Genomic DNA, 237,009 nt, shown 5'->3' on the forward strand with positions numbered 1-237,009 from the left:
TATGTGTTCAACTTCCAAAACAATTGCTGATTATTTAAATCTTAGTCCTAATGATATTTTACTTCTCACTTGGAATACAGCAAGTTATTTTAATCACAATGGTACATATTCCAGTGACAGTATTTTGAAGTGGCTTAAGAGAGATTTCAATGGTACTATAAAATCATTTCAAAATGATTCTAGTGACAATGAATTTATTAGCCGAATTTTGAGTGGTTCTGTAGGAGTATTCATTATAGCACCTAAATCCCACTCCGAAGTAATATCAGTTGATAGGGTCAGTGACACGTTAAATGAGAGCTGTAATGTATATGAAAATGTGACTGGGACATGCCTGAAACATTTGTCTCTCAAAACATCGTTTGATATTATAAGTGAGGTACAGAGTCAAACGGATTCGGAAGTGGAGAAGATGATTAACCTGTACAGAAATAAATTTTTAAAGACAGAACCGTTCGAACTTTGGTATGGAATGAATGAGCTCTATTATAGCACAAATCTGTCAGAAATTCGAATAAACAACTCGTCTCTGTATTTCGTGTTGACTGATCCTGACTTTAGCTTACTTCAAAAATGTCAGTTCCATTTTAACACGGAAAATTTTCATATGCTTATTATTGACAAAAAGAATGAAGTTATGTTCCTAGAAAAGAATGTGAAGATTTATGACATTCCTATGTATTTGAGTGGTAATAGAAACTTATCAAAAGCATTATGTCAGACAAACAATTTTATTGAAACAGAAGACATGTCTGAGCCACCTACATTAAGTGTACAAGACATATCCTCTGCAGACTTTGAAGACCTTGTGGTGCAGAACAAAGAAGATGTTTTAGTATTCTACTATTCAGTTATGTGTGGTCTGTGTGTAGGGGTCTCTCATGTTATTCTGTCTGTAGCAAATATGATTGGTTTGGCTTCCAAAATCAAGATATATAGAATTGATACAAGTCTGAATACTTTACCTTGGCAATACACTGTTTACAGTTATCCAACACTTGTCCTCTTTCCTGGGTACAATAAAGCAGACAGTGTAGTGTTTCCATACGAGGAACCTATTACATTACCTAATGTTATAACATTCCTTGCTAACAATATAAGTCCTGAGAATAGACTTAAATTATTGTTAATGCAATGTAATAGTGCTTCTAGTCCTTGTTTAAAAGATGCTAAAGATAAAGTGAAACTGAAAATTAAACACCTAAAATCATTTCTTAAAGACAATGCCACAGGTGTAAATCCTCAGTTTCAAGATAAGAGTGTACTGGTCAGAGAATTGAGTTACCTCAATTTTATTAATTTTGGATTGTGGACGAAGTTAGGGTTGGATAGTTTCGCTTAGATTTGTTTATTCGGTTATTTTTTGAATAAATGCGGACTCGGTGTAATTTAGTTTTTTTTTTCTAGTGATAAGGCTCCTTTAATGATAACCTATAATCTACCTTTGCATCACTGCATGAGAATGGTAAGAGTAAATTTTCATAAACTGATATTGTCATATATTTTTTTTTTAGAACTCGCCAATGTGGTCCTTGCTTGATTTGAGAATGTTGTCGACAAAGAAAATGATCTTAGTACATATTTATCAACTGATTTTTGTTTTATTTGCACTGGTGGACATGTGACCGTCTTTCATTTACCAAGAGTTTTCTTTGTGGTCTACCAAGAAGGGGAAGAGCTATTAAAATGATAGCGTCTGATCGTGATGTATCAGAGGCAACACCGTAGCGTTGCCTATAGTAAAGGCCATAAAGCTTCAATGTTTGTTTTTTTTTCTCCAGATGCACTTCATATGGAAGGGATGGTCGTATAAACTTCGAAGGTGGTTCATTCGATTGGAAAGCGGAAGTTCTAGTACCCATTTAAGCGTCAAAAGTGGTCGGAGGGCAACTAGCTCCTCTCCCTACGCTTTCTTTTCCCCAGATACATCCGATTAAAATTTTGAGATAGACATTCTGTTCAAAATAGTTCAAAGATTAGATAACAAAATTTCTGGGTCGACGCAACCCCCCAGATCCTGGGGCGTTATACTTTCCTATTTAAGAATCAAAAGTGATCAGAGGGCAACTAGCTCGTCACCCACGCTCTCTTTTCCCTAAATGTATCAGATCAAAATTTTGAGATAACCATTTTATTCAAAATAGTCCGAAGATCGTATGAAAAGCCTCCCAGATTGAGACAACCCCCGAGCCCGGGGGTAAGGATTTTAAGTTATACCCCGGGGACATATAAGGCTTTTATGGAAGGGGTGGTCGCATAAACTTTGGAGGTGGGTCATTTGATTGGAAATTAAAAGTTCTGGTTCCCTTTTTAAGAGTCAAAAGTGACCGGGGGGCAACTAGACCAAAACCCCAACAAGCCTTCTTTTCTGTAAATGCATCTGATCGAAATTTTGAGATAGCCATTTTGTTCAAAATAGTCCAAAACTCATATAAAAATTCTTCTGGGGTTGACACAACCCCCCAGATCCCAGAGGCAAAGGCTGTAAGTTCTGCCCCGAGGGCATATAAGGTTTTCATGGAAGAAGTGGTCATATGAACTTTACAGGAGGCTCGTTTGATTGGAAATTTAAACTTCTAGTTCCTTTTTTAAGAGTAAAAAGTAATCGGATGGTAACCAGCCCCCCCCCCCCCATGCCCTCTTTTCGCCAAATGCTTCCGATCAAAGTTTTAAGATTGCCATTTTGATCAAAATAGTCCAAACATCATAACAATGCCTCCGGGATGGAAATAGTCCCCCAGAGCCCTGAGGTAAGGGTTTTAAGTTATGCCCGGGGGCATATAAGGTGTTTTTGGAAGAGATGGCTGCCTAAACTTAGGAGGAGTTTCATTTGATTGGAAATTGCATTTCTAGTTCCCATTAAGGGTCAAGAATGATCAGAGAGTAACTATCCCCCCCCCCACGAGTTTTTACCCCAAATGCAACCGATCGAAATTTTAAGATAATTGTTTTGTTCAAAATAGTCCAAGTATTGTATAAAAATGTCTCCGAGGTTAAGTTATGCCCGGGGGCATACAAGGTTTTTATGGAAGGCATGGTCGTAGCAATTTTGAAGGAAGCTCATATGATTGGATATTGAAAGTTCTAGTTCCCTTTTTAAGAGTCAAAAGAGATCGGAGGGTAACTCCCTCTCCGCCACGCCCTCTTTTCCCCAAATGCGTGCAATCGAAATTTTGGTAGTCATTTTGTTCAAAGAATCCAAAGATCATATAACATTGCCCCCGGGGCTGACACAGCCCCCAAAGCCCGGGGCAGGGGGTCGTAAATTATGCAGGCTATCCCTTGTCAACATATACGGTTTTTATGGATGGGGTGATCTTAAAGACTTCGGAGAAGAATCATCCGCTTTTAAGTCAAAAGTTCTAGTTTCTTTTTTAGAAGTCAAGATTGATCGAAGGGCAACCGGCCTCCCTGCGCCCTTTGTTCCCCAAATGCTTCCGATCAAAATCGAATTGTTGAGAGTAATTTTGTCCAAAATAGTTCAAATATCAAATAACTATGGTTTCAGGTTTACCCCCCCCCCCTCAGTCTTTGGGACAAGGGCTATAAGTTGTGCTAGTTTTCCATTGTAAACATAAGGTATTTACGAAAGGGATGGTCATAGAAACTTTGGAGGAGGCTAATTGATTATAAATAGAAAGTTCTAGCGCCCTTTTTAAGAGTCGAAAGTGACCAGAGGGTAACCAGCTCTACCGCTCACCCATTTTCTCCCTAAATGCATATGATAAAAATTTTCAAATAGCCACTTTATCCAGAATAGTCCAAAATCAAATAACTATAACTCAGGGGTTGACAAATCCCCCACAGCCCCCGGGGCAAGAGCTGTAACTTATGCCAGTTGCCCATTGTTAACATATATTGTTTATGTGGAAGGGGTCGTCGTATTAACTTTGGAGGGGGCTAATTCGATTGGAAATCGAAGGTTGTACCTTATATAAGATTCAAACGTGATCAAATGATAACCAGCCCCCCCCCCCCCTCCACCTTTTCCCCAAATGCATCCGGCCAAATTTTTGAGATGTAATTTTGTTCAAAATAGTCCAAAAGCCAAATAACTATGCTTCCGGGGCTGACCCCCCTCCCCTCAGCCCCTGGGACAAGGGCTCTAAGTTATGCAAGTTGCTTATTGTGACTTCGATTTACTGATTTGCAGTGCAATGGCTGTAAGTTGTGCACGTTGTTTATTGTTACTTTGATGCCTAGTTACTTTCTCACTTTGATATTGTTACTTTGGTACTAGTTTTAAAACTTTGACGTTGAAGGAAAACTTGATTTTGAAATAGGGAATGTTGAAAAACTTGAAACTGTGGCAATCATAAACGTCAGGTCCTCAGACCTTAGATCCTCCTGTGCCTCCGAAGGCACCATGGGCATAAACGAAAAGACGCAAGTCGTCCCTCAAATGGGCTGCTGCCATACCGCCTTCCCAATGGGGTTGTATCAACGTATTTGCGTTGAGAAGGACAGATGGACCCTGTTTAACAAAATTAATTAGAAAAAAACTTTTTGGAGTTTTTCAACGAAAAGTAAAAACAATATTAAACTTAAGATAAGCAGAAATATAAACCCATAATAATTCACACTCAAAACGACCAGAAATAACTATTAAAGAATAAAATGAAACCCAAAACAAACAGAAATTTACTTGGCTACTGCCCCCCGCTTCTCTAATTGTAAAAGTCTAAAGTCTACTATATCATTGCCGCTTTACCAATTATAGGTATTGTTATAGGTTTATTTTTTTTTCTGATCTGAAGTTTAATAGGGTATTTGCTTTTCTTTGAAAAACTGTTTCGGTAAGTTTTTTTTTCTAGTTAATTTTGTTGAGCAGGGTCTAGCTAACCAAACTCAAATCTAAGAGGCATTATTGCCAAGGAAAGTTAGACATGTATAATTTTTGAAATACCCTTTGAAAATTCCGTTTTTTTTTATGGGAGGGGGAGCCTTTTTCTTAATTTTTACGTTCTAACTAAAAAACTAAAAGGTACATTTGACCTCTGAACAAGCCTCCACCATATTGGCTTAACGGATTCCCTCCATCTCAGAAAAGTTGAAAAATATTGCCCTGCATTCACTTTCTCTATTTTTTTTTATTTTTTTTATTTTTTATATATATATATATATATATATATATATATATATATATATATACAAGCTATTTTCATTTGCTTGTTTATGGATTAACCTGGTTCGAAGAACCTGCATTCTCCTGGAAATGTAGATAAACACTGGCCTAAAAATTTCCTTTCCTGTATCCCCGCCCTTCTTAAGGGTTGGACCTGTGTGCACCTTTGAAAAAATAGGGTTTAACAATAATAATATTCTATTCCTCACTCAGTATGCAAGATAAAAAGTGGAGTATCAAATAAAAACTGAAATAAAATATTCTTTTGTCTCGAGGTTTTGTCTTGCAGGACAACATAAAATGTCAGGAGCTACAAAAATCGGCATGATCTCCCTTTTGCTGTATCTGCAGAGCAGGTACAACAGAAACTTGCAATATCTCAAATGCCTAATCTCAAGATCATTGATATCACTAGGACCAAATAAGTATAAATACTTGTCACAAGCAGAACTGAATTATTGCAAAAGTTGGAGATAATATAGCCACTACTCTTCTATTGCATAGAACAGCGCTGTAATCGAACCATCTGTTGGCCCAAGTCCCTTGCAACCTACCTAAAAGTCTTGTAGAAATCATCAAGCTTGTTTTATGCCAATTTTTCAGTGAAGATTAATAAAGAAAATCTGAGGATCAAACGGTTCGTGGTAACGAACTGTAAGTAAGGAGCGACCCGGCTCACTAGTAACCGAAACTCTAAAAAACGGAAGTGTGATACCAGTCGATACATCAAAAGAATCGGATTTGTATGCTAATTTCAAATATGTAAGTTTCATCTTACCCATCCAAAGTTTAGTCTTACCCATCAAAAGTTACGAGTATGAAAAAATTGCCTTATTTTCGAAAAAAGGGGAAACATCCCTTAAAAGTAGTAGGATTTTGATGAAAATCACGCCATCAGATTCAGCGTATCAGAAACCCTAATGTAGAGGTTTCAAGTTCCTTTCTAAGTGACCAAAAAATTAGAGGGCAACTAGGTGCCCTCCCACGCTCATTTTTTCCCCAAAGTCACACGATCAAAATTTTTAAATAGTCATTTTGTTCAGCATAGTCGAAAATCTAATAACTGTATCTTTGAGGATGACTTAATTCCCCACAGTCCCCAGGGGAAGGGCTGCAAGTTATGAACTTTGCCCATTGTTTACTTTGCCATATAGTATTGGTTATTGGGGAGTATACAGACTTTTCAGGAGGGATTTTTTCTGGTCGGGAGGAGGGTGTTACGTGGGAAGATCTTTCCACGGAGGATGTTTTCATGGGGGAAGGGACATTTTTAGTTAAGGGGGTGCCAGATTTCCCAGCATTATTTAAAAAACGATCAGAAATTAAAAAACAAGTTTTTTCAACTGAAAGTAAGGAGCAACATTAAAACTTGAAACGAACAGAAATTATTACGCATATGCGGGGGGTTCGCCCCCTAGTTAATACCTAGCTCTTTACGCTAAAGTTTTTTTTTTTATTACTTTCAAAATAGCTATCTATTCTAATTATACGGCCTTTGTGATTCAGAGGTCATTTCCTAAAGAATTGGAACAAAATTCGAACTTTAGTGTAAAGAGCGAGGTATTGACTATGGGGCGAACTCCCTCATATACGCAATAATTTCTTTTCGTTTTAAGTTTTAATGTTGCTCCTTACTCTCAGTTGAAAAAACTTGTTTTGTTATTTAACAGGGACCTGGAATGAACGTTCCGTGAAGTTAGAAGTAACATAGGCTCTCACCGCCGCGGATTTTCATCGTTATGATTTAAATATTTAAATTATAAAATACATTTCACTAATACCGAGATTCAGTTTGTGCTAATTTGGGCTAATCAGATTTTTTTTTTTTTTTTTCTTACATGATTTTTCAGCCAATTAGAAAATTCTGAGAAAAATTTGATTGGCTCAGATTAGTGCTAACAAAATCGTGGTATTTATAAAATCTCATTGTGAAGGGGCCTTAATGAAAACGGGAATAAATGACCAGTACAAAAAGTTCATTCACGACCCAGTATTTAGTAAGAAATGTCATTTTTACGATTCTGGATCCAGCGAAGGGTCCGGCCTACATAGGGTTGGATTCATCCTACAGGAACAGGCTGAGTTAGCTATGCCCGAATGCGAGCCATATAAAATCGCATTGAGCTGATCAGGAGGCTTGGGCATCCCTTCAATATAACAATGATAATTGCTTACCTACCTATCCATGACTCACCTGACATGCAGAAAGATATTTTTTTACTAACAGCTGCAGGATATAATTAATAAGTGCCCAAACCGGTATCAGTCACTGCTTGGAGGAGATTGTAATGCCAGGATTGTCACCCGACTGGACCCCTCCAAACATGCAACTACTGGGCCGTATGGTCATGGTGGTAGATGTTATAATGACATGCGGCTGCTCTTGCTCTCAATGCATAAACCTATCCAAAATCGGAAAGTTTTTACAGCCCAAAAATATCCTAACTTTTACATTGAAATCGGGACCAAAGGTCAAGGGAATTACACAAGATGTTAATGCTCAAGTTCTTGAATAGAGAATAAAAGATGCTAAAAAAAACAACGCAGCGCCGAAACACTCAACGCCCTGCATCAGAAGAGAAACGCATCAAACAAGATGATATTCAGAGAGCTACAAAAGATGGCTTATAAGATGCTTATAAGATGGCAAGGAGAGACGAAAATGCCTATCGATCAAAGCTGAGCATAGATTTAGAAGAGTCTACCGCTAAAACACGAAAATTTAGGAGAGGGGTAAACTGTACATATTTTACATACTTCAAGTTGCAGGGGGAAGGGCAATTTGTTTTTTTTTAACTTTTTCAATAAAAATAACGAAAACAGGAGGAATTTTTGATGTAAATTCAAAAAGATATTTTTGAAAATCTAGAGGCGCGCAAAAATCTAAACGGCTAAGGGTATCATGTGCTAAGTGGGTGTAAAACTAAATTAAAAGACTCGAGTGTATCCAGGTTGTCCAAAGGGTATATGTGCAATGTCTCAGGAATAGCTAAGGGTATTAATTTGAAAGTTTTAGGATATGCAGCTATCAAATCTTCAAACAGAATCAAGAGTTTGAGACTTGTGTGGATAGTAGTACACCTGGGTCTTATAGACTCTAGAGAATGAGCAAGCATATTATGTAGCCAAGTGAACAGTTAAATATGCATAATAAGCGCGATGTCATAGATTGTCATTTAGGAGGGAAAACGATTTCTTGTAGGGTTATTTAGCCAATAAGGTAAAATATCTTCCAAAACAGCAAAAGCTCAAAACAAAGAATTAAAAGCTTTTGGTATCTAAACAGAAAATGGCAAATACATTCTGCTAGGCTTCCAAAAATCTCTCAATTGGTCATACTGAGCAACATAACCAAGAAGGTCATGATTTGAAAAGTAAAAGAACATTTTGGTCTTAATATTGATTCACGAAGTACTTTAGTTTTATTTTCTTGCATTGACGAAAATTTGGTTTGAATCAACTAATTGAATGAGTGGAGTAAAAAAAGGATGTTTTATGGAATATTTACCAAAGAACAATCTTTGCTGTCATTCATCATTGTACTGCTAGTCTATTACTTTTACTTAGAGTTAGGGGATTAAGGCGAAATTTTAGGAATCTAAGTAAAGCGGTTAGGAATCCGGGTTCTATGCATTGATTTTTTTTCCCAGGGAGGATCATACAAAACCGATGATCGTAGAAACTTTGGAGGGGGCTCTTTCGATTGTAAATTGAAAGATCTAGTGCCCTTTCTACGAGTCAAAAGTGATTAGAGGTTAACAATTCCCCTCCCACGCCCCTTTTAGATATTCTTCACACAAAGAAATCCAATCATTTTTTTAGATAGGCACTTTATTCGGTACTAGTCAAAAATCCAGTAGTTACGCGAGAAGTGTGTTGCGAAAATCAGATAGCCATTACTCGGTACTTATATGAGACGCTGTATAAACAAAGGGTTTCTCGCTCCGGGTACTATATTTAAACTTTAGGTTTTTGGGGTTTAGGGGGAATAAAAGGTACCTAGGTTTGGTTAAGTTACGTATTTTATATATACTATGCTTTACCCCCCCCCCTAATGTGCAAATATATAGCCCAAATTTGTTTCTGGATTCTAGACAAGTAAACTTTATTTTAATGATTGGAAGCCCAATAATAGTTACTCCAGGGATGTAATGCCCTCACAGCTCAAGGGGGAAGGGCTGTAAGTTGCCCATTTATATATACCAGTTTCATTATGTAGAGAGGGGGTTATGTTTGATCCTCGGTCTCAAAAAAGGCTAAGTGCATTAAGGTGAAACTTATAGGGCATATTGAAGGGGATGTCAAACTGAACTAAAACATACTATGTACATGCAGGTTGTTAAAACAGGGTATCGACAATATATCTTTAACGGCTTAGTGTGTAAAGCTGAAAATTTCAGGGCTACTACTACTACTTGTACTTTTGCTACTACTACTACCACTATTGGACTAAATGAAAAGAGTTTAAGTGCACATGTACGGAATAGAATAGGATATTAATCTGAAACTTTCAGGGAAATTTGAGGGAGACGGAAAAGTAAATCAAAAGGCACTATATGCACACAGATTGATAAAAGGGCGTATCAGCAATATCCCAGTAACGGCAGAGGGTATTCAGTTGAAATTCTAATGACACTGCTACTACTACTATTGAGATAAATCAAAGAGGTTAAGTACATCTAGGTGATCAAAACGGCATAAATGTAATGTCTCAAGAACATAGAACGATAGGGTACTAAGTTGAAACTTACAGGGAAAGTCAAGGGCGATTTAAATTGAATCAATAGACACTACGTGGACGCAAGTTGTCAAAAGGGTGCATCACCAATATCTGAGGAGTGGCTGAGGTTATTAAGTTGGAACTTGGTGCTACAGCTACTATTATTTTTACTGCTACAAAATACTACCGCTATGGAACTAAATTACAAGAGTTCAAGTTTATCCAGTTTGTCAAATAGAATAGATGCAATATCTCAGGAACACAATATAGAATTAAATTGAACCTTTCAGAGGAAGCCGATGGGATGTAAAACTAAATCAAAAGGCACTATGTGCATTCAGGTCATGAAAAGGGCGTATCTGCGGTATCTCATGACCGGCTAAGCGTATTAAATTGAAACTTTCAGGGCATTTTGAAAGGGAAGTTGAACTAAATTAAAAGAAACTATGTGAATTCATATTGTCAAAAAGGCTTATCTGCAATATCTCCGGGATGGCTAAGAACATTGGGGTGAAATTTTCAGGTAATGTTGAGATAGATGTTGAACTAACTTCAAACACTAAGTGCACCCAAGTTTTCGAAAAGGCGTATCTGCAATTTCTCAGGGACGGCTGAAGGGTATTAAGTTGGAATTTTCAGGATTACTACTACTACTACTACTTACGCTACTATTACTACTACTGCGACAACTTATGACTTCTAATGTCGCTATTAGCGACTGTGACTGCTCTACTTTCAACTACGACTGTGACTACTCGCGACTACAACTGCGTCTGTGTCTACCTACGACTGCAACTGCTTATCTCAGCAACGAGTTATAATATTAGGCTGATATTTCCAGGACTATTACTTATACCTTTGCTGCTAAACTAAATCAAAAGAGTTTAAGTACATCCTGGCTACCAAAACGGAATAGACGCAATATCTAAGGAATGAAAAACGGGATTAATTAAAACTTTCAGAGAAAGTTTATGGAGATGTCTTGTCAGCGAAATCCCAGAAATATTTGAGGGCATTGAGCAGAAGCTCTCAGAGCTGATACTATCACTACTGCTAATGAACTAAATCAAAAGAGTGTAAGTACATCCAGGTTGACAAAGTGGCATAAATGCAATATCTCGGAAACAGAATGGTTATTAAGTTGAAAATTTCAGGGAAAGTTAAAGTCAACAGTTCAGGGAAGTAAAATCGGTTAGGGCGTTTAATTGAGGTTCGCCATTCCACCACTTTTGTGGTGATGCTTTCTAAATCATTCAATTTAAAAATGAATCAAGTATTAAGAGACAAATGCATATCCTTAGAAATACTACTTTTTATTAAGATAGCGAATGCATCTTGGTAATCTTAGGCTTAACAGGAAATTGAGAAATTACCACTCCATAGTTAAATATGTCATTGGATTCTAATAAGGTTTGGACTAAGACGTATACGAATGATGCATTTTATTTGATCGTATGGCCAAATACTAACATTTTCCTGAACTGTCCTCTTGTCCGTCGATTTAGGAGTACCTTGGAATATTGTCGGATTATTGTAAGTGTCTAAGTATTTTATTGTATTATGTCTTATTGTAAATTTCTGATACTTGTGGTCTCTCTGGGACAACCAGTCCCAGCAGAATATATATCTATTATCAATACCTGTACTAGTGGATCTTAACTGAATAAAAGTATTGTATTATAGCCAACCTCTCTACAATGTACATTTAGTCCCTCGAATATACCCAGCTGGTACGCCTCATTAGTCAGGTCGCGACCTAAGTCACGTTATCGAAGTTAAATTACTTAAGAGTCAGAGTTTAGGTCCCCTATAATGTGAGAAAGAAAGAAAACAACCACAACTTCACCTTAATACCATAAAAACCACTTTACCACACTTTGAGGTGCACCTAGGATTTCCCAAACGGATATTAGGGACGGAGGCAAAAATGTTTGAGCCCGCTCACACATTCCAAAACTACCGCTACACGTGATAATGCACCTTGCCATGAACCCACCTAATTTGGAAGGGTCAAGAAACAGTAGGCATGGCAAGAGCACAAAATGTCATTGAGTAGGATACAAAAACTCATGGCCAAGAAATAGAAGTAGCTAAGTGATTGCCTGATAACCGCCTCGCGAATGCGGCTTAAACTGAGATTTTGAATTCTTCTAAAAAGGCAGTATGGCCGCTACAGGTTAAAGCCCCTCTGGAGAATGCTGGCCTCTCGTGGATATGAAAAAATTTTCTCTACTTTTAAAAAACTAAAATAGATTCTTCACTTTTTTTTATTATGCTTATACTTCAATAAAAGTTTCGATGACTAACGCAAAAGAATAAATTCTTATTTATCCAAGACTTTCTAGGAGCATCTTTACGACTCATTGACGTCAACTTACCAGTATAACACTCAGTGAAACATTGAGCATTAGTTCAGACATAAATCGCTAGATTATTGAAGGAAATCACTAAAATCCAGTGATTCTTTTTCACCGGGCGACAACCCTGGGTAGAGCGCTTGCATAGCATTCGAGTGGTAAGGGAATCGGCTATCTTTTGCCAAAGAGAAGAATGTGAATTCGAAATGAATATTGGTGTGTATCAGCAACACACAAAGTAAGATAAGATAAATTTCTGAAAGTACCTATGACAAGCCCAGATGGGCCGTGCTTGAGTAAATCAAAAAAGGAAAAAAAAAACAAATATGATAGGGCTAGTCGCAAAAAAAAAAATATCAAAAAGATCTTAAAAAATGTAAAAAAAACAATTAGAAGTCTTGTTTTAATCATTCGAATTAAGCTATAATATAGTTTTTTTCCCTAATCAAAGGAACTTTAACAATCATTCGAAACGACTTAACTTTAAACATAAGCTGCAGCGTAAATACAGAAGCACAGAATTTGTTTTTAGGCTAATCACCATAACTTGTATCCAATACTATTCCTCCTATGCCATTATTGGCTGGATTTTGAGCTGGATTTTTTTTTCTGAGTATTCACGATAAAAAAAAGAGGAAAATACTGGTTTTAATTTTTCATATTTTGAAAAAAAAAACAAATCAAGTTATTTGAGTTTATTGATAAAACGTAATAGGTAGGAGATGAGAGTGATTTTTTTGTTTGTCGATGACCATTACTTTGGAAAAATATATTGTTATTATAGCTCTTATAGTTTTGATCTTAAAAATTCGCTTTTAATTTAAACATTTTCTTGCTATAGGTCGTAAACTTTGCTGTGCGTAGATATCTGAATTTCAAATGAGTTTAGCTTCTGTAATCTACCAATATTATAGTTAGACTTATTCGTCCAATATAAACCGATTGAAAATAGAAGAAAAACATCACTTAAGCGTTATTTCGCTGGCCAATTGGGAGCAAGTAATCATTGCAAACTCGCTAATGAACCAAGCATATTATAGAACCTTACAAATATTGTAGGCGAACTAGCCCCCCCCCCCCACCCACACCCCCTTTTTTCCAAAGAAAATTCTAATCGAGTAAAGCCAGTTAGAAGCACTTCAAAACTGAGAAAACTGCCCCCCCCCCCCAATCTGTAATTGCAGATTGCGAAGCAGTAGCGACATTCGGATTCGTCAGATCTCGTATGAAAAACTGGGCCGGACTAAAATCTTGGATTCATCTCAAAATTTATTTAAAAATAATAGCTGATAAATTAAATCAGCCGAATACATAATGAACAAAAAAGAAACGTTTCCTTTAACATGTCCTTGCGAACAAGCACATTGTTGTCTAATTATTAGTATTTGCAGATTCTCAGTAATATAATACAAACGGTATACTGTTAATCCCATGGGCACCACTACTACTACTAACCACTACTTGTATTAAAATCAAGTTGCCATCAATCCATGCCTAGTTGGAGAAAAAAAGCCAAGACAGATAGTCTGAATGAGAGGCACAGCTGGAATAAGCATCAGTCTTCTAACGATCCCAGCAAAGCTCTTCCCTATAATAATACTACTACTATTAACAACTCGCCGCAGCACCAAGCCGCCTGAGGCCAACACAGCTATGAACACCTCCTCCATTCCAGTCTTTTCAAAGCCTCCCTCTTTACACCCCCCCCAGGAATTTTCAACGTCCCTTAAATTTTTCTTTGTGACTTCCTCCCACCACCCCAACCGTGGATGACCTCCTTTCCGTTTAGTCCTTGACGGTTGGCCGAAAAAGACAATCTTTGGCAATCTATCATCGTTCATCCGCAGAACGTGCCCTAACCATCTCGACGTTTCCTTCATTATAGCCCTAGAAAGCGGAAAACATCTAGCAAATATTCAACTTATGCAAAAACCCAACTGACTTGTTATCTATAATAGTCAACCGGTGTATGTTTTATATTTTCTCGTTTTTATCGTTTCAGAGGCCTGCAGCGAAAAAAGACAAAACGATCGCTTTTCAAAGTCTGATAAAATTCTATTAATCAATATCAATACTAGGTACCATTACCAAAAAGTTCTCAAACTTTCGACTTATCGCTTTTCGGGCTGGTACCGTAATTGGGGTTAAATAAATCCACCTTGCATCAAGTGAAAAAAGACCTGCATTAAGTACTGACGCCCGATGAGATCAGCGTCACTGGCAGATTAGTTCCCCCCCCCCCCTGTTTCCTCATCATCGTTGCCATTACAAACTCAAACACAAGCTCCGAGTCAAAACACTTTAGCAACATACTTCACAAATGGTGGACATCTTCACCTAATTAAAATAAGGGTCATGCAGGGACTTTCAAACTGTGTGATCGAAGGGCTGGAATTTAAGCCCTTGTCCCCTCCAAAACTCCACCCAACCCAACTTCTTACAGATATACGTGATGCAAATTTTTCGACTTAGGGTTATTCAAGGGTTATGTCCCAAATGATTACTAGATATATGCTTAAACATTATATAGATATTTCACACATGGTTTCTATCGAAATTGGCATTTAAAGTTTTCTAAGCTAATTGATCACGAACCTGAGGCTAAAATCACAATATAGATGTCCAAAAAAATCAAGAGAATATGTCATAAGTGGTGAGAGTTCTTGCACTTTATTGAAATCAGGCCCTGGAAAGACTTCAGTTTTTATGATGGAAGGGCATAAAATGGGGCTCTCAAATCCAAAGTAATAGTATCGCAAATTCTCATTAAGGTCAGCAGCTGAAGATTTTTCAAACAGAAATTTATATTTTGAAGCAAATAATGACAAGAGAGTTCGCTTTCTTGAAAATATAAAACAAACAAACGGGGATTAACATGATGTCATTGCCTTATCTCGTTTTGATTGGGTGATTTGACGGTGATTGGGGACTGACAAACACTATTACTCTGAAGATAAGGCTGAGTCCCTAACGAACAGTACAAAGTTTCAATAGTAACCGAATTTATGCGATCCAAATATATAAAACATTGTTAAATTAAAAAAATTAAAAAATAAATTTACAAAATAAAAAACGACAAAAGCGACGAGACTTATTACTACCTATATATATATATATATATATATATATATATATATATATATATATATATATATATATATATATATATATATATATATATAAATATATATATATATATATATATATATATATATATATATATATATATATATATATATATATATATATATATATATATATATATATATATATATATATATATATATATCGTTAAAGCTGCCTGACAAAACGTATAACAAAATTAAAGTCAACAGCAGTAAAATTAATACTAGAAAAAACAAAAGCTTGCTCAGCAAGAATACAAAGTTAGACAGAAAGTGGCACAAGTAAAAGTACAATTTAATCGTCTATTTATAAAGCTAAAAATTATACAAAAATCAACTTACGCAAATATACGGAAATCCGAATTACTCAACACCAGGCAAACACTAATTTTTTCTTGCTCTTTGATATCATTTGGAGGCAGTATATACAATATACAGAGAGGCCCAAACGCGGCAATACCCAAATTAATCGAAACAAAATGCTATACTGAGCGGTCACGTGAGCAGTACTGTTTGGATTACAACAAATAAACTCTAGATGGTGCAAAAACCGGATGTCAGGTATACTTAATCTCATTTCCATGGCACAAATTGGCTCTTCTCTGCAATCCGGCCTAAGGATACAGCTTTATTGAGGCCCCCCTTAACAATTAAATTAAAGCTATTTATTCAGACAGCTTGTATAATTTACAATTTGTTAAAAACTACTACCAAAAAATAATTCAGAGGGGGAGCGGGCAGTTGGATCTATTAAATTTTGCATTTTGACTTCAAACTCATTGAAACGTTCGAAGCCGTTTCTTTTAATTATCAATCAGAAGACCAAACACAAAATGTCCAAACGACAATGGTATGTCAAAAACGAGAATATTGTATGAACTTGAACGGTTGTTCCGAATTTATTTCTTCTTAATTTGTTTCTTAAACAATGTTACACTCGTTTTTACAATACAAATGAAAAATCAGATTTACAGTCCATTTTAAAATTTTTTCACCATCTTCTTTATCTTCGCAAAGCAAACTTTAATAGGCTTTCAATCGGTCGTTATACACAACAAGAAATTATTTAAGATGGTAAGTAACAGTCAGTCAGCAAAAAGCATTTGCTAAAAGTAGCAAATTTTTGGACAAAATTTTGCTTATTTCTGGAAAAGTAACTTCGAGTGGTATGAATTCTAGCCTTCTTATTCTAATGATATTGATCAGAAAACCTCTTACTATTTTTCACCAACAATACAATGTTCGAGTTTAGTCAAGAGAATAAGTCAATACTGGTTATGTAGAATTAATTTGCATGTTGAGCTAATTTGTACAAGAATTAGAACTCAGAGCATTAAGAGAAAACTCTGGAAACAACCATAATTTCTTGTACGTTTATAAATCTCTGTCCATACAATCTATTCACCGTCCATTACACTTGTTATCAGCACCCTACCCGACCTGTCTAACGATTTTACCGGTAGAAAATATCTCACCGATATTTTCTGTACAATTTTTCCATATACTTTTCTACGGGCAAATTTTTCCTTTTTTTCAAATCTCTACCACTTATGTTTTTAGATTCTTATTACTCAATTGCCAAATGATAAAAAAAGAAAAGTAACTGCAGTTTGGAATTAAGAGTGTCACATAAAGGGATATAATTTAAATCTCAGCGAAACGTTTAACACAATAAACATACTGTAAAAAAAAAAAAAAAAAAATACTGGAGGAAGAATTCAAGAAATACAAAGTACTGTAGTAAATTAACATATTAAATTTTTTTTCAAAACAAGTTTATTAGAATTCTTTCTTTTACAGTTTGTAACAAGTTTATTACTCTATTCTTATTACTTAGTAGAAAAATTCAATCATCACCTTTAAAAGTCATATTTTCTTCGAATTCAGAGAAAAAAAATTTCCAACAATAGTCTTTTGAAATTAGAATTAGGTCGTTTATCCCTCAAATGACAACAGAACTGTGACTTCATCAAACATTGCTCAAAGTTACTTTTATTTTCCACTAGAACATTTAATTCTGGTTTCACTTTACCCTTAGATTTTACATCGCACAATGAAAAATATCTTCATAAAGACACATAAAAGCTTCCTGTTTATGCACTAGTAAAACTGGGGTGCTTTGACATTTCTTAAAAAAAAAAAAAAAAAGAACTAAGATTTTCTAAGGAATTTCATTTCGATAAATTTTCTAGAAACCTTTCAAAAATCCACTTTCAATCAGATATACCAGCTGGTATACATGTGGCAACGGTGCTCAAAGCAACAGAATACGCATGGCAACGGCACCTTATTTTAAGAGAGTTTGGGGTCTTCTGTCAGAACTTAGCTTTAGGCTAACATTGACAAAGCAAAAACACATTTAAAAAACAAGTTAGCACAGAACTAACCAATTAAGAGTGTAACTACCAAAAAACGTAATTTAAGCAACATTCTCAACAGGAATTCGTGTAACAGCTTTATATATCCATTATATTGTTTTATAAATTAGGAAAATCTAATTTTTGTACAGTCAGTAAAGCAACTTTTTTTAAATCTTAAATTTTTTCCCCCTAGTGAATGACTAAAAAAACGAAAAAAAAACAACAAAAACAAAAAAGCAAACGATACTGTTGCTATGACTAAAAATGTGAAACTGAATAGAATGAAATCTATGGACTTCTCTTATGCGGCGTAATCATTGCTGCAGCATTTGCGGCAACACTAACTGACACTAACAATTATCACAATTATCACAATTAGCACAACTAGAAAAAGTGAAAAGGAGTTTATATTGAAATGTCAACTGATTCAACCTCGGATTTTATTTGTCGTTTAGCTCTTTCGGATCCGACCTGAAATTAGGAAGCAAACTATTTTTTTTTAATTCTTGTTTTGAATGTAATTTAATAATGACCAAATATGTCTTCAAAAAATGCGCTAATAGAAAAAACAGTATGAATAGGTCTATAGGCTCTCCTGATCAAGTGAGTATTTTATTTTAGTGTAATAAAAACTAAATCCAAATAGAAAAATAAAGTAAAACGCATACAAAGAATATTTTAACTCAAATTTTGACTATAAGCCTTTGATTTACGGAATAGAACTGGATTTTAACGAACCTAAATCCCCTCTTAGTGATTTCCCATACATCTCGGTTGTCTAATGCATTTTTAGATCCAAAAATAAAAATGTAATAAAAATTTAGAAATAATTTATTTTTGGCTTGATGAAGACAAGAGGACGAAGGATTTGCTTTTGCATCAAATTTAAGATTCTGGACATAGCAAAAACAAGAATAAAAACGTTTGTCAAAGAACTGTTACTAATATTGTTTAACGCCGTATAGTGTCTTCGCATAAGAGCAAACAACAATAAATTAGTCATTTCTGTTCACATAAAGCAAACAAAATACCCCAATTTTTGTTTACTTTAATAATATCGAGTAATTACGTGTTAATAAGTTATGCTAGCGAAGCCATCTAGTCTACTACTTGCCTTTTTATTAATAAGGGAAAGCATTACCAAGATAGAAAAAATTTGCTCTAGCTAGTCAAGCAGCCTTTAGTCAAACAATTTTTCCTTTAGTCAAATAATTGTTTGGTTAACACATGGCAATGGTTTATGTTACATGTGGTTTGGTTAACATAAAATATATGGTTATTATTGTTTGGTTATCAATTGTTAATCATAAATGCTTCTTTTTTTTTCATTCAACTATCTATAGATGAAAAAAAGATAAATTCTTGCAATGAGATATCAATGAGTATTATCTGTCACTGAAATCGCTTAAGTCATAGTAGCCACCGAAAGGATACATGTTCAAAAACAAATGGAGCAACATGTAAGTATTAGTAGCCATTGTCATTTTCACCTCATTAACATTAAGTTTTTGTTCAGCTAATTACCAAATTTACAAATTTTTTTGCTACTTGCTGTGAACTTAAGGTGGACCACTCCCACACCTCTATTAGAAGAGGTGTGGAAAAATCGCCATTTGAAGCTAATCCAGGAATGGTAACTGTGGTTTCAATTAACCTAATGGTAAAATGTTAGCGCCAAAACAAAGTTGGGGGAATTTCAAAAGAAATGGTACCCAATCAAAATGAAAACTGCATCATTAGAATTGCCATTGTCGAAAACCTCTCCTCTAGGTGTTACAGCCCCCATCTTGAAACCACAAGAAAATCACTTTTTTGCTTGAGTATCACTTATTTGTTCTCTTTTTCTCGTTTTTATTATTATTATTATTCTTGGCTTTCTTTTCTCTTCATCGCTATCGGGGCCCTGGAACAACATATAGAGCTGTTTAAAGACTCATTTAAAATGAAGTTGTAATATGTACCACGCCGATGAGAAGAAAAAGTGCATATAAATAATTGAGTTTTAAAAAAAGATTGAAAACATAACTAAACTGTTTGATGCCACCGCCGGTTTTTTCAATAAACAAAAATATAAAATGCCGTCCAAATAATGTTTCTGGTTTTTACGAGACTGGGAAAAAAATTCACCCACACGAAAATTCCGGATTCATGCATTCCAGAGTAGATACATAAACAATTTTAAGAGGGGGATTTTTTTGCAACAAAATCCCTCATTGGTATTTTCGGCCCTTCATTCATATAATTATTGCAACTTTTTACTTTCTGGGAGAGTGGAACAGATGCCTCCAAAACCGCCCCCGCAAATGCTTACATTAACATAGACAATGTTGTACTATTTTGTGATGCTTTATAATATTGTATTGCGTCCAACTTAATTTATTCTAATACTTTAATATTTTTGTCAGAGTTACAGGTTTAACTAAAGTTTTCTTTCCTTTTTAGCATAATTTAGTCTGCTTGCTTGATTGTAAAAGCGGTTAAAAGACTAATTACAATAACAGGCTTAATAAAAAAAGAATATAAGATATAATTCTCTTTGTTTCCTATTCTGTTTGATATGAATGAGCGGTACTGATGTAAAACAAAAGAAGACGAAGAAATTTCTCTAACAGAGATCATTTCACATTTACTTCGTCATTTACATCAATTTATGTTTTTGTATTTCAAGAACAAAATCATATTTGCGTTAATACTAGCTTGGGCATTTTATATATTAATTAGAAAAGATCTGTGTTCAAATAACATTTTCAACTCAATTCCTTTTTTTCTCTCTAAGAATATTAGAAAATATTAATGTTAAGCTCTGTATTCTACATCAAACCAAAACGCCGGATTCCTGTTGTAAAAGCCGTAATAACTGTTAAAAGGCAAATTTACACTTCATTCAAAAAAAAGAATACAGCATTGCAACACATGAAATTGAGCTACAAAATAAAATGGAATGTGACTCTGAAATGAAACCAATAAGGAGGAATTCAAACGCTTAAGCAACTAAACCCAAAGAATACAGACCAAAAAAGAAAACCCAGTCAGAAGTTTTCAGGACATTATAATAAAGTAGCTAATAGTGAGGGGTGCGATATTTTCCAAAAGACAAAATTTTCCAGCAAATTTGAAACTGCCAAGTACCATTTCTACTTAGCTACCCCACTTTTTGCACGGCGGGTGGTAACGATTTCTTCCTTGATTTCCTACAGTTTTCACGTTTTTTCTTTCTATTTTTCATAATATAATTGGATCTGCATTACAACGAAGTTTTCGTCCCTTACGAGAGGAAGCGACTGACAATTCTTTGTTGTTTGTATTCTTTGGCTAAACATACTTTAACTTAGCATCCGACAAGGGGTAACTTAAAATATACCGATACTAATTAAACTATAACATAAAGTATTTTGTCAATTCACCAGATTTTTAATTTTAATTAAGGGTATACGCTGATCACCGTGATTATTTAAAAATACGAGTTTTGTAAGCAAAATGGTGCAATATGGGTCATTAATAAGGCTCTTCTTTCAATCTAGAAACTGCAACACTTCGTAAATAGGATATAGACATACAATATTAATTAGGTATGTAATAATCTCTAAATCAATTACAGGGAAGTATTTTTGTGATATTAGAACTAAAATTGAGCACTGGTAGCAATGCATAAAGGGCAGTAGAAACTATTTCGGCTATTATGCTTAATAGACAATTCAAAAGGCTTTGTCAAGAAGGTTTCTCGCGACTTCAAAATTGCGACTGTTGGTAGTTGCTTGAAGACGATAAAGGATTGATCTACAGTTTGTAGATGAACATTTCCGCAAGAACGAGATTTATGTGAAACTGTTGGAAGGAACAGGCTACATTTTCAAGATCAATTTTTACATTCCACATTTTGTTTTGAGCTATTGATAAATTTGACAGCTTCAAAGCAAAGTAATTAACTTTTGTCTTCAAAAATTATCGTAAAGCATCATCTTCCTCCCTATGTTTCTTTAATTAAAAAATTTCCTACTTTATTTGACAAGTAAATTTGACGAACAATGTTTTTAATTATGGCTAATCTTCACCCACAATTGCTAACCATATTGTTGGTTCTTATCACAGAGTCCCGAATATAACTGAAGCATCTCTGTTCATATTCGGCACGTATAAAGCCAGATGTAGAAACTTCAAATTAACTCTTCAACCTCGAACCATCAACCCCGGACAACTCAAGACACAACCACTCATTGATAATGATTTCACAAGGCATGAACTCAGCACTGGGGTCCTTTGAGCCCAATTCTCCTCCCAAAATGTTAGGATTTTGACAAATTCCCCAGTATTTTTCATGCAGTTTACTTGGACAAACAAACATCAATCTTAATAACTGGTTAAAAATTACCTTTCCTAAAGCATTGGATACAACAAGTCTTTAGTCCCATCCCCCCCTCCTCTCTCGCCAGTGAAGCTCCGAACTACGATGATGTAAGATGTAAGCAGATGTTACGATAATGTAAGCAGATGTTGCAAAAAGCTAGAAGTGTGCCATCTGACGCCGTGGCTGACTTACATAATTAATTAAGCATATCGAGGGGAGTCCAAAAATGATAGGGACGAAAAATAATCAATGCCATTAGCTCAAAGACTACATGATTTCATGTTCTTCATACTAAAACAAATGTAAATGCTGTTATTTTTGGACATTATTTTCTTATTCACACCCTCGGAAATAAATTCTTCAAAACTATATTTTCGTTTTTCTGGAAATATATGAGGTTTGAAATACATCTTCAATTTTGGGCATAAGCATAGAAGAAAAAAAACAAACAAAAAAACGGAAGCAAGTGTTTTCCCGCGAGTCGGATGCTAAAACTAGCTGCAACAATCTTGTCTTACAAAAGAGAAGAGTATAAGTATTTAGAAACAATTTCCAATCACTCACAAATAGCTTTTATCGGAATCATTATAGCTTTTGAGCTTAAAATCACCTTGCCATAACCGATGGTTCACTGATGATGAAGACACATCACCACCAGAGGGCAAAGGAGAGAACCGTACCCGCGACTGGCTAAGATCTTTTGAAGAAACATAACTAGAGTCATCACTGTTCAAACTTTCAGGAGGTGTTGCGCTTGTGCTAACACCTCCGTCAATTATCCACTGCTTCCCCCAATTCTGTGTTCCATAGGATGGTTTTCTCAAGCTGGAGCGTAAGCGAACTGGTTCCGCCAACGGAATGTCAGGGTCAAGTCCTCGTGATGCTGATGGCTGTCTGTAATTAAATGATATTTTTATTCTTTTACGGTTATTACTGTATACGTATATTACGTATACAACCTCAAATATATTGATATTGATTTGCATATATTGATTTTGCTGAAGCAAGTCATTTTCTGTTGCAGGTTTTCAGTGAGATAAATACGAAAATAAATGAAATTAAACCGCTATAATTCATAAACCAAACATAATGTCAATGTGTTGAATATTATAGTTCTAGGACACAGCCTTAGGACGTAGCCAGAGAAAGCTAAGGACGTAGCCTTAGGACGTACATGGGTTCATACCCTCTTCCTGCTGATATGCGAAAAAATTATACGAAGAAAATGTGAACTTATGATGGAACAATCATAATAAAATTAGTCCTCGTGATGCAGATGGCTGTCTGTAATTAAATGATATTTTTATTCTTTTGTAAGGATGTTACCCTAGGGTCACGGATTTTATTCCATGCTATGACGTTGGGTCGGGCTAACACACGAGAGTCCACAACACGCTATGAACCCCAAATGAAAAAAATGAAATGAAATATGAAAAACTGAAACATAGGACTAAATAGAAGGAAGAATTATCAGAATTTTGTCTCGACATTGATTGTATTGTAAAATCATAATTATATACTAAAAAGAATTATGCACAATTGTTTAATTGCGTTAATTATGCACAAACGACGGCTAATATTAGTCCGTCAACTTATTCTATAGATGGTTGGTTTCCTCTGTTGGTTATATAGAATTATTTTTATATATGTGACTTATATAGTTGAGGTAGAAAAGGGTGTTAATAGTTGCAAAAATTTAGTTCCATTTAACATAAAAATAAACAGAAATACAAAATAAAAAATCACATCAAGCATAAAAATAACAGATACTGTTATAGATGAACCAATGAACAATTAAATGAACAGACGTTAAAACGAATAAGGCAGTTTAAAATAGCTTAAAAAAATTCCGGTTAGGAAGAAGTGCGATTTGAAGCTGATTCAAGAATGGTAACTGGTATTTCAGTTAGTCTTAATTTTAGAAAGTTTATTGCGAAAACAAATCTATGGGAATTTCGAAAAATAACATGAAACCCCTCAATAATGGTGTCAGATCGAAATGAAAACGGGACCATTAGAATCACCGTAGAGACCATTAGAATCACCGTGGTAAAAAACGATATGTAGAGACATTCAGTTTTTCTGCAGGGGTGATTGTACCGGCCCAGTGGTTGTAGAATAAAGGGAGAGGACTCATTTGAAAGGAAATCGCTACATCTAGTGCCCTTTTTAAGCAACAAACAGTGGGGCAATTTTTTTTTTAGATTTCTCAATGAAAATAGCAAAAAAGCGCAATTTTTCGATGCAACTACCGAAAAATTATGTTTTTCAAAATCTGAGGGGGAGGAGAGCGAAATCTTTGGCGGAGTTAATGCACGCCCTGCCAATTGACTCCACTGGTAACTATAGAGATCATGCCACAGCAAAGTGGATTTTTTGTCATTTCGTACCACCAAACGTCAAATTTTGTCCAAAGAGGCTCAAAATGACAGAGAATAGAATTTCTATGACAGTTAATCAATTTCTCGTGGGGTAAAACCATAAACAGGAGGTTTTGAGCCTTCTTGAAGACTTTGACGAACCGCAACTAAGAGGTGTTTTCTCCCATATTGTGCTACAGATCTCTAATTTTTATCCAAAGAAGGTCAAGACGCCGGGGAATGCAAATTGCAATAGAACCATTTCATTCTTCATGATCTAAACCCTAATCAGGTGGTTTTGAGCCCCGATCTTGAAAACAGCTCTAATATCTTGAGCTGCTGGTAGACTAGATTATCAGATAACCACAGATCATGATATCGAAGGAATGTACTAACAACAATAAAGAGAGAAAAAGGCATCAAAGCAGAACAACTGAAATATCTTCTGAAAAAAAAAAAAAAAAAAAAAAAAAAAAAAAAAAAAAAAAAAAAAAACATCTTCATATGCAAAATTATACACACGTGTCTTTTGAACAATTGATTCTTTTAGATATGAGGTTATATTTGGTTTACTTCCATTAACTCATTCCCTGAAATGTCGTCATGAACTATATATTACTTGAAATGTTATATGAACTGGGTTTCAGAATATTCCTTGTATTATTTTCAGTTACAAAAGTCCAGTCGTCCCAAAATGTTGAACTCCACGTAGCAATAATAACAAAAACATACTTGCTTATGAGAAGTCCGAAATTCTTCGCAGCACTGCGACAGAATCAAGCACACTTCTTCAATTCTTTAAACATATCTTGGTTTTATAAAATCTGTATACATTTCAAATAGGACAATATTTCATAAATAATTAAATTTTTATCTACATCTTCTCAAAGATGCCAAGGATAATATACCCAAGACAATATACTTGGATCCTTTATGCGATTTGTTGGGACTGATATTCTCCTAAAAGTGGTTTCCATCTATGGTTTTGTGGGATTTCAGGTTTTCGAAATTCCAACAAATTTATTTTCACAACGAAATTTTTATCATCAAGATTAATGAAGATAATAGTCACCACTCATGATCAACTTCAAATGGCGATTCTTCCTTACTTTTTGTTTATTTTTGTAAACACGTTTCTAAACTTTCGGTTACTATGGGCCAAATTTTATTTCGGTGTTCCTAAATGGGGAAACCATGACCATAAAAAATCGCAGGCTTTTTTTAAGGGAAGGTTTAAGAGAGGTATGGAGCAGACATATATTTAAAGCTCTCTTTTAATAAAACTCATGTTGACTTCTTTAGTTTCTTTGCCTAAGTTGGACAATGACCTTTTTGTAAGGTTTATAATGTATATTTTTAGAAACTAAAAATAAACAAAAATTAATATTAAAAATGAAGTTTTTCTGATGAAAGTAAAGAGCGAAGTTGATACTTCAAAGGAACTGAATTATTACTTTGCAGCCCATATACATATATGCAAAACTGGTTAAAAAGCACTGTGATATTTCCCTTCATTTGAAGAACTCTGAAACACAGGCGCTTTACTAAAAACTGAGCTTACTTGAATATTTCTAGATCTGCAGGCTATTAAAGGGCTTTTCTGCTCCTAATTCTGTTTTGTTGCGTCGGTTTTGTTTTCAGGCATAAATAGTGAAGTGATGCCAATTTGAAAATACAGATACGACTTAGTTGAATACATTGTTAACTTGATATATGGATTGTGCCAAGAGTTTAGTCCACGTAGGTACTGGACCCAACTCAGGATCATGGCAACAGAGTTCCCTTCCCTTCTCAACTTCATAAATAAATACGTGTTACGCCTCTTCCGATTCGTGATAGCTCGTAAATCATATTTTGGACGGTCTTAGATGAAAAGATTGCTATATTATACCAAAACACGAGCGAGTTCATATTTTGCACATGATGTTTAATCATGCGTCTGAAGTGGGGGAACCCAAGGATTTGTGGGTCTGTAGAAGACCCAAGCTTCAAAAGGACAACCATGTTGCATCTCTCTTGATTCGTGATCGTTCAGGACTCACAAATGGAGTGGTTGTAAATGATCAGATGACTGTTTTAAAGCAAAGGAGAAAATACTTAGTTTGGGCACGGTGTGACTTCAACCAAAGCTGGCATTTAAGTGTTTATAATATCGTTAATTAGATTATGATGGCAATATTGCATTATGTGCGTCTGAAAATAACAAGTACAGCATATCTCAAGGGTTCTTTCGTGTGGAGGATGTAGAAGCAGACCCCCAAAGCGTAAGCACCCTTCCTCTCCCTCTACCTCCAACTTCATAAATTACCAGTTCCTTACCATAACTTATTCATAAATAAAAGACTCGGTAAGAAGAGGTTTAATGCATGGTGTTGCATTCTATTCAGAGTTAGCATTTAAGGGTTATTGACGTTACTAATTAAAAACAAATGGCTAGAATTGCAATACGAGCAATATAAAACAGAGAACATCATGTATCCTACATGTTTCATATTTTCCATTGCAGTTTCTATTGAAACATAGCTTGGTATGAATAATTATTATTTTTATTAAAATAGGACGCACATCACGGTTCTGGGGCAAAGTTTGCTGGTTACAAAACTGAGGTAAAACGCAGTAAGTACATAGTAAATGAATCTCAAGTTTCTTGTTTTGTGTTTGTTTCTATTTACCTACTTGTCAGATATTGATTTGCAGTAAATATTTGTTCATTAAAAATCAAGGATCTCTTTCTTGAAAATTTCTAGAACTTACTATATCAAGAGTCCATCCTAATTGCTAAAAACAGTCAGCTCATGTAATATTTCAACGGTTAGCATCTACAAGTTTTGTTGGGAAAACTAATGACACTAACGGATTGAAACTTTTGTTTGAATTACCGTCTATAATCCGACTACCCTAAGATTATGAGCAATTGATTTTTCGGTCTTTAAATGTATAAAAGAAAACCAACAGCATCATTTTTACGGCAGCGTCTGGCAACTTCATTAAAAAGGAAAATTTTCTAATATTTCTAATATTTATCTAATACTTGAGATTATCAATCTGCATTCTAGCAAGGTTAAAGTCAAAGCTTAAGCCGTTTTTTTTTTCTTCTTCTTCTTTTTTTGTTGTTTGAGGTGTGTGAAGGAGTATAGTGGATTATTTGGACAATTTTTCCTTTTTTTTGTTGTCGTTACGGTGATTCCAGTAGTAACTCAGCAAGGAATTATGTATTTTATTTATACACATATACATATTTTTTTTTATATTAAATCAGTATTTCTGGTATACTTAATTTGTGCTATAAATTAGTACTAAAATTGTTTGTTTTTTTCTATTCCTGGCACGCCCCTAGGACAACTTGCCTTAGCAAGTTCATGGGCAGGCTAGAAGATTTAGTTGAAAGACTTGTTTTTTTTTCATGTATTATATATATATATATATATATATATATATATATATATATATATATATATATATATATATATATATATATATATATATATATATATATATATATATATATATATATGTGTGTGTATGAATGCATTTTGCCAAGTTCTATTTTTTATTAATAAAACTAAACTAAAAAGACTCTTCATTAAAAACAATCAGTATATACAGTAAATAAAGAATTATTCATATTTTGTTAGTTTCAACAGCAGTTTTTACTAAAAATCAAGCAAAGTAGATACAGGCTAGCTTGGGAAACTTGGTCAGCAGACTAGCTGCTATAGGCTGGTACTGGTGACAAAGTTCCTCTACATTTTAAAGCGCAGGAAAACCTACAGGTCTTTAGCAGTTAATAGTAGACTGGCTAATTATTTAGAATACCCAATATGTCTAGAACCCTTGATTAAATGTATACTCCAGAACCCTTTTAGGACAACATTACAGATCAGGGACTTTTCACCATTTTGGGAAGAATCTACTGGGAAGGTGTTTTTAAGCTGAAACCTTCACAAAACACCAAATGTTAGATGGCGCTGATGTTTTTCGACCAAAACCCCTGTTTCTATGGTTACCGATTTCCCAAACTTTTAGGATTTTATATGAGCCTACTCAAGGGCAAGGGCTGGAATTTTCAAAATCTACGACTGAAAAAGATTCTTTGCTGTGCTATTCATACAAAATATATTCTAAAATAGGATTAAAAAATATTAAGCAAACAAATTACCCTAATCGCAAATCTCCGTCAGTGACTCTGGGCAAATACACTTTGACGGCCAATTCTTCATCTTCTAGCGTAAAACCTGGATTGACGCCTGCAGCTGAAGTTCCCGACCGAGTTCTTCTGTGTAGAGGAGTCCCAGGAGTCCGATGAATAGTGGCAAGATTGTCATAAAGACGATTATCTATCTCTTGAGCTATATTTACATAAGGAGAGGTAGGCTTTGGGGGTGGGGCAGGCCCTTCGTAAGGCGCAGAACCGCTGTAATCCAAAGCAAGATTTGAATACTCAGCGTGACCCGTTACAACCTATAGACATAGAAATACAGAATAATGATTTGCATAATAAAATACGATTTTACTCACAATTAATCATTAAAAGAACTAAGACCAATGGTGAACACAATAAAATAAAACTAGTTTTATGATCCCCTAAAAATAGCGATATTTTTCTGACAGATCTTTTAAAAAGGTCAATAATGATAAATAGAGTGATGAATCTAGAAAAATATTCAGTCGTACCACTTCTGTAATGAACTGTCTTCAATAATCATAGGGATAGCACCAATAAAGGAAAGTGAGAGAGAGTGATAGCGATAGAGGAGGGGGGGGGGAGAGAGAGAGAGAGGAAAGTGAGAAAGGCAGGAAGAAAAAAAAACCTCAGATAAAACTATTAAGAAATATTTTCTCCTTTATGATAGAAAAAAAAATAAACCCATCCAAATAAATGTAGACTAGCATTGCTAGAAGGGTAACGGCAATATACCATTGATTCGGTATGTTATCATGTTATGAATACAACACTGATTTAATTGTCAATGCAAATGCTTTACTTTTATTGATTTTAATATAGACCTATTCTTTATTGCAATCTAAAATCTCACAGACACAAAAAAAAACTTTTTAAAATAGCCAATTATGAAAAGGGTCTTTTTACAATTGCTCAGTAACTTATCCGTTCTGCTTGCTATTTCAACACCAACTGCAAGCTAGTTAGTTTATTTCTATTCCAAGATTTACGACAACGTCAACTATTTTACAAAATACTAATACCTTAGTCCATTAAATAATTATAATTGATATTTAATGGTTGGCTCATACAAGACAAGAATTCACTAGAAAGGACGCTGCTTACTGAAGGTCGAGGGGACAAGTCTTCTGAAAGGAGCCAAGCTTCGCTTCGGTACCCATATTTTTTTTCCATTGCCGTAAATATATTCATGTTGGTGAATACTCGAGAAGTATTAGTCATATTTTAGGAGGTTTAACAAATATAAATCTAGAAAAAAAAACTAGCTGAACAGCTAACCGGTATTTCAGGCTTTAAGTTCAATTGCCCTGAGAATGAACGGTGGCCTCCCCAATTTGTAGATACGGGGGGAGTCACCTCTTTACATCAGTCAGGAAATGCAGCTCATGTGCCAAATCTGGGACCTAATTCCCACTCTTGTATACGCCTGGGTAGTTGAAACAGTGTCATTCACAAATAATAGGGCTTAAACCATTTGTCGAAAGAAAACTTTAAAAAACAAAATTTTCAGGTCATATTCACTTGTCGTTTCAAAATCCATGAAAGATCTGGTGCCCAAAAATAATGGTTCCGATGAGAATAGAATAAGCAATTGAAGGATACCAGACCAACTTTACTTATATCTCAGAACTTTGCAGAAAGTTAAAGAGTGTCTAACTTTGAAAAAGCCGTTTCAATGCTCCGATATTGTTAGGATGCTCTATTAGCAGACAATTTGAGATTCGAAGTAAATTTACATCAACTAGTTACTTTTACAATCATTTAGCACCTCATGGATGTAAATGAAAAATAGTATTTATTTATTTTAAAATAAATAGAGAATTATATGGGGGTAGTGGTGACAACCTTCTGGGATTACTTCTTAAAGTAGTAGCCACAAATAGATGCCTACTACTGCTAATTTCAATCATCCAGCCACTGGTCACCCGACCCAATGTCTGACCATGAAGCAGGGTATTTTGTGCAATAAGCTGTCGAGACTGGATCGATTAAAGACTTTAATGGGTGCCAAAAACTTTCTCAAATCTACTCGGACATGTGAAGCGCCGACCGTGTTCCAAAACAGGATCTCTTGATGACAATACGATGCGGAAGAAAGAATTTTTCTTGCTAGTACTGGTTCTGAGGATAAAGGGCAACTGATGGCTGATGAGTTATGGGTGACTCTACCTTCTCTTTTAAAGAACGAGTGTTACCTGCTCAAGCTGGTCTCAAGCTAACAGGTGGTTCACAGGTTGGTGAAAAGCAAAAGTTAATACCTTGAAACTGCCAAGGAAGGCTCTCCTAAAAAGAGGAAAAAAAGAGATAGGCAAGTCCTATCTCAAAATACCACACTTGAGGGAACGCAAATAGAATAGTGGCTACTGGCGCCATATTATTAGTACTCTATCGTTTTTTGGAAAAGGGTTGGGACACAATGGGCCTTTGTAGTCTGAGCATTTGTGTAGTTTTGAGAGCCCACCCATGGTAATAATAATAATAGCGGGAGATATGAATGACAAAACACTGATCCAGAAAAAGGAAAAATCAAATTTAAGAAGAAGAAGAAAAAAAATGTACACATATGCCAATTATGCCCTTTGGCAAAAGTATTTTTCATCTACAGCACAAAGTAGAACACGAGTAAAAAAAAACACGGACAAAAAAAATAAAGGAGAGAAATAATGCGGCGAATAATATTTTTATTTCATTCTTTGTAAGTAGTTTCATGATTTTTCTGGGTAAGGGTAGAAGGGTGTTCTTCTTCTCATAGTCAAAGCGGAGTTTCCTCTATTACCAGTTGATAATATGATTCCTTTCCTTCTAATAATTACATAATAGTTATCGATTCTGATTCACCGTCCCGTCACTAAAAACAAGCCACAATACAGGTAGACAGGTAGGGCACGATACAGGTAGAGCCGTATCCAGGATTTTTTTTTGATCGGAGGGGTATTTCATTTTAAACATATTTTTCCCATCTTCTAGAATAAAAACTTTCAAAACTCAAAGTCATATTTTTTAAGTTGATGACAATTACAAATCAGGTTTTTCAATGTGTTATGTAATCAAGAAATTCACTCAAAGACCTAGCTGAATATGTTCTGAATATGTTAAAAGCGCCCCAAATTTTGCAACTTACCTCTGTATCACTACGCCCAGAAACACGCCTCCTTCTGCTATTAGGAGTCGAGCATGCCTCAGCAAACCTAAGGGGTCTTGCATCTGTTCCTAAAGGCGGTCGTGTCTTCTGCCCAAGGCCGTGGTAAGTATGATGCAAATACATTTGACTAGATTGAGAACTAACTTGGGAATGTTCACTGGGAAGAGGAGGAGGAGGTGCTTGCCTCCGAGGATTTTCCTCAGGCCAACTTCTGGGGGAACCGTCAATAGATGGCCTACATAGATATCTGTGATTATTTACATGTTATGCAACGCCTTGTACAGCTTAATAAGACAAGCATAATAAGGAAATCTAAAAAGATAATTAATAGAGAAATTAGAAGTTCCGGCAGTAATAGAAAACCAGCCCATTTCCCCCATTTTTAGAGTTCAAATATCCTAATAAAACTGAAACCCAATAATTTTCAGTATGTTCATAAACTGCACCCTGGCTGACGCACAAGCAGGTACTTTCTAGCACTTGTTGCAACAGCCTGGAATACTCTTTATTAGCTAAATAAATTTCAAAACTGGTTGAGTCCTATTTGCTAAATTAATTTTTTTTTAGGCGAGGTTAAATTCAAAAAGTAAATACAGTAGTAATAAATAAAGTCATTACTTAAGATAAGAAGAAAAGAAGTTAAAACGTGTGCTAACCAGTGGAAGGATCTTATGCAAGCGGGACTGCTTCTTGTAGATAAGTACCGATCATTAAGAGGAACTAGGTAAGGCTGTCCCTCCATCTGAAACGGGGCCTTCGGCAGGGGCGCTTCCAGTCATGCCGAGAGGGATCAAAACTGAATTGTTTGCTGGCATGCGGACCAAATGACGAAACCACCGTAGGGTTCGTGCAAGGGCCCGACCCATATAGAATTTGAGGTCCGATACCGATACACTTGGCCGATAAATTCCCCTTCGGAAAAAAACTTAAAGTATAAGCCCCCCATTCTCTGCCCATATTCATAATCACATGTTTGTCCTTGGTCTATTACACACCAAAGAACAGCCTCAATATTCACAGTGGATTCCAAAAATTAGGCCATTTACAAGAATTGTTTGGTTTTTGTCACTTTTTCTAATCAGTAGCTTCTGAGCACAAAAACAAAATGGCGGGTATTTTACAGAAGTGACAGATAAGAAGAAAAATTAATCAAAGAAGCAGATTTAGTTACATAAACACAAATACGTGAAAATCTGATAGAGAGAAGCGTAAGATATTACGAAATGTTTTTTACGAAAATTAATTGAAATTGATTATTCAAAACCCAAGTTTCAATAGCGGGACTTTTAATTTTAATCATTCATATATAAATGTGAAAACTTTACATTCATATGATATGGTCTCTTGCTAACGAGTTCATGCTAGGCACACTTGACACATGGATGCAGCTATTGTTTTAATTTTGGAGGAGGGTTTTAAAGAATGTATCGACAAAATCACCCAGTATGCCAACAAATGCGGACACATAAGCTAAATTTTCAAGGTAAATAGGTGGATTTTCCAAGGTGTTGACACGCGGCGGTATCTTGGATCTGTCGCTCACGTAAGTTAACATTCCTTCAACAGAAATGCATGGTTTATTGTATTCTTTTTAGTTGTTTTGGTAGAAGATGTACGTTCCCGAAGTCACCATATATTTCGAACATTGCTGCGCCCGGTGTGTATTGACAACAAATAGACTTTGACTTCATTTGACTCACCTCTGCTACTCTCTTCACCATGGTCAGACTTAGGTGGTTGCTCAGCCCCCAAAGACTTGTCAAGCAAAACTTCCCTCAGGAAATCTGGTGCCCTCTTCTGGACAAGTTGCGCATAAATATATATATATATATATATATATATATATATATATATATATATATATATATATATATATATATATATATATATATATATATATATATATATATATATATATATATATTGGTCGATAACCGATATTTTTTTTCCCGATATACAATATTGATACTGACCCTCATATCGGCCCGATAATGTCAGTCGGGCCCCTAGTTCGTGCAGCAAGCTGACGAGAATTGGGTGTCTGATCTGTTAGTGCCAGTAGTCGGATATTCGAGACGAAGTCGCACCACCTGATCCCTTCAATACGTCTCAGGAACTTTGATTGGGCAACGTCTATGGCATCACGAACAGAAGCAGCAGCCGTCCAGGTCACAGCACCGTAGAAGAGGACTTGGATTACAGTGGTGTTACAGATCCACATTTGTGCTTCGGCTGATATTCGGCTTTGACCATATTGAACAGCTAAGTCATGCCATAACTAATGGGGCTTTACCGATGTGCGACTGAACTTCAGATTCGACTGAGTCGTTAGCCGTAATGACAGATCCAAGGTAGGTAAATGACTTGACGATTTTCGACAGTGTGCCCTGATATGTTGAAAGCTGGTGAATTGGTCGTGTTATCTGTCGGGTTAACGATCATAATTTTGTCCTGTCAGCTAAATTGTAGTCCCACTTTCAGGACTTCATCCAACAGCGTGTTGAGGGCCTTTTCAAGTTCAGCTGCAGAAGTGCATATCAGGGCAATATTACCAGCGAAATCGCAATCGGCTAAAACTCTGTCGCCATATTTCAGTGCGAAGGAGAGCCTACTCGAGGCTCAATCCATGACATAATCAATCACCGCGCTGAACAGTTTAGGAGCAGCAGCAGAGCCTTGCCGTACATCGATAGTTATTTTTAACAGAGAGCTTCGACGACCATTAACTTGAACGGAGCTTTACATAGCAGTATAAAGCGCCTTGAACAGGCGACAGTATTTGTCCAGGAGACCTGTTTGTCCAAGTATCAGCCAGAGAGACTCATGTTCGACCGAGTCAAAGGCTGCTTTAAGTAAAAAAAAGTGATGAATACTGTACGCTGGAACTCACGACCTTTCTCAATGACCTGGCATACAGTGAGGATCTGCTCGGTAGTAGATCTCTTGGGCATGAAACCTGCCTGCTGAACGGCGCTTACGGATGAACTAGGTCCTTCTATCGGTCAACGTCATGACAAATAATTTGCCGGGAACCAGCAGGAGGGTGATCTCTCTATAGTTGGAGTTATCACTTCGGCTACCTTTGCGCTTTCATAGAGGGAATGTCATCCCTTCCTTCCATTCTTGTGGCATCAGTTCAATTGTCAAAACGACGGAGAAGAGCATACTGAGCCATAATTGCATCGTTGGTCCTGCTAATTTTAGCATCTCCCCGGTGATCCCGCAGGTTTCTGGTGCCTTGAGATTTTTCATCCTCCTCGGAGCATTCTGTATCGCTTTTACAGAAGGAGGATCAGGCTCTGGGAAATTTCGCATGTAACAACAACCAATTATTGCTTGTCTCGGCAAATAAGTTCGTTTCTTCGAAAACATTTCCTTGGAAAATTCTAATTTTCAAACTGCGATTTTAGACACGTCGTTCGAACGTTCGAAAGTTAATTCAAAATATGACAAAATAAAAATTGCGAGGTAAAAATTACAGATTTTTCTCCTAAAATGTTGGTCCTTGTCCTAGAAGCTTGGTATTTGACTAAAAGGCGAAATAAAATGCCTAGATAAGTTCCAATAAATAGACTGTTCGGTGGTCACAGAGACTGGACTACTGAAGTTAGGCTAAAATGGCAAAACCTTTGAACATAGCGAGATGAAGGGGTGTCTGCAAGCTTGTTAGTCTCAGAGGCAGGTCAACGCTGAAATGAGCTTGTAGTAATCGTAGAAGGGATTTCCAAGGGAAATAAACCAAACACATTATTTTAAGATTAGCATTGCATGATTTTTTTTAGATCGATGAGAAATTTTTGTTTTGGACTTAAGGACACCCTAGACGGTCATTCGTTTAGATCAACAGGTTCCACCAAACAATTGATTAAAGCATGATTGACCATCTAGGAACCTGTTTGACGCTTGAGTCAAGCGTTGATGGTGATTGAGAGAAAGTTTGAATGACTCAATCGGTTCCTAGACGGTCAATCATGCTTTAATCAATTGATTGACGGAAGCTTTTGATCAAAACGATTGACCGTCTAGGGTGTCCTTTACACTCATTTCATAGAAAAACTTCAGTATCAGGACAACGATATATTGGTACCACTAAATATTTCAGGATCGACACCTCCCAAAAACTCTTCATGCAGAAATCTAGCTCAGAACACTGTCTATACAAAAACCATGCGCAAATCTAATTCAAAACATTCCCGTAGTTTATTGTAAAACTAAAATATAGGATCTATCAACAGATGGTGAAAAATAAATTATTTCCTTTTTGTTGACGTTTCATATAAAACATCTATTTTGCAAAATCTAGGAGTTGAGGCTAAATAGTTATATATAATAAAATAATATACATATTAAAATAATATACTTATTCAATATTGTACCAACTAAATAAGTATAAAAAGTCGTTTTGGAATGATCAACCAATTCAAACACCCCCAAAAAACTGGTGTATAAGTATAACAAAGCAGCTTTGGGACTTTGAGGATATGATTATTCAAATGTAGAAAGCTAATTTATATAAAACTATGTTGAGTTCACCTGTCCCTCGAGATAACTTTTCCTGTTTTTTTTTGTTTTGTTTTTTTTATCTTAAAACCAGTTTGCACGTTTGTTCAACTAGAGAACAATTTCTAACTATCATCCCTTCGGACTAATCAGAAATGCTTATAAAGCTACAAGCTACAAACGATTGGTCGATTATGATTATGTCTATACATTAATGCATAGCTAAGTTTGCATCAAATTGGCATTAAAAATTATACTTAAGTGGATTGTGGCAACAGAGAAATAAATTGAATAGAGATAACTGAGTAAGACAGTACCATCCAGTCCATATATAAAGAATGGTGTGTTTTAACTTAGTAAACAATTGTTGTTGTTTTGACTCTTGTCTCATCGAGGGCTTTAATGTTTACCATTTTGTATTTATGAAGGACTGGATTAAATGAGATTATCATTTAATCCATTTAATTTAATGAGATCATTTTATCTCATTATCATTTATCATTTTATCATTTAATTTAATGAGATTATCAGCCTCCAAAGATGAACTACCGGATATTTATGAAAGGTTGACTTTCAATGAGACAAGAATTATTTTGGACAGTAAATGCATTGCTTTAACGAGATTACCTTCGTTGACTATGTACAGGTTTAGGACTAAGCATGGCAGCTCTTGCTAATCTCACATCAAAACCAGTGGCAACACTACTTAGCGTAGCAGCGGCGTGTGCCAAGACAAGTTCAACTATACCATATTTGTATCGTTTTCTTTCACCACTGGCAATCGTCGTTCGTTCAGATTTTTGGCGACCATCCTCGTAGAAACCTTAAAAAAAAGATCAAGATTTTAGAGTCTAGAACAAAAGATAAATTACAAGAGTGGCTTGTGTTTGTAGTGTTAACCAGTTGAATTAAGAAGCCTATACATTAAAACACAGTTGCATTAAAGTTTGTAGTACTACCATCACAAGCAGTAGCAGCACAGAGTAACATAAAGAAAGCTCACACTTTTAAAGATTTGACTAGAAAAACGGTATATAGCTTTTTTGGCAAAGCTTGAAGCTCCAACCCTAACAATAAAGCATAAGAAGGAAAAAGATAACAGTTAAAAAAGCTTTTAATGTAAAATCATGTAAGTTACCCTGAATATGACCCCCCCCCCCATCAGTAAAAATTAAAGTCGTTAAATGTTTAGTATTTTCTCTGAAAACATGAACACGTCTATTTTTCGAAAATAGATAAAACAGCTGTAACTACCCATCGGGCATTTATTATATTGTAGTAAGTTTCCAGTAAAGAGCAAATGGCAAATTGGAAGAGTAAGAATTTAAGGAGGGTAATAGTTCCTCTGGTTGAGGGTAATTTTGGCTTGTTCAAGTTTTAACGTCAATCTTTATTTGTGTCTGAATTTCTTTTTATCCCGTTCGGTTATACATTATTTTTTTTTTTTTTGGTTCGTCCATAAATGAGAGGGGGTAACTTTGTTTTGAGGTCTTCAAGAATAGTTTCTAATTTTTCATTTTGCTTCGCTGGAACCCAGATATAAATCTCAATAATTTTTTTTAATTATAAAATACATATAAAATTAATTTCCCATCTTAAACTAAAAAGCTTGAGATGAAGACATGGTGTACTTAGTCAAGATATGGTATTCTTAAATGTTGATAATAACAGTGCTCTACATATGGTTCAGTTGTCGTCCCAAGGGAGAAAGACCAACAGGTCTCTATAATCCCTCCAATTTACTATAAAATAGAGGGGTATATGAAGAACTTTATTGGCAGGATTAATGCTTAATTTCAGTCTTTTTAATCCCTTTTGAGTCCGCGTTTTCTCTTATTTTCAGTTGATTTTTATTTTTGACAGTTGTTTTTATTCGACAGACTTTTAAAGTGTTTTGTATTTTTTTTTTCTGGTTAATTTTATTCGACTGATCTTTTTTATTCTGTGTATATTTTTTACCATTTGCTCAAATTACATTGTTTGTATGTGAATTTATGGTGATTCATAACTATAAAAATTAATTTCTGTCATTTCTAACCGACGAAAGAAATTCGGCATCCTTTGCTTGTGACTGTGGTTTTGAAAAAAAATATTTTATTAAAAAAAAAATATATAAAAGGCTGTGTAAGCCTAAATCAAGGAAGAGGCTATGTCTATATCAAGCGGCAAAGGAGCAGACTTCTTCTCCTACTTCCCCCGGACTATTTTCACCTCAAACTGTTTTCTTAACATCAACCAACCAAATTTAACCATCCTTTTAACGTTACTCGTACCGAAGATGACACCTCAAAGAGACCTACAGCCGTTCTGGCAATAAGATGGGTAAGCAGATTAGAACATTATGGGTAAATCCAAACTAAGCACCTTTGCATGACAGTAATAATAATTATTTTTTGTCATACAAAAAAAATGTATACATCACAACAATGCCTAGAGGTTACAGCCTCTAAGGGATTAAACAATATGCAACATTAACACAAACAATTCACGCGACATAAGCAGAGAGGATGGAGACAAAAAAAAGTAAAAGAAGCTTGACTGACTTGGTCTCAGACCCCCAAACTACATAATAATGATAAAAAAAAAAAAAAAAAAAAAAAAAAAAAAAATCGAAATCCCCACACAAACACACTGCCAGATCCCCCCCCCCCGAAAAAAACCTTAGACAGTCCAAAAAACAGCATCAAATTCAACATCAAACAATGTAATTTCAGCTATTTCCAGAGTTCTGGAAAAAACAACACGATTTTAACTCATTCAGCATATCTTCACAAGTTAGAGGTCCAGCATATCTTATACTAAATTTTGATCTGGTAATACTGAAGCTATTGTAACGGAAAATATGAAACCGGTCGATTGCATATTCTTATTAAAGCATTCCCTTGAGAAAGGTGCTCCAGGTGTTGTAACTGGCTTCCAAGTTCAAGAAGGCCCCATTAATTATGAAAATGGTCACAAAAATTGCCATTCTTCACACCAACATGGTGCAAACAATGGCCGGGCACTCTCATAATGGGATTAAAAAAGCAAATAGGCAACAGACAAAAATGACATTAATCACTACCCAACAACCAGGCCCGTGCTTTCCTTTTGGGGGGGGGGGATAAAGAAATACATTTTATTTGATAACGTGAATAAAAAGTTGCAGAAATTTGGCAAAATTATAGCATTTCTAAGGTAGAGGGGATCCGAGAATTTTTCTTTCTAAATATAAAATACCTTGAAATTAAGATTTGGTAATAAATAATTATTTCTGAACAGTGGCAGCGTGGCGTCTGGCATGACAACTATGAGACCATTGGTTTTACCATATCAAAGAACCTCATAAATCTGTTAATACAGTTGCGACAATGAAGCTCAAAAGTAAAATATGAATAAAAAGACATACTACCTGACTCATTAGAGCTTCCTTCCTTGGGTAAACCAGCTTTTAGAGGTTTTTCCAAACTAGGAACACTCTTGCTCCATTGATCCACTATTGGCGGCCGAACAAAATAGCTTCGGTCTTTTTGATGTACAGAAGAAGGGCCCCAGGTTTTACCTTTCACACCATCAACAGGAACTACAAACAAAGCCAAATCAATTAGACAACTTCAAGATTAAATAAAAGGAGAAGGGATTCGATTAAAGGAATAAATAGAAATTCGATAAATAGAAATAAAAACAACTGAATTTAATAGACTCACTGAATTGAATAAACTGAATAAAAGGATTTGAAAGATAAATAAAGAAAGGGTCAAATATATAAGAAGATTGGTTTAAAACTTGTTTACACCTTCGTTTTAGGTGGCTATTTGGTAATGCAACTTAGCCTCGGCGTGTAGTTTTAACTCAAATGGCTAAAAATTCAATCTTCAATTTCACTGATATTCTCAAGACTTATATACTTCATTACAGTATTTGAAAGCTCAAACTGTTTGCTACTGAGCCCTAGGTTACACTTGTCGGAATAATTCACTTTTAGGCTATAAATCATTGACGAAAGAGTGCAAAATATAAATTTAAAAATTGTTCCCAACTTTCTAAATATATGAAGCGTAATGAAGTATCTTGAACTTCTTGTTTTACATTAACAGGGATTTGACTCCTATGGGGAAGACTTTTGTCAAATAAACGTTTGGCATTCTGGAATCACAAGCCTGCTTTCACAGCAGATCTTAACTTACATAATGAAAGAACTCCCGTAAGCAAAAAAGCATATCTCGAGAAACCAAATCTTTAGAAGCAATATATGAAGAAACTTTATTGAAGACACCTTTTTAGACCATTTCGGGCCTATGTTTCCTGTGCGAGTTCTTGGTATGCTCCTTTTCTGCGGTCCCACCACTTTAATGTGTGGACGTAAGAGGACAGTTTTACGATTACTCGATAGCTGAGACTTAATTTTATCCATTTATTCTCCTACATTTTTGAAATTTATTTTTATTTAGGTCGAAAAACGCGTTCAAAATCATTGAGAAAAGGAAAATTTCATTTCTTAGAGCAAGCTTAGATTTTCAAAAAGAGAGGTCTAGATAATTTTACAATTCAGATGAGGTGAATGGATGGATGGATCTAACCAAATAAATCCAAAACTGCAAGTATCTTGCCATTTCGGTGCAAGTTATACCAATAGGCTTGTCGCAAAAAGGCATGTTTTACAGGGAGCATACATTTTAAAGTTCATTTCACTTTTTTTAGTCATTTTCGGTCATTCCCAAATAAAACATAGTTTTCAATTAGAGAGTAAGGTAGACTGGATCCATTATGTTTGAAAAAATGAAATACAAATTGAGATACGCCTTTTAAGCTTCGAAAGGGTGTTATTGTTCTAAGAATTTCTTATTCTTAGCAAAATTGTTCAAAGAATTCTCTTTCATAGTTTAATTCGGTCCTATGTTTCTTATTATCCAGTCACACGGATATATCCATTTCTTTTTTTTCTTCAACGGCTTTCAAACACACAAAATAAGGCAATAAATCTAATCCAGAAAACAGATCGTTTAGCAGCTAAATCGTTACTCGATGTTGGAAAACTTTTATTACTGGATGTTTCCTGTACGTCCTTCTATTTTCTTCAGCTCCACCGAGATCTTCCCATATCCCTTAAAATTACTTCATTCTTTGTATTTGCTCGGTCGAATTATAAGCTCTGTAGCTCTCAGAATATTCAAATTCTGCATACTCCAAGAGTGAGATCTGATTACAAACCCTTATTTGCGTGTTATATTTTATGAAACACGATTCTTGATCCTTGAGAATGCCACTCGTGTGGCACCTTCAAAGGAACTGTCCATTCAACTGTCCAAACTGTCCAACTGTCCAAACTTGAAAGCCGACTTAAAATATGATTCACAGGCCTGAATATAGTTGCTTATAAAACTGAGACATTCCAAATTCGAAGGCAGAACTCAACTCCCTACCAAATTGTGTTTGTCTTTCACATTTTGCAATTTATTGTATCCACCTCTTAAAATAGTTGACATACACACAATTTACAGGAATCCAGCAGGAAAATAACAATGTAATTGCATCTTCGCTTCGGTCAGGCAGATTGAATTCGTTTTCCTAGCCCATCTTTGGAACTAAATCAAGCATCTTGTACGAGAATAGAGGTAGCATATAAGAAGCATCCACATATTGGTGTAAATAGGTATCCGTTAGTAGTGCATTCAGATTTTAAGAAGCAATTGCAAGTTAAGAACCTGAGGAGGGTTAATTTCCTTCTTCAATAATCGTTTTCATTCCTTTTAAAGTGGTAGTTTGGAATTTAATCACATGGATATTATTAACCCCTCTTCAGAGAAACCTTAAAAGAGCACACACCTGCCAAGTTTAACTCCAAAATTCGAGTCTTCACTACGCAGTGATTATGACAGACAAAGGTATATTTTACTTATAGTGGGGTTTGATTAAAAACCAATAGGCTTAGAATTAATGCTTTTAAGATGTGAATGACAAGGTTAAATGAAATAAAGTGAGTTTACTGTAGATATGTACAACAATTACGTGTTCCAACACTGATATCAAATAATTGTACCGTACAAGCAAAGCAAGGTGAAGCAACTACTTACATGCAAAAGCTCTTAGTCGTGGGTGTGGTGAAGATGTTACAAGCTCATCGTAGCTACTTTCCAAACTTTCTGACTGTACAGAAATATTGTGTCTAAAATCTAAGAAAAGAAGAAAGCCATCACCATGGAAAATACCAAAGATATAAAATATTTTTACATTTATTTGCAAGGTTATATACGAAGTATTTTGAAGCTATAATTATACCCTTCTGTGGTTGACTGCAAGGTAGAAAAAAACAGAAATGATCCCATAATTAAGCACCACTTGTGGATCAGACTCCCATCTTGTTCGACTCAGATTCACAGTAATTCAGACTCCCATTAACTCAGGCTGGGGTAATTGCAAGTTTTTTTTTATGAAGTTTCATACCTTATGGAAACTTATGAGTTTTTGTTTGTTTAGTTTTTCATTAAAAAAAAAGCTATATCATAAATTTTAGGAAAAGATGGAACACAATTAGATAGAGATTTAGGGGATAGGATTTCGTCTTTTGTGGAGGTAAATGATTTTGGCAATGGATATTGATCAGACTCATGATCACTCAATCGATCACAAAAATCTTCCAGTGTCAGAAAAGATGATATCAAGCTCTCCAGAGCCCAACAATTAGAAAAAAAAAACGAAGCGTTTATTATCTCTATAAATTTACTAGATTTGCTAAGTTTTACATCTGAATTTATATTTTGTCACCTGAATTAGCTACAAGAGATATATAACTAGTGATGAAGATGATGAAAAGGGGACTTGTTTGAATCAGCATGGCCGTGCTGAACTCAAGTAATGACTTTCCGAAAAAAAAAGACAACTTCACACGCAAGAATAAAAAGAAGTAACCGTTAGTATCTGACTTTTTCTTTTATCAATTCGTGGCAAAGACTTAATCAAAGGCTTTGAAACAAGCTAGAATTCAGCAGGTTATAAAGGACTTATTCGAATACACGGAAGGTGTTGAACCAAGGAAGTATAGATTAAGAATGGAAAAAATAGGGAGGAATTAGAATAGGGAGGACAAAATCCATGGTGCATATCGATGGCACCGGGAACACAGCTGTGTTTTCACCTTCGAGTTTGGTTTTTGTTAATCCCAGTGACGAAGAAAAAACCCTTTCCTTTTTCCATATTATTGGTTTCATGCAACAGCAAACACAATCCAAATTATGTGATTTTATGGAAAATAAAAAGATTGATACTCTACGAATCAGTTTCTAGGAAGTTTTAACAAGTTTGATGATAAATTCTTGGGTAAGTTTCTACTTGGGTAAGTATATATATATATATATATATATATATATATATATATATATATATATATATATATATATATATATATATATATATATATATATATATATATATATATATATATATATATATATATATATATATATATATATATATATATATATATATATAATTATATATAATTATATATAATTATATATATATATATATATATATATATATATATATATATATATATATATATATATATATATATAATTATATATAATTATATATAATTATATATAATTATATATATAATTATATATATATCAAATCACAGGTTATTCCCACAAAATAAAGCAAAGAATCGAAATAGAATTGTAGATTAAAGCAGAGAGCATGCAATTAATTAAGAGTGCATGTCACGCCACCATATGGACAAATATAAACTAACCGTTCTGCAACTGATGTTGAATTCGATTCATCTCCAATCTAGATGGCGTCAATTGAACTGCGATTTTGTGTCTGAAATCTATTCATATAAATTTATGATAAGAAGCAATTTATGGTTTACCAACATAAAACAAATTTTCTCTGAAATGTTTCTAAATTGTTTTATTGCAATAAAAGGGAAATATTTAGATATATAATCAACATTTATCAGGTGTACTTGTTAGTGCAAATGTACCTGTCTAATCATTTTAAGCTTTGGCTCAGCAGGAAGACAAACAGGAGAAATAGATAGGATCGAGAAATACAAGAATAGAGAACTAAGTGATAACAAGATGTAATGATTTTCTCAACTGTTAGAATAGATCCAACAGTTTAGTAACTTGATTTAGTTATACAGTGGATATTCAAATTTACTTGAAAAAAGAAGAAAAACTGAAAAGAGTGAAGCCGAAAAAAAAAATTACAGCACAAAAATGAAACGAAACGAAACGTCACAAGGATATATATACATATATATATATATATATATATATATATATATATATATATATATATATATATATATATATATATATATAATTATGTAATATACATAATAGTAAAATATTGTACTGGCACGTTAATAAATTGAGAGGGAGTAGTCAATCTGGACTTGTTCCAGTTAAAGATAGGAACGGTGCCACAATTAGTGATAAGAAAAGAGGTAAATAGAGATGGGCAGAACATTTTGAGAATTTGCTATACTGAGATAGAGTTGCAGGAGAAGATATAGAGGAAAATGAAAAAGTTTGTGATACCTTGGACGTGAAGAAAGATTTGTTTTGTGAGGAAGAATTAGCGACAATACTAAAAGGATTAAAAAATAATAAGGCTCCAGGTGCTGATAGTGAGGTAATTTATTTTCTTAGATATTGTGGTTATGAGGTTAGAAATAAGTTACTGAAGGTTATGAATATGATTTTTGAAAAAGGGGAGGTACCTAACGATTTTCGGAAAACCTTAATTAAGCCATTTTATAAAAAAGGTGATAAGAGTGAGTGTGGTAATTACCGAGGCATTAGTCTGGTCTCTTTAGGTAGCAAATTATTTAGTAATATAGTATTTTTAGACTGAAAGATGTTGTACACAAAGTTATAAGAGAAGAACAGCGCAGTTTTAGAAAAGGTAGAGGATGTGTCGACCAAATTTTCACTCTTAGGTTAATAATTGAGAAGTGTCTGGTCAAACACTTGTGGTCCTCAATTTTGTAGACTATAGAAAATCGTTAGAACTAATTGGCTCAAGAGCTCTAGCGAAGGTATTTTCCTTATATGGTACACAAGGCAAATACCTTAAAGTAGTTAGGGGTCTATACAGACATATGCCTGTCGTGGTTAAGGTAAGAAAGAAGGGTAATAGCCTGTTTCGTGTTAAATCAGGCGTTAAGCAGGGTTGTGTTCTATTCCCCTTCATATGGATTATTTTGGTGAACTTTGTCTTAAGGAGTACAGGAAAGGCAATGGGAGACCACGGAGTCAAAGGAGGACGAAAAATTCTCCTGGACTTAGACTATGCTGATGATTTAAGCATCCTAGATGAAAGTGTAAGCAAAATGAATGAAATTATAGAGGTATTGCAAGTTCAGGGTGCTAGAATAGGTTTGAAAATTAATGTTAAGAAGACTAAGTCGTTGAGACTAGGAATAAGTGAAGGTCAAAAGGTGACGTTGGGTAACGAAAAGATCGATCACGTGGACAGCTTCACTTCCTTCAGTAGTATTGTTAGTAGAGAAGGTGGGAGCAGTGAAGATGACAGTGAAATAGTGAAGTAGAATAGCCAAGGCTCAGGGTGTTTTTTTCACAGTTAAAAAAAGTTTTGAAAAATAGGAAGATAAGTCTACAAACCAAGATTAGAATAATAGTTAAGTTTTGACCACTGATGACAGTGGTCAAATATGGCTCTGAAGCATGGGTACTCCGAAAAGTGGATGAAAATTTGCTAGATGTTCTCCAGAGAAATTGCCTACGGACTGTTCTCGACACCCGGTTGACTGACCGTATTTCAAACAGTAGGCTGCACGAAAAACGTGGTTCAATCCCGCTTTCTAGGGCTATAATGAAAGAAAGGTTGAGATGGCTAGGGCACATTGGGCGGATGAAGGATGACAGATTGTCGAAGATTGTCCTTTTTGGCCAGCCGTCTAGGGCTAAACGGAAAGCAGGTTCTCCTCGTCTGGGGCGGGAGGACGTCATAAAATCAAAGAAAGATTTAAAGGAAATGGGAACTTCCTGGGAGGGTGTAAAAAGAGAGGCTTTGAATAGATTGGGATGGAGGAGCGTGCGTAGCTGTGTTGGCCTCAGTCAGCTTGGTGCTACGGTGAGTTTTTAGTAGTAGTAGTACAAGGAGCTAAACAGTTTTCAGTTAAATGAGAGGTTCGATGTTTTAAAAAACAACCTGGAAAAAACTTGTAGAAGCGCCTGAACTGCCCTTTATCCTACCAATTGGAACAGAATGACATATTACAAGACTGCCATATTTTCCTATAATATTAGTTAGTTATGGAAATGATTTCAATATATTAGTGATGGAGACAGGTCAGCATCTTAAAATTCTAAGTAGAGCACACAAACAAAAGGTATATAATACAGTTGTCCGTCTTGTATATCATGCAATGTTAAAAAAAAGGGGCCAGGCATTAGGCGTGCCTTGAAGTTATCTGTAATGATGGTACTGTGCCTTGGAAGACAGTGTTGCAATGCTTATTTAACGTTCAGTTTATTCAAATGATCAATACATGGCTCATAAACAATATCTACTTGAGGATCAACTGGTAAATAATCAAAAGAAAATTCAAACTTATTCCACATGTTCTTTTTAATTCGCTTGAATATCGTTCGAAAAGATTAATTGTTCAGATTAAGCAAGCAATATTTATGAAAACATTTTTGGAAGAAAAAGAAGACAGACGAGCACAAGCACCAAATTTATCGGTTACCAAAAGATTGCTCAGTTGAATACCTGTATCGCAAACTTTTGTTGAACTTCAAAAATAAGCTTATCTTGTTTGATAGTGCTTGATAGAAGCTTCTCATATCATTCAAATGCGCTCAAAGTAGACTAGTAGCGTAATCGACTTTTAAAAGAAAGAAAGACTAGCATAAAATTTCCTCTTGGAGCTTAAGATTTTTAGATATGAGAACTTCGATTTAAGAGCAACAGAAGTAAAAAAAAAAGAAGAAAACTCACCAGTAGGACAGGATATTTGTGGAGGGCTCTCCTTGCGAAGCAAGCGCAATCGGCTCTTTTTAAATTTCCCCTTTCGTTTGTTCGGTTCAGGTACATCAGGTGATGAGATTTTGGCTTGTTGATTGATCATAACTCGCAACTCCCTCTCAAGCAAGTTGATTTCTCTTTCGGCTAATTCTTTTTCTGAGAAAAAAAAACAACAAAATGTTTATAAATTCTGTGAAATTAATGCAAGAGATAATTTAAACGGAGGGTGAGGGTGAGAAGACCTAAAAAGTGCATTTTAGGTCACTATTTTTTCAATCGTTCTGATTCAGGAACTTTCTAATCAATATTAAACTGACTTTCCAGTTTGCAGGTATAGGATACTGTGGAAACAGAGCCTTAGATGATCTACTAATTCATTTATTAGTCAAGTCGTTGGAGTCTACTTGGCATTGAGTTGACATGCTGAAAGACATTTAAAGCAACCCATCGATTTCAAAGAAAGGAAAACATTTGTGGATCAATTCATCAATATAAACATTTAACTCAGATTTATGCCTTAAAAAAATATAAATAATTGGGTATAGCCCAAGAAATTTTAAAATAACAGTAAGTGGTTGAAACAATTTGCACCGTTTGCATAAAGAGTCTGCCAACATACATGTAACACTGCTGCGGTTAAGGTAGGAAATGAGGTTAGCAGCTGGTTTTGTGTTAAATCAGGAGTTAAGCAGGGCTGTGTTCTATCCTCATTTATATGGATTATTCTGATGGACTTTGTTTTAAGGAGCACAGGAAAGGAAAAGGAAGACCACGGAATCAAATGGGGAGGAAAAAGTCTCCTGGACTTAGATTATGCTGATGATTTAAGCATCCTAGATGAAAGTGTGATCAAAATGAATGAACCTTTAAAGCTATTGCGAGTTCAGGGTGCTAGAATAGGTTCAAAAATTAATGTTAAAGACTAAGTCACTAAGGCTAGGAATAAGTGAAGATGAAAAGGTGACGTTGGGTAACAACAAGATTGATCAGGTGGGCAGCTTTACTTACCTTGGTAGTATTTCTAGTAAAGATGGAGGGAGCAATGAAGATGTTAAAAGTAGAATAGCCAAGGCTCAGAGTCTTTTTTTACAGTTAAAGAAAAGTTTGGAAGAATACAAAGATAAGTCTGCAAACCAAGATTAGAATATTAGAAGCTACAGTGATGAGAGTGGTCAAATATGGCTCTGAAACATGGGCGCTCCGAAAAGCGGATAAAGATTAGCTAGGTGTTTTCCAGAGAAATTGATTACAGATTGTTCTGGGTACCCGGCTGACTGACCGTATTTCGAACAATAGGCTGTGTGACAAATGTGGTTCAATACCGCTCTCTAGAGCTATAATGAAAGAAAGGTTGAGGTGGCTAGAGCACGTTGTGCGGAGGAAGACTGACAAATTGACGAAGACTGTCCTTTCGGCCAGCCGTCTAGGGCTAAGAGGAAAGCAGGTCGTCCTCGTCTGGGGTGGGAGGACGTCATAAAGAAAGATTTAAAGGAAATGAGAATTTCCTGGGAGGGTGTAAAGAGGAAGGCTTTGAATAGATTGGGATGGATGAGGAGGGTGCGAAGCTGTGCTGGTTTCAGGCGGCTTGGTGCTGCGGTGAGTTGTTAGTAGTTAGTAGTAGTAGTAATTTGGAAGTAATTAATCCTGTATATTTTAATCCGGCATTTACATAGCATCATTACAATAAGGATGATGAAAAAATTCGCCAACCAGTCCCTGTTCTTCCTGATACTTATAAAAAAGGAATTTCGAAATTGAAAAACATATGTTTATCTTCTTTTCAGTTTTGGCATATTCCAAACATATGAATTTTATAAGGATGCTAGCTACCAATAGGAAGATAACCTAAAGGAAAGCTTACTTAAAAGGGGAATTCTCCCTCCTTAAGAGTGCAAGTTTCTTAACAAGATACGCATTCGTAAAATGCATTTCAAAAAGCAAAGTTTGTCTCGTCTGCGCATTTCACATTTCTGATTTTATGGATCCAGAGTTAACCCACACATACGTGTAACCATGGTTCAATCAGAAAATTACAAAAGGCAATAGTTGTTAATTAGATATAAATAATCAATTGGCTGTCAATGTTTCCTTCGTCTAGATTCCTTAGTCGCCCAATGATATCTGAGTTATTCAACTCAACAAATTGCTCTACAGTATAACAAAGTAAACGTCATGAAAAATCGGATCGTGAATAAGCCTAGTTTATACGGGAGAGCCTTTTAACTGTTTGTAACGTTTGATGGGATCATTTTTCGTACAAAACACGAAATATTTTCCAGAGAAAATTCAGACATGCCATAATTTACAGGAGTTGCCATTTGAAACTTTAGAGCTGCCAAAGTACGGTCATCAAGGTAGTGCTATGGTGCCTTCTAGATTGCTTTTTTTACTGTTCCCTAGAGCCCAATGACTGATTACTAAAAACGAAGACACCACCTAAAACGCACGTTTTTAAGTACTTTACAATCTCAAGATAGCTGCTATGGTTTAAGAATTCAGGAACATTCTGCAGGCTTCAACATATGCATAAACAATGAAGAAAAAATGAAACATGAAAGAATCAGAGTATTCACTACCAGTGCCATTATAGGAGCCTGCAGACCCCAGAACAGAACCATGGTGATGAAGAGATCCCTATACTGGTGTCTTGGGGGCTCAGGACGGTGATCCGTATACTTACACGACTCTTGTGTAGCTATGACTGATATTTATGTAAGTGCCTCACCCGCATGCAAATTGTTTGTTTACATGGTCTAATTGTATTTTAAAAAGCTCTTAGATCGAAATCCGAAAAGTACTTGAATACCAGTAGTTACCATACAAATTATAAGGTTATATCATATTGTATAAAGAGTAATCATATCATACAAAATAACACCATATTTTTTTTTCTTTAATTGTTGACAAGAAACAGTTTTTTGTTCCTCTTCCATATATGGAATCAAGGACAGATTTCATTTCAGTAGCTCATAATTCACATTTGGAAAGTCATGTCACAACCTGCATCATCAAGTTGTTAGGTAAATGAATAGGAATGTTCAGTGGAATTAGAAAATTTTTACCTCGTTTTCGAAGGTTTTCCTCAAATATTTTCTGTTGAAGTTGAGCTTTTCGCAGCTCTTCCTCTCTGCATCTCAGATCTTTTTCTTTATGGCGAATATCCGAGAACTGGGCTTCGATTTCTTGTTTCCAATTATCTTGAAGCATATGAAAAGATTCCTTTGGGGTCTGAGCAAAGGAATGAACTATGTCATCGAGATACTTCAAAATGCTCTCAAAAGTTGGTCGATCGTGAGGGTCAGAATCCCAACAGGCTGAAATAATTTTAACAAATTAAAAATCAACTACAGAACAATAATCAAGACAGAGTTTTGGAGAAAGGAAGTGTAAATTTTCCGAATTTAAATCCTATGCAAACTGTTAATAACCATATTTAAAGGGATAGGAAACGACATCATGATACTTACGAAAATAGCTGAAGTTTGATCTGCAAAAGTGAATTTGGTTTAACTTACTTTATAATTCAACCTATATATTAAGACAATAAGATGAGTTAAACTCATTTTGCAAGCACTGGTACTCATTTCTCGTCGACTGGAGATTACAAAGACCAAGGGTATATTTCTGATATCTTCCAGAGGATAAGAAAAGTAGTCGAAGAGAATACGAGAAGTGTACTTTTTTATGATAAATAGGACATGGGGTAGAGAGTTTGTTTACCTTCTGTCTTAACATGAACTATGGCAAACTAAATACAAAAAAAGCGGTTTCAAAAGGAAGTAGATGTAACTTTTCCCATCTATAATGATTCCAGGGAACTCTCATGGAAACTTGAAGTCTGAGCTAAAAACTTACCACTTGAGGATAGGCTATAGACCCCTCCGCCACCTTAAACAAAGACATCAACATGCCCTACTTCTTTATTATTAAGTGTGGGACTATGTCACACTGTGAATAGATTTACAAAGTTTCAAGTGAAATCTATTTGCTGAAATAAACATTACAAGAGAGAAACTGTTGATTTTGCATGGACCCGGTACTGTATATGTTACAGAGTGACTTTTGGCAGTGTGCCCACTGAGACTGAGAGATTCCATGCACAGCTTTTTCATAGTTTTACACAAATGTAAACGTGCTCTTTGAATAGCTACTAAAGCTGCTTGTACTGTATCTTCAAGCTTCATTAAGGTCATATCAGGCTTAATTCCAAGTAGATTTTGAAAAATACCTTAGTTGTATTCTCATAAAAATCTCTTTTTTTGGTATTTTCCTTTAAAAAATTGAGAAAACAAGAAAATCCCCACCCTACATTTTCGCGAAGCGGTGCCACAGTTTCTTTATATAAACATTCATATTCATTTTAGGAACTTCCTTCAACAAGACCTCTCTAAAGATGGCCTAATCAGTTTCCTAGTCCTCTCCATTTTGAAAATGGCACCCAAAAGCAGCTTTTTGGGATTCATGTGACACTTTGATCTGGCACGATCAGTACCAATTAAAAAGAAGCACATAGATGTAAACCGTAGGTTTTGAGCGAGTCTTCAACCATCTCTTAACACCCGCCCAGTAATCCACTAGCGGAGAAAAGACATATCTACTACTTATGCTAGAATACAGTTTAATCATAAATTCGTTCGTTTGTGCATAAACAATACTAATTTAAAAATTTAACCATAGGCCTACCGTGAAAAAAATGGGGTAGAATAGTAACAATGCTAGTTGGCAGTTTTCATGGCCAAGTAAAATTTGTCGGCAGATTTTGAAAGTTGTTGACAAACTTGGCCGCTTTTGGAATTCTCTTTAATTCTACTACTGGCAGCTTTGGAACTTATTCAATAGCCGCCACAGGCATTTACAAGTGGCAATAGAAACAATTGTAAAATGAATGAATATACACTTAACATGCAGTTTAAGCTTATAATATACAAAAATGAAACTCCATATTTTTGGAAGTCAATTTGCTATCCTGAAATAGGTTTTTGTTGGATCACCGAATGCAGTTTTACTTATCTACTGATTTTTAGAAATGACTCAAGTATTGCCATGTTGCGTAGTACTCTTCTATCCACAATTTCGGGCGATGCAGCTTCCATACAAACATGCGCAGTCCCAAATACTATTTCAGTTCACATAAATTTTATTTTGCGATTGATCTCCTCAAAATGGATTTTTCCTCTGCTGAACAAATAGTACAACTTCACTGAAAAAAACTTGAATTTGTAGTTTGTGCTAGTCAGTGAACTAATCGACCAAAACAGGTGACACCATGGGAGTTCCCAAAAAGGCCAAATCCCTCAATTGATTATTCAATTGATCTCCATTTCTGCGTTTTCCTAGCAGGTATACTGAAATATTTCGAGGAACTGCCCATTCCTACTTGTGAAACAGGATAACATTCTTCCATTTAATCTAAAGAACAACATCCTTGCTTAATTATAGTGCATGTTTCAATTAGATTAAAAACCTTAATATTCGAGGCAAGAATTGAACAGCTATTTTTTCTTCTGCTTTTTCTTAGATTGCTGGAAAAGTAGTTGTCCGCTTTTAGTCTTCATTCGTTTATACATATCTCTAGTTGAAGCTCTATAAAATCACTTGACCAATCATGATCAATTTGGCTGTGATAATTTGTAGAGTTTATAACAGGCAATACTTGATTATCTTTTAGTGTGTTGTTACCTTTTTAGGTAAAAAGGTGAATGCAGAATTAGATCTTCTAGGATGTTTTGTGACCTATCAAATTGAACAGACTAACTAATTTTTATATCAAGGAAATCTGTTCAAAGAAGCAGAAGATATCCCTCTAAAGATTTGATCTGTTTTGACAGTGGCATTTCTATTAGGGTGTTGCATGAACTATTCGATATGTAGTATTTGAGGTTTCTTTGGAAAATTATCTGCTTTGGTATTTTCATTAAACTTTTCACTTATCTTAGCTTTTGATCTTACGAACAGGCAAACCTAAGAATTTTCATACCTTTTTTTAAAGACTTCAACGTTCAAATATTTTGTAAATATATGGAATGGTAAAGTCTACAATAAAAAGATACGAAATAATCGCTAGGTGTGTCCATTGGTCTTTAATTGCTTTTTATATCTTTAATATATCTTTAATTGCTATCTTAGATGAGTGATAACTAGTACAATCCATCAATGGCTCTGATGAACTAGCTTCCTCATAAAAGTTCCGATATACAACCCCAAGCAAAGCTGCTTTAACTACTCCATTTCAGGCATTTCCTCGTTCAAGTTATCAGAACAAGCTTGGGCACATACATTTGTTTTGTCTCCTTGACAAACAGTGGCCCAAGAAAAGAAACCTTCTCAGAAAGGGATTAGTGATGAAGCTGGAGAAGACAGTCATTGGTGTCAAATCAAAACCAGCCTTTAAATGAAGCACTTGGTTTTTGGTGGTTCTATAGCACGTCAAATTAGCGCAATTCCGAATCCTCTGACAATCTGCTACGTGAGTTTCTGAAGTCTCAAGATTAAGCCATACATGAAAGCCCTCCAACTTTAGATCAGAAGATCTAAAGTCAAAACAAATTTGTCCTATTCTCGGGGATGGTCAGCAAATATATGGTCAAGATTAAAAAGTTCCGTCATATTTTACCCATGCCCTGATAAAAACTATATTTGTGCTTCCAATTATGTGTTCAATTAGCAGGCCTACATCAGAATCAGCACAATAAAAAAAAAACACACAAAAAAAAAACTGGGCCTAAACTCCACTTGAAAAGAAACTTGATACCCATACATCTTCATTTATGAAAAAAAAATATTCCTTTTTAGGCGACATAAAACTCCAATAAACATACTATACATCAGCCATACATGAAGCAGAGCTTGGAGGAAAGAACATAAACATCTTACCTGACATAATTTTTTTCCAGGATAGAGGTGAAGTTGTTGGTATTGGCAGCATTAGTTTATTGACAGCCACTCCATAAGCAATGGCTAAGGCATCAATTCCTTTATAAGGTACTTCTCCAGTCAAGAGTTCCCATAAGACAACCCCAAAGCTAAAAAGTGAAAATAAAAATGTGTTTGTGCAGTCAAAGGAATAAAACTCCATGATTAAATAGAAGAAGAGCAGAGCAAGTGACTATTTATAAATGTCAGATATTATCTTAGTTCAAAAGCAAATAAAGAGGTGCATAAACAGATGTTTCTATGGTCTGTTGACACAACTATCTTGGGAATCAGCTTCTTTGTTGTCAGGCCTTAATGAAAGGAGAAACAGTGGCTCCTATGGGGGAGGGGAGGAGAAAGAGGGAAAAGCCTCTCCCCTAGACTTTAAAAGTAACTTATGTTGTAGCCTATCTTAATTTTTTTAAGTAAGAAACATCATTACCCCTTCCCAAAATTTCGTTAATTGACTTTCCTAAGAAGAGAGGGAGGCCCCCTTCATATTGTTAAAAGAGCTCCTCTTTCTCTCCCAGGACCTCCTGGGAGATTTGAAACCTCCTTTCTGTGGTTTAATATTAAAGTCGACCAAACCTTCTTTTGCTCATTTTCAAGTAGCTAACAAACTGAATTCAAGCTTTTTTTATTATGCTCATTAGCTGAACAATTTTGAAATGACCAAATGCTAGAGGAAGTTGCAAAAGTGCTAACAAAATTCGATTTTGTGTCAGAGGGAAAGTAAATCAATTCCATTAGTCTTTGATTTGTTATTCTCAGGTTTTAGCAAAGAAGTTAATCACATTTTTAATTGAAAATTACTCTATTTTATGAGAGACCAGTTACAACCCTAGATCATATAGACTTTTAGTACTATTTATTTTGTATCATGAATATTTGACTTCAAGTACTGCAGATGAATGGAAGCAAGATTGGTTTGTTTATTGCAGATTAAGACAAAAAAAACCATTCATGTACCAAAATTTCCATCTTTTTAGAAAGGAGATACCCCCTTCTTCTTTGTGAATATATTTATATCTAAATACTTTGTTTCAGAGTAAATTATGATTGTATTAACCCTTAACAGCTTTTGTACTTTTAGTAGAAAAAAGTTGTTATTTATGTATTTAAGCTCCTCCAATTTTTCATGAAATTTCAATATTTATGTCTCCTTATTCTTCATTGTCTCATACCTGCAAATACTTTTTTGCCTATCCTGGCATCTCCATTGAATTGTCAGACAGAATAGAGGCAGTCCAAAAAAGGGGCCTAAGAATTATCTTCAATGAGGGTAAAGTGCCTTATATTTCCCTTCTTTGGAGAGTCAATCTAGTCACCCTTGAGGAAAGGGGAGCAAAAATGTACTTGCGTTTCGCTATCAATGCCCTTCATGACCCTCAGACAACAACCCTTTTCCCTAGTCAATATTCAACCCCTCGACCCAGCCTCTCGCATTCTGCTTCAACAAAAATCCCCCTTCTTGCCCCAATAAAATTTTCACTGAAAGAGATAGAAAACTTTCATCCCGTACATAGTTGACATATTCAATCAGCAAACCTTATCACCCCTCCCTTCTTACTCCCTTTTTACCTTATAATTTTAATGTTCACTTTGGAAATTTCAAGCTTTCTATTTTTTAGTTGCATAAATAAATTGCTTTTGTTTTAATTATTTTATTCCCTTATTAGTTTTACGAGTTTTCATTGTTTTGACATTTTGCTGATTTGGCATTGACTTTTTAATTTTTTATGAGTTTTAACCGGTTTTTACATTTTTACGAAATTAAAATTGATCCTTTTATAATTTTTTCATTGTTGTTTGTTTGTTTTTGGTTCTTTCTTGTTTATTGAGGCTAAAGTACGATTTCGGTCCATTTGGGCTTGTGATAGCTGTTTTTCAGTAATAAATTTTGTCTTATCTTATCTTAACTACAGAAGAGTTGAGGTCAGAATCCATTTCTCCTTTAGATAAACAAGATAAATTCTAAATATTTTCTTTCAGATAATCTCTGATCATTTATGTTGCAACATAAACATGTAATTCCATTAAATAAGAAAAAAGGTGCTCGAGAAAAAGAATAAACAAATACTAAAATCATAAATAAGCAGGAGCAATTCTAACTTTAACAAGCGAAAATTAATATGGATAATTAAATGAAACTTAAGAGAACCAAAAATGGAAAAGAGCTATGAAGTCAAACTTAAAATGGACAGAAATTGCCACAAATAGAAAATGGGGTAGTTGTTCCTTCTTAATCCCAATAACAGCTAGAGTGTCTTTGTACTTTATTCAAAAACAAAATGAAACTTTGGGTAACCAAAAATGGAAAAGAGCTATAAAGTCAAACTTAAAATGGACAGAAATTGTCACAAATAAAAATTGGGCAGCAAACAAGTTGCTTTGAAAATTGCCAAGTGGTTTTAAGCGTTAAACCTGAATAATTTTTTTATATTTCTGATTGAAATAAAAATTAGTGACGAAATTTGAAGTGTTAAAACAAGACTAATTTTCACAGATCCCTCCTTTCTAAGAATTTTTTTTTATGACACTTGATTACTATTTTGGAAATTTTGTAAAAAAAAAGAAGAAAAAAACGTAAGATAAGATAAGATTTATTGCTGAAAAATGGCTATCACAAGCCCAAAAGGGCCGAATTCGCACTTTAGCGTCAAATACAGCGAACAAACAATCAAACAACAACAGCAAATTATAAAAGGGTCAAGTTCAAATACTTAAAAACGTTAAAAACAAAAACAAAGTACAAAGTAAACTCATAAAATTAGAAGGTCAATGTCGTCAGCAAAACTATAACAACGTCAAACGTCAGCAAAAAAAAAAAAAAAAACATAAGTTAGTTGGTGACTAAAAAAAAAAAATATAAAACCCCCAAATTTTCAAAATGGGCATTAAATTAATAACTATGAGGTAAGGAGTGATTGAGGGGGGGGGGGGCAGCGGAGAGTCAGTGTTTGAAAATGTAAACTATTTAAGGGATAAAAGTTCTTCTAGATCTTTCCGTGCAAACTCTTATTGGGGCGAGAAGGGGGATTTTTGTTGACACCGACCGCGGGCGGCGGGGTCGAAGGGGTGAATATTGACCGGGGAAAAGGGGAGTTGTTCGAGGGTTATGAAGAGCATTGTTAGCAAAACGCAAGGTAATTTTTGCTCTCCTTTCCTTAAGGGTGACAAGGTTAGCTCTCCTAAGAAGGAAAATATAAGGTAATGTACCCTCATTGAAGATAATTCTTAGGCACCTTTTTTGTGCTGCCTCTATTCCGTCCGACATTTTAACGGAAATGCCAGGATGCCAAACAGGAAAGGCGCACTCAAGGGTTGGGCGTACAAATGACAAGAAAATCCTCAAACAGTGTGATTTATAATATTAAAATTTATAGAGGAGCTTAAAGAGGGAATATACAGCATGTGTATGTTTTAAGATTTCATTAATGTGGCAATCCCATTTTAAGTCGCTTGAGATGGTAACGCCCAGTAATTTCATAGCGGTAACGGCAATTTCAGAGGGGATGGGACAGGAGAAAGCAGGAGGAGTTTTAAGTAAATTAATAGTAAGAATAGTTGACTTTAAAGGGTTGACTTTCATATCATCAGTGAGAGGTTTGGCTGATATCGATTCCAACATGTATATTGGGTTGCTTTTGGAATTTTTGGAACATGTCGCGAAGACATTTAGATCATCAACGAATATCCATCTATCCGGGAAATAAACACCAAGGTTATTTATCATTGTAAGAAATAAAATTGGACCTAAGAGGGTTCCTTGGGGCACACCTTTATAAATTGGGAGGGGATTAGAATATACATTCAGGTATTTCACGACTTGCGTTCTGTTAGAGAGGAAAGACGCAATTATTCGAATTAAATTAAGGTCAACTTGAAAGTCATAAGATAGCTTTTCTAATAGTGTATTGTGGTGTATTAAATCAAAAGCTTTTTATAAGTCAACAGCGATAACATCGAGCCGGTTATTGGGATTTTCGAGTGTTTAACACATTGTGTCCATAAGGTGAACAAGATAGTGGGTAGTAGATGTAGAGCATAGGTTTCTGAATTGTCTTTGGTCAACATTTGGGATTATTTTTACTTTCAACCACTCAGCTAAAAAGCTTTCATATAACTTCGAAAAAACTGGAGTAAGAGTAATGGGACGGACACCATCAAAATCTTGATTTTTTAAAACGTGAAGAATATGTGCTGTTTTCAGTGAGGCACAAGCATAACTCTGACCTTTCGGGGAGTCTGAACAAGGTAGCAGCCTAGCCCTTATTTGGGGTAATTTCTGTTCATCTTAAGTTTGACTTTATTAGTTACTTCAGTTTTTGCTCATTCAGGGTTTGATTTACACATTCATAGTAATTTCAGTTTGTTTCAAGTTTGACTTAGGAACATTACTTAGGAGCGTGCTTTTTCTTTACTCTATGCTTCAATTTCATCTTATTTTTTAATTGACATGGATTAGTTTATGCTAACTGTTAAAATGTTTCTAATACTTTTTTTTTAACTGTTTTATTTTCAGAACTAAAATATTGGATTGCAACATAAATTTTATGCAAAATTTGAGAATACCATACAGTCAAATTTTCAATGAGATAAATTTCTCTCTACTATAAGTCAACAGAATTGTATTCGACTGTGATTAAACAAGAGTAAGTTGTTTATTCATTTAATTCCCCCAAAACTTCTCTGCTTTTTTCAGCTTACTTAAAATGATCGTATTATTTACACCATGCCCGCAAATATTCAGGGTTGGAGACAAATCCCCATGAAGATTGTTCCAAAAACCCCCCCCCCCTCTAGTAAAAAATATATTGCTAAAAAACACACTTATTTTATACTTTAAATACCTTCCATTCTTAAATTCAGATCCGTATCAATATATGCTTTGTCTACTTTTGTTGTTGAAATGTAACATGAATAATTCAGCAAAATGTGGCTAACTCGTAAAGTTAAAAGACCTTATTGACATGGAAAAAAATCTGGATATTTGGGCTTAAACAATTTCATCTTAAAAATTAAGGCAAGTAATACCAATCTTCAACCATTAAACAAAATGCTTTCCTGGGACTAGGAAATACAAAATTACATAACTAAAAGACAACCAGCACAATTTTAATACCCCCTTCTTGCTTGGCAGACCATACAAATATAAGCAAAACTGCACCCAACACAAAGAGTAGGGGGAAAGCTGCCCCCTATACTCCCTGGATCACTTATTAAACTGTAATAGAAGATAGAAGCACCAACAATTCAGGACATATTTTCGGCTAGACTGTTGATGCATTGATATCAAAACCAGCAGTCAATTATCATTGTGAATTTTCTCCACTTTTGTTTTATGGACTTATTGAAATGGACCCCTGAAAAGTTTAGGGGCCTTCATTGATAGCTGAAAATCAAGTTTCAGCACTTAGTATACATTTGTGGCATAACAAAGGACATGATGAACTTTAATAATAAAATCTATTCATCACTCATTTGCCGAAACAAGTTAGCTAGATTCGAAAGAATCAGAAAGGAAGTAAAATTAAGTGCTAAAAATAGTATGATTGACACTGAATGGCAATGATAGGTGACAGTTAAATGGAGAAACGGAAAGGGAAAGTACCTCCATACATCACTTGCTTTAGAAAAAGTAGAGGATTTAATAACTTCAGGAGCCATCCAAGCATATGTTCCAGCAGCTGACATTCTGGTAGTTTGGTTCATTTCTCGAGCCAGACCAAAATCCGTGATTTTCAAAGTTTTAAATTGCAAATCATCACCTTCAACTGGCTCTGCAATCAGCACTGAAAGATTTTTATATATTAATTTTATGCTCAAGAAAATAATGATAAGAAATGTGACTTTGCAAAAGCTATTCAACTATTAGTGATGGTAGGCTGGTAGTTTGGTAGGCCAAAATGATTAAGCATAAGAAGCCCTTAACAGTATCAGAAATTAAAAATAATACAAGACAAAGTGATTTTATGGTCAATGTGGGTATGTTCAGGCAGGGACTTCTTGAGAATTTCAAGAAAATTTGTATGAATTAGTTTCCCAAAAAACTTGTTCAGGAAATAATTGACTAAGGGAACTTGAGAAAACTTTAACAATTCTCAGTTTCTTACAAAATCCACACAGATTTTTCAAATATTTCTTTAGTAAATTCCATGCAAACTTAGCTGTTAAAAGAGGTTATATTAAGACCCGAGTTTATCCTTGGGGATTCCTTGAGGTATTTGTAAGTTTTAGTTGATTTTCTTCTCAAGAAGATTGCTAAGAGATCTCACGAGTTTTATCAAGAAACCTAAAAAAAGCCTCCTACTAAATTTTTGATTTCTCAAAAATTTACAAGCATTTCTAGATAAAAGAAATTTTAGTTTGCATTTTTTGTTTTCTTTCAATAGCTTAGTGGTAAAATAAAACGCTTACAAATATTTTATTTTTAGCACAAATTGTATCTGTAAGCTTGGATTAATCTTAGAAGACCCTACTGAGTACAGTTGTGAATACAATTTTTGAATTGTCAAGCTTGACCATGTCATATGGTTCCAAAGATCAATCCAAGTGGGAGGATTTTAGACCAATGCTGATTTATCCCAAAATAAGGTTTATATTATCCAAACATTTGTCCTTCAAAATCTATATTAAGAAAAATATATTGTCAGTTGTTTTTCCAAACTTCCTAGAAGGCAGGACTATACATATACACAATTAAAGTCATTTGAAGAGGCTTTTAAATCATTTATACTATATCAAATTGAAAAAAAACAAGACATTCAAAAAAAGATATAAAACTAACAACGATTAGAATTAATGCATGTAAAAAGTAAAACCGAAAAAAAGTACTACTTTGAATGAGGAAACAAAGCTAAAACAAGCAGAAATTATACCAAACAATGAAGTCAGACTTAACTAACTTTTCATAAATAAGTGTGATGTCCCTGTCCCTTCAAATCCTCTGAAAATAGGATAGTACTTCCCACACAAATAATAGCATCATCTTGCATAGGAAGACCAAAATAGTGTTTTGAACATTATGAAAAGCATGTAGATATAGGTATATAAAACTCAGTACTTCTTTTAGGATCTTAACAAAAAATTGATTTGTGAATTTAAACTATAGTAATTATTGAAAATTTTTGAAAAGCTAGTGTTGTTTCATCTCTCAGGTCAATGTTATAATTGTCTCCTGGAACTAAACATTATTTGGCTTATCTCACAAAGTGCACATCTCTATACCATTGTGCACTATTTCTTTAGAAAAAAAAAATCAGAATCAATTTTATTTCATTTTAGTTCTTAGTTCAGGATAACCAAAGTTATTATTTAAACCACAAACTATTTCTGGTGTTTGAGCAGTAACTTTAATTTTTTAATTCAAACTAGAAAAATACCTAAAAAATGTTATATTAGTTTTGTTTTTTGTTTCATTTCATTGACTTGGTATATCATTTTATCAGTAGGACTTCACACTGAAAAGATATGGTATCAAGGGAACAAAATAAGAGAAAAAAAGAGCAAGAAAATCTTGAGACAAAATCGTGAGTTCTATTCAATCTTGAAGAAAATCAGGTGATTGACAAGATAATAAAAAACATTGATTTATAGCTAGCTGAGATAGCTGCACTACATATCCTGACTTTACATCATGAGTAGTTAGATGATAAAGAGAAGTTGGGAGATTTAGGAAGGAAGCTGGATGAAACAAGATCAAAAGAAAAGGAAAATGAAATTGGTAAAAAAAAGATGGTCAGAGAAACGATGCATAAAACAACGGTTTATAAGTAGGCCTAAGCCTGCTCAGAAAGACAACATTGAGATCCTAAAACTACTGAGATATGGCAATGCTTTTGGCATGATGAGGAACCAAGAATTAATCCTGGGTTTATTAGCAATTCTTTCAAATATGATAGAAATGCTCAATAGTGAAGTTAATTCTGAAACTGAAAAATAGATAAAAGCAAACAGCATTCAGAGATTATGTTTGAATGATAAATACATCATGACACATAATCCAAATCACTTAGCCCGTCATAAACAATTACAAAGATTAAAATCTGTAGGCAGTGAAATATCCCAGCTGAAAACTATTTCCAAAAAAAATAAAAAAATGTAAAAACAGTGTTGATGAGACCTGGTAGAGTCAGCATAAAGAAAGGTAGTGAGGATACGTTTGATGATTATGAAAATAGACAATATTGGTTTATACGAAAATGGTTTACAAAATTGCAATTCCTTGGCTTCTTTGATCCATTATGAAGAACTATAGATGTTGCTTAGATGTGCCTGCATCTTAAATTAAAAACTCTAGCTAAATATCTGGAATTCATTTGAAACAAATTAATTAAAAAGGAGCAAAACATTAATAATATTTAGTGTCAGTTAGACTAACCTGACTGTCTCAAATGTACCAGCAGATAAGTTTTGCCCCTGGGAGTTTAAGCAGTGTTTTACCTTTTCTACATATAATTATATTAAAAAAAAGAAGAACGAAGACAAGATTTTCAAGCCAAATATCTCATACACCCTCCATCCCAACTTCACCTACATAAAATTTGCCTCTTTTGAGTCATGATTATTCAGGGTTTATTTTGAAAATGACTCTTTAATGATTAAATGACAATATTTAAAAGCACTAGATTGCACAACTGGTCTGATATTTTATTATCTCAGCAATTCTGAGCCTTCTAATTATAAATCTGAGCCTAATACTACAATACAAATATTTATTAAAATTTTTAAGTAAACATTTCACAAATAGTAGATAAAAAAGCTATTTTTTACACAAAAAACAAGTGGATCAGAGTTTCTTAAGAAAAAGAAATAAGTTTAATATATTTCTGGAGTCAGTAAAGTGCTCAAAGAATGGGTAAAATATAGGATATGCTTCAGTAAAAATTAACAAGACATTAAAAGAAACTCAGGAAAATTCACAACATGAGACAAATTTAAGAGAAGTACCACCATTTCAGCAGAAAACTGCAAAGCCATCTTTGGTACTAGACAAAATATTGACAAAAAGAAAAGTTGGATCTTAGTTTCAAGGTTCTTTTTTTTATCTCATTTTTTTAAAATATTTGTTTTGCCAAATTTTATTAACTGGGTTTGGTTTTTATACACCATCTTACACAGGTTTTTAGTATATTTTTTTTTTTGCTTCACAATTTTTGTCTGCCAAAATATCTGTACTTTTCTTGAATATTTTACAGACATTTCCAGCAACTGCAGTCTTAGAGCTTACCATTTGAAGATTTCAAATCCCTGTGGATAAGTGAAATTGGTGCACCATTGTGTAGATAATGCATCCCTCGAGCAATTTGAACAGCCCAGTCAACCAGCACACTTGGTTTAATCTTCCTTCCAACCAATATCTTATTCAGAGGACCACCATGAGCATAATCCATAACTAAACACAAATTAGGAATTTCAATACATACTCCTTTTAGAGCAACAATATTCTCATGGCTTAAAACCCAAAAAACTTTGGCTTCCTGTAAGACATTTTCAAGGGTCATATTTATATCTTCATCAGGATCTTGACGGGCTGCTTTTATTGCAACTACTTCATTGCGCCAGTAGCCACGATACACTTTACCAAAACCACCAACCCCAATAATATCTTCTAAAGCAAGCTCACTGAAATCAATCACATTTGGTTGGAGATCATCAACAACACGCTGAACAAGTGAACCAAGTTCAACAGTAGAAACAAAATTGGATGGAAATATCCCCACTTTGTCTCCCAGCTTTCCAGTCCACCATCCATCATCACCACTGATTTTTGCATCTTTTGAAAGCACTTCAATTACATCCCCACATTGAAGAGATAACTCATCATCACCTTGAGCTTCATAATCATATAAAACATTACATATACTATGTTTTCTTCTATGATTGTGGTCGCCTGATTCACTGGAATCAGTAAAACTATTCAAAGAAGGTGTTCCTGAAGCTGGGTAGCCAACAGAAGAGCTTCTTTGTCTTCCTGGAGATGGACTAGTAGTTCTATTTGAATAATAGAACTCTCTACTGGGTCGTCTTTCATTGTATTTATTTTTATCCATCTTAAAATCATTATTGTGCTCTTAGATGCTCATTATCTAAAAAGGAAAAAAAAGAACATGTATTGGGTAATGATACCTTAATGCAAGCAATATGAAAAGAAGGGGTTTGATTGCTACTAATAACTTTTACAATAAACAAAACAAAGTGACCCAGTCCCAATTCATATCAATAATAATAAAATAGAAGTGTCACTTCTTTTCTTTTTTACAAACCAGACCAAAATTGCATTAAGAAGATCAGAGTCCTATGCACTTTATACTCAATTATTACAATCATATAAAACCTCCTTATACTAGGATGCAAGCTAGTTAAAACTAGATCTTTGGTGCCAAGGCTTCATAAAGCGTTGCAGCAACTGTGATCCATGGATTATTTTAATCTTTTGTTGAATTGATGTCCTTGCAAAATAATTATTGGAATATAGGCATTTCCTCCTTTTAAATTCCCCAGCACACTCCCAGTCTTAAGAGGATTAAAGTCAAACAACTGCAGAACTTCTACACAATGATGACCTAACATTACCCTCCAGCAATCAGCCTTCCAGGATTGCAGGGAATAATATCTATATCTATAATTGTTGCTACTGTGACTGAGTGCCACAGAAGCTAAACAGAGTTACTTCAATGAGAACACTAGAACAACTGGATGACATAATAAAAAATATGAAATTAATTATTCTGTTGCAAAATAATCCTATTGCTTGCTACTACTGCTGCAATTCTCCTAAGTCTTGTATTTAATCTAGTCCCCTAGAGATTTTGTCAAAATTTATTACCCTCTTTAGTTATTGGTTCACTTTTAAGGATTAATATGTATATTTTTTTTATAAAAAAAAAAGTTAAGGGAAAGATGGGTAATGAGCTTGAATGGAGGGAAGGTTTAAGATTTGATAATGATAGTGAGGAGAAGTTGAAAAAGGTACTAGTTCAAGATATAGGGCTGGATTCATTTATTCAGAAGAGTGAAGATATGGCAAGGGAAGAAGGGATATAGCAGTTTCTGTTGATTTTTGTCGTGGGTTTTGTATACGATATGAACTAAGGTGGCACGTAGGAGAAAAAATGGTAGGAGTACTGGTTTGATGAGTTTTTTGGATAAGGAATGTGAGAAAAAGAAGGAGGTTTTAGAAGCTTTTAGGTTGCTTAAGGCTAGTAGTACAGTTGCAGCGGAAAAAAATTTTCAGGTTATAGGGACAAGCAAAGGGGATATAAAAGGCTACTTAAGTTGAAGAAGAGACGTTTTGAAGAGGAAGAGAGCCAGAAAATACGGGAGAAATTTACCGTGAATGATACAACGGAGTTCTGGAAGTTAATTAGGAAATCAACAGAAAATAGAAGGTTGACTGGTTCAGTCCCTCACACTGATACCTGGCCACAATAATTAGAACAAAAATACAAAGAGATATACACCAAAGAGGACAAAGAGAGATCTGATGAGGAGATGGATAGCTTAGAAGAGACAGCAGATATTGAGTTGGATTCAGAGGACGCTAAACTACTGGAGCCAAATGGACAGGAGGAAATATGGCACACCTTGAAAAGCATGAGAGGGAACTCAGCACTGGGCATTGACAGAGTACCAACTAAGTTGTTGAAATGGTCAAGGGCATGGATACTGCTAGTGCTTGCATTGATATTCTTGGCAATTTTAAGTACACCTCTATGGCTGCAAAATTGGCAGATATCAATTATGATCACATTATTTAAGAAAGGAGAAAGAAACCTGCACAAGAACTACAGGGGGATAAGTCTAGGAAGTTCTATCAGTAAAAAAGACAACACAACAGCAACACTTTAAGAAATTTTAAAAATAAGTTTCTTGTGAATTATTGTCTCAGTTAATCAGTAGCTGTACTGAACCCCTCGTGCTCAAAATCCTCCCCAGGGCCATACTGTGGTGTTTCTTTTGTGGATGGTGAAGTTTTCCCCACTGTAGAGTGCACGGTCCGGTATCATACTATTATCCTTTCCTCTTTAGCTTCAAGCTTATTCAAAAAGGCAATGAAAAGAATTCCCCCCCAAAAAAAGGTCCCTCCAGATCTCACCCCAAAAACTATGAAATTAATCCATTTACTCCCTGACCGGATTGGTCAAGCTCCCTGTCTCACATCTCACATGATCTCTCAAACTATGAGAATAGCACAAGAATCAGTGTTAGAGCAAGTGCCACTATAGATGATAATGGCTTTCAAGAGGTCCTTTCTCGGAGCTCCAAAAAAAGGAAAAAAACACCCCCAATCAAAAGTATTTCCCCTCCTCCTTTCCAAGATTATCCTTCCCAAAACTTAGGAATTTACCTGAAAATTTCTCAAAATACCCCCTTTGAAGTATGAAAGATTACTACAATAAAGGTTGCAATTTTAAAATGTTAAAATCAATGTTTTCTCTTAACATTCACCGTGATGGATCTTTGCTAATAGCTGTCCAAGATCACAAATCAGCTGATATAATACTTAATCTAAAATCTCTTCTGAATACCCCAATTAAATCATCTAAATGGAACCCAAAACAATCCCCAACAAAAATAGTAGCATATAATATTCCCCTAGAAATACCAATTCAGGAGTTAAAAGAAGGGCTCTCAGATAGGGCTGGTAACACAATCCCTGTAGAAGATGTAACTCAACTGGGTAAACCCAACTCTAATGGATTAAAAACAAGTAGATCTTTCCTATTTACACTGAAGGAAAAAATTAATATCCCAGTAAAGTTATTCCTATGTGGGCAAATCAAACCGCACAAGGAATACAAGCCAAAGCCTATCCAGTGTCAGAAGTGTCTGAATCTGGGACACACAACAAATAAATGCAATGAAATTCTCCTAGCCTGTAGTAATTGTAAAGGCTCCCATCCTAAAGAGTTGACAACTTGCAACAACACTCAGCCTACCTGTATCAATTGTAAAGGCCCACATGAATCCACCTATAAATGACAATGCCCTGGATATAAGAAAAAAGTACTAACACTCCAAAAAGCAACAGAAAAGGCCATTCCATACCCTCTTGCTGATATGGAACCAAATGCTGCCAAATCACACCAAATGAAACTTATATTGAAATCAGATAAAACTCCCAAGTCAAACACTCCCAATGCATCAAGTACTCCTTACAAAACACCAGCCTTTAAGCCCCCCAGCTCACATCTCTATCAGAAAGAATCACCAAGCCAGCAAGCCTCCTTGCCTAGTGAGATGAGGTCTGCCGGGCACCCCCTCCCAACAAGAAACAAACCATAAACTTTACCAGAAATTAGTCCCGTAGTTGACAAACTGAATGTAGAGCAAAATCTACAAACTCCAAATATATGCCTATTAATTCTAGACTGTAATGCAGTCCAGGTCATGAACATACAACAAAGACAGAAAACAAAAATCATTGCTAAATTGACAAAAATCTATATCCCCAATCATCTCATTCAAGCAAAAAAAGATCTTACTCTACTATTAACAAAGCTGAACATTGATACACAGTCATATGCAAAATAAAACAACAACACAACACATATCAATATTCCATTGGAACATAAGATCATTCATTGAACATAAGCCAAATTAGTAAACACCTCTTATAAATAATAAATCCGTCAACATTGCTTCCTTTAAGTAAATTCATTTGATTTAATATCAAAAAACCAATTATCTAGGTTACCCTATCCTTAGAAAGGATAGATCATAAGAGAGAAGGATGTGGAGTAGCTTTAATAGTTAATAATAATACAAAATTCTGTGGCTTCAACTTTCCTGATTGTCTAAAAAGATGTTGATACAATTGGTGTCAATATTTAGCTGAATAATACCTAAACTTACATAATAAGCTTTTATAACGCTAATGGCCAAACCATAGTTGCCATGGATTTCTTCAGCTATATAAGTAATCCTAACATGTTAAAAAATCCCATCATTATTTGTGGAGACTTTAATGCCCACAGCCTTTTGGGGGGGAATAAACCAGCAAATAAAGCTGGTAAGTTCATTGAGCATATGACTTCAAATAATAATGAATTAGCTGTTGCTACCCCTCCAAACCTGAATACATATCAACCCCAAAAGTGGCAGTTTCTCTACAATTGACCTACAAATTGTGTCTTTAAATAATTTGAATAAAGTTTATATAAATAAAATTGATAGTCTATGTACTGACCACTTTCCCATATTTTGCTACCTAAACGAACCTGCTGAAACCCTATCACATACCTCAAAATATATCAACACTAAAGCAAATTGGCCTATGTTCTAAAATAAGCTAAATAATGAAATTATAAGTTTCACCCAAAATTCATGCATTTCACACGCAACAGCTGACACACATACTGAAGTTTTGGCATCTTTACTAATAAATACAGCTAATCATGCTATCCCCAGGACAACACCCAGGAAAACCTCACCTAAACATATTCCCAAAGTATGGTGGACAAATGAGTGCCAAAATAAATGAAAAACAAAAAAGGCAGATAGGAGAACAATCTTAAAAAAACTATCACCTACTACATATTTAAAAAAAAATACATGCAGAATCTAATCTAAAAAGGACTATAATAAATGCTAAATATACCTACTGGAATAATTTTGCGAATAATCTCCCCAGAGAAACACATGAGCCAATTAAACATAAAGTCATAAGCCACATCTTTGTGAAAAAAACTTCCCCCAACCCACTCCTTTCTGAGATAATATATAATAATACGCATTAAAACAATGATAATGAAAAAGCTAATCTATTTACCACTCTTTTTGTTAATAAGCTAAGATCAAACAATTGTAGCAAACTACCCCCAATTCCTATGAACCCAAGTTACCAACCTCGCCCAGGATCCGAGTATATAACTAGCCCATTTTCAATCCAGGAAATGAACAATGCAATACATCATATTAGGACCAAGACTAGCGGCAGCTATGACAATATACAGCCTACATGGATAAAGAATCTCACCCGTTCATACAAACAGGAACTTCTGAATTGTTATAATCATGCTTGGGCTTCATCTATGTTCCCCAATATCTGAAAATGTTCGTCCCTCTTACCAATCCTAAAGAAAAATAAACCCAAAGATAACCCTGAGTACTATCGGCCCATAATGATTACTCCTGTGATGGGGAAAATAATGGAGAAAATGATCTATTACCAACTCCTCTGGTTTGTTGAAAAAAATAATATGATCCCTCACACTCAAACTGGCTTCAGGAAACACCATTCCTCAACAGATGCTTTCATATTGTTAAAAAACTCAATAAATAAATCATTCTAAAAAAAAAACGTCCTAGTTGCAGCTTCCCTAGATTTTGAAGGGGCATATGACAATGTGAACCACCAAATCCTTTTAATTAAACTTGCAAACCTTGGACCAACCCCCAAGGTAGTATCTTTTATAAAATCTTTCATAGAATTGCGAAGTTTCATTGTTTCTGTAGGTTCAGCCTCTTCACCCCAAAAGACAATAGCCAAAGGCCTTCCTCAGGGAACAGTCCTCAGCTGCCTCCTTTTTGCCTTGTTTCTCTGGGACATGAATCTCCCCCACACGAATCTACAATATGTTGATGATCTGGTACTATAGTCATCTGGCAAAACCTTTGAGATTGCACAGTCAAAGCTGCAAAAGTCACTTCCAATTTGAAAAATTCTCTCAACATTAAGATTTACCCATTGCACCTACCAAGTCAAAAATAATCCAATTTCACTGAAAGCGAAATCATGTAAATGCAAAATTAACTCTAAATGGAACAACTATTCTAGAAGATAATCATATTAATTACCTAGGTCCCATGCTTGACCAAAAACTTAATTTCCACCTCCACATTTCAAACACAATAAAAAAATGCTATAGAAAAACAATTATACTAAAAGACTTCTTTGTACACCCTGGGATTGTAAGGAGAAAACCTTACTCTAGTTTTATAAATCACATCTAACACCCCATATTGACTATGGGCTTATCATCTATGGTTCCCGTGCAAAGACCCAGATACAAAAAATTGAAACAATACAAAACGATATAATACATCTCATATTTGGTCTTAGGAAACCCACAAGCACCAAGTTTCTGCTTATGGAAAGAGGATTAACAACAATAAGGGAGAGACGTAGCTTTCTCTTGATAAAACATCTTACAAAAATTAAATTAAATAGCTCACACACCCTACATAATTGGTTAAGAAATCCAGTCATTTATAGAGGCATTGCAAATGAGTGCAAATATTCAGAAGAAGTTCCCTGTACCTGCAAAGTCTATTGCACCTACTTTCCCCCAATCCCCTCCATGGAATTGGTCAATCCATATAATAAATACTGATTTCTCAAAGTGGACTAAAGATTTAACCCCCATTGCTTTTGTCCAGAAAAAATTTGCTGAACTTAATACAATTACTTAAAAAAAAAACCATTTCCAAATATTTGTTGATGGGTCCAAAATGAATGAGAAGGTAGCAATTGGTGCCTTCCTTCCTCACCTGAAAATTGCAATGGGTGAGAAATTGTATAATAATGTATCTATGATGTCTGCAGAGTTATAGGCTATAATGATGGCATTAGAACACCTTATGGAAAATAAATCCTTGATTGCTAATTCAAATAATACCATCGTTTATTCTGACTCTTTATCAAGCCTTGAGTTGCTGTCTTCAGCTCCTCAGTATAAGCTGGATATTGACACTTATCATTGTCTTAGTATTATAGATAATCTTGCTTCAAGTGGCATAAGAACTTATCTTCAGTTTATTCCTAGCCACTCTGGTATAAGTGGTAATCATCAGGTTGATGAAATAGCAAAAAATTCTATAAATATTGACCAGCCAAGTGGGAGACCAATCCCCATTAGAGATATTTACCGATGGAGACTATCAGATATTATGTTTAATAAGAAAAATCCTACTCTTTACCCCTTTCCCAATAAGTGCTTTTCTAAAGTTTATCACTGAATTCATTCTGGAACAAATGGACTGAACTTTCTTGCATTCTAGTATCAGTTTCCTAATTCAAGTGGTTCAGTTCTCCTGTCCCCTCTTTGCAGGTATTGTATTATGAATAATGAAACAATTGACCACTGCCTATTTGAATGTGATATGCTGACATCTGCACAGCATACCTTGCATTGTAAACTGTTAAAGTGCTTCAAACACCACAAAATCTCACTACCAGCCAAGAGCCTAGCCGACTATTCCTGCACACAGAGCACAGAAATCGATATCTATCATCTTATATTTGAACTCCTTGAGTCGAAAGATCTATTGAAAGATATTTTAGAATATCTAATAAATAAGAGACAACCAAGCCAGTAGCTCTGTAGCCCACAGAGTGAAGCAAAAGGAAAAGGGCTAAAGAGTATCAACTGAAAAGCCCGCCTGCTGTGAAATAGAAGAAGAAGAAGTAAGTTATTTTGTAGAGTGCTGTCTAATAGGATGGATAAATGGTTGCAATATAAAGGTAGATTAATAGAATGCCAGGCAGGGTTTAGGGAAAATTATAGTACAATTGATTAAATATTTTGTTTACAGGTTTTAGTAAGTAAATATACGAGGTATAGGGAAAATAGGCTATATACAGCGTTTTTGGACATTACAGGAACATTTGATGAAGTTTCAAAGAGTATGTTGAAAGGGGTGTTAGTGAAATTAGGATTGCCAATTAGGTTAGTAGAAATTATAATGAAAATGTATGAGCTGGTCAAAGTAGAAGTGAAGGTAGGTATTTCTTATTCTAGGCCAGTTTTAAGTAAGGTAGGCCTTAAACAGGGATGCACTCTATCACCGCATTTGTTTTCTCTTTTTATTAAGTATTTTAGAAATAGAAATGTCTCTATGTTAAAATTAATGTTGCTGGAGCTGTTTTGTTTATTATTTGCAGATGACATAGTATTGCTTGCGAAATCGGCTCCGGATTTGCAAAAGATGTTAGAGATTTTAGATAGTTATTTGGGGAGTAAAAAATTAGTTTTAAATATTGATAAATCAGTTATATTAGTTTTTGGAAAAAAAGAAAGGGAAAAGAATAAGTTTTATTTTAAAGGGAAAGAGATGAAAGAAGTTAAGGATATTACTTATTTGGGATGTAAGTTAACAAGTTCAGGGAGGTGGAGTGATCAGGTGCAAATAGCAAGTTGGAAGGGTCAGAAGGCTTCGAGGGCGTTATTGAAGTGTCCCCTTAGGCATCTAGGACCAGCAGATATTAAGCTACAGAAGAGAGAATTAAGCTACATATAGAAGAGAATTTATTTAGGATATTTCAGGAGACTTTTAGGGCTAAGCAGAAAATTTAATAGTCTGGTGTTAAAGGGTGATCTAGGATTGTTTTCGTTGAGGGTAAAAACGTTAGTTAGAATGATAGGATACTGGGAAAAGGTGATTGGTTTACAGAATAATAGGTTAGTAAATGCAGCTTTACTGGAGGTGTTGCAGGATAGAAGGAAAAGTTCATGGGCTTCCCAGGTGAAATCAATTTTAAATAGTTGTGGGTTATCAGGTGTTTGGAATTAAGGGAAGGGGATAGGACTGGAAGTAGGAAATGTAGCAAAATTACTAAAGGGTGTGCCGGAAGATCAGGAGATTCAGAAATGGCAGTGTGAAGTTGCAGCCTTGGCGTTTACCAGCAATGGAAGGAGGTCTGGGGATATGATATTTATTTTAAAGCAAGTTTAAATAGTGAAGAAATTAAGAGGTATATATTAGGGAGGGATAATTTTCTAGCACTTGGAGAAAGGATGAAATATTTAGGGAGGGTAAGGGTAATGGACAGTCCTTACTCATGCCCTATGTGTGGAGAAAATGGTGAGGATCTGCTTCACTTCATGGCCCTTTGTCCCGGGGACAAGTGAGTGGTTGGTTTCAGTAATGGGATCAAAAAATTATGGGACAATAAGAATGAAAGCAAAATATATAAAATTGGGTATGTCACATAGAGATAGATTTTTTAAAGGGGGTGGGGTGAGTGTTGAAATTATTGTTGCATGTGTGTAAGTTGTTTTCTTGTTTGTTATTTTTTGTAGCCATAGCCCTTGTGGCTTTAGAGCATTAAATATCTATCTATCTATTGCATCAATATTTAAATTACCCACATCTCTATTTATTGAAATATTAGTAAGAATATGTTTTTTATTTCAATTGCCTCCCTAGCCCAGTGTGTAAATCCTCTATTGTTAGAAATAGCCGCGGCATCGTCGAATTATACGTAATGATCAGGGTGATAGAAAATGTGTTCTGCCAGAGCCGAAACAAAAGTTTCAGGACGCTTGCTAAATTTTAGAGCTTTATCTATTGAGTTATGATGCTCAAAAATCGTTCAACCAATTGTTGATGAGTTTGTTCAATGTGAAACTTTCTACACTAACAAGGAATACTGTACACACCACTGCCCAAATTGCCACAAGTTAAATCCTTCCCAGAATTTAGGAAACTACTTAATGGTCTAATTGATTGAAAGCATGTATCAATATTAAATATAACTAGGTAAAGAAATATAACTTTTAGTCAAATTCAATCCAGAAGACTGTGATTTAATTTGTTCCATATGAAATCATGGAAAGTTTTTCAACAAAAAATGTCACAGCTTTTACAACAGCCTTGGTTGGAACCTCTTTTTACAAAAGGCAGCGTATAGAACCATAATATATATGATCTCAGCATGACATGTTCTACTTAGTACCCCTAAGAAAAGTACCATGAACTTGTTTCCTTGTGTATTTTGAAGTATTTGCTTGTTTCCATAATGCATTAAGTTTAAGGAATTTATTATTTATGGTATCAATCAGTATTCCAGTATCCAACTCGTGTTTATTGTCCTTTTTGTTCATTGCAAAGTTAGTTTATTAATGGTAATCAGAATTGTTGTTGCTATTTTGCAATTTAGAGGGCCAATGGGGCTATAAAATCTATGGCTTTGTTGCTAAGAATCACAAGTGTTATCTCTACTTTTGTAATACTGTTGTTATTATTTTGTAATGGCTACCAGACTGTTAAATTTATGGTTTACTCTATTTTTGTTAAAAAAATGAAATTAGTATATTCAGAATACCTGGATTGCAGACAACTCTACAGCATTGTCTCTTTAAAAAACAAAAAGATAAATGTTGTATCACAACATAGTTTACAAGTAGGGTGCCGTTTTACTAAATTATTTTCTTTTTATCTTGGATAAAATACCCCCCCCTCTTTTCAAGAAACCAAGTCAAACTGAAGAAGATATGAACCATGTTTTCTCCTTCTCAAAATCAGTGCCAAAAAAAAAAAAAAAACAGGCTCCCTTTTGGTTTCCAGCAACTTTTATGCTGATATTTTCATCATTCATTATGTTCATGATGTCATTGAATCAGCTAAATTTTATTCTAACACTTGTTTTTAGACTTCCAATATCCTCATGATGTCACATATTCTGTTTTTCTTCAAAAGCAACACAACTGGGAAAGACTATCTACACTTTTTTCTAAGAGTACAATCAGTAAACATCCCACATCATAGGTGAGCAACGGGTAAAACCAAATAAAAAAATCACAATAAACAGAAAATTAAAATAAAAGACAGAACTGCTTGGCTTTCAGAACAATAAAAAATTTGTGAGGTTTTTTGCTCTTCTGAAAATTCATAATTATGGAGATACATCCTGATTTTGATACCTGACTGACAAAATGTATATTTAAAAGTTGGAAGGTGTCTATATACAGTTCGAAGGTATTATTGATTTTTTGTTTTTCTTCTTTTGAAGGAGTGAATAAGAAGAGCCATATTGGTACTGTGCAGCCTATAGGTCTAAAACTGTTGGGAAGAGACAACTCAGATGCTTGGATTTCTGAAAGCCAAGCAGTTCTGTCTTTTATTTTAATTTTCTGTTTATTGTGCTTGTTTTATTTGGTTTTACCTGTTGCCCACCTATGATTTGAGATGTTTACTGATTGTACTCTTAGAAGAAAAGGTGGATAGTCTTTCCAAGTTGTGTTGCTTTTGAAGAAAAACAGAATATGTGACATCAGGAGTATAGGAAGTCTAAACACAAGTGTTAGAAAAAAATTTAGCTGGTTCAATGACATCATGAACATAATGAATGATGAAAATACAGCACAGATGTTGCTGGAAACCAAAAAGGAGCCTCTTTTTTTTTTTTTTTTTTTTTTTGCACTGATTTTGAGAAGGAGAAAACATGGTTGATATCTTCTTCAGTTTGACTTTGTTTCTTGCAAAGAGGGGGGGGGGGGATTTGATCTAAGATAAAAAGAAAATGATTTAGTAAAACGGCACCCTACTTTTAAACTATGTTGTGATAAAACTTTTTTGTTTTTGTTTTTTAAAGAGACAAGGCTGTAGAGTTGTCTGCAATCCAGGTATTCTGAATATAATAATTTCTTTCTTAAACAGAGTAAACCATAAATTTAACAGTCTGATAGCCATTACAAAATAACAACAACAGTATTACAAAAGAAGAGATAACACTTGTGATTCTTAGCAACAAAGCCATAGATTTTATAGCCCCATTGGCCCTCTACATTGCAAAATAACAACAACAATTCTGATTACAATTAATAAACTAACTTTGCAATGAACAAAAAGGACAATAAACAAGAGTTGGATACTGGAATACTGATTGGTACCATAAATAATAAATTCCTTAAACTTAATACATTATGGATAACTCTTTATGGCAGGCAATCATGGCTTCCAAATGCTCTTTTACAGCTCTCTTTCCCAAAACTAAATTCTTCTAACTTGTTGAACCCCCATAAAAAATTGTTCAATTTTTTCTCTATGCATAAACTATACTTTTTTATATAGCTCTGTGCTGAACATCCATCTTGATATTAGACAAACAGTCAAAATATTATCTGGAGATGACGAGAAGAAAGCAAGATATTCTATATTGCCAACCCCTCCTGCTCAATCATAGTAAAATGATGGGAAAGAGAAAATTAATTGGTTCTTCAAAACAATTATAATTTGCACTTTGCTAAAATAATAACATATTTCTTAATCCTGGCCCCAAACACATCCAACCAAAATTTTTAGATAGCCATTTTGTTTAACATAGTTGAAAGTTCTGGAAATCAAGTCTTTGAGGATGACAACCCCCCCACATTCCTCAGGGCAAGGGTGTAAGTTATGCCCTAGGGGTATATAAGGTTTTTTTTATAGAAAGTGTTGCTGTAGAAACTTCAAAAAAGGCTCATTCAATTAGAAATTGAAATGGCTAGTGCCCTTTTTAATAGTTGAAAGTGATTGAAAGGCAACTCACACCCCTTCAATGCCCACAATTTTCCCAAACACATCCAATCAAAATTTTGAGATAGCCATTTTGTTCAACATAGTAGAAAGTTCTAGAAATTATACCTTTGAGCAGGACACTCTTTCCACAGTCTTCAGGGCAAGGGTTATAAGTTATGTCCTGAGGGCATATAAGGTTTTCATTGAAAGTTTTGTTGTAGAAACTTGAAAAAGGGCTCATTTGATTGGAAATTCAAAGGGCTAGTGACATTTTTAATAGTCAAAAATGATTGGGGGCAACTAACCCTCCTCTCATGCCCACCATTTATCCAAACACATCCAATCAAAATTTTGAGACATTAGGTCTTTGAGGATGAAAACCCCCCCCCCCCCCACAACCCTCAGGGCAAGGGTTGTAAGTTATGACCTGGGGGCATATAAGGTTTTTATAGAAAGTTTTGTTGTAGAAACTTCAAAACTCTTTCCAAAAAATAAGTTTTTCAAAGAAAAGTAAAGAACTCCATTAAACCAAAATAAGCACAAAATAAAATAATCTACCAAGCATGAAACTACCACAAATCAGCATCAATAAATAAATGAAACCCAAAATGAACAGAAATTACAATAAATAACCAAGTCAAACTCAAAACAGGCAGAAATTAACATGAGTAGGGCTCAAAACCTCTATGCCTTCCCAAGGCCAGAACATAATTTGCATTTTACTGAAAAAAATACAAATGAATATGAATTGTCATTTTAATATACATATACTGATATTTAGTAATCAAAATGTTAATATTATTTGATTTATTAAAGTTATAAAAGTAAAAACATTTATATTTTTTTAGTAAAGTGCAAATTATTGTCTGGCCTTAGAATGCCGTATGATTTTTGAGCCCTACTCTCGTTCATTTCTGCCTCTTGTGGGTATGACTCGGTTGCTTATTGTAATTTTTATTTGTTTTGGGTTTTATTTATTTATTTATGGTGATTTGTGGTAGTTTAATGCTTGGTATATTATTTGATTTGATTTTTTCACATTTTCGGTTTAATGGAGTTCTTTACTTTTCTTTGAAAAACTTGTTTTGTGGAAAAAGTTTTTTTTTAATTAATCATACCAAAATGATGAAGAAGAGAAAATCTAAATTAATGGGCACTTCAAATCACTTTGATAGCTGACTAGTTTGCTATTTTGAACTAAGTTTATATATACATGGGATATTAATAGCCAACTAGTTAGCTTATTCTATAAAGTATATACAGAGATCTAGATATGAGATCTAATAACCAACTGGCTGGCTAATTTGAACATGTGTATATAGCTTAGACCTTAATAGCAAACTAGTTAGCTAATTCTACTTTTTTTTAGAAACTTTGGTACTTGTGTCTTATAGCTACTGTACTCAAGAAGTGAAGTTAGGTTGATTCATTTTTATGCTGAAGTTTTGAATCACAAAATTCAGTGTTATTTTTGTCAACAGCATTAAAAAAAAATTGAAATGGTAGGAAAATGGTTTATATTTAAGTTGCCTGATGAATGGGGTTTGAATTGTTATAAATAAGTATTTTTGGAATATATTACTCTTGAAAAACTTATTTATAAACTAGTGATATGTTTTTAACCACTTTTCAATAACTTAACTAGTGTTGATAACTTCTTTGTGTGGTTACAAAAATGAAATCTTTTTAGGGCCTCTTTAAGGATTCAAGAAGCAATTAGCTCAACAAGTGCTTATTGAATCATGAAAGAGCATAAAAAAGGCATCAAATAATATTTTCATTTTCATCTTAGCTCAATTATAAGGCCTACTGCAAATTTACCCTGAAAATTAGGGTATAATGTATTTTAGTCAAAATAACCCTCAAAAGAGTTTTAATATAGTAGCTCAGCAGTACCTTCCCAGAGTAGAAACAACATGGTTGAGCAACATGTTCCATGATTTAATAAACCATTTTAGCTACAATAGATCCATGTGTGGCTAGTTTTTCTTGAAACCCTTTGCTAATATAATTTTAATGACTTCTGCTGCATGGATGAATAATGGCTGAACTGAAAACAATCCCCAAAAGATAAATTATCAATGCCTTTCAATAAATTTCTAGGTGGCCCTATAATTTAGTGAGGATGAAAGTGAAAACATCATTTGATGCCTTTTTATGCTCTTTCATAATACAATAATTGCTTCTGTTGCAAATTACATCTTGAGCCCTTTATATAAAATGATGTTTTCACTTTCATCCTAGCTAAATCATATGATCCACTGCAAAGATACCAAGAAATTTACCCACCCCCCTAATGTGCAAATATAGGGGGAAAAAACAGTATCCAATGAAGCAAAATTATGTAAAACTAAAACCCTTACATCTTGTTACCAAAGAGGAATTGAGAAGAATTGTACATATCAGAGACAAGCCAAAAAACTAAGCTATGCATAAATATAGTTATTATCAAAATTGTTTAAGAAATTATTTGTTTATTGACTTACCTACATGGACCTCTTTTTGAAAATACCAATTATTCTATTTTGATGTATATAACCTTTTAATGTTTCAGTTTATTCACATATTAACAGAAGGCTGACTTCCTTCTGATTTTAAAAATATAACTTCTATTGTTTGTTGTTTATTCATTAAACCACTAATTTTGAGCAAATTTGTTCTTTCAACTTGATTGTCATAATAGAGAGCATATTTTCGGTTGATGCTGACAAATTATCAGTGAATATTTGTCCAAGAAGGTATAGTTCTTGTTACTGCCCTCACATTGCATCATGCTATAGTAAAATAGGGGTGGTCCAAAAAGCCATTGCTATTTTTCCAGAATGCCAAAGAAAAGTGGTCTTTCCCAAAAAGAGGTCTTTTACCCTATACCATGAACTGTCAACAGCAAAGGTTCAAATTACAAAATTCAGTGCTATTTTTGTCAACAGTGTTTGAAAAACATGAAACAGTAGGAAAACAGTTTATATTTGAGTTGCCTAATAAATGAGGTTTGAATTTTTATACAAGTATTTTTGGAATACAATACTTTTGAACAACTTATTTATAAACTAGTGATATGTTTTTAACCACTTTTAAATAACTTAACTAGTGTTGATAACTTCTTTGTGTGGTTAAAAAAATGAAATACCTTTGGGGCCCCTTTAAGGGCTCAAGATGCAATTTGCAACAGAAGCAATTATTCTGGGCCTATTATGAAAGAGCATAAAAAAGGCATCAAATGGTGTTTCCACTTTCATCCTAGCTAAATTATAGCGCCACCTAGAAATTTACCTGCCTTTGACCATCTGAAATATATTAATCAAATCTAATCTAGCCTATTCCTCCTAAATAAAAAAGATAGGCCATTGTAGGCTAAAACTACTTAACATAGGCTATGCTAAATTTAGAATAGAAGACAAATTTAGATACTTGTCTTTGTCTAGGTATCTTGTCCAATTTCAAATAGGCCTAGCTAGATCCAAGAACAGACCTAAGCTAGCCTATGTCATAAACTGGAATATTAACTTTTTCTGGTACTTTCCCATTATGTGGACACCTCTAAAAACCAGTCATGAAATCCCAAGGCATCTACTCAACAATAGCAAAGATTTGACAGTACCTGATGTTGTATAAACAAGTATTCAGGGGCTTCTTACTCTGGGAACTATATTTAAACTGTTGTTTTTTGTGGTTTAGGGGGGAGGGGGGGGGGAAGGTACCTAGGTTAGGTTATGTATTTAATATATGCAATACTTTACCCCCCCCCCCTAATGTGCAAATATATAGCCCAAATTTGTTTATAAACTATTATAGGCTATATTCATCCTACTTTGTTTTATTTCATTAGTATTAACTAAACTTGACTTTTTAGGGGTGTCCACATAATGAGAAATTACCCTTTTTCCCAGGGGGGATTACCACCCCTGGTTTGTCTTTTGATTATAGCCAAGTAGGTTAATGATAATAACAAACAGAAACATTTGGTAGGTTACATACTCAATAGCCTAGAGAAAGGGGTTTTTGACATAGGCTATTCTTGAACATTAGCCTAGTTCATTTTGATGGTTGATACTGTAGCTAGGCTATAAAAAAGAGTCATCAACAGCCTTGAAAGAAATCATGGTAAAGTTCTACCAAATCATATTATTGAGTTAAGAATAAAGTGAATAGGCCTACACCAGGATGAAGTTATCTCCTGGCTCCCATCTCCGGGTTTATCTCCCTGGCCTAAAATTGCTTACCCTATAGCTCTGAAATTAAAAATTATCCTTAAGAAAAACTGCTGACACTTACAGCTCTCAACTGATACCAAATTTTTGAATTTTTTTGCTGTTTTTGATATTTTACTTAAAAGTACAAATATAACCGTGAACTTAAAATTAACGACTGAAATATTTTTTTTTACAGAATTTTTCATTGTTATTTGGAATTCCTTTGTTATGAGCTTTCAAATTAGGTGTTAAATGACTATATTAAAGAAAACATATTATTTTAACTGTTAAGCCTATTGATGTGGAGGAAAACAAATTGTATTGCTTCATTTTTTATTCAAATACTATCAATCAGCACATCATTTGAAAGCTATCTTTCTTCTAAACATGTTTCTAGCGTTGTTTTCTACATCAAATCTAAAACGGCCCCATAAATCCTCTTTTGCTTCCCATCTCCCCTTTCCTCCCAAAAAAAATATTTCAGTCATTAATTTTAAGTTCACGCTTATATTTGTACTTTTAAGTAGAATATCAAAAACAGCAAAAAAATTCAAAAATTTGGTATCAGTTGAGAGCTGTAAGTTTCAGCAGTTTTTTTAAGGATAATTTTTATTTTCAGAGCTATAGGGTAAGCAATTTTAGGTCAGGGAGATAAACCCGGAGATGGGAGCCAGGAGATAACTTCATCCTGGTGTGAATACACCATTTGATGCCTTTTTGTATGCTGATTATGAATATAGGGCCTAATAATCATTTCTATTGGAAATGAATTTCAGCCCCCCTCCCCTATATATGCCAATTCAGGGTTAGGTTAAGTTATGTTGTAGAAATATAGGTCAATACATACGAAATCATATTATTGAGTTAGGACTAAAGTGAATACACTATTCAATGCCTTTTTTTATTCTGATTACGAATATAATAAGCATTTCTATTGGAAATGAATTTCCGTCCCCCCCCCTATAACTGCAAAGTTTGGGGTAGGTTAGGTATAGCCTATGTAGGGGGGGGGGCTTTAATTCAATTGTAACAGATTTGCTTATTATATTTGTAATAAGCATAAAAAAAGGCATAAAATGGTGTATTCACTTCAGTCCTAACTCAATAATATGATTTGGTAGATATTTACCGAAATATATACCCTGAATTGGCATATATAGGGGGGGGGGGGGGCTTAAATTCATTTCCAATAGAAATTATTACTAGCCTATAGCCTAGCCTATTCATAATCAGCATAAAAAAAGGCATTGAGTGGTAGGCCTAGCCTAAATTCACTTTATGCATAAGTCAATAATATGATTTGGTAGAACTTTACCGAAATGACTAACTATATGATCTAACTAATACTAACTACATAGCCTATATCCAAGGATAAAGACCTAAGCTAGCCTATGTTATAAACTGGAATATTAACTTTTTTCCAGGAGGGATTACCACTCCTGGTTCGTCTTTTGACTATAGCCTAGTAATGATAATGACAAACAGAAACGTTTGATAGGTTATGTACTCAATAGAGAAAGGGTTTTTGACATATTCTTGAACATTAGTTCATTTTGATTGTTGATACTGTAGTTATAAAAAAGAGTCGTCAATAGATTTGAAAGAAATCACTAACTATGAGCGCTGAATACGAGCCTATAGAAACTAAAATAATAACTCAAATAAGTGAGTAACTGTAAGTAACACTTAGCACAGTTAAGTTATTTAACTATTTCGTTAGCTATTTCTAAACTAAACTAGTCAATTTAATTTTGTTTGGGATTTCAAATTTTGTGACTTTAAGAAATAGAATTTTAAAAACCGGAATCCTTATATGATGGCAAAAAGAGGAATTTTTATTGTATTTGAAGGCTGTGACCGATCAGGGAAAACTACACAATGCCAAATGCTTGTAAACACACTTAATACACAAGGATTCAAATCTAACATGCTGAGATTTCCAGGTGTGCTTGGCTACCAATGTAAAAATAGGCTGCATTCGATTAGATGGTCATGTTCCATACAGAGGGGGATCTCTAGCATGACTTAATTTAAAAATGAAAGTGTGCTGAGGAGAATTCTTCAGGTGGAATTGTCTGAAAGACTTACATTGAGGATTTCATTGTCCAGGAGTAATTTCCTGTGTGTGTAGGGGAAGGGGGCATTTTATGCTTGAGGAATTTTGGTAAATTTTTGGCTCTTTCCAAATAGCCTATAACAATTGTTGGTAAAATTCTACTTTAGTTACTTTTACCTATCTTGGAAAGGGGTGAGGCTAGAAAAATGAAACTTTCAGGGATGGGTCTACAGGCTAAAGTATGTCCTGGGAAGGTATTTTGAAGTACACATCTCCTCTCCTTCTCCCTCTAGAGGATCCTGAAATTTGCCTACATGACAGTTCTCTACCTCTTGAAATTTTGACGAAACAATATTTTACCCTAATTTTCAGTTGTAAGATTCATTTTCTCTGGCTTTAGGCTAGTTCTGGAAATGCAATTCCTGTTATTTGAGTGGTATTTTAAGCTGTATCAATGTTAATTTTCAAAATTTAGGAAATGTATTTGCAAATCTTTAAAACTCTATAGGCTAAATCAGGATTGAGCAAAGTTGTGAAGCTAAAAACAATTTTGTTGGACTTCATTTTAACAAAAGATCTATATTACAAGGTTTCACTTTTATAACACACCAATTTTCAAAGGTAATCAAAGGTCAGGTCCCACTAGCGGGAGAAAGAGTGGAGGTAGGTACTTCAAAATACCTTCCTAGGCCATACTTTAGCCTGTAGATCTATCCCTGAAAGTTTCATTTTCCTAACCAAACTCCTTTCCAAGATAGCCAAAAGCAGCTAAAGTAGAATTTTACCTAATTGTTTTTGTTGGAAATGAATTTTACCCTCACCCCTATATATACCAATTCAGGGTATATATTTCCACATTAGGGGGGGGGGGAGGTAAAGTTATTTCTGATGCAAATGAGAGGTAAATTTAAATTTTCAAAGATCTTTCACATTTCAGGTCTAGTTTACCTGTTTCTTGTGTGGGTGCTTTTTTTTTAAGTATTTCATCTCATTTAGGGAAAGCAATCTTTTAGCAATTGAACTTTGAAAGATGTTTGATTCTTTTGTTTATCTGTTTTATAGTTCTCATTGCTTATCTAGAAATGCAAATTTATCTAGACTTTATCAGCCAATTGTTCTCCATGTTATTTGCTTCCCACAAGCAATTTTAAAAACTTCAGTCTTATTTTTTCTCAAATTAAAACTGTATATCCAAACATACTGTATCAAATGTACACTTTGATTGCCTCTAATTGCTTGTAATACATATTTAAAAATATGTGGGAAGACAGAGGAGTTGCCTGCTAAGAGTTGTTTTATTTTAGCTTGAAAGGTTGTCAGGCAATTTGTGCATGATATATTAATGAAAATGGTAACTTTACCTAAATCCTTATGGAAAGGGATATAGCAATCAGCTGTTTGTTTATGCATTTTTTAGGTGTAAATTGAAGTCTTAATCCCTCAATGAAAAAGTATAGACCTGATTTTTAGTCTAAATAAATGATGTTAAAAAATATAAATTGATGCTTCTTCTATGACAATGTGCTTATCTGTTTGTCATTAGAAAACAAAAATTGTAGCTTTATAGGAAAAGCAATCACTATTTCTCCCAATACTAAAGATTAGAAAGCAAAGGCTTGAATATGGCTCTTATCCTAGGCTTCATCTACAATTTCAGATTCAACTTTATTCTGCAGTACCCAGATTGAGAAAGTTAAGAAGTGCTGAATTTTTTGACTAAATATATTGAATGAACAGGTTAGTAGGTCTACAGATTGGTCCAGACTCTTGTTTTCTATTTTGGATAGGCTATTAGGGCTATTCAGAAAGTAGATTTACATTTTGGAATTAAAAACAAACAAGGAAAAGAAAAAAATATCATACACAGTCAAAAGTCACACTTAAATACTACTTTTCAATCCAGTTGCCTAATTAAATTTTCATATTTGTATGTTTCTATCAAGTTTTTTGGAACCCATCTTGTAAAAACTTTTAGTCTTCAAGCTTATCAGTGATGATTTTGTATAATAAACTTCTTGAAATGTGTAGAAAACTAAGCAAGAGTTCTGTTATAGTAAGTTTTCTTGGAGTTTTCTATTACCTTTTTGAACAAATTTGGCACTTGCTCTGGCAGTCTTGGTCTTCCACTCTGCTTTTCATCATGAACATTTGTTCAGCTATTTTCAAATTGATGCACACCACCTTCAGTGAAAATGTTGTTCATCTTTACTTCACATAGCTACCCATAGATTTCTTTTGCTTTATGTTTTTTTTTTTTGTGGACAAAAACCTTATTACTACACACACCTCACAATGAGCAGCATTTTCAATCAAGACAGACTTTTCAAACTGTCACTGTAACTAGACAGGATACAACAAAAACCTGTGACTAGTATGGCTGGATTGACTGGATTCCAATTGAGTGGCAGAAGTCCCAGACACTAAGATGACTGTGCTAGATCTGATCCTTGCAGGTACAGACAAAAAGTAATGTACTTTCTGGATAGTTACCATACGTTACACTTAAAATGGAACAGAGGATGGCTCACTTTGATGTTTTCCAAAAAAATTAGTAATTGCCAAATGCTGATTTAACCCTTCCCCCTTATTTCTTTTGGGAGCCCTTGATATGCTAAAGTATGTTGTGTGTGTTTTGTGTTAACTTAGTGCTATTTCCTAATTCAGTATTAAAAAAAGGGGATGTAATTTAGTTGCATTTTAAAGAACTTCAGAAACTTCATTTTCAACTGGGTATTTTGAGGTCATGTTATTAACATATAGCCTAATTCAACAATAAACCATTTTGGAAACCTCTTTATTTATCTACTGCTAATCAAGTTTTAAAGTTGGGCTTAATGGCATATAACTCTAAATATGAAATTTTGCTCTCATGAATTTACTAGCAAATATATGTCCTCACATATATTTACTTTGAATTTTGTGTTTTCTCCTTAGAAGACAAATATTTACTGTACATTTTTGTTTTTTATAGACAGATCAACGCCTATTGGGAAGGTTTGTGCAGACTATTTACAACAAAGCCTAGAACTGGATGACCATGCAATTCACCTTATGTTTTCTGCAAATCGATGGGAACTGAAGTATGCTATAGTATAAATACATATTATAATGTATAATTATATATGTGTGTATTTATGTTTGCATTTGTATATATATATATATATATATATATATATATATATATATATATATATATATATATATATATATATATATATATATATATATATATATATATATATATATATATATATATATATATATATATATATATATATATATATATATATATATATATATATATATATATATATATATATATATATATTTATATATATAAATATATGTATATATATATTTATGTATATATATATATATATATATATATATATATATATATATATATATATATATATATATATATATATATATATATATATATATATATATATATATATATATATATATATATATATATATTATATATATATATATAAAGTGGATTTTGTGTTAAAACAAGTAGCTGTGACAGGACTTTAGAATCATCAGTCTGTATGTGTGTAATGCTTACTAGCCAGAGGTATAGCTAGGAGGGCAGGGTAGTACACTTACCTTGAAAGCAGCATCTGTTAGGGTGTCAATTCGTTATATTTGATGAAAAATAAGACCATTTTATGTTCTTATTGGGGGATGTGACAGTGGCCTAGCAAGTTTAACTCAGTCCCAGGACACAATGCCTTTTTAGCACTCCCTTTGACATTTGAAAATCATATAATATTAAATGCATAATATAATTGCAAATTGATAGATAAATAAAGTCATAAACTCAAGTTAGGCTTTAAATTTGAAACAAAAAATGGAGTTGACAAAACAAGACTAGCTTTCGAAACGTATATGCTCATCTAGAATTAGTTCAAAAGATACCTATTATTTATTTTTTATACAATATCTATAAAGAAATTTTTTAAAACCACAGTTTTAGAACAATAAAAACTATTGACTAGTAGTACAGGCAAATGGAGGTTTGACCCAAAACAAATTGCAACAGAAATGATTCTTACACCATCTTGTAGAGAAAAAAAAACTGAACAACATATCCATTTTTGCATATTCTGAGTTGACGCAAAATAACCGTTTTTTGGCTTTTAATGCCATTTTTTTACGTTTTCCAAAAAAAAAAAAATTTAATATCCGACCATTTTTCTTGAAATGAAGTATGATTCTGATGCAGAATCAGTCAAATTGAAGTCAAATTGAGTGTCTGGTGCAAAACAAAAAAGTTTCACTATCATCAATATGCGTTGCGGTAATTTTTGTAAGGACAATCAATCAGCACTTGTTATTCAACAAATGATTGGTTGTTCGTAAAAATACCTGAACTAGGCACTAGTACAAGACACTTTGAAGGCTACGTAATGCAATAAAAATGAAAATCGTCACATTCATCGCTCAGTGTTTTAAAGATTTCAAAGTTTATTCCCAAGATTTGACTGAGAAATCAATTAGACAAAGACCTCAAGTAATGCCAGAAAGTCGAGTAGAAAACTAGCTCGGTCAGTGACAGTCATAACCTTTAGTTAAATTCGCCATCTACCCCGAGAAACTTCATCAGATTCTGGGATGGACTCTCCACAGATCTTGTCATTGAACAGGAGCTTATGCGCTCTCTTAAAACCTCTGGTGGCCTTACCAACGGCAGCGGCATGACAGAGGCTCAGAGGTCCTTATGGGTTTTGTCATGACCAGTCTGCTCTACAGTAAACCTTCTGATGGAATGTATCTCACAAATTCTGTACATTACAAGCAATCAGCACAAGGAGATGTCAGAGCCAATGAAACTGAGAGACTGCAAAGATACACAGACGATTATCGAGTTTCTGGAAAGGGGTTCATCATTTGAGAGAGATGTTCAGTTAAGAAGCATAGCAAATGGTCTAACTGCCTATCTGTCTGCCAAAGTTGATTCTGCCAAAGATGTTGGCCTAAAAGTCATTGACGCCATGTCTGGACAGCTGGTCTCTGACCTTGTGTTTCGACGAAAACAACAGGTAATCCAGATGACCACCAAGCAAAGTCCAAGCGGAGACTGCAAACGACTAGACCCGACTCTTCTTTTTCAGAGGTTTATCATGATCATGAAAAGGTGCAATCTTACAGAAACTGAGTACTTTCAACACGAACTGTGTTCCTACCCAGCGTCACTTTTTGACAGCTCCTGCATGCTTGGGACTGTGAACAAACCAGAACTTGTAAAGGCCATAGCCCAAGCATGCAACCTTGAGAAGCCTTCATTTCTTCTCCCTGAAGGCACTCGATATATCCTAGATGGAGGAGCTCTGCTGCAAAGGATACCATGGACAAAAAATGAAAGATACCTGGAGATTCTAGACCATTATGCAACTTACGTGACAGGAAAGTACCCTTCTGCCACTACTGTTTTCGATGGCTACGATGGTGGGGCTTCCATAAAAGATATGGTGTAGTGATGAAAGTTTTATGTGACTATAAAGAAAGTGACTGGCTATAAAAGAAAGGGAATGGGCTTAATTATGGTCATAAATATTGACCGTGTCAAAGACAATATTATGCCCAAAGGTCGTGAACTTACACCTTATAAGTTCTCCGATTGTACCGTTTATAGCGCTAAAGATTGTACCAACAAGCCTTGTGCCACAGCAATGGGGAGTGAAGTAACTTTATGACCGCGCCGCCCTCAATTATTGATAGAAAATAAAATGTGTAGAGATATAAATGTGACCTCTTTTCCTTGAGCTATCTGGAGATCAGATTCCTTGGGAACGTGCCTTTGAGATATGCGAACTAATTACCTGTCATTAGGCTAGATACAAACATATAAAATGAAATAAACACAGGTAAAAAGCAATAGATTTATTGAGACTTACATATTTAGGTGAACAGCAGTAGGTCACTTCAAATGACAATAACGGTGACTGAGATACAACAATGAAAGAATTGTAAAGATCGTACGCCGAAATAATTCTATCTAAATGGTCCTGACTCTCCTTTACGAATATCCAAAAACCACTTTTACCCCACTATCAAACGTAGTTCTTTTGTCCTGCGCTGTAAGAACTGGCTCACAATTGGCTCAAGTGGCCCAAGGATGCAAACCCATTTTCCAATAAATTGTTCTAAATATTTCTGATGATTCAAACGTTCACACGGTTCTTATAGTTTAAACTTCCTTAGAAATATTGTGCGTAGCATCTTTTTTATTGCCATTGTCTTAGCAAAATCCAAAGCTTGGATAGCGCCGTTCTTTGTCTGAGGCTACTTGCAATTTCTCTCTTTGCTGATTTAGGACTTTTCTTTCTTTTTGACACTAGATTTAAATTTAATTAGGGGAAGTCGGAATTATCTTTAGAAAGAAGGAACTTTATTTTGGTATTTTAAATGCATCGCATTTTACTCACGGTACATATTACCCTTCCCATTAATTAATGACGTCCCGTCATTAGCACTTGCTTGCCTTTGGGCTTTTGAAATGTTCGCAATTTATTAACTATTTATTCTACATAATTGTGATTGACATTGTATTATTTCATGTTTATATTTTGGCTTACTCAGGAGTGCTAAAAATTTTCTGTATTACTCTTCTTATTTTATTCTACGTCCCTATCTAAAATTCATCTACCGGACTAAGATTATTCATGGTTCTAGGCTAGCTACTATACTAAAGATTTTTTTCTTTTCTTTTTTTCTACATCTAACACTGATTACTTTTACATTTTCAACAAGGTTGGGGCTATTCTACCTTTACATAAGATTTTTTTTGAATTCACTTTTTACAAGGCTTTTTTTTTTGATTTTGTTGTCTATATGGCACACTACTTTCTATCTACGCTACATTAAATGAATAGCTCGACAACGCTACGCATAACTCTATCTGGACATCTAACTCTACATACAAGAACGATTTAAAACACACAATATTGGATTTACCATGTTCACTGGTAACATTAAAACACTTTGTTTGCTACGCAACGTTAATGATAGGATATCGGGATTTTTTAGTTATCAATGTTATTAAGAAGTAATATCTGTAAATTCACATCTATTTCATCACCATTCGAGTCTTTAGTGTACTCAATCCTTCTGTTGTAAATTATTGTCCTTCACTCTTTTCGTCTTGGCAAACATTTTTAAAGCACTTACGTTATGGTTTCTTCATGGGACAGTTCAAGCACGATTGTGTTCACACGACAAGATTTCTCTGACCGTCAACTTGTAAATGATGCTTCTAACTACAGGTGTGGGAATATGCTATCAGAGTTCATTCTCACCTGCTTTTTGATAGTTCATAGAGTGCCTTCTCTTTAAGGGGTCGAACACTGGGAGTGCGTTTATTTTCTTCTCAGCATATCATTTTTGGGATATTTTGAGACACATAGAGAATGTATTCTCGTATAAAATTGTTCATTCGTGTCTCTTATAAAATTGTTAGCCCATGGCTTGCGTCTATTAACCTTTGTGGTGATTCCTAGGTTAATCACGGAGGAATTGAAGTTTGGATTTGGAATGGGTTGAAATCAAACTTTAGTGACTCCTCCAACATATTGTTTTTAACTTGTGGGAGGGGCTAATTGTCACTGAGGGGTTGGTCACTGGGGTTAATTTTGGTTTCTAGGTCTATTTTTCGGAAATAATCTCGTCACATTTATGGGACAACAGAGATATGACTTTCGACACAGAGGGAATAGGATGGATTCCGAAAGATGGTCGAAAGGGATTCGACGCGTGAGTCTGTGACACATGAATAGTTTTTGGGGTCATCAAATATCATAACTATACGGTCATATGGTATATGGGTCCGTAATGATTATCAAAGGCAATATTTATGTACTTATATCTTGTATTGATCGATGGGGTTCTCAGAATTTATGCGATTATATAGTTCGATAATGAAGTGGATACTGAGATTCAAATATAATGTTACCTGATCCGTAATATGTTTCATGGTCGAGGAAACAACGATAAAAAGGTAACTGTAATTTTGGTAGACGTAGCTGGGATGAAAATTGCCTGGAGTCTATGGTGAGTACTCTTCGTTGGTTGAGGTATGATGAAAATAGATGCTACTAGGTTGTATCTGCACTGGGCAACTCATTGTAATGATCGATATCCAATATGTCAATCCACTTCCTGTAATAAAAATAACGAGGCAGGATCACATGTTCTTTAAAGTAAATACTCATAGTACAAATAAGTCACGTATTGTTTGGGTACATGAATTTTACACTACGAGAGAGAGTTCAGTAAATATACTAATATTAGAACACAAAACAAATTTTTTATCGTGTTCATTGAAATATATATGTAAAGTTCCCATTGAAAAATTCAATACATAGAAGTTTCTTCTAAGTGGTTATAGCCTAACGACGATATAAAAGACTAATTTTTTAACTTTAAGTATGATCTAGTATTGTACTCTCTAATTTACACTACTGCATAGAATTTATTTTAACTTCTTTTAAAACTTAGCTATTTTACATTAGATTTAAAATATTCATTTAAATAGAGTTTATACTGCATGGTTAATTTAAAGGTCCCGTGTTACAACATTTCATGCCTGCATTGTTCACTCACGTTCCCGCTGTTTAAGAAACGCATGTTGCAGCGTCATAGCCACACGGTTTTACGTAAACAACTTTACAATGAGGGAACAAGACATAGCAAGGACGAGGAGAGACCTCTATACCCACTCGTTTTCTAATGTCTTCCCTTTTTCTTGGCTTAGACGTTCTCATGGGGTTCCGGGTTTAACCTCTGCATTTCAGCTGTTTCCCCGTGTTCTTCTCTTGGTTTTCGTCTTCTTAGTCTCAGGACTTTTCCGTAATTAAAAGTCAATAGGGCTCTTATGGTCAGGGAAGTCGCGAATACGAATTATCTTTGTGCTCGTGGTAATTAACGGCGTTCGGACAGTTGACTCTTTAGTTACGAGTCGACACCCTTGTTTTATGGTTATCGTACCCACATTTTGTAACAGTAATTCTGTTTTGTAACTTGGGTCTATTCTTTCTGTATTATTGTAACAAGACAAGGTTCCAACAGTTTCTCTTGGAACAAAAATCATGATAACATTCATAAATATGAACAGGATCCAAGGGAACGGAATTATGATCCTTATGATCAGGTTCACATCCACGAACATGTTCAGCTCATAATTAGACGCTTCTGTAATGGTAGTTTTTTTTTTTGATGATATCAATCATTGTTAGGACCTGGGTCGATTTGTCATAGAAAATCCGAGGATACCGTCCAAACCCAGTAAAATAAACGCCGTGTGGGCCTTGAGTTCCTCCCCAGGCTTCCCACAATGTCAGTTGTCGTCCTCAGTAGACCACGAGCTTCCTACCTTTGGCCTTTCTCTCTGATCACCAATGTTTTGACATCACTCGTATTATTATTATTTTTTTTCATTAATATTGACTTGGTTAACTTTACTTGCACATTGTTAAATTTATTATGGAGGATCACGAGTTGATTTTCATAAGGGATTTGAAATTTGTCTTTATATTAATTAGGGATATTTCCATCTGTCAGGTTTTTTAACCGTTCTGCCTGACTTGTCGTTATTTTCTCCTCTGTTTTTTGCGGTTTTTTCTTTTTCGGTTTTTCTAGCGAAATAAGGTCAAACTTTTTGTATTGTTTTTTCAAAAATTCTTGGCCTTTTAATTTCGTTTGTTTCGCGTGTGCGGCTGCTGAAGTCGGTCTTGATTTTCCTATTTCTTTAACTACTATTTGGTCTGATTCGCCGTCAGACTCTTCGAAACTAGTTTCCGACGAATCCGGATTACAACTTTTAGAGGTGGCACTTTTTGAGGTATCACTTGCCCTTCCTTCGTAAATTTCTACTCCTCTGGAAGTTGAAGGTTTATTCTCTAAGTCCTCGCTTTGAGTTTTCAACTCGGGAGATTTGAAAGATTCTTGAGAGCTTTGAGAGGAATCAAGAGTTTTTGCGGGGTTCCTCCACTGTTTGAATGCCATGTCCTCAGGGGGATGGGGCATTTTTTGCACTAGGGTTTCCCTCCATGAAGTCCACTGTTTAGGCTTGACCTTGGACACAGTTATATCATGATATTGTCATTGCTGGTCATCCTTGGGAGTTTTATTCTCGGGCAATGTACTTTGGCTCGTTTTTATGGAGAAATTTATTAAATCCATAGCTTCTCGCAGATTTTGTTTTAGTTAAATCTTTGGGAGGAGTTTTCTTTACAGTAATACCGGGGGTTTCTACAGCTCTTTTTAATTCTTTCTGCTATGACAGGGGCCTCTCTATTGGTGTTGCAGGGGAAACCAAATCAACTGTACATATTTTGGGGGGTCATGAGTTCGAAATTCTATCCGTAAAATATTGGGTTTTTGGAGATAACGTATAATCTAGATCTCTTGCGCTTGCTGGTGAAAAGCTTTTTTGATCTTTTTGCGTTTTAATTTCAGGGAAAAATCCTGGTATTAGGGATTTTTTCTTGAGAACAACTAGATTTTTCATTGCTAAAAATTGTTCAAAGTTTTCCTCATCACTGTCATCTTCAAAATAATTTTGTTTACAATTAAAGGGTCTCAGCTTTGCCAATCTTGATTTAGGTTGCTCATTTTCGGCATCTGACGAGTCAATAGATGAGAGATGTGATGCCCATCTCTCCAGAAATTTGGCTCTTTTAATTCGGCTGACATACGCCTTGTAAGTTCTTCCGCTATCGGGGTTGTCCATTTTAAAAGTATAATCGTTATCGTACTTTTTGACTATTCCGTACGGTCCAGAATATTTGTTGGAAAGCTTTTTGGCTTCCGTTTTTGCTTCGTTCTTTAGGTAGACGCAGTCTCCTATCTTAAAATCTATATTCACATTGACTTTGGGTTGGTTTCTTAGCTCTTGGTTTATTTTACATTTTTCCAACTCTTCCCTCACTATTTTATAAGTTTTTCTTGTCCTATTTATGAATTCTTGTTTGTAATCTTCCGAGTTATTATAATACCACCGATGTTCAATAATTTCATCATAGAGGACTCTAAAATCACGACCAAAAAGTAAATAAAATGGATTGTCTTTGGTTGTTTCTGAATAAGCAGCATTGATTACGTTAGTCAAATAAGGTAAGAATTGATCCCAGTATTTCCTATTGTCTTTTGTATAAATACTTAATACGTTCGAAAATATTTTATGCCTATTTTCTATTTTACCATTAGCTTGTGGGTGGCAGGCTCAGTCACCATCTTTTCTATAGTAAGAAAATTCATTAAATCTTTTGTCATTTTTGAAACAAAATTGCTTCCGTTGTCGCTCAAAACCTTATTGGGAATACCAAATTGTAAAAATAATTTTGATAACGCCCTACTTGTGGCGTAAGTACCTTGATTTCTTAATGATTTTCAAAATTAAATCCTGACAAGTGGGGTTTAACAGACAAAATACAAGAATGACCTCTGCTGGAAACAGGCAGGCCTGCACTTTTTTCGTATAAGTCAAATGAGAGAAAATCAAAGAGGTACTTAGCTACTGGGACCTTTCCCATTGGAGGATTAGGATAAGCTTGGGGAATTTTTCTTAAGTTACACGCTTCGCATGTACTTACAAATTCTTTAAGTTTTGTTATTGCCGACGGTACGTAAAAATATTGTTTTAATTTATGGAAAGTTTTCGTTACTCCTGAGTGTCCACCTATATCTGAATGAAAATATTCAAATGCAAGCACTATTAAGTTTTGTGGTAATACAGGTATTATTGAGGTTTGGTTTCTATTTGTCTCAGCAGTCACGATTCTACATAGTACTTCTTCATCAAGATCATAGTAAAAATTATCTATCTCTTTTCTAAGAATTTTGAATTTATCCGGTAACCAATTGTCATTCACAAAATAATTAATAAGCGCTGAACACATTTCGTCCTTTTTTTGCTTTCTTTTTATATTTTCCAAAGACAAGGGACAATAGTTAATCTTATTTTCTTTTACCGTGTGCTTGACTTTGTTTTTCTTACATTCATGTTTGCTCTTAGCGTTGATAGCGTTAACTTCATTTTCTTCAGCTTCCGACGGAATATTTTCTGGGTATCTACTCAAAAAATCACAAGCTGCGTTTTGTTTCCTTTTAAATGTTCAAATTCGTAATCTAGGTCTTGGATTTTCATAATTCATCTGGCTAGAATTCCCGTGGGGTTTTTTGCGCAGGTACTGCAAGCTTTTATGGTCTGATCGTAGCATAAATTTTGTACAAATCAAATAGTGTCTAAATTTATCCAAATAATGGATTATAGATAATAATTCTATGTTTGTGGCGGAATAACTACTTTCGCCTTTTGATAAAGTTCTATGCGAATAGCATATAACTTTTTCTATTTGTTTTTGTTTAGGCTTTCCCTCTAGAGGATTAGGGTTTTCTACCGGGATTATTTGCGAAAGAATTGCGCCAATGCCTTTTGAACTAGCATCGGTTGTAACCACAAATTGTCCGTTTTCGAAATCAGGAGGTGATAATATTGGTTCAGAAGTGAGTGCCTTTTTTAGACGGTCTAGGGAAATTTGAGCTTCCTGGGACCAGGTAACGTTATGGGAGTTCCCTTTAGTGATTTCCGCAAGAGATTTTGCAATTTAGGCGTAATTACGTACGAATTTCCTAAAGTAGCCAGTAAGACCAAAAATGCCTCTTAATTATTTCATAGTTCTGGGGGGCTTGAGATTTTTGGCACATTTTATTTTATCAGGGTCTGGGGATATCTCTCCTTGTGTTAGTACTACTCCTAAAAATTTAATTTTAGGTTGAAATAAATTTACTTTCTCAGGCTGGCATTTTAAATTGCCTTGTCTGAGCTTCTCGAACACCATAGCTATTGTTGCTAAGTGTTGTTCAGTGTTTTCTCCCATGCATATGACATCATTAACAAAATGAATGATGTTCTTTAATCCTCTTAACAGGTGTAATAGGGGTCTACATAGCGCGCTTGAACTTGTTTTAAGTCCAAATGGTACCCCTAAGTATTTACATGAACTACATTCAGCTGCTGAAAATGCAGTTTTATGGACATCTTTTTTGGTTATTTTCACTTGGTGGTAGCCTTGGGTGAGGTCCAAAGAAGTAAAGATTTTATTTTTGCTTGAAATAGAGTCAAGAATTACATATATTCTTGGTAAAGGAAATTTATCGCTAACTAATTGTTTGTTGAGGGCTCTATAATCTACTACGAGTCTAAGATCACCATTCTTCTTTGGTACTAAGATCACTGGTGCTCTATACGGACTTATACTTGGGCGTATAATTTCATTTTTTTCTAATTCATGGATTTTATTTTTTAACCATTCTTTGTGCTTATATGGCACACGATATGGCTGTTTCGCTACAGGATTACCAGTCGTTAAAATTAAGTGTTCATAAAACGGTATCAGTCCGATGTCATCGTCAGATGCGGAAAACACATCTTTAAAATTCCATAATAATTCGCATAATTTTTTCTTAAGTTCCAAGTCAGTAATATGATCCATATTAAATTTGTTTAAAAATTGCGATTTAGTTAAAGGATATTTGTTATTTGAAGTTTTAATGCCGTTAACTAGGTTTCTTTTAGAATTTTCCCATCTATTTAGATCATTCTCTGATAAAACTTGGATTTGAACTAAACACATCCCCTTTTTTATTGTAATTGTATCATTTTCGTGGTTATTAGTTACCCATATAAAACCTTCTCCTTTGTCGTAAAATATAATCTGTTCCTCACATAGCAGATTTTCAGGAATTTCAACTGATGGGGTCGCAAACCATATTTTAGATTTGCTAACCACTGGCTCACTCATCTGTGATATTTGAATTTTTTGCATCATTTTGGGAGGGACTTTTGTTTTCCTTATCGCGATACCGTAATATTGCTCTTTATTTTCATGATTTATTATTTTCATATTGGCGCTCTGCCGTGCCATTTCGACATCCTTTGGCGTCACGCTAGGTTTTACCATGTTTTTACATAATTCAACTATTATCTTAATTTCGTTTGACCTGTAGTGTCGCATATCTCCTATTTTTATTTTCGCAGATTCAATACCCTTATTTTTAAAATTAACTTCATCTCTGCAATGTCTTTCAGAATAATTGGACAAGTTTCTGATTATTTCTTTTCCTCCTTGCGAGACGTGAGGTTCAAAAGATTGCGATATTATACCGTCAGAAATTTTGTTTACTGTTACGTTGTCTTCGTATCCTCTGTTACGATTTCTTAAAATAGAAATTTCTTTCCCTACCTTAGCCGGGTAGAAAAGCCTCTCTTTTGCTACGTCAAATAGTACTCTATTGAACCTTAAAAAATTTGCGCCTATAATTGCTTCATACGGAAAGTTATCGCATATTAGAAAATTTGTCGAAAAGATCCTATTGTCCCTTTTTACGTTTAGGCAAATTGAACCTCTTGAATCCAATTTATGCCCTGTCACACTAGTTAAATTGGATTATTAAAATTTCTTTGTTGCCTAATATGCAGAGGCAACATATTAAATACGCATGAGCTTATGATATTGACCGTTAATTTGTCTATTGGGAGGAGGGGTATAAAAATTTTGTTGGTACGCGTTGTAAGGTTGGCGCAATCTTCCCTGGCTATAGCCTAGTGCACCACCGGCGCTAAAATTTGTTCTTCCGAACAAATGGTTGCCATAATTTTGCCTACTGCCGACAGCAATTCTTGGTATGTGATTGGGGACATAACGGCACTCCCTCGTGATGTGCCCAGGTCGATTGCAATTATAGCATCTTATTATTGTATGGTTATTTTCATAATTGGATTGTTTGACAGGCTGAAAACGTACTGTTTTCTGCCTAGCGGGTTTTTGCGTTTTATTTCTTTGTGGCACTGGGGAGTTATCCCTTGAAAAGAAATTGGGGGACGCCTGATCGCCCTTGAAGTTTATGTTCGCATTTGAATCGCCTAGGCTATTTATTTTTGCTTTACTGTGATTTGCGACCATCCTGTCGACTTCGATCAATCGCCCCACCTCCTGAACTGCAAGATCCAACGTCTGAATATTTTTGGATATTACCACTCTATATAGTTTTGGGGGTAGCCCTTGCAAAAAGGTATTTAGTATGACTTTTTTATACGGTTGCTCTGAATCTCTTCCTTATTTTGCTTCTAACGAAATGTGTATCTTATCAAGATATTCTCTTATATTTTGTGAGTAGTGAAGGCACACAGTTCCGTGTTTTAATTTATTTATGGAACTGGTTTCTATAAATCTATCTTTAAATGCTTTTAACAATTAGTCCACCGTATTTATTGACAAGTTGTTATCATTGCCTATGGTATTTTCAATCTATTTTAGAAAAGTTTAGGCCTTGCCTTTTAGTCGTAGTAGGAGCATGTTGACTAACGCTTCTAGCTCTGTTTTTGTTAGTTGTACAAACTGGGCCAATTGGATATTGTATTCGTCAATATCTGATTGACCATTGTACTCCGGGATAGACTTCGCTATTTCTATATTTTTCACGACCAACTTCTGCACCGTTAATAAATCGTTAAGGTCGTCCGACATTTTTTTTTTTTGCGGTTGAATCAACTCAAAATAAATTTATTTTTTCACTTAACCTATTTTGGGGGAGGCTATTATCTCTTATGATATATTTTTAAGGATTTCCTGTCGTAGCTTAGTGGCTATAGGCCTAATCCCTTTACTTATGTGTCTGCATCTCTCAAATAATTAAATTCAAATTACAAAGTTTATAGCGTAATTAGTTCGCAAGTTTTCCTCCAATTTCCGACTGCGCCATTTGTAGCGATGAAAGTTTTATGTGACTATAAAGAAAGTGACTGGCTATAAAAGAAAGGGACTGGGCTTAATTGTGGTCATAAATATTGACCGCGTCAAAGACAATATTATGCCCAAAGGTCGTGAACTTACACCTTATAATTTCTCCGATTGCGCCGCTTATAGCGCTAAAGATTGTGCCAACAAGCCTCGCGCCACAGCAATGGGGAGTGAAGTAACCTTATGACCGCGCCGCCCTAAATCATTGATAGAACATAAAATGTATAGAAATATAAATGTGACCTCTTTTCCTTGAGCTATCTGGAGATCAGATTCCTTGGGAACGTGCCTTGGAGATATGCGAACTAATTACCTGTCGTCAGGCTAGATACAGACATATAAAGTGAAATAAACACAGGTAAAAAGCAATAGATTTATTGAGACTTACATATTTAGGTGAACAGCAGTAGGTCACTTCAAATGACAATAACGGTGACTGATATACAACAATGAAAGAATTGTAAAGATCGTACGCCGAAATAATTCTATCTAAATGGTCCTGACTCTCCTTTACGAATATCTCCAAATAGCACTTTTACCCCACTATCAAACGTAGTTCTTTTGTCCTGCGCTGTAAGAACTGGCTCACAATTGGCTCAAGTGGCTCAAGGATGCGAAGCCTTCGTCCAATAAATTGTTTTAAATATTTCTGATGATTCAAACGTTCACACGGCCCTTATAGTTTAAACTTCCTTAGAAATATTGTACGTAGCATCTTTTTTATTGATGCCATTGTCTTAGCGAAATCCAAAGCTTGGATAGTGCCGTTTTTTGTCTGAGGCTACTTGCAATTTCTCTCTTTGCTGATTTAGGACTTTTCTTTCTTTTTGACACTAGATTTAAACTTAATTAGGGGAAGTCGGAATTATCTTTAGATAATTTTGGAGATAATCTTAATCGGAATAATCTTTAGAGAAAGAAGGAACTTTATTTTGGTATTTTAAATACATCGCATTTTACTCACGGTACAATGGCTCACTCGCAGAGAAGTCATACATTTGGCCGTGAGATCTTCTTCACAGCAGATATGCAGCTCAAGGTGAAGAAAGAATAGTTCTTATCTTGCAAGAAAAACAAATCCAGGTTTATCTACGCTTTGGCTGATCATCTCCATGCAAAGGGTGTCTCTGTCTCCCAGGCATCCGGTGACGCAGATGTCCCGATTGTGGAAGTTGCTGTTGCCTCTTCACGGTATCACGACACTGCCGTAGTTGGGGACGATACCGATATATTGGTTCTCTTATGCTACCACTGTGACTTGTCAAGCAAGAAACTATTGACTTGTCAAGCAAGAAACTATTCTTCATACCTGAGCCAAAGTCGAATAAAGCTCCCCGAATATGGGACATACACACCCTGAAAGAGAAGCTGGGACTAGATACTTGTCATCTGATCCTTATTGCTCACGCCCGGTTAGGCTGTGAGTCTACTTGGCGAATCCACGGTGTGGGAAAAGGTCTTGCACTGAAGAGGCTGATAGAAGACAATGATTTCCGAACATCAGCGGCAGTGTTCATGCAGAAGTCCGCTTCGAAGGAGGAAATCTAGACCGCTGGTGAAGACGCCCTGCTGATCATATACGGTTTGTTGAAAGGAGGGAACTTGAACAAGCTCTGCAGAGAAGTTTTTCAAAAGAAAGTGACAACGGCAAACTTTTGTTCACCCAGAACATCTGCCACCAACTTCTGATGCAGCCAAGTTTCATAGCTATAGAGTTTTTTATCAAGTTCAGGTATGGACCAGGGAGCCTGATCCAGAACTGAAAACCGAGGAATGGGGATGGAAGAATAAAGATGACTTCTTGTACCCATTAACAACTGACCTCCCACCAGCCCCGCGTATGCTCCTAAAGATCTTGAACTGCTCCTGTCGTGTACAGTGTAGTTCAGCGAGGTGTAGCTGCTTTAAAAACGGCTTAATTTGTACTTCAGCATGCAGAACCTGCAAGGGAACAATGTGCTCCAACTCCCCAAAAATCGACAGCAACAATGATGAAGAAAACCTAGAACCCTAGTCGTTAATCCATTCCAAATGAAGAAGTTGTGAAACTAGTCGGAATCTGATTCTCTATTTTGTATTTTTTATAAGATTGATTCTATTTAATAGACTGTGAAGATTAGACACTATGGGTTGACCCTAAATAGTATACGAAGGGTGTTTTAAGTGTGATTTATGATACTGACCAAACCAGTCGGGTTTGTAATTCACTTTCCCTAATTATTTTCTAAAAAAATGTAGATCATTCATTAGTGATTACGATTTTTTTTTTTTTTTGGTTCAGTGAACAACCTATTTGATTCTATTTTCGGTCTCAGCTTGTGATTCTACGTCAGAACCACACTTTCATTCAAGAAAATCGGGCTACAACGAAAATTGTATTTTTTAGGCGAAAAAAGTCGAAAAAATACATTTACTTTTTGTATGGTGCTTCTTACGCTAAATCCGACTTCGTTTTCGGTCTCGCCATGTTATTTTGGGTTAGAATCATACTTCAGTTCAAGAAAAACCGATGTCCACAAAAATTGCGATTTTTATTTGAGTAACGGAAAAAAATAGCATTAAAAGCCAAAAAACGGTTATTTTGCGTCGACTCAGAATATGCGAATATGTTGTTCAGTTTTTTTTTTCTCTACAAGATGGTGTAAAAATCATTTCTGTTGCAATTTGTTTCGGGTCGACCTCTTTTTGGAGCTCATTTTCCTGTACTATAGTCTGGTTTTAATGTTCAATAAATAGCTTGTGATAACATATGCAGAGGCACATTTGCTGTCTTTTACTGAGCCATAAGTATAAATTTAGAGAGAGGCTGGATGCAATGTGATTATTTTCTCATGAAAAAGTGCCTGAATTTGGGTTGGTAGGTAATTTGACTTTTGCAAGGGTATTAACTCTAGTGAAACACTTGGAGGTAACATTTGCCATCCTGGAGGGACATAAAAATGACTGAAACAGGGTGAGTCTATCTTCCAAGATGGAACAAGCTCATTAAATGTTTTCCATGACCTTATAGATGTCAAATTATGCAAGATACAATTGTTGGCAAAAGTGAGCTTAAAAATATCATGCTCGTGACCTATTGTTTGTATCTTTCTGTAATACCTAGTGATCAGCATATTCCGTCTTTCTAAAATTAGAGGGTAGACCAGTTAAGTATTTCACTTTATTAGAGTAGCATTGAACATGAAGCCCTTTTTTAAGGGATTCATGTTCATTAGTGCAAGTTTGCTTGCCATGTTTTGGATTGTTTCTAATTTGGCAAGATTAGTTTTACCACATTCTCCGTATGATTCTATGGCATACTCAATCTTAGAACAAATAAATCCCTTGTAAAAATCAAAGAGTATTTCTTTAGAATTGACCCACTTTGACCCTGCCAGTCACTTAAGGATGAGTAATCTTGGCATACATGAATTTTTGACACAGTTGATTTGATTTGCCAAGCCAGTCTTGGATCCAGTCATACTCCTAGAAATTGAGGTCATACAGTATATTGGATTTCTACATTGTTTAAGAATAAATTTGGTGGCATGACGGACTTCTTGTTGTAGAACATAATTGCATTTGTCTTAGGCTTGGAGATAGGTAGTGAAGATACAGCAGAGAATGCTGCTAACTCCTTTAGTGCTAAATTTATATTATTGACAATATTATTTATATCTCTACCTGCTGACCATAGACCCAAGTCATTTGCAAATTCAAGCTTGGATCTTGAATCTTTGCTAAACTGAAGCTTACTTAAAACCAATAGGAAAAGAAGAAGGCTGAGTTTGAGCCTCCTGTGGGAGCCCGATATGCAATGCTGAAATACTGGTTAGCTCATTTTGCACCCAAGCTTTATAGCTTCCTACGTGGCATCTTTCCAAAAAGTTTTCCAAATACTGGTAGTAGTGAGATTGGCCTGTAGGAGTTGATTATATCTGGAGGTTTACCTTGTTTCCTGATTAGAATTATAATGGTCTGTTTACATATTCTTGGGAATATTTTTGTAGTCCATGTGTGGTTGTATACATGAAAGTTTTTCTTGCTTTTATGATCCATTGGATGCTTATTTCGTCTTCTGATGCTGAAGAGGAATTGGACTTCCTTAAAGCTTCCTTTAGCTCGGACTTAGTAAATACACTTGAACGTTCCTCCTTGAATTTTGTTTTCTCATGCAACTTGCACACTCTAGGCCTTGTTCTATGTACTATGGGCACTTCTTTTTTGAAATGAATAGCAAATGCATCAGGAATGTCCTTGTCGTTCTTTAAGGTGGTTGTTGTAAGACAGGGGATCTTTGAATTATAAGTTTTATTATTTCCAGCCATTTGATTTATAGATTAATGAATTTTACTTGAGAGGCACATTATGGTCAATTTCCGATGCAAAGTCATTCCAGGCTGAGTGCTTAGCCGTCAAAAACTATTTTCTTTACTAAAGCTTCAGCCTTCGTAAGAGCAATGAAAGTTATTTGGCTTGGATGCCCCTGGAAGATATTCCTTTGACTTGTTTTGATTGTCTGGAGGTAGAAATGAACGGATTTAGGGTCAGAAATGTGCCCAGCTTTTGGAATTCGGAGCTATTCATCTGATCAGTAACTACAGGTATTGGGGCTGTGTTTTGATTCCCCAAGGTCTTAGCATTGGCCAACTGGGTTATTCCTGGGGCAGATGAATTATTGTTCTTACCCCTGAGGGTGTTTGTATAAGAAATACTTGCATAAGGATTAGCTTGGATGTTGGGTTTTCCCCAGTTGTTTGTTATGGAAGGGGGCAGTACTTGGCTTTGGATTCTTAGGTGTTTTAGCTGCGACGATTGAGAAGGGAATGTTTTGCTCAGTTCAGATTCTCAGAATATCCGCACGTTGATGGTTGGGGCATTGATCTTATTGAAATGCACTGTTTCCTATGGTCATACAGTTTTTGCAATATGGCTCAAGAGTAGTACAAGATGTTGAAGTATTATTGTCTTTTCTACATTTGGAACCGGAGGGATTTATTAGCTGGCTATTATATTTAGTATGGCCATGTACATGACATTTGATGCAGTATAAGGGCTTGGCCGTACAGGGCTTGAAAGGGATTTTTCGCCATATGTACATCATGTGTTAGCTCAGTTTTCACTGCAACCAAGACTGATTTGCTTGGCATCAGGCTTCCTCCGTCTCTTTTGTTAAGCCTAGTCATATTTGTGATGGTAGGACTTCTTCCTGATGAGTCTTTTAATTCAGATCCAATTTCTTGTGCTTGTAAAGAAAGATCAATTCCATAAAAAAGAAAAAATACTGGAATTTCTTTTCTCTGACGAGTTTTGCGACTTGAATTCCTGAGTTTGAAAGCTGTATTAAAGTAGCCTTTGGGAGTACTTTATCAGCTCCTACAGCATCTTGAAAATAAAGTTCTGCTGTGCCTGATATTTGGACAGTGAGCTCAAAGTTAACTCTGGCTACTTTGAAAATAGTTTATTTGATTAAGACATGATCATCTGCTTAGAATCCTGTTCCGTTTTTCTTTCTAATTGATAAAATGTGATAATTTGGAATAATTGGGGATGGAGAAAGCTCTGAAATTTTTCTTTTTCTTGCTGATGCCTCAGTTCATTGAATACTAGGATTTCCTGGGGTTGAGTTTAGGGGTCCTTTTAGGGGGGTTGGATTTTGCTTCTTTTGGGCCTAGTTGGTTATTTTGGATTGATTATGAAGGCGATCGCAGCATCATCAAAGCTTAGGCAGCAGGGGAAGCGTTGATCCCTGCTCACCTGATCCCTTCACTTTAAGATATCTTATTCCCGGCAGGTACACAGGTGCTTGCGGCAGGTAATCAACCCCCTTCTGCTTGCTTAGTCACTGAATCGACACTAGGATGCAGATTCATCGACTTTTTTGCTAAAATTTCAAATTCACCAAAAATAAAGTTAAATTCTCCCAAATTAAAAATAATCCTGGTACTCCGTCGTGTTTCAGATTTACATTGGACAGTTTTTGTTACAGCTTTTTTTAATATTTTCCCTCGTAATGTTGAACTGAAAAAGAGATATATGTTTTCAGTTATTCCAAAAACATGTCACAATGATTGGATCTTATATAGCTGCAGTAACTCCTACTAAATTCATTGAATGGTTATCAGAATTTAAAAATAATGCTTTATGATTCTTTTTTCCATTATTCTTTATTGAATGCCAAATATGTGACCTATCATCACGACAGCATTATCCTAATATTATGATCTGCAGTTTGTTAATGAAATTTTATCGGAATTTAATTTCTCTAAGATTGCATTTTTGATCGATGCTTCATTTTTAGCATGTATTTTAGTAAAACCGAAAAAAGGTTCTTTGATGGAAACTTTTTTTCTTGATAAAATCAACATCTACATACCTAAGGACTTGAGAGATCAATTCTCAATGAGAGATATCAGGAGTTGAACCAAACAAAAGTCCATATTATGTATTTCTTTTTGTAGCGTGTATTAGTTGATTTTAAACTGTAGATGCCAGAAGATGAATGCATTCCTTTTGAATCTGTGGTGACAAATATGAGACAGTTTTTGGAGTTTCTGTGGCATGTTTAAGATGATTTGCAAGTAGCAGATCAAACTGAGCTACAAGTTTAAGTAAGGGTGAAGGGTTTCCTATATTTTTACTATCTTGAAGTGCTAATTTCTCAAAATGGCCGCATAGAGGAAGACTTTGTTTAATAAATACCTCATGGAAGGTAATATTCTTTGCAATATATTTTGCCACCGTTCTTTTTCAGACTGATTGTTTGCTTCTAATGACACATTCATTCCCGTTCTATTTATTCATCTTCTTCTGTTTCTTTCTTCGTTCTGCCCGGCTTTCTTCCTCCATTTTTCTTCTGAATGCCCTAGAATAGGAAGTATCTGACTTGGAAGAACATGAACAGTATAATCAACCTATCGAGTCCCAGACACTTGTTACATGCCTGGTGATCCTTCCACTGATGAGCCGCTCACTTAACCTGAACAACTATGCTATTCATACTCACCATCCGACGCAGACGTCGAACTGTTGAGATTTATCATAGGTTTCAAAGATGGCATAGTCATTTTCTTGCCAGACATCTAAATTGAAGGGATGAATTCTCGGTTTAGGAAAGCCACTCACAACGTTAGATGGCGTGAAAGATTTTGGGAAAGCAACCCCAAGAAGTTCAGAGATCTCGTATTCTATCATTGATTTCACAAGGTTGTTTCTAAGCCACTTTTCAATAACTTGGGAGAAATAAATTTTTAATGGTGAATAGACTGTTACATCAAGGGGCTGTAATTTATTTGACGTGTGTCGAAGGAATCTAAGTATTTGCAACCCCATTTCATTTGTAAAATAAATAAACTCGTAGCTCATGTGATTCTCGTGGTTATCCATGAGCAGATGTTCTTGCCGCTCAGTGCAGCATGGTATAAACCTCTTTAGGTGGTCAAAATAGCCAAGGAATATTTTTTGTCGTCCGTGCATTTCCGAGCTTTGCACTAGCAACGGTCTTTTTTCCTGGTGGGGCATCATCAAAGAGCCTTTCCGCAAAGCAAGTCTTTTCAAAGCCAACCTATCGAGTCCCAGACACTTGCTACATGCCTGGTGATCCTTCCACTGATGAGCCGCTCACTTAACCTGAACAACTATGCTATTCATACTCACAATCCGACGCAGACGTCGAACTGTTGAGATTTATCATAGGTTTCAAAGATGGCATAGTCATTTTCTTGCCAGACATCTAAATTGAAGGGATGAATTCTCGGTTTAGGAAAGCCACTCACAACGTTAGATGGCGTGAAAGCTTTTGGGAAAGCAACCCCAAGAAGTTCAGAGATCTCGTATTCTATCATTGATTTCACAAGGTTGTTTCTAAGCCAGTTTTCAATAGCTTGGGAGAAATAAATTTTTAATGGTGAATAGACTGTTACATCAAGGGGCTGTAATTTATTTGACGTGTGTCGAGTGAATCTAAGTATTTGCAACCCCATTTCATTTGTAAAATAAATAAACTCGTAGTTCATGTGATTCTCGTGGTTATCCATGAACAGATGATCTTGCCGCTCAGTGCAGCATGGTATAAACCTCTTTAGGTGGTCAAAATAGCCAAGGAATATTTTTTGTCGTCCGTGCATTTCCGAGCTTTGCACTATCAACGGTCTTTTTTCCTGGTGGGGCATCATCAAAGAGCTTTTCCGCAAAGCAAGTCTTTTCAAAGCCAACCTATCGAGTCCCAGACATTTGCTACATGCCTGGTGATCCTTCCACTGATGAGCTGCTGACTTAACCTTAACAACTATGCTATTCATGCTCACCATCTGACGCAGACGTTGGACTGTTGAGATTTATGATACGTTTCAAAGATGGCATAGTCATTTTCTTGCCAGACATCTGAATTGAAGGGATGAATTCTCAGTTTAGGAAAGCCACTCACAATGTTGGATGGCGTGAAAGCTTTTGGGAAAGCAACCGCAAGAAGTTCAGAGATCTCGTATTCTATCACTGGTTTCACAGGGTTGTTTCTAAGCCAGTCTTCAATAGCTTGGTAGAAATAACTTTTTAATGGTGAATAGACTGTTACATCAAGGGGTTGTAATTTATGTGACGTGTGTCGAGGGAATCTAAGTATTTGCAACTCCACTTCATTTGTAAAATAAATAAACTCGTAGCTCAAGTGATTCTCGTGTTTATCCATGAGCAGATGATCTTGCTGCTCAGTGCATCAGTGCAGCATGGTATAAACCTCTTTAGGTGGTCAAAATAGCCAAGGAATATGTTTTTGTCGTCCGTGCATTCCGAGCTTTGCACTAGCAACGGCCTTTTTTCCTGATGGGGCACCATCAAAGAGCCTTTTCGCAAAGCAAGTCTTTCCAAAGATAAAGTACGGAGGAACAAAGCTCCCCATCACATGGATAGTTATGACCATTGTGATAATTTCCCTCTTTTCTGAGACGTAGTTGCTCATAGCTGCTTTAAGGCTCAGGACCTTCAGACATTTCTGTTGAACATTCGACAAGTCCGTCTCATCCACGTTAAAAAGACGGTCAGCCGGGAAAGGATACTTGGAGTGGCTGGAGTCGCCTGACCATAGAAATGAGGGTACCCTAGGACATAATGGACAAAAAGTGTCCCATAGTGCTAAGGAACATGTGTCCCAGAGTGCCCAAGCAGGAAACTTTTCACAAAGGTTCAGTTTTGTGTTACCAGATAAACTGATCTCACGGCCAGATAAGGCCATGTAAACTGATTACTGAGCCCTGTTCTAGAGCAAAAAGAACACAGCTTCAGACAATAAGACACTAATTATCACACAATAAACCGTTCAGAAGTTTTATAATGAAAATCAGGCTGTCTTTCTTACTAAAAAAAAAAGAAGAAAACTTCTTACCAAAAATCTGTGATAAGAATATTTTCTGATGTTTCCGGAAAGACACGTGTATTCTGCCATACTACTAAATAGATGACACGATGGATGTAATTAAGGCAGACTTTGATTAAAAAAAATTCACAAAGTTATATATATATATATATATATATATATATATATATATATATATATATATATAAAGGTATATATATATATATATATATATATATATATATATATATATATATATATATATATATATATATATATATATATATATATAGAGTCCGTTGATTTTGAATTGAAGTTATCAAGTATTTTGGGCAATAGGTTGCATAGGTTGCATCAAGACTGGGCTGGGTAATTGTAGACAGAGAAAAGCCAAGACAGATATTCCAAGTAACTGAGAGGCAAATGTTTCAATGTCTGGGGCACGGGTAAATGGCAGGAGTATGAATGACTCTCTAATTGGACACATACTTGTCAGGTTATTTTTTGGAAAGGCATGCCTGCCTAGAGTCTTAGGCATGCTGATCAAGAATTTAAAAAAGAGGCAAACAAGGCACACCTGCCTATGTATATATATATGTATATATATATATATATATATATATATATATATATATATATATATATATATATATATATATATATATATATATATATATATATATATATATATATATATATATATATATATATATATATATATATATATATATATGTATATATATATATATATATATATATATATATATATATATATATATATATATATATATATATATATATATATATATATATATATATATATATATATATATATATATATATATATATATATATATATAGGCACGCGGCAGGCTTCTATATATAGATTCTCACTGTCGCTTGTCTTCTAAACGAAAACAAAATTGAGCCTTTTATTGATGTCATGAAGTGGTACATTTCTAAAATTACATATTTTTTTTTATTTGACCTTTAACTTTTGCCTCGGTTTCTCTTTTATAATAATGGAAGACATATCGCTAAACCTGTGTGTCTTTAATTGTTCAGGTGGTGGGACAAAAGCTTATTTTTCTTCCAACGACTTATTTGATCCGTATTTTTGATTTTCAAAGGTACAGTAGGTATTGATGACCTTATCCATGTCAAAATCGAAAATCCAATCATCATCGCTATCATTTTCAATTTGTTTCGTTGGTTTTACCTCGGTTTATCTTTCGTTACTATGAAATACATATCGCCGAACCTTTGTTTTTCTAACAAAGGCATGGTAGGCATTGATGACCTTATCCATGTCAAAATCCCAAACTCAATCATCATTGCTATCATTTTCAATTTTGACACGTTTTGATTCTCGCTGTCCAGGTTGATTTTCACTGATTCGCTCGCATGATTGGTGTCGCATGTCTTCTAACCGCGTGTGTCTTTGCTCTTCATTTTTATTTTTGAATTGCACATGCTCGGTGTCGTATGTCTTCTAACCGCGTGTCTTTGCTCCGCATTTTCATTTTTGACTTGCTCACATGCTCGGTGTCGCATGTCTTTTAATTGCGTGTGTCTTTGCTTTTCATTTTAACTTTTGACACGCCGCCGCTTTTCTTCTAACCGTGTGTATCTTTGCTCTTTATTTTAATTTTTGACTCACTCACTTGCTCGGTGTCGTATGTCTTCTAACTGCATTTTTCTTTGCTCTTCATTTTCATTTTTAACACTCTAATTGTCGTTTTCGCATGTCTTCTAACCGCCTGTACCTTCGATCTTCATTTTCATGTTTGACACGTTTTTGGATTTTAATTGCTTTAGATAATTTAGTCTTAGCTTTAGCTTTAGCTGCCTATATTGGTGTTTTTAAAATTGACGGTCCATGTAATCGAATTTCACAGTTTATCACGTTTGTTTTTTTGGGCCTTCCAACAGACATTATATTATATAAATATGCCTAATTGTTGCGTTGGAAACTCAACAATCTTATTTATTCTATGCATGACATCATATAAGAAAATGCTTATATGATGTCATATGAAATGCTTATATGATGTACTAACATAGTACATGACTTCGTTTGCAAAACCAAAATTGAGGCTCTTAACAAATTTTCTCAGACTTCTGACCTATCTAGATTGTTTTTTTATGCTAAAATATCCCAAGGTACCAATTTTTCCGAAAAAATATTGAGCCGTTTTCGAGAACATACATATACAATATACACAATTGTTGCTCACTTACAATTTCTTTTTTGCTGAACATTTGGCGCCCTTTTGTGAGTAACACCGGGAAATGATGCCCTCTTGCCCTCCTTACTACGCCGCTGGGAAGGTGGGGGGGGGGGGGGTTAATAAAACCAGCATTGCCCCTATCTGCAGCTGAGTTTAAAGTTCAACTTATGCCTTAGAGAAACTTACTGCTATAAGGTTATACCGTTTATTTAGGGTTATTATTTGATATATATGTTTTATTTTAGTCAATTCATTGTCTATTTACTCTTGCATGCTGTTATTGGAACATGGACATCAATTTCACTTAATTTTTGGCTAAGTTGGGAGGGACAAAACTATGAAAAAAGAAATACCAGAAATAGATATATAGAAAATATAAGACATTATTTGCAAAACAATCTCAAGATGTAAGGGGGAGAGAGTTTGGGCCTTCTCCCTCTTCTGTGTACGTGCGAACCAGAATTGTGACGTTTCAGTAGCGTGATTAATATAAAGGTAGTCGTTTATTACTGAAAAAGTACGCCTACTATTTCTTGCAAAATCTTGCGCGTATGATTCTATATTTCTGTACAGAAAAAAGAGAATTTAGTAATGAAGTCAACTAAAGAGTCCAAGTGCCAATTAGTAATGAATCGAACCTTGTGTAATCCATTATAAGTTGTTTTTTTTTTCGTTTTAGGTCGCATATTCTGAGTCTACTCAAAAGTGGTGTGAACGTAATAATCGACCGCTACTCGTTTTCCGGTGTTGCTTTTTCTGCAGCTAAACAGGTTATATTTCCGAATAAATAACCTATTTCATTTTCATCTTTTTCTCTGTTTTTATTTTTTTTTCGCTTCTGGTTTTTTTCTTATTCTCTTGTTAATTCACAAATTGCCTTAACCTAAACTTGTCCTAATTATATTGGTTTTTCGTTTTTAATCAAACAAGTTAAGTGATTAACTTGCTGTTCAAGCCATTGATAAATTGAATGTACTTGATTATTTCTATGACTAAACTCCCTAAATGGACAACTCTAGCTAATAATAATCAAAAAGTTAGCCAGTAACATTTACATTTTCTTCTGTTTCTAAGTGCTAATTGACAAATATTTACTTATTCTGTATTACGTATTTATTATGTATGTTTGTCTTAATTTCGATACTGAAGATTATGAATGTAATTTTTTGAAAAGGGGGAAGTAGCTAGCGATTTTAGAAAAACCTTAATCAAACCACTGTATGAGAAAGGTGATAGAGTGAGTGTGGCAATTATCAAGGCATTAGTCTGGTCTCTGTAGGTAGTAAATTACTTAGTAATATGATATTTTTTAGACTGAGAGATGCTGTAGACAAAGTTTTAAGAGAATAACAGTGCGGTTTTAGAAAAGGTAGAGGATGCGTCGATCAAATTTTCACTCTTAGGTTAATAATTGAGAAGTGCCTTAGTTATGAAACAACTTTGGTCGTAAGTTTAAATGATTATGAACAAGCGTTCTTTTGTTGATAGAAGAGCTTTAGCGAGGATCCTATCCTTGTTAATTCTTGTATGGAATACCAGACAAATACATTAAAGTGATTAGTGCTATGTACGAGAATAGATTGCTGCAGTTAAGGTAGGAAATGAGGTCAGCAGCTGGTTTCATATTAAATCAGGAGTTAAGCAGGGTTGTGTTTTATCACCCTTTATATGGATCATTTTGATGGATTTTGTCTTAAGAAGCACAGGAAAGGTAGGCTAATGGGAAACCACGGAATCAAATGGGGATGAAAAACTCTTCTGGGCTTAGATTATGCTGACGATTTAAGCATCCTAGATGAAAGTGTGAGCAAAATGAGTGAAATCTTAGAGGTTTTGCGAGTTCAGGGTGCTAGAATAGGTTTGAAAATAAACTTTAAGAAGACTAAGTCACTAAGGCTAGGAACAAGTCGATATGAAAAGGTGACGTTTGGTAACGAAAAGATTGATCAGGTTGACAGCTTCACTTACCTGGGTAGTATTATTAGTAAAGACGGTGGGAGCAGGGAGCACAGTTGAAAAAAGTTTGGAAGAATAGGAAGACAAGTGTGCAAACTAAGATAATAATATTGGAAGCTACAGTGATGACAGTTGTCAGGTATGGCTCTCAAGTATAGGCGCTCCGAAAGTAGATGAAGATTTGCTAGATGTTTTCTAGAGAAATTGCTTACAGATTGTTCTGGGTACCCGGCTGACTGATCGTATTTCAAATAGTAGGTTGTATGAAAAGTGTGGTTCAATCCCGCTTTCTAAGGCTATGATGAGAGAAAGGTTGAGGTTGAGATGGCTAGGGCACGTTCTGCGGATGAATGATGATAGATTGCCAAATATTGTCCTTTTCAGCGAACCGTTTAGGGCTAAACAGAAAGTAGGTCGTTTGCGGTTGGGGAGGGGGAGGTTGTCATAAAGAAAGATTTGAAAGAAATGGGAACTTCCTGGGAGAGCGTAAAGTGGGAGGCTTTGAATAGTTTGGGATGGAGTAGGAGCGTGCTTAGCTGTTGGCCTCAGGTGGCTTGGTGTTGCAGTGAGTTGTTAGTAGTAGTAGTAGTATGCATATTTTTGGCTAATCTATTTATATAGTCTGCTGAAAAGGAGTCTAAAGAGCTCAAAATGAATTTCACTTACTAACAAGGGTTACTTGTTATGCTTTTGTAGTAAAGCTGCTAATCCGGTTTTTTGGGTACAGGTCTGGTGAAAAAGTATAGTTTTGCAGAGATGCCATTGTTACTTTGTGAGGGTTGGGTGTTTCCCAATCTCAGCTTAAACTGTTTATATCTCGCATGTATGTCATATTTTTGTGTATGTGTGACCTTTTTGGGGCCCCAGAGTGCGTAATATCATCTGTCTAAAGAAGACCTCGAGGCGATTCAAAAATAGGTGATCAAGATTATATGAACCAGAAGCATATCACGTCGGAGAATGCTCTTTCTACCCTAAAAGTTACAACCCAGAATGATAGGCGTTTCTATTTAATGCGCAAGTTCGAGAGTCCGTACTTTCTTCCAAATACACCGTTCACTATTCCCTCCATTTTTGGCAGTCAGTGCAAACAACCGTCACAAATTATTAGTGCCGTCCCAATGCACTTTACTTTAAGTATTTTTAACAAATAATGGCCCAAGTGTTCCTTATTTTATTTGTAAAAAACAACAACGAAAAACAATGCTATTTAGCCTTTCCTCGATCGGTGACTATAATCGTTATTTTCGGTTACAAATGATCTTTAATTTGTTTGGATCCTCCCTCCCAGACTATCGGATTGACCCACAAGGGACACTCTTGTTAATGAAGTAGTGTAAAAATACAGCCCTATCAAATGCTTTTATAAAGAAATTTTTACTCGGGCTGCGAGAAAGGAAAATAATTTACGTTTCGGTATCTCTACCAAATTTAAATTATTGAATCATCTAAATTTTGATTGTCGAACATATCAAACCAATGGATTTAGTCGAAGAATTTAGGGTTATAATCAGCAAGTAAAAAAGTGATCTTGGTCAATAGCAACTAAAACCCTAAAAAAGCAGAACTTTGAAAACAGTATGTAGATCAAAGGATCTGTTTTGTATGACGATTCTAAATGGGTTAAATCTATCATGTTTAAAATCACTTACCAAAAGTTACTTAAATAAAACAAAATATACTTGACTTTTAGAAAAGAGGGGCCACCCTGCAAAAAGGGTAGTGATGTTTTAGAAAAATTACGCGCGTGTGTGTTGTGGCGGATTATTAATTGTGCAAAATGAATAAAAAAAATGAACAACACATATGTGTAAAATTTGGTTTTAAAACTGGGAAATTCTCTTCGGGTACTTAAAAATCGTAAAACAGCTTTTGGGGATAAATCTCTGGCCCGGTCAAACATATTTTTCTGGTTTAAATATGTAAAAAAGGCTGAAGGTCAATCAGTATTTGACCACATGAAGAACCACTGTAGACTGGAATCCAGCCGATATATTGGTTGACCGATGTTATCGGGCCGATGTGAGGGTTAGTTTCATTATCGGGTATCGGGAAAGAAATATCGATTATCGGCCAATATATTTTTTTTATGCGCAACTTGTCCAGAAGATAAAACCAGATTTCCTCATGTAATTTTGCTTATTCAGTCATTTGGGGTTGAGCCACCAGCTAAGTCTGACCATGGTGGAGAGAGCAGCAGAGATTAGTCAAAGTATCATTCTTGTCAGTACTTGTCAATACACACCTGGTGCAGCAATGTTCTAAATATATGCCGACTTCAGGAACGTACAATCTTCTACCAAAACAAGTAAAAAGAATACAATAAACCATCCGGTTTCTGTTTAATGAATGTTCACTTGCGTGGGTGAAAGATCCAGGATTCAATTGGTTAAAATCATGATACCCAGTCATGGGTGTAGCTAAGAGGGAGAGGGGGTGTTGTAAAGTGGATGGAACGTACCCGGGCATTGTGCGTTGTCGAGCCAGTAATTATCGGTATTTCCAGGATTGACGGGGGAAGGATTTGATCCAATACACGGCATCCAACCAAATACCACCAAGAGGGTTTTGTGCACCACTACAGAAGACAAGTTTCAGGAATATTTATAAAAATGGAAATATTTATAGTGTAAATATATATAGAATTGACAACTTTGAACGAGATTCGGCACAAAAGAGTGTAAGCACATTTTTTTAAATTGCAAGCCCAGTTTTAAAACTTTCTAATCACGCCGCGTAAATCTGCAAAAATATAAACTTTTGTATTTTTCTGGAAAAAGGTTACCACAGGTGCGTTTTTTTGGGCGATCATATCAAAATTGGGGCTGCAGGATATTGGGAGAGGACTCAGTTGGGTGAAAAATTTAGTGCACTCTCTAAAAAACCAAAGAGACAGTGCCACAGCTTAGTGTCATTTTTGGCCATTTTGTATCGCCCAAGAAAATTTGACCAATCGGGGCTCTTAAGCTATCAACCAAAAATTAGGAGTTAATTAATGAGTTTATTACAATCAAAAAGCTTAAACAAAAAAGGGGACATAAACTAAAATTTAAAAAGTCAACTTTTTTCACATGAAAGAAAACTGTAAGTTTAAAACCATCCCACATCATAGTAATTAAATATGAAGTATCTCAAAGCATTGTGATAAAAACGAAAATGTTTGAAAATGTGCAGTATTGTTCCATTAAAGTTATACTTTAGGGTAGTAGAGGGTAGTAGCCTATGTCACATTCATCACATTCATGGGTTTATCTGTTCAATTTGAGTTTAGCTTTGTTCTTTACTTTCATTTGAACGAAAAAAACTGTTTAATCATATGAAAGGCCGTGGGAAATTTATACCGATAAGTTTTCCGGGCATTCCCTCTGCTTGGAATTGTCCAACTTTGTCTTTACCATGTTGCGATCCCTTGCGTTAATTAGAAAAGCCTAAAATAATTAAATTTTAACAGATAATGTGAAAATACTCATTTTACAAATGAGTCTTCAGTTTGGAAAAACCAAGGGAATCGGAAATCTTTAGAAGCTAATAATTATTTTTATGCTAACGTAGTAGTCCTTTGGCTATATATGCCCATCATCGATTTTGTCTTTTCACCCTTTCTCGAGCGTCCTTGTTATGATAGTTTTGATTACCGCTTGATTGTCAACTGCCATATTAGTGTTTCGAATATAAGTTGAAATACAAACGCTATCCCCATGTAAAAGATGAAATAAACGGTATTGTTATTAGGAACTTTGTTAAACTTTGAGTGTTTAGAAAGTAGCAATTCACTTTTAACCACGTCTTTTTTTTCATGGCTGATTTTGTTTCTGTGATTTATGTGATCCATTTCAAGCCCACTTATGTGTAAGATATTAAACCGAATCTATGTTATATAGAGGGGGTATTGCAGGAAATTCCCCGGCAGGTGTTCGAAAAACTGTTCGACCTTCAAGCAGAGGTTGTCTCAAAAGACCCTTCTCTTAGTTACTTTGAGAGAAGATTAAATTAAAAAAAAAAGTTGATTCTTCTTAAAGTAAAGAGCAACATTGAAACTAAAAACGAACGTAAATATTCAGTATGTGAGGGGGGCCGCCTCCTCCTCAACCCCTTGCTTTTTACGCTTAAGTTTGACTTTGTATCTCAAGTTCTTACCAACGACTCCTGAAACACAAAGGCTGTTTAATAGGAATAAGAAACTTTTTTAAAGTACTAAAAACTGTACTAAAAGCTATTGGTGTGTAAAGCTAAAATTAATAAGTTTTATATATTTTGAATCAGCATAAAAAACCAATTGTTTTGATGTATCAATTGTTATCAAAATTCCGTTTTTTAGAGCTTCGGTTACTATTGGGACAGGTCACTCCTTACTTAGAGATCTTTACCACGAATTCTTTGATACAATAAATATTTAAAGTTAAAAATTTATATTTGCCAGGACTAGAGATGGCACTGTGAAACCCGATGCAAAAAAATAGAAAAGAAAGGCCGTAGTTGCAAGTGTGCCATTCTAAAACTTTTTTCTTTTTTTTTTATTGCATGGATATTTTAAAAGTTTTTAAAGTTGTCAGTTACGTAAGTTTTGTTGAATTGAATTATTCCACGTAAACGCTGGAGCTCCCACTACAGAAAGCGAAAATTGGCTTTGGTTTTCTAACTGACTAGTGCAAATTTCGTTAACTGATTCTTTTTTTCTAACCATTTAAGGAGCCTTTGTTTTCCTTTTTAAGAAGGATATGGTCAAATAGTATCAGAATTTTTACCAATCAAGGTGCCTCTACATAGAATAGGATTGATTAAACCCCGCTGAGAACTGGATTATTTGGTAATTGATTTAAACATAATTTGGCTATCAGCCATGCAATGAAACAAAACAAGATGCAGCTCTGGTCTATTACCAGCTATAAAATTGCCAACATTCGACGCATACAAACAGACACGAAAATGTAATAAAAACCGAGATAAACAAATTTTATTCTAGGGTATGGACATGGAATGGTGCAAAAAACCTGAAATTGGACTACCTAAACCAGATAGAGTCATATTTTTAGATTTGAAAGAAGAGGTCCAGAGGAAACGCGGAGGATATGGAGGAGAACGGTATGAAACAGAAGAAATGCAAAAGAGAGTGCACAGTAATTACGAAAAGCTAATTGATTGGTCATGGATAGTTATAGATGCCGATAAGACACCGGTAGATCTGCACAATGAACTGTTACTATTGGTAAAAGGTATTATTTCCGAAGAACGGGAAGAAGAAGTTGGAAGACTATGGGTTTGATTTGGGGAGATGTGGGCCATATCGATGAGAGATGAGATAGTGTCGCTGCTCCTCTTGCTCAAACATCCGTTTCATGAAACTGCTTTTTAGGCGCCTTTTCTTTTCACCCAAAAAAATTCTTTTCTAGAAAAAATATTTTGGGCTTGGTCATGATCAAATTTAATTTATTGTGTCTAGGGTGAATGATTTATAATTGTTAACTGGAGTCATTATACAGAGTACCAATTTTAGAATTGTTCGTTTACTCAGTTTTTAGCTTTTGTGTTTAATAAAGCATTTGGAATTCCGTAAATATCTCCCATTATTGGGGATTCCAAATATAAAACCTATAATGGTTATTAAGGCTGTTAAGTCTGTAATGATTGTTGTTTGTGATGAATTGTAAGATACTGACAAAATGCTTCTTGCGAGGTGTCGCCGACTTGTAGAAATCATGTGGCCACTTCAAGAAGTCCATAGAGGTTGCCCAGCACCCCTTTGTTCAGAATGAAATGACATCACTGGACAAAACCCTGTTTTACTCCTGATTCCACACCAAACCAAATGCTAACCTCACTTCCTACTTTAACCGCATCAATATTATTCTCGTATATAACGCTAATCAATTTAATGTACTTATCCGGTATACCATTCAAGGACAGGACATTCACTAAAACCTTTCTATTAGGTGAATCCCAAATGTCTGTTTATAATCTACAAAACTGAGAACTGAAGCGATTTAGACTCTTCTCAATTATCATTTTAACAGTGAAAATTTGGTTGACGCAAGCTCTGTTCATCCTGAAACTACGCTGTTCTTGTCCCAAATTTTTATTTAGGGTTTATCTTAGTCTATTAAGCAACATCATGCCAAGTAATCTGCCTGTTATCCAGATCAAGCTATTGACTCTGTAATTGCGACACATTTAGGCCGCTTTCATACAAAGACATTTAATGAAAATTTTCCTAGGATCACTTGGTATTTCTCCTTTTTCAGAAATCACTTAATAATGACTAATCTATCTCTATTTTTACAACCACCGAATCTCTAAAACTCATTTACCACATTATCAGCACCTGGACCCTTATTATTTTTTACCTTTTAGGGTTGTCTCGAACTACTCGATAAAATAAGTCTTTTTTTTACTTTCAAATGTCCAAAAAATCATTGTTTTGATTGAATTGAACTGATAGTTAAACTGATAGCAGTAACATTTTCACGAAGATGTGGTAAAATACATGGAAAATCACAAGCCTCCTTCAATTTGTTAACACAAATAAGGAATACTATAATTGAGAAATCTTTATTTGTTTTTGTAATTGAAATCTTTAATCTTTATATTGTAATTGAAAAGCTTTCTAGGTCTGTAAAAAGAGAAAAGTTGAGATGGCTTGGACCTGTTTTGGGATGAAGGATGACAGATTGCCAAAGATCGTCCTTTTCGGTCATCCATTTAGGGCCAGGCGAAATGCGGTTCGTCCCCGAATGGGGCAGGAAGAGTTCGTAAGAAAGGATTTAAAGGAAATTTTAACTTCTTGGGAGGTGCACAGAGGGAAGCTTTGGATAAATTGGGAAGAAGGGGGAGTGCGCGCAGCTGTGTTGGCCTCAGGTGTCTTGGTGCTGCAGTGAGTTGTTAATAGCAGTAGTAGTAGTAGTTGGTTAAGCAAATTTATTTTGGCTACAAAGATATTTTTATTCCTAGTTATGATGTTGTTTCCGTCCCAGTATAGTACAGGTTATAATGCAGTCTCTGCTAGATATCTTATTTCCCTCTAATTAAAAAAAAAAAAATGTTTTTTAAAAAAATCTGCATTTGGAGTAGATATGTCTTTCACGTTGAGATACCTATAATTTGAAAGTAACTGCATTTGACCTCCTAATATAGTGCTCTGTATTCAATGTATAAAATGTGCTCATCATTCGGGTAAACAGAACTAAGTTTAATTACTCTTCAATTTCTCTAGATAGCTTTACTAGGGCGGAAATATTCATCAGGGTATTATTATATTCTTAGGTCTTCTAAACATTCATTGAACCGCTTTTATTCATTTTATTAGGAACTTATCAGGAACTTTCCATTATTGTTAACTAGTTTTTTCACGTACTTTACACATTTTAGAACCTTGGGGGACGGGCCTTAACCTTCATTGTCCTCCTCAATCGATATCTGAGTTAAGTCTTATTAGAAATAAAGACGCATGTAATGACCATTCTAACTTATTATTAAGTAAAGAAAAACAAGTTTTTTCAACTGAAAATAAAGAGCAACATTACAACTTAAAACGACTAAATATTATTACGTATATAAATGGGGTTGGCTACTACTCAACACCTCGCTCCTTGCGCTGAAGTATTTCATTACTTTAAAATACAAATCTTTTTGATCTTATTAAATGACCCAGTTGTGTTTCAGGAGTCACTATGAAAGAATCGGGAAAATATTCAAACATTAGCGTAAAACCGAGGCGTTGAAGAAGGGGCAACCCCTTTTATATGCGTAATAATTTCTATTCGTTTTGAGTTTTAATGTTGCTCCTTACTTTCAGTTGAAAAAAATGATTTTTTATTTAATTTCTGATCGTTTTTTAAATAATGCCATGAAATCTGGCCCTATCTTCACGGAGAAACCCCCCTCCCACGGAAAAATCCTCTAGACAATTCAATCCCGGTGAAAATTTACCCCAGACAATTACTCTTAACCACTTCGCGCGTAAAATTTAGGCGGAAAAGAGAAAGCAAGACATATGAGAAGAACTTTGTATAAGAATTCTGGCAAATTCCCTCAGTTTGTAATTTCCCCTGACAAGTTCACTCCCTGGAAACTTCCCTCCCCATGGAAAATTCCACCTTGGAAAAACACCCAGCAGAAAATTTGTCCCGCCCACCCGAAAATGTATGCCTAAATTCCAATAACAAATACTATGCGCAAACAATGGGCAAATTTCATAACTTAAAGACCTTTCCCCTGGGGTTGTAAGGGAGGGGGGTCATGTTATACCCAAAGGTATAGTTATGGGGCTTCTCAACTATGGTGAACTTGGCTATCTCAAAATTTTGATCGGACGATTTTGGGAAAAAAGGGGCGGGGGAGGGGGCCTAATTGCCCTCCAATTTTTGGTCACTTAGAAAGGGCACCAGAACTTTTGATTTCCGTTCGAATGAACCTTCTCTCGAAGTTCTAGGGTAACTGGGTCGATGCGATCACGCTCTGGGGAAAAAAAACAACAAATAAACACGCATCCGTGATCTTTCTTCTGGAAAAAATACAAAATTCCACATTTTTGCTGATAGGAGCTTGAAACCTATACAGTATGGTTCGCTGATACGCTGAATCTGATGGTGTGATTTTCGTTGATATCACTTGATTTTTAGGGGCTGTTTCCCCCTTTTTTTGAAAATCAGGAAAATTTTCTCAGGCTCGTAACTCTTTATGCGTAAGACTAAAGCTAATGAACTTTAATCATACATATTTGAAATCAGCATAATAATCCAATTCTTTTGATATATCTATTGGTATCAAAATTCAGTTTTTTAGAGTTTGGGTTACTATTGAGCCGGGTCGCTCCTTACTAACAGTTCGCTACCACGAAACTGTTTGACAATTTGAGTATCAGTGAGTTTATTGAAACGGAAAAAAAATAATAAGAAACTTCTAAAGCACTGGTATTAACAATAGTTACGTAGTAGCAAGTTCACATAGAAGGTCCGAAAGATTCACTGGTAGAATTTGATTGCCGGAAATGAAAAATCACATTTATTTCTTGTATATTCATAAACATTTTTTTCAATAGTTACTTTTTCTTCTTGTTTGACTTGATGTTTTCACATTTTGGAATATGTCTGTCCGCAGCACCTTGACTAAACCTTCTTTCACAGTGAGGACAAGTTACGTAATCTGATGTATCAGATGGTGGAGGTGGGGGCAAATCAGATATTTTTCCACCGGCTGCTAGGTGTTTCTGCATCTTTTTTGCTGCCCGAATTGTTTCTAGAAAATTCTCATGCTTCTTGCGCCAATTTGGCTTTTCATCTTCTTGTTTTGTCTCACTGCCTTTAGCCTAGAATTAAAAGCAAATAATTTATTGTAATTAAATAACAGTTTATATATTATTTCAGAAGCTAGTCTTTAAAAGTCATAATATGATCACAGAGTTTGCAAGAACTTTTTTTTATCACTGCCTAGCTAAGAGTACTTGAAAACCAGCTTTGTGTACCCCTGCATATCCATGTAGATCGGTATTTCCGAGGAGATTGTTCCATCTTGAATTCCTCAAGTGAAGGCTCGACAGATTCATTATTAAACCAAGTGACCAAACAGAACAAAGGACAGGAAGTCAATCGGGTTCTTTTGATATTTGAATTGTTATTCTTGTGTACATATATTTAAAATAGATTCAAAATTTGGAATTGGACTAATCGGTCAAATATCGTGGGGAAAGGACTTCTGCCTATAAAATACCAAGGATAGTGAAAATAAAATCTGATTTTTTGAATTGATTATTTGGAAACTTGCGCAACCACATGTATCTTTAATGATAAGGAAAGGGTGAAAACCCAGTTTATAATGAAAAAGAGATCCATATGTAGTTAAAGTTCTTTTGTCGTTGCAGGCTCCGGATTAAAAAAAAAAAAGCTTGAGTGAAAATTCACCAAAATATAAGCTGAAACACAATGCACCAAAGAGCCCAAGAAGAACTAGCTTTCCTTTGAAGGTGCAGTTGTCTTTGGGAATTAACAGGTTGTTAGTGTTTGAATTTTTACAAAAGAAAAACGTTTCAAATTTAGATAAATAGTTTTGTCGATTTATTTTAACGTTTCAGCGCGACAACGCTGGCGAAAATGCGACAATTCCTTAAAAAAAATTCATAATTTTGAAACAACGAAAAGAAAAATTGTGGTTATCGGGTATGCATAGCCCTAAGATCTTGGCAGGGGGCGGCACGAAATGTTTTTATTTTGAAGCACTTGGTACTTCGTAACTGATAAATCGAAGATATATCAAAAGTTTATGCCCCCATCAACATCTTTCGAAGGCCTATATTAATTGCTTTCAGCTATACATTTCCGATGAATCAATAAGAACTACGTAGTTTCTTAATTTGAAGCGGCTAAAGTCCTTTGGCAGGCTGGTTCTTTAGATACTAGAAGCGCAGAACATTTGTCTGCAGTTTCATTGAGTACAAATATTAATAAGATATTACGTTGAATACAAGATTGTCAATGAGTTCCCGAAGTTAAGACAATATTAAGAAATATGCTCGTTGATGTTTAAAACGTTTTAGTCAGTTCTACATAGAATTCCTGTTTTTATCTGTACTTCTCTTTGTTGTTGGATAGTATGGAAAACTTATGTGTAGCAGCTAATGCTGCTCTCTAAGACAATACAATTACCGGCATCTAACGTCATCCAATAAAATCCTAAGGTTGTTTAAATGTGTCACTCTATGTTGGGAGAAGGGCTATTGCTTGGTATGCGGCTTTTCATGTTATATTTTTGGCTCTGGGCTACTGGATACCCACAAAAGTTCACCTTTTAATTCTGCTGGGCTTACGCTACAAAGTCGGAGTCGCTAGTAATTTTAAATTATTATTCTGCCTTTTTGAAGAAACCTCAAAGACCTCCTTCTGTTTAATTTATTATTACCTTTTGTTTCTAAGATTTAAACGCGTAAACGAGAGCATTTTTTGGAATCTTTTTCGCGTTAATAATAAAATTTAAGCAAGAAGCTACAGGCTTTAAGGTTAAAGGAGGCAATCTTTAAAACTCTAGTACATTGTCTCAAATAAAAACTTAAATATTAATTGGTTAAGTCATGGTTGCAGCACTAGCTGCAACCTAGTAGTGAGAGATCTACAGCTCATAGTAACCGAAAGTCTAAAAGTGGGGTTAAAAGAAAAAAGGTAACTCCGGGGATGATGGCTATGGTTCATCGTAACAGTACCAATAAATACATTTTCGGACACAAATTCATAGGTAATCTGAAAAAAAGGTGATAACCAGCAGAAATGGAGGTGAATCGAAATGAAAGCGCAACCACTGGAATCATATGGTTGAAAACCTATAACTTTCCAAGAGAAAAGATTCAAATAATGTCCCATTGATAGATAACCCAACAAAATACTAGTGAATCCAGTAAAGTGCAAACATACTGCCCGAAATGAAAATTGTTTTCAATAAAGAGCTACGACTCTTCTGACTCTTAAAAAGAGCACTAAACTTTCAATTTCCAAAGGAATGAATCGCCATCCGAAGTTTCTACGACAACTTGGAGTCGGGAAGGCTTAGCCCCTATAAAAGGCCAAACATTATGCAGATTATTAATCCATTTGAATAACATTCCCTCCCTACCCATCTAAAATTCTATATTCAAACTGTTATTAGAACGTTTTGCTAATTTTTTGTCCAAAATTTCAATAGCAACCGACAATCTTAACTCTTGAGCAAAAAAAAAAAAAAACAGAAAGAAAGCTTTGTAAACATATTAACCAATAAAAAACTGTCAATTCAAAAATTACAGAAATAAACTAAAATAAAACTTTTTCGAGTCAAAGGTTTTTCAAAGAAAATTAAATAGCTAAAATAAATCAAAGACGAGCAGAAAGTAAGTCACATTATAATTCGGACTTAAAGCGAACAGAAATTGCTGTCAATGATCAAAGGAAATGCTAAACGAACAGAAATTATAATGAACAGGATCTGGCCTTCTAAAGGCCAGAGCATTATTAGTGCTAACACATTTTAAAAATTTTCGCTTTTCTAACGTTAATAATTCAAAATTATTAAGACATCCAGGGATGAATATATATATATATATATATATATATATATATATATATATATATATATATATATATATATATATATATATATATATATATGTATATATATATATATATATAAATAATTAGCATAATGTCCGTTCCGATTACAATACGTAAAATCACTGCACGAGTCGGCAAAACCGCTACATTTACCAACCGAGATTTAGATTTCGGTACATATCATGTCACTATTTAAATGCTGATTATTTAACCAAATAGAGAAATTTTGCACCATCTGTAAAATCATTCATTTTCGTGGTCTTTATTGAACCGAACAAAGAATTTTAGCGGCGTCCGAAAAATCGTGGCGGAAGGCGCCACAATTTTATCAATCTTTTTTTACCGAGTGACCAAAAACATTGGAGGGGGGCGTCCCCCCAACCCCCCCCCCCATAAGTGACGGTCCTGGCAGTAGGGTAACCTTCATTAGTTCTTTACAGAATCTTGGTAATTACAGCGATTTTCTCTCTTTCTTGTTATTGATGTTTTGACAAATAAAAACTATACGTTGAAAGTTTATAATAAGATAAAAATTACATTCAAGCTATTCAAAGATTTTTACAGAGAGAGAAGGGGGCAGATAGCACCACTCTTATTTAGAAACCTTGATTAACCTTAGATATCTTTTTTGTTGTTGCGATGTTGTTGATGTTATGAAAGATAAAAGCCGCGCTCCTCGAAATAAGAATTGTCCTCAGTAAAGTACAAATGATGCTTCGGTCTTTAGAAGGCTTACAGAATAGAATATAATTTACTGACACGAAAGCCGAAAGGGCCGTGGTCACAAAAACAAAGACACTTTAATACAAGCTTAAATTGGCACAAAAGTATAATCTAGGCTGGTGAAATATCACCCTCGCTCCTAATCTTCAAAAAACCTTTCTCTATGCTCTATACCCATCGTCAGGAACCTTCCGAATCTCTTTATACCTCCCATATCTTTCCTTAAATCTATTAATTTCCTACACTTCCCCACAAAATGAACCAGATCTTCCTCTTTCCCGCACATGGGACAGAAGTAAGGACCAGAACCTTGCCTAACCCCTCCCAGATACTTCCTTCTCTCACCTAGTGGTAACCCATCTGACCTAACACAAATAATCAACTTTTGTTGCTTGTTTTGAAGCCCCGCCTTAAAATACAATTCTTCTCCCCACTGCTCCTTAGCCTTTGCATATAACTCCAGTGATCGGGTCTCATTCACTCGCGCATGCCACACCTGGATCTCATGGTCCCTTCACCTCTCCCTGACCCTACTTGCAACTTCTCCTTCTTTTAATCCAATCCCGCGCCCACCGGTTCATAGTTCTGTAAATCCCCCATCTCCCAATACCATATCTATTTCAAAGGGTCATTTATCACACTTTGGGATCCTCGGAGCTCCTAAACATGCTGCTTTTTTTATTCTTACTCTGGACGTAATCAATATTTTTCCCATAATCTTATCATCCCTACTAGCCTATCACTTCTTAAAGAAAACAAACCTAGATCTCCTCTCAATACTAAACTATTCGTTGAAAAATGTAGACCTAAAACTCTCTTAAAATACTGAAGCTGAATCTTCTCCATCCTCTCACCAGCTGTACATCCCCAAACTTCAGATCCATAATGCATAGCCGATTCAATCTTTACCTGAAATATCTGCTTATGCATCTTCAGGTTCTGCATGTTCGCCAGTTGGCTAGAAGTCACAGTACAGGCGCAGGACTTTCCTTTAGCAAGACTTAGCTTCAGCTGCTTTCCAAATTTACCATTTGATGAATACTTACATCCTAAATGCGTAAACTCATCCCTACATTCTAAATCTATTCCCTCCCATTTTACTCTATCCCTACTTGTAATCTTACCCCCTTTTCTAAAAACAATAACTACCGACTTCTTTACATTCAGGCTTAGTTGTTTCCTATCTATATAATCCTTCGTTCTATCCAACAAGAGCTGTGAATTCTCTCTAGACTTTGACACTAGTGCCAGGTCATCTGCAAACATCAGCATGCATAGTTCACAGATATCTAATGACACCATTAGGGCTCATAGGTTCCTAAGAAAATCAGGAAAACCATTAATAAACATCGAAAAAAGCCACGGCGATAGGGGGCAGGCTTGTTCAACCCCCTTTCTAGAACATATTACATATAAAAACTTTTCTACCACTCCAATAAAAAACTTTTTGACTTCATATGTACTTATTAAACTCCGTCGAAGTGGTTATGGCAGCCCAATATTTATACAATCCTTTACTAATTGTTCTCAATTTGCAGTACTAAATGCCCCTTTTAAATCCAAAAAAGCAACTCACACTTTACATCCTTATTCATAAACTTATCAACTAAACACTTTAATGTAAAAATATGATCAATCGTACTATGTCCCTCTCTGATTCCTGACTGCTCCGTGGCTAGCCTTTCAGTTTTCTGGAGCCAACTTCGAAGTCTGTTGTCTAATACTTTCGCCATTAGCTTTCCTAGTGTGTTACTTAACTGTATACATTTATAATTTTCGTGTAGTTTCCTATTCCCTTTCTTAAAAATCGGCACTCCTACTGCCAGGTTCCACTCACTAGGCCAAATTCCAGGCCTCACTAGGCCAAATATATGATGGTGGTCCTACTCGTTTTTGGGATAGTTTCTGTTCATTTTAAGTTTCACTTGGTTATTCATTGTAATTTCTGTTCGTTTTCGGACTCACTTATTCATTGATAGTAATTTCCGTCCGCGTTAAGTTTTAATCATTGTGTGATTTTATTTCTGCTCGTCGGTTTAGTTTAGCTCTTTAATTTTCTTGGAAACCCTTTTTTTTGGAAAGATTTTAAAATTTAATAAATAAATAAAAATCACTTACCTGAGCCTTCGGAGCATTTTGTCTTTGCTGTAGCTTCTGTTCGTTTTTCTTGTTCCGAAGTACATAACTTTCCGCCTCTGTCCCTTTTACTCGCATCTTAGTAATATCAAACACCTGAAAATCAGTGTTTTGAAAATTAGCTGTTTGAATATGTCTTTAATATGTTTCACGTTGCATATACTAACAAGCTCAAAAAATATATTCTTAAAATAAATAAAATAAAAGCTATTTAAAAAACAAGCCATGCTATAAACCTTTAGAAACTGCAAACCCCTTAAGAAACTGTTAATGCCCTAAAACCTTTAGGAGGAAATGTAGTTTCGCATCCCTGCTGTATACGGATCGTACATGCTTAATCAGAAGAAAAACTGCAAACCATTGGAAAGTCACCTTTGACTTGTGTGCTGTTAAATGTCTCACCTTTCATAAAGCTTCTTCTGTTGCCACCTCCTAAAATATGACAGATGTTTCATGTCATTTTCTTGCTCTTAGCTACTTTGGGTCATCCGCTCTTCGTCTGAAACCCTTTTGGGTTGTTTAGTAAAACTAAGGCGGGGTCTCGGACAATCTTGAGGGCATGTCTAAATGACTTGGGTCACTCTTTCGTTTTGCTCATACTAATTCGAAGCAATTGGAATCGCATAATAATCGGCGACAATAATAAAAAGGAGTAACAAGTTCTAGGTAATTTCATCTTTTCCTATTAATTAAGATAAAAATAATGTTTGAATAAAAATCTGAAGAAAATGTATTAATTTTGAAGTTACCATAAAAAAGGGAGCCGCCGTTTTTTCTTTTCAATGAAGAAAAGACCTTAAAAAAGAACTCAATTCTGTCGTTTCTTGCGACAACAGCTTATGAGGTGTCCAAATTGGATGCATAGCAAGTTAGACTTAGCTTTTTCCTTCGTCCTCTTTTTTTATAAAAGGAAATAGCTCACATCGAAGGTATTGATCTTGAATGACTCGAATTTCTTTTTCGTTAGAAAAATATTGTGGACACTAGCTTTTCTTTTTTTTTTTTTTTTTTTTTTTTTTTTTTTTTTTTTTTTTTTTTTAATTCCTTCTAGTCCCAAATAAAATTAAAAAAAAAATTATATAACTTTAGTAGACAATTTTTCAGTGACTGGCTTCGAAATTGTATTTATTTTTTTTCTTGTTCATATTTTCGTGTTTTTTTTTTCTGCTTAGTAAAAAGGTCTAATTTCTCTGCTGATTTTGATATCAATATTGCCATTTATAAAGAATTTGTATTCAGGAATATCTTTGAGAAAGAGAATTTCTTAATAAGCCTTTTTTAAATAGAATTCTTTGTAGTAGTAAACTTAAGGAAATAATAAAGTTTATATATTATGAAAAATCCTCAGAAGAGGAATTTTTTTCACCATTTCGAAATAAAAGTAAGAAAAAACCTGATTTAGTATAATTTCGGAAGTTTAAACCCCAACAGACAAACTCTCCCCTAAACCTAAAGCGTTCAAACTTCAATTTTTATGATTTTTGACCAAAAGAAACAGGGAAGTACCTTGGGAGTATCATACTTTCAAAAAAGATTGACAACTCCGCGAAGAATGAGAAAAATTACTCGGAAAATCAAAAATGAATTTTCCCATTCATTTATGTCTATTGACCAAATAGAGTTTAGAAATAGCATAATATTATATTTTTTTTCATTACTTAAGATGTTATTATGATATGAAAGTTCCCTCAGAAAGTTTTATCCTTTAATAAATCGGTGTATAATATACATATACACTGTATATGACCATGCCAAGTACTGTTTATATTGATGGTTATTAGTAGCACCATTGGTCTTGTAGCTTGAGGAATATTGAGTAAAAGGTAAAAAAAAATTGTCAAACCGTCAATATAAGCATCAACCTTGTAACAAGGTACATCGTTGAACAAGGTGAAAAATAGATTAGCTGGACCAGAGTGTTAAACGAGAAAGCTTTTACCGTCTCTTTGTTTCCTTCGTTTTATGTTGTGCTTGGTTACAGGGCATTATTGCAGGATTAGTTTTAGTTGGGAATAAAATTTCAGCATAAAACTAGATGCAAGTGGGATAGCTAGTAAGCTGCAAAAATAAGTGTAAAAGCTGTTTAAAAGGTTCCCGGTAATCCTTTTGGAAGTCGTCACAAGCATTTTACTTGGAAACGAGTAAAACAAAATTTTGTGCTTTTCACTCATCAGCCCCTCTAAAATAAAGTCAACACAACAAGATAGATTAAGAATTATAAAAGTCCAATTTTATCGAATATATCCCAATTCCTTACTCACCTTTCTTTTCTTCCTGGATGTTGTGGCACAAACAGATTGATGTTTTTCAACTCGGTCTGGAGCAAAGTTCCGACCACAAACGCCACAAGGGACTAGGTCGTTCCGTGTTGCACTCAGAGTTGGACGGCGACTTGACACTGAACTTGCACTGGATGCAACACTTCCGCTTCGCTGAAATGTAAAAGGGATTTCAGTTACTTCACCTTAGAGTCTATTTGGACCCTGAGCTAGGATAGTTGACTTGACTGCAGTCAAATCTACTATAGTTGTGACGAGGTTTGAATGTCAAAAGTTTGCTTTTTTGTAAATAATTTAATTGTTAAGAGAAATTTTAAAAGGAAAGTAAACGGATTCTTTTTTTAACACCCTAAGACCATTTTTGTCAAAAATTCTTTAGTCCTAAAATTATAAAAACGTTTCCAACATTCTTTAGCTGGCACGTACACAGTCATTGTTATCGCGCGATTGGGGGTGGGTGCAACATAGTAAAGAACGAACTCTGCTCCATAATAACAGAAAATTTAAAAACATGTTTGAAGAAAAACCGTCAAGTGATGAAGACTCGTCATTTGAAGCTGATTTAAGAATGCTAACTGTTATTTCAACTAGTCTTAATAGTAAATGTTAAAATTTACTTACTTAATAGCATTACTGATAAATCGATTTTGATATCAATAAATCAGAACATGAAATGATCGGAATGTTACTTACAGAAGAACGAGCAGAAGAAACTTTCTGTGGGAGCACAGGCTTTCCATCTGATGAAACAGAATGAGAATCATCACTTTCTTCAGTACTTGAGACACTGAACTGTCGAATTGATGAAGATAGTTTCTTTGCCTGCAACGGACGGATACGAGGGGGTACTTTTGGTGCAGTTTTGAGCTCGGGTGCCTAAAAGAATACGAGTATTAAAGAGGTAAAGTCAAACGTGACTTTCGCAATTCTTTTATTTTATTTTGCTGTATGAAGTCTGACGAAACAATTGATACACGCTATCCGCTTCTGAACTTAAAGCAGGTATACTTTTTCCCTCATTGTCCTTTCTTGAAATTATTCCAGTTTGTAAATTAGTAAACTATCTAATAATAAAATTTATTCTTTGGTTTCCAGCATGTAGATTTTAGTTCCTAGTTTGGACCTATATTGAAATCTTTACCAAAAACAAGAGACCCTGGATTATGGAGTAAGTACTAAAATAATTGTTTAAGAGCATTTTTGAAAGGATTCGAATTTCACCTCGGCAGTTCACATTCCTTCATCTGATAGAAAAAAATGTCTTTATGGACAGGTATTCGTATCACCGAAGATGTTTTTTTCTCCGGGGTGAAAATAATGATTCTGTGCAATAAATGAAAATCCTGGCCGAGGAAATTGACTTTGACATTGCCCCATGTTACACAGGCGTAGTAGCCCTCTTTGAGACCTTGGTGAAAAATCAAATATCATATTGTACATTTGTAGAGTCACATACACAGTGAAACGGGTGGGGGGGGGGGTCTCGGAATCTCACTATTCTTACAATGTTGTTCAATAGCTTTCATATAAGTAATCTTTTCCCTCTGTATAACAAAGCTAGGTTCTTACGTGTTATCTCGACCACGCTCAAGAAGTTTGGTCTATTTGATCTTTTAAAACCGGCTTTCCTGTGTGCACTCTCAGATAATCAGCTTAGCCTTATTGAGATAAACTACTATGCAGGTATATTTTAATTAAATATTTAATATATAGGGTTGGTTAGGTTAGGTATTTAATATAATGCGTTCTGGGCAAGTATTATGTGTTCATCATATTTAGGTATATTTCATTAGGATTAACCTAACTTCACTTCTTAAGTGTGGTCGGGATAACACGTAAGTACCCAAAGCTATTTTTAAATATACCCCATGAAATAAATTTCTCCGTATATACCTGTCGCTTTGGATTTAATAGTCAACATATGAATTTTCCTTTTCCTCTGCGTCTCTAATCAGGGTCACTTTAATGCATCCAGGCTTTACCTTAATTTAGCATAAGTAGCCTAACCGCGAAATTTGACTACATTGCATTGAGAGTAACGGAATGTTGTGCACCTACCGCAAGTGCCAAATTATTGCAGAATACAAACTTGACTTAGAAAGAGCCACTAACAATTTAAAATTTTTGTATGATTAAAAATCAACACAATACTTTTCTCATGTAGACCTAACCTGAGTTTCAAAACATTTATAATACCTTGATTTATTCGCTACTCCCAAATATATTTTCTAGCCTCTAGGTCTAGACAAAACAGTCCTACTCTTTCGAAAGCCTAAAGTTTCGAAGACTTTTTCTAACACGTTGCAATTTATTGCTTCTTTCGAAGGGACCCTTAGAGGGTCCATATTTACTTCTCTGATTGAATATACATAGAAGAAAATATGCATCAAGGATAATTCACAACAGATTCAACGACGTATCGTCAAAAACAAGTTTTCAGCGATGATCCAGAGCTGACTGATATAACATGGCAATTTGAAAAAAGTGTAGCTTTTTTATTACAATAGTTCGAGAATGAAAGTTGTATTTACTTTAAGCAATAACATTTTCAGTTCAAATGTTTTGAAGGGCAATTATTAAACAAGACACTTGCAATTGCCAACTGACAAAATTTTTAGAGTCTAGCATGCTTTCACATAAGCAATAGCCAAAAATAGAATAAAGAATTTGTTTGATATGTAATTTCCCTTGTCAGTTTTTTGATATCATATTGAGAGGTACCCTAAATACAAGGAGAAATCCTGCTCAGCTTGCACCTCTCCACGCATTTGAAGCTAAGTTTTGCATAAAACTGTCCTGAAAATAATAAAATCACCGGAGAAAAAAAGTGCAGCGTGAACAAATTCATATAGAAAAAGGTACATATAAAAAAAAAAGTGAAAAAGTACCTAAGAAGTTGTACTCTTGACAATTTGTTTAGCTGACTCAGTTGTGCAAGCTAGGTTTAAAGTTTTAGATCCTTTGGCGTTGATAACTTGAATGCACCTCATAAACCTTATCGTTTTGAGCTGCTGGTTAATCATGTTTCTCTTACGAGGCAATTGATGGTCATTCGAGGGATTATACCTTTTTTATCAATAGGATATCTATCTGTACATCCAGTGTTCATCCTTGTGTCTTATAACCAGGAGCGTCCCGAGGCTCATTTCATTTGGGGGGGGGTGGTCTTCGTAATTTTACCGAATCGCTACCTGATTTATGCCGAATTTTCTGCAGAAATCAAGAATTTTTCTAAGTTTCGGCCGATTTTGCAAAATTTCTGCCGAATGCCAAAAAGTGGGGGGGGGGGGCCCCCCCCCTTGGGACGTCCCTGCTTATAACAACGGGTACTAATTTTTGCAGCTCTTCAAATTGTTTTTATCGATAATCTAAATTCAAAGTGTTGTGTCCTGCTATAACGATCCATATTCAACTTTCCCTCAGCTTTACCACACACTACGTACTTTCAGGCACTTATTGATGTCAAAGACACTCGTCCTTAATGACCGCGATGTACGCACTCTCCCAATCGCTGATTCATGCCACTACGCTACTTGTAGCAAAACATAGGGTAGGCCGCTCTTATGATATCCTACAAGACCTGCATTCTAACCTCTAAGTTAGGCTGAAGCTTCATGCCTCTTCTTAAACTGATAGCTCCGAGCTCCCTCAAATGTCTGGCCTACCTTTATTCACGTATTACAGTCTGACATTCTTGTTGATATTGTGAAAGCTACCGACCAAAGTACCGTTTCTCTTTCCATACTGCTTTTTTGTACTGTAGTTCGTAGTACTCAGTCAGTTGCTCCTGCTTCTTTTATCCTTGCTATTCTTAACTTGTCGCTAGTTTGTTTTGCCATGGACATTTTGAACCCGAGTATAAGTATCGAGCGTATTTGTCAAATCTTTGCCTTGCTATGATCTGAGTATCCAAAACTTGGTAATGAACCTAACACAGTAAAGTTTGAAATTGTATTTGTTTCAACTGGAAGCCTCGAAAAAATGGTCCTTTCGGAAATAGCAGTATCAAACCAGTCTATCACATCGAAGGATGCCCAAGAAGGCGTACTCGGAATCTTTTATTAGCTCACATTGAGCGTCATGCTGGGCCTAAGCATCATTTGTTAAATGTAGACTATGTTTCAACCACCACTGTCTACTTTTGAAGCTTTTCAATTTTCTAGCTCTGCCTATTTACGTGCACATTGGAAAAAAATGTATGCAAAATCGCACAAGCCAATACCCAGTCATTGAAGCTAAGCTATTCTTGGTCTTCAATTCTAACTTGGTAGTTCTATTCTGTTTTTCTTCGTTTGAAATGATTGTGTTTTGGTTATTATTGTCTTTGTCTTCATTAATGACAATTACTGTGAGTTTTGTACTATCTTCTTTTCTTTTGTTCTTTTTTTTTTGTCAACTCTTTCTGTGCCTTTTTTGTAGGACAGGTTTTCATATAAATAAATAGAAATAAAATAATATTGTTTTGAAAATTGATGCTAAAATTTTTAAATTTTGCGGGAGGAAGAGAACTCTTAACAAATCTTGCTCTTTGGCAAATACCCCAAACCTCCTACCATTATACAGATAAGTAATGAGTATAGATTTTATTTTACTCAAACATATTCCCATAATGGGAAGGGAGCTGTCACCCCCTAAGTCCCCGTGTTACATTTAGTCAAAATTTCTTCCTCCAAGTAAAGAGAGGTTATGGCACCTCCTCCATATTTGTCTGATAAGCCTCTAAAAAATCTTCTAAAAATATGGGCTTTAAAAGGCGCTTTTTGAGGTGTCATGCCCCCCCCCCCCCCCAAAAAACAGTCCTCCGACGACCTCCACTAACACTTATTATGCAACTTTTCAGTATGGACACTTTGCAGCTTCGTGATCCCTAGGTGTTACTTCAAAAGGCACAGTAAATTTAAATTTCCGTTCGACTGAGTCTTCTCTCAATATTTCACCTCCACTGATTCGACTATAACCACGCCTGGGAAATAACTAAACATTAATAATACATTGGCACGACTACTTAATTTTCCTTCACGGAGAAAGAACTGAATTCTTCATTTTTGTTAGAAGAGAGAAACCTCCACTCTACGGTTGTTAGAAATGCTGATTCTGGCGATGTAAATTCCATCAACATCGGGCCTTTCTTGGAGCTGTCTTTGATGTTTTTTCTAGATAACTATTGATAGGTAATAATCCTATTAACTGTTGAAGGGTAGCCTAAAGCTCAATATATTTTGTATATTCGGAACCAGCAAACAAAGTTTTGATGCATATATTGTCGTCCAACTGCCCTTTTTTAGAGTTTGGGTTAATGCTTATATAAGTTGCTCTTTACATACCGCTTATTAACAGTTTGCTGTACAGACATTTATTTTGAACGAATGTTATGTTTAAAAAGTAAGCTTCTCGTTCTGTGGGTTGCTTTGAGGTGCTTGTTATTTATTTGTTTTTCAAAATCTTCAGTGATACTACGTCAATTCAGCCATGTCTATTAAGCTATTTGTTAATCAAATTGGCTCAATGGTTTTAACTGTTTTTGTTAGAGCATCCAATGAAATTCTTGCATCATTGTTTCTTTACAGTAGGATGGTTTTCCTTTCAGGCCACAACACACAACGAAAACATTTTGTTTTGAATGATAATGGCGTACCCGCCATGTTTTTTCTCAGACTCAATCAAGAAGTTGTAATATGGATAATAGATTTAAACATCTCTGGCCATTATTTATGTCGTTAATATTCAAAAATCTACTTCCATCTAGTGACTAGTTACAAGTTCAAGGTTAAACTTTCTAATGTTTCTACTAACCAAAGAGCCTATCAGACAGCATGCACAAAAAAAAGAAAAGTTGTATATACTCTTTCGAAATGATCTAAGGAAAATGCATCTTCTTTCAAAAGAGAATTTAGAGTCACCTTGCCCCTGCTCCCAACCTAATATAGAAGAAGAGCCCAGTAAAATTCCTGAAGCCCCTCTCTAAGTTGATTGCTTGTGTTAGTTCCGTAGACCTATGGATAAATATGTAGAAGTGGCAACACCGACGGTACAACCGAATTCAAAGGGTATGATACAACAATTACTTTAAAAAAGAGAATGTTTGTGCTCAGACTACCCGCTACATGAACAAAAACTATGGGCAAGGTTTATGAGAATTCCGCGGCGGTAGTACTTATTTGTCGAAGTATTGGCTTCATCTTCAGCCAAAAAACAACTGCGCATAAATGCAAGAAAAACATCAACCATTACAAAACTAATGACTAACTCCAAAAGTTTATTGGTAATGACTAATGGTGTCTGGCTGATATGATAATAACAAAATAATGTTTTGTTGTATGCTACTAAGCACAGGCGGATCCAGGGGGTGGGGACCACCCCCCCCCCTCAAGATTTTTTCTGGCGCTTATTCCTTGTTTTTTCTGTTTTTTGCTCTTGTTTTGAAATAAATTTGTCAATTTGGTCAATTATTCGCACCCTTGTCAAATTGACCCCCCCCCCCCCAATATTTTGCTCATTTGGCACCCTTGTCACACCTCCCCAAGCAAATTAGCTCCCGTTCCAAGAAAAGAGAAAAAAATCCGGTAAAAAGCTCAAGCTGAAGGTTTGTTTCGTGGTGCAATAGAACTTTCCAAAAGCTCTGAATATCAGAAAAATTCCTTAGAAGATAATGATGTTGGTCTAACATGGTATTGTATGCTTTAAGGCAAATTAGCTCTCATTCCAAGAAAGAAAAAAAAAGAAAAATCTTCCAGTAAAAGTAAAAGTTCCATAAAAGAGTTTCGTGGCGGAATAGAACTTTCCAAAAGTTCCCAGTAGCAGAAGAATTACTTAGAAGATGATGATGACGTAGATACAACATCAGACTGAGAATTTACGTATAACAGGAGGTGCGTGACTTCCGTGGTGGTACTGTGCGGCACACGTTGTGTTCTGTGATGTACACCGGGTGGCCGAAATTGGTGCCCCCTCGCATCAGACACGTAAAATATATTGGTAATTTTCTGTGAATTTGAGCAGGATCAAACAATGGCATCGCATCTTTTAGGGGCATTACATAAAAGAAATTTAAAGAAAGGTAAAAAATCTAATTGAAGCTAGCATGTATTAAGTTATGCTAGTGTGAAAGGATTCTCGGTGTACTGTGGAAGAACCATAATGCGTGATCTGACGACAATACCAAAAACGGAAGACCTTTGAAAAAAAAGAAGTGACCACCATGTCCCGAAAAATCTGGTGACTAAAAATTGCGGTTGAAGATCCTCTTTGTTACTAGGTACAATCTTGCAGGAATGTCGATTCACATGGATGCATTATTTCTAAATAATTAGTTTGACAGCACTTGGGTGAATCAATTCATGAATGTATTCAGAAATTCAGAATTATGACTTAACGTGTTTACACACTGTATGCTAATATGTGGCTGTACTTGACTGGGTGTCTCACAAAACATTACTAATCAATTATGGATGATTTGCGATTTCAATGTTTACTGTGCATAAATCGGCTGAATCGTTAAGCTAATGATAGACTGGAAAACTGATGGGCAGGTGAATCCTGATCCTAAGTAAATCTTAGGATTTACTTATCAGAAAAAAGAAAAAAGAAATTCGAAGAAAAATCTGTCTAGAATTTTAAGCAAGGCATGTCATGACGGTTTTAAAAGATGGTTGAGCGATGAGATTGACATTCCCAACAACTCGGTTACGGTAATTCAAAAAGCATAGGTTACATCGCATAAATTTTTGATTTTTTTAGAACTTTTAAAAAAGCTTATTATTCTAATTAAACGGTCCGGTACTCTTGCATTATGCGGACCTTTCTAAAAAGTCAAGTTTGGTTAATGCTAATGAAATAAAATAGGATGAATATATAATAGTTTGGAAACAAATTTGGGCTATATATAATTGCACATTAGGGGGGTGGGGGTAAAGCACTGCATATATTAAATACGTAACCTAACCTAGGTACCTTCCCCCCCCCCAAACCCCCAAAAAACACAGTTTAATATCGTATACGCAATAAAAACCACGCTATCATTGCCTACTCTATAGCGGTTAACACGTCAAAACAGGTTTTATCATTGCCTACTCTTAGCGGTTAACCCGAAAGGCCCGCATAATGCATGAGTACCAACGGTCCTTGTGGCTCAGGAGTCGTTCCTGAAGAATTGGGACACAAAGTCAAACTTTAGCGTAAGGAGCTATTGCGTAAAGAGCTTTAGCGTAAAGAGTTTTGAGGATGGGACAAGCCCCCTCAAATAGGCTACGTAATAATTTCTGTCCGTTTTAAGTTTTGACGTTACTCCTTACTTTCAGTTGAAAAAACATAATTCCTTTTATTTAATCTTTAAAAAAGGGGCGCCAAGTCTATTCTTATTTTGTTTTGCGCTCAGGCAAGAGTGCTTTAGTAGCTTTTCTGTTGCAATAATATCACCATATTTGGCCGGAAAATCAAGATGTAAGGGATGTGATTTCTTAAAAACTGTCAAATTTTAACTTATATTTATTGCATGTTATTGTCATGTATTTTTATTTTTGATGAATCTTTGGATGGAAAAGGACCAGTTTCAAGATACTCTGATCGAGACAAGAGTCATATCCCAGCCAAAGGGTGGGAACAAGTAACAAATGACTCATTGAAGATTAATATCAGTCCTTCCGATGTGTTCAAAAGTTTCGAAGAAAATTAAGCACAGAAAGCTGTACGAATACCTTCAGTTACTGGGCCTATTATGTAATGATGAGTTTGGCTTTAGAAAAGGTCACTCAGCAAGCCCTACTATGCACCGCTTACTTGATAATATACGCCTTAGAGAGCGGAAAATTTTTTAATTTTTTTTTTATTAATTTTAAAAAAGCTTTCCACAAGGTAGATTTTTAATTGCTGTTATGTAGGCTTAGAGATTTGTGTGTTAAGAATAATTAATTTCGTTGGCTTTATTCGTGTTTGATCGAAAGATCGAAGGAAGTTATGATTCATGACACTATCATGACACAGTGGTGCACCCCATGCATATTGCGGTCTCTCATAGGGATCTTTTTGGAACCACTATTAATTCTTGGCTCTTGAGCATGGTGATCAAGATTCTATTTTTCCTGGTATAAGGACATTAAAATTTGCAGACTACGCAGCAATAACAAAATTGGAAATGATTCTAAATGATCCCACAAGCAATTATTTGTTTTTAATGCATACTAGTGTTTTTACTAACTTATTGAAAAATATTTGTTTAATGGTTTTGTAATTAATCAAGTTTCTGAAACAAAGTACCTGATACTTTTGACTGATTGTAATTTGAATTTGGAGACGAATTGTGAAGCTATAGAGTCCTTGAAGTATCGTTGTATGTGTGTAAGTTGTGTGTGTGTTTGCTTTTTTTTAGACTTGTTTTGTTTACGTTGTTGAATTGTTCATTTATGTGTTCAGAATACTATGTTCTTTGTAGCCATGACTCTGTGGCTTTTCTGCAATAAATATTTATCTATATTGTCTAGCTAAGGGCTAGAGTGGCCTGGGGTTATTCCGAGAATTTTGCAATTTGCTACTAGTGTCTGTGTTAAAGATCATTTAAACTATTCAACGTTGTATATGGATGTTTCCCTGGACAAGTATTTTTTTTAAATAATTCAAGTAAAAAATCCAATTTTCCGCCAAAGCCATGATTCCTCTTTTCGCACACTTCCACTCAAATTAGGGGCACTATTTGGGGGAAGGGGGGCTGGATTTGAAAAAAATACATGTTGTGTATCTTCATTAAAAATCGTGTAAAAATATTTACCCCCCCCCCCCAAGTTTTCATGAACTGGCACCCCTGACTCGAATTCAGCTTAATTGCTGTCCTTTAGCAGACGAAGTTCTGTTTCCTTTAGGACCCTGTAGTTCTGTTTTTCACGATATGGTCTTGAGATGGATGAGAAAGTTTGAAGTAGTAAGAAATTTGACCTTGAGGACGGCATGCATCAAGTACTTGCTCTGAAGGTAAACGTTTATTAAACGCCAACCCTAATTCAAAGATTTATTTTAACATAATCTTTTCAGGAAGTAAGAAGTTTCAACTGATAGAGGTCAAATTAAAAAAAAATTATTTTCTTACAATTTTCTTCACTGCTTCTATTTCCATTACCGTAAGTGGAAAAAACTGAGATGTATTACACCAAAGATATATAGAAGTTTGGGTTGTAGGAGATTGTGTGGTGAAAGCTGCGTTTCAAGATTTTGAATAATTTGCTTTTTGACCTCCCTTCTTCCAATTGTTGCTTCATTTTCTTTCTGACATAATAGATTCCTCATTATCCAAAATTAGAACAAAATTCTTTGTCTTCTCTTTCTATCTTATGATGGATCTCCGCAGAGAACACCTATAATTGCTGTCAGTCAAAAACTTTCTACGAAATATTTTGTAGCCATCTTTCGTTGATAGAGCCGCCACAAAACCTTGGAAGAATCTACTTTTGTATAATTTGGCATTAAATAGATGTAATTTCAACGATCAAGTTACTTTTGACCAAACGCTTGACTAATGACTCATTATAAATCTGGAATTAAACACAATCACACAGAAACCAACAGGCAAACAAAAAATTAAATCATGCAGCGATTTAAAAGTAAAATTCTTTTTAGGATACGAAGCCATGGCTAGAAACTGACATTTTAGAGTGAAGCTTTGTGTTTTATTACGTATTTCCGGCTAATAATTCAAATAAATTCACCCAAAAACGAAATTTTCGTGATATTTTCAAGACAAAGGGCAGTTAAATCGTGAACCTCTTGTGCAGTAATTCCGAGCCACTCCACTTTTGAGACATCTGGAAGTTTGTGAAATGTCTATTGTTTTGTGTTGTTTTAGTAAATAAACAGCGATAATTTAAAGAGGAGGTTCTCTTGAGAATAAACCTGAGACCAAATGACCCCTGAAATCATCATTTCTAACAGTGTCTGGGCGATTTTTCTTCTTTTTAAGGGGCCTATATATATATATATATATATATATATATATATATATATATATATATATATATATATATATATATATATATATATATATATATATATATATATATATATATATATATAAACACTTTTACTGGAGTCTCTTAAAGAAAGCAAAACATACTTTTTGAAATTATAAACAAGATTCTTATTCATCGTAGACGATGAATAAGAATTGAAGACAGAATTGAAGAAATGAATAAGAAGACAAATACTTACCAATGAAGGATCTCTGGGCCCTGGTCCCCGAAACATTAAGAAATTTCTGACATCCTATAACATTCATATAATCCACCTGGTTTTTCAATTTTGATAAATTCAACACACAAACCCCCCAGTCACCCCTTAAATACAGCAAAAACGACCCGTCTATGTACCATGCAGAAGATACATCATAGGCAGCACAATAGCGCTGCCTAAATAAAGAACGACGTGCACACAATGTATTATTTTTTTTTTTCTTTTAGACCAGGGCACTTCGTATAGAAATAGCTGTTTTAGAAAATTCAAAAGCAGCTCATTCGATTGGAAATTGAAAGGGCTAGTGTCCTTTTTAACAGTCAAAAGTGATTGGAGGGCACCCAGACCTCCCCCTCCCACGCCCATTATTTCCCAAACACATCCAATCAAAATTTTGAGATAACTATTTTGTTCAGCGTATTTGAATTGCGTGGATATTATGTCTGTGAGTTTGACATCCTCCCACCCACAGCCCTCAGGGCAAAGGTTGTAAGTCATGCCCTTAGACCATATAAGGTTTTTATAGAAAGGGTGGTCGTATAAACTACGGAGGGGCTCATTGGACTGAATGACACGTAATTTGCATTTTACTCAAAACAAAACACATTTTAAAGGTTTTCACTTTTTTTACTTTAATAAATAAAATATTTTTCAAAATTTAAGGAATAAATATCAGTGTATGTGTATTAAATTGGCAATCCATGGTGATTTTTTTCAGTAAAGTGCAAGTTATGTTATGGCCTTGAGAAGGCATGGGGGTTGTCAGCACTACTCATGTTAATTTTTGCTCGTTTTGAGTTTGACTATTTTTTATTGTAATTTCTGTTCGTTTTGAGTTTTGTTTAATTACTAAATGTTATTATTTGGTAGTTTTACGCTTAGAAGATTATTTGACTTTATTTTTGCTCATTTTTGGTTTAATGAAACTCTTTACTTTTCTTTGAAAAACTTATTTTGTGGAAAAAGTTTTTAAATTAATCTCTAATAAGAGACAGCCTGGAAAGAACATTGGAGTTGTTTTCTAACTAATTTTTTTCATTTGGTTCTTATTAATCGGTGTGGTCAAAATTTTTTTTTATTTTTGTTTTGTCATGAAAATTATAATGGAAATTCAAATCAGAGTTCAGAGAGGATAAAAAAAAACACCTCTTTGGTGCTACATGTGCTCTCTGATCAAAAATTTGAATTATCGTCAATTTTCGATTAAAAAAAATGTGGCTGCGAAAACTCTTATAAAGAAAATATTTTGATAATGAAAATAACTAAATTTAGTTTACAGACCATCAATTCTATTCATTGAAATTTGGTTCGGTCATCGCCACCAACTTTATGTACTTGTGGTGAGTCTAAGGCGCATCTGAAATTAAAGCATGGAATTCTTTTGCGGTCCGATAGCTACACTAATTGATTGCTTCTAGCTTTTTTGGCTTCTTTTTAGCTTACAATTCAGCCAAGAATAGTAAATAAAAAAGTTGACCACTTGTAAAACAATGAACTCGCTATAATTGTTACATTAACAAAAAAGTTTTGAGGTAGCTTTGACATGGCATATTTGTTCTTCCTTTTTCAATCTTCTGTTTTTGTTCGGGAGCATGAAAAGGGCATAGTCGGAATTCAGCGTTTATTAAAAAAAAACGAGTCAAAACTTGATGTCATTTTGTAAAATGTACCTGTGTTTTCTTTTGTCAATAAGAAAGCGCTGATAGCGCGGAATCTACATCTCCAAAGAAGATTACGAGGAGCAATAGCGAATTTAAGAAAATTTACTGTCTTATGTCTTTCTTCTTTCCTGTTTTTTTTTACATTGTACTATCTTTGGAACAGAAGGAGTTTCAGGGTATAATGGTGCCATATCCTACCCTATAAGGCAATGAATACAATTAGAATTTTCAGAAAATTGTGCTAAAGATCTGAAACCTCTTTACTTTTAAATTTCGACTGAAAATATTTTTGGCCATACCCTTCCCCCTATCTGAGGTAAGTTGTTACTCTTGGTCACATATCAGAAACTGAAACATCGACAATTATCGACGCCCTTTTGCATCGTCAATGAATCTGGAATGTCTTTACCCTATTTATCGTTATTCCACCAAATAAAGTATAATGGTACAAAGTAAGCCATCGTTTCCACAACAAGAGAGGAATAAAACGATTTAGTTGTAAGTCTGGGTAGCAGAAAAGGCACAGGATGAAGGGTGGCTTCCCTCAAACCCCTTTCAGGCTGAAAAAACTGACATTAGAACTTTCAATTTTCAATCGAATGACTCCCTTCTCAAGGACCTACTACCACCCTTTTATGAGATTTTTTTTATAGATAATTTCGGAGACCATACTGCCTTTCCATATTTTTTTTTGTCTTTTGTTGGTCCCATTTTGGCGGAAACCAATATTTTTTTTTTCATTTTTCTTTCTGAATTGGGTTTCACAATGCCCGAGGTCTTAAAGATACGAGTTCAAAGCCAACCAGGAAAAATAACTATCGATCCTTTTTTGTGCTCAATTTTTTGGAAGGAATTGCCCTTGAATTCCTATTTTACATTAGGTTCCTCTTGCCCCAGGGACTTACGGCTTTAAAATCCAAGCTGATCAAATACAAAAAGTTCTTGGCCCATTTTATGATTTTTGGCCACCTATCCCACCTGCACATAAATGTTTGGCCCTTTTGACCCAGAAAACCTAACAATTTAGAGCCAATCGGACACTCATCATCAAAAAAGTCCCTTTTTCTATTTTACTGCAATTGGTTATTTGCATCATTCATGGCTCTAGCTCCAGGTGATATAGGGGTCGTGTGATCCCAGGAGGCATATTTTTTGGAACTTTTGACAATTTTGAACAAAACGGCTATCTTACACTTGAATCCGATGTCTTTAGGGTTTACGTTGAGGGTAAGTAGACAAACCGCACGAAAGGGGGTCTGGATGCCCTCAAATCATTTTCAACTCTCAAAAAGAGCATTGTAATTTTCAATTCCTGATCAAATGAGTCGAAGCTTTCATGATCACTTCCATACGAAGTGACCGGGAAAAAATACATTTAAGGCTCGGCTCTTTACTTAGCTGGCGCTAATGCACTGCCTCTGATACACTTCACTTGTTTCTTATAGTCTATTATTACAAATTTCCATCTCCTATGCACGTCCCAACAACCAATTCCTATGCACGTCCCAGTTTAATTAACTTAGTTAGATTGTGTTATTGACAACCCTATCAAATACTAGCCACTTATTTTCCTGAGAAATAATTGAGTTCAACAAACCAATATGTTTTGTTTTTGGAGAATTCTTTAATTTTATGGCCACAACAGGCATTTCCATTCGTTATTTAATGTCTGGCAAAAAATAATTAGGAGAAAGCCAATTTCCGACGGCGTGATGTCACGGCCATTGATTGCATGCGTTGTGATGTAGCATGCAATCCTCTCAAGTAGAATCGCGATTTTCAATGTTAAATGCTTCTATTTAATGATATCATACTGATTTTCGTTCACTTCGATTTAGATTTTTTTAGATTTTTTGGTCTATGGAGGGGATGGATGGGAGGTATATTCCTGTACATTTTCAGACAGCAAGTTGTAGAGCTCAATCAGGTTTCTCTCCGGTAATATTTTGATTTATGCTTTTGTTTGCTTTTTCGCGGACTGGGTGATCAAATCAAAATAACAATAAATCCAGAAAATTATATTTCCTACAGCCTTTGTCCCGCATAAACACAGTATATAAATAATATACAGTAGAATCATTTCCTATTCCCTATCTGAACCAGCATACAAAACCGGACCGAGATGCAAGTGCTCCGAAGAACGTATAGACTTAAGTGACATTAGATTTTTTCACGGGTAGACAAGTCAGATTTCTCTTGAACGCGAAACTTGGCTTCACCTTTGTAGCGCTAAATTTTAAAGAATCTTATCTTAAATTGATTTATTCTAATACAAAATATAAAAATCGGTAAATAGTAGTACAATGTTATTATTAGAAGTTTTTAGAAATCACAAGTAGGTTTTCGAAGTCTCGAGATGGCTTCAAAGACATTATGAGAAAGTTTCTGCGAAAATAAGTGTTCTAGGGTTTTCATTTGATTAATTAAAAAAAAAAACTTCCCTAAAAATAATTTTTTCAAAGAAAAGTAAAGGCCATTTCAAACTTAAGCTCAGCAGATACAAATAACTTTTAAAATTCAAACTCAAAACGACCAGAAATTACTAATACTTAGATTGAATATGAATATCAAGCTTAAAACGAAAAAAATATTTTCCTATTGAAGCATAATTGAAACTTAAAACGAACAGAAATTAAATAAACAATCAATGCAAACAACCATACAATAGATATTAATGTAAATTAATAAATAAATCTTAAAACGAGTGAAATTTAAATTGAATATGCAAATCAAGCTTGAAACGAACAAAAATCACCGCAAACAAGAGTTTGGGTATGAACTCCTTCTCTCACTGTAGAAGTCTAGAACCTACTGCTTCATTGGCGCTTTACTGAAAACTGAATGTGGCTTAAACAGTCTTGAACAGTATAAACACCATCAAATTGAATATCTAGTGTATCATGATATTAATTGTTAATAAATCCATCAGTTCAAGATTTTATTTTACTTTATTGTATTTTTATTTTCAATGATGTGACAAGTGGAAAAGAAAATTTTTGTAATATAATTTGTTTTCAGTTAAGCGCCAATGACGCAGTAGACTTTTGGTTTTTATTTACACTTAGGAAAGGAGGCAGTATCCAATCACTTGTTTCTAGGGAAACTATATTTGTCTTTAACTATTCGTCTTAAACTATATTCGTCTTTAGCTAATAAATTAAACTGAATGTTTGATGTATAATGATATTAATTGCTGAAAGCTCATCAGTTCAATATGTCACTATAATTCCAATGTTTATTTTCAATATTAAGTACAATAGTAAATATTTGTCACGAAATTGGTTTTCAGTAAAGCGCCAATGACGCAGTAGGTTTTAGACTTTTGACACTTAAAAAGTGAACTAGAACTTTCGATTTCCAATCAAATGGCTCTCTGAAGTTTATACGAGTATTCCTTCCATAATAACCATATATGCCCCCAGGACATAACTTATAACACTTGCCCCTGAAGACTGTGGGAGGAGTGTCCTGCTCAAACATATAATTTCCAGAACTTTCAACTACGTTGAACAAAATGGCTATATCAAAATTTTGATTGGATGTGTTTGGGGAAATGGTGTGCGTGGAAGGGGTGTCAGTTGCCTTAGAATCACTTTCAACTATTAAAAAGGGAACTAGCCATTTAAATTTTCAATCGAAATGAGCCCTTTCCGAAGTTTCTCGACAAGGTTGTCTATACAAAGCCTTATATGCACCCAGGGCATAACCTACAACCATCGCCCTGAGGGCTGTGGGGCAGTTGTCATCCACAAAGACCTAATGTCCAGAATTTAAAACTAAGTTTAATAAAATGGCTATATCAAAATTTTGATTGGATGTGTTTGGGAGAATGATGGGCGTGGGGGGGGCTAGTTGCCCTCCAATCACTTTTGACTATTAAAAAGCGCACTAGCCCTTTGAATTTCCAATCGAATGAGCCTTTTTTGAAGTTTCTACGACAACGCCTTCTATAAAAACCTTATATTCCCCCAGGGCATAACTTAAAACCCTTGCCCTAAGGGTTGTGGTGGAGTGTCCTGCTAAAAAACATATTTTCTATTTGGAAATCAACTACGCTGAACAAAATGGCTATCTCAAAATTTTGATTTGATGTGTTTGGGGGAATGGTGGGCGTGGAGGGGGGGCTAGTTGCCCTCCAATCACTTTCGACTATTAAAAAGGGCCCTATCCCTTTGAATTTTCCATCGAATGAGCCTTTTTTGAAGTTTCTACGACAACGCCTTCTATAAAAATCTTATATGCCCCCAGGGCATAACTTAAAACCCTTGCCCTGGGGGTTGCGGGGGGGGTGTCCTCCTCAAAAATATATTTTCTATCTGGAAATCAACTGCGCTGAACAAAATGGCTATCTCAAAATTTTGATCGGATGTGTTTGGGGAAATGATGGACGTGGGGGGGCTAGTTGCCCTCCAATCACTTTCGACTATTAAAAAGAGCACTAGTCCTTTGAATTTCCAATCGAATGAGTCTTTTTTGAAGTTTCTACGACAACGCCTTCTATAAAAACCTTATATGCCCCCAGGGCATAACTTAAATCCTTTCCCTAAGGGTTGTGGGGGAGTGTCCTCTTCAAAAACATATTTTCTACGTGGAAATCAACTACTCTGAACAAAATGGCTATCTCAAAATTTTGATTGGATGTGTTTCGGGGAATGATGGGTGGTGGGAGGGGGGGGGCTAGTTGCCCTCCAATCACTTTCGACTACTAAAAAGGGCACTGGCCCTTTGAATTTCCAATCGAATGAGCCTTTTTTGAAGTTTCTACGACAATGTCTTCTATAAAAACCTTATATGCCCCCAGGGCATAACTTAAAACCCTTACCCAGAGGATTGTGGGGGATTGTCCTCCTCAAAAACATATTTTCTATTCGGAAATCAACTACGCTGAACAAAATGGCTACCTCAAAATGTTGATTGGATGTGTTTGGGGGAATGATGGGCGTGGGGGGAGCTAGTTGCCCTCCAATCACTTTCGACTATTAAAAAGAGCACTATCCATTTGAATTTCCAATCGAATGAGCCTGTTTTAAAGTTTCTACGACAACGCTTTCTATAAAAACCTTATATGCCCCCAGGGCATAACTTAAAACCCTTGCCCTGAGGGCTGTGGGGGAGTGTCCTCCTCAAAAACATATTTTCTATTTGGAAATTAACTACGCTGAACAAAATGGCTATCTCAAAATTTTGATTGGATGTGTTTGGAGAAATGATGGGCGTGGTTGGGGGGAGGGGCTAGTTGCCCTCCAATCACTTTCGACTATTAAAAAGGGCACTAGCCTTTTGAATTCCCAATCGAATGATCCTATTTTCAAGTGTCTAGCACAATGCATTATTTAAAAACCTTAATTGCCCAAAGGACATAATTTAAACCTGTTGTCTGAAGGGTTGTGGGGGAGTGTCCTCCTCAAAAATATATTTTCTATCTGGAAATCAAATACGCTGAACATAATGGATATCTCAAAACTTTGATTGGATGTGTTTGGGGGAATATTGGGCTGGGGGGGGGGGGCGAGTCACCCTTCAATCATTTTCGACTATTAAAAGGGGCACTAGAACTCTCGATTTCCAGTCGAATGAGCCCCCTTTGAAGTTTCTACGACGACCCTTTCCGTATTAAGTTCCTCTGGGAAAAAAATAAATAAATAATAATAAAACATTTGAGCCGTATGGCCTTTACTATAGGCAACGCTACAGCGTTGCCTCTGATCTGCCATCAGCGGTCCAATGGACGAGGCAATACGGCCATACACACAAGAAAGTATTTGCTTTTGCTCTGTGACTCCATAAAAAATATTCTGTGTCTGATTCTCTCTCCTGGGATGGAAAAGGGAAAATTTGGTAACATACCCTTCATCTTTTTTTCTTAAATTTTTGTTGCAGATATCCTTGAGTACAAGACAATGATAATAACAATAATAACATTAATAATAATAATAATAACAAAAAAAAAACTAAAAAAGACGCATTAAAATGCTTTGGTGGATAGCCAGGAGAGGTGCAAGTATTTGATTAGTTTATAATTGCAAAAACCGCAACTGGATTCGAGCAAAATCGAGTAGGTTAAAGGGCTAATGGCACAGTATATATAAGTGATCTAACAAAACAAATCTTTTATTATTTTGTGATTTCAAAGAAAAATTTCATTCTTTGCAAAATCCTGAACGATAAAAAATTACTAACTATTTTATTATTGTGATTTCACTTTCAGCGTACCATGAAAACAGTTAGTTTTAGTTGATTGATCCAGCATTAAAGTAGATTTTTGAATTAAAATCAACTTGGTGGACTATGATGAAAAAGTTGAGAGCCATGGCTAATTGGAGAAAAAGCCAAGACAGATAGTCTGAGCGAGAGACAAAGCTGGCATAGCATTTTTCAGAATTGTAAAAAAAAAATTGTCATTGCATTTGTTGATCGATAGTCTATTATTATCCATCCATTTTAGGGAAGAACTAAGGAAAATAAGCATGAAACAATGGTAATTCAAATAGTCTGTGCGTTCTATGAGCCACTTGAAGGCAATTAGAACATTAAAGTATAACAAAATTTAGCGTTGATATAATAGAATTTGAGCCTTCCAAAAATATTTTGCTCCTGATCAAATTACTCATAATAATACGGACAAATTCCTTTCTTTCATACTACAAAGCCTCACTCCCCTGTTTTTGGACACTCCATATTTGAATCTTCTTACCTAAAATAGAAAAAAAGAAGACATTTTTCTCTGATGGAAGTAATGAACAAAGTTGAAACTTAAAGGGAAAAAAGATTATTGCTTTGCAGTCTATGCAACACCATGGTTGCACCAACAGTTGCAACCATGAGTAGCTGTTTTCTTTTCCCAGAAATGATGTTGGTCGTTGATAATCCTGAGGGGACTCTTTGGGACGGAATTTAATATTTCTTGCGTTTTTTAAAGTAATGAAAGATATCACTGGACAAAAAACTTCCTTTTTCTCGGAAAAAGGAGAAACTTTGTGGATTATTTTGTTTTTGGGTCTTATAAGTCCTATTTATTTTCGTATTAGCATATGTGTCCAAGCGACTCTTGTAGGATGATATAATAAGGTAAAAGTTCAGACAGAAAATGCCATGAAATAAAAGTTTGTTGGATTCTCTGTTTGATAATCTATGCAAATATGGTAATAATTTTCGCCGCTAAAACGCATGTCTTAGACGGGCATGTCTATGAATTTCGTAGACAGATAAGTCAAAATAAAATGAATAAAGATAGTGCTAATTCAAAATAAATCCTTTTTATGTTACTAGGGTAAATAAATCACTATCCAGACGAAGTTGTTTTCGATCAAACTGTTCGTGGTAACGAAAAGTAAGTAGCCTAAGGAGCGACTAGGCCCAATGGTAGCCGAAGCTCTGAAAAAAGAATTTTCGATAACAATTACTACATAAAAAAGCTGGCTCTTTATGCTGATTCCAAATATTTTATCCATCAAAAGCTACAAGCCTAAGAAAACTTGCCTGATTTGGGTAAAAAGAGGGGTGCCGCCCCCCAAAAGTCAAGCTGTCTTAATGAAAATCACACCATCAGATTCAGCTTATCAGAGAACTCCACTGAAAAGATTTTTAGCTCTGATCTTCAAGAATTGGTGATTCTGAATCTGATCTTCTGATCTTGGAATTTTGTATTTTTGCCAGAAGAAAGATGCGTGTTTCTTTGTTTTTGTGTGTGTGTGTGTGTTTTTTTCCAGGGCTTATTGCGTCGAGCCAATGCTCCTAGAAGATTGAGATAGAACTCATTCGAATGGAAATCAAAAGTTCTAGTGCTTTTTTTATGTGACCAAAAAGATTATGATTGCACGTGACACTTGCAATCGAGTTAAATGCGAATTTATAAGAGACGCGTAGATTTAAGCAATAGCTTTTAGATCACCTATTAAACATCTCTCTACAATCTCTGATCTCAAGCTCGGTAGCCCTGGCAGAAAAAAAAGAAATAAATAAAGATAAGTATGATGATGTTAGTCATCCAAAAATAGTAATTCTCCTTGGATTTGAAGATGGGGCAGAAATTGATATTTTCAGCTAAAAAAAAAAAAAAAAAAAAAAAAAAAAAAAAAAAAAAAACTTTTCTGTGGCCTGATCTCTTTTGTTACTAAAATTGTGATCATCCCTGCGAAAAAAAAGATAGAAAGGAGACGCTTCAGTGCTCAGTGCTTCGACGCTTCAGACACTTCACTTTAAAAAATTATTTTCTTTCTTGTTGAAGGTGGGGGATTCTGATCCTCCAGTTTAGGGTATTCAACAATGATGATTCCAATGGAGTACTTTTCATTTGGATATGCCACCATTTTTGTGGGAAAGGGTTTAGTGAATTTTTATGAGCTTAAAAAAAACAGCTAACAAACAAATAAGAGACATATTAAATCTTAAGACGAACAGAAAATATACGGTATATGAGAGAGGGGGGGGGGGTTCCTTCTGAATCCCTCACTCTTTAACCAATATAAAACATTTTAAGTATCTAATCCGTAGTATTAAGTGTCACGTACACCAAAAATAATAGATATCCGGAGTGGACCTGCGCACAAATCGCTGCTTTATCAGCCAAGTTCTTTATCAGCCGCATACAGATGGGGTAGGGGGGGGGGAGAGGATGTGTGAAACTTCAAGAACAAACCATAGTTCATCAAAGAGTGACCTGAATATTTGAAAGAAAGTGGTAGATCCAGATAATTTGAGTTTTCGGACATTTGCTCAAATATCAATTTCTAACAATCCATGTAAGTTTGATTCATCTAGCTACACTGCTTTCTTTGAAATACTATATTTAAAAAAAAAGTTTTTTTTCAACTGAAAGGAAGGAGCAACATAAAAAATTAAAACGAACAGAAATTATTCCGTATAGCAGGAGGATTTTCCCTTTCTTAATCCTTCCTCTTTACGCTAAAGTCTTAAAGTTGTTTAAAACATTTTTCATTCAAATTCAATAGCTCATGTGTTTGAACAGTCTTTCTTATAGAATTGTAACATAAAACCATAATTTAACGTAAAGAGATAGGGACAAGGAAGAGGTAGCCTCCCTGCTATACGGAATAATTTCCTTTTGTTTTAAGTTTGAATGTTGCCCCTTACTCTCAGTGGGAAAAACTTGCATTTCAATTTAATTTTCAGACGTTTTTTCAAATCATGCCAGGAAATCCTCCCCCCTTCCTTGTAAAATTTTCCCTTGAAAATTCCCCCGGAAACTTTCATCCCCACTAACTTAAAGTCCTTTCCCCTGGGGGCTGTGGGGGTCATGACATCCTCAGAGGCACAGTTACTGTACCTTTCAATTATTTTGAATCAAATGCTATCTCAAAATTCTGATCAGATGTCTTTGGGGAAAAAGATGCGTGGAAGGGGTGTATTTGTTCTCCAATCTTTTTGGTCACTTAAAAAGAGTACTAGAACTTTCTATTTCAATTTGAGTAAGTTCTATCTCAATTTTCTAGGAGCATTCGTTCGATACAATAACCCCTGAAAAAAAAACATACACACACAAAAAAAACAACAACAAAGAAACATGCCTCCGTGACCTCTTGACTTTTTGGGGGTGGCACCTCCCCCCTTTTTAACCAAAACCAGGCAAATTTTCTTAGGCTTGTGGCTTTTGATGGATAACATTAAACTTAATTGGTTTTATATACTTGGAATCAGCATAAAAAGCCAACTTTTTGGATGTAATAATTGTTATCAAAAATCCCTTTTTTGAGAGTTTCGGCTACCATTGGTCCTAGTCGCTCCTTACTTACAGTCCGTTATCACGAACTATTTGATTGAAAATAAGTTTGTCTTGAAAGTGATTTGTTTAACCTAGGCACGTAAAAAGGATTTATTTTGAATAAGCAATGTCTTTATTCATTTGTCTTTATCCGTCTACAAATTTCTTACACATGCCCGTCGATGTTTGCGACGAAAATTATTACCATATTTGGATAGATTATCAAACAGCGAATCAAACTTTTTCATCATAGTCCACCAAGTTTATTCTAATTCAAAAATCTACTTTAATGCTTTAGCAATCAACTAAAAGTAAATTCTGTCTTCATGGTACGCTGAAAGTGAAATCACAATAATAAAAATAGTTAGTTCTTTTTCATCATTCAGGATTTTGCAAAGGATGAAAATTTTCTTGGAAATCACAAAATAATAAAAGATTTGTTTTGCTAAATCAATTTTATATACTGTACCATTAGCTCCATAACCTACTCGATTTTGCTCGAATCCAGTTGCGGTTTTTGCAATTATAAACTAATCAAACATTTGCACCTCTCCTGGCTATCCACCAGAGCATTTTAATGCGTATTTTTATTTTCTTTGTTATTATTATTATCATTATTATTATTATTATTATTATTATTATTATTGTTATTATTATTATTAATATTATTGTCTCGTACTCAAGGATATCTGCAGCAAAAATTTAAGAAACAAAGATGAAGGGTATTACAAAATTTTCCCTTTTTCATCCCAGGAGAAAATCAGACACATAATATTTTTTTATGTAGTGACAGATTAAAAGGAAATACTTTCTAGTGTGGGATTAAATAAAAAAAACATGTTTTTTTTAAGTTGTCAGTATTTTGCAGTAGGTTGCATAGGCTGCATCAAGACATGGCTAATCGTAAACAGACAAAACCAAGACAGATTGTCCAAGTAATTGAAAAGCAAAATGTTTAAATGGCTGAGGGCTGAAAGTAAGGAGCGACATTGAAAAACTTAAAACGAACAGAAATGATTCCGTATATGAAAGGGGCTGTCCTCTCCTCAACGCCTCGCTCTTTGCGCTAAAGTTTGACTCTTTGTCACAACTCTACTTTTTAAAACAATAAAAACTTTAGCAGAAGGAGCGAGGCGTTGAGGAGAGGACAGCCCTTTCATATACGGAATAATTTCTGTTCGTTTTAAGTTTTAACGTCACTCTTTACTTTCAGTAAAAAAAACCTGTTTTTTTTTTATTGAATTTCTGAACGTTTTACAACTAATACAAGTTCGAATCTGGCTCATCGTACATGAAAAATTAAACACAATTTGTAAATTAATTTTGGCAGATTTATTCCGTATATGAAGGACTGCCCCCTCCTCAATACCTTGCTCTTTACGCTGAAGCTGTAAGAACTTTTAAAAAATCTGCCTATTCAAATTAAACGGCAACCGTGTTTCAGTAGACACTCTTAAAACATTGGGACGAACAGTCAAAAATTTAGCGTGAAGATCAACGTATAAAGGAGGGGGCAACCCTTCATATAAGGGTTTTGTCACTTAAAAATGGCACTAGAAATTAAAATTCTGTTTAGAATTTGACCTCTCCCTATCTTCTAGGACGATTATCTTAATACAATCACCACAGAAAAAAACAACAACAAATAAACACACATCCGTGATCTGTCTTCTGGCAAAAATAGCAAAATTCCTCATTTTTGCAGATAGGAGCTTGAAAATTCTACAGAATGTTTCTCTGATACGCTAAATATGATGGCTTGATTTTCATTAATTTTAGGGGTGTTTCCTTCTATTTCAAACATCAGGCAAATTTTCTCAGGTTCGTAAGTTTTGATGGGTAACACTAAACTTGATGAATTTAATACATTTGGAATCGGCATAATAAGCTGATTATTTTGATGTATCTGTTGATATTATAATTCCTTTTTTTTCAGAGTTTTGGTTACTATTGAACCGAGTCGCTCGTTACTTACTTACCACGAACTGTTTGACAAAAACTGTAGGAAACCTAATTTTCTGCATTTATTTTTATTTTGCTCTGATCACCCAGTCCGTGCAAAAAGTGGACAAAAGCATAAATCAAAATATCACCGGACAAAAACCTGATGGAACCCGACAACCGTCTGTCCGACAATGTCCTTATTACAAGAATATACCTCGCACCTATCCCCTTTATGGACAATATAGGTGTAAATTTGAGAGGACGCAACTAGTGTACGTAATCCAAATACCATCCAGTTTGGCTGGGATTGGATTGCCAGTCTCAGTAGGACGAGACGGTTCCAAAATTCTTGCCATCAGGATTTAAGCCGGAAGAGGTTATTTGGTCTCAGCAAAAATTAACGAATTGTAAGAGGCTGTACATTATGGGAATTCGGCACTAATTCAGCTTTCGTGGTAGGAAGGGAAGAGACACCTAAATTTTAATTCCCACGATATCTACCGAAAGAGAATACCAGATGTCAACCAAACTCAATCAAAAGTAATGTTTCATATCTCAGTTATGTCTTTCAGGAGTCAAAATCCAACTGTGGAGGAAGATGAAGAGCTTTTCTAAATTATTGACATAAGCCTGTCCATCCAAGAGTGCCGTCAGATCCAATTGAGTTTTCACAAGAAGTACGGGCTAAGCTCATCGTGATGCCTTTCCTGAACCTGCACCTGATCCAACCTCTATGGAGAAGGAAAATAGTTTTAAAATTTCTTGTCATCAATCTAAGTACTAGGTGAACTGCCAGAATTCAGACATATACGGCCAACCGCTATAGTTCTTGTTTCAGGAGGGGCTATAAATGAAGGGGTAGCTACTTTTTATCCAGATCCATCTGAATAGCATAACAAATCTCAAATTTTACGTATTAGGGATTAGTATCTAGGGTTTTAGTTCGCCTTTTAGAGGGTTCAATTCTCATTCAATAGCTTTAGAGCACTTGCCACTTGTAGCAAACGTCATGACAGCTTTTATGTCTTCTTTTAGTATTTTTTTTTTGGGGGGGGGGGTTAAAGAGTGTCTTCACAGTAGTATGCTGACTGTTTTATGGACCGTCCATGGCCTTATTACTGCAGTGGTTGAATTTCACATTAAAAGTGAAAGAGAACATGCAAATCATCCTGTTGTGAGACATAAACCCATGGGTTTTACTAACTGGCTCATGAGTTGCTGCTACAATTCACAGAACCTTAATGCCAGAGGTCTAGTTTAAGATTGAAGTTCTAATGGAGTAAGAATATCTATCATAAGGCCAGGCGGAAGCTAGAAGTTGACGTTACTCAGAGAGCAAATAGCTATTCCAAACACAGGTCAAACTCGCAATTTTTCTGTTGTTGTGGTGATCTTCGATCGCTTATTTGAAAGAAGCAAAAGGGAATATCTATAATAGTGAGGTGAAAAATCACTACCATGCGGTAATGGTTTAAGGGGCAAACTCAGAGCATACAACAATAAAATATGATTGATTACCCATGGTGACCTGTACAAGTTTATTATTGTTCAGCTAGTGTTCTGAACAGACTTAAATAGGGTTCGATGTACAATGTCACCGCTTACTTGAATATTTTGATGATAGCTTGCCTTGAGCATTCAAAATATCAGATCAAAGAAGAAAGCTATTATTGAATGAACCAGAAAAAAACGTTTGCCGCTAGTGCTTTAGGAAACCAATGAATAGTGATTCAAATATTCATAGAGAATACGCTGTCAAAACGAAAATAGGGTGTATTGTCCTAGATTTTTCTGAAGTTAATGTTTATTGAGTCTCTTATGGATACTAAGCTGCATCAAAGAATTTAGTTAAATCGCAGAGTCCTGATTGTAGTTTTTGATTCACCATTGTATTCCTAGACATTCATTTGTCAAATATGTAGAAGATCCTTAAAGGTCTGGTCTCGGGTCGAAATACATTTGAAATTTTCAGATTCTTGCAAGTTATCCCATAATTTCCAGTATTTTCATTTCTTCTCAAAAGAAAAATATTCTGCTGAAAGTATTCTAAATTTCAAGCCATGCATGTAGCTAATATTTCGCGACGTGATATAGAAATAATTTCAAATGACTGATACTTGCTTAAACCCTGTTGCACTTGTAGTAATCAAACAGTTCGTGGTAACGAACTGTAAGTAAGGAGCGACCCGGCTCAATGGTAACCGAAACTCTAGAAAACGGTATTTTGATACCAATAGATACATCAAAAGAATCATATTTTAATGCTGATTTCAAATATATAAGTTTCATCAAGTTTCCGTCAAAAGTTACGCGCCTGAGAAAATTTGGCTAATTTTGAAAAAAAGGAGAAAGACCCCCTAAAAGTTATAGAACCTTAATGAAAATCGCACCATCATATTCAACGTATCAGAGAACCCTACTGTAGAGGTTTCAAGCTCCTATCTACAAAAATGTGGAATTTTGCATTTTGGATGCGTGTTTATTTGTTGTTTTTTTTTTGTTTTTGTTTTTTTTTCCCAGGGGTGATCGTATCGACTCAGTGGTCCTAGAATATCGTTGGAGGACTCATTGGAATGGAAATTAAAAGTTCTAGTGTCCTTTTTAAGTGACCAAAAAAATGGAGGGCAACTAGACCCTTCCCACGCTCATTTTTTTCCCAGTCACCCGATCAAAATTTTGAGATAGCCATTTTGTTCAGCATGTTCGAAAATATTATCAGTGTGTCTTTTAGGATGACTTAATCCCCCGAAGCTCCCGGGGGGAGGGCTGAAAGTTATGAACTTCACCTAATGTTAACATATAGTATTGGTTATTGGGAAATATAGAGACGTTTTCAAGGGGGATTTTTTCTGGTAGTGGACAGGGAGGTGGTTCGGGGTTATGTGTAAGGATCTTTCCATGAAGGAATTTTTCCTGGGGGAAGGGACATTGCTATGAAGGGGACGCCGGATTCCCCAGCATTATTTAAAAAAGATCAGAAATTAAATATAAAAAAACAATTTTTTCAACTGCAACAGCAGCAACATCAAAACTTAAAACGAACAGAAAATATTACATATATAATTGGGTTCACCCCCTAGTCAATACCTCGCTCTTTAAGCCAAAGATTTTTTAGTACTTTCATAAGAGCTATTTATTCTAATTAACGGCCTTTGTGATTAAGGGTCATTTTTAAAGAATTGGAACAAAATTTGAACTTTAGCTTAAAGAGTAAGGTACTAGGGGGCGAAACCCCTAATATACGTATTAAAAATATGAATATAGAAGTTCGTTACATAAATTCGTAAATAAAATTAAACAAGTTTCAAGAAAGCCATTCAACCAAATAAAAGTAAATTAATATGCAAATTTTGTTTTAATTATTCATGTACCGTGAGCCAAAATCAAAACCTGCATTAATTCAAAAACGTTCAAACATTAAATAAAAAAAACAAGTTTTTTTTTTAACTGAAAGTAAGGAACGACGTTAAAACTTAAAACGAACAGAAATTATTCCGTATATGAAAGGGGCTGTCCCCTCCTCAACGCCTCGCTCTTTGAGCTGAAGTTTTTTATTGTTTTAAAAAGAATAGAGTTGTGAGAAAGTCAAACTTTAGCGTAAATAGCGAGGCGTTGAGGAGGAGATAGGCCCTTTCATATACGGAATAATTTCTGTTCGTTTTAAGTTTTAACATCGTTCCTTACTTTCAGTTTAAAAAACTTGTTTTTTTTTTTTTATTTAATTAGAGTAAAGCCGAGACAGATAGTCTCTGTGAGAGGCAAAACTGGCGTAACTTTTACCGAGTTGTATAAAAATAAGTTGCACAGCGGCGACTGCATTTCCACTTCGTATGATGGGGAAATCGAATTGTTAACGAGGTTGGGCGAACTGTTTTGTCTGGATTCTAGTGCAAAGTTAGGCATATTTTTATTGTTTAAGGTAGGGTAAATTTGTAGTAGCATAAGATAGATACAACAAATTACAACTATAGCCAATAAAGAGCAAAGCTCAATTCAAGAGGTGTATACCTTATGACAGATACATATAGATGTAATTGAAGTCTTACATGCTATAAATTAAACATGTGAGGTGTGAAAGTGACATCCACGATATGGATGACATTTGGTTTTATAAATGATAATTAAATTTAATTACTCCGAAAAAAATAAGGCACACGAAACACCGTATAAGTCCCCTCTAAGGTGAATAGCATGCAATGAGGAAAAATCGTTCCTTTTTTATAAGCCCATATATTTGTATCATTTACGTCTGGCGTAAAATATAATAAATTGTTACTACCCCATTAAATTATGTAGCAATCCATTTATTATCCATCATCAAAGTTTTAGCGATTAATAAGCCTGAAAGTTTCTTTGAAATATAATGTCTCTTTTATTTCCAGAATATTTTTTTTTTTGCATAGCGGAAACAAACGGAAACCATGGAAAAATTATTTCATGACGTTATTGTAGCTATGGCAATAATTGTCAACAAAAATGTGAGAAATAATATCAATTATTTGTTACGGTATTATACTTTATTTTCATGAATGCCTGCTTATGAATGACTTGCATTAGAAAGGCTATGACAAATCTAGTTGTTGATCAAACAATCGTACAACTAAAGGAAAGTAGAAAACGGGATTGTTGAATCAAAAATGAAATACGTCAATGTTCCATTTTGACTGTAATGTTTTAAGCATCATAGGCAGCCGAGTAGTGGGGCTAAGTACATAGCGAAGTGGCTTCCATGTATTATTGCTTCTTTTTGTTTCATTTTTCTCTACGTCCCTTCGTATGAAGGGACGTAGGGACCTACGTCACTTCGTATGGTGGTAGTAACTTCGGAGGGGGACCATACGACTACAAACTTAAAGTTTTAGTGTCGTTTTTAGGAATCGAGGGTGATTGGACGATAACCAGCCCCCTCCCCTACCGTCTTTTGCTACAAGCCCCCCTTAACCCCCAAAGACATTGACCCACAGACCTCCTTGACCAAGAGCTGTAAAAATGCAAGTTAACAATTTCTTAAACATAAGTATTATAATGGAAAAGGGGGTCTTGCTTGATGTAGGGTGTCCAGTGGGCTCAAAAATTTCAGGGATTGTTTTCTGGGTCAAAATGTTCAAATATTTTGTTGTGGAAGAAGGAATGTAGGAGGCCGAGAACTCGACCAAAACTCCTTCTTTCTTATTACCTGTAATATTTCTCTCACGGATTGATTGCCATATAAAAATTCCTAATGTTTCCTAGAAACTTGCTCTGGAGAGCACACACGTTCTTGAGTAAACCAGAGACGCTATGTGCGCCTGATTTTTCAAATTATTTACAATATCCTGAGAATAGCTTACGGTTCGATTTGAAACTTTAAGGGGGCATTAGAGAGGGGGCTGTTGGATTTTAAAGTGTGATTTTGGGATGGGAGGGGGGGGGGGTTAGATAAAAAAAACACTGTGTTTTAAGTCATCCAAATACCATGTCTGAATGTCTTGTGAAAGGCCTGGGGGATGGATTTGAAACTTTCAGGTACTGCTGGACGAAAAATGTGGGAGCGTGGAGGAAGGGAAATTCAAACTTAGTGATGGCAGTAGGGGTAAAGGTCTCAACAACTTTTGTCTTCCATTCAGATAAAATGACGTTTTTGTACAATAAAACTCAATGAGACTCAAAATTTCTGCATAATTAAGCGGCAAGATTAAATCAAAAGACACTATGTATTGCAAGGTTGTTGAAATGGTGTTTCTGCTATATCTCAGGAACGGGTTAGGGTATAAAGCTAAGACTTTCAGGAATATTTGAGGAGACGTTGAACTAACTCAAGAAACTGTGTGCATTCAGGTTGAGGGTCGTTGGAAGGGAGGCCAAGTTGATTTTAGATTTTTAACGGAAAGAAACTATAGGTTTCCAGGTCATCAGAATAGCATGTCTGCAATATTCTGGGAACGGCCTGGGGGATGGACTTGAAACTTCAAGATACTATTGAAGAAAAGAAGAGGAAGAGTGGAGAAAAGGAGATTCAAATTTAATGTTGAGTGGCAGGGGCTAAATTATTCTTGTTTCTTTGCGGCAAGTGATAAAAAGACACGGGAATTTCAAAAGATGCCGTACATTGGCTTCGTCGATTTCAAAGTCGCTTGTGACTCAGTAGATTAATTTAAAAAACTTTTTCCACAAAATAAGTTTTTCAAAGAAAAGTAAAGAACTCCATTAAACAAAAAATGAGCAAAAATAAAATCAAATAATGTACCAAGCGTGAAACTACCACAAATCAGCATCGATAAATGAATGGAACCCAAAACCAACATAAATTACAATAATTAACCGAGTCAAACTCAAAACGAGCAGAAATTAACATTAGTTGGGCGCAAAACCCCTATGCCTTCCCAAGGCCAGAACAAAATTTGTACTTTACTGAAAAAATATAAATGTTTTTACTTTTATAACTTTAATAAATCAAGTAATATTAACATTTTGATTACTAAATATCAGTATATGACAATGCACATTCATTTGTATTTTTTCAGTAAAAAGCAAATTTTGTTCTGGCCTTGGGAAGGCATAGGGTTTTTTTTTTACTTTTCTTTGAAAAACTTATTTAGTGGAAAAAGTTTTTTAAATTAATTTCTGTTCGTTTTATATTGACATAGTCTTTTCAGGGAAAAAGAAAATAATACTTTAACTCTTTTCGTTTTTTAAGACTTTATAGTTTGGCCTACTATGTGTATGCTGGAGAAAAATTGTCAGCAATTTTTAACAACCTACACCCTTTTAAAAATCTGGACACAAATAGTACTGTTTATTTAGTTTCATACCTCCTCTAGTTGACCTGAAATGGAAAACTTTATACCATTCGCAAAAAAATCTGTTTACTTTCTTTGATAGCTTGGATACACTTACGCTATTTTGATTTGGTTAAATTTTAAAAACAGAAATGGGAGGGTTGACGTGGGGGGTGGTCGTGGGAGGTTGGGAGTGAAAGGGGGATTAGTTGCCCACAAATAACTTTTTACTATTAAAAAGGGCATCAGCCCTTTCTATTTTCAATCGAATGAGCCCTTTTTGAAGTTCCCACGACAACTCCTTCGATACGAAGTGCCCTGGTCTAAACAACAACAACAACAAAAATAATACATTGTACCCACTTCGATCTTTACTATAAAAATATCGAGCCTTCCAATCATTTTTGACTATTAAAAAGGCCACTCGGCCTTTCTATTTCTAACCGAATGAGTCCTTTTGGAAACGACAACGCTTTCTATAAACACCTTATATGCCCCCAGGGCATAAAGTACAACCCTTACCCCAAGGTCTGTTAGGGGGGTTGTCATCCTCTAAGACCAAATTTCTAAAACTTTCAAATACGTTAAACAACATGACTATCTTAGAATTTTGGTTGAATGGATTCGGGGCCATCGTGGGAGTGAGAGGGGGTTTAGTCCCCTTTCAATTACTTTTGAATACTAAAAAGGGCACAAGCCACTCCAATTTTCAATTGAATGAGCGCTTTTCGAAGTTTCTACCACAACTTCTTCGATACGAAGTGCCCTGCTCTAAAGGAAAAAAATAATAAATAAGACATTGTGCCAACATCGTTCTTATATGCCCCCAGGGCATAACTTAAAACCCTTGCCCTGATGGTTGTGGGAGAGTGTCCTCCTCTTTACCTAGTCCCCGTTTCTTGTCTCGTTCTCGAGTCTCCCCGTTCTTTACTTAAGCAGCGCGATCGTGCTGCCTATGATTTATGCAACAACTTTCTAGATAAGCTTTATATGCCCCCAGGGCATAAGTGACAACCCTTGAACCGAGGGATTTGGGGGGTTTATAAACCTAAAAGACCTAATTTCTAGAATGTTCAACTACTTTGAACAAAATAGATATATCAAAATTTTGATTGGATGTATTTTGGAAAATGGTGGGCGTGAGTGGGGTGTCCGCTATCCAATTCACTTTCAACTATTAAAAAAGGCACTAGCCCTTTCAATTTCCAGCTGAATGAGCCCTTTTGAAGTTTCTAAGACAACGCTTTCAATAAAAACTTTATATGCTCCAGGGCATAACTTACAACCCTTGCCCTGAGGGCTGTGGGGGGAGGGGTTATCATCTTTAAAGACCTAATTTCCAAAACTTTCAGCGTGAGAGGGGGGTTAGTTGCCCTCAAATCACTTTCGACTATTAAAAAGGGTACTATCCCTTTGAATTTCAAATCGAATGAGCCCTTTTTCAAGTTTCTACGACAAAAATTATACGACCAGGGCATAACTTATAATCCTTGCCCTGAGAGTTGTGGGGGAGTGTCCTCCTCAAAAACATATTTTCCATCTGGAAATCAACTGCGCTGAACAAAATGGCTATCTTAAAATTTTGATTGGATGTGTTTGGAGAAATGATGGGCGGGGGGGGGGCGGCGAGTTGCCCTCCAATCACTTTCGACTATTAAAAAGGGTACTAGTCCTTTGAATTTCCAATCAAATGAGCCTGTTTTTAAGTTTCTACGACAACGGCTTCTATAAAAACCTTATATGCCCCCAGGGCATAATTAAAAACCCTTTCCCTGAGGGTTGTGGGGGTGGGGGGGAGTGGGGTGTCCTCCTAAAAAACATATTTTCCATCTGGAAATCAACTACGCTGAACAAAATGACTATCTTAAAATTTTGATTGGATGTGCTTGGGGGAATGATAGGAGTGGGGGGGGGGGGGGCTCGTTGCCCCCTATCACTTTCGACTATTAAAAAGGGCACTCGAACTATCAATTTCCAATCGAATGAGCCCCTTTTGAAGTTTCTATGACGACCCCTTCCATATGAAGTGCCCAGCTCTAAAGGAAAAAAGTAATAAATAGTACATTGTGCCAACATCGTTCTTATATGCCCTTTGGGCATAACTTGAAACCCTTGCCCCGAGGGTTGTGGGGGAGTCTCCTCCTCAAAAACATATTTTCTCTCTGGAAATCAACTAAGCTGAACAAAATGGCTATCTGAAAATTTTGATTGGATGTGTTTGGGCAAATTATGGGCGTGGGTGGGGGGGGGGATAGTTGCCCTCCAATCACTTTTGACTATTAAAAAGGGCACTATCTTTTTGAATTTCCAATCGAATGAGCCTTTTTTGAAGTTTCTATGACAACGCCTTCTATAAAAACCTTATATGCCCCCAGGGCATAAATTAAAACCCTTGCCCTGAGGATTTTGGGGGAGTGTCCTCCTCAAAAACCTATTTTCTGACAATGCACATTCATTTGTATTTTTTCAGTAAAGTGCAAATTATGTTCTGGCCTTGGGAAGGCATAGGGGTTTTGTGACCAACTTATGTTAATTTCTGCACGTTTTGAGTTTGACTCGGTTAACTTTCAACATATACCCCCAGACTCTGGAGGGTTTGTCGAGCCCGAAGTTTTCGTTATCTGATCTTTGAACTATTTTAAACAGAATTACTATCTCAAAATTTTTATCGGATGCATTTGAGGGAAAGAGAGTCTGGGGGGTAGTGGCCCCCGGTCAGTTTTCACTCTTAAAAACTTTCAATTTCCAATCGAGTGAGCCCCCTCTGAAGTTCATGCGACCACCCCTTCCATTAAAAACTTATATACCCCCGGTCCAAAATGTTCAATACGTGGCCCCGGGCTCTTGGGGTGGGGGCTTGGCAAACCCGGAGTCTACCCCCGGGACATAATGTTCAGTACGTGACCCCGGGCTCTGTGGGGGGGGGGGGGCTAGGACCAACATCATAAAACCTATGCATTAACAATAGGCAACTTGTTTAATATACGGCCTTTGTCCCAGGGTGTGGGGGGGGGGGGTCATGTCATCTCTACATTGATATTTGTTGAATCTTTCCACTATTTTGGATAAAAAGATTATCTAGAAATTTGATCACATGTCTTGCTTTCTACTCTTTAATAAGACGCTAAAACTTTCAATTTCGTATCTTAATGGCCTATTTCTGTTCCTGGGATATTGTAGATATGGTATTTTATGGCCTGTATGCCTATAGGGTCGTGAACCCGGTCTTGAGTCACCGCGGGTGCATCTTCAGGTCTTATGCTTGGCTTACTTAGAAAATGATGTGGACTATCCGACCATCTTGCTCTAGGGCGACAGCGCGGTTGTTTCCATCTAGCGACCAAAGGGTTAAATTCATATACGATGCGACAAAGGGTTTCTTCTGGCATTCAGACAAGGTGGCTGTACCATCTCAGTGTACGTTGCGCAACTTCAGGGAGAATGGAACCTGCATTGTACGGAATAGGAGGTTGGTGTTGCTGTCAAAATAGTACCAGCGAAGTCCCCTTATCTTCCAGAGTCCTTTGCTTTAGATTATATCCAGTATCCTCAAATTCTTGGTGGTTGCTAGCCTAGTTTCTGTGCCATATAGTAGGGCTGAGCCGACAGATGCATTAAATGCCCGCACCTTTGTAGGACGGTGGACAAGAGAGTTGCGCCAAATGTTATTAAGTCTCCCTAGGACGGAAGTTGCCTTGGCGACTCCTGCGTTGATTTCTCTCTCGATTGATCCATCACTTGAGAGAATGGAGCCGAGGTACGGGAAATCCTTCACGATTACTTGATTTTGGCTTACTTCAACTGTAAGAGGGGATTGTTGAGACAGTTGTGGATCGATGAACATAATTTTTGTTTTGCTCCAGCTAATGTTGAGCCCAACCTTGCTAGCTTCTTCTCTCATAACCGTCAGGGCTGCTCGAAGTCCTTCGAGGGTGTTTGTCATGAGTAGCAAATCTTCAGCGATGTCAACATCGCCTGTATGCCTTTCACCGAACTTCGAGCCAAAGTTCAGTGGGGTAGTGGTACTCATCGTCATGTAGTCAATGACGCAGTTAAATAGTTCAGGAGCCGCGGCACATCCCTGACGGACTCCAGTACAAATGTAGAAAGGCTGGCCTCGTTTTCCATTAACTTGTATACAACATGACGGTTGTTATTACAATCTCTCAAAGAAACAACAACACTTGTGGGGCAAACCTGTTGTTCTTAGTATGAAAAAATTGTATAATCTATGGACAAAGGGATTATTAACTATACCCTGGTTGTTAGTTGTTTGATTTGTATCTTTTGTCCCTAGTTACATGGGGCTAATGGAACAGAACAAATGGGCAAACTAAGAAATTAAATCACAAGGTTTAATTGAGAGGATTTTTCCTTTTAACTGCTTTTTAATTCCCTTTGTAGTTACATGGATTTTGGGTAGATGTGTCTTTTTTGGTTTATTGGCTTGCAAATAAAAAAAAATACACGATTTCTTCTGCTTATATTTAGTTTGAGACGTCTGAATTGTCTAGGAATTTTATTTTTAATTTCCTTCTATGAAGATCAACTCTAAGCTAATAATATAGTTCACATAGATTCATTTTCAATCCACAACTCAATACCAAGCTCAAAAGTGAATTTGATATTCAAAAGGGTTAATAGCATTAAATTAAATTTTTGCTGGAAGATTCCCCCTGCTAGTGGGGATGTATTTTGCATAGAAAACGTACTTCTAGCTTATATTTTCCTTTCGCATCTTTAGATTTCTTGCTAACATAATTTGAAAACCTTAAGATTTAAGAGGTATTAGAAAGAGATGAGGTAATGATACCAACTTAGAGAAGAGGAATCGAAGCACCCATCTCCCAGGGATATTCCAAGTAACCTTTATACATTGTTAAGGACAAAATAAGAAAAAATGTGAAAAATCTCAATATTCTGTCCAAAAAGGACTTTTAGTGCACATTTTACAACATTTGTTTTGGATTGGTCCTTGCTTCTTTAATTAAATGTGAAAAAAATATTTTAGTAATTTTGGAAAATTAGACATGACTCTTTAAAGAACAAATTACGTCATGTGTTTCCATCGAAGATCATCCCTCCCATTCAGTGAAGTCTTTGAGTTATTATGCCAAATACCAATGTGAAATTCTTTTGATTCCCTCTAAGGGTCAGACCTTTGCGCTCCCACAGATTACAATTATTATTTTATTTCTTTCTTTGTTTGTGTGTTGGAGTGGTGTGATTGACTCTGAATATATTGGAGTGAAACATTCCTCGATTGGTGTCATATTCGAGGTGGCATTTCTATTAGTCGATGATGAATATTGTGGAGTTTATACTTATAAATGGAATCTTAAGTACAATATGTATAAGTATGATATAAAATGATGGCGTTTAACAATGAATTTTATAAACTATAATGGCTTTTACGATAAAATCATATGACGATACATTTCTCTGGTTCAACAAAACTTAATCTCGTAGTTTGATTGTGAAAAATAGCTAATTGAAGCTATGTTTAAATTCTACATTAATATAAAATAAAAAAACATGAAAATTATAATGTAAATGCATATTTCAAAGAAATAATAGCCTTCTTAATAATTTAATAACTTTTACTTTCAGAACTCTGTAATAAAGCCCGAAGGAGGGCAGTACTATCCCAATACCCCTCATGATATTGTCAGAGATAATATATGTTATTGGTGCAGGTAGAGGAACTTCGTTTTGATATGGCGAGATATAAGAAGATATGAATCTACATATAAATGTAGAACATGTAATAAATATACTTGGCTTTCCGGCTATCATCATGATATGTTAGATATTTTTGTATAAATTAAATGAAATCAATAAATTCTTGAATTTGAACCTTTGAGTATTGAGAATATTACGAAGGTCATAGAATTCTATATGAAATCTCGAAGAAACGCTTTATGCCCTCCTCCACCTGTACGCGTAACCTTAAAAATGAATAAAAACTCAACTTTATTAGAAAAATATATAAAAATTAACCTTAAAAACATGCAAAAATGACTGAACTTCTGCTCCTTTTGAAATAACTCCAGGATACCTGGCTCCACCTCCAAAAATATGGAACTGAAACATTTCGGAGAAGAACTAAATATCTAAAGATGAAATATGTCTATTTCTGCACGAAAACTCTCTCAGGAGAGGCTAAATGAAGAATGAGGCACTGATTCTCCCAGATCCCTCTCCCTTATGATTTTAATAATAAATCTTTTGGGATTTGTCTTTGAAAAATATAAATTTTTGTTATTTTCAGTGAAAAAAATAGTTCCTTCTAGATTCTGAGTAACTCATTCCCTCCCCCCTATTTTCTAAGGGGTGGTGGTACACTGATGGCTTTGTGACACTTTGGTGGTGGTTAATCGGAGCTCTCGTTGACGGCTTTCGGTTGATGCGCCGTCATTTTCATTAATGTCACATGATTTTCAGGGTTGTCTCCCCCCTTTTGTATTAAGGATCGACTCCCTGATTAGACTAGAAAGAGACACGTGATCTTGTTCCCGTTAGACACGCTCTTATCTGACAATGATGTAAACTCACGTATGTGTCTAATAGACATAGACACATAAAACAAGTTGAGAAACAAACAGAACAGAACTATGAAACAACATCAAATCACATAACCACCATCAATCCATATAACCAACAAACAATATAACCATTAAACACGCTCTTATCTGGCAATGATGTAAATTTCGTATAGTATTCTAAGTCTCTGATTGGCCTAGAAAGAGACACGTGATCTTGTACCGTTAAACTCGCTCTTATCTGGCAATGTTGTAAACTCCCCCCCCCCCACGCGGGCACTGTCATCCCTACTCTCAATTAATATTAAAATTTAATTGTACAATTAAAATTTAATTCTTATTTAAGAAACCAGCGGTTACAAAAAATAGCCTATAACACAATTAAATTATCCTAATACAATTGTCGAGCAATGTTTTTCTATATTAATTAAAAAAAAACTTTCCGAAAAATAAGTTTTTCAAAGAAAAGTAAAGGCCATTTTAAACTTAAGCTCAACAGATACAAATACTTGTTAAAATTCAAACTGAAAACGACCAGAAATCATAGGCAGCGCAATAACGCTGCCTAAATAAAGAAAGGTGTTGACACAATGTATTATTTATTTATTTATTTTTCCTCCAAACCCGGGCACTTGGTATCGAAGGAGTTGTCGTAGAAACTTCAAAAAGGGCTCATTCGATTGGAAATGGGAGTGGCTTGTGCCCTTTTTGATAGTCGAAAGTGATTGGAGGGTAACTAGTCCCCCCCCCACACCCATCATTCCCCCAAACACATCCGATCAAAATTTTGAGATAGCCATTTTGCTCAGCGTAGTCGATTTCCCGATAGTAAATACTTTTTTGAGGAGGACACTCCCCCACAACCCTTCGGGACAAGGGTTTTAATTTATGCCCTGGGGACATATAAGGTTTTTATAGAAGGCGTCGTGTTAGAAACTTCAAAATAGGCTCATTCGATTGGAAATTCAAAGGGCTAGTTCCCTTTTTAATAGTCGAAAGTGATTGGAGGGCCACTAAGCCCCACCCCCACGCCAATCATTCCCCCAAACACATCCAATCAAAATTTTGAGATAGCCATTTTGTTCAGAGTAGTTGATTTCCAGATAGAAAATATGCTTTTGAGGAGGACACTCCCCCACAAACCTTGGGGCAAGGGTTTTAATTTATGCCCTGGGGGCATATAAGGTTTCTTATAGAAGGCGTTGTCGTAGAAACTTCAAAAAAGGCTCATTCGATTGGGAATTCAAAGAGATAGTGTCCTTCTAAATAGTCAAAAGTGATTGGAGGGCAACTAGCCCCTCCACGCCCATCATTCCCCCAAACAAAACCAAACAAAATTTTGAGATAGCCAAATTGTTCAGCGTAGTTGATTTCAAGATAGACAAAATTTTTTTGAGGAGGAAACTCCCCCACAACCCTCGGGGCAAGGGTTTTAAGTTATGCCCTGAGGACACATAAGAACGATGTTGGCACAATGTATCATTTATTTATTTTTTTTCCTTTAGAGCAAGGCAGTTCGTATCGAAGAAGTTGCCGTAGAAACTTCAAAAAGGGCTCATTCAATTGGAAATTGGAGTGGCTTGTGCCACTCCAATTTAATAGTCGAAAGTAATTGGAAGGCAACTAACACCCCTTCCACGGCCACCATTTTCCCGAAACACATCCAATCAAAATTTTGAGATAGCCATTTTGTTCATCGTAGTTGATTTCCAGATAGGAATTATTTTCTTGTGGAGGACACTCCCCCACAGCCTTCAGGGCAAGGGTTTTAAGTTATGCCCTGGGGGAATGTAAGGTTATTATAGAAAGCTTTGTCTTAGAAACTTCAAAAGAGGTTCATTAGATTGAACATTCAAAGGGCTAGAGTGCTTTTTAACAGTCAGAAGGGCCTGTTTGGTAACTAACCCCCCTCTCACGCCCACCTTTTCCCCAAACGCATCCAATCAACATTTTGAGATAGCCATTTTATTCAACGTAGTTTTAAGTTCTGTAGATTAGGTCTTTGAGGATGACAACCCTCTCACAGCCCTAAGGACAAGGGTTGTAAATTATGCCCTAGGGGCGTATAAAATTCTTATAGAACGCGTTGTCGTAGAAACTTCAAAAAGAGCTCATTCGATTAGAAACTGAAATGGCTAGTGCCCTTTTTAAAAGTCAAAGTAATTGGAAGGCAACTAACGCCCCTTCCACGTCCAGTATTTCCTCAAACACATCCAATCAAAATTTTGAGATAGCCATTTTGTTCCACGCAGTTAAACTTCAGGAAATTATATCTTTGAGCAGGACACTCCCCCCACAGTCTTCAGGGCAAGGGTTGTAAGATATGCCCTGGCGGCATATAAGTTTTTATTGAAATCTTTGTCGTAGAAACTTGAAAAGGGGCTCATTCGATTGGAAATTTAAAGGTCTAGTGCCCTTTTTAATAGTCAAAAGTGATTTGAGGGCAGCTAACCCCCCTCTCACACCCACCTTTTCCCCAAAAACATTCAATCAAAATGTTTAGATTGTCATTTTATTCAACGTTGTTGAAAGTTTTGGAAATTAGTTCTTTGAGGATGACAACCCATCCCCCCCCACAACCCTCAGGGTAAGGGCAGTAAGTTGTCCCTGGGAGCATGTAAGGTTTTTATAGAAAGCGGTGTTTTAAAACCATCAATAAGGTTCCATTCGATTGAAAATTTAAACGTCTACTTCCTTTTTATTAGCGGACAGTTATTTAAGGGCAACTAATCCTTTTATCATGTCAAACATTTCCCCAAACACTCAATCAAAATTTTGAATTATGCTTATTGATCAATATATTTGTAAGTTATGGTAATTAGGTCTTTTAGGATGATAACCCCATCAGAGCCCACAGTGTAAGGGTTGTCAGTTATGCCGTGGGGGCATATAAGGATTATATAGAAAGTTGTTGTAGAAATTTCAAAACGGGCTTATTTGATTGGAAATTGAAATTGCACTTTTAATAGTCGAAAGTGAATGGAGAGTAATTAACCCACCTTTCACGCCCACCATTTCCCTAAACACATTCAATCAAAGTTTAAAGATAGGGTAGCGATTTTGTTCAACGTAGTTGAAAGTTATGGAAATTATGTATTTGAGGATGACAAACCACCCAGAGTCCCAAGGGCATAGGTTGTAAGTTATGCCCTGGGGGCGTATAAGGTTTTTAATGATAGAGTTGTCGTAAAAACTTCAAAAGGGGCTCATTCAATTGGAAATTGAGAGGGCTAGTGCCCTCTTCAATAATCGAAAGTGAATTGAGTGTAACTAAACCCCCTCTCACGCCCACCATTCCCCCAAACACATCCAATCAAAGTTTTCAGATAGCCATTTTGTTCAGCGTAGTTGATTTCCAACTACGACACACCCCGACACATCCACATCCAACATTTTCCCCGACACATCCAATCCAAATTTTGAGGTAGCCATTTTGTTTAACGTAGTCGAAAGTTCTGGATATTAGGTCTTAAAGGATAACAACCACCGTCAGAGCCCTTAGGGTAAGGGTTGTAAGTTTTGCCCTGGGGGCATATAAGGTGTTTATAGGAAATGTTGTCGTAGAAACTAAAAAAGGGCTCATTCGATTGGAAATCGAAAGGCCTATTGCCATTTTTAATAGTCGAAAGTGATTGGAAGGCTTTGACAATTTTTATAACAAAGATCGATGTGGGTATAATATATTATTTTGTTGTTGTTGTTGTTGTTTAGACCAGGGAACTTTGTATCGAAGGAGTTGTCGTTAGAACTTCAAAAAGGGCTCATTCGATTGAAAATAGAAAGGGCTGATATCCTTTTTAATAGTCGAAAGTGATTGAAGGGAAACTAAACCCCCTCTCACGCCCACACTCCCATTTGACTTTATGTTTAAAGACTAAATGTTGCCATAAGATTAAATCAAAATGCACTGTGTTAATGCTAATTCCCAATAAGGCATCTCAGTACTATCCCAAGGACGACTGAGGGTATTATGTTCAAAACTTTCGGGGCTGCTTCTGCTCTTAAAATTTAACCAAATCAAAATAGCGTAAGTGTATCCAAGCTATCAAAGAAAGTAAACAGATTGTTTTGCGAATGGTATCAAGTTTTCCGTTTCAGGTCAACTAGAGGAGGTATGAAACTAAATTAAACACTACTATTTGTGTCCAGATTTTTAAGAAGGTGTAAGCTGTTTAAAATTGCTGAAAATTTTTCTCCAGCATACAAATAGCAGGCCAAACTAGAAATTTTTAAAAAAACGAAAAGATTTAACGTATTATTTTCTTTTTCCCTGAAAAGAATTTGTAAGTATAAAACGAACAAAATTAATTTAAAACATTTTTTTCACAAAATAAGTTTTTCAAAAAAAAGTAAAGAACTCAATTAAACCACAAAAGAACAAAAACACAATGAAATAATCTACCAAGCGGGAAACTACTACGAAGCAACGTTAATAAACAAATGAAATCAAAAGCGAATAGAAATTACAATAATGAACTGAGTAAAACTCAAAACGAGAAGAAATTAACATGAAATGGGCTCAAAACCAATTCCAAAAAATGCCTTTCAAAGGCCAGAATAAAATTTACACTTTACTGAGAAAAATACAAATGTTTGTACTTTCATAACTTTAATCAAATAATATTAACATTTTGATTATTAAATATCAGTATATGTATATTAAACTGACAATACAAATTCATTTGTATTTTTTTTCAGTAAAGTGCAAAATATGTTCTGGCCTTGGGAAGGCATAGGGGTTCTGAGCCCAACTTATGTTAATTTCTGCTCGTTTTGAGTTTCAGTCGGTTATTTATTGTAATTTCTGTTCGTTTTGGGTGCTGATTTGTGGTAGTTTCACGCTTGGTGGATTATTTGATTTTATTTTTGCTCATTTTTTTGTTTAATGGAGTTCTTTACTCTTCTTTGAAAAACTTATTTTGTGGAAAAAGTTTTTCTAATTAATTTCTATTAAAGAATAAATGAAACCCAAAACGACAGAAATTAAATAAACAATATTAGGAAAAAACATACAACAAGTAATAATATAAATGAATAAATAGATCTTAAAGCGAGTAATTGCTTCGATTGAATATGAAAATCAACCTTAATACGGAAAAAAATATTTTGCTATTGAAGTATAAATGAAACTTAAAACAAACAGAAATTAAATAAACAATCAATGCAAACAAAAATACAATAGATATTAATGTAAATGAATAAATAAATCTGAGAACGAGTGAAACTTTAATTGAATATGCAAATCAAGCTTGTAACGAACAAAAATCACTACAAACAAGAGTTTGGGTATCGCCTCCTTCTCTCACTGTAAAAGTATAAAACTGACTGCGTCATTTGCGCTTTACTGAAATCAATTTTATTACAAATATTATCTTTTGTACTTAATATTGAAAATAAACATTAAAATTATAAAAAAATTTAAACTGATGAGCTTTCAGCAATTAATATAATTATACATCAAATATTCAGTTTATTTTATTAGTTCTTTCTAAAGTTGTTCAAGACGAATATAGTTTCACTACAAACTAGAATTTGGATACTGACCCCTTCCTTAACTGTAAATAAAAACCAAAAGCCAACTGCGTCGTTGACGCTTCACTGAAAACGAATTATATTATAAATATTATCTTTTCCACTTCTTTCAGCATTGAAAATAGAAATAAAATTAGAGGGAAATAAATTATTGAACTCATGGATCTTTCAACAACTAATATCATTATATACCAAATATTCAATTTGATGTTGTTTACACTTTCCAAGACTGTTTAAGACGCATATAGTTTTCAGTAAAGCGCCAATGACGCAGTAGGTTTTAAGCTTTTACAGTGAGACAAGGAGGCGATAACCAAACTCTTTTTTGTAGTGATTTAACAAAATAGCTATCTCAAAAGTTTTATCGAATACATTTGGGAAATAAGGGCTTGGAGGGGGGGGGCTGGTTACCCTCCAATATCTTTTGACGCCTAAAAAGTGAATTAGAACTTTCAATTTTCAATTAAATGAGCCCTCTCTGAAGTTTTTTACAAGCATTCCTTCCATAAGAACCATATATGCCCCCAGAGCATAACTTATAACCCTTGCCCTGAAGACCTTGGGGGGGGGGAAGAGTGTCATGCTCAAAGATATAATTCCCAGAACTTTCAATTACGTTGAACAAAATGGCTATCTCAAAATTTTGATTGGATGTGTTTGGGGAAATGGTGGGCGTGGAAGGGGTGTTAGTTGCCTTCCAATCACTTTCGACTATTAAAAAGGGCTATAGCTATTTAAATTTCCAATAGAATGAGCCCTTTTTTAAGTTTCTACGACAACGCTTTCAATAAGAACCTTATATGCCCCCAGGGCATAACTTAAAACCCTTGCCCTGAGGGCTGTGGGGGGTTGCCATCATCAAAGACCTAATTTACAGAATTTTCAACCACGTTCAACAAAATTGCTATCTCAAAGTTTTGATTGGATGTGTTTGGAGAAAAGGTAGGCGTGAGAGGGGGGTTAGCTGCCCTCCAATCACTTTCGACTATTAAAAAGAGCACTAGCCCTTTGAATTTCCAATCGAATGAGTCCTTTTTGAGGTTTCTACGACAAAGCTTTCTATAAAAAGCTTATATGCCCCAGGGCAAACTCACAGCCTTGAAGGCTTTGAGGGAGTGTCCTCCTCAAAAACATAATTTCTATCTGGAAATCAACTACGTAGAACAAAATGGCTATCTCAAAATTTTGATTGGATATGTTTGGGAAAATGGTGGGCGTGGAAGGGGTGTTCGTTGCCTTCCAATCACTTTTGGCCCTTAAAAAGGGCGCTAAAACTCTCGATTTCCAATCGAATGAGCCCCCTTTGAAGTTTTTACGACGACCCCTTCCATATGAGGTGTCTCTGGGGAAAAAAAAATAATAATAACAAAACAATGGAGCCGTATGGTCTTTACTATAGGCAACGCTATAGCGTTGCCCCTGATTCTAGGTTGCAAAAGTATGGGGATCAGGATGGCTTAAATCCTATAGCAGACTAAAAATTTTGCAGGTTTTTCAAAAAAAAGTCCCCCCTCCCCATCTTCCCAATCCCAAAGTTCTACAGTAAGGTTATTATTATGTTTTTCCAAATTTAAATTTATTTTTCCAAAATTTTGTCCACAATTTAAATAGCAAGCCAAAATCTTAAATCTGAAGCGGAAGAACCAGAAAATAACTTTATAAGCATTCCTTTTATTAACCAATAAAAAAGCAACAATGTTAAGTAAAATTTCCAAAAGATAATTATAAAAACTTAAAAAAAAGTTTTTCAAAGAAAAATAAATAGCAATTAAGAGCCAAAGTTGAGCAGAAAGAATGTAATAAAATGATTCAAGCTTAAAACAAACGCAAGCTACGATCGTTTAATATATAAGAAATAAAAAAAAAAAAAACAGAAACTACAATGAATAATCAATTCAAATTTAAAAAGATTAGAAATGACCAAAACAGAAGAAGGGATAACGCCCCTGAGACTTCTAAACGCCAGAGTGTCATTTGAGCTTTACTGGAAACAAAATGTATTTTACAAGTTTTATGCTTTATAGGCTAATACTATTAAATCAAAATTACTGAGACTTCAAGGAATAAAAATCATTAGATATTTAATAGTTAGTCTACTTTCTTTAATTCTTTTCAGTAATCTTGGGTATGATAGAAACTTTATTTCTTCTTTTGTACCTGTTGATGTTTTGACAAATGAAAATACATTGTTCAAAATGCATATCATTATCGATGAAATTCAAGTATGGTATGTTTTAACTATTCATTACGAATATATCTAGAGTTTAATTTTGGATATTTTGAAATGCTGTTTTGGAAAAAAAAATACTTCGATCAACCAAGTATATTATCATATCAGGTGCTTACGCAACAGTTACGTCTAAATTGGCGGGCAAACTTGCCAAACAACTCGAAGTAGGCATTTAAATGAAACCAAAGGAAGGAGGAAACTCGATTCTAAAATTCAGGGGCTGGGGAGGGGTTTCCTTATCGTCTCCATTTCCATTTACCCTTTAGTTAATACAAATGACAACATTACTGCCAGAAGCAGTGTATATTTCTTGTACTATGCAACCCGTTTTTCAACATGAGAGTGCAGTTCAGCTAATGTGCAGAGAGCTAATGTTCATTTTTTAACAAAATATTCTGATATTTTCCAAAAAAAAGAGATGAATTAAAGGTTAAAAAAGCACGGATTAAAGGTTACAGAAACTACCTCAACACTCGACGTGACCGAGACATTGACCGTCGCGGAGGTGGCGTAGGACTTTATATACGTGACGACCTACCATCAAAACTGTTAAGTAGCCCCAATGATTCTAGCCATGAGATTGTGTGGGTGGAGTGCAGACCGGCGCATCTGTCACGAAGATTCTCCTGCTTAATAGTTGCGTCATTGTACTATCCAGAAAGCGCTGGGAACAGAAAAGAACTTATTGAGCACATACAAGTGTTCGTCGACAGAATGCGCCACAAGTACACTTCCCCTGCCTTTGTGATTGCTGGCGATTTCAATCAGACCAGTCGTCAGTGGGTCTCAAGCGTTTTGGATATGCAACAAGTAGTGAACATTCCGACTCACCAAAGTGGCAGTACTCTTGACATGATCTTTACGAACTTGGCAGATCTTTATAACGCTCCCCGATCTCTAGGTCCCCTTCAGAATTCTGACCATTTTATAATTTTCTGGGAAGCACAAGCAAGTATCCCACAACCAAAACGAACAAAAACCACAATTCGGCCCATCACAATGTCTTCAATAGCTCAATTCGGTCGCTGGATTGGTACTTACGATTTTGAGGACATTTGTGCAGAGGCCGACATTAATGTCAAAGTCAGCAAACTGAACAGCCTTCTGTTGGAAAAGTTCCATGATTTTTTTCCAATAAAAGTTATTACGGTTTGTGACACTGACAAACCATGGATTACCCGGGAACTCAAGCAGATGATAAAAACTCGCTGTAGTCTCCACAAAGCTGGAGATCAAGCGGCTGCAGCCAGTTTGCGTAACAGAATTGTGAAGTTAAACAGACTAGCCCAAAGACAGTATGTAAAAGAGAAAATATCGCCATTACTGCACACTGACCCTCACAAATGGCACTCCTCGGTCAAAACCCTTGCAGGAAAATCAACGCCAAAGGACCTGAGACTACTCAAAGATGACGGCACACTGACATCAGCTACTGAAGTAAACAATTTTTTCTCCGGCAAATGCACCACATATCCATCAATCATAAACTCAGAAATTGAGAGTATCATTGCTGACACCGAGACTGATGAGACATGTGAAGTATCTGAATATGCCGTCATTAAGGAACTTCAGAAACTGAAAGTAAACTGTGCGTCTTACCCTGGTGACCTCCATGTCAAGTTGTTACACGAGTTCTCGATCTTTCTCGCAAAACCACTCAGCTCTATTATTAACCAGTGTTTTCGCGAACAAGTGTTCCCCAGTGTTTGGAAGAGAGCTTATGTGCGCGTCATTCCAAAAGTGAAAAACCCGAAATCTTGCGACCAACTCCGCCAAATTTCGATAGTTCCGAACCTCTCTAAGGTAGCGGAATCATTTATATATCGTGAACTTATGTCACAAGTCCAGGGCTCTCTTGATCTATACCAATACGGGTGCTTGAAAGGTAGTAGTACAACTGTTTATCTTGTGCGTCTGTATCACCTTATTGTTGAATGGCTTGACCAAGGAGGCACAATTGTAGATCTCCTCCTAGCCGACTATAGAAAAGCCTTCGATTTGATACGCCATTATACTGCAGTGAACAATCTGAAGGTTATGGGAGCTTGCAGACATATTCTCTTATTAATAATAGATTTCTTACGTGACCAACTACAGAGTGTATATGGTCTCTACCCGGGTGATACTGATTCGGAATGGTCTGAGCTTACGTGTGGTGCCCCACAAGGAACTAAACTCGCTGCCTTGTTGTTCTTGGCAGTGATCAACTTTGTCCTTGCTGATTTTGACGAATGGTTCAAATTCGTAGATGATCTTTCCACCCTCTTAAAATACCTCATTGTGAAGTCTCAAACCGTTCCCCAGTTCAGTGAATCATTTATCGACAACTTTAGAGACCAGTGTTCTGAAAACAGCCTCCGAATCAACGAAACGAAAACCAAAATTCTTCGATTTAACCCTCTCAAAAGGGATTTTCAGTGCCCCCCTCCACCATACCAAAGCGTATCGTCGGCAGTTATTCTCGGTGTTACGTTCAGCGTTGACTGTTCGTTTAGCCTCCACGTCCAAGGGGTAGTGAAAAAGGCGAACTGTGCCATGCATACCCTTTTACTGAAGCAAAGATTTGGTTTTTCAGTGCCGCAATTGAAAACAGCCTACCTGACATATATTCACCCGATATTAGAGTATGCGTGCCCAGTATGAGGTCCACAGGTTCAGAACACTGCCTATATAAGTGAAGTACTCGAATCAGTCCAGAAAAGAGCGGTGGAGGCCATACTGTCTGATCAGTACACCGATTACGAATCAGCACTGTCTCAACTAAATTTGCCGTCACTTCACGACCGCCGTTTTCAACTTATCTGTAAATTTGGCCAGTTTCTTCTGACAAGTGATAAACACAGAAATATATTACCCTCAATGCTCACAAAAAAAGTACCTACAAGATCAAAAGCAACAAAGCTAGCCCAGCCCAAGTGTCGCACTAATCGCTTCAGCAATTCGTTTGTGCCTTTTTATGTTTCTGTCTACAATAAGTGACATGTGTATTAATTTTTTGTGTCTTTGTTTACTTTGTAAATAATAGAGCGATTTAGTCGGGATTTAAACCCTGACTACGAAAGCTTTTATGTTAATAAATGATTCTGATTCTGATTCTTTTATCTGTGCTGGATTCAGGACCGTGTTTTGGGAAAACGAACTTTTGGAGAGATTTAGTATTTTGTGAATACGTTCACCCAAAATTTGCTATGAAAAAGTTTTGAAAAAGTGGATTTTTTGTTTTGATATTAAGGGATAATTTCAATGAATTATTCCTCCAAAGAAAGCATACAATCATCCTTTAAGGTTCAAATCATTCTGAACAGAACCTTTCCTGCGCCATTTCTTGAAAAGTAACAAAGGATCATAGCCCCTCGTAAATGGTAGACAAACTCCTTACTAATCTTCCTAGCCTTTAATTTTAATTTTCTTAATTTTGAAAGCTATCTTCACTTCCTATTTTTGCCAATTTAGTCAATCCATCTGTTTCGCTTACTCACCATTTTCTATTTCCGCCACTACCACCTGTTTCCCGTTTCCTTCCTGCCGAAATGCTTGAAAAAGCCCAGACAGCTACTACCCAAAGAACTACTAATTAAAGCGTGATTTGGCACACTTCCCGAATTAGGTTGGAAATGAAAATCTAAACCTCGAGGAATATCAGCAGTGAGACAAACAAATTTACTCAACTGTACACAAATCTTCAACCATGGGCTCAATCAAGGTATTGAAAACAACTCTTCCAGGTGCTTAGTATACTTCTCCTTGTTTCGCTATTTTAACAGTAGCTGCAACCTTTGTAAAGAGTGAACCACAGTCAATAGTATCCAAGACCTCAAAAATATGTTTGAAAAAAAACAACTATGTAATGAAAAAATTGTTATCATAATTCACCACAGAGACAGTTTTTTTAGGGATGGAGGATCGACTGGATAAAAGAAGGCGAGTGTGAAAAGATAAGTATAAATATAGGGTGTGGAGTTTTTTTTGTTTTTTTATTCAGTTGTTGTTGCTCATGTTTTTTCTTTTTTGTCCTTTTTATATACATAGCCCATGTGGCTCCAATAAAAAATCGAATTGAAAGATTAAATAAAAACAAAAACAAAAAATTTTAAACTAAACGTTAAATTGGCATAGCTGGTGACACTGAATACCAAATGAACAAGCAAATAAAGCCGTATTCATTTGTTTTATGTTTATTCTCCTCCAAGTTTAAACGACACAGCTTCTTCAAAACTCAAACTCAGGCAAAACTTAACCCGCAAAACTTAACAGACAAAATTCCACCTGAATAGTATTCAACCCGGCAAAACTCAATTTCTGAAAAATTCAATCCATGCAAAATTCAATTTGGCAAAACTCTAAATGACAAAATGACACCCGCAAAAAATTCAACCAAGTATATTCAATCCACGTGCAGTTAAACCTGGTAAAAGTCGTACGGTCCAAAATTCAACACAGAAACGGCTCCAAAAAAATTCAACCCAAGCGACAAATGAATTTTTCATTTGTTCAACAAAATTATCTTTCACAATTATCCCAATAATCCTGCATGTTTTTCACATAGGATTCCTTTTTTCATTTTTATATGCTATAATATACTTTTACGTAAATGCATATTAAGTAGACACTGTTAATGACCTGCAAGATCCATTTGGATTGGTATCCCTCTAAAAAGTTCGTTGCTAGATTGTGTCTGATGCCGCAACCATGAAAAATATTCGAAGAATATTTTGTACCGTAACAAAATAATGAATAAGAAAAAATTATGAATAAATACTATGAATAAATTTATGAATAAGTACCGTAAAAAAAATATTAATAAATTTGTACCGTAACCCAGTCTTGGCTCTAAGAAAACGTAACGGTAACATTTGTTCGTAATTATGTAAGAAGAAGGGAAGAATTGCCAGGAGTAAGGAAAACTTTAGGGAATTAAAGCCTTTTAGAGATAATTTGAGGAAAATATAAAACGATGGTCAAGGATGGACATTTCTACTCAAGGTAATTTTTTTTTTTGGGGGGGGGGGAGGAGATAATTTTTTGAGGAGGGGAAATCAGCCTAGTACCAGCTTTAAACACCCGCGTGACTGACTGTACGTCAAACAACAACATATGCGAAGAATGGTTATTTAGTCCCCCTATAATAAAAAACATTGAGATGGCTAGATCTTTTCAGCCTTCAATTGGTGTCGGTTGAACGTTTTGGATTGATTTTCTTATGGAGAGTTTCGCTTGGGCTGTGTTTCCCATGGCTGAATATTAGCTTTGATCTGGCGAATTTTGTAATGATTCAATTATGCTTGGCTTAGCTATTACTGAGCTGATTTTCCCAGATTGAACTGTGGGTTGTTTGAACTTTACGAGGTCGAATTTATACGTGACTTGGATTTTGAGCTTTTGGTTGAGTTTTGCCAGGTCAAATTTTGCTTGGGTTGATTCTTGTGCTACATATATTTTGTTCTGTATAATTTTCTGTTCGGTTGAAATTTGCTTGAACGGAGTTGGCTTGGATTTGGTTTTACTTGGATTGACTTTTGGGATGTACCCAATGAAATATGAGCAAAAAGATTAAACCCTAATACAAAACTTACCTCTTGCTCAACGAGGTTTTGAGAACTTTTCGCCGCGGCTTGTAATCTTTTCAACTCTTCTTCTTGTTCTCTAATTTTCTTTAAAAGCTCTTCCTCTCTTCGCTTTGATTCTTCCTGAAGCCTTTTCTTTTGAAGGTCTTCTTTCTCTTTACGCCTCTTTATTTCAAGCTCTATTTCAGCTTGCTTGCGTCTACTTTCTTGCTGCTTTTGAATCTCTTCTTGCTGCTTTCGTATTTCTTCTTGCTGCTTTAGAATTTTAGCTTCCTTCTCTTTTAATAAAAGTATCTGCTCCTCGCGTTTAATCAGCGCAGACCTCTCAATTTCGTCTTGTAGTCTCCTTGCTTCTATTTGTTGTCTTCGAATTTCTTTATCTCTTTCTAGCTGTTTTATTCTGGCTATTTCCATTTGTCTTTGTCTAATATTCGCAGACTCTATTCGATCACTGTCTTGTTTTTCGGGAGATTCAAATTGAGCCCGCAATTTGTCAATATTCGAAAGAGGTCTCCGTCCAATATCTACTGTGTCAACATGACTCTCAGTCGGGGCGCTCCTTCGACTCACAGACCCTAGTTTTTCTGTCTCAATGTAGGGACTCGGTGTGATCTCATTGTTAAATTTTGAGTATTCGTATTCATGATCAAGTAGACTTTCATGGGAATATGCATTTCTGTCAAATAGGTTTTGATTTGCATCAAATAGATCGGGATTGTGAGCTCCAAGCACATTCATGTTAGATGCTTCGACTATTTGGGGCTCAGCATTAACATAGTACTGACTACGGCTTCTCCTTAGTCCACCATCAGTAACATCGTGTTTCCTTTCTAAACTCACACCTCTTGGCTTATAAAAAGAAATTCCACGCTTTGGGGGAGGAATTCGTGGAACCGGATCAAGAGGACGGGACCTAGGTACAACTGGGGGCCGCCGGAATGAATTACTCTTAGAGTAAAGTGGAGGTCGTGTGGGTGGAACAATGTTTTGATTTCGTCTTTCTTCAAACATCTGCCTGACTCTCCCACCGCCAGTAGAACCTACAAGAAAGAAACAGTGACACTTTCCACGACGACAAAAAAAAATAATAATAAAAATAAAATAATAATAAAAAATCAGTATTTTTGCAATGACATAAATTGACAATCACACATGCAAAAACACTTAGAGATTACACTGAAAAAAAAATTACAGAATATTGTTGTGGATGAATTTTATAGAGCTACGGATATAACGCACTACTAAAGTGTCTATGGTATAGACTAATTTTTGTGGTTTTCGTAAAGAAGATAAGCTCGCTTTATGGCAACATTAATGATTGAAAAGTACTTGAATCTATGAATCTTCTACTTTCACTTATCTGTGGAACGAGTATCCAGAATTAGTGTATGTCTGATTATTCTATAAATTCCGATACCAATCATGGACCAAGGAAATTTTTTCAATGGTTGTAAAGGACCAATGATAAAAAAAAGAAATCATAATTGAAATAGGAACTGCCAAGAAATTCAAGAGAATTCATTTTTGGGGGTGGAGGTGCAGGCCATGAAGTGCCCCTGGGTATGTCCCTTCTGAATAAAACTATAAATTTTGAGGCTCCACATAGGATACGGTTGACCAGGAATTTATCCCATTGTAGGACTAACATATGGACATTAGGACGACAGTTTTTTTTTTTTTTTTTTTTTTTTTTTTTTTTTTTTTTTTTTTTTTTTTTTTTTTTGCCCAGTAATTATCTCTTAAACATAATATAAAATTTGCAACATGAATAGTTGGGGGAAAAGTGGGGAGCCCCTACAGAAGAGCTTCAAATCTTTATACAATCCACAAATACTTCATATTAACCAGCTAGTGTACTAAAAACGGGCTGCCCTTGACATATTCAGCCTTAGACCACTCTAAAAAAAATGCTACCCATGAATCCAAACAAGCTAATTGCCTATGTGCCGCTCAAAACCAAAAAAAGGAAAATTTCTTTTCCTATTGCTCCGCGTCACTGCTTTTTTAGATTCTTTCGATATGAGTTTTGTTTCCTCCTATTGTGTTTGTTTTCTCTCCTTTTCTATGCGTTTCTCGACGTATTAAAAGTATCCATATGTAAGGACCACGTATCCATATGTATAGCGTGGGTAAAAAATAAGTTATATTAATAGTGTGTATCTTTTTTTATAAATATTTCTTTCCAAGCAACCCTAAGGGGAGATAGAGGTGAAGAAATAAATTAGAAAGAAGAAATCTGAGATTTCGGAATCTGAATTTAGAAACTGACGTCAATGTATTTTGGGTATGTTTTGTTTTATAAAAAAAATTATGCATGCTTCTTTTCTTGAAATGAAAACCTTCTGTTTTTGTATTTTTCAAAATAGGCTACTTTCAATGTCAAAAATGTGTTTGAATTGAGTTAGTTTCCTCATTTCCAACATTTATTTTTAATGTCCAATTGTTAACATCTGCTTGTAGCAAAAATGCATGGAGCAATATGCGAAAATATAGGGGAAGGGAACAACATATATCTTCAAATTCATGGGGAAAGTTCTGTTGTTTTCGATTTTCGCAGTGAAAATACAAAAAAATGCGCTTTTAATGAAAACACCAAAAAAAAAGATTTTTTCCAAATTCCTACCGTCGTACCTGAAGGCTAGTATAAAACCAGTCTACTGGCGATAAAATCATCCTACATGTAATTTTATTAGTTTTAGATATCCTGAAAGAAAAAATTCCTCCACACTTTAATGCATTTTTGGCTATTCTGCACCAGTGCCTCATCATAACGGTGTGTCTGTTTCAAAGGACCTTGTTCGACCAGCAATGCTATGCCAAACTGGGTCTAGGAGATTTCCCCCCGAGAAAATCCCAGCGGTAATTCCCCATCCCCGGAAATTTCCCCCCGTAGAAGATTTCCCCCGGAAATTTTCCCCCGTAGGAGATTCCCCGTGGAATTCCCCCCCCCCCACCCCGTAGGAAACCCCCGGAAATGTCCCCCCGTAGGAGTTTCCCCTCGGAAATTCGCCCCCCCCCGTCAAATGAGACTAAAGTCTCATTTGACGAATGGAGGTCCAACATCTGTATTATCTGATTTCGAGTTGGGCGTGCAGAATCCCTTCAGGAAAGGCTTTCCAGCCACTGAAGTGACGGGCTGTTTTTTTTTCCACATAAGCCAGAGTATCTACAGGAAGTACAAGACCTTGGCCTCCAGACGAGGTATGGAGACGATGATGAATTTGAAGTTTCCGTCCAAATGCTAGCTGTTCTTGCATTCGTGCCCATTTCGGAAGTACATTCTGCATTCAAAGCTGTCGTAACAAAACTTACTGACAATATGTTTGGGCCGATTATCACCTGCGATCACCTATTCGTACTTTGAAGATAACTACATTGATAGAATGCGTGGAAGTAGGAGAGTACCTTGCAACTTTCCGCCTCATGTCGGGAATATGTTCGACAGAGCGAAAGATGAAATCCCCAGGACAAACAACAATGTTGAGGGTTATCATAGAAGATTGCAGTCTTCAGTTTCGGCTCATCACCCTAGCCTTTGGAAGTTCTTGGACATCCTTAAGCACGAACAGGCACTTAACAGTGCGGTTGTGATTCAATCAAATGCGGGACAATCCAGTGAACCAATTAAGAAGAAGTATATGGATGTAAATTCCAGAATTCTACGATAGACGGGAAACTACGGTAACGTCGGGACGCTGGGGTACCTGAGGCTTATTGCAAGAAATATTATTTTTAATTTGTAACGTTTTAACCGTATATGTATTACCGTGTATAACGAACTATTTACTTGGCAATTGAAAAATGTACTCCACTCGCTCTTATATTTTAGGCCGCCGAGAAACAGAAGAATTTTGCAACAATTTTCGAGCCATGGCCAACATCCGATGCAAATAAGTCTGAGGCAAGGGTAATCTCCGGTTGCAATTATTTCCGAGAAGGGGGGGGGGTTAACCAGGGGGAAATCTTCTAGGGGTGAATCACCGGGGTGAATCTCTCACGGGAGAAATTTGGGGGGGGGGGATCTCCTACTGGGGGAAATTTCTGGGGGGGATTACCCGGAGGAAATCTCCGGGGGGAATTTTCTCGGGAGGAAATCATCAGAAACCGCCAAAACTGTGCCTTATTTAAAATCAGCAATGCCTGGGATTTTCTTTCTTAGCTCATTGTTTGCCTGCAGAAAGCTATGATAAATGTAAGTGTTAATAAGTTTTTTCATTTCCATATGTATATTTCTCATTCCTTTTGTTTTCTGGTTTTCGGCCTTCCAACGAATACACATTCACTATTACAGGCTCATAGAGTTAACATATAAAGAGGGGAGGGGTTAAACATCTTTAAAATACGATCTTGAGCTTAAGAAAGTGCATTTTAGGGTGTAAAATCGGGATATTTATGCATTTGTAGGCGTTCTATATAGGCGTCCAAAGGGAGGAAACCCTTTCACCAGCCTTTCAGTAAAGACCCCCTATTAATCCTATGCACAGGTACATTGCAATCGTATTTGTTCTAAAATCCTTTAGATTTTCTCGTGTAAGGGGGAAGTGATGCGAATCCTCCGCCCCCACTCTACTTCATTGTTCACTAACTTTATTCTGGGTCCTTTCTTTTGGTACCTAGTTTGAGACGGGAGCCCAACTATAAACTTAAAAATATAACAAGTTTCCCCCAAAGATTAGTCTACATACTCTCCGCCCTCCCTGTCTAGAGTCATTTACTAAAGCTGGTAAATATCGTACAGATCCAAATACTGAACATTAAAAGTGTACTTTTTGAACCATCAGACACTCCTTTAGAAAACAGTTGGCTAAAATTAGGGTGGGAAGTCTGTGCACTTTTATATTTTAGATATTTCTCACCTTGTGAAGAGGTTGTTGAAGAAGATGAAGAAAGACTCATGCTTCCATGACTATTGCCTGAATAGTTTCTAGCTGCTCGAAGAGCTCTTTCTTGCTGATCTTCCAACATAGCTATAAGTTTATTTTCCTTTTCCTCTTGTTGGCGCTGGCGAAATTCCGCCTGTGAGAAATTTTTATTAATCTTAAATCTACTGAAGAAATAATTAGATAATTAAATCTAAACGGATTTAGATGTCCAATTTTAAAATATCCATCTTCTCTCGCTCGGTGGTAATCTTATATATATATATATATATATATATATATATATATATATATATATATATATATATATATATATATATATATATATATATATATCAAACAGTTCGTGGTAACAAACTATAGGTCAGGGGCGACGCGGCTCAATAGTAACCGAAACTCTAAAAACGAAATTTTGATACCAATAGATGTATCAAAAGAATCAAATTTTAATTCTGATTCCAAATATATAAGTTTCATCACGTTTAATCTTACCCATCAAAAGTTACGTGCCTTAGAAAATTTGGCTGAATTCCGAAAAAAGGGGAAAAGACCCCCTAAAATTTATAGAACCTTAATGAAAATCACACCATCGTATTCAGCGTATCAGAGAACCCTACTGTAGAGGTTTCAAGCTCCTATCTACAAAAATGTGGAATTTTACATTTTTTGCCAGATGAAAGATCACGGATGCGTGTTTATTTTTTATTTATTTATTTATTTTTTCCCCCCAGGGGTAATCGTATTGACCCAGTGGTCCTAGAATATCGTAGGAGTGCTCATTGGAACGGAAATTAAAAGTTCTAGTGCCATTTTTAAGTGACCAAAAAAATTGAAGGGCAACTAGGCCCCATCCCACGCTCATTTTTTTCCCAAAGTCACCCGATCAAAATTTTGAGATAGCCATTTTATTTAGTAAGGTCAAAAATGTGATAACTATGTCTTTTAGGATGACTTAATCCTCCAAAGCCCCCGGGGGGAGGGCTGAAAGTTTTGAACTTTACCCAATGTTAACATATAGCATTGGTTATTGGGAAGTATACAGACGTTTTCAGGGGGAATTTTTTTCTGGTAGTGGGGGGTGGGGGTGGGTTGGGGGTTATGTGGGAGGATCTTTCCATGAAGGAAGTTTTCATGGGGGAAGGGACAGCCCTCTAATAATGGTTGTAGCTCCCCTACGTAGCTCAGCACTAATACAGTTCAACCACAGCTTTCTTTGTTTCCTATTTTTTATACCGAAACAGGCTATTGAGGTTAAATATCAGTTTATTGAGATATGTTCTGAAATAATTGACTGTTGTATTATTTCAATGCGAATCACTGCAATAAGTAAATTACACAAAGCTCTCTTCCCGAAATCCTTTGCTCCTATCCTCAAAACGTGCGGACTTTAAAAGATATGTCCTAGATTTAAGATAAAAAGTATAAGAAAGATATTTTTCTATGCTTTTCATATAAATCACATGTTTTTTTTCCCTTTTTTTCTCTTGGGGTGCTTTCCCTCTTCTAGGTGGATTGCGAGATTCTCTTTGGCTTAAGTTGTCCATCATACCCAAGCCTGATCCTTTTTTTCATTTTAAGCCTAATTTATTTTCCAAGCCTTATGATTCACTAAAATGGCAAAGGATGGTATTTTCTACACTAGACACATATTTTTGTGAAGGATTTTTTTTTGTCCCCCAAAAATTTGACAACGCCTAAATATCTGCTTCAAATACAAACATTAAAAAGGACTTACGATAAGCAATAATAAATATTAATCTATATAAAATAAAAGTATTTTAATTGCAAATATCAAATTAAGAAAATTGTGGCCATGCTTCTAAAATTTCAAATTTAGTGGTCAATCTATACGTCGATAATCTGTTAGGAAAAATCTGTACACCAGCAAATCAAAAAAAAAAAAAAAAAAAAAAAAAACATAAAAAAAAAAAAAAAAAAAACTAATAAAGACAAATTAAGACCAATTAGTCAGCATACTGATCCAGATCTAAAGAGTTCTAAGCTTCTTGGTTTAGTAATAAAGGAAGCCCACAAAAGCTTCCAAGGAGTTTAATCCTTAATCAATAGGAATACAGGAAAAACCGGTGAAGCAAGAACAAAACCCTTTGATCCGCTTAAAACGTGAACCTAAAAATGAGGATCATTTTGGTACCCAAATTTAATATAAACCATTCAAAATTTCCTTTTGCACCCAAATAATCTGCGTAATACAAAAGTTGTTGCGTGAAAAAAAAATTGAAAAACTAAAAACTATACTCTGTCCGCTCAGACAAAGTATATTAATATTTTTTTTTTCTTTTTTTTTACCAATTATTTGGCTCTTAAGAAATTATAAATTTCTGCTTTTATTAATATGTGGCTTATTTTTCTTTTCTCACTCACAGGAGTTGCTGGAAATTAGAGATTTTAATGCCAAAATTGGCGACGTCATACTTTGGGTACCAAAGAAAATCTTGCTTTTGCAAATGAAAGAATATTAGTAGCATTTTTTTTTAGTTATTCGTCAATTTGCATGTTTTCTGCTCACTGTTAAAGTTCCTGCTTCGTAACCTGTCACTTTTTGAATCTTCGTAGCTGAAATATCAACATGTTTAAAGCCAAAGGATGCACCTGATATTTTCTTATTTTTACAGGAAAATGCAAAACTGACCCCCCTCCATCACTCTCTCACACCCTTGTTTTTTTTCTTGCTCTCTTTCTTTCTTTCTGTCTTTTTTATTTGATTTTCTTAGATTTTCGTAAATTAAAATCTTATTATTACTCCCAAGCACGAAGGTCAAAGTGAAAGGGCATTAGGGCTTTTCTCCCAGGAAAACTTCTATTCTTTAAATTATCTCTAGGTCAATTAGATTTTAATTTATCTTCACTAAATTTATCTTTGGCTTTATTGGCCAGAGCTTCGACATTGCATTCCCATCTCCTTGCTATTTTAGCTTTATTTCGAAGTCCTTTTAACTTGAGATTACGATTGCAATCAGCATGTGTATATAAGATTTTCCTCCTCGTTAATTGAACAAATTGTTCCCGACCCTGTCGTTTACTATTAATTTAGCACTTTAAAGAATCTTTTTATCAAAAAATTAATTTACTATCTATTTCATATTCTTATGTTAGACACGGTTATCGCATATTTACCTTAAGTCTAATCATGAGTTCCAGCTTTTTCCCAATGATTTCCAGAGTGCAACCGTTCATATACTAGAAAGCACTGGAGTTCATTGACATTTTAAAGAAAGAAATATGGTTCCATGAATTAATAATCGGTTACTGTAAATAATAAATGTACAAAAGGTGTATTTAGGATTAAAAATGACGTCTTAATATTAAATTTAGGATTGGGGGAGAATACATAGAATACGTTACTTTTAGACGACAATTCTAATTAATAGCAGGCAGATCTAAAGCCTGCTTTGGTAGTATTTTGGATATGACAAAACTTGTCAGGATTCGTTATCCGTGACAAGTTTTCTGTGGATTGCATAACCCTCGCAATAAAAAAATAAAAAAGTGAAAAAATAAAATAGTCTAACAAAAAAGGGAAAAATTGAACATTCGTAACAATATTTTTCTGATTTTTTTTCCCCTTACGCCACTTTTTAATAGAACGTTTGCCTACATATCCTCATAAACTCACGTTTTATAAAGCCATAATAGTTAACAAGCAAGATGTCTCGTTATATTCTTTGTTAAGATCTATTGATATTATTTTGTCGAGTAAAATTTTAAAATGGGGAATAAAAATGGGTATAAAATTTGCCACACAACGTGCATTTCAGAGGCAACGCTATAGCGGTGCCTATAGTAAAGGCCATACGGCTCCAATGTTTTATTTTTTTTCCCCCAGAGGCACTTCATATAGAAGGGGTCGTCGTAGAAACTTCAAAGGGGGCCCATTCAATTGGAAATTGGGAGTTCTGGTGCCCTTTTTAAGGGTCAAAAGTTATTGGAAGGCAATTAACACCCTTTCCACGCCCACCAGTTCCCCAAATACATCCAATAAAAATTTTGAGATAGCCGTTTTGTTCAGCGTAGTTGATTTTCAGATAGAAATTATGTTTTTAAGGACACTCCCCCGGAGCACTCAGGGCAAGGGATGTAAGTTATGCCTTTGGGGCATATAAGGTTTTTATAGAAAGCTTTATCGTAGAAACTTCAAAAAGGACTGATTCAATTGGAAATTCAAAGGTCTAGTGCCCTTTTTAATAGTCAAAAGTGCTTGGAGGGAAACTAACCCCCCTCTCACACCCACCTTTTCCCCAAACACATCCAATCAAAATTTTGAGATAGCCCTTTTGTTAAACATAGATGAAAATTCAGGAAATTAGGTCTTTGAGGATAACCCTCCCCCCCACAGCCCTCAGGGCAAGGGTTGTAAGTTATGCCCTGGGGGCATATAAGGTTTTTATAGAAAATGTTGTCGTAGAAACTTCAGAAAGGGCTCATTCAATTGAAAATTTAAATGGCTAGTTCCCTCTTTAATAGTTGAAAGTGATTGGAAGGCAACTAACACCCCTTCCACGCCCACCATTTCCCCAAACACATCCAATCAAAATTTTGATATAACATGATAACCTGATAAATTCTGGAAATCATATGTTTGAAAAGGACACTCCCCCCCCCAGTCTTCAGGGCAAGGGGTATAAGTTATGCCCTGGGGGCATATATGGTTCTTATAGAATGTCTGCTCGAATAAACTTAAGAGAGGGCTCATTTGATTGGAAATTGAAATTTCTAGTTCACTTTTTAAGCGTCAAAAGATATTGGAGGGTAACCAGCACCCCCCACCCCTCAACCCTTTTTTCCCAAATGCATCCAATAAAATTTTTAAGATAGCTATTTATTTAAATAGTTCAAAGATCATATAAAAAAAATTCTGGTGTCGACACAACCCTCCAGGGCCAGGGGGAAGGTGTTGTAAGTTCTGACCTGGGGACATATATGGGTCTCATGGAAGGTATGCTCTTATTAACTTCAAAGAGGGCTCATTTGATTGGAAGTTGAAAGTTCTAGTTCACTTTTTAAGAGTCAAAAGAGATTGGAGGGCACCTAGCTCCCCCCCCCGTCTATGCCCTTTTTTCCTCAAACCCATCCGATAAGAACTTTGAGATAGCATTTTCTTTAAGAATAGTTCAAAGACCATATAACAAAAACTCCGGGGTCGACACAGCCGCAGTGTGGCACTGGGCCTATAGTAAGGCCATACGGCTCAAATGTTATATTATTTATTACTTTTTTTTCGAGAGGCACTTCATATGGAAGGGGTCGTCGTAGAAACTTCAAAGGGGGCTCATTCGATTGGAAATTAAGCGTTCAGCGTAGTTGATTTCCAGATAAATAATTATATTTTTGAGGAGGACACTCCCCCAGAGCCCTCAGGGCAAGGATTGTAAGTTATGCCCTGGGAGCATTTAAGGTTTTTATAGAAAGCTTTGTCGTGGAAAATTCAAAAAGGACTCATTCAATTGGAAATTCAAAGGGCTAGTGCCCTTTTTAATAGTCATAAGTGATTGGAGAGAAGCTAACCCCCCTCTGACACCCACCATTTCCCAAAACACGCCCAATCAAAATTTTGAGATAGCTATTTTGCTCAACGTAGTTGAAAATTCAGGAAATTAGGTCTTTAAGGATAACAACCCCCCCCCCCACAACCCTCCGGGCAAGGGTTGGAAGTTATGCCCGGGGGTATATAAGGTTTTTTATAGAAATCGTTGTCGTGGCAACTTCAGAAAGGGCTTATTCGATTGGAAATTTAAATGGCTAGCTCCCTTTTTAATAGTCGAAAGTGATTGGAAAACCCTTCCACGCTCACCATTTCTCCAAACACATTTAATCAAAATTTTGATATAGCCATTTTGTTCAACGTAGTTAAGGTTCTGGACATTATATCTTTGAGCAGGACTATCCCCCCACAGTCTTCAGGGCAAGGGTTATAAGTTATGCCCTGGTGGCAAATATAGTTCTTATGGAAGGAATGATCCATCAAACTTCAGAGAGGGCTCATTTGATTGGAAATTGAAAATTCTAGCTCAATTTTTAAGTGTCAAAAGATATTGGAGGGTAACCAGCTTCCCCCCACCCCCCCCCCAAACCCTTTTCCCCAAATGCATCCAATGCAAAATTTTAAGATAGCTATTTTGTTAAAAATAGTTCAAAGATCATATAACAAACATTCCGGTGTCGACACAACCCCACAGGGCCTGGGGGCAGGCGTTGCAAGTTATGCCCTTGGGGCATATATGGGTCTTACGGAAGAGATCCTCGTATTAACTTCAAAAAGGGCTCATTTGATTGGAAATTGAAAGTTATAGTTCACTTTTTAAGAAAAAAAAGAGATTGGATGGCACCTACCCCCCCCCCCTTCACGCCCTTTTTCCTCAAACGCATCTGATAAGAACTTTGAGATAGCTTTTTTTTAAGAATAGTTCAAAGACCATATAACGAAAACTCGGGGATCGACACAGCCCCCCAGGGCCCAAGGGCAGGTGTTGTAAGTTCTGCCCTGGGGCCAATATATGGTACTTATTGAAGGGATGTCGTAAAAACTTCAGAGAAGGCTCATTTGATTGGAAATTGAAAGTTCTAGTTCAGTTTTTTAGAGTCAAAAGTGATTGGAGGGCAACTAGTCCCCCCACGCCCCTTTTCCCCAGATGCATTCAATTAAAATTTTGAGATAGCCATTAAGCTAAAAATTGCTCACAAGTCAGATAACAAAAACTCAGGTGTCGTCACAACCCCCAAGGGGCCGTTGGCAGGCGTTGTAAGTTATGCCCTAGGGCATATATGGTTCTTATGAAAGGGATGCTTGTATAAACTTCAGAAAGAGCTCATTTGATTAGGAATTGAAAGTTCGAGCTCACTTTTTAATAGTCAAAAGAGATCCGAGGGCAACTAGCGCCCCCACGCCTTCATTTTCCAAATCCATTTGATGAAAATTTTTAGATATAGATTTTGTTAAAAATAGTTCAAAGGTCGGATAAGAAAAACTCCGGCATCGATACAACCTCCCAGGGCCCCGGGGAAGGTGTTCTAGGCTATGCCCTAAGGGCATGTATGTTTCATAGAATATGGTTCAAAGGGATGCTCGTAAAAACTTCATAAAGGACTCATTTGATTAGAAATTGAAAATTCAAGTTCACTTTATGAGAGTCAGGTGAGTCAATGGCAACTAGCCCACCTACGCCCCTTTTTGCCCAAACCGATCTGCTACAAATTTTGAGATAACCAGTTTTATGGAAACTGTTCAAAAATTAGATAACAAAAACTCCCCCCAGGACCCGGGGGATAGGCGTTGTAAGTGTTGTCCTGGGGGCCTGTATGGTTCTTATGAAAGGGATGCTCGTATAAACTTCAGAGAGGGCTCATTTGATTGGAAATTGAAATTTTTAGTTCAATTTTTAAGAGTCAACAGATATCCGAGGGCAACTAGCCCCTCCCACACACCCTTTTTTTCCCAAAGCCCATCCGATAAATTTTTATAATAGCTATTTCATTAAAATAGTTCGAAGGTCAAATAAGAAAATTCCTTTGTCGACGGAACCCCCAGGGCCCGGAGGCAGGTGTTATGAGTAATGCTCTAGGGGAATATATTGTTCTTACGGAAGAGATGCACATATAAACTTCGGAGAGGGCTCATTTTCATTGGAAATTGAAAGTTCTTGTTCACATTTTAAGAGTCAAAAGAGATCGGAGGGAAACTACACTCCCCCCCCTTCCACGCCCTATATGTATCAGATAAAAATTTTGAGATAGATAATTTGTTAAAAATAGTTCAAAATTGAGATAACAAAAAACTCAGGTGTCGACACAGCCCCCCATTGCCCGGAGCTAGGCCTTGTAAGTTATGCCCTGGGGGAATATATAGTTGTTATGGAAGGGATACTCGCATAAACTTCATAGAGAGCTGATTTGATTGGAAATTGAAAGTTGTAATTCACTTTTTAAGAGTCAAAAGTAATTGGAGGGCAGCTAGCCTGCCCCCACACTCCTTTTATTTTTTTTCCCGGAGGCACTTCATATAGAAGGTGTCCAATGACGCAGTGAAGCGCCAATGACGCAGTAGGTCTTAGACTTTTACAGTGAGAGAAGGAGGTGACACCCGACTCTTGTTTATAGTGATATTTTTCGTTTCAAGCTTGATTTGCATATTTAATTTAAGTTTCACTCGTTTTAAGATTTATTTATTAAGTTTCATTTATAGTTCAATAGGAAAATATTTTTTGTCAGACTGATAGGTCTGCTCACACGTGTGCTAAGCTACACATTAATTTTAGTGATTTCATTTTGGACTGCTTTTAGCGATTTCACTTTGGACCAATCAGGACTGCTTGCAGAAAGCAAAGAAAAATTATTTGCACTTTTTTTTTTTTTTTTTTTTTGTCTCTCTCTCTCTCTCTTGAGTTCCCTATTATATTACAGGGAATCGACTGTTGGTTTGCAGTTGTTTCACTCGTCTTAGTTTATTTTATATTGCCCAGTCTTCACAGTTGTTTTGTGATTGTGGCCTGGGTTAAACCAAAATTCAAAATGGGTGTCACACCTAAGGAATTTCTATTTGTCTTAAAACTTCTCCGCTTTTTGTATTTTTGTTTCTGAATTTTTAAATATGTACACCCATGGTTATTTTAACTGTCTATTACACACTATTATTACGATTTTTAGAAGGAAAGAGAGAAATTTGAAAAGTGAAAGCTTAATAGTACTTGTTTACTCCGGAATACCCTCGACCTCTTTGAATTAAGGTGAAACCCATCCAGTTTCAAAGCTTTTATAATTACATCATAACTACCAAACTTTACAATTCTTGCTAGTTTTCCCTTTATACTTTAGCCCATTTACAAAAATCAAATTAGCACGAAGGAACCGTAGTCAGTTTGAAGTACCAAGGACAGTGAAAACGAAATATGGCCAACCCCCACAACCCCTAAACCCGTAAAAAAAGAAGCTAAATACACCTTTTGTATTTAGCAATCTGACAGAAATTTTGTGGCCTAAAAATAAGAAATGTTTATCTTTTTTACATCAGTCTCTAGTGGCGTTCATTCATAAAAGCTTAAGGGCGGAGGCAAAATGTGTTTTTTTTTTTTAATCTAGAGGGTTGGGCAAATTTTTAGGTTTTTCTTTTCCAATGAAATTACCAAAAAGGCATTGGGCTATTTCAAAAAGTCAAGACATTTTTTCCCAATCTAGGAGAATAGGGGCAAAAAATATGGGTCGGATTACATACCATCCTCCCAAATTGACGCCACCGCTTTGTATAAATACACCTTTGTAATTAGTAAAAAGCTAAATTGATCTTGTGTTCACCTTTGGTGCCAAACTAATTGGTATTGAAATAGACTGATATTAGTGGATTTTATAGATTATTTTGGATATATATTATTGAATCTTTGGAGCATTTTTCCAACTAAATTTTTTCTTAAGGTTCTTTACTTAGATAAAGATAAGTTGCTTTTACTTTTGTCCTCTCCTTAATAGGAAATGCCTGCATTTAAAGAGTTTGATATCGCGTTAGCTAACTTCAAAAATTATCCTCATTGGCCAGTAAAGATACTAAAAGTGTCCAGGGATAGCAAAGGAAAGCCATCATATTTGGTATTTTGCTATGGGAAACATGACGAATACAGACTTGTTGAAGCCAACTTGGCAGAATATAATCCAAGCGTTAGCCGAACTTCAACAAAACAGACTGCAGGTGTAAAGGCTGCATTTGAGGAATTGAAAAATTCACCCGATATTTATAAATTCCTTTCCAAGGCATTTAATGCATGAACAATTAAGGACTCTAATACAAAAGAATGTGCTTCGTTGATGGATAAAATCACTTATACGGAACTTGGCGTGGAAAAAACTAAGCGAGAATTACTGTAAAATATAACTAAGAAGGTTAATGAAAGGTTTTCGGATGCTGATTCCTTCCGCCAGTCATCCCACGACATTATTTGTCAAATATATGATGCGATTACTCTTGATTATCAACCCAACTTTGAAAAAATTGAACAATCGCTGAAAACTCTTCGCAACCAAATTATAAATCAAGAAGAGAAAATCAAGAAAATTGAGATGAAACTAGATTCATTTGAACGAGAAGTGCTGCTTGATTTGCTAATTTTGCATGGTGCTAAGCAACAGTCCGGATCTGACCTCCAATCAACAATCCTGCAAGTTTTCATAACCAAAATGAACCTGACTGAAATTAATGTTGCCCAAATTAGGAATATCTACAGATTCAAAATATCCCCTGCTTTAACCGATGCCTCCCTAAACGATTAAGTTCCTCCTGTTTTAGTTAAGTTTGTGAATAGTGATATAGCAAAGAAAGTCTTCAAAGCAAAAGCTAGGTTAGCTTCAAGTGGAATTTTCCTATCGGAAGCATTGACAAAGAGGCGACGTGAGATCATATATGCCGCTAAGGACAGATTTGGTCATAGAAATGTTTAGACTGATCGTGGGCAAATTTTGGCAAGGCCTAACGGTGAAAGTGTCACTAAAAAAATTCATACTCTAGCCGACTGTTTTTAAGATTAATTTTTTTTTGTTTTTTTTTTTTTTTTTTTTTTTTTTTTAGATATGTTTAGTATCTTGCCATTCATATATTCAGCGTATTTTATTTATCTTTTGCTTATTTTTTTCTTTGTGCGTATCTGTCTAATGATTTACTTCCGTTCCAATTAACTTCAATGGAATTTATGGATTTCAATAATTATTCTTTTTTGTTACATGCCTGTTCTCACAAGTCATTGCGTCAGTTTGGGAGTTTAATCCTTTGTTATCTTGAAAATAATTTTACTTGTATTGGTCTCATGGTACATTAATGCAGTGGAGCTTTAGCGTTATTTATTTTTTATTTCAGGAACTGAGTAGTATGATTAATGATTTAAGAAAGTTACTAAATGTATCTGAAATTATTATTATTAATTTGTTCAATAATATAAAATGTATATGTATCTTACTTATTGGTATGATTATTGTGATTTTATTTATTTATTTATGTCGTTATCCTTTGGTCTGGTGAGTTTGGTCGCGGAGCGGATCTACCATCCACCGTAAGTAAAATGATTAATTCTTTTAGTGACCAGGGTGACCACCGCTCTTTTGATTTCTTTTATGATTTTATGATTTTAAAGGCTCTTTGGGGGAACGTTTTATTGAGTTACAAAATAATCCTTTAGATATAGAAAGTATAATTAATAAATCAGTTGGAAGTAGAAATAGGAATTATAATGATCCTAAATCAGTTATTGAAAGTAAATATGTTTCGCAATTAAGTGGTTCTGCCTCTTCTAAACAAGATGGTATTTTCTCTGTGCTTCACCTAAACATTCAGGGACTTTGTTCCTCTTTTGATGAGCTGAAACGGATCGTCAGTGGGGGAACTCCGGATGTTATTGGTTTATGTGAAACTTTCCTGGATTCAAAAAAGGAAATGCTTTTAGATATCCAAAGATTTAGGATGGAGAGGATGAACCGGAAACAGATGGCGAAAGGTGGCCTTGCCCTGTATATTGCCGATCATCTTGTATATAATTTCCGAAGTGATTTGAGTAGAAATGAGGAAGGAATCTTTGAATCCCTTTTTATTGAGATTAAGTCAGGTTGTAAGGAGTTAGTAGTCGGTTTGGTTTACAGATCCCCTAGTGGAACTATTCCTTCGTTTATGAAAATTCTGGAAGAGGTTTTGGACTTAGTCCAAAAGCATCCTTGCGAACTAATCCTTATGGGGGAATTCAACTTTCACCTGTTGGATCAAAATTCTGTTTCGGCTGCAGATTTTTGTCAATGATGCTTTCCGTGGGAACTTTACCCTCATTTTGAATACCAACCCGAGCTACTGAGATGCATGCGTTACTTATTGATAATGTGTTATCGTCACTAGATATCTTAGATGATTCGGTGATAGTTAGTGATATTTCTGATCATTTTCCTGCTATATCACGATATAGGATTGCTGATCGATCGCAGTGTAAAGCTTCGCCATCTAATCTCTCATTTTTCCGTTTTGGTGTCAATGAGATCAGTCTACTTAAATCTCGTTTGACTGATCAGCCTTGGGATAGTTTGGATTCTGAATCTGATTTTAACCGCTCTTTGGATTTCTTTTATGATTCAGTAAAAGATGGTATCCTAGAAGTTTGCCACCGGAATGCAAAGCCTCATACCTCGAAAAGGAGAGTACTGCTGAATCCGTGGATGACTCCAGGTCTCCATAAAAGCTGGAAAAGGAAAAATTATCTGGGGAAACTATACAAGGCTTCGTCATCTGCTTCTCATCATCAGCGGTTCAAGACTTATAGGAATATATTTAATTCTCTGTGTCGGAAGGCCAAGTCTCAGTATTATCACAGGAAATTTTCTGAATGTGGAAAGGATGTTGGGAAGACATGGAAAATTATTAATTCTGTACTTAAACCTACTCCCCCTCTGCCTTCAGTTCCAACAACGCTGATAGTTGACGGTAAAATTGTCCAAGGAGAAGAAAATGTTCAGCTAGAGCTTACGTCTTATTTTGCTAATATAGGAAAAATGACTGCTTCATCTGTGAGCTCTAGAACTCCTCGTTGCGATTTCAGAGCCTATCTTGGACCCCCATGTTTGAAGTCAATGGTCTTGAACCCTGTTTCTGAGTTCGAGTTAGCTCGGATCGTAAATGCACTTAAAGGTTCATCGTCTTCAGGGCCAGACAGAATTCCTACAAGGGTTATCCGTGCCGTTCTTCCTGCTATTCTGTCACCATTGACTAAGCTTGTCAATCTGTCTTTCGTGAATGGAATTTTCCCTGAATCACTCAAGCGAGCTAAGGTTATAGTACTGTATAAAGGTGGGTCCCGGAGTGATCCTGCTAATTATAGGCCAATTTCTCTTCTATCTGTTTTCAGCAAAATTTTTTAGAAGGCTATGCTATCCAGGCTTCTTAGTTTTCTGGATGTCAAAAATCTTTTCCATGATTTCCAGTTCGGATTCCAAGCGAATCACTCTACAGAGCATGCTTGTGCATCTCTCTTTAATTTCATTCATTCGGCAATAGATTTTGGTCTTATCCCAGCAGCTTTATTTTTGGATGTTCGTAAAGCTTTTGATTCTTTGACTCATCAGATTCTTCTTTGGAAATTATCGCATATTGGTATAAGATCAAATGTTTTCTCTTGTTTTGAATCATATCTTTCTGGTAGACTTATTTCAATTGATCCTCTTTTCCAGAGCCCTTCTGAAGTAGAATATGGTGTCCCCCAGGGATCTGTTCTTGGCCCCGTGTTATTTCTGATTTATGTCAATGATCTGATTTCAGCAGTCAAGAACACCAGTCCTCTAGTATGCTGCAATCTTTGTCATCCGGATGTTCCTTTGTTTCCCAATGCTACTTCTAATGAAGATTGCCTCGTTGCTTTTGCTGACGACAGCACTTTTGGGACTTTAGGGAGGACGGAATGTGATGTCAGATCTAATCTGGTGGCAATATTTGAGAGAGTAGTTTCATGGTTTGAGGCGAATTGCTTGGCCTTGAATGTTACCAAGTCAAATTTTCTTATTTTTTCTCGAATTGGTGTAGCTTTCCCTCAACTGACACAGCTTCAGGTGTCACAAGGCTCCTTGTGTAGACCAAAGAATGGGTTGGTCCGGTTTCTGGGTATCCTGCTTGATGAGAACCTTTCGTTTAGACACAATATAGCCATGATTAGGGTTAAGGTCTCACGGAGTTTGGGTGTCATTTAAAAACTCAAACACACCTTTCCTGGATCTATTCTGAAGCTTCTTTTTTTCTGCCTTGTCCAGTCATATGTCTCTTATTGCCCCTTAGCGTGGATGTCTACTTTTCCTTCTACACTGCGGTCGCTTTCTGTTATGTATTATAAAACACGGCGTCTGGTTATGGACACCAACTGTTCTTCACCAAGACCGCTTCTAAATCTACAGTCTATCTACATTCTTTCTTGTGCTTCTTTTGTTTTTCATCAGCTTCATGGCAATCTTCCAAAATCTCTTCAAAAAACTCTTCAGTTTTTTTCTGATTCAGCTCCATATAACCTTCGTTCGTCACATAATATCTGCATTCATCCTACTCCTACTGTGCGGTCAGATTTCAATCCCCTCATCGCTTGTCATCAGGTTTGGAGCTCCCTGCCTTCTTCAGTACAGAAATGCCACTCGATTGGCACTTTCAAGAGGATTCTTAAGGACCATTTAGTTAATAATAAAACTGTATAATTTTTTTTTTTTTTTTTTTTTTTTTTTTTTTTTTTTGTGGAGTTGATGTCCCCTGAATGTTTACTTCTGTTTTATTGTGGTGTTCTCTGCGCTATGACTCCCAGACCCAAGGTATGACTATCAATATTTATTGCTGAAACTTGTATAGTTCACTAAGGAGTAGCATTCATGAAGACGGGTTAAATTTTATTGCTTTCGCACCATTTTATTACAGTCCAGTAATTATAAGCCTTATGACTGAATTAACCCATAAACCTCAATTTTGCTACCTAGCCTCAGAAATAAGCAGAGTTGATTGAATTGGAATTTATATAGTTTTAAATACAAGCTAAAAGGGCTGTACATGGCTTAAGTTTTGATTTTTTAATATTTTGGATAAGAGTTATGAATAATATCGTAACAGCTATTATGATGTTGGTTTTACCTGACAATACACATAATTCTGTTTCGACGATAGGGATTCGCTTATAGTAATAATATTTTTTTTTTTTTTTTTTTTTTTTTTTTTTTTTTGTGAGTCTATTTAATATAATTAATAAATTTAGTTTATTTATTCTAATTTTTTCTATAGTTTCCAGTTTATCTATATTTTCTTTTCTTCTCCTTCATATGTGAGTAAGTGATAATTTTAAATTTTCTTTTGTTTTTTATCTCTGAGTATGTAATTCATATGTCGTCCCTCTTTGTACAGGCCAATGAGCCTTTGAGGGATTAATAACATGTAATATTATATGTGTATTTAATGAAGAATAAAACTTATCTTATCTTATCTTAAATACACATGATACCAAAAAGCTTGAGAACACGTAGCTTTCCATTGAAGGTGCAGTTGCCTTGGAGAATCAACAGCTCTTTAACGTTTGAGTTTTTAAGGTTGAAAGCGTGTGTCAAGTTTAAGTGATCAGTTTTGCTTATCTATTTTCATGTTCTAACATAGCTAAGGAGCAGGCAGATCCCTTTATATAAAGAATATTCTGTTCTAAATAGGTTCCAAATCTGTTCCATGCTTTCAGTTGAAAAACTCTTTTTTTTTTATTTAATTTCATACTGTTTTTAAAATCATACCCAGGCCTAACCAAGATATAATTTGAGGTATCAGTCCCTTAGATCCCGGGTTAATTACTCTTAAAATCTGTAAATCAATTACTGTACATAGATTAATACCATCCTATGTTTAAATTTGCAATTTCATTTTAGATAAATTTTGAATATACTTAAAAAATTGGCGATGAATAATAGGCCTAATTTTGGTGAAAATTCCTTGTCAATATTACTACTAAAGAATTTGGGTTGGATGAAAAGGAGTATTATTGTTTGTATGGATGGAAATTCTGTGAGATTTTTGATCTTCTACATAACTGAAGCCATCACAACCTCTACAATATGATTTTCTTATCGATAAATACCTTACATACCAGGGCCGTATCCAGGATTTTTCTTCAGAGGGGTTTTTACTAATTTTTGGCTTTTTTTTTGGGGGGGGGTTACTAATTTTTGACTCAGTTTTCGAGTAATTTTACTGATTTTTACCTAGGTTTTACTAATTTTCGACCTATTTTCGAGTCAGTCAAAAATTTCGGGGGGGGGGGGTTCAAACCGGTTAACCACCCCCCCCCTGGATACGGCCTTGTTACATACAGTCGTTTAAACATATTGAAGTACTTCATATAAATAGAAAGAGAAAAATATTACGAATTGAAATTGCTGAAAACTAAGCTTCTAGCAGTATTTGCCAGCCTAAAGAAATTTCCTGGCGGGGCTGATGATGACCTGCCTTGCCTTTTCCACCTCTGTACTGGTAGATAGGGGAATGTAACATTTTAGCTGTATAGAGAAACATTTCAATTAATTCCTACTCCCCCATACCTCTTTCAACATTTATCTGAAGCCTCAGGAAGAGTAAGCAGTTTTTCCATTAAAATGTACTTTTGTAGGAATCTACCCTACCCCCACCTAGGCAATGACTCATCCCCTTCATTATAGCTGATACGCAATTAAAGATCACGAAACGTAGCCTAATTTTATTACAAATCAATTAAAAAAAACTTTCCGAAAAATAATTTTTTCAAAGAAAAGTAAAGGCCATTTTAAAATTAGGGTCAGCACATAAGAATACCTTTTTAAATAAAAACACGACATAATCATGAACCTCAATTAAAGCATAAATGAAACCCAAATTAACCAGAAATTAAATAAATAGTCAAATCAAAAAACACACAAGTAATAATATCAATGAATCGTCATGTATTAAGGTGAGTAAGAATTACATTGCACATGAAAATCAAGTTTAAAACGAAAAAAATAGTTTGCTATTAAAGTATAAATGAAACTTAAAACGAACAGAAATTAAATAAATAATCATAGCCATAAACACAAACAAGTAATAATATAAATGAATTAACAAATCTTAAAGCGAGTAATGCTTGCATTCAATATGAAAATCATGCTTGAAACGAACAAAAATAGTTTGCTATTAAAGTATAAATGAAACTTAAAACGAACTAGAAATTAAATAAACAATCAATGCGAACAAACATACAATATATATTAATGTAAATGAATAAATAAATCTTAAAACAAGTGAAACTTAAATTGAATGTGTAAATCAAGTTTGAATCGAATAAAAATAACTACAAACAAGAGTTTGGGTATCGCCTCACTGCAGAAGCCTAAAATCTAAGTTTCATTTATACTTTAATAGCAAACTATTTTTTTTCGTTTTAAGCTTGATTTTCATATTCAATCTAAGCATTACTCGCTTTAAGATTTATTTATTCATTTATATTATTACTTGTTGTGTGTTTTTTGCTATGATTGTTTATTTAATTTCTATTCATTTTGGGTTTCATTTATTCTTTAATAGTAATTTCTGGTCGTTTTGAGTTTGAATTTTAACAGGTATTTGTATATACTGAGCTTACGTTTAAAATTACCTTTAATTTTCTTTTAAAAACTTATTTTTCAGAAAGTTTTTTTAATTAATTTTTGTTCGTTTTTGATTGCAAAAAGTTTCAAGTTTTTATGGCATGGAGGGGTTGCTTACTTTCCGATTATTCTTGACTTTAAAAAACGGATCTAGAATTTTCAATTGAAATCAAATGAGGTTTTTTTCAAAGTCAATACGATTACCTCTTTGATAAAAACGTTATATATGAACAATAGACAGTTTGCATAACTTGTGAACAGTGATTGACAACAATGAATGGATTGAAAAAAATAGAAAATTTAATTAACGCAATCTTGCGTTAATTAAGTAAATTATATTACTTTAGACTACTTAAGGGGGGCGCCCCCTATCCCTTCCCCTACATCCGCTACTGCCTTACACTCTCTGTTTCTTTCCTTGTTAGGGAGAAGAGCAGATGCCTAATAGGTGTGTGTTAATACCAAAACATTCTAACTCTCATTGGGCCTTCAGGTATAAACAGAATTTGTTCAAAAAAGGGGTGGGGAAAAAGGGCGTGGGGGGGGTTATTTGCCCTTCGCTCAATTTTGACTCTTAAGAGCTGGACTAGAACTTCCGATTGCCAATCAAATGAGCCCTCTCTGAACTTTATACGAGTAACTCTTCCTGCCCCCGGGACCTTGGGGGTTTTGTCGACACCAGAGTTTTGTTACTTAACCTTTCAACTATTTTTAACAAAATGGTAGCAGCTCTGGGGGGAAAATAATAAAAAATTTTGAAGCTATATAAGATTTATTCATTTATTTATGTTTGCACCTGTTATCTTTAGGTTTGTAAGATAGTTAATTTTAATTTCTGTTCGTTCGGGATTTTAGGTTTCTGCAGTGAGGCGATACCCTAACTCTTGTTTGTAGTTATTTTATTTGATTCAAACTATGTTTAATAAAATGACTGTCTCAAAATTTTGATTGGATGTGTTTGGGGTAAAGGTGGGTGTGAGAGGGGGGTTAGTTGCCCTCAAATCACTTTCGACTGTTAAAAGGGCACTATCCCTTTGAATTTCAAATCGAATGAGCCTTTTTTGAAGTTTTTACGACACCACCCTCTATAAAAACCTTATATACTCCAGGGTATAACTTAAAACCCTTGCCTTGAGGGTTGTGGGAGAGTGTCCTCCTCAAAAACATATTTTCTATCTGAAAATCAAGTAAGCGGAACAAAATGGCTATCTAAAAATTTTAATTGGATGTGTTTGGGGGAATGATGGGCGTGGGGGGGGGCTAGTTGCTCTCCAATCACTTTCGACTATTAAAAAGGACACTAGCTCTTTGAATTTACAATCGAAAGAGTCTGTTTTGAAGTTTCTACGACAATGCCGTCTATAAAAACCTTATATACCCCCAGGGCATAACTTGAAACCCTTGCCCTAAGGGTTGCGGGGGAGTGTCCTCCTCAAAAAGATATTTTCTATCTGGATATCAACTACGCTGAACAAAATGGCTATCTCAAAACTTTGATTGGATGTGCTTGGGGGAATGATGGCGTTGGGGGGGGGGCTAGTTTCCCTCCAATCATTTTCGACTATTAGAAAGGGCACTAGCACTTTGAATTTCTAATCGAATGAGCCTTTTTTGAAGTTTCTACGACTACGCCTTCTATAAAGACCTTATATGCCCCCAGGGCCTAACTTCAAACCCTTTCCCTGAGGGTTTTGGGGGATTGTCCTCCTCAAAAACATATTTTCTATCTGGAAATCAACTACGCTGAATAAAATGGCTACCGTAAAATTTTGATTGGATGTGTTTGGGGGACTCATGAGCGTGGGGGGGGGGCTAGTTGTCCTCAAATCACTTTTAACTATTAAAAGAAGACTAGCCCTTTGAATTTTGATTCGAAGTGGTCTTTTTTGAAGTGGTTACAATAATACCTTCTATACAAACCTTATATGACCCCAGGGCATCACTTAAAACCCTTGCCCCTAGAGCTGTGGGGGAATGTCCTCCTTAAAATTATATTTTCTATCTGGAAATCAACTGCGCTGAACAAAATGGCTATCTCAAAATTTTTATTGGATGTGTTTGGGGGAGTGATATGCGTGGGGGAGCTAGTTGCCTTCCAATCATTTTCGACTATTAAAAAGGGCACTAGAACTCTCGATTTCCAATCGAATGAGCCCCCTTTGAAGTTTCTACGAAGACCTCTTCCGTATGAAGTGCCTCTGGGAAAAAAATAAATAATAATAAAAGAATGGAGCCGTATGGCCTTTACTATAGGCAACGCTAAAGCGTTGAGTCTGATAAAGTGAATCAACTTGGTTGAATCTAGTACTGCCACCAATTGGCATTGCTTCTTTTGGAACTGGGAAGCTTAAAATATAGTTATTGATACTTATAAATGAATTAGCTTATCATAATTTTAAATTGATCGCAAATTCGTCCTCTTTGGGGTAAAGTCGTAGGTTGGTGCCCTAAACCACCTAAATTGTCACCCAACCACTACTGCCATTTTGGCGTCTTCCCCCCCCCCCCGCCTGGGAAATTTTCTGCCGGCGGCCTTGCTTACAGTTCGTTACCACGAACTGTTTGATAAAGTACTTTTAAGACCCGAGAGAGAGCTAGTTATAATTTGAATACCTTATTTAAGACATTTGATTAGCCTTAATTCATGCTGGACCTGAAAAACTGTTAGTGTGAAATGGGTTAGCCTATATACGTTGCATTTGGGCCTGTTGTTCAGTCAATTGAAGCGTCCGTGTCCGTTTCCGTAATCAATACATCCTGTCCAAATCTTATGGGTACAAAGTACTAGTAAATATTTGAATTGGACTAGTTCCTTTATAGACGATTGGGAAAACTTTTCATCAATTAAAGACAGCTCTCATCCCTGGCACAGGATACATCGAATATACAAGTCCAAAAATGGAGTGGAACGACCAACCCGCCTAAAGAAAGATGATAATTCTTCTCCAAATGAATCCAAAAAGCAAGTTTAAGTAAGGAGCGACCCGGCTCAATAGTAACAGAAACTCTAAAAAAGGAATTTGATACTAATAGATACATCAAAAGAATCAGATTTTACACTGACTTGAAATATATCAGTTTCATTAAGTTTAGTTTTACCCATCAAAAGTTACGCGCCTGAGAAAATTTGCCTAATTGTCGAAAAAAGGGGGAAACACCCCTAAAAGTCATAGAACCTTAATGAAAATCACACCATCAGATTCAGCATATTAGAGAACCCTACTGTAGAGGTTTCAAGCTCCTATCTGCAAAAATGTGGAATTTTGTATGTTTTGCCAGAAGAAAGACTACGGATGCGTGTTTATTTGTTTGTTTTTTTGTTGTTGTTTTATTTTTCAGGGGTGATCGTATCGACCCAGTAGTCCTAGAATATCGCGGAAGGGATCATTCGAACGGAAATAAAAATTTCCAGTGCCCTCTTTGAGCGACAAAAAAATGTAGGGCAACGAGGCCCCCTCCCACGCTCATTTTTCCCCAAAGTCCCCCGAACAAAATTTTGAGATAGCCATTTTGTTCAGCATAGTTGAAAAACCTAATAACTATGTCTTTGAGGATGACCTAATCCCCCAGAGTCCCCGGGGGAAGGGCTGCAAGTTATGAACTTTGCCCAATGTTTACATATAGTATTGGTTATTGAAAAGTATACAGACGTTTTCAGGGGGGATTTGTCCCGGTATTGGGGGTTGGGTGTATCAGGGGTTAAGTGAGAGGATCTTTCCATGGGGGAAGGGACATTGCTATTAAGGGGGTGCCGGATTTCCCAGTATTATTTAAAAAAACGATAAGAAATTAAATAAAAAACAAGTTTTCAACTGAAAAACTGTCCAACTAAGAACTTTTCAACATCAAAACTTAAAACGATCAGAAACGATTACGTATATGATTGTGTTTACCTCCTAGTCAATACCTCGCTCTTTACGCTAATGTTTTTTTTAGTACTTTCATAAGAGCTATTTATTTTGATTAATGGCTTTTGTGATTAAGGGGTCATTCTTAAAGAATTGGAAAAAATTTGAAATTTAGCGTAAAGAGCGAGGTATTGACTGGGGGGGTGAACCCCCCTAATTTATTTAATGAAAATATACGAATATAGAAGTTTGTTGCGTAAGTTAATTCGTAAGCTACGTATATTTATTACTAATAAAAACGTTCATAAATAACATGAAACAACTTTTGAGAAAGCCATTTAGACAAAAAAAAAGAAGTAAAATTAATATGCATATTCTGTTTTAATTATTCATGTACGGTGAGCCAAAATCAAAACCTGCATTAATTTAAAAATGTTCAAAAATGTAATAAAAAAAAGTTTTTTTTAACGGAAAGCAAGGAGCGACATTAAAAATTAAAACAAAGGAAAGCTATTCCGTCTAAGAAAGGGGCTATCCCCTCCTCAACACACCGGTCTGTACGCTAAAGTTTGACTCTTTCTCAGAACTTTACTTTTTAAAACAATAAATAAATTTAGCGTAAAGAGTGAGGCGTTGAGGAGGGGACAGCCCTTTCAAATACGGAATAATTTATGTTCTTTTTAAGTTTTAATGTTGCTCCTTACTTTCAGTTAAAAAAAATTTTCTTATTGAATGTCTTACAGAAGTAAAGAGCTAATTTGAAACTTAAAACGAACGAAAAGTTATAGCTTTACCGATTACTCAAGATATATCCACAAAATTAGCTCAAATAAACTGGATCGTGATATTTTCCGAAATCTATAGAAGTCTAAAAACTTGCGCTTTATTGAAAACGAAAAGCCGACCTCCCAAAAAAACAGAATGTTTTCTTAGGAGTAGAAAATTCCATTTCTAGCCTGAAAAACAAAAATTAATTTATAAGTCTCTCAATAGTCGTTCATCGGCCATGGTATCGTTAACATATATCGTTAACATTTTTAATTATGCGTTAGTTCTTAGAATTGAATAAACATTGGAAAAAATCATAAGTAAGCTTACTTGTGCTACTTTTACATATACATCTTGCGTAATCGACGAAGCAATGGTATTTGTTCGTTTTAAGTTTCAACTTCGCTCTTTACTTCCGTAAAAAAATGTTTTTTAAAATTAATTTTTGTTCTTTCTTTAATATACACACTAAACCTTAGAAATTTGATTAATATGGGCGATGAAACTAAAGAATTCAACGTGATTTTTAAGGACATTGCACATAGGTTTTGCTTTCGACATCTCTTAAATCTTCCAACAAAATAATGTTCATTTTTGTCCCGTAAATAAAGAGTCTGAGGGGTATGTCATTATCTCTATCTTTTAACATCTGCATATAAACAATTGGATTATTTTCATAAGAATAAAAATAAATATGTGATATTTCATTCATTAGGTAGTTTTTTTCAAAGGTGTGTTTTTTTCAGTTTTAGTTGACTAAGGTGGTAGGAGAAGGAGTATACATTAGGGAAGATTGTAAAAGCTCCAGTCAAGGATGTTCGACCATGGAGATTGTAATACTACCCTCCCTATGCTTCCCAGTCTTTCCACTCCAAAAATGGGACCAAAAAGTGGCGTATGGCACTTTGCAAAGGAGTTATGAAGACGAACTAAACCTGTTTCTTCCATCTTGTGTTAGTCTGTTAGCCTTAGTAGGAAAAAATTAAACCTATAAAACCATAGAATCCTAAGATTTATAGCGAGACATTGCTTTTTACGCACGGTGTGGGTTGCCATCCGGTGAAAAAAAATTAGATTTTAGTGTTTTCTGGTTGATTTAGTTATGTTCTTCAATAATCTTGTTATTTATGTGCTGATTTAGTGTTTAGTTGGTTTAGACAATAAAAAAATCACTAGAAATAGTGGCAAATCTCTAGGAGTGGCAACCCTGCTTATCGTTACTCATTTCGTCGATCTTGTCATCTGTATCTTTGATAGCCTACTTTATCTAAATTTACCCAACTTAAAAACACCTCTACTTACGGGCTTCAAACTCTGTCCAGCCACGATCAAGGCTTTCAACCTTCAGGGGTCTGTAATTTCCAATTCATAGTAGCACCTTACAATAAAAAAAAACTATTTCCTCGTGTTTCAAGATGGGAGGCTAAAAGCCTCATATTTAGTGTTTTGGACCATTAAAAGTATATTGGTTGTACTAGAATCTGCCTTTTTATGTATTTTGGCCCTAATCGGCAAATAATGAGGCTTTAAATAAAAGTTCAAATAGGGATAAAACCCTTTTAATAGACAGTGTTTCACAAATAGCGATAAAATTTCACAAAAAAAATACTAAATATTTCGGTCACATATGCAGTGACCGAAATATTTAGTATTTTTTGTGAAATTTTATCACTGTTTGTGAAACACTGTCTATTAAAAGGATTTTATCCCTATTTGAACTTTTTTATTTATCGTCCAGGAAAAGCAGTGTGGTCTCCGAAATTATCTATAAAATGAGGCTTTGTGAGACAAAATGTCAGAAATCGCCACTATGCTGAGATTTGTAAAGATGAGGGTCTCAAAACCTTGTGTTTAAGTTACAAACTGTGTTTAAGTAGCAAACCGACAGATTTGTCTGCTTTGAAAAGATTATTAGGCTTGAACTAGAAAATTCTTGCCCCACAGGTGGCATGTTGTTTCCATTTATTTCGTCAATTAATGTTAATGATGTGCTTGAACTAAATATTGGTATTGATTGCAAAATTCATGCTTATGCTGACTATTGCTGACGATGTTTGCGTGGTTATAACGGGTTCTAATCTTGCGAGTATTAAAAAACTGGCAACAAAATCTTTCCTAGTTTTACTGATTGGGCCACAAATAATGAACCCGTCCTCGATGTCAATGAAACCAAAGCTCGACCGAAACAATATCTTTAACAATATCTCACTTTAAATTTTATTTGCCAAGTAAGTATTTGTCATATTGGTTGCAGTTGCGGGCCAACTGTTTGCCTTTAAGATGGCGGAGTAAAGTAGTTGAGAGAGGTAAGGGGTTCCCGGCGTCTAGGTACACGTGTCCCATTTGTAATATTGAAGAGGAAAATCTGGACCGTTTTCTGTGCCGGTGCCAGGGGCTTACTGATTTGAGGGAGGGTATTTTGGGGAAAAGTAATTTTTCACTTCGGGGCATGTTGCCTCAGACGGTACCTAGCCTCATGTGTAGATTATGTAGATTTGTTGATCGGGCACTAAAGGTAAGAAAGGAACTATTGTGAAGAAGATTTGTTATGGTTTGGAATAAAAATGCTGAAGGGAGTTTTACTTTTGTTTTCCGGCTATATTTGATGTATAGTGTATATGGCCCTGTATAAAGGCTTTTGAATACACGATTATTATTATTATTATTAATTATTATGTGTGTGACATTGTGTGTAATTGTGTGAGTTAGTTTTATAGTATTGTGTGTGCTTTTGTGTTACAATTGTTATGTTATTTTATTTTTATTTGCTATGGGCTATGTTTAGTTATTGTTATATATGTTATTATCATGTGTTTTTACTTTATATGCAACTGTGTTTGTTTTTGCCATGGCCCAAAGAGGTTTTTGTTTTGCAATAAATATCTATCTATCTATCTATCTATCATTGACACCAAGCATAATTTTTCTCCAATTAGCCTATTGGCAACATGATCAGGGGGGATCCAGGATTTTTTTAGGGGGGGGGGGCGCTAAATAGGTTGATCCGATAAACTTGTGTTAGGAGCAAGTTTAATTAACGCGAACTTGAGGTAATTAACTAAATTACACTACTTTATACTACGCTAGGGGGAGAGGCGCCCCCCTCGCCCCCTGGATCCACCACTGAACATGATTAAATTTCAAGATAACATCAAATACCTGAGAGTTATTTTAGATAATTTTGGGAAACTCCTTTGCTCTCCTCATATTACTCACAGAGTGAATTCTGCGAAGTAATATTCTACTTGTGTAGAATTGTGAGATTGACTTGAAGTCTCAAACTGTTTTCCCCCTTTTTTCAAAATGTGGCAAATTTTCTCAGGTTTGTTGGTTACTTCGGTTACTAATCAAGTCGTGTCGCCCTTACTTACAGTTCATTACCACGAACTGTTTGATTAGTAGTATAAGAAAACTTGGACAATTGTGGTGGCTTTGACTAGCTTTTCCTCGAATTAAAGCTATCGGCAAGTCAGAGGCTGAAAATGAAAACGCAATATGGGTTAGGCTACGTTCCTTGAAACCAGGATTTATGTCACGCCGTCCTAAACCGAGCACACTGAATGTATCAGTTCAATCTGACCTGCAGTATCTTATCAATTTCTGTTATATTTTTAGAGGTTAGCAGTATTCCCATAAAAGGAAGGGTAGTCCTATGCATTCTTTTCCTACTTGGATCAACTGTTGGGTTGGAAAACAGGCAATTTATTTCCAGGAAAGTAGTCTTTCCGTTTAGGGGACAGCACCAAGAAAAAAAACATAGGCGAATCATTTATAAATAAATAAAAAAGCTATGCAAAAATATGTGGATTCTAGATGCCACGGGGATTACCCGCTTCCCAGCCTGTACATTGTACTAGAAACGGAAGCTTTGGTCTCCAACATTATATTCTTTGTATCCTACAGGCCTGTAAAAACTTTCGTTGTACAATATTTACGACTAATAATTAATAAATCCGTACTTGAATTCTCCTAAACTTATCAGATTTGAGTTCTTTTCTTTCATGTCAAACGGCTATGTAGCCGTTTGAATTGTATTGAATTACCGCTGGCTATGTAGAGTGGTCAGGGTTGATGAATTCTTTAAGATTAGAAATAAATATATTAAGGTAAAAAAAAAACTACGAGGAATTTACAAACACAAATTCGATACAACCATAAGCTAATGGGTGAAAATCCGGTGAGAAACCCCGAGTTCATCCATATATATAAATAAGAAATAAAATTTTAAGATGTAAGAAACCCTCGTTTTCAAGTAAGGGCTAAAATAAATAATTGTGTGTTACCTGAATCAAGGCTAGTCGTGACATAATTGCTATCGCAGAAAAGACAGAAATGAGAAATGAATGAGAAGGCACTCCTAGAAAGGAAAAACATAATGAATTCTTAGGAACGATTTCTAACTATGTAAGTATATTTTCACTTTCACCGGATCTTTCTAGGGGAACTTACTACGGCTTTAAAGACTTTGAACTAGCCTAATGGATATGTTAACGTGAATGTTTGATATTCGTGAATGCCGACATTCACCGGTGAATGTCCGAAATACCTTTTTTTCTCCTTGTGTTTTTCAGCGTTGCCAGTCAACTTTTTCAAATTAATGCAAGGTTTGATAATGACAGGTTATGTTAGCTTAGGTTTTTAACCCATTTTTGATATTCATGACCAAATTTAACCAAATCTAACCTAACCTAAACTAACATAATCTACCTAACCTAGCTTTATCTTTTACCATCATAGCTTGCAGAAGACTGAAAAAGCTGGCTCGCAAAGCTAATTGAAGCCAAGCAGAGAACAGGAAATTTCGGAAATTCACCTGTGAATGATGACATTAACCAGAAACCGGGCATTCACGGTAACAGATATACAAAATAAATACCTGAATGACTATTCCTTGTCTTAAGTATCCCCTTCGTAGTTTTGTAAGAAAAAAAAAAGGTTATCCAATCATAGTAACAGGGCTGAAACTTGTATGTTCCCAATTAATTTGGGAACAATTCTTGATAAGTTAAAAAAGGAATAACTGGTTAATTTTATGAAAAATATTTGAAATTGCGGCAAAAAACATGGGATTTTGGAGAATCTGGCCCAGAAGATCCCACTTCCCTTACATTTGTGACTCCTGCAAAGGCTTAGGGATTAAAAGGCAGCATACGTGAATGCGCTGTTGATCAGCTATTAATTCTGATCATGTGGTCCTTACATATGGACTTCAGGTTGACGTAAAATGGTTCCTTCTACCCATTCCTAGCAATTAGCTTAGTCGAGATACCTGAGAAATTTGACGCTAACAAAAGAAGATAAACTTTGCCAATTAAGCAACTTACGTAATAATTACTATTTACGCAACTCTTAAACATTAGCATTCGATCCGTGAAACCGAATTCTACAGCCTATCACGGAAAAAAACTGAATAGCCCGGCCGGAGCTGTTGAAACTATTTTGAAAGTGCAGAATGATATTAGTTCTCGGTATTTTATTACGAAGCTAGGAGTCTAGCCTGTCGGGCGGGAAGGCCGTAAAAAAGAAAAGTAACCATGGTGTAGGCCTATGCTTTTTACAAGACCCAGAAAAAAGATGTCTCATCCCTTACCTTAAGATAAATTTCTTAAGTTCCGTGAATTTCTAAATTTCGCCACCATTTTAATGAAACCTATTGACTGCATAAAAGCAATATTTTCTTAATTTTAGTTACCCGTTGTATAAGATCACACGATTATTTTCAGAGCTGAAGAGTAATGATTGGCTGGGAGTTAATGACACCACTGATTATATAAAAGAAACATCAGAATCATGGGGACACATGGACCCCACCGTAGGGAAATTTCGATCAACAATTATGCTCAAGGATTTCCTTAAACACTTCATAGGTGAATGACGAATGTTCGGCAAAACCGAAAATAGCTCCAAGGAATTAAACTGTCAATGTCGGTAATATCAGTAAACTTCTGTTGGAAATCCGGGCGTTACCAATAATTAGGTAACCTATGAATATCAGGCCCCTTTCTACATAGTCTAAAAGCAAACTAGATTGTCTTTCCTCCGTTCTTGAAAAATATACAGCTGTTCTGGTTTTTCAGATTAGCTGTTCTGTTCTATTCCCCTCATTTTGACAAGGAACAGGAACAGTGTCTATCTTGTTTCAGCCATTACACAATGTTTATTGAAGGGAAGTTTTTCATATTAGGCAAATGAAACTTTCAGGAATAGATCTGCTACTTGATCTTTTGTCATGAAAGGGTTCTTAAGATCCTAAATCCCTTCATGTCGTATGAAAATTGGTCTTAGCTTTAAGAAAAAAAGTACTATTTTATTGGTTGGCCCATCCAGAAGGAAACACTTTAAATGGCACTTCTTTGTTAGATAGTACACACTCTAGAATTTGTATCGCAAAGATCAAACAATAACCGGTTTTCAGGGTCTTTATACCAGACAATTAGCTTCGGCTCGGTCGAAAAAGTAATATGCAGAATAATTTTAGCCTGTCCTGGGAAGGTATTTTGAAGTACCTACCTCCACTCCTTCTCCCTCTAGAGGATGTAATAAAAGTGAAACCTTGCATAATAGATCTTCTGCTTTGCTAAATGAAGCACAACAAAATTGTCTCCAGCTTCACAACTTTGCTGAATTCCAATTTATAAGGTTTTAAAGATGTCCAAATACATTTCCTAAATTTTGAAAAAAAACAAACATTGATATGGCTTAAAATTCTACTCAAATAACACAAAACGCATTTTCAGAACTAAAGCCAGAGAAAAAGAAACTGATAACTCAAAATTAAGGTAAAATGTTGTTTTGTCAAATTTTCAATAGGTCATGTAGACAAATTTCAGGACCCTCTAGAGGGAGAAGGCATGGTGATATGGGTAAATATTTACCAAATCATATTATTGACTTACGAATAAAGTGAATATACCACTCGATGCCTTTTTTATGCTCTTTTCCAAATATAATACTCATTTTTGTCGGAAATGAATTTTACCCCCAACCATATATACCAATTCACCCCCCTAATGCGCAAATATATACCCTGAATTGGTATATATAGGGGTGGGGGTTTTAATTAATTTCCAACAAAAATGAGTATTATATTTGGAAAGAGCATAAAAAAAGGCATCGAGTGGTATATTTACTTTATTCGTAAGTCAATAATATGATTTGGTAAATGTTTACCGAGATATGTTCTTCAAAATACCTTCCCGGGACATACTTTAGCCTGTAGACCCATCCCTGAAAGTTTCATTTTCCTAACTTAACTCCTTTCCAAGATAGCCAAAAGTAGCTAAAGTATATTTTTACCCCTAAACGTTTTACTCACCTAACTCAACTAATTTACTAAATAGTGAAAAGCCTTTTATGTTAATCCACAAATAGCCCCTCTCTTCACAAATCAATTAATAAGAACGTGCGTGTCTTTGTTTCTCATGTCTGACATGCCTTATCACTTTGATTTTGACTGCAGGTTCATTCCTCAATTGTTGTTGTTTTTTTTTACCTTGCACTAACATTTTCCTTTAAGTTAAGGAAAAGTACTTGTCCTGGAGTGGGGGAGGGAACATGTGTGTATTTGAAAACACCTACTCAAATCCTTCATCGGTTTTTTTTTTTAAGTTAGCCAAAATATTTTATTCACCTACCCCGAAGATTTTCCAAGTTTTGGAAAATTCTTTGCTCTGAAGATGGAAGAGCTGTTGGTCTATTTTTACAAATTTCAGGCACACAGATCAACAACTTTCAAAGATAGCAAGAATTAGTCGCCTAAACTAGAGTTTTACCGTGTATTCTTAAAAAGGAATGCAAATTTAATTACCAAAGTAGATTATTCCACATGTAAGAGATAAAGAATTTATTTCTACCTTAAAATTCAACAATTCATATTCCAGTCACATACGAAAAGCACTCACTAAATATTATTAACCATTGAAAGATTAATAGACGACTGATTCCATGGTTACGTTGATTGCTTCTTTGGCTGGATTTCTCTGCTGCTGCTTCAAAGTTTCGCTAAACCTGCCCTCTCCGAGCAGCTTTTTAACCAGCTTCAAGCCTAATTTGGAAACAAAAGAAGAATATAATAGCACGAGCACTGACGATTGGAAAGGTAGGTTTGAATTCTTTTTGTTCATAGCTGGCTAAAATTAAGCTTAGCACGTGCCGACAAAAGCTGCTTCAATAATTGTTTCGGGGGGATGGGGGGCAAAGGTGATAACTTATGAGGGGTCCAATTGAGGAGACTTTTACTTCCGTCATCTGGTATACATCTTGGAACGCCAGGTATGCCGCACAGTTTCTGCCACGCTTGGTACGTGCCACCTGGTATGTATGATCTCTGAAAGTGAGTGTCCTCTCGGGTCCAAGGCTGCGCGAATTGGTTTTGTTTCTATTTTCTAGAATTTTATAACATTATTAATCAGATGAAGCACTGCAGTTGGCGGTATAACATAGAGATATGAACTTAAAATATCTTTTTCAGATTCTAAGGGTACGATTATGTAAAGTATTTGGAACGTAAATTCGAGAAGGCTTTTCCGGCGTCTCGTTTCTTAGAGATTTGGCCATGTATATGTCAACGAGAACAGTCCAGGGGGGCTTTTGGGACTAAAGCTAGTCGTGGGAAAGGGGTCCGGTCCCAGGTATGGTTGAACAACCAATTGCTGGAACTTCCGTTCCAGGAAAGTTACATTCTTGGCTCAGTTCTAAAGGCTGTCCATCTGTCGCCTCCGTCTTAGCTAGTTGTTCTTGTGCTACCTTATTTTCTCTGTGTGTATTCTCACGTTATTTAATAAAGACCTTATACCAACGTTTATCGTCTATCTTTGGGATTTACGTAAACCATTACATCTGCCAATATAAAAAGGTATACAAATGGAAAGAATTAAAAAGTGGTTTACAGAGTGGTGACAGCAGAACTTTACAGAGTGGTGGCAAGCGGTTAAGACTAGTGGAGCATATACCACTAGGGGAAAACCTCCAAGTGATATTTGAGTGACCGTTGTAAGTATTTAGGACATCTTACGCTACATACTGGCAACATATTGAAGAGCTATGTCGCCCGCTACCAAAATTGCTTGTGATATTGAGCGGCAAATACTACAAAAGACTGATAAAAAGGCATCGAAATGTTACGAGGTATTGAACTTTTTTCTATTCAAAGCGCCTTCTTGAGAAACACTTTCTTTTAAATGAACATTTTGAAATAGGCTGTTACACAATGCCCAATATGAATTTCCTCGTGATAGCTTTTACATACTAATTCCAATTTCTACAACTGAAAGTCTCCGGTTGATTTCTACTTTCACATAGCCATTTTACGTTTGGTGTTTTTTTTACCTGATTTTATACAGTCAACGTGTGATCTACATTTGACAGTTTCCAAACAAAATTTAACATTGTGAATTCGATAATCGAAAATTAATTCTCAATTGTGACTCCATTTGACGCTAGTGATTTAATTGAGACCAACTGCAATTGGATGTAAGACAGACGACCTTTCGTAAGTGATTTAACGCGGTTAACCAGCCCAGTAAATTTTATTAGACCCTTGTTGTTAGAAGTGAAGTTAATTGCCCAAAATCTAGCGTCCGTAATTAAAGAATTGTGTTTAAAACCAACATTTAAATTTTTAGAGTAATTGCTTTTTCAAATTTTGATCTCAAAATGTCAGTTTTTATTCCTATACTTGATCCTGTGGAAATTGGATATAACAAAAAGGTTGCTTTTAATTTTGTTAAACAGTGTAGGATAAATGGGATATTTCTACCTCTTTCATTTGATTCAAATGATCCCGCTTTTGAACAAAATGAACCTTAGGATTACCCTCAAAACATCAAGACATGGGTCCCAACAAACCCTTCAACTCCTCTCAGTACCACACCAGTTAATCCTCCAATAGAACAGCCTCAACAGTCCCAAGTAATAGGATCGCTAATTGACCCTTTTTTTTAGTAATAATGCCACTCACAAAGTCAGAAAGTGGAAAAATAATTAAGTTTGTTACAAAATTTGTTACAAAGTTACAAAAATTGAGTTTGTTGCAAAGTTACAAAAAATTCAGTTGTTGTTAAATTGGTCTGATTCAAAAGCTTTGCGTCATTTTTGGCCCATGGTTTGTTTTGCTCCTTTTTTGGGAATCTGGATCCCACGATTATAAATTTGTCAAGTTTAAAAGGTGAATTACTTGTAGTATATACCCCAGGCAAAATAGTAGGCAAAATTGTTGCAGAGTTTGTAGGCGTGGCTCAATTTAAGGATGAAAGGGTATATCTATTCTATAGAAGGATGCAAAAATTAGGAAGGTCATGTAGGGTGTCCTTAGAAGCCAGGGTTGATGATGTAGTCCTTGGAAGATTTGTTCTTAATTTATTCAAGGAGTGGATCAGACCGTCCTACAAACGGTATTTGTTGGAGACTAGTGCAGTTTTTTTTTTGTTTAGGTGATGCGTATAAGGTTGCAATACAATATGAACAGATAGTGGGGACAGGAGACACGTCTTCTTTTTCCGATGAATTTCTTTCTGCGCTGACGAGGGTGAAATTTGGACTCAATGATAATGAGAAGGCACTGCGAGATGGTACTGAGGCCTCTCAGGTCAGTTTGTCTACCCATGTAGATGGGGCTGGGTTTAAGGTCCCGTGGGATGGTACTGATGCCTCACGGGATGTTTTTTGTTGGTTGAACTCCTAGATGGTCCTGATGCCTCGCAGGGCAGGTTGGATACCCAGGAAAAGGGCGCTGGTTTTGACGTCCAGTGGGATGGTACTGATGCCTCACGGGATGGTTTTTTTGTTGCACTGCGAGATGGTACTGATTCCTCGCAGGGCGGTTTGGCTGCCCAGGAAAAGGGAGCTGGGTTTGAGGTCCCGTGGGATGGTACTGATGCCTCACGGGATGTTTTTTGTTGTTGCACTGCGAGATGGTACTGATGCCTCGCAGGGCGGTTTGGCTACACAGGAAAAGGGGGCTGGTTTGGAGGTCCAGTGGGATGAGGTTGATGCCTCACGGGATGGTTTTAATGCGTAGCGCTAATAGTTATGTAAAGATATCAACAGTAGTACTGCCATTTGTCTAACCATACGTTAGTAGAGCAAAACCAAATAGGTCAAAACCGAGGCGTTCCGTAGCAATAAAACCCCGAGGATTTTATTGGGAATAATATATTAACGTCATTGCTGCATGGTATGATTTTTAGAGTTTGCAATTTCATTTATTTGTCGCTGGTATTTTCAGGATTAATTAGCCTTTCCCGGTCATTCCTTTTGCCCTAATTCAAAGTTTATACATAATCCCAACTTTCCTTGTCCTCATCAAATTCAGGGGTATGGGGAACAAGTCTATTTTAAAGTATACAAAGAAAAATTAAGTGTTAAAATATCCAGTTTCCGACTACTGTTATTGGTGTGGTTCGTTTATACTGTATAAATTTTTACTTATGCAAGTATTGTGTAGTGTTTATATTATGTAATTCTTTACTAGTTTATGCTGAAGAATGTTAGTAGGCGAGAAGTGAATAATTTGGGAAGGGTGTTGAATGTTTTGAATTCAATTAAAGTTTGAGGGTTTAATGAGAAGGGGATAAGCCAAATTTGGGAAATTTAACTTAAAACAGGGGGGAGAATCTGTAAAGTATTTGGAACGTAAATTCGAGAAGGCTTTTCCGGCGTCTCGTTTCTTAGATATTTGGCCATGTATATGTCAACGAGAACAGTCCAGGGGGGCTTTTGGGACTAAAGCTAGTCGTGGGAAAGGGGTCCGTTCCCAGGCATGGTTGAACAACCAATAGCTGGAACTTCCGTTCCAGGAAAGTTACATTCTTGGCTCAGTTCTAAAGGAAGTCCATCGTTCGCCTCTGTCGTAGCTAGTTGTTCTTGTGCTACCTTATTGTCTCTATGTGTATTCTCACGTTATTTAATAAAGACCATGTACCAACGTTTATCGTCTATCTTTGGAATTTACGTAAACCATTACATCTGCCAATTATAAAAGGGCATATAGAAAGAACTAAATAGAGGTTTACAATTACAATCAGTAAGCCGTTTCATAAATACATTTCGAATTTCAAACAGGTCGTGGCAACGAACTGTAAGTAAGGAGTGACCTGGCTCAATAGTAACCGGGACTCTAGAAGACGGAATGTCGATACCAATAGATACATCAAAAGAATCAGGTTTTTATGTTGATTTCAAATATATACGTTTCATAAAGTTTAGTCTTACCCATTAAAAGTTACGCACCTGAGAAAGTTTGGTTTATTTTCAAAAAAAGGGGAAAATACCCCCTAAAAGTCATAGAACTTAATGAACATCACACCTTCAGATTCAGCGTATCAGACAACCCTTCTATAGAAGTTTCAAGCTCCTATCTGCAAGAAGGTTGAATTTTTTTATTTTTTGCCACGCATCACGGATGCGTGTTTATTTGTTTGTTTGTTTGTTTGTTTGCTTTTTTCCCAGGGGTGATCGTATCGACCAAGTGGTCCTAGAACATCGCGGGAGGGCTCAGTCGAACGGAGGTTAAAAGCTCTAGTGCCCTTTTTAAGTGAACAATAAAAATGGAGGCCATCTAGGCCCCATCCTACGCTCATTTTTTACCCAAAGTCACCCGATCAAAATTTTGAGATAGTCATTTTGTTCAGCATGGTGGAAAAATACAATAGCTATGTCTTTGAGGATGACTTAATCTCCCACAGTCCCGGGGGGAAGGTCAGCAAGTTATGAACTTTGCCCAGTGTTTACCTATAGCAATGGTTATTGGGAAGTATACAGAAGTTTCCAGGGGAGATTTTTTCTGGTAGTTTGGGGGGGGGGGTTGGGGGTTACTTGGGAGGATTTTTCCATGGAGAAAGTTTTTATGGGGGAAGGGACATTGCTTTGAAGGGGGCGTCGGATTTCCCAGCATTATTAAAAAAACGATCAGAAAATAAATAGAACAAAATTCAACTGAAAGTAAGGAGCAACGTCAAAACTTAAAACGAACAAAAATTATTGCGTAGATGATGGGGTTCGCCCCGTAGTCATTACCTCGCTCTTTGCGCTAAGTTTTTTTGTACTTTCATCAGAGCTATTTATTCTAATTAATGACGTTTGTGATTAAGGGGTCATTTTTAAAGAGTTGGAACAAAATTTGAACTTTAGCGTAAAGAGCGAGGTATTAACTAGGAGGCGAACCGTCTAATATATGTAATAAAAATGTACGAATATAGAAGTTCGTTACGTAAGTTAACTCATAAGTTACGTCAGATAAAAATTTCGAGAAAGCCATTTAGCAAAAAAAAAGTAAAATTAATATGCAAATTTCGTTTTAATTATTCATTTACGGCGAGCCAACATAAAGGCTGCATTAATTCTAAGACTTTCTGGAATTAAATTAAAAAAAACAAGTTTTTTTAACTGAAAGTAAGGAGTGACATTAAAACTTAAAACAAACAGAAATTATTCCGTATACGAAAGGGGTTGTCCACCTCTTCAACGCCTCACTCTTTAAGCTAAAGTTTGACTCGTGTCTCACAACTTTATTTTTTAAAACAATAAAAAACTTTACCGTAAAGAGCAAGGCGTTGAAGAAGGGACAACCCCTTTCATATATGGAATTATTTCTGGTCGTTTTAAGTTTTAATGTCGCTCCTTACTTTTAATTAAAAAAAAAACTTGTTTTTTATTTAATAAATAATAAGAAGTAAATGTTATCTGTTGTTTATTGCAGCCCCACAATTTAGATTAATTTTTTTAAAAACTATTTTCCACTATTTTTCATTACTGCAGTTGCTTTGCAGGTGAAGTCTCTCTATCCTGTCCCACTAACCCCATTCCATACACAAAAAAGAAAAAAATTTCAAAAAAAAATTGAAAAAAGAGGTTTTTCAAACAGAAGTTAAAAATCATATTGAAACCCAGGAATAGCAGAAGTAAAGTAATGCAAAAAGCAAAGTAAAAATGAACAGCAAATTCTATTAATAAAAGAAAGAACTCAAAGTGAACAAACCTTTAATAATCGCACCGAACACTCCACCCCCCACAAACCTCCCAAAGACCAGAGCGTCATTTGCACTTTACTGAAAAAGATTCGAGGTTCAAGCTGTTTGTTTTCTATTTGTCCTAAGGTCAAGGAACAACAACAAAATAATATCAGAAGGCTAATAAAAATTTAAAGATAAGAGTGGTGCTACTCATCTCCCTCTTGAACCGGGGTGCTACCATTTCGACTAACCGTCACAAGCACAAAACGTCATTTCGTCGACAAGGAAAATCCGTCAGAACCACTAACCGTCAGAACGTCGACAGTCATAACATTGACACGTCAGTTCATCGACAGTCACAATCGTTACTCGTCAGAACGTCGACAGTCATAACATCGACACAGTCATAACATCTAAAAAAATTTTTAGATGTTATGACGTGTCAATGTTATGACTGTCGACGTTCTGACGGTTAGTGGTTCTGACGGATTTTTGTTATGTAAAAAAAAAATTTATAAGTTCATATAATAGTAATAAGTATATAATAGTTTAGAAACAAATTTTAATTGATATTATTTTCTTTTTTAATCATGCAGTGTTATAATCAGAGGCAACGCTATAATAGGCCTATAGTAGAGGCCATACGGGTCCAATGTTTTATTATTTATTTGTGTTTACCCCAGATGCACTTCATATGGAACAGGTTTTCGTATAAACTTCAAAGGGGGCTCATTCGATTGGAAATCGAGAGTTCTGGTGCCCTCTCTAAAATTCAAAAGTGATTGGGAGGCAATTAACACCCTTTTCATGCCCAGCGATTCCCCAAATATATCAGATCAAAATTTTTAGATAGCCATTTTGTTGTACGTAGTTGATTTCCAGATAGAAATTATGTTTTTGAGGAGGACACTCCCCCTAGAGTCGTCAGGGCAAGGGTTGTAAGTTATACCCTGGGGGCATATAAGGCTTTTCTAGAAAGTTTTGTCGTAGAGACTTTAAAAAGGGCTCATTCAATTGGAAATTCAAAGGGCTAGTGTCCTTTTAATAGTCGAAAGTGATTGGAGGGCAACTAACCCCCTTCTCACGCCCACCTTTCCCCCAAACACATCCAATCAAAATTTTTAGATAGCCATTTTGTTCAACGTAGTTGAAAATTCTGGAAATTAGGTCTTTGACGATGACAACCTCCCCCCCCCTGAGGCCTCAGGGAAAGGGTTGTAAGTTTTGCCCTGGGGGTATATAAGGTTTTTATAGAAAGTGTTGTCGTAGAAACTTCAAAAAGGGCTCATCAATTGGAAATTTAGATAGCTAGTTATTGTAAGGCAACTAACACTCCTTCCAAGCCCACCAGTTCCCCAAACACATCCAATCAAAATTTTGTGATATTCATTTTGTTCAACGTAGTTTAAATTTCTGGAAATTATATCTTAGAGAAGGAAACTCCCCCCACAGTCTTCAGGGCAAGGGTTATAAGTTATGCCCTGGGGGCATATTTGGTTCTTATGGAAAGAATTCTCGTATAAACTTCAGAGAGGGATCATTTGATTGGAAATTGAAAGTTCTAGTTCACGTTTTAAGCGTCAAAAGATATTGAAGGGCAACCAGCCCCCCACCCCTTTTTTCACAAATGCACCCGACAAAAATTTTGAGATAGCTATTTCGTTAAAAATAGTTCAATGATCACATAACAAAAACTCCGATGTCGCCTGGGGCAGGCGTTGTAAGTTATGCCCTGGGGGCATATATTGTACTTATGGAAGGGATGCTCGTATAAACTTCCAAGAGGGATCATTTTATTGGAAATTGAAAGTTCTAGTTCATTTTTCAAGAGTCAAAAAAGATTGGAGGGCTCCTAGCGCCCCCCCCCTTCGCTTCTTTTTTTCCTTAAACCTATCCGATAGAAACTTTGAAAGAGCCATTTTTTAGAGATAGTTCAAAGACCATATAACAAAAATTCCGGGGTCGACACAGTCCCCCAGGGCCCGAGGGCAGGCGTTGTAATCTATGCGCTTGGGGAATATATGGTTCTTATGGAAGGGATGCTCGTAAAAAATTCAGAAAGGGCTCATTTGATTGGAAATTGAAAGTTCTAGTTCATTTTTTGACAGTCAAAAGACATTGGCCGGCAACTAGCCCCCCCCCCCACGCTATTTTTTCCCCAAATGCATCCGATAAAAATTTGGAGATAGCCATTAAGTTAGAAATTGTTCAAAAGTCATATAACATAAACTCAAGTGTTGAGACAATCCCCCAGGGCCCCAGGGCAGGCATTGTAAGAGAGGGCTCACTTGATTGGAAATGGAAAGTTTGAATTCACTTTCTAATAGTCGAAAGAGATCCGAGGACAAAATAGCCCCCCCCCCCTCCACGCCTTCTTTTTCCATCCTATCTGATGAAATTTTGAGATAGACATTTTAGTAAAATTAGTTCAAAGTTCGGATAAGAAAAACTCCGGTGTCAATACAACCCCCCAGGGCCTGGGGGAAGGCGTTCTAAGTTATACCCTAAAATAATGTATGGTTCTTATGAAAGGGATGTTCGTATAAACTTCATAGAGGGCTCACTTGATTGGAAATTAAAAGTTCTAGTTCACTTTTTCAGAGTCAAGAGATTAAAGGGCAATTATCCCCCCCCACACCCTTTTTCCCCAAACCCATCCGCTACAAATTTTGAGATAGTCAGTTTTGAAAAATTGTTCAAAAATTAAATAACAAAAATTCCCGTGTCAACACAAACCCCCAGGGCCCAGGGGTAGGCGTTGTAAGTGTCTTCCTGGGGGCGTATATGGTTCTTATGAAAGAGATGCTCGTATAAACTTCAGAGAGGGCTCATTTGATTGGAAATTGAAAGATCTAGTTCACTTTTTAAAAGTCAAAAGATATCCGAGGGTAACAAGCCCCCCACCACACACCCTTTTTTGCCCAAACCCATCCGATAAATTTTTAAAATAGCCATTTCTAAATTTCATTAAAAATGCTTTGAAGGTTAGATAAGAAAAACTCCTGTGTCAACACAACCCCCCCCCCCCCGGGCCCGGAGGCAGGGGTTGTAAGTAATGCTCTGGGGGCACATATAGTTCTTGTGGAAGAGATGCTCGTATAAACTTCGGAGAGGGCTCATTTGATTGGAAATTGAAAGCTCTTGTTCACTTTTTAAAAGTCAAAAGAGTTCGAAGGGCAACTGGACCCCCCCCCCCTCTCCACGCCCTAATTGCATCAGACAAAAATATTGGGATAGACATTTTGTTAAAAATAGTTCCAAGTTCAGATAACAAAAACTATGATGTAAACAGCCCCCAAGGGCCCGGGGGTAGGCGTCGTAAGTTATGCCCTTGGGGCATATATGGTTGCTACGGAAGGGATGCTCGTATAAAATTCATAGAGGGTTCATTTGATTGGAATTTTAAAGTTGTAATTCATCGTTTAAGAGTCAAAAGTGATCTGAGGGCAGCTAACCTTCCCTCACACTCCATTTTTTTTCCCAGAGGCACTTCATATAGAAGGGGTCGTCGTATAAACTTCAAAGGGGGCAATCGATTGCCCCCTTTTTGGGGCAATTCGATTGGAAATCGAGAGTTCTAGTGCCCTTTTTAAGAGTCAAAAGTGACGGAGGGCAACTAGCCCCTTCCCCCCCAGCCTTTCTCCCCCAAATACTGCTGATAAAAATTGAGTGTAGCCATTTTGTTAGAAATAGCTCGAAGATCATAAAACAAAACTCCTTGACGTAAGGCTGTTTTATTAAAAATAGTTAAAAGGTCAGGTAAGAAAAACTCCTGTGTCGATACAACCCCCCAGGTTCCGGGTTAAGTGTTGCAAGTATTATTCTGGGGGCGAATATAATTATTATGGAAGGTATGCTCGTATAAACTTCGGAGAGGGCTCATTTGATTGGAAATTTAAAGTTCTAGTTCATTTTTAAAGAGTCAAAAGATATCGGAGGGCAACTACCCCCCCCCCTCCACGCCCTTTTTTCCTCAAACCCATCCGATAAGAACTTTGAGATAGCCATTTTTTTAAAAATAGTTCTAAGATCATATAATGAAAATACAGGGCTCGACACAACCCCCAGGGCCCGGAGGCAGGCGTTGTAAGTAATGCTCTGGAGGCGTATATAATTCTTATGGAGGGGGTGCTCGTATAAACTTCGGAAAGGGCTCATATGATTGGAAATTGAAAGTTCTCGTTCACTTTTTAAGAGTCAAAAGAGTTCGGAGGGCAACTAGCTCCCCCCCCCCTCTCCACGCCTTATTTTCCTCAAACCCTTCCGATAAGAACTTTGAGAGAGCCTTTTTTTTAAATGGTTCAAATATCATATAACAAAAACTCCGGGGTTGCTCGTATAAACTTCAGAGAGGGCTCCTTTGATTGGAAATTGAAAGTTCTAGTTCAGTATTCAAGAGTCAAAAGAGATCAGAGGGCAACTGTCCCCCCACGCCCCTTTTCCCCCAAATGCACCCGATAAAAATTTTGAAATAGCCATTTTGTTAAAAATAGTTCAAAGTTTAGATAAAAAAACTCCGGTGTCGATGCAAGCGCTCAGGGCCCGGGGGCAGGCGTTGTAAGTTATACCCTGGGGGCATATATGTTTCTTAAAGAAGAGATGTTCGTATAAACTTCAGAGAGGGCTGATTTGAATGGAAATTGAAAGTTCTAGTTCAATTTTAAAGAGTCAAAAGAGATAGGAGGGCCCCTATCCCCCCTGTCCTTTTTCCCCCAAACCCCTCCGATACAAATTTTGAGATAAAATTTTTTTTTAAATAGTTCAAAGGTCAGATAAAAAAAAATCTGGTGTCGACACAACCCCTCAGGGCCTGGGGGACAGGCATTGTAAGTTGTGTCCACAGGCCGTATATGGTTCTTATGAAAGGGATGCACGTAAAAACTTCAGAGAGGGCTCATTTGAATTGAAATTAAAAGATCTAGTTAATTTTCTCAGAATAAAAAGGATTAGAGGGCAACTAGACCCTCCCTCAAATAAAAATTTGAGGTGGCCATTTTGTTAAAAATTGTTCAAAAATCAAATATTAAAACTCAGGGGTCGACACAACCCCCAAGGCCCAGGGACAGGTGTTTTAAGTTATACTCTGGGGGTATATATGGTTCTTATAAAAGGGATGCTCGTATAAAACTTCAGAGAGGGTTTATTTGATTGAAAATAGAATGTTCTATTTCACCTTTAAAGAGTCAAAAGAGATCGAAGGACAAATAGCCCCCCACCTCCTCACGCTCTTTTCCCCCAAAACCATCCGATAAAAATTTTGAGATAACCATTTTGTTAAAAACAGCTTCCATTTTTCACTTTGATATTATTACCATTGATATTAGTTTTGATACTTTCATGAACATTTGATTTTTTTTTAAAAAAGGTTTGATTTTGACATAAGGAATTTATAAAAAATTGAAACTTTTTTCAAACAAAAACGAACAAAAATTAATTAAAAAAAAAACTTCCCGAAAAACAGGTTTTTCAAAGAAAGGTAAAAGCCATTCTAAACTTAAGCTCAGTAGATACAAATACCCTGTTAAAAATAAAAAGCAGCAGGACCAGAAATTATTACTAAAGAATAAATGAAACCCAAAACGAAAAGAAGTTAAACAAATAATCACAGCAAAAAACATACAAAAGGTAATAATATGAGTGGATAAATAGATTTTAGAGCCAGTAATGTTTTGATTGAATATAAAAATCAAGCTTAAAACGAAAAAAAATATTTCGCTACTGAAGTATAAATGAAACTTAAAACAAACAGAAATTAAATAAACAATCAATGCAAACAAACATACAATAGACATTAACATAATGAATAAATTAAGTTTAAAACAGGGGAAACTTAAATTGAATATGCAAATCAAGCTTAAAACGAACAAAAATCACTACAAACAAGAGTTTGGGTATCACCTACTTCTCTCACTGTGAAAGTCTAAAACATACTGCGTCATTGGCGCTTTACTGAAAACTATATGCGTCTTGAACAGTATTGTAAAGAATAAACAACATCAAACTGAATATTTGATATATAATTATATTAATTGTTGAAAAATCCATCAGTTCAAGAATTTATTTCAATGTAATTTTCTTTTCATTTTCAATGCTTGGAAAGAACTAATAAATTAAACTGAATATTTGATATATAATGATATTAATTGGTGAAAACTCATCAGTTCAAAATTGTACTGTAATTTTAATATTTATTTTCAATATTAAGTACAAAAGAAGATATTTTTAATATAATTCGTTTTCAGTAAAGTGCCAATGACACACATTCATTGGTAGATTGGTAATTGGAGAGACAAAAATGAAATACTCATTTTTGTACAACCCAGGTACTTTAGTCTTTTTGTCTTGAATAACTAGGCTGCAAATGGGTTATTTAGAAGTATCCTGAGTCTTAATTGACAAGAGAAAAGCTTTGGGCCCATTTTTGGCTAAAAAAGAAAAGAAAAGAAAATACTTGTCCTGTGCAGGACTCAATAGCTTACATAGTTGAATTTCAAGCTTTCAAGAAAGTCCTTTTTCGAACCTTTTCCCCTATTGTTGTCCTTTTTCAAGAAAGGAGATAAAAATGATTTTACACTCTTATCCCTTTCTACAACATAATATTTTACACTCATTGCCTTCCCAAAATACTCACTGAAAATTTTAGCTCAAACCTCCTAGTCGTTCTCAAGATATTAAAGATGCGCTTTTTTTATGGTCTGGTCTTTGATTTACTTCACTGCTTCACTCTGAATAAATTTCTAGTTCCAGTGGAAAAATTTTGTTTCAAAAATTTTGTCCGAAGCTGTAAATAGCTCGAAAATTTTGAGTTGGATTAGAGACACACATTTTTCAGCCTTCCACCGAAACAAAGCATAAAGACCGTTGTCACATCTCTCCCCCTGGTAATTCGGAAGTTTTAGCTCAATTCCGGCAAAAAGTGGTGAGTGATGAGCTGAAAGTGATGAGTTGTATTAGAGACGCGCATTTTTCAGCCCACAAATCTTCTTCTATCGAAACAAAGCACAAAGACCGTTGTCACCTCTCTCCCCCTGGTACTTCGGCACTTTTAGCTCAATTCCGGCCTATAAACTCTTGAGATTTTACGATATGCCATCTCGATAACTTGGATACATATTTTCTTTTGATCTACTTCAGTCGCTCTTCCAAAGTCAAAATTGGAGACCTTCTTGACCCCTCAAAGCCCCCTGAAAATTTCAACTAAACACACTTTTTTTTATTCTACATTCCTGCTTCACCAGAAATAGATTCTAGTCCAACAAGGGTTCATATTGCCAAAATTTTAAAGAGATTAGAGAGCATATTTTTAGATATTGACCCACTACACCCTCCCACCAAGTCTAGCTTGGAGGTCCATTTCCCTCTTCCCCAAAACTCCCTGATAGTTTCAGCTTGATCCCCAAAGCTGATCCCAAGTTATTGCAGATACGATGTGTTGATCACTTGTTCCTGTTCTTCAACACATAGTTTATGTTTCATATACCAAGGTGCTTACCCGTTAATGGGAGATTATCGACACCCTAGAAGATTGTAGTACAAAACGCTTAGATAGATTTGAGAAGAAATGTAAGGGACATCATTACCCATCCTCTCTGCTCCCTCCTCAAACTCAAAACTCAATATCCACTTGCCCCATAACACTCATTGTAAATTCCAACTTGGTACCTCAAGTCCCTGCTGAGATATTGAAGATATGTCATTTTGATAACCTGGCAGCATATAGTTATGTTCGATTTACTTTGCTTCTTAAATGTATGTATATCATAAATGCCATTGCTTATAGTGCGAAATTGCTTTGTGGATTACTTTATTTGATTATTTTAATCCCCTCTCCCTCCCCCAAGAGAAAACTTGAAGTTCCATAGCCGCATTCTCATCCCATCCTTTCCCAAGCAGTAGCTGTAAGTTTCAATTTAATCCCGCAAGCTGTTACTGAGATATGGTAGACATGCTATTTTGATGACCTGAATAAACATAACGTCTTTTGATTTAGCTCATTCTCCTCTCCCAAGTCGAAGCTTAATATCCAAAAACCCTCTTTTAACGCTACGTGAAAGTTTCAACTTGACACCCAAGTTGTTCCCAAGATATTGTAATTTTTAATACGCCATTTTGATAATCTGACAAAATATAGTGCTTTTTGATTTATCTCGTTCCTTAAAGGCATATAGATTGTAATTCCTATAAGAGCTTATAGTGCAAAAACGTTTTGGAGGATGAGAGATAAATATTGTTCAGTCCCTCGTCCCAACATAATATTTGATATTCCCCTGTCCGATCCCACTCTCTTTGTCTCCCCAACAGTACCCGGATGTTTCAACTCTATCACCCAGACCATTACCAAGACTTTCCAGATATGACATTTTGATGACCTGGATACAATTAGTGGCTTTCGACCTACTTCTCCCCCTCCATCAAATTATAGTTACAGATGCACTTGATCCATTCCTTTCAACGCTACCTATAGGTTACAACTAAATCCTTCAAGAAATTCTTTGCGAAACTCGTGGAATCTTTACCCAGAGTGCGATCCCTAAGAGTTTTTCTGCTAAAACCTATATGTGAACAACGGCTATTTTACATAATTTGGAGTCATCATCCCTCAGTCTGTGGGGACTGTGTTGACCATAGAAGAATACTTTCAGTGCTTCTGAATAAAATGACTAATTCAAAATTCAGATCCCAAATATATGCTCTCCCAATAGGACTTACAGGGAGCCGAGTGGCAGAAAAGAGTGCAGGGGTGTTAGTTGCCCCCAAGTCACTTTTGCCTCTTAACAAGGGTACGAGAACGTTCAATTCCCAATCGAAGAGCCTCTTCAGAAGTTTTTATGAGCACCATTCTATGAAAAGTGTCTGGGGAAAATTTTTTGGCTCTTTTCTTGTTCTTTTTTGGGTCAATTTTTGAGGCAATCAATGTTCTTTTCTATTCTATTTTCTCCATTGGGGTCCCCTTAGCCCAAAGATATAAGCTTTGAGCCTATCGAGATAAAAATTTTTGGGCCTTTTTATAGCCTCATTTTTAAGGGGAAAGGAGGTGGGTCCCAATATTTTTTTTATTTGAAGTAGGTTGCTCTTAGCCTACGGACTTAGAGCTATATTTTTCTATTATATGAGGTACAAAAAGTTTCTTGGTTCAGTTTTGGGCTCCCTCCCATAACGGAAACATTGATTCTTTCGACCCATAGTTTTCAGAAAGTTTAGAGTTAATCATACACCCATACACCTCGTTTCTACTATAAAACCTGTTTGAACAACTGGTACCTTGCATTATTGTTTGCACTGGCCCCATGGGTTTTTAATCGGTTCGGTCATTCCCTGAGGCATAGAGGCATGTTTGTTGAATCATTCGACTATTCTGGACAAAACAGGAATCTCAAAATTTTGGTCAGACGCATTAGGGCAATAGAAGTTTCAAAAATTAAGGATACGGGAATTGGGCTCATTCCCCTTCCATCAAAATTATTGCTCATTAACAGTTTTGATTTGTTGTATTAAAGAAAAAATATAAAAAACTGGATGCCGCAAATCCATGAATCCAGAATTTTTTCATAATTTTTATCATTTGAGTCTCCCTTGGTTCAGAAATTTTAATTCAAGTTCCTTCGTGGCCTGAATTTTTAAACCGAATCAGAATAACAGGAAACCGATTTTTTTTTTTATAGCTATATCAGTGGAACCAAATTTTCAATTGTTCTCTTGGCACAGCGTGCTTACCCAGAAAGTAGTTTAAGCCTCTCTCATCTCTGTCTACATGTCCTGTAAGTCGAAGTGAATCTGAAACATCGAAGTTGTTGACCTGTTTACAAGTATGAAATAGAGATTAAACCAATCTTCAAAATATTTTTCTATCACCGAAATCTATTTGACCCTGTGAACATTCCCTGTAAGTTTCAAACGTATCAGAGACACAACAAAATGTTGGCCCATTTTCGTCGATTATAAATGTACACTGCCGAAATCCAATGGCACTGGCAGAAAATTTTCCAGGGGGGTAGCAAACTCCAAAATATCAGTGGTGGTTGGGTGACAGGGAATATATTTCATGAAATTTTTTAGGTGGGAGTAAGTTTATTTTTAAATACTTTTAGGAAAAAAACTCTCAAATAAAAAGATCAATTAAGTTGCATACAAAATGAAACAAAATACACTAAATTTTAAACGGCAAGAATTCCTGGCAAAGGGATCAGTTTGTTTAATCAATAATATATTTAATTATTATGCATTTAATCTTAAAAGAAAGTCAAAATCAAATCAAAATTACAGAAAGATTACTTCCGTAGATTATAACAGATGTAGATTTGTCTTTATGCAATTTCCTATAACTTAGAATAGTTTACAGAAGGAGCGGAGATATTCAAAAATCATCCTGCCTGCTTAGATACAACGTTTTGATTTTTATAAGAGTCATGTAAAATGTACCTGTTTCATAACAGGACAATTCTCCCCCTCGAACTTAAATCTCTTATATATTCAGATATTAAAAAAATAGAATAGAATAGCGAAAGAAAAACAAAATATTTCGTATTTCAATGATCTCTTTTTGGATTTTGATGGGTAATCAAACAGTTCGTGGTAATGATCTGTAAGTACGCAGCAACCAGGCTCAATAGTAACCGGAATTCTAAAACCTGAATTTAGATACCAGTTTATGTATCAAAAGGATTGGCTTATTATGCTGATTCCAAATATATCAGTTTTTTTAGGTTTAGTTTTACGTATCAAAAGCTACGAGCCAGAGAAAATTTGCCTAAATTTCTAAAAAAGGGGAAAGACCCCCTCGAAATCATAGAGTTTTAACCAAAATCACATCATCAGATTCAGCGTAGCAAAGAACCCTACTGTAGAAGTTACAAGCTCATATCTGCAAAAATGTGGAATTTTGTAATTTTGCCATAAGAAAGATCACGGATGCGTGTTTATTTGTTGTTGTTTTTCCCCAGGAGTGATCATATCAACCCAGTGGGCCTAGACCGTCGAGAGAGGGCTCATTCGAATGGAAATGAAAGGTTCTAGTGCCCTTTTTGGGTGACCAAAATAATTGGAGGGTAACTAGGCCCCCTGCCACGCAATCCTTTTCCCAAAATCGTCCAATCAAAATTTTGAGATAGCTTTTTTCTTCAGCATACTTGAAAGGCCCAATAACTATGTCACTGGAAATAAAATGACCCCTACAGCCCGTGGAGAAAGGTTTTTAAGTTATAAAATTAACGTATTGTTTTATTTGTTATTGGGAATATACATACATTTTTTGGCTGGAGAGGGAGGAAGAATTTTTTGCTGGGAGGATTTTACACTGGGAGAATTTTCCATGAAGACGAAAGTTTCCAGGGGATGAACTTTTCAGGGGAAATTTTATACCTGTTGAATTTGCCAGAATTCCTATACAAATTTCTTTATGTCTTGCTTTTTCTTTACCGATTCAATTTTAGGCGTGGAGTTGTTAACGGTAATTGTCCGGGGTAAATTTTCGCCAGGATTGAATTGCCCAGAGGATATTTCTGTGGGGAGGGGGATTTTTCCGTGGAGGTTTAGCCAGGTATCCTGGCCTTATTAACAAAAAAAGATTAGAAATTAAATAAAAAAACAAGTTTTTCAACTGAGAGTAAGGAGCAACATTAAAACTTAAAACGAACAGAAATTATTACATGTATGAGGGGGGTTGCCCCCTCCTCAACGCCTCGCTCCTTACTGCTTTTTTCCCATTATTAATTAAAAAAATTACCCAAAACAATAGCCTACTTACAAAAACTAAGATATAAATTCCCAGTATTCAGTTCTGTTGAGCAATGCCGAAGCGTTCGACGGATATTTTTTTAACAATATTTGAACTTCGTTATCAAACACAAAAATATTTAATGCCTTTAGACTCAATTGCTTATGAAAAGTAACGCATTATCAAAGTAGTTCGTTCAAAGTAAAACATTAACACTAAGATTAAGAAAATCAAATTAAAATTTGTAATTCAATGTTTTTAATTTAATTTTGAATACCAAAAACCAATACATTTGGCGCCTTTATACTTCATAACTGTAAAAAATTAAAAAATTTTCAAAGCGACAGCTAGATAGATACAATCACTCCTGGAAAAATAAATAAATGACAGTAAAACACACAATCCGTATCCGTTCAAGGGGATAATACAAAAATTCCCAGCATTCCGTTCAGGGGAAACATATCTGATTATGGTGGCTTTATATATAAGCTAATGGGTACTCTGGAAATGCAAGCAAAATTTGGTGGCATATTTTTTTACCGAGATTGCCCCTTATTAAGTTGTTTTCCTTGTGTTTTCTATAATTATATGAACTTTCTTAGGTACTGATAACCGTACTAATTACTAATAAACAAATACATATTTATGATCACCATAAAAAGCAGAATCTTTGATTGAATCTTATCAATAGTTAGGCTCTTAGACTTTCACTATAGGATTAAAACATATTGGCAGGCAGTCAACGATGGGGCAACACATTTTTTCCATGGCTTTTTCCATATTCAGCCTTTTTTCTTTTGGTTTCCGCATAGTTACTTTATAGTCCCAAATTTCTAGGGGGGATGCCCCCCCCCCCCTGCCGGTGCCCATCCCGAAGTCCTTTTTAAATTTGTTTTCTATATAGAGATCCATCTGGTCAAAAAAGTTTATGAACGTCATTTTCAAGTCGATTGGAGAAACAAAATTTAATACAATATTTTCGTGCGTCCCAAATCTTTTAGTGCAAAATGTATCAGAAATATTCTAAGTCAAATAACTAGGTAGAACAAAATATTACGAGTCCGGCCTGATCGAAAAAGCAAATTTGAGCCAATTTTCTGTGTAACAAATTTAACTCTAGTTTTTCTGAACATAACATTCCCCTTGGTCAGATAAATTAGGGATACAAGTTACAAGATTTCAGCAGCAAAAATCTTCGTTTCTTTTTCAGCCGAACCAATATTTAGGGGACAAAAATGTTTTTTCACTACTATCTCTTTCCCCAAAACATAATATTTGATTTCCCCTTACCCTAACTAGAATCCTTCTGGCAATTTTAACTCGATCTCCCAGTCAGTACTAAGACATTGCACGCACGCTATTTTGATAGCTTCGGTGAATACAATGTCTTTTGATTTGCGCCCCCCCCCCTGTTCGTCATAAATAAATTCAAAGGTCCACGGTAGCTAATAGTACCAAAGTTTAAGAAGGACCTGAGGCATATATGCTTTACTCCCCATATCGTCTCTTTAAACATACAATATGAAGTCCCCTTGATTCCTCAAAATTCAAGAAAAAATGAATGAAAAGCTTTAACTTGACTTCCACTTATCGTTCGTATAATGTTGCAAATATGCCCTTTTAATAAACTGGATCAATACTTTCTTTTAATTTTCCAGTGAACCAACCTCAACTAAAAATTTGAGTCCATTTGGTCTTCCAGAATCACCAAAAATTTCAACTCGGTCTCCCAAACCGTTTTACAAATGCATTATTTTGTTTTACAATACACAAATGCATTATGGTTTTTTCGCTGTTTGTCCGTAATTCACCAGGAATAGATTCTAGTTAACAGTCCTAGTTCCAAAAGTTTTCACTTGACTCAAGGTAAAATCCTTATAACTTATTCTCTCCCTCAGTCCCCTTCCCTCAATTCAGGATTTGAAGTCTACTTGTCCCCAATCCACTTGGTCCCCAAAGCCATTCCTGAGAAATTGAAAATAATTTAAAAGCTCAATTCCGCATAATTCCATTGGATTTGCATAGGTATATCTGCTGTTTCTGGAGTATATCCTTGAGGAGCTCTTTGAATCTTGGCCTAGCAAACGATCCCTAAGATCTCCTAGCTGATCTGAATACCAAGACCCAAAAGCAACAGAAGTTAGAATAAATGACCAAGTCATGATAAGAAACATATCAGAAAATACCCTTAACAGGGATAAGGCTAACACCTCTTATCCGTTCTAAAGACTAGAACGTAAGTTGTACTTTACTGAAAACAATTTTTATTTCGGGCCATGCGTTTTTATTTCTCACGACATAAACCAAAAACACCATGATAACTGAGATTACTGAAAAGAACAAATGAATGCGTATTGAGAGTTTAAAATGTTTTTGTTCTCGGTAAAATGTAAATTATGTTCTAGTCTTTAGAACGCACAGGGGACGTTAGCCCTGTTCCTGTTTCTTGTAGATAGTGATTGTTTTCGGGTTCGATTTGGTATTTATTGTATTTCCTGCTCGTTTCTGACCTCTATATCTATCAACCCTTGCTCTTCCTTTATCTACGATCAAATTTCCATTTGATTTACTCTGTACTAGTGTTATATCCCCACAAGCTCGATTTCAGCTGAATATATATTACAGCCAGATTGTTTCCTGCCTGAAAAAAGCTGAAGAAGTAGCTGTCCCGCTTTGTCGTTTTAAGCTTAAGACTAGAGGTTCAATATAGAAATCTGACCCTGATTTAAAAATTGCGAAAAATCGTGCAAAATTGTGGCTTAGAATTTGGATAGCGTGTGGCCGCCCTTTAAGGGGTCACCTTTTTGACATTAAACAGAAAACGAAGTTGGAGTTTAAACGTTATCTTCGTAAAGTAAGGTACAATGGTGTGGAATTTCCCAAAACCTCCAGTCAGTGGAAACAAGTGATTAATGCTGCGAAATTTGATTCGCCTCCTAATGCCGATTGGATCCCTAATGCCTCTCAGATTAATCTGTATAATAAAATTTTTAATATTATGGATTATGCAGTTTACTCTCAGTTTGCTAGCCTTTGTTCTAATTCATCACTAATGAGAATTTATCAAGGCCATGTGCCACCTGTTTCCGCTGACCGTGTGATTCGTTGTGTTAAGAATTTAAAATCTAAATCATGTGATATTGATGGTATTAGTGTTTTTCACCTTCATATTGATTCGAAAGATTTATCATTTGCAGTTATTGCAGTTATTGATTTATCATTTGCAGTTATTATTTCAAATTTGTCTATGTATGTCTTTGGTGGCAGATTCTTTTTTGTGCAGGAGTGTCACTTCAATTCTTAAACGTGGGAAAGATCCGACTAATTGCGCATCATATAGACCTATTACGGTAGCCTGTTCGCTGAGCAAAGTTTTTGAATATGTCCTGCTTCCTGAAATTCTTCCAAAAGTTGATTGTGTCCAATCAATTTGGGTTTAAACCAAATATAGGATGCCAACATGCGCAGCGAATTCTTACTTCTTTTTTAATTCAAGCACAAAAAGATGGATCTGAATTTATGTGCGTTAGATATTTCAAAAGCTTTTGACTCGGTTTGTCACAGCCAACTATGATATTCTCTTACCCAGCTTGGAGTGAATTCATTTGTTATATGTGTCCTTCGTTTTTGGTATGCAAATTCACATGTTCGACTTCGGTCAGGAGAGATCTTTTTTGGTAATATTCCTATTCGGTCTGGACTTAGGCAGGGGGGGGGGTTCTGTCACCTTACCTTTTTAATGCTTGTTTATACCCTGTTCTTTCTCGTATTTTTCCGTCGTTTTTACGGGTCTAACTAATTTATCTTATATTGCTTATGCAGATGATTTATTACTTATTAGCCGTTGAAAATTCACCCTAGCTAAGTCTACCAGTTTGTTTCTAAGCTTTTGGAAAAAATTGGCCTCGTGCTTAATGCTGAAAAATGTGAGTATTTAGTTTTCAATGCTAAAAACCCAAGTAGTGATTTGAGTTGTAGTTCTTTTTTCAGTTAAGCTGGCTCCTGCGTTGCGTTGGCTCGGGATTAGTATCTGCTCTTCTATTTCAGCTATCCGTGCTAGTGCATTTGCAGATATTAAGAATAAGCTTAAAGCAGGTTATGCTAAATTTGTCCAAAAACGCGGCCGACATTCTCGTAAGGCATTGGCTAAACTCTATTCTACATATTGCGACCATTCCATTCTTTTTCTATCAGGTTTTTTAATACTAGTGATATGCAGGATATTAGAGTTTTGTATTTCCGTTATTGTAAATATCTTTTGTATTTGCCTCGTTGGTATAGAAACCGTAAGATTATTCGAACGTTTAATGCAACTGATATATTGGCGTCATATAATAAGCTGGACTCCAAGTTAAAAGATGAGGCCTGCAAGCGGTTGGGCCCTTTTCATCCTCCTGTGCGATTTTTTTTATTTGTATTTGTAGTTCTTTATATTGATATTGTTTTGCTTGT

The 237,009-nt window shown here is 35.6% G+C and overlaps 4 protein-coding genes across 13 annotated transcripts in view; 2 read left to right on the forward strand and 2 right to left on the reverse strand.

Annotated features, from left to right (window-relative positions):
- LOC148950450 (thioredoxin domain-containing protein 11) overlaps positions 1-1,388 on the forward strand; it is a 20,413-nt gene extending 19,025 nt beyond the window's left edge. For all 6 annotated transcript variants that reach the window (XM_089092407.1, XM_089092408.1, XM_089092406.1 and 3 more), the window contains one exon: positions 1-1,388. This exon is cut by the window's left edge and continues 766 nt beyond it. In XM_089092407.1, coding sequence (XP_088948533.1) covers positions 1-1,342 — 1,342 coding nt within the window. In that variant the 3' untranslated portion in view covers positions 1,343-1,388.
- A 20,726-nt stretch (positions 1,389-22,114) lies between these two features.
- On the reverse strand, positions 22,115-82,095 carry slpr (mitogen-activated protein kinase kinase kinase slipper). 4 transcript variants are annotated; one of them, XM_089091608.1, is made up of 13 exons: positions 82,040-82,095; positions 63,345-64,203; positions 59,727-59,907; positions 54,074-54,222; positions 50,263-50,514; positions 47,174-47,356; positions 43,950-44,027; positions 42,271-42,369; positions 39,609-39,779; positions 36,845-37,040; positions 31,697-31,952; positions 28,552-28,853; positions 22,115-22,926 (listed from the first exon to the last, which is right to left on the reverse strand). In XM_089091608.1, the coding sequence occupies exons 2-13, from the start codon at positions 64,165-64,167 to the stop codon at positions 22,593-22,595; spliced, it is 3,024 nt and encodes a 1,007-aa protein (XP_088947734.1). In that variant the 5' UTR covers positions 64,168-64,203; positions 82,040-82,095; the 3' UTR covers positions 22,115-22,592. The 4 variants fall into 4 exon arrangements, with proteins under 4 accessions (XP_088947734.1, XP_088947735.1, XP_088947736.1 ...); XM_089091609.1 differs by having other exon boundaries at positions 81,947-82,060; XM_089091610.1 differs by lacking the exon at positions 43,950-44,027.
- A 239-nt stretch (positions 82,096-82,334) lies between these two features.
- LOC148950452 (thymidylate kinase) lies at positions 82,335-117,454 on the forward strand. 2 transcript variants are annotated; one of them, XM_089091613.1, is made up of 4 exons: positions 82,335-82,423; positions 85,560-85,668; positions 110,633-110,723; positions 116,873-117,454. In XM_089091613.1, exons 1-4 carry the CDS (start codon positions 82,411-82,413, stop codon positions 117,170-117,172), a joined length of 513 nt encoding a protein of 170 aa, XP_088947739.1. In that variant the 5' UTR covers positions 82,335-82,410; the 3' UTR covers positions 117,173-117,454. The 2 variants fall into 2 exon arrangements, with proteins under 2 accessions (XP_088947739.1, XP_088947738.1); XM_089091612.1 differs by having other exon boundaries at positions 82,339-82,475.
- A 3,223-nt stretch (positions 117,455-120,677) lies between these two features.
- LOC148950453 (uncharacterized) lies at positions 120,678-214,838 on the reverse strand. Its single transcript, XM_089091614.1, has 8 exons — positions 214,749-214,838; positions 211,179-211,252; positions 185,132-185,291; positions 180,285-181,315; positions 129,806-129,988; positions 129,095-129,265; positions 126,816-126,929; positions 120,678-121,210 (listed from the first exon to the last, which is right to left on the reverse strand). The coding sequence occupies exons 2-8, from the start codon at positions 211,200-211,202 to the stop codon at positions 120,944-120,946; spliced, it is 1,950 nt and encodes a 649-aa protein (XP_088947740.1). The 5' UTR covers positions 211,203-211,252; positions 214,749-214,838; the 3' UTR covers positions 120,678-120,943.
- Between the last annotated feature and the right edge of the window lie 22,171 nt (positions 214,839-237,009).

This window comes from Artemia sp. Qi Xiang Cuo, chromosome 7 (genome assembly GCF_049724085.1).
Source record: "Artemia sp. Qi Xiang Cuo chromosome 7, ASM4972408v1, whole genome shotgun sequence".
Lineage (NCBI taxonomy): Eukaryota > Metazoa > Arthropoda > Branchiopoda > Anostraca > Artemiidae > Artemia > Artemia sp. Qi Xiang Cuo.

Bases quoted from the DNA above. Each gene is read 5' to 3' on its own strand.
- LOC148950453 (XM_089091614.1), bottom strand. From the start codon at position 211,202: ATGTCACGACTAGCCTTGATTCAG. The intron at 129,266-129,805 runs GTAAGTAACATT...TTTACATTTCAG, and splicing joins TTTCTTCTGCTCGTTCTTCT to CGAAGCGGAAGTGTTGCATC. The intron at 121,211-126,815 runs GTAAGTGATTTT...TTTTAATTCTAG, and splicing joins AAAATGCTCCGAAGGCTCAG to GCTAAAGGCAGTGAGACAAA.
- slpr (XM_089091608.1), bottom strand. From the start codon at position 64,167: ATGGATAAAAATAAATACAATGAAAGACGACCCAGTAGAGAGTTCTAT. The intron at 59,908-63,344 runs GTAAGCTCTAAG...AAAATCTTTCAG, and splicing joins GGATTTGAAATCTTCAAATG to TGCTGATTGCAGAGCCAGTT. The intron at 42,370-43,949 runs GTTAGTTTATAT...TTCTTTTCTTAG, and splicing joins TCAACATCAGTTGCAGAACG to ATTTTAGACACAATATTTCT.
- LOC148950452 (XM_089091612.1), top strand. From the start codon at position 82,346: ATGATGGCAAAAAGAGGAATTTTTATTGTATTTGAAGGCTGTGACCGA. The intron at 85,669-110,632 runs GTATGCTATAGT...TTTTCGTTTTAG, and splicing joins GCAAATCGATGGGAACTGAA to GTCGCATATTCTGAGTCTAC. The intron at 110,724-116,872 runs GTTATATTTCCG...ATTTTATTCTAG, and splicing joins CTTTTTCTGCAGCTAAACAG to GGTATGGACATGGAATGGTG.